This window comes from Aedes aegypti, chromosome 2 (genome assembly GCF_002204515.2).
Source record: "Aedes aegypti strain LVP_AGWG chromosome 2, AaegL5.0 Primary Assembly, whole genome shotgun sequence".
Classification (NCBI taxonomy): Eukaryota; Metazoa; Arthropoda; class Insecta; order Diptera; family Culicidae; genus Aedes; species Aedes aegypti.
In genome coordinates, this window is record NC_035108.1 from 473,575 (window position 1) to 727,902 (window position 254,328).

The 254,328-nt window shown below is 38.6% G+C and overlaps 5 protein-coding genes across 10 annotated transcripts; 2 read left to right on the forward strand and 3 right to left on the reverse strand.

Annotated features, from left to right (window-relative positions):
• Positions 1-3,001: 3,001 nt before the first annotated feature.
• Positions 3,002-153,625, reverse strand: LOC5566132. 4 transcript variants are annotated; one of them, XM_021839706.1, is made up of 18 exons: positions 153,526-153,621; positions 152,903-153,151; positions 102,145-102,779; positions 69,458-69,585; positions 69,160-69,302; positions 56,499-56,838; positions 56,231-56,284; positions 43,585-43,866; positions 43,264-43,392; positions 39,613-39,686; positions 27,435-27,535; positions 20,203-20,460; positions 20,031-20,140; positions 19,714-19,934; positions 14,510-14,606; positions 13,648-13,793; positions 4,155-4,391; positions 3,002-3,461 (listed from the first exon to the last, which is right to left on the reverse strand). In XM_021839706.1, the coding sequence occupies exons 3-18, from the start codon at positions 102,648-102,650 to the stop codon at positions 3,291-3,293; spliced, it is 2,997 nt and encodes a 998-aa protein (XP_021695398.1). In that variant the 5' UTR covers positions 102,651-102,779; positions 152,903-153,151; positions 153,526-153,621; the 3' UTR covers positions 3,002-3,290. The 4 variants fall into 4 exon arrangements, with proteins under 4 accessions (XP_021695398.1, XP_021695399.1, XP_001650493.2 ...); XM_021839707.1 differs by having other exon boundaries at positions 152,903-153,051; positions 153,526-153,616; XM_001650443.2 differs by having other exon boundaries at positions 152,903-153,625.
• A 9,732-nt stretch (positions 153,626-163,357) lies between these two features.
• Positions 163,358-166,586, forward strand: LOC5566126 (hydroxymethylglutaryl-CoA synthase 1). The gene has a single exon (XM_001650441.2). It carries the CDS (start codon positions 164,491-164,493, stop codon positions 165,883-165,885), a length of 1,395 nt encoding a protein of 464 aa, XP_001650491.1. The 5' UTR covers positions 163,358-164,490; the 3' UTR covers positions 165,886-166,586.
• A 15,593-nt stretch (positions 166,587-182,179) lies between these two features.
• On the reverse strand, positions 182,180-186,684 carry LOC5566120 (alpha-N-acetylgalactosaminidase). The gene is made up of 7 exons (XM_001650440.2): positions 186,304-186,684; positions 186,066-186,240; positions 185,512-185,606; positions 185,288-185,449; positions 185,016-185,228; positions 182,550-182,711; positions 182,180-182,416 (listed from the first exon to the last, which is right to left on the reverse strand). The coding sequence occupies exons 1-7, from the start codon at positions 186,628-186,630 to the stop codon at positions 182,270-182,272; spliced, it is 1,281 nt and encodes a 426-aa protein (XP_001650490.2). The 5' UTR covers positions 186,631-186,684; the 3' UTR covers positions 182,180-182,269.
• Positions 186,685-207,083: 20,399 nt separating this feature from the next.
• Positions 207,084-231,954, forward strand: LOC5566119 (V-type proton ATPase subunit C). Of its 3 annotated transcripts, none has more exons than XM_021839711.1 (11): positions 207,085-207,368; positions 214,933-215,124; positions 215,190-215,343; positions 216,434-216,905; positions 219,708-219,934; positions 220,578-220,764; positions 220,821-220,919; positions 220,975-221,230; positions 221,299-221,396; positions 221,463-221,598; positions 230,734-231,954. In XM_021839711.1, the coding sequence occupies exons 2-11, from the start codon at positions 214,993-214,995 to the stop codon at positions 230,827-230,829; spliced, it is 1,857 nt and encodes a 618-aa protein (XP_021695403.1). In that variant the 5' UTR covers positions 207,085-207,368; positions 214,933-214,992; the 3' UTR covers positions 230,830-231,954. The 3 variants fall into 3 exon arrangements, with proteins under 3 accessions (XP_021695404.1, XP_021695403.1, XP_021695402.1); XM_021839710.1 differs by having other exon boundaries at positions 207,085-207,321; XM_021839712.1 differs by lacking the exons at positions 216,434-216,905; positions 219,708-219,934 and having other exon boundaries at positions 207,084-207,321.
• A 13,970-nt stretch (positions 231,955-245,924) lies between these two features.
• On the reverse strand, positions 245,925-247,334 carry LOC5566125 (UPF0553 protein C9orf64). The gene is made up of 2 exons (XM_001650437.2): positions 247,001-247,334; positions 245,925-246,938 (listed from the first exon to the last, which is right to left on the reverse strand). Exons 1-2 carry the CDS (start codon positions 247,184-247,186, stop codon positions 246,024-246,026), a joined length of 1,101 nt encoding a protein of 366 aa, XP_001650487.2. The 5' UTR covers positions 247,187-247,334; the 3' UTR covers positions 245,925-246,023.
• Between the last annotated feature and the right edge of the window lie 6,994 nt (positions 247,335-254,328).

The following is a 254,328-nucleotide window of genomic DNA, read 5'->3' on the forward strand; positions in this document are numbered from 1 at the left end:
CCCCCCTGAAATGTCAAACAATTCAACGTTTGGAGCTTTGCGGCGCTGTATTATCAGCGCAACTTTTCGAAAAGGTTCGAGATTCTCTGAGAACTCCTTCGCAGCCGTACTTCTGGACGGATTCCACCTGTGTTCTGCGATGGGTTCAAGCTACACCAACCATGTGGACCACGTATGTGGCCAACCGAGTGTCAAAAATACACACGATCTCCAACCCGGAGCAATGGAGACACGTTCCTGGCAAAGAGAACCCTGCCGACCTGATTTCCAGAGGAATCATGCCGGAAGATATCATAGGAAACGATTTCTGGTGGCGTGGACCGCGTTGGTTAGGAGCAGATCCGCAGCAATGGCCGAGACCACCGGAGTCATTAATAGTGGATGAAGCAGAGGAGCAGAAGCGACGTACAGCTGTCGTTTGTACCGGTTCCCAAAATGCAGAATTCAGCGATTGGTATTTGGGACGATCATCGTCGTACACCGAACTCGTCCGTCGAACAGCGTACTGCTTACGGTTTCTTGAACTGTTGCGTACTCCGAAAGAACAGCGAAGTCCACCGAAATTCCTGACTTCAAAGGAGTTAGGAAAGGCGGAGATCACGGTTGTGCGACTAGTGCAGCAAGAATTCTTCGTTGAGGAATGGAAGGCGCTATCAAAAGGAGAAACAATTCCAAGGAAGTCACCATTACGATGGTTCAATCCGTACATGTCCGAGGATCAGGTCATCCGTGTTGGAGGCAGGCTACGCCATTCGGAGGAAACCGAGGAGACAAAACACCCGATGGTTCTGCCGGCCGGTCACCAACTCACCAAGCTGATTTTGCGACACTACCACGAGAAACTGCTGCATGCTGGGCCTCAGCTGTTATTAGCAACTGTTCGTCTACGATTCTGGCCGTTAGGAGGAAGAAGTGTAGCACGGAACATCGTCCACCGTTGCGTGAAATGTTTCCGGTGCAAACCGTCGTCGATGGAACAGTTTATGGGTGAACTACCGGCTACTCGAGTAACCGTGTCTCGTCCCTTCTCGCAGACCGGTGTGGACTATTGCGGACCGTTCTACGTACGACCAGCACCGCGGCGTCCAGCAGTCAAGATGTACGTAGCGGTATTTATCTGCCTCTGCACCAAGGCGGTGCATCTGGAGCTTGTGTCCGACCTTACCACCGATCGTTTCATACAAGCTCTGCGACGGTTTACATCCAGGCGAGGAAAGGCAAAGGATATGTACTCAGACAATGGTACCAACTTTGTTGGAGCCTGTAACAAATTGCAAGAGTTGTATAAGTTGGTTAGAACTCAGGAGCACCAAGAATTACTTGCCAAACACTGCTTGGAAGAGGGGACCCAATGGCACTTCAACCCACCAAGTGCTCCGCATTTTGGAGGCCTGTGGGAGGCAGCAGTGCGGTCCGCTAAAGGGCATCTGGTGAAGGTAGCAGGAGAAACGCCAATATCGCCGGAAGATTTCAATACGTTACTCGTCCAGGTAGAGGGTTGTCTAAATTCTAGACCGCTGACGCCCATGTCGGACGACCCCAACGCCCATGTCGGACGACCCCAACGACGCCGGCACATTTTTTGATCGGATCGAGCCTACAAGCCCATCCGGATCCAGATTTAGGAAACGTTCCGATGAACCGCTTGGATCGGTACCAACTGGTACAGAAAATCCTCCAAGACTTTTGGAAGAGATGGAGGCGTGAGTATTTGTGTCAGCTTCAGGGGAGGAATAAGCGCTGGAAGCCACCGATTGAAATCGAAGTCGGCAAATTTGTCGTCATCCGAGAGGATAATCTGGCGCCATTGAGATGGAAAATGGGCCGTATCACTGAGGTCCATCCGGGAGCCGACGGAGTAGTGAGGGTGGTTACAGTAAAAACTGCTTCTGGATTTTTGAAGCGAGCTGTAGAGAAACTTTGCCTTTTACCGTTCCCGCAGCCAACGTCCAACCAACCAGACCAATGATTTGGAATTCCCTTCCTTCCCATTCCCGTCGAAGAGGATCTATTTTCTTTTCAGGAATTGCAACAATCCCTGGGTGGGTGAGGATGTTGTGGAGTAGGATACCTCAAACCTCCTGCAGCTACAACCCTGGATCTCAACAGTATTAACTGCAGCCTCAGTCTGCTACACATAATAGATTAACTGCAAACCAGACAGCAGACAAGTTGTATTGGATGGATAGGCTTACGGCGATAGATCTGGAATGTGTAAAAAGTCATTCGTGGCTACCTATCGAGATGGATGGTCAAAGCGAGATGATGAGAGTTAGGGAGATAGTTGGAGAGCTTGACCATCCATCTCGATAGGTAGCCACGAATGACTGTTTACACATTCCAGATCAAATCCACCCCAACAATCCAGCCCAACAACTTCTCAAACTGCACTGCCCGAAAACCGAAAAAAAAAATACTTCTGCTATACGAAAACTGTACCCGCTTGCTGGGCTTCTCCAAATGAAGATCGAACGGTAGAGTTGTCAAAATCGAACGGGCACTGCATTAAATTTGCAACACTCCAATTGAACACCACTGTACATGCCCAGTTTTCTAATCGTGGATGGCCCCCAAGTAGTTCCTTAGCTAATACCTAATACACAATAATTTACAAATTGGGATTAGAACAAAAACTATGCCCGAGAAGCTTAATAAGCACGTGCTGCAGCATTTTCCTATGCAGATTGTTTTTGTGTTGCAGCTATTTTTTGATGAGCTACATATGTTTCATCTTGGAAGAACATCTATTAGGAACGCAAACATGCTGAACGAAGCAATGGGCTAATGCACATTCCATTAGCGTAGTTATTTCAACGATTTGCTTTTTTTTTTGTTGTTGGTGCAAAACAAAATCGACAGCAGAACAGAAAATCCATTAATGCTCATTATTGGCTAACCACTTCCGAAGCAATGAGTAAGTTCATCAGAAAGGGGTCGGTATGCCATCTTGTATTCTCTTTTGGGTGTGAAGGATTTCGGATGACAAAAAATGCACGTTTAGTAGAATTATGTTGAAAAATTCGTCGAGTATATGTCATTATAAAATAGTTGATTTTCACATTGCTACTATAACATTCATTGGCATTTAGTTTGCTCTGCATCACGAAGGAAACGAAAAAGAATTGTTAGTCAGGCGTGTCCCTCATCGATGATAGTCATCATTTTTTTTTCGGGGAAGCATTTTCTGTACACAAATAAATATGAGGATGCTTTCTAAGTAGTATCACTCCTGCGAGCATCTCGTCTCTCTTATTCACACATTCACGCACTACAGCATAATCGCCCAATTTCTAACGGCCAGCATCGTTACCATTATCATGATCGTGAAAAATCTCGTAACCCGTTTGCATTTGCGGATTCAGAGCATCCTCTGCTTTGTCTGCGACCGTAGTGTTATAATCATTGACGTGATATCGAATCGGATACGTCAACTGATTCCCCCGATCCCAAGTATACAGCTCCTGTGAATGGACAAAGATGAAGTAATTAAATTGCTATAAATGGATCCATTTTTAATATATATCGAATGCAGAAAGCGATCCAGGTCAGTAACAGGGCAATCATTATAGCTTTAATTACAATTGTCCTGTGTAGCAACAATACTGATTGATAAAGTATATGATACTGCATACGAGAGTAACATAGAGCCAAGCTTGTTGAATGAATGTCGATTGGGTTCTGCCTTCTTGCGTAAAGGTCTCAGAACAAGGTCGGTGCTAACATGGTTCATTTGCATAATTGATTTGTAAACTAGCACGTTTCCAAACACTGCTCAGAGCGTGTATCGGTTGTTGCAACTAGGTACGATACATCCATGCTCATTGTTTCGAAACTGAGAAAGTATGTAGAAATTTGGATTGCTCTGCATGGTTAAGCAAACCATTCTGAATGCGGTGGAATTGAATAACTTTGCTGGATTTCGTTTGGGTGGTGGAGAATTGCTTGCCATTTATCAAAAACTCGTTACTCTCGTTCACATAGTGGATACACGTTGTGCAGTGACTAAGTTTGGGATTCGAATCACAGTTATTCTTTTTTGAAAATGTATTCAAAGAGTTTGATAATTTGATAATAAAATAATTACAACTTCGAACATGCGAATTGAGCGGTTTACATACCAACGAATTTGGAAATGTAATAAACTAAAAGCTTACCTTGTTTTTAGGATTGTAGCCCACTGTAGTGGTTTTTCGGAACGGATTGGTAAAGGTGAGACTCACATCTAGCAATTTACTGTGGTACAAATCCAGTGCCAGTCTGATTTTCGTGTTACGTTCAGTAACGGAATCAATCGCATAGAGCACACCACAAACGATGAACATCTCACCTACCTTGTGGTGGTTCACGCTGATGTTCCAGCTGAAATCTATATCCAGATTGAACTCGTTGAGCTACGGCGAGAAAGCGTTACAAAAAGTTGTATCAGACATTATCAAGTGAAAGTCATCCAATTATAATGTCAAGCCAGCTTTGCGGTCGGTTGGCACTTCAGAGCAATTTCTATCTTTTCCTCCCGGAAATACATCACCAAAGTTGACATCATCAAACTGTTAACTTGCGCTGTTTTTCAGAGCGCCTCCCGGTTTCTAGTTTGAAGGTATGTCCTGCTTTGCACGCTATTTTCAAAGAGGGTTATTATCCAACTTTTATGTACGGGATGTTGCTCTTGCTCAGAAGAAACAAGTTAGTGAAAACCGCAAATTTTTATACCTTGGGTTATTAAAAAATGTGGTAAGATGATGATCGTAATAACGATGTTCACTGTAGGCTGACTTAGAAAAAAAGAAGTAGACGATTGAGAGTTGATAATAATCCTTTGAATCAACATACGTTTTTTTACTACAGTGATGCTTACAAGTTTTCAGTCGGTTACAAAATAAGATATGTCGACTTAGAGGGGGAAACACGTACAAATGTTTTTTTAAGTGTTGAATAAACCAAAATGGGAGGATTACATTACACTAGCGTTTCTATTTTCTTTAAAGTCAAAGTATCGATACACCTGGAGATCACCACTGCAGACGGAATAACAAATCGACCACGTTTTGATCGATGGACGACACTTCTCCGACATTACCGACGTCAGAACCTATCGTGGCGTTAACATCTGGTGATGGTGAAACTGCGCCAAAAACTATCCGTCATTAACAATGTACGGTATCGACGCCCGCCTCGGTATAACCTAGCGCGATTGGCCCAACCGAACGTCGCTGCCGCATACGCGCAGCATCTCGAGGTAGTGTTGCCGGAAGAGGGCGAGCTTGACGAAGCCCCTCTTGAGGACTGCTGGAGCAACATAAAAGCAGCCATCAACAACGCAGCAGAGAGCATCGTCGGGTACGTGAAAAGGAGGACATGTGACGATTGGTTCGACGATGAATGCAGGCAGGTTTTGGAGGAGAAGGATGCAGCGCGGGCTGCAATGCTGCAGCAAGGAACGCGACAAAACGTGGAGCGATATAAAAGTAAACGAAAGCAGCAAACCCGCCTATTCCGGGACAAAAAGCGCCGCCTGGAAGAAGCGGAATGTGAAGAAATGGAACAGCTGCATCGTTCACAAGAAACGCGAAAGTTCTACGAGAAGCTTAACGCATCCCGAAAAGGCTTCGTGCCGCGAGCCGAAATGTGTAGGAATAAGGACGTGAGGTGATTGAAAGGTGGAAGCAGCACTTTGATGAACACCTGAATGGCACGGAGAACACAGGCGCCGAGGGTCACGACAGCGGAGGAAGTGGCTACGTTAGCACGGCGGATGAAGGAAACCAACCTGTCCCCACATTGAGGGAAGTTAAGGATGCCATCAACCAGCTCAAGAATAACAAGGCCGCTGGTAAGGATGGCATTGGAGCTGAACTCATCAAAATGGGCCCGGAGAGGTTGGCAGCCTGTCTGCACCGGCTGATTGTCAGAATCTGGGAAACGGAACAGCTGCCGGAGGAGTGGAAGCAAGGGGTCATTTGCACCATCTACAAGAAGGGCGACAAACTGGAATGTGAAAACTATCGTGCGATCACTATCCTGAATGCCGCCTACAAAGTGCTATCCCAGATTATCTTCCGTCGTCTATCACCAATAACAAATGAGTTTGTGGGAAGTTATCAAGCTGGTTTCATCAACGGCCGCTCGACAACGGACCAAATCTTCACTGTACGGCAAATCCTCCAGAAATGCCGTGAATACCAAGTTCCAACGCATCACTTGTTCATCGATTTCAAAGCGGCTTATGATAGCATCGACCGCGAAGAGCTATGGAAAATATTGGACGAATATAGCTTTCCCGGGAAGCTCACAAGACTAATAAGAGCAACGATGGACGGTGTGCAGAATAGCGTGAAGATTTCGGGTGAACATTCCAGTTCGTTCGAATCCCGCCGGGGACTTCGACAGGGTGATGGACTTTCGTGCCTGCTGTTCAACATCGCGCTAGAAGGTGTCATGCGGAGAGCCGGGTTCAATAACCGAGGTACGATTTTCACAAGATCCACAAGAATTTGTTTGCTTCGCGGATGATATGGATATTGTCGGCAGAACATCTGGAACGGTGGCAGACCTGTACACCCGCCTGAAACGTGAAGCGACAAAAGTCGGCCTGATGGTGAATGCGTCAAAAACAAAGTACATGCTGATAGGCGGAACCGCACGACAGAGCCCGCCTGGGAAGCAGTGTTACGATAGACGGGGATACTTTTGAGGTGGTTGATGAGTTCGTCTACCTCGGATCCTTGTTAACGGCTGATAACAACGTTAGTCGTGAAATACAGAGACGCATCATCAGTGGAAGTCGCGCCTACTATGGGCTCCAGAAGAAGCTGCGGTCGAGAAATATTCACCCTCGCACCAAATGTACCATGTACAAAACGCTTATAAGACCGGTGGTCCTCTATGGACATGAAGCATGGACCATGCTGGAAGAGGACCTGCAAGCACTTGGAGTGTTCGAACGAAGGGTGCTTAGGACGATCTTTGGCGGAGTACAGGAAAACGGCGTGTGGCGGCGGAGAATGAACCACGAGCTCGCTAGGCTCTTCGGCGAACCCAGTATCCAGAAGGTTGCGAAAGCCGGAAGGGTGCGCTGGGCAGGGCATGTTGCAAGACTACCGGACAACAATCCTGCAAAGATGGTGTTCGCGTCGAATCCGGTTGGCACAAGAAGGCGAGGAGCACAGCGAGCGAGGTGGCTTGATCAGGTGCAACAAGATCTGGAGAACGTGGGCCAAAATCGAAGTTGGAGAGATTCCGCCATGGACCGAGTAAATTGGCATAACATCGTTAACGAGGTTTTATCAAATTAATTGATGTAATACCATCTAAATAAATAATAATAGAACAGATTGTTTTTAAGCGTTTCGAAAATGCTAAAACTGTAATGTTCTGCATTCAAATGAAAATAGCTCTTACATGAAGTGTAATACTAATATTCTCCAGTTTTGCATTTGTTTTGCTTGACCGATTAACAGAAATTATGATATTTCGTTTTGTATGTGGTGGGTAACTATCAAAGTTACCCGCATTATCAAAGATACCCCGTTTTACGGTACCCAGAACCGTAGCGTTACCTCATCGCGCCCTCGGCGAACCTCTATTTGCGCGCTCTTCAAGTCAACATAAAAATTGCAATATTCAAAACGTATGTTGCAATACTCGCTGAAACAATTCCATACTTTTGGCCGGTAGTGTATTGTAGGGTGCGTCATCTTTTACGTCGGTACGTGATAATTGAATAACTGAATCTGGAATACATTTTTTGTTCGTCAAATGTGGCATTTTTGTTTCTGCCATACATGTTTACCACGATATTTTCAAGCATACGAACGTTGAGTTAACATAACTCAAATATTGTTTTAAATGTTAAAACTGAAAATGGGCCAGATTTTCCTAAAAGAGATTCTTTTGGTAATTGTTGAGTTATTTATGTTTTCAAAAATGTCGAAGACTTCATTGTTTTTTTTTTCAAAAAAAATCAATAGTTGATCTCGTCGATGCAATTCTTCGCAAAAAAATATCTCAGAAATATAAAAAGTTTAAAAATTATTGATTATTATTAATCCTTCTTATTCCATAATTCTCTCAAAGTGAAATGGTTGTCAGTTAGTGTAAAATATTAAGTTCAGAGTTCTGAAGCTAAACATATCAGTGAAGTGTGTGAGAATTTAATTTACGTCTCCGAAGTTAAAAAATTGTAGATTGTGCCAAGATATGATATTGACAATAAGGATTTTCACAGAATAGGTATCATAATCAAATCTAAAGCTATGGCCTGCATTTTCATTGTTAGTTATGGTGACTAGGGTATGGTATTTCCGGCAGCTTTGTTCTTCTCTTCATAGACGGTTCTTAAAATCGATTGGGTTGAAAATTCGTATGAAACTATTTCGCATAAATGTTTATGTATATCTCAGCAGAATGTCGGAACATTTGACATGCAAAAACCTTTCATTAGGAGAAAAACTGAAGAAAATACATAAGTTCTCCTATGTTCCGTACTCTGCCCATGATTTCATAACATTTACGGAGAAATTATTTCCCAGAATTTTCGTCCAGTATTTTGTATTCAAGATTCTTTGAATATATTATTACGAATTTTGTTAGAATCCAACTCAACATACTCGTAGGCTTTGCAACTAGGAAAAAGTAAAGTAATTGTTGCAACGAATTTATATTGTCTCATAAATCTTTAAATTATAAATTCTGCAATTTTCAGAAATGTTTTCAGCGTACGTTGGTAAAAAAACCGAAAAGTTTTCAATTTTCCACTGTTATGTCAACGAAACACCGAAACTGCCAACCTTATCAGATACATCTCTTCCAAAATTGTATCAAGCGTGCCACGCATTTCGACGCCTCCTGAAGGCTGGTACCCTTGACGGGGCCAACCACACGGTACGGAGCTTTATAGTATATATGAATTGATCTCTGCTTCTTAGAAAAAGACTTATTGTTGAAAAAAAAACAAGTTCAGTGCATACAGCACTGTTCTGAATAAAAGCAGCGCATTGCGATTTTCATACAAAATGGGCAGCTTTGGCATGTCCTAGTTTCGTTTCCTTTCAAGTAATCGTGTTGAAACTTTCACCACAGAATGTATTCAATTTTGTAAATACAAAATTTCATTTTTCTGAGCCCCTGCTAAAAAGTGAGACACTAAGTAAAATTTTGCGAAATAATAGCTGTTAGTTATTGCTGGATTATTATTGGAAACCATTTTTGGTCTTTAGTGGGGCAAAAGTTCGAGCCACATATTTTCTCGCGAAAAAAAAAAATGCAAATTGTCTAAAGCTCACATTTTTAATTTTAGCGATCAGGCATATATCGTGCGAAAAAAAATCACCAAAATTTCTCATTTTTGCTTAGTTTGGCGAAAAAGTACTATTTTGGGTATATTAAAATCAACCCTGTTTTGAGCAATTTTTTGATGAAAATTCAGTTTGTATTTTTCTGCTAATATAAGTTTATCGATGGTAAAATTTCAGCGTGTTATAAAAGTTTCGATGTTTTGTGTTTCGGCCAGCGAACTTTAGCCCCACACTAGATTCGATCGAACTCTTGCTCCACCGCTGGGGCACAAGCTCGTTTGAGACAATAAATTTAAAAACTGTTATAACTAAAAATGGGTTAATATTTTGCCAATAGTTTGTTCAGCAAAATTGTAGCCAATATGTTTTTAAGAATTTATTTTCAATGGCTTAGTTTTTCTGGACAAGCTTTTTTTCTTCTATGGACAACTATGAAAAACTTCAAATGACGATTTCTCTAAAAAAATAATTTGCTGTTTTCCCTAGCCCATTTCTTATGATCTAGAGGATTGTACCCCGTTTGGCATAAAGTCGTTTGGCATAAGGTCGTTTGGCATAAAGCCGTTTGGCATAAAGTCGTTTGGCATAATGGCCGTTTGGCATAATGGTCATTTGACATAATGGTCGTTTGGCATAATGATTGACTTAAAATTAATATCGGCATTTTTAAGCTTTTACCGAGATCAACACCACAGAGCCCATAGCAAAAAGTTTTGGTAGGTTATAAACAAGCGTGGTGTTCGTTCAGAGATTTACCAAGCTAAGAATTACAAAAAATGTTGTGACATTAGAGAGCATTTCTAAATAAAACTCGTGACAAATCTCTACATCTCAGAACATAGAGTGTCTTTGAGCTTGTTGCGATATACATATTTGAAAACAATAAATTGGCAAAAAAGTTCGCAGTTATTCATCGCTCCCTTGATGAATAACTGCCAACTTTTTTTTTGCAAATTTACTGTTTTCAAATATGCTCATAAAATATTTCGCTGCAGATCTAGCTCTGTCCTAGTCTGGACGTGACACTCGATGGAAATTACTTGATAAAAGAAAGGATTTTTTTTTGCAAAATATCAAAAGCTCTAATCCAAAGATCTATCAATGCGATTTAATGCAAAAAAACTATATACGAGAGCAGATTATTTTTCGTTTAAAATGTTTAAGGTTCTAACGCAAAAAAAAAAATTGCTCAAATGGTCAACACATCTTTAAAAGAAAATATTTGTGGCAAAACTTTTCAACGGTTCAATTTAAATTCTAATTTTGGAAGTGTACATCAAAAATATCGTCTATTATCGAGAGAAGGGAAAGTTTGTGATTGAAATAGTATTTTTTCCAGCATATCTCGAAAGGAGATCACGCGTTTGCCCCAAAAAAGTATATGTTGAATATTGGCAGGTAATTAAAGTAATTTCATTCTTACAATACATCTGGCAAGAATTGATAAAACAGCAAAATATAAAAATGGTTAACATTTGGCTTTACTATAAAATAAAATTTAAAACAGTATAAATATAAAGAACAGCCTATTTTTAAAAGAAGGCAAAATTTATAATCAAACCAATAGAAGAATGGACGCCAAAAAATATTGCGGCATAATAAAACGAAAAGACACAAATAGTGCGTTCAGAATCATCGAAGTGATTGTGCTAGTTTTCCCCGAATGACTGGTTTCCCCGAAAAGTGGTGACGAGAAAGAACAATGAATAGTCAGAAGAAGGATATATTCTGTCATTCTCGGCTATACACATGTTGGCAAAAATGCGGAGAACGGTGAAACTCGAAAGAACCGTCAATTAAATAAAGAAGGGTGCATATTAGATGGTCAGTTCGTTCACCACCCTGAAATGTATAAATTTACGACAATTATGAGTGCTAAAAACTTTTTGAAGAAGTGGGCTAGTCGGGAAAACGGGATATTCGGGAAACTGGCATTCGGGGAACTGGCGTTCGGGGAAACGACACTCGGGGAATCGACATTCGGGGAAAAGTAGCACAGCCCATCGAAGTAACTGCAGTAATCGATTTCTCTTTTCGCTGATAATTTGAGCAGATCAATGTTATCGATTGCCGCCCTTTTGTCAGTTGAAAAAAAAAAAAAAATACTTAAATATATAGCTCCAAAGAACAGCCTATGCATAAAAGAAGGAGAAATTTATTGAAATTTAAATCAACAGTTTTCATACCTATAATTATGGTTACATCACATTTAGAAAAAAAAAAAAAAACAATTAAAAACAGGGTAAATTTGTGCTAAATATATAAAAATCTTCAGTGCAAAAATTTGTTCCAATAGCGAAAATCAAAAGAAGAATTAATATTTGAAAGACGGATAATTTCTGGATAAAAATTAAAATACTATTGGCAATAACTTTCCTAATATGCTTAAATTTATTCAAGGCGAATGCTTGTTGAATAAAGTGTCATTTTGTGTCAATTAACTCCAAAACAAGTCATCAGAAAGATTCAATTATATAAAGAAGGGTGCATATTAGATGGTCAGTTCGTTCACCACCCTGAAATGTATAAATTTACGACAATTATGAGTGCTAAAAACTTTTTGAAGAAGTGGGCTAGTCGGGAAAACGGGATATTCGGGAAACTGGCATTCGGGGAACTGGCGTTCGGGGAAACGACACTCGGGGAATCGACATTCGGGGAAAAGTAGCACAGCCCATCGAAGTAACTGCAGTAATCGATTTCTCTTTTCGCTGATAATTTGAGCAGATCAATGTTATCGATTGCCGCCCTTTTGTCAGTTGAAAAAAAAATACTCAAATATATAGCTCCAAAGAACAGCCTATGCATAAAAGAAGGAGAAATTTATTGAAATTTAAATCAACAGTTTTCATACCTATAATTATGGTTACATCACATTTAGAAAAAAAAACAATTAAAAACAGGGTAAATTTGTGCTAAATATATAAAAATCTTCAGTGCAAAAATTTGTTCCAATAGCGAAAATCAAAAGAAGAATTAATATTTGAAAGACGGATAATTTCTGGATAAAAATTAAAATACTATTGGCAATAACTTTCCTAATATGCTTAAATTTATTCAAGGCGAATGCTTGTTGAATAAAGTGTCATTTTGTGTCAATTAACTCCAAAACAAGTCATCAGAAAGATTCAATTGTATAAAGAAGGATGCATATTAGATGGTCAGTTCGTTCACCACCCTGAAATGTATAAATTTACGACAATTATGAGTGCTAAAAACTTTTTGAAGAAGTGGGCTAGTCGGGAAAACGGGATATTCGGGAAACTGGCATTCGGGGAACTGGCGTTCGGGGAAACGACACTCAGGGAATCGACATTCGGGGAAAAGTAGCACAGCCCATCGAAGTTTTGATTTGACTTGACTTTATTAACGAGATTTTTAGCCCTGGGCTAGTTCATCTCGGGACCAACGGCTTTACTTCCCTTCCGAAGGAAGTCGTCACTATAACTTTTTACGTCATAAGTGACTATGTCGGGGATGGGATTCGATCCCAGGTCCTCGGCGTGAGAGGCGAGTGTTCTAACCACTACACCAGGTCCGTCCCCATAATAGCCCATCGAAGTAACTGCAGTAATCGATTTCTCTTTTCGCTGATAATTTGAGCAGATCAATGTTATCGATTGCCGCCCTTTTGTCAGTTGAAAAAAAAAAAATACTTAAATATATAGCTCCAAAGAACAGCCTATGCATAAAAGAAGGAGAAATTTATTGAAATTTAAATCAACAGTTTTCATACCTATAATTATGGTTACATCACATTTAGAAAAAAAAAACAATTAAAAACAGGGTAAATTTGTGCTAAATATATAAAAATCTTCAGTGCAAAAATTTGTTCCAATAGCGAAAATCAAAAGAAGAATTAATATTTGAAAGACGGATAATTTCTGGATAAAAATTAAAATACTATTGGCAATAACTTTCCTAATATGCTTAAATTTATTCAAGGCGAATGCTTGTTGAATAAAGTGTCATTTTGTGTCAATTAACTCCAAAACAAGTCATCAGAAAGATTCAATAAAAACGTAAACACGAAAAATTGAGAAATTCTTAATTTCAGACTCTATGCCAAACGACTATTATGCCAAACGACCATTATGCCAAACAACTTTATGCCAAATGACCATTATGCCAAACGACCTTATGCCAAACGGCTTTATGCCAAACGACTTTATGCCAAATGACCTACCACCGATCTAGAGCAACTTCCTTTGAAACAAAATCTGAGGAACGTGAAAGTTGAATAATAACCCCTTTTGACCATAGCGTGCATTTTGGGATAGTTTGGTGCAAGTCAAAAAGCGTGATAATCGCGTTGGAGTGATGTCAGCTCGACCGAGCAGTATTATTGCATTACCTTGGCAACGATGGTATTGTTGGAGTCAGGCGTAGAGTAGATGACCCACAGGCCGTTATCGTCCACGTTGAAATCCATGTAGTTATACTCGGTGCTGTAGAGAAAATTGGAACCATTCGTCGCGACACCCTCTATCTCCTTGACCGCTGATTGCATGGGAATAAGTGGAAGAAAGCAGAATAGGACAGTCAGTGGCATAAGTTTCTGTTTGAATATCAAGTGAGATATCACGGATGAATGAGCCTATTGCATTGATCCTGTTAATTTATGCAATATGAGTGAGCATTTCAAGATGAACATTGAATTATGTCATGGACGTAGTGTACCGATTGTTTTGTCCCAATTAATTGAGATTTAAGGAGTGAAAACGATAACATGCCCTTTCAGAAAGCAAGCATTGAAGAGCTTTATGCCAAATTTATTTCTCGATAACTCGCGTTACTTGCCTTAAAATATTTTTTAATTTATAAGACGAAGCTCACGGGTTATGCATTTGTAAGTGTAAAAAATGAGATTTGATTCACATTAGCAACAATACGATCGATCTGGTTATTTGAGGAATGTTGAATGGAAATCGTCTAAACCTAAATAGTATATTGCCCCACCATGATGTGTAGAATCTATGCATATGGCTTATTATCACATTAATCTCTTAGTAATGCGTGTAAGAACACTGTGGGGATGTTTGCTAATGCTATTTTCATTGTAGGTATAGGAAGTCACATAATAGAATGAATCGGTCTCTGATTAAAGCAAAACGCCTGCAGCTGAATGTAAGGAACGCATCCTTATCATCGTTTATCCATTGTGTTGTGAGAAAGTGTCCTACCTGTGTATGCGACGGAACATCATATCCACTTACCGGTCTGTCGTTCCAGGTTGAGGTCATATTTGATGATTCGTGGAGAGTTCCGCTCGTTGTAGTAGAATGACCCGTTGAACACCACGTGAGCATTGCCCTGAGTTGGAATGCAACAAAATGTGAGAAAAGCAGACAAGATTAGATGACTAGGACACAACACAACACAGGACATGACAAGCTGGCGAATGTTATTGTCATTGTTGTCGTATAATGCTGGTTTATGTGGCTTTGCAAAATCCTTTGGATTTTCCATTTTCCTCTTCCTCCTCTAACTCAGTATTAGCGTTCTGCTATAGAGTACTTAGTCTCGGAAACACGTCTGTCGTCTTGTCTTGAAGCTGATCGCATTGTTATTAGGATTAATGTTTCGTATCGTGGTCTCGTTCGTCGGTAATGGAGTGTGGAATTGAACATGTCCGAGGGTTGCAATTTACGTTAGCAATGTTCGTTATGGAATAGGAAACATAATATAGATGTTAAAAATTTTCCGTTTTTTATCGGTCGTATAAATTCACCGACCTGTTGGCGTCGAGATGGAATAGTATCACTCTGATAAAATTCAATCGATCGATACATTCAAAAGTCGTCTCAGAGACTTCAATGGAAGTTATTTCTCGTGAAGAGTCCACATCACTTTCTAATGATTGTGTATGATTTTATGAATATTATTCTGTGAATCCTGTTAGAAATTTTCCAAGGATTTTGTGAGAGCCCATAATTAGCCATTTTGGTGGGCCACGAAGGTGCATAACGGATAGTCCATAATAGGAAACGTCATATTTGTCAACATTTATATTATGGACACAGGTGGGGTCTACAGCAAGAATAAGAACTGGATCTATGATATGTGGTTGAAAGTACATTTGTTTGAATGGACATTTTTGTCGAATGGACATTTGGTCGAAAAGAATTTAACTGCTTTAAGAATCATATGATATTTTTAGTCGAAAATTTAGTCAAATAAATATTTTTAAGATTATTTTACAGAGTATCGTTTTGGCGTTGAAATACAGTGATTGAGCTATTCGAAAAGGGGAAAGCATGTATGGTAGGTGCTATTACTGGAGGTTGCATATGCTAGGACAATATGATAGAGTGCAAGAAACCTGCATTAGTGTAATGGTATTTTTTCAACAAACTGCAAGGCTTCAATATGCGACGTGCGATATTTTTGGATATCAGTTGATCACTCCCCCACAAAACCGATTGACTCCTTGCGTTATTGATGCTACTTGTTTTTTTTTTCACTCAGACTTATTCTGAGGGTCTGATGATGAATCGAGACGAGCTGGCCTCAAATGGCACTTCACTGGATTCACTGGATTAACTTAATTCTTTTGTTTGATTATTTTTGATTGAATTAATTTTCAACTTATTTTGATTGAACTAAAAATAACTTAATATTATTGACCTCAGATGAAAAATATGTTTGCCCAAAATAAACTTAAGATCATCCATTGAACAAAAATTCTAGTTTGGTTTTATATCCGTTGAACCAATCGATTTTTCGATCAAATCTTTCGACGAAATGTTCTGAAGTCATTCTACCAAACGTCATTCGACCAAATGTCCTAAAGCCTAAGAACTACAGCTTATTACGAATCTATGACCTTTGGGCTAATGACATTTAGTCGAATGACGTTTGGTCGAAAGAACATTTGGTTGAACGGACATTTCGTCGAATGGACATTTGGTCGAAAAGGTTTGGTTGCAACAGAAAGCATAGGATATATGGTCGAACCGACATTTCGTGTAAAGGATACGGGGCATTTCTAAATAGTATGGAAACAAAGTTTTACGTTTAGCAGCATTTTGTCGCTAATACAAGAGTGATTGAATAATTGCCATTGCCATTTTACCAACAATGTATATGCGATTAGCAAAATTTTGTTATTCAATTTGATGGACGCTTTCCTAACATATTGATCAACCTCTTGTGTTTCTTGCTGCTTTTTCGATCAGGCATGTTCTGCGATTCGAGATAAGCTGATCTTAAATGGAAGCAAGCCAACTTCTGTCGCCTCAGTCAACTCGTCTTCCCTCACCCGATACATAGAATTAGCATAATTTTCATTGTTTTATAATTCAAAGTTTCTACTGCAAACTCTGTTATTTACCCAATATCTTTAACACTGTCAGCAAAGCCATATATTTGCTTGAAGAATGTTATTAAGCTGGAATTCACAATAAGCCAATCGGTCATAAGTAGAGTTACCGACACATAACATTGACTTCGCCACAAAGTTAAAACCTTTAAAGCAAATTTTTTATGCCGATTTAATTCTGATTTCCGCATTCAAAACCCTTACTCAAGACCCGGAAATCAAAGAAAGATCCCGAACACTCTCTCCGAAGGCTTCCATCAGATGAAGATCAGCAGTTCATAACGAAGAACGGTGACATTTCAAAAGAATAATAAATAATAAAACATTATGTTCACATCGTGAGTAATAAAATAACTTTTTGAGCAGTTTTTAAAGAATGATGATATTTTTAAAGAATAATAAATTCACTAGAGCTAAATATTTCAGCCAATGTACAAAAAAACTCCTTCTTAAAAGTTCATTTGAATAACCATCGAAATATTAGATTTTAGCATACCCTCAAATTTCAAATAAAAAGATGTATGAGATTCAAAATTAAGACTACATAAAATGTCCCATTGTTAATTCAAAAACAGTTATTGACTCAGATGATTCAGAAGAATACGTTGTGCTACCAAATTTGCAAAACTCAGAAAACAATTAATCAATTTTATGAAATGATCTTTCACTAAACTATTTGAAAATAAGCTTTCATTCATGTTTGCGTACAACTAAACGTCATTCAACCAAAATAAATGTTCCAAAGCAATTCGACCAAATGTCCATTCGACCAAATGTACTTTCGACCAAATGTACTTTCGACCAAATGTCATTCGACCAAACGTCATTCGACGAAATGTCCTAAAGCCCGATTCTGAATAGTGTGGAAACGAAGTTTTACGTTTAGTCTGACGTCGAGAGTAGCATTTTGTCGCTAATACAAGTGTGATTGAATAACTTAAAAAAAGTATCAGCTATTTTACCAACAATCTATGTATATGTGATTAGCATATATTGTTGTTAAATTTGATGGACGCTCTTCCAACATTTTGATCAACCTCTTGTGTTTTTGACGTTTCAAGCTGTTTTTTTCGTTCAGGCATGTTCTGCGATTCGAAATAATCTGATCTTAAATGGAAGCAAACCAACTTTTATCGCCTCATTAAACTTACACGATACTTAGAATTAGCTTAGAAAAAGCTTCTACTGCAAACTCTGTTATTCATCCGAGGTAATCAACACTATCAGCAAAGCCATATATTTGCTTGAGCAAAGCCATATATTTGCTTGAGGAATGTTATTAAGCTGGAAGTCACAATAAACCAATTCCATAAGTAGAATTACCGATAATTAACATTCACTTCGCCATTATGGTTTTCCTCAAAGCAAATTTTTCCTGCCGTTTTAATTCCCACGTCCGTAAGCTGCAAGATCCCGAACACTCTCCAAATGCTTCCATCAGATGAAGATCAGCAGTTCATTACAAAGAACGATGACATTCCAAAAGAATGATAAACAATAACAACTGTATGTTCACATCATTGTGTAATAAAATAACTTGTTAAATCATATTAATAATTAATAAAATCACTAGACCTAAATATTTCAGTCAATGTACAAAAAAACTGTTTCTGAAAATTTCATTTCAACAATCATCGAAATCCTAGATTTTGGCATAACTAAAATTTACAAAAAAAAAATATATACATGAAATTTAAAAATAAGACTACATAAAATGTCCCCTTCTTTATTCAACAACAGTTAATGGTTCAGATTATTCAAAAGAATACTTTGCAAAACTTCAAAAAAAAAAAGACACTACACGACGTCAATGCTTCCAGTGGACTATTTGCCCTTTGAAGGAAGCACCACACTAGACAACGGACCAGCATGCAACGCCCAGTGGCACAGTCGGAAAACATTCCTCTCGAAAAGTTTTTCGGTCTGAGGCGGGAATCGAACCAACACTCCTTAGCACGATGCGGCTAAATGCCTCGGTGACACTAACCGCACGGCTACGAAGCCCACAAAAAACATATAACTTATAAACTTATAAAACAATAATCAATTTAACAAATGATCTTTAAAATGAACCATTTCAAAATATGCTTTCAACTAAACGTCATTCGACCAAAATAAATGTTCCAAAGCAATTCGACCAAATGTCCATTCGACCAAATGTCCTTTCGACCAAATGTCATTCGACCAAACGTCATTCGACCAAATGTCATTCGACGAAATGTCCTAAAGCCGCTTATTACTGGAAAAAATGTAATGATATTGTGTGTTTTCAATGTGTTATATAAAGTAAAGACATGAAACTTATTCACAGGATCCGCTAAACGTATGTATATCCAACTAGAATACCATTACAAAAAATCACCGATAAAGGATGTTAGCTACTTAACGGTCGATAATTAGCGATGAAACCCTATAGTCAATGACAACAGTTAGTAATTAAATGCTATTTTTATGTTTAGGGATCTGTATCTTAGCTTCTACTGGTCCCAATTGGCTGAAATTTGAGTGACGAGCTACAAATAACCTAAAATTTTGTCTATAGTGAATTAATTACTTAGCAGTCATTTTCCACATGATTGTTCAAAGACAATTTCCAATTGAAAATATTTAATTTTTTTCAAGAAATGTAAACTACCCACGGTACAAAATTGAAAAATAAAATCAAAATTCTCATATCGAATTCAAATTTGTGCAAACAAAACGTGCCCTGTGATGCACTTACTATGAACAATATCAGCTAGGACATTGTATTGTGTGAAACGCTTCTACTGTGTAACAGATTCGTGAAATCAATTCCGCCAAAACCACTACCGTCTGTCAATCCTTGTCAACATACGTTTTAATTGATGTTCATGTTTGTGATTCATGCTTCCTCATCAATGCGTGGGAAAATACAGTCAAACCTCCATGAGTCGATGTAACTTCTGGAAGCAATGAAGCCTTACTATTTATGAAGATTCTTTCGAAAAGGCTTTTCAAAGGACTGATATTCTCATGATTCGAAGGTTCCCGCAAAATTGTGTCATGAACGTTTGACTGTAGTTCGTGCATTTTGAATCCGCCTTTGTTCCGTGCCATGCATTGTGATGAGATACATACCCGGAATGGCTTGTCTAGTCGATACGTCTTGGTGGACACATTGTTTCGGTATGTTGTTTTGTTGGCAAATTCATACAGGCGCATCGTGTCGTTGTCTCGCGTTGCCCATATTTTCTTCTCAACCGCATCATTCCTCGGAGCAGCATCCTTCAACCATGCACCGTAGTTTTGGTCGGTGTATTTGTGATACACGGGCTTTCCAACCGCGTAGAGCACACAATCTGTAAATAGTGTTTGGTACCGATTTTAGGGTACGAAATTCTGGGGAATACCTACTATTCCCCTGACGAAATGTACATAATTTAGTAACAACGCACCTGTTGTTCTGTTTGGTAAGCCCGGATAGCTCACATTCCCAGTCTGCTTAATCTCCAAGTTGCCTACTAAATCATACAGCGAAACAATGGCGTCCTTACACTTGATATCCCTTTCAATAAAGATTTTCAAACGAATGAAAACTACGTCTTCCACACAGAACTCAATACTCACCTGGGATCAGGACATTCAGGGCATGTTGTCGGTGGCCCACAAATGTCCTCGTACGACTCGACTTTAGGTGGCGGCCTGCCATATTCCTGCGTATCGCCCATTCCGCCAGGTCGTTGCATCATCGTATTGTATGGTGTATTTTCCAAGAGATGGAACTCCGCTTGAGTTATTGCTAGCTCGTTCTTGGCAATACAGTGGTACGCACCGATGTCAGCAGGTTGAACGTTGGTGATATTTAACCGCATTATTGATTTATAGCTGTGGGATAAGGTACTTTCTTAGGATACTGTACGGAACATCTTATTTTCATTTGAAGAGAGAAATTCAGTCTCAGGAGTCAGGTATTGATTTGTGAACTTGTATCACACCATGCAAAAGTTTCTCGAGAGGACAGTTTCCATTTCATCAGATCATGACCGTAGATTACGGTTCTAATTAAATTTCCTACTTTTTAACCGCAATGGCTGTACAAACGATGGTGAAATGAAAATAGAATTAAAAATGGAAACGTTGAGAGCATGAGAAAAGCAAATCACACTCGATGTCACCGAGCAGGACGCATCTGCAAACATACCTACACGGACATAGTCTGTCGTACTTCTTCTTGTTCGGCTTCTACTGCTGTTGTGTCGTCTGATTTCAAAACAGATTCACATCTCTAATGAAAAGTGAAAAAGCAACCAGGAAACATAAGGTAAAAACCACATCCTAAGGCTACGTGTGCCACACTCAAGTAAACCTGACCTTGCCTAGGCGGACAGTGGGCTTTCATTTAGCGAAGGTGGATGGAATCAATTCGAGGAAATTTAAATGGCGAAATTGCCGAACGCGAAAATAACATCAGCAAAGCCAAAAACAAGAAAACGTAAATATTTCATTTAAAAACCAAAACTAGGAAAACCCTTACGATATAGGGGTGGAAGCGAAATGAACAATCCTGAATATTCAAAATAAAAAAAAAAACACCGTCCTGAAGAAGCGGCGTGCATGGAGATGAAGATGACCAAAAGGTTGAAGTAGCACTACAATAAGATCCTGAATGCCGCAGAGCACACAGGCGAAGAGGGTCAGGTCAGCGAAGATGATGACTACGTTAGTTCAGCGGACTTTGGAAACCTAACAGCGCCCATGACAAAGGAAGTTAAGTATACCATTTAACAGTTTAAGAATAACAAGGCAACAGGCAAGGATGATACTGAAGCTGAGAGTACCAGAGTGTTTTTGGCCCATCAGTATCCTTAAATTTTTCATACATGTAACTTTGAAGTTGAAAAGTGTGGTAGGTTACCTCTTCTGACGGTATTATTTAAAAAAAACATCTCAAGAAAAATATTGGATAAGTTTTGGATGAAATTATTTAAAAAATCTTAAAAATAATTCCCAAAAAAAAGGTTGGATGGAGTTTTGCTGGATAGATCTTATGATAATATTTTTTCCTTCGGGCTGTCGCGTTGTTGTACAACAGTTGTGATTCTAAAGGAATAGATTTTGGTTTGGGGTCGATAGATAATAATAATCTTGCAACAAAGGTATTTATTGACCCCAAAACAAAATATAATCCTCAAGAATCTTTTTAGAATAACACTCGACAATTTTTGTGTACAGTGTGGAAGTCGCTTAATAATAAACGCGTTATATACGGTTCGAGTAGACTTCAATTTGAAATAGATATATCTCACAATCCGGATAATTTCAAAATTTGGGGTCTTCAGTAAATTTGTTCTGGAGGAGGAGTGCTAATCTAATGGTTTCGGAATTTGACCGCTAGGTGGAGCTAGTGGGCATGAGTTTTTTATTTTTGTTTTGCATATATTTCTGGAGCCTGTTCATTTAGAAAGATGGCGTCTTCAACAAAGTTGTTCGGTAGCTATCATTATTAGAGTCAATAAATTCGAGATTTTGCTGTCAGACGGCGCTAGTGAGCATGAAATTGAAAATGAAATTTCAGGATTCTGACCATTTGTAAAAATGAAATTTTTGGTTAAGTTGCTCAATAAGTCAAGGACTATTATTGTTGGAGCTATTTGATGCAAAGTTTCGTCACCATGCGGCGTTAGTGAGCATGAATCTTTTGTTTTGCAGATATCTCGGGAACCTAACCATTTTGAAAGATGGCGTCTTCGGCAAAGCTGTACCACAGCTCAAGAGGTATCATTATTTTAACCAAAAGATTCAAGGTTCTGTCATCAAGTGACGCTAGTGAGCATGGATCGTTTGTTTTGTGAATATTTCAGTATCCTGACCAATGGTCAGTGACCATGGAATGGGAAAGGATGATTGATTGAACACCTACTTAAGAAAGCAGCAGAGAACTCTACGACCTCTCATAGGTGTTACGTTACGGGATGTTGTGGAATGTTGATGGAAAGGGTACCCGAGCAGAAGAAAATAACTACTGAATACCAAATTGAGGTATTCCATACCAGATAATTTCCAATACTTAATACCTAAATGAGGTATGAATTAGCCCTGCATAAGAGGTAAAATACCTCAAATAATATCTCAAGCATATTCTACGAACACCAAACTGATAACTAGATCAGGTATTGTAATACCTCAATAATACTTGATGCATTTTCATATAAAACTGAAATTTTTCAATTGTAGTTCAATACCTCCAGCAGACCTCAATAGCTGTTCAATACCTCAATAAGGTACTTTTAATTGTTTTAAAGATTTTTTTCAATACCATTATAATACCAAATTGAGGTACCGTAAAACGGGGTAACTTTGATAGTTTTTTCGAAGAAAACTTGAATATTTATGCATGCTGTTTCAAAGAATTTTAATTCTTATTTTTAAAACAAGTACTGGTATCCTAACTATCGATTCCAGTTGATAGATTTCCAAAAGATTTATTCTTAATGGATCTATAATTTTTCATATAATCGAAAGTCGGTTTTCTGTTTTGGGGTAACTTTGATAATGGAGCATCACTCGAACAAAATTGAATGAATTACAGAACATTTGTAGGGCGTTGCATATCTTTAGGCGTTTAACGCTATATGGAAATTTCTGACTTAGATTACAAAAATTGTCCCAGTTTGTAAAAATAGTATTCGCTAAGAGTTTTGAGACCGAATTCGAGTTCTACTATAACAAGGCTATCAAGTATAAGTGACGAATTCATTATGACTTCATCAAATAGTGATCGTAGAACAAATTGTTTGAGAGCATTTCAAAATTGCTAAAATCTTATAAATTTTCCATATATACATATAAATCCTCAAATGTACTTGATTCCAACGGAAATAGCTTTAACATGAAGTGTCATACTTATACTCTTTACTTTTGCATTCGTTTTGCTTAACAGATTAACAGGAACTTTGTTATTTCGTTTAGTATGTTGAGAGTCTCGCATTATCAAAGTTACCCGCATTATCAAAGTTACCCCGTTTTACGGTATTGATAACTGAAAAATACCTAATTTTGGTATGATACCAAAAAATGGTATGCATAAGTTATTGAGGAGTTATTTGTTCCTCCTCGGGTAGTGCCATAGGATACGTTCGGTAGATGTTCTGGCCGACAAATGGTTAGTATTTACGCATTGTGATCATGCGCTGCTGATCAGAACAAACTCACTAAATTATTTTTCGAAACTCCTCTGCAATCCGTCGCTCCTCTATTAATGAGCGTGAGCCGTAACTTGGCACTGCCCATCAAAATGCATGCACCGCAGCAGTGTTGTGAAAAACTCAATTTCTCACAACTCACGCTTGAGATTTTTCATGCGTGAGTTGTCAATCACGCAACTCAGCAGTCAAAAAATCACGGATGAGTTGGCTCACCTTTTTGACTCATTGTCTCGCATTTCCACAGTTTACCACACGGCAATAATTTCTTGTTAGTCTGGTAAAATTTAGTAATCCTTTCTAACGTAAACAACAATATTCGGGTTTCTCGAGTTTTGGCCGGGTTTTGCGACTGAATCATTTTTTACGGTATGAGTTGATTGAGTTGATTTTGCATCAAAATCTCAAGCGTGAGATTTGCGAAGCAGATCTCTAATGAGTTTGCTCTCTCGGGAGAGCGTATTGATTGACATTTGAGTGCGAGTCTATCAACACTGCACCGCAGACATAAAAACTGCAGTTCATAACCTATCCCGAACCGAGCATCCCACATTTAACACACACAGAAGATAAAAAACGAGTCGCGCGAAACGAATCCAATTGCTGGAGCCATCACAGAACACTTTCAGCAAAACGCAAGCAAATCATCTTCCGAAAGAGAAAAACACTTTTATCACTTTGAAAAACATGTTTCCACAGAACATTTGCACGTGGCATAGCACCATCCACCAAATCTATTTTTTACAAGCCGAAAAAAAAACCCGGAGCGAGGTAAACGAGACACAAAATTCAAAACGCAGCCGCCCGCGCGCACGGCTTGCTGCGATCGGCTATCAGTGTTAGAGCTAGTTGATTCAAAATTTCATCACCAGTGAGCAAGAAAGTTTGCATGAAAATGCTCTTAATACCATCTTTCTAAGTGGTCAGAATTCTGTGATATCTGAAAATCACAAGTTTTTACGCTCACTAATGCCTGGTGGAAGCCTATCCAATCTCATGGTTCAAATAAAGATAGCCTTTGAGCTACCAAACAACTCTGTCGAACACACTTAAATTATTTCACTGACCTCAGCAAAACATTTCGTCGAGAACCCAACAGCCGAGATTTCGGTAATCCTAATTTTTTACTGAGATCTCGGCTAACGTTACCGACATTCGGTGAACGTTTAGCGAGCTCTCGGTAAAAGTTTTACCAAGATTCGGCAAATAATTACCGAGATATCAGCTGTTGGGTTTTCGGCGAATCCGTTTACCGAGGTCGGTTTCCGAATTTAAGTGTACAGACGCCATCTCTCTAAGCGGTCAGGCTCCAAAAATAACACACACATCATACTCGCTGGCGTCACCTGGTGGCTTTATTTTGAATCAAATAGTTTGAACAATGATACCTCTTGAGTTACCAAACAACTTTGTCGATGACCCCGTCATGATAAATGGTCATGACTCTGAGATATCTGCAAAACAAAAGTATTATGCTCACTAGCGCCATCTGGTGGCAGAATCTCGAATCTCATGGCTCGAACAAAGATTGTCTTTGACCTACTGAACAACTTTGCCGAATATGCCATCTTTCTAAGTGAGCAGGCTCCTGAGATATCCGAAAAACAAAAGTTTCATGTATACTAGCACCACCTGGTGGCTTCATTTTGAATTAAATATCTTGAACAATGATTGCCTTTCACTAACTAAACGACTTTGCCAAAAACGTCAACTTTCTGAATGGACAGGATCCTTTCACAGCAGTAAAAGTTTCAAGCTCATTAGCGTCACATGATGTCAATACCTCGAATGGCAAAATCTTGAATCTCATGGCTCAAATAAAGATAACCCTTGACTTACTGAACAACTTTGTTGGAGAAGCCATCTTTCTATAAGCAGTCAGGCTAGTGAGATAATTGCAAAATCAAAGTTTCATATAGACTACACGCTCAAAAAAGAGTTCTGGAAAACGTGAACTGTCAAAAATACACCATGAACTACCATCATGTTTACGCAAAAACATGATCTGGTTCACGGTGTATTTTTGCTTGTTGACGAGTTCACGTCTACTGTTCACGGAACGAGAACGGATTTTTTTCTGTGTAGCGCTGCCTGATGGTGGAGTTCCGAATCAGAATGACCACCGCATGTCAGCCCTTGATCTCCTAAACAACTTTATCGAAGCTAGTTTTTTAATATTTAATCTACTTTGCAAGATATTTTATGTTGAACATGAAAAATTAAGGGTGTCGTATAAAGTACATCGCGGGTCTACTCGCGTTACAAAAATTCGCCGAAAGGGAAAGATCTCCTGTTAGGCCACATTTCCATATGCCAAACAACTTCGATTCCAAACATATGCCCTCGATTCACAGGAAACTGAGAAATTGACTGGATCATGTAAAAATCGACATCATAAAATTGCGATTCAGCGGAACAAGTCCGATACTGAATATGATACTAATGATACCAATATAATCTATTCTATGCTCACTGTGCTGACTGGATGTTGGTACCAGAAAGCGATGCATCCTGTGCACCGGTGTACAAACTTCCGACATGCATAGGCATCAGTGACTAGGCTCTGTCAAACCTGTCGGAAAACTTCCCCTGGGCCGCACTGCAACCTAGTGGCAGAAGATTCTTTTTGAAGTGAAAGAAATAACAATCCTTATCCGTAATGTACACGTACCTACTACCACTTGAAGGATTTGCCACCGACTGTGATAAAGGGGGATGACAAAATTGTACGGACATCGCGCTAGTGCGAGGGATTGTGAACTTTTACACTTTCCTTTTCATACGATGCGATGGATAAGTTACTTGTTGGCGTTTGCTTCTCCATACGTGTTTCAGATTCCTTCGTAGCCAAAGCTTTTCTGGTCGGCAGCAAGCGTCGGTATTTCATATGCAAATAAAATTCCCACAGGCTTAGAGTCGGTATCATAAGCGGCTTGCAAACTAAGCGAGCCCGTACGGCTGAAAACATGGGATATTGGCCTCCAGCCGAAAAATCAGTTCCGGAAAAGATAAAGCAATTGCCAGTGGCAAAAGCCGGATAAGCCTGGGTCGTAGTGTATGTCTCCGAGTTTTGGGAGGGATTTTTCAATGTTATATATGAAAACAAATGTATAATCCCGTTGAAGTCAAGATTCAATCACATTTTGTATTCATGCTTCAATACGAGAGAAGGTAAAATTTGCCATGAGTTATAAAAGAAGAACAAGGCAAATCAATTTAACGGAACGAGTAGTTACTTGTCATCTCCTTTTTGTAAAATGTATCACAGATAAAATAGGTCAGAAATAGAAGGACGAGAATAGAGAGGTGTCCAGCACGGCAATAATGCTCAAATATGTAGAGGTGAGAAAAAAAAAACTATCTCTGTGAAGAGTACTCTACCGCTAGAGTGTGGTCGTATTTTACGGAAGGATTAAATGTCGATTGGGGCTCGTTGCAAAGTTTTCCTGAATAGATACGACAAAAAGTGAACGGAGCAGACAAAAGCGCTGAGACTAGCTCGCCACAAAAATTAAAAATGTTTCATACGACGAGCGGTGAAAAATGAATCAAGCTACTAGCGGAAAGCATTCTGCTGCCCGTTGTACGAGCCGAACAAAAGCAGGGACAAAATTTAAACGATTTTTTATGACCGTTCAGTTGCTTTCTATGCCTTACCCGTCGTTGTGTGTTTCCATCTGGAATTTGTCTCCTGGTTCTAACAGACGACCTCCTGGTTCACGCTCCCAGTACTTTAATGCTTCCGGGAATGCTTCCACCTGAAATTTCATAGAACAGAACATATATCAACTTACAGCAAGCGGCGCAGATTGCATTATGATTGTTGGGAAATTGTAACATTTTTTTGTATAAAATGCATTTCTTCCTTTTGTAGTTTTTCAGGTGGAAATGGTATCAAAAGTATTGTTGACAATGACATTAATAAATGAACAATAATGCTGATCTATTTTCACGATTTATAGTGTTTTGCTACAAAATAGATGGATTCTGCTTCCATTCAAATATGGCTATGTATTGAACATATTCTTTTATGTATGACAATGGTTCCTAAACTTTTCGGACCCGCGATCCCTAACGCCTCGCGGACCCCTAAAGGAACTTTCCAATGCAAGAATTCTCTACGATCTTTTCAAGATTCCGACAAGAAACTTCCTTGACCGATCTTGACAAAACCCAACAAAAAATCATGCAGGACAAGTAAGATAAATTACTTGGGCACATCCTTCATCCACTTTAACATCGGGGTATCTTGTCCATCCAATTGTCTGATACTCAGCAGTCAGCCGTACGTATGTACGGTTTCAGGATAGAGTAAAAAAAAACAACTTGGGCACTTCTATAATTTATTTTGGCATGAGAGATTTTTCTTGATCAAATTGTCTAAAACTTTGCAGTAATAAGAACTACTGGAATTCTTAGGAGTTTCTTGTTCAGAATTTTGCCTGAAAATATCCGAAAACCTTGTCGTTTATCTATAATAATCACTTGGCCACTTCACATGTTCAAATACACAAAACGCTATTATCATTGTTAAGTTAATGAGGAAGATATGGGAGCGTGGATTTTCAAACCTTTTTTTCAATGTCGAATCGCCCTAGAGTTGATGCTCATACTTTTTTTTAACGATTGATGATAATCAATCAACCGAAAAAGAAAAAAAAAACGAAAAGACCTTTGAACCAATGTTTTTAGTCTGAGTAAAGTCAGTCCGATAAATAAGATATTTTCATAATCTAAGAATTTACATGTGAATGTAATGGTGACCACAAACGTTGATGAGCCAAATGCCTTTACATATAGCCTGGCTTCATTTCGCAGTATCCAATTACAGAATTAATGCAATGAGAATTAAATTATTTTGTTGTGTTTGAATCTCCAGGATCACATGGGATTTCCAATTGCTCAAAATTATGTGTTACATTTACTATCAAATGCATCCATCAAATGATCAACTACCAAACTCGATATCCCATCAAGCAGCTATTTGATAATTGAGTACCGTCAGACGGGGCTACTTTTGATTCCGGGGGCTACTTTGGACACTCACGTTTTGGAAAAATCAAAAAAGTCCAAACTAATATTCACAAGCTACAAAACATTTGGTATGTAAACATTGTTTGAACTTTCCACATATGGTGGAAAGTTTTGGGATCATCACAAAACTATCGAATCGTCATGTTTTTAAAAAATTTGGAATTGTTTTAGGTTAAAAGTTGTTGTTTTGTAAAAATAATTGAACAAATCTCGATTACTTTTTCAAATCGACGTAAGTAATTTCCATACGGTTTTGAGAAAATTAATTCAGAAGAATCACAACCTGTCTTCTAAAACTGTTTTAAAATGCATCACCTTTTTAACATTTTTTCGACGTGTACATTGCTTAAATTTTGCATACAATGAGCTCGCGTTCAAAAACTATGGAGTTCCTATTATTTCACATAAGAATTTTATGACAAAATTATAAGCCGTTTTATTCAGTTACTTGCGACGTTTTTCTACCAGTGTAAAATCGACTCAAGTAGTGTTTTGTTTTGATTCGTGGTTAAGTCACTTTGTCTCTCCATACAGCGGGGCGGCGAAAGTAGTGGTTAGGTTGCGAAAGTTGAAAATCTTACTTTCGTCGTTTTGTAAATCCGGAAATTAAACGTTTTAAAAGTGAAAAATCGAGTTTGTTCAGAGTGAAACTTGTAGAATTTCGTCTGCGAAACACGTAGGATTGATAAAGTAAGTTTGTATACTTTTTTGACTTGAGTCTGTATGAATAAGTTTTCGAGAAATGTCTCAATATTACGACTTTTTTTTATGATAAATTGTTGGTTTCTATATTCTACAACACAAAAGGATTAAAGAAAGTTAATTATTATGAAACACATACAATTCCAACAGGAAATTCACAACGTAATCGTTAAAAAAATATTTTACGGTCATATTTTACCTGAATCTGCTTTATAAAGCAAAGACATCCTTTAACTGCTAATGTGCTGTAGCACGTTTGATCCAGGCAGCCTTAGCGGCCACATAGCAACGACCATTGATTAGTTACCCACCTTATTGATTCAATAAAACATTCATTCTGTATTTTCCCATCAAACGAACCAGACGTATTTTTAATTAGTTCGATACAGAACAATTGGCGACGAAAGGATTTCAAACCTACGAAGTTATTATGGAAGGATATGGCCCACCAAGATTTTCGTTTGGAGACCAGTGGGAGATGTATCAAGAGCGGTTGGAACAGTACTTTCTGGCTGCGGACGTAGATGAGGAGCGTAAATCCGCTGTACTTCTGACGTCAATTTCCCTAGAAGTCTATCAAACCGTGAAGAATATCTGCCATCCTTCAAAACCGAATGAGAAGAAGTACGATGAGCTGTGTGCACTTTTGAAGGGAAGATTTTGTCCGACGATGGTCACTTACCGGGAACGAGCGATTTTCTACAGGGCTCGACAGGAATCAGGAGAAAGTGTTCAAGAATGGTACGTCCGTTTGAAGAAGCTATCCCTGAATTGTGAATTTGGAGAACATTTCTCGCATACTCTGAGATAACGCCCTAAAAGCCATTGGTAACCGTGTGTGTAGCTCGTTGTTTCTGAGCAAATGAAGGAATAAATATCCAAACCAACATCACTGGTAGGTAGATAATGATCCTTTCTTCACCATAGAGTTGTTCAACAACGTGTAAATCCAATCAAATGCTCAGAAACAATGAGCTACACACATGGTTACCAATGGCTTTTAGGGCGAGATCATAAGTTATGCGAGATTTGGACCATGCGCTGAAGGATATATTCGTGACGGGTCTTCAACCAGGTCCGATTTTCGAACGTTTGTGTGAAGAAGAGGACACCGTTGCACTAGAGGACTTGCTCAAGCTTGCGGCGAAACGAGAAGCAACCTTGAAAAACAGAGGATTTCTTGAAGTAAACAAGATTAGCGAAAGGAAGGCAAGTTATGGGGCGAAGTCTGCGAAGAAACCAAGTTCAGCTGTTTGCTATGCGTGTGGTAAGAACAATCACGATTTTCGAAGCTGCCAGTACCGGAGTTATGTCTGCAAGATTTGCAAGGAAAAAGGTCACATTGCCGTGGTCTGTCCGAAAAAGCCGAAGGAGAACTCTGGAAGAAAAGAAAACAAAGTCAATCATTTGGAGGTGAACAGCATCGGCTGCTCTGACCCTTATTTCGTGAACGTTGCGGTTAATGGACGTATGACGAAGTTTGAAATGGATACAGGATCACCGATTACAATAGTTTCAGAAGCGTTTTATCAAAGCCAGTTTGGAGAATTTCCGTTACATCCGTTCCGTGGTAAGCTGGTGTTTTATACCGGCGGTGAGGCTACACCGAAAGGAGCATTTGAAGCTGTTCTAGTGTATCAGGGTCGGCAAGCTGTTGGTCAAGTTGTTGTCATTGAAGGAGGACGCAACCCATTGATCGAACGAGATTTTATTGGGAAGTTGCTGAATTTGCGAATCAACAAGTTGGATACGGAGTCATCAGAGAAGCATGAAAAAGAGCTGAAGGAAGTTTTAGATCGTTACGGAGAATTGTTCGATGGATCGTTGGGCCGTTACAAGTATTCGAAGGTCAATTTGCAATTGAAGCCGAATGCTGAGCCAAAGTTTTTCAAGCCAAGGAAGATACCAATTTCGTTCCAATCCAAGGTGGAGGAAGAATTGGAAAATCTGGAGAAGACAGGCATTATTTCGAAGGCAGAAACCGCTGACTGGGGAACACCTTCGGTTCCAGTTTTGAAGAAAGATAAGTCAATTCGTCTATGCGCTGATTACCGGGTAACCGTGAATCCGTTTCTTGAAGACAAGCGGTACCCAATGCCGGTTGTAGAGGATTTGTTTGACGCGCTGCAAGGAGGTAAACTGTTTTCGAAGTTGGATTTGAAGTCAGCATATAATCAACTTGAGCTGGAAGATGAGTCCAAGAGAATGTTAGCATGGAGCACCCACAAAGGTATTTATCATGTAAACCGATTGCCATTTGGAACAAAACCGGCCTGTGCGATTTTTCAAGAGGTTCTAGAGAAGCTACTACAAGATTGTCCGGGATGCGTCAATTTCCTCGATGATGTTTTGGTAACCGGTGCAACAGTTAGTGAGCATATGAGTAACTTATCAAGAGTCTTGGAGAAGCTTTTGCAAGCAGGATTTCGCCTGAATAGAGAAAAATGCGAGTTTTTGAAGACCAAAATGCAGTTTTTGGGATACATCGTAGATGGTGATGGACTACATAAAGATCCAGAGAAGGTTCGAGCTATTATGGATGTTCGAAGACCGGAAAATGTGAAAGCGCTACGAGAGTTCCTCGGGATGGTAACGTATTACGCCAAGTTCATTCCGAATATTTCAACAATATTGAGTCCGTTGTACCGAATGCTGAAGAAAGACGAAAGATACAATTGGTCAGCTGAATGCGATGCGGCTTTCGAAACCATCAAGCAGATGTTGTGTTCCGACAACGTTTTAACTCCGTACAATCCAGAATTGCCTGTTGTGTTAATTACTGATACTTCGGGCAAAGGTGTCGGAGCTGTACTCTTGCAAGTATTCCCAGATGGAAGTCAGCGGCCAGTAACATTCATTTCGAGAGTGCTGAAGAATCATGAGCAAGAATATTCACCTTTGGACATGGAAGCGCTGGCTGTTTATTATGCTGTACGAAGATTGAGTGGCTACTTACTTGGAAGAACATTTACAATTTTGACGGACCATCAACCTCTGGTGTCGATATTTGGACGAAAAGGAATTCCAGATATGGTGTTTGGCAAGCTACAACGTTGGGCTGTATTCCTGGCTAATTATGAATATGAAATCAAGTACATCAAAGGAGTAAGCAACAAGGTAGCAGAATTTTTGTCACGATCACCAGTTCAATGTAGTGAAGACGACGTTGGAGATGACGAAGAAGTAATGTTTCTACAATATTTGGAATCCGAGACAAGATCGTTAGTGGAACGAAAGCAGCTCATTATGGAATCTCGACGCGATCCTGTTGTTAGCCGAATAGTGAACTTCGTGAAGACCGGATGGCCAAGCAAAATGAATGACCAGGAACTTAAGAAGTTTCATGTTCGAAAAAAAAATGAGCTGACGGTTGAAGAAGGAGTGCTTTTGTGGGGCTATCGCATTGTGGCGCCGGCCAAGCTTCGTCCATTTTTGCTGCAAGAACTACATTCATCGCATCTTGGAATAGTCAAAACGAAGTCTCTGGCCCGCAATTACTTTTGGTGGCCCAATATTGACAAAGACATTGAAGACATTGGCAAGCGTTGTGAAATTTGTATCCAGCGTAGACCGGAAGCAGGTAATACCCCGATTTCTCCATGGAAGTTAAGTTCAAGGCCATTTGAGAGGATACATATAGATCACTTGTTCCTGAAAGAGAAGAACTTCCTCATAATAACGGACAGCTATTCAAAATGGGTGGAGTGCTACCTGGTTCGTTCGCTTACTACCAAAGAAACCATCGAAAAGCTGGAGGATTGTTTTTCACGTTTTGGAAACTGCGATGTTCTTGTATCCGACAACGGAAGATCGTTTACGGCAAACGAGTTTCAAGCATTTTGTCAGGAAAGAGGTATTCGTCATTTAACATCAGCACCCTTTAGTCCCTGCTCAAACGGTGCTGCGGAGAATGCAGTCAAAACGTTCAAAAATGCTTTGAAGAAAATGTTAGCAGATTCCGGCAACCGTGGTAAGTCTTTGGCAACAATAATGAATCATCACCTACAAATGTATAGGGCTACACCGCATTGTACCACGAATGAGACTCCTTTCAAGTTAATGTTTGGACGGGAAATGAAAACCAGATTTGACGTTCTAAGAAAGCAAACCAACGTTCAACATTTCGAGAAAACTTGGAAACTCAATATTGGAAAGAAGGACAACAATTTTGCGGTTGGTGAGATGGTATATGCGAGGGATTATCGAGACCCTGATCGACAACGATGGATAAAAGCCAAGATTGTTAGAAGAAAATGCGAAAACATATATGAATGCCATGCTGCCGATTTGGGAATGATTGTTAGAAGAACACATCAAATTATGAAGTACGCATATGACGATTATGAAGATGAAGGTGCTCGTGGAGGAGACATTGAAACAATTGTTGCTGTTCCTGATGATGAGTATCTATCCGCGGAAGATGATGACAACCCAATTCCACAACCAGATCAACAACAACCAGGTCGCAGTCGTGAAAATGGAGTATATGTTACTAGAAGCAATCGGGTGGTACGAATTCCAGACCGCTACTAGCTTACGGGGGAGATGTGCTGTAGCACGTTTGATCCAGGCAGCCTTAGCGGCCACATAGCAACGACCATTGATTAGTTACCCACCTTATTGATTCAATAAAACATTCATTCTGTATTTTCCCATCAAACGAACCAGACGTATTTTTAATTAGTTCGATACAGAACAGCTAATATAAACTATTTTTACGCCACATCAAAACGATTGAAAACCAAAATGCATCTAACAAATGCAAACTTTAAATTGTTTGTGATCTTGTAAGTCATTAATATTTTACATCATGGATTGCACTTTGACCATTCGCTTGCATCAACTTGAAAAATCAAGAATTATTAGTGACATTTGAAAGGAAATAAAGTTGAAATATCAATCATGCAAACTAAACATTATGAATAGCATGTGTTTCTGAAAAGTATTGTATAGGTATGTGTAGTGTTTTTCAAGCTAGACAATTTTCAATATTATGTTTATCACTGAAAAACATTCGAAAACATCACAATGGACGAAAATCAATAGGATCAGTTTTAAATTTATGATAAAAACTCATTTTATAATCAAAACGTATTTCTAAAAGTGTCCAAAGTAGCCCCTTTTTTGTCTTGAAAGATACATATTTTTTCGCTATTCAAGCAACTTTTTTATTTATTGATGGATTTGCTTCATTTTTGCACATTTGTTGCGTACATATAAAACTTAGATATATGCAAGAATTATCGAAATCCATCCATAATTCTTAGAGCTATAAATCCTCAAAGTTGAAGAATGTGGATATAATGTCAAAAGAAGCCCCGTTTGACGGTATTCGCGAATGTCCCAAAGGGGGAGTCTCATCAACACTTTTGTAAAATATCGTAGCGGATACGCTATTGAGACAACTTAATATTATCTAGGGGGTGCGGATTCGAATATTCAGGTCGTTCAAATTGAACACAATCTTTTCCACGAATGCTAACCGTTGTTTGTTTGCTTGTCTCGCAGGAAACCACATTCAAAGAGCACTATTGAAGTGCTTTACACAAAGCATCATCAATTCAATGCAGACAATGAACCCAATAAATAGAAATAAATAAAATTTTCTGGCTGTATATTCAGTTAGAAACATATTTTAAAGAAGTTTTAAGGACATATCCCCATGAGTACCAAAATGGCCTCTAATATGGCACCTTACTTCCCCCTTCGCTTTCCGCTCCCTCCTCCCACACTTCTCACAGTGTTTTGGAGAGCGATCACAAAAAATGATTATTTGAAGTTACTAACCTTATTGTAGAGCGGTGGTTTCTTAACTGAAAGCATTCCATAATATGTTTTTCACAAATCACCAGTTTTTGAATGCAAATACGTAGTTATTTCTGTGATTTGTGTTGTAAAATACCACGCACTTCCGAATCACTTCTTCTCCACGCACCGAGATATTGTTTGCTGGCTTTTCGGTGCCCGTTCTAAAACTCACTTTTAATCGTAATCTACTCACGGTAGCAATTCAAAAATCTAATGCGATACTTCAAACACTTTGATTATTCACGCACGATGCTTATATTGCTTATAATGCTTATATTAGTCAATTTGTGCTCGAAAACAGCACCGGAACGCGAATTCACTGAGCCAACATTGTTTATGATTCGGATGCGCCGCTCTCACTTATTGGAAGTGATGCCAGTTTTTATGTTTGCAATTAGAATGGTTTGGATATTCATACACTTGCTACAACCACGTATTTTACAATTTCATAATGCTCAAAAAGTGTACAATGTCACAAGTGTTGCAAAACATTTTTATGCGTGAGAAAAACAATGTACGACGCAATTTAACAGCAAAAATGAATATAAGATATTATACAGTACAATTGACTGTAGAATTCAAATGCATACTGATGGCAACTTTCTCCGTCCGTGAGAAGCGAGAAAAGAGAGGAGAAAATTGCCAAAAATAGTAAACAACACACGCATGGTGTGAAAAATGCTTATAATTTTGGTCAAAAAACATGTTTTCACTACCAAATGAAATAAATTGTGATTCTGAATTTTTATGAAGTTGTTGATGAATTCATATCGACAATAATACCTCTGTATGAAACGAGTGCAAGTAACACTACCTACATAATTTTGTTGGTGGAAGTACCATGCCCACACAGTTACGGATCACCCACAGTGACGGATCACTTTGGCGTTCAACATCGGATAACTCGCTCAAAACATAAACGTTGACGTAAAACATATTTTTCTCATGTTATACTATTTGTCTTCTACCATTTGTAATGTTAAGCACTACATTCAACCGCTAAATAACGGTGTTTTTGACAATTGTTTAGTTGGTACCACACAGCTATCATTATATGGTTGTTTTCTGTAAGAAGTGCCGTCAGCATTCCCACAGGTGGTAAAATTCAAATGTTATAGCATGTTTTATGCTCGTTCGCTTCGATTTAGTATGAATTCATCTTTGGAAAACATTTTACATGAATTTTTATTCAAAACACCAAATATTAGCACTTCTTACTAGTGATCCATAATATGGACCAGGAAATGATTTTTTACCACGGTTATGGATCACTTCCAAAGAATGTAGATTACTGCTATTTTATGCATTGGATTCGACATTTTCAGACAATAGCACTAAGGATAAAACTAATAAAACTTCAAGGTTTGTAAATTTCATATTTTAGCAGACAAAAATGGGTGGAAAACTTGGTGTGGAACGGAAACAGTTCATGTCTCGGTTACTACAATGCAGTATCACAATAAAAAGGGCATTTTACCCTTGTTTCCAGCTCTAACACTGCTATTTTTTGCAGTAATATATGTCACATTGTTAACTTTCGCCATACCATGCAATACAGATGCATTGAGTTGAAAATCTTTTAATTTTGCGCACTGATCCGTAATATGTCACAATTTCATCCATAATATGAAAATTGATCCATAATATGGTTTTCAGGAATCGACACAATTTTTAATTTTTATGCAATCCTATGTAAATATTACACTCAAAACAGTTTACTAACCAAAGTTCCAATTTGAAACGATTCGATTCGTGCTTTTAAATTACAATTTTACGTTTTCCATGTCGTTTTATTGAATTTTATATGTTGGGCTCCACACTATTTGATCCATAACTGTGGGGTGATGGTATATATGAAACATGATGATTTATTTTTGGCCGACGCACATAACATTGTGCTCCGCATTGTTGGGTGGCTCGAGAGGGTGCTTTAGCGGGTGGCTCGAGTGGGTGGCAACATTATGTTTACGTGCTCAATGAACCTTCACCTTAAAGAGACTTATGCTTCTTTTCTTCTTCTTTTTGGCATTTACGTCCTCACTGGGGCAGAGTCCGCTTCTCAGCTTAGTGTTCTTTGGAGCACTCCCACAGTTATTAACTGAGAGCTTTCTTCGCCAAAGTTGCCATTTTTCGCATTCATATATCGTGTGGCAGGTACGATTATTATCTATGCCCAGGGACGTCAAGGAAATTTCCATTACGAAAAGATCCTGGACCGACAGGGAATCGAACCCAGACACCTTCAGCATGGCTTTGCTTTGTAGCCGCGGACTCTAACCACTCGGCTAAGAAAGGCCCAAAGAGACTTATGCATGAATTGAAAAAAAAAACAACATTTTCCACATTTGGCAGCCTTTGTGTTAAATAAATTGAATAACATTTTCTAGCGTGACGAAATCATGACAGCCTAGCTGCTTGTTGAATTTCAATTCGCATCCCCCAGAATATTACCGGTTTTACATCATATGTATTTGCCAATGACTGTATATACCTATATCAAACGTTATTGTATTTTATACTAGTGGACCCCTTCTTGAATGCTGAGCTGGTGGTACTGGGGCTAAATCAAACATGATCACTTGATGGCAGTTGTGCGTTTTGTTTCCCGGACTTGAAGTAATCCTGGGATTCGGGATTGTTTTTCCATATCCCGGGATTTCCTGGCATTTTAAAACTAGTGCGAAAAGGTCGAAACGTAACTGAAAAGTACATTTTTCTGATTTTAATCATACGAGTTTAAACTTCTATTGAGTCTTTTAAAAATACATATGCTCAAGTTTGTCAGTTTGCTGTTGAAGTTGTAAAACAGTGTTAAAGGAAACACATGAATATTTTTTGAAAAAAAAAAATCCTCTTTCAAACACATTTTGTGAAAGATTTTTAACAAAACCAATTTATGCATCGATGTTTAAATTTTCGAATGTGGCAATTGTTGTCAAAATATTGGGTTGAATAAAGCACTCTTGTCTTTATTGTGCATGCAACAGGTTACCACCTTTCCATTTCTACTGACGACATTGGCCGGAAAATCGTCAGGTGACTAAAGGTCTTGTTTGCTTCTTAGGTAAACTGTTTACGTTGTGTAGCCTCAGGAGAGTTTGTTTCTCTTCACAGAGAAGGAAATAACGGATGATGCTTTGCGAAGCCAAGCTCTAACCGCAAGTAGGTTGGTATCATACCTGGACACGCCTGGACTGGCAGAAGTGTCAAAGATGTATAAATTTAGATTTATGACTGCTGCCAGCCACTAACGAGGAAAATTGCCTTCAAGGCAACAGAAACAGAAAGGCAAAGCGAGAGCGCCTTGGGCGTGATGAACCAGAAGAATATGGCAATAGGATACATCTAGACTTGTCAAAAGGTATTCCAAAACGAAACGATTCCCCCAAAAAGGGTTCCATTGGGTTGAGCTGTGGGAACAACGTGGGAGAAAATATGAGATAACTTAAATTGAACTTGAGTGGAGGTTGGTACCAATAGCTACTGCTTTTCATCGGTTGCCAGGAGATTTATGAGGTTGAATGTCGATGGAACGGGTGCTCTTGCAAAGTTTTCGGTTTTCGGGGTAGCTTGGTTTTGTAGGAATTACGGGTGTTCCGATATCATGTAATTGAATCAGAACTTGCAATGTGATGAAATTGAAATTTATCTTACTTCAACAATCTTGGAAAGTACTTACTAGCCGCAAGTATATTTTTGGTTGTTGACTTGTTCATTGGTAGGAGAGTTTGCAACTTTCTATAAATATACAATGTCCGTTTTTCTTTCGATATATTGGAAGTTTGTGTGGGATGCTAACACGATATACACATGCAAAAATGGTCATTGGCATAGTAAGCTCTCAGTTAATAACTGTGGAAGTGCTTATAAGAACACTAATCTGAGAAGCAGGCTTTGTTCCAGTGAGGACGTAACGCCAGAAAGATGAGGAAGAAGTGGGATGGTTCCTCCGAATAGTCATCAAAAAGAAGAATTTGAAGACTAAACGCTTTGGATGTGGTTCCAACGCTGTTGAAACTTTCTCATATGAGTCATGGAACTATACCTAGTTCATTCATATTTTTAAATTATATTTGGCTAACTCTTTATGTTTAAAATGGATCGCATATTTTTGTGAATAGTCCATTAAACTCAACAGATACTTGAAAAACCAAAGTGAGGACTAACGGTATCCGTTAAGTGATTCATCTGCTAGATAAAACTTTTTTGAGTAGTATGATGGATGTGAATTGTGAAAATGTATTAAAATATCAAACCAATAGTGGAAAATGTTTCCAAACTCATTACTTACCTCACACTCCAAAGTTGCAGTTGAGCCCAGAGCAGTGTAAACCATTTGGTTTCGAACTCTTATCAGCGGAGGGACTGTCAAATGAAATTACAAATCAAATTAGTCAGTATCGTGAAGTTGAATTCTGCTTTAAATTCAAAAATAATACACACTCCCATTTCCACTTAGAGGCAAAAAAGCTCTTCTCATCCATAGAACCAGCGAGACGATGTAAATAAAGCATCATTTTGTGTACATGTTTTGCGGTGTTAATCGTTTCCGGAGGTGAGTTGGTACATGTACTTCTTAGCTTCATGCTGAAAAGTTCGCCTTGAGAAGCGAGAAAGCTGCTGCACAATGTGAGCATAATGCATGCGGCAAAAAGTGCATTCTCTGCACTGCTGCACGAAACAATGATTACGTGGTACCATTTCGGACTGCTCGGAAAAAGTATGATTCTAGGCGGAAAAGCACGCGTCGTATTGGAAAAGTTGTTCTGTTGAAGTGGTTTTAAAAGTACAATCGTCCCACGGTTATGATTCAGCAAACAATACACAAATTATGGAGATAACATGTAACGAAAATTTATGTCTATTGTGCTTCAAACTATATTCAAATCCCAGGGTATACACTGTAATGCAAAGATTCACACTGGAAGTTCAAGATCCTCACTGGTATCACAGAATCCTCATTGAAATCACAGGCGTCACATCCGAAATCTCAGACTGGAATCCCAAAAACAGAATTCACATCAGAATCCTAGAATACATCTTGGAATCCCTTTGAAATCAGGTATCCGTGTTACAAACCCAGGATCCACACTGAAATCCTAAGATCCACGCTGGAATCCCGAGGTGGTCACCTGAATGTCGGATTCCACACTGTAATTGTACGACTCACCAAGAATCCAACTGGAATACCAACACTGAAATACCAGGATTCATACAGAAATCCCAATATTCACGCTGGAGTCCTACGATCCTCTCCTCAATAGAATTGCAAGATATGTGTAGTGTATCAATACTACGATCCACGTTTCAGTCCCAGGATACACACTGAAATACGCACTGGAATATCAATATCTACATAAGAAATCAATGATCCACAATGGAATAACACTATCCATACTGGAATCTCAGGATCTATACTTCAATCCCGGAATCCACACTGCAATTTTAGGATTCACACTGGAATCCATATATCCACACTGGAATTCCAGTATCCACACTAACATCTTAGTATCCACACTGACATCCGCAATGTGATCCCAGGACCCACACTAAAATACTAGAATCCATACTGAAATCCAGGATCCACACTGGAATCTCAGAATACCCTGAGAATCACACTGGAATTCCAGTATCCACACTGGATTTATTAATTTATTTAGTTAGCATCTAAACAGATATCACTGAATCAACAATTTGACGTCTCAATACTCGGTTCGTGGCCACATATCTCCATCCTCGGTTCTGCCCCACGCTCGCCAAATCGATGCGCACTTGATCCGCCCACCTAGCTCACTTCACGCCTTCTTGTACCATCCGGATCCGAAGCGAACACCATCTTTGCAGAGTTTATGTCCGGCATTCTTGAAACATGTCATGCTTATCGTATCCTTCCAGCTTCTGGATACTGGGTTCGCCGTAGAGTTGGGCGAGCTCGTGGTTCATCCTTCGCCGTTACACACCGTATTCCTGCACACCGCCAAAGATCGTCCTAAGCACCCGACGTACGAAGACTCCAAGAGTCCTCCTCGAGCACCGTATTTCACCTCCGTATTTCACGACTAACGTTATTGTCAGCCGTCAGCAAGGATCCAAGGTAAACGAACTCGTCGACCACCTCGAACGTATCCCCGTCTATCGCAATACTGCTACCTAGGCGAGCTCTCTCGCGATCGGCCCCAAAAGCTAGCATGTACTTTGTCTTGGACGCATTCACCACCAGTCCAACTTTTGCTGCCTCGCGTTTCAGGCGGGTGTACAGGTCTGCCATCTTTTCAAATGTTCATTTCAACCGTGAAGGTAACAAATTGACTGGATCTCGTAAAAATCGTACCCCGGCTATTAAGCTCGGCTCTCCGCATAATACTAGCGAAGTATTGAAAAGCAGACACGAAAGTCCATCACCTTGTCGTAGTCCCCGGAGGGATCCAAACGCACTGGAATGTTCGCCTGTAACTGAGCTTTCCGGGAAAACTGTTCTCGTCCATGATTTTTCATAGTTCTACGCGGTCGATACTATCGTATGTCACCTTGAAATTGATGAAAAGGTGATGCGCTGGCACCTGGTATTTACGACATTTTTAGAGGAGTAGCCGTACAGTAAAGATCTGGTCCGTTGTCCATCAGCCATTGATGACTTCCCACGAGCTCGTTTACTATAGGTAAAAGACGACGGAAGCTCAAAAAATTGAAATATTTCATGTTTCCTGCACAATCTTGTGGAAGAAATCTAAATCAAAAACCTGTCATTAGACTGTCCTTGAGCTGTTTTATAACTTTGTCGGAGATACCATCCATCCATTTATTCACATACATTTACTGTACTAAAGGAATTGATCTCTAAATAGATCATTGGGCATTAATGGGTTAACCAATATGTGCTCTACAACCAGGCATGAAATTTTCACCAACAACATCAAAAATAGCAGGATAATTAAGGGCCCTATTTTATAAGTCGAGTCGATCAAAAACGACTCGACTGGAGTTACTGTCGACCAAAAATTTTGCTCGAGTCGGCTCTGTCACTCGAGTTTATCGACAGTTGTCACTTTATGTGACTGGATTACTATGGGAGTCGACGGGTGACATCTGAAATATGCATGCTTGCTTCGATCGACAATGACTACAGATGAGTCACATGAAACCGTTCGATTTACAAAATAGACCCCTAAGAAAATACACGGAAAAAAATATGATTCCCAAATCATGATTTAAAAGTCTTGAAATTCAAAATTTCAAAAAAATGGGAAATTTTTTTTTCGCAATGTGATAATGTTTAAATAAGTATTATACACTTTGGAGATCATGACAAATTCACAGTTCTGTATCATTTGGGTAAATGTCGCATTCAGGTAAATTGAATTCGAGTAAGTGTCAAGGCAGCATATTTCGATATTACAATGACATCAAAAGACTGAAAGTAAAGCCACTAAAAAAATAAAAAAAAATAAATGATCAAAGCTTTTAGCTGATGTGATAATCAATGAAGGAGTACAATTTGTATATATTTTTCGTGCACGTGCATTAACTTCAAATACCTACGTTGGAATGGATTTTTTTCATTGAAAACAATTCCTGCAATTAACATCTGCGAAATTTACGAACATTGAGCGTTTGAAATTATTGCAGCATTTTCAGTGAGCGATTCATCGCTTTGTCGTCGCAATCAAGAGTGGGGTTCAAAAATTTCAATTTCGGAAACTCGATCTCAAGTATTCGAAGCTCGTCAGCTGTATAACAGAACAGTGAACGATACTCGCGTATCGAAATAGTTGGCAACATTATTTCGCTGTGGAGTGCCAGTTAATCCATTACAAATTGAAATAGTACCAAAGTGGATGTACGAGAAGAGCCTTTTTGGGATGCTATTAGAGTGGAACTGGAGGAGGGTATTGCAAATAAAGTGATGAAATTCCTGCTGGCAGCTGGTTTCCGAGGTACATACATTGAATTTCGATGTTGAACGTCTGGTTCGCTGGTGGTGGAATTCCGTTGTCTGCCAGGCACTGATAAGCTCCCATGTGCACTCGATTGATTTTGGTAATGTTGAGAGTATGGCCAGCCATCGACGAAGCTGCATGGTGTCCATCGGTCAGAACATGACCGAGTCAAACGGAAGACAAAAGCCGGAAGCGTCCACAAGAACAGATGGGAAGAGAAGTATGAAAGTTTTAAATTCAATTTACCAGCTTTCTGTATGACGATGGACGGTATTGGTAACACACTGTGAAAGGATTGCAAGCTCAAAGGAATGACTCTTTATTACCTTGCCATGCACCATTGGAGATTGTTTTTCCATCCTCTCGGCGCCATTCGACGTGTGGTTTAGGCGTTCCAGTGGCAGCACAACGTAATCGAAGGTGAGTGCCCTCCTGAACCACGATGGGACGAAGTGCTTCCGGTGTGCCAGAGCCGGCTATCGTTGGTGGCACGAGAAGCTCGTTGGAGAACGTATCGTTGACCTTAATCTTCCACGCATTAATTCCGGGTGTTCCGGGAGTGCCGTTGATGCCGGGTCGTCCTGGCTTACCTCGTGGTCCGTGCAGACCTGGAAATTCGAAACAAATAAAAGCGGATTAATTTTAACACTTTGAAAAATTTATGTGCTTTTGATAAATATTTTTTCAATGAAATACTTTCAAGCTTTGGAAGTATGGTTCAAGTATTTGAAACAAGAGCATGATGCATTTTAGCTTCACACTTCAGTCTGCTGGTCGATTTTCTCTCTGTGTTCGCAATCAACTAAAATCAACCCTTTCCATTTATCCCTTTCACCTGGTGTCGTGAAACTGGAAATTACTTTGTCAAAGGGAAAAAATACTCCAACACGTTTTAACCTGCATCATCCAAAAAGTGCCTTCCTTCCTGTAGTGTCTACCTTCGTCATATATATTCCATTGTATCTCAAAGTCGGTGAGGCAAACCGTCAGCTTTCTGAAACTGTGCAACCCATCAACGTTGCGTGTTCAGAGTAGCAGGTACCTATAGGTAGTGCCAAAAGCAATCAATCTTTCTCTGGATTGGATATGGTGGTAGGAGTTTGCTTAAGCTGGCTTGATCTATTGGGTTGCGGAAAGGGGCGCTGAAAAACAAATCTACGACGGACAAAGCAAGAGCCGGAAATAATAACAACAGCATGCGGGAAAATGCTTCTCACTCTCGGAGCATGGTTTGTCGATTAGTTTGAATTTATTTGTTGGATGTGCCTATGTAACATATAACCAGGTGTAAATGGAGAATGGTAAAATTAGGAAAGGATGCTGAATCAATTAGAGGTTAATGAATCCTTTCTAACTATGTTTCGTTGATAAATTTAGTTAATAGGTATTTTATTCAAACGCAACACCGAGAACTATCAATTAAACTGACACAACTGTTCTCGTTTTTATTCCAACTTATTTTGTTGTAGTGTCTCTAAAGTGTGTTGATCCACTGCACAATTCTCGCGCTTTATACACATCAGGATTAGAATAATGGTGAATGTTTTAGTGAGTATAAGACTGTAGTCATTTTGATGATTTTTAAGATAAAAAATAACTCGCGTCGCATCATGTCGCTGTTTCGAATATTACAAATCGAAAATATTATCGGCTTTAATCTTTTAAATATACTTTGACAATCTTCTCTATAACAAATAAAGCTCAATAACATAATTGATAAAAGCTCGATCGAATAAAAAAAATGTTTCGATCATATTTTGATTACTTAGCCTGTGAATTGCAACATGTCCTTTTTGATACAATAAAAATACCAAATAGCATATTATAATTAGTCATAAGACAGGGGCCTTCCTTAGCCGAGTGGTTAGAGTCCGCGGCTACAAAGCAAAGCCATGCTGAAGGTGTCTGGGTTCGAATCCCGGTCGGTCCAGGATCTTTTCGTAATGGAAATTTTCTTTCCTGGGCATAGAGTATCATCGCACCTGCCACAGATATACGAATGCAAAAATGGCAACTTTGGCAAAGAAAGCTCTCAGTTAATAACTGTGGAAGTGCTCATAAGAACACTACGCTGAGAAGCAGGCTCTGTCCTGGTGAGGACGTAAATGCCAAGAAGAAGAAATCAAATTAGGTATTTCAAAACTAGTTTTGGCCAAACTTTGGTTTCTAGCAATGATGTTCAGTGCTGTAGATGTCACTTTTCTTCTGATACATTGCCCTTGTGGTAGAAATTTTCCCAGGAGATAACATCATCAGAAGCAGATTTGTTACGATAAATATAATCATAATCCATCAAAGCACCATCCAGAGAACGATTATCGGAAAATGGTATAGCCATAAAACAGACACACAAGTATTGTAGCTCATCAATATTGCACCACAAGATCATTTATTTTTTTGTTCGATAACCCGTATCCACACCGTTAGCAGGAGGAATGATGGGGCATTATTGAAAACCATGTCTCACTGCAGTGTAGGAAATCGGACAAGCGAAAGCCATTATAATGGATGGTAAAAGATTGATGCATAATTGACTTCCGCCGAGTGTCGCTTTAGATGACAGCTGCCTCGGGTGTCGAGTTAAATGGTCTCTGCCGGAAATGACAAAATGATGGGGATTTGGGAAGAAATGGGAGCCATAACTTTTGCCCATGGATGCGTGAATGATAGATGCATTGGCCAACCCTGTTAACTGCTGCCTTGCGGATGAACGGAGAATATGAATTATTGGATACTTTGTTTTTATTCTGCAAATTCGTACTCGATTGAACTGAATGACGGCTATCAACGTTTTTCTTCATTCGAGAGATTTAGCTTCATTTGACTATACCAGATTGAGTTATATAGAGTAAGGTAGGGCAAAAATCTTTTAGAATTTTGCCTCTATTCAGAAATTTCTGATGTACATATATTACACAGCGTAACAAAAATGACATTTTTGCGCGTCTCAAGGATCAAACTATGTGTCTCTGGTAGATTTGGGGTTGCCGTATATGATGTCAGAAATGTTCCAACACGTCACAATTTTAGCTACAGGTTGCCAAAGTTGTATAAAATACTGTTTTCGTAAATATTTACATCAAATTTTAAGTATTTCAATATTTACATCAAATTTTAATTATGATTTATCAAACTTTTCTGTGATCTAATCCACCAAGCATGCAATATATGATGTAAGCTTCCATTTAAGATATAATTTGTTTGAAAATGGACAATTAAATTTAGGTTAAATCGTTATTTTCCACATACTTGCAGTCTCCATACAAAATTCTTTGTTTCTCTTATATGGCAACAGTGCTGGAAAAGTTCGCGTCACGAAGCAGCTCACGAGTGTATACCAACGCATAACAAACATCACAGACTCGGAATCTGGCTAGGTGTGAGTAAGTCCGCACCCGTCTGCTCGGGAGAACATGTCAAAAGAAGTAGCAACAAGCTCGCGAGCGTTTACTCGCGAGTAACCGAGCAAGGTGTGATTTATTATGGTTTTGACAGACAAATTAATTGTATAACATATCGACAGTAAACTACTCGTTTGTAGTCAAAAGCCCTTGAAAACCATAAATCTCGGAGGGTAAGCAGCTTTTTTCCCAAAAGCACAATATGACTCTGAGCAGCTCCGAACACGTTCGCGAATCACTTTTAGCTTCAGTTACTCGGGAGTCGACAGATGCGAGTAAGCCAGCGCTCTGACGCTCGGGAGCGTTTGGTTTTGTTTTTGTTCCAGTTCAGATGAAGCGTTCGCCACTTTCCATCACTGTATGGCAAAATACAATACTTTTCGAAACCATCATAAAACAACTTCTGAGCATCGTAATTATTATGAACTTTGTTGATAATAATTGTTGTACAAATGAAGTTTGGATTACGTGGCAAATTAAGTGATTAAAATGCTATGCAAGCTTGGAAACTTGCATGCAAGTTGGCTGAAATAGTCAAATTTAGCATAACAGTCAATATTTCTAAAACTATATGTGCTATGATATTTTTGAAAACGGCAATGGATTCGGCAGTCTTTAATTTAGTAAAAAGTGGTATTTTGGTGCTTGAGACAAAAACCTGTTCCGCAGTGTTATCAATTTCATGATGGATCGAATGCTATTCTAGTGGAAAATATTCACTACAAAAATGATAAACCAATTGAAATTTGAAAAAAAGTTTTTGTTAGTTATTGTTTATGAAATAAAGACAAAAGTTGTTCGATTTTTGATGCAAAATGAACTTTTGCCTCACCTTACTGAGTATCTCGATGGAGTATTTTAATATGAAATATAAGTCATGGAAACACTATCACATTCAATGACAATAATTGAAAACTGCTTACCCTCTGGAGGAATATTGATATAATTTAAAGAAAAATTTTCGTACAAATTCCTCAACGAATCTCTGGATACATTTCTCGATTTTCTGTCATAGGCAAGTTCCGGCTTTAACCATAATAATACTGCTTTCATGAAAAATGTTCTTGAGCAATTGGAGCAAGTCTGGATGAATTGAGAGTTTTATTTTTCTATATAAAGAAATTCTCCAAGACATCTATGGGGAATATATGGAAAAACTTCTGGCAGAATTTCTAGAGTGATTCCTAATTTTGTCAGCAAATTTTCTAGAGATTTTACCATTTTTCTCATATTTGGATAGGTATCTTGTGTAGAATTTTGAACTGCTTCTAAATAACTTTGAAGAAGACACAATGTTTCTATCTTTTACTAGCTGGTTCGACGTGACTTACCACGTTTGAAGCATGAATCGTCCGACTTATCAGTATCTCGTCAATCATTTGTTAAAACACTACAGTTAGCTCTTTCTTACCCGATATCGAGTTAGAGTATCTTAGCAAACATTGGTTTTGGTTGGTTCTTTGGATTGCATTTGCACTAGCTTAGTGTTCTAAAATTCGATACCTCCCTAATTCGATGATCCCTTCAATGTTGTGTTATTGAGAGTTGACTATGAATTACTTTTCACATTATCGATCAAATTTTAACAATCATTGGGTACTATGATCATTTGTATGATTCGGTGATTATTCGTACCTCAACAGTGATGAATAGCAGTAGAAAATGTAGAGAATTAGGATGGATCCATGAATAATCTCTGACAGGGCTTTCCAGATAGTTTGCACTTTAAGGAAAATCTGTTTTGACTATTTGGCCATGAGAATTGTGCTTTTTTTTCAAGTATAGTTTTTTCTTGATCTCAAAATGAGTGGCTACACCGATTTTCCATTCCTTCGAGTTTTTTGTGAACATGAAGCTTTCCATCCATTTGGGTTTGATTAAAAGTGAAATTTTAAATTTCTGTTATTTGAATTTTATGCTTTTGTGAGGAAATTCAATTTCAATGTTAACATTGGCGGAGCCCTGGTTTGACTGGAAGTGATCCATAATTGCGAAAAACAAACAGTTCCTGATCCATGCTATAGAGCCCTTATTTTTTAGCCCTGCGTTAGTTCATCTTGGGACTAACGGTTTTACTGCTCTTCCGAAAGAAGTCGTCACTATAACCTTACGATCATAAGTGACAATCTCGGGAATAGGTTTCGATCCCAGTTCCTTGGCTTGAGAAGTGTGAGTTCAAACCACTACACTAGGCCCGTCCTCAAAATGAAACCCTTGTCAGGACTGCTAATATTCAGTATTTAGAATAATAAATCTGGATAAATCTTGCTCAAAAATGATTTAATCTATGTGCACAAGCTATTTTCATGTCATAAAAGTTGAATTTTAACATCTGTGGCGCTTATGACACTACAAACAGACGACGATATTTTGATAGCTGTGTAATACCAACATAACATTTGTTGAAAACTCCCTTGTTTTACGGTTGAATGTTATGCTTAACATTAGGGATCATTCAAAAATGACTTCCACAATCTTGGGGAGGGGATGGGGTCTACGAAAGTGTGACAGTGCGTATGTAAGGTAAAAAACAGAAGCGGAAAAGGTGTGACTGATGGGGGACGGGGGTGTCCCGAAAAATCCCGAAAAACGATGGACGTCATATTTGAATCATCCCTTACAAATGTTAAGAAAAAGAAGACGTTTAGTTTAATTTGACAAACATACTGAGCCAGACAAAAAATAAGATCGCCTAAGCGAAAAATATTTAATTCGTTGATTCTGTTGGTTTTCCTTCTTATTAATATTAATATTTAAATTATATTTTGTTACAGTTATTTTGTGTTACGATCTTTCTTATCAATCCGCAAATCTATAAAATAAAATAATAATTTTAATAAAAATTTCGCAAAATATCATGCCTATGTTTAAGTTTTAACATCCCTGTTGCATTAAAAAAAAGTTTTTTACAATTTCTCATCGTAATAGGTTGTTTTTCATCACGCCAGCCTGTCATGGCATGGCCTACTTTCCCGCATTGTGGTATTACCCAACTGAAAAGCGTTTGGTAATGTCTCATTACGCAACGCATTTCAGTAACGTAATGAAGCACATCCCAGACATTCGCTTGTATGCCATTTTTTATCATATCAAATATGCACGTATATCGCCTCCACTTTTGTACGCATGAGGCCTTTTCTCGACATCTTATTTGTGAAATTTTACACATGTAAGCATCGTATATCGCAAAAGGTGATTTCGTTATAAGTACGTTTTGGTTGTATGGGAATCTTATTCATTTAGTTGGTGTTACATCAATTAATTTGATCAGACCTCGTTAACGATGTTACGCCAATTTACTCGGTTCATTGTTGTGTCTCTCCAACTTCGATTTTGGCCCACGTTCTCCAGATCTTGTTGCACCTGATCAAGCCTCTTCGTTCGCTATGCTCCCCGCTTTCTTGTGCCAACCGGATTCGACGCGAACACCATCTTTGCAGGATTGTTCTCCGGTAGTCTTGCAACATGCCCTGCTAAGCGCACCCTTCCGGCTTTCGCAACACCTTCTAGCGCGATGTTGAACAGCAGGCACGAAAGTCCATCACCCTGCCGAAGTCCCCGGCGGGATTCGAACCAACTGGAATGTTTGACCGAAATCTTCACGCTATTTTGCACACCGTCCATCATTGTTCTTATTAGTCTTGTGAGGTTCCCAGAAAAGCTGTACTCGTCCATGATTTTCAATAGTTCTTCGCGGTCGATATAATAAGCCGCTTTAAAAACGATGAAAAGGTGATGCGTTGGGACTTGGTATTCACGGCATTTCTGGAGGATTTGCCTTGTTATTCTTGAGCTGGTGAATGGCATCCTTAACTTCCCTCAATGTGGGGACAGGTTGGTTTCCTTCATCCGCCAGTCACTTCCTCCGCTGTCGTGACCCTCTGCACCTGTGTTCTCCGTGTCATTCAGGTGTTCATCGTAGTGCTGCTTCCACCTTTCAATCACCTCACGTCTGTCCGTCAAGATGCTTCCGTCCTCATCCCTACATATTTCGACCCGCGACACGAAGCCTTTTCGAGATGTGTTAAGCTTCTCGTAGAACTTTCGTGTTTCTTGTGAACGATGTGCTGTTCCATTTCATCACATTCCGCTTAATCCAGGCGGCGCTTTTTGTCCCGGAATAGGCGGGTTTGCTGCTTTCGTTTTCTTCTGTATCGCTCAACGTTTTGTCGTGGCTGCAGCATTGCAGCCCGCGCTGCATCCTTCTCCTCCAAAACCTGCCTGGGATGTGTTTTATATAAATATCATTCTTAGAAAAACGAAGAGGTCTATGAATTTTCGTTCTTAGGATTTGTGTAATTATCATTATTTCATTGTTGCAACAGCAACAGTTGATGATTTCCATCCTCCATGCATAACATAAGTAAATATCTACCCCAGAATTTGCCAGTAGAGACGTGGAGACCGACAAAAGCAGATCTACGGTGGTTTGAAAAGTTATGACAATTGCTCAGTACAACCTGATCAGAATTTCTCAAACATGGCTGTGGATAAACTGAACTTCGCAGTCGACCCTTTTGAGTTTTGGCAGTCGAGTAGTATTTTAGAACAAAGTTAGTTATTCTCAAATTACCGGGAGCAGAAAATAACTGTTGAACTGTCAAGTTCAACCATGCTCGAGAGCAGGGTTATTTTTGACCGGAGGGGAAATAACCATCAAACTGTCAAATTTTAACTAAATTAGCAACGAATCGGTGAAACGGTTCAATTCAATTCAATTCAATTTTAACTAAAAATTAAACGAATCAGTGAAACGGTTCAATTATTTTTTTACCTATTAAAAAGCAATCCAAGAAAATCTACGAGCTTTTTTTTCGCTGGGGTGGTCTGATTGCTTTGTCCGTAACTGAATGTCTCACCTCAACGCGAACGTTTGGAGCGAGATATTCGGTTTGAAACGTCAAAGTTATCCATAATCATGTGTGATCCGTGAATGTGTGGGCATGGTATAGATCATAGTTTCCCAAACTGTGGGTCGCGACCCCCTGAAAGGTCCCAAACTTGTTTAAAGTTTCCTAAAACTTTGGCCACTGGTTGGAACTTATTCATCATTATCTTACTTAATCACTAAAACTGTTTCTTCCAGTGATCAGGCATTGGGTCAGTCATCACTATCAAAACTATTCTTAGGCTAAGATCGAAGGCTAAAACATTTGACTAATTGTTAAAGAAATGGTCCATAGTTGTACTTCCAAGAGTCGAAGGTCCATGGAAATATTGAGTAATGGAACAAATATTTTTTGGGAAGCTGTTTGAGAGGAACATCATAATACTCATGATTTTTTTATTTTAATTTTTAGTGTGGTTCGGGGTGTCAAAATCTCAATCAAGCCTTTGCTCCTCAGATATTTCTAGGAAAACGTTTAGCATTTTGGCTAAGATTTTATGGACGGAAGAATAAAACAAATTCTGTCGTAGAAAAAAATGTATGGGACTGTTTTAGCTGCAAAATTGGCTTTTCTTAAATTAAGTATGTAAAATAATCCTTAAATTTAAAAATCTTCAATTTTCTCCGACAGAATATTTTCAAACTTTCAGGGTATGAAAGAAATTATTAGTGTCCAAAAATATCTTAGGTACATGCAACATCGATTATAATCTAAATATTGAGCCCGTGTGGTTCCGTGAGTCAATATTGAGCAATGGAACATCTACTCGTGGAGGGTTGACTTAATTGGAAAGTTTTGCAAGAGTACAATCATAATATGGAATTTTGATAGATGTCGAGACATTCAATCAATTCATGTTGTTATAAAAGTTTTCTATATTAATATTTTCATCTTGTAACGAGCAGTTGCGAGTTAAGAAATCGATTTGAATTCACTGTAGTTTCAGAACAAAATTCGTCTATGGACAATTTTCCACTGGTGGGTCGCAAGGAATATGTTTATTGGTTGGGCGCAATCAAAAAGTTTGAGAACCTATGGTATAGATACACATCATTTTCGTTTTCACTTTTTATCGATATAGAGCGCAAAAAATCCTAATGTTGATTGTTAAATTTCAGAGTAATGCTGAAAACAAATTAAATATTTTTTAACGATTAAAATAGAATAAAGCATAGCACAAACTGTCACTTCAACAATCAACATTTTTTAGTTTGAATAACATTATTATTTGGGCAAGATAACTAATCGGTCATACGGAAAACATGTACTTCGGTGTGCGTTTGAAATTTCCCATTTTAGCGTTACGTAATAAATGTATGCTGCCATATGACAAATATGTTTATTGAATTTGTCTCAACATATATTCATTCGACAACTGTTTCTGCGTGTAATAGTTATGAGTTCACTTTCTCTGCCTCGTGGTCGTGATTTTAAAAACAAAACAACATTACAATTGCTCTCGTGAGAGCCCCGTCATTGCGACCTGACGGAATGAGCACATGAAATATAGCTTCTTCTAGTGACAGTGAGAAGATTGGTTTCGTCAGTGTCGCAAGCCGGTCATGATTCTTAACAGCCCTGCTCGTGAGATAGAAAATAGTATTATCTATTTTATTCATCTTTTTTTTGGAGTAGGAAAACTCCCCTCTCTCCAAAAGCTTAGCTTAGCTTAGCTTAGACTGACTACACATATCAATGGTTGCTATTCCGTGATTGACCGAAGTCAGTGAAAATGCACAAAGAATCAACTAGAAGTTCGGCTGGGATTGGCCAAAATCTTCTTCAGTGTGCATAATTCAGTGCCTCTATTTATACAGGGTCAATAACGGCGCCGGCCACGTCCTTGCAGTCAGGTGGGATTGGAGGAAGGAATGTTAGTGTGTAACCTTTGCTATATGGAGACCGTGTTTACCTCTGCATCTCCACAAAGGTTACTGGAAGGGATGTTTGTTAATGGGGAGGATCGTTGGGTCACAGGATTCACTTTGATAAGCGATTAGACCATGATAAATTATTTGACGCGAGCTAAGGATCAAACACAACTAACCTGCTTCGCGAACCGCGCCACTAATAGATCATGCCACGCGAGCGACGCGCGACACGATTGATCCTGCTCACATCACCCGCCCCCGCAGGAGCAAGCGACGCGAGCAAAGGATCAAACACAACTAACCTGCTTCGCGGACCGCGCCACTAATAGATCATGCCACGCGAGCGACGCGCGACACGATTGATCCTGCTCACATCACCCGCCCCCGCAGGAGCAAGTGACGCGAGCAAAGGATCAAACACTACTAACCTGCTTCGCGAACCGCGCCACTAATAAATCATGCCACGCGAGCGACGCGCGACACGATTGATCCTGCTCACATCACCCGCCCCCGCAGGAGCAAGTGACGCGAGCAAAGGATCAAACACAACTAACCTGCTTCGCGAACCGCGCCACTAATAGATCATGCCACGCGAGCGACGCGCGACACGATTGATCCTGCTCACATCACCCGCCCCCGCAGGAGCAAGCGACGCGAGCAAAGGATCAAACACAACTAACCTGCTTCGCGAACCGCGCCACTAATAGATCATGCCACGCGAGCGACGCGCGACACGATTGATCCTGCTCACATCACCCGCCCCCGCAGGAGCAAGTGACGCGAGCAAAGGATCAAACACTACTAACCTGCTTCGCGAACCGCGCCACTAATAAATCATGCCACGCGAGCGACGCGCGACACGATTGATCCTGCTCACATCACCCGCCCCCGCAGGAGCAAGTGACGCGAGCAAAGGATCAAACACAACTAACCTGCTTCGCGAACCGCGCCACTAATAGATCATGCCACGCGAGCGACGCGCGACACGATTGATCCTGCTCACATCACCCGCCCCCGCAGGAGCAAGCGACGCGAGCAAAGGATCAAACACAACTAACCTGCTTCGCGGACCGCGCCACTAATAGATCATGCCACGCGAGCGACGCGCGACACGATTGATCCTGCTCACATCACCCGCCCCCGCAGGAGCAAGTGACGCGAGCAAAGGATCAAACACTACTAACCTGCTTCGCGAACCGCGCCACTAATTGATCATGCCACGCGAGCGACGCGCGACACGATTGATCCTGCTCACATCACCCGCCCCCGCAGGAGCAAGTGACGCGAGCAAAGGATCAAACACTACTCAAAAACTCCCCTCTCTCCAAAAAGCGTAAAACCCCCTCATTATTTCAATCATGATTACAAGTGTTCACCACCAGGGGCTTTCCTTTGCCGAGTGGTTAGAATCCGCGGCTGCAAAGCAAAGCCATACTTAAGGTTCGATTCCCGGTCGGTTCAGGATCTTTTCGTATTGAAAATTTTCTTGACTTCCCTGGGCATAAAGTATAATCGTACCTGCCACACGATATACGAATGCGAAAATGGCAACTCAGGCAAAGAAAGCTCTCAGTTAATAACTGTGGAAGTGCTTATAAGAACACTACGTGAGTAGCCGGCTCTGTCCCAGTGGGGACGTTAATGCCAAGTGTTCGAAACGAAATGTTAAGCAGGAGTAGTATTGATGTAAAATGTTTGAATAATAATGTTGTAGATAGTTTGAGAAGCACACTTCCTTAATAGAAACTGAGCACACTGGAAAGTGAACACTAGACTGATGCAAATTTTGAAGTTTTTGCTCCCCTATGTTTAAACGATGTCAATTATGATGAAAATGATTCTCCCAAAATTTGAAGTAATTCGGAAGAAATTTGGTTGAGCACAAGCTATTTGAAGTTTATATGGAAATTACTATGGAAAAAGCAAACCTTTTGTGGTCAGTCCTCTAACTGCTCGTCATAAAAATCTATGGAAAAGTGAACACACTCTTCTCATGTGAAAACTTGCCAGCTACAACTTTGCCGAAAACCACATTTCGATGAGACGTATGGATAATTTGTTATTATTGATAACAAAGTCTAAATCATGCTGAGATGATCATTCAATTACTTTCAGAGCAACACTGCTTTTTTGCTGTAGAACATAGTAGCCTGGATTACTTTGATCTATTCTTCCCACCAAGAGCACCACTGTTGCCTGCCGAACAGTTGGTGAAGCATGCTACATGCAAACCAACTTTATGATGATGAATAACAATTTATCCTGAGGTCCAATCAAAATGTGGTCTTCGGCAAAGTTGTAGCTGGGAGGATTTCACATTAGAAGAATTTGTTTACTTTTCCATAGAATATTATGACGAAGAGATAGAGGGCTGAACACAAAAGATTGGCGTTGTCTATAGTAATCTCCATATAAACTTCAAATGGCTTGTGCACAGTAAAATTTCTTCCGAATCACTTCAAACTTTGGGAGGATGCTATTTACCATAATTAAAATCGTTTAAGCATAGGGGAGCAAACATTTCAAAATTTGCATCACTCTAGTGTTCACTTTCCAGTGTGCTCAGTTTCTATTAAGGAAGTGTGCTTCTCAAACTATCTACAACATTATTATTCAAACATTTTACATCAATACTACTCCTGCTTAACATTTCGTTTCGAAGGCGTTGAGTCGGTATTATATAGACGAAAGAAAAAGTTACTGTACTGAACCTGACACTATTCATTAGGATTACATTTTCCGTTCCATTTGTATGATTAAAACTCATAAAGAGTACTCAATTAAATATAATTTTCTGTTTGACATGCTTACCTCTTGGCCCTGGTTCGCCTGGTGGTCCGACTGGTCCCATCGGTCCAGGTGTGCCTGTAGCAAATGGAAAAAAATAACCACTTATTGTTGCCAACATCATAAAAATCAAGACCAAACTTTTCCCATCAATACTTCAACAACTACGACCACCGACTGCGCTTCGAGCGCCCACAATTGACCGTGGCATCACAGTTGTAATCGTTTCCGTTTTAACGAGGTAAAAGTTTCGTCATAACCATTTTCATTTAACCGCAGCGGCACTACTCACCATTCTTTCCGTCTATCCCGTTTTGACCGTTGATTCCAGGCGTGCCATCTTTTCCATCACGTCCGGGAATACCATCTGCCCCTGCTCTCCCAGGCACACCATCTAATCCCGGTTCTCCCGGCACTCCATCTCTTCCGTCTAACCCTGGGTTTCCTGGGTATCCGATTTCACCCTTGGGGCCACGTGGACCCGGTTTACCTTCGCGCCCATCGATGCCAGCTGGGCCAGGAATGCCAACATCACCTCGGTTGCCTTTCGGACCAGGTATACCAGGAAGACCAGGTGGTCCCGGAGGGCAGTATTCCTTCGTCGCACGGCAGAAACCGGTGATCGCGTCATACTGTAAGAGCAAACATGGAAACACAAAATGCCATGAAACTTGTGCCTATCACGTAGCGCAAACATTTACTCTGGAGAATTACTTTTAATGACAATTAAATAGTTTACAGTGCAACTACGTCCTGTCACTGCACTGTAACTCAAATTGGGCTTCGTCAACATTTTTTTTTTCATTCCCATATTTACTAAAGGGCAAAGTGGTGGCCTTCATCCAGACCTTTGGATTGCACCGGTTGGGTTGTTTGTTTGGTGGTTGAAAGAGGGGCGTGACGATTTGAGTGGAGCAATATTTGTTCCAGACAAACATACCATCGAACACGATTTACTGACAATTGAGTTCGCTCGACGTGATGAGAGCCGTTGTACGTGATAAATATTAACTAGCCATTTGCTAGTAGTAAATTGTTTATCCAAGTTCACCTTCGTGTAATGTGAAATTTTCTTTGATGTTTTTGTGGACCCCTCGATGCAGCCACTTGCAAAGTGCATCCGTTCATTGGTTACAAAGTTTCCAGCAGGCATCCATCCTCAGAAATGGTGCAAGTGTGTTCCGGAGGTACTAAATTTCATACACTTCTTCCCACAGTGAACCACGTCTACTGTTGAATCACGACAAACGCTCCGGGTGGTGGTGACATAGTACAAAAATATCATAGCACCTACATCGATGCGAAGCGTTACTGCTCTTTTGAGGGTCTTGTCTGGTGCCAATGTTCGCTCTGGGTGCATTGCAATGATGGTGATATGACGTTGTTGTCCCTGTTTAACTTAGTCCGACCGTAACTTGATTTTATGCACGGTGAAATTTCCGAGTCTGTAAGGGTACTGATTTCAAAACAGTCGCCCATGTTCGAGTCATTCCGACGATTCATTCGAAGCATCGGTTGAGTGGGAACAAACTTAGTCGGTTGCCAAAATAATCTATTTAGTGTATGAGAAGTTATACATTTATGAATGACAAATGTTTAGTATAAAATTTCATTTCATGTAGTAAGAATAATGTGAAAATAACGAATTGTAATGTCACACTTAAGAACGGTAATTCGGACTCCAGACACGTTTACCAATATTCCGTGTACATGAGCAGCTCCAATTTTTGCAATGGAAATGGCTTCGGTTAGTGCGGTCAGCAACAGAAACCTTAATTGCAACTATCGCGTCGTCGACGGTCATAATGACGATACCGCAAATTGGGTGTGAATATCGGACTAATGGAATTGAAATTGTGGGATAGAGACTTGTTGGTACCAAGTGAACATCTACAGGGGCCTAGTGTGGTCGAATAATAAAATAACTAGTGAGAAAGGCCTCGTTGCATGTTTGTTTTCGGAATGAATCACTTTGTCCTGTATTCGATAAGCTCTTTAAAAAAGACACCTGCACGTTAATGCTTCCAGTGGGCGTTTTGTCCTTTGAAGGAAGCACCACACTAGACAACGGACTAGCATGCAACGCCCAACTTATAAGCTTGTTGTTGTATCTATATTATAATTGTTTTTGCGCACTAGGTATACTACTATTCTATAACAATTAAAGCAGTTGTTTTCTATAAGATTTCTTTTAAACCGAAGCCAAGGACGTAGCCAAGTCAAGGGGAGAAGCGAGCGATTTCATTCATAAATTTTACGCAAAAACTATCATTATACACCCTTTTTACATGAAACGTAAAACTTAATTTTTCATTTTCATTTTTAATTCAATTTGTTTTCTGAGTTACATGTCCTTTAACAGTTTCAAAAATTCCATATTGGAAAAAGTTTGAAAATTCGATTGGTAGATACCTTAATGACCAGCAATATTACCCTGGCCAGTTATTGACACGGAATACAACAAGTTCATACAGTTCCTTCAAGGATTGGATTCCACCAACAATTCTTCCAAAAATGTCTAAGAAATCCGTTCCTCCATTTATATTAACTGTTAAAAGTAAAATTTTCTAATCCATTGAATTATTTTACGAATTTCTTCTAAATTTAATTCGTGTTTGATTTTTTTAGAAATATCTTTGAGAAAAACTGTAAAATCTGTTTATATTTTCTTTTCAAAAATTCTTTTTAACATACTTTCAAGGATTTTTGTAGAATTAACACCAACAACTACTCCAAGAATCAAGAATTACTCTTAGATTGCCAAAATTCCTACATGGGTTCATATAAAAGCTTATCTGTGGATTTCTTTAGAAATTCCTATCAAATCGAGTCTAGAAGAACGGCCTTACTGTTGAGGTCGAAGTACTTGTATCTTCCAAAGGATACAAACTCTACTGGAATCAAAGATTGGACTCGGAAAAAATGCGACACTTTGTTTTGGGTGTAACTTTTTATCACGTGGGTAAAAAGTAATGCAATTTTGGGTAGGACTAGTTTAGACCTAGATAACCAGAAGTCGCATAAAAGTTAGCTTAGCTTAGCTTAGAATGACTACACATATCAATGGTTGCTATTCCATGATTGACCGAAATCAGTGAAAATGCACAAAGAATCAACTAGAAGATCGGCTGGGATTGGCCATAATTTTCTTCAGTGTGCATAATTCAGTGCCTCTATTTATACATGGTCAATAACGGCGCCGGCCACGTCCTTGCAGTCAGGTGGGATTGGGGGAAGGAATGTTAGTGTGTAACCTTTGCTATTTGGAGACCGTGTTTGCCTCTGCATCTCCACAAAGGTTACTGGGAGGGATGTTTGTTGATGGGGAGGATCGTTGGGTCACAGGATTCACTTTGATAAGCGATTAGACCATGAAAAATAATTATTGGTGAGATATAAACATGCTTATATGTAAATATGATATTTTCAATTGATATGAACAATATCTATATAGAGAAAAATTATGCCGACACTTGACGTGACGAACCTTTCAAAGATTCTCTTTAATGAATGTTCGAACCCTCTGAGCAGAATCTCAAATAGAGAAACTTGAAAGTAGATGGAGTACCGTGTACCTTTTAATTCCGCTCCTAAATGCTTATCTTTGACAGATACGCGTATTTCGACTCGTATCCACTCGTATCAGTACGAGTAACTGACACTGAAGAAGACTGCAAGTGGTAGTCGAAATACGCTTATCTGTCAAAGATAAGCATTTAGGAGCGGAATTAAAAGGTACACGGTACTCCATCTACTTTTAAGTTTCTCTACTTTCAAAGTTTGTTGAATAAAGTGAACCTTTCGCAAGTCTACACTCGTAGTGTCGAACCATTCAAAGTATTTTTAATTACAAAAATGAAGGTAAAAGGAAAAAGGTGTTTGAAAAAAAAAGTAGACATAATCAGAGTTTTTGTCGACACTCACAGTGACAAACCTTTCATAGTTTGTTGGAAAATCATATTTACGTCTCACCGTTGTAACGATTAAAGGTGCAGTCAAACATATTTTATAGATTAGAATAGTAGCATGCAACGAGCTCACCAATTGATCCGTCTTCCTTGAGCAGCAACAATCCACTTTCAGCCTCATTCGTTTGCTCGGCTATATAAAAGCACTCAGAGAAAATTGGCGCGCGACCCGAGAGGGAAAACAACTGACGACTGCTCGGGCTTTCTTGACGCACTGCCCAGGAGCAAGCGTCAACGTCGAAAGATCAAAAAGAACTAATCGAACGCGGAACTTTTTCACTTTACTCGACCGATGCGCGACATGTTTGATCCTGCCCTCATCGCCGGCCCCCACAGGAGCTAGCGTCAAGGTCGAAGGATCAAACACAACTCAACCAGAAGTCGCATAAAAGTTAACTCAATAACTCATTGATTCATATAAATTACATCAAACCCGCAAAACAAAATGGGGAAAATCGTCAGACTGATGAGTTTCTTCGCATAAAACCCTTTTTTTTAAGTTCATTTGTACATTTTGTTTCATCCCGTACACTCGTACAAAGTAAGTCGAATCAATCCTTAGCAGCTGTCAAATCAACATTTGTTATCATAAGTTAAGTCGCATACTCTCGCATTGTATGCTCTTATTCATCATGTAATATATGCACGTTAATCGCCTCCACTTTTGTACATAGAAGGCCTTTTCGTGACACCTTATAAGTGAAATTTTGCACATGCAAAGCCTCCAGGTGATTTCGTTATACGATGCTCAAAAGTTGTTTTTTTTTATGGATTCAAAAAGTTTATAGTATAAATTATAATTAAAGAAATTAAACCCGAAAGAAGCATAGGATAGAATCTCGATAAAATCTCTGCACTTTTTCAAATGTATCTTGTTGTAAAATTTTTTGAACTCTTAAACATTTTTAATTTTCGGAAATGTTTTTTTTTAAAGAACTTGTTTTAGAAAGAACTTGTTTTAGAAATCCACAAGATAACTCTAGGGAGTAGAAAATATTGGATAATTCTCTGATAGAATTTCAGAAAAATGCCTAGAAAAAGCTTGCTTGCATCGTTTATTCTTATTTTTTTATGTTATATCTGAGCCATTCCATGAAAAACCGATCTAGTGGGTCACAGAATTCCGTGAAAATTTGCTATTTTGTTCCTTATCCGAAACAAGGATACACGTGTTTTTGGATTTTTTGATTAGGATGACCATTTCCGAAATAGGGTGACCAAAAAATCGCGATTTTGCGAATTCTTTTATTTTAATTATAACTTTTGAACCGCTTGACCGATTTTCAATTTTCTTGGACGAAATGAAAGCTTTGACTTTTTAAAAGTAACATAAAATTTTACCAAAAACAGGTTTTTTACATGTAAAAATATCAACAATTTCCATTTGTTCGTGTTTTGAAGGCCTCGGGACCAAAGGGGCTACTGCTATTCTCATTTTTCTTGAAGGTTCAGATAATTTTACGTTTACAGTCAAATTTTTAGCGATGTGTGTTTTTTAGTTTTTGAGATATATTTTTTTGAAAATAAAAATCAGTCATTTTTTATCGGCACACACTGTAGGTCTCAGTGCATTAGATTTTACATTTAAAAAAATCATAAGTTTAAAACAGCTCAACCGATTTACAATCTTTTTTTATGGAATGATAGCTTAAGATTTCAACTTTTCAGAAAATGAACAATAGGTTATTTTTTCTTTCAAATTAAAAAAATCTGATGCGCTGAGACGAGTGTGTGCCGATAAAAAAATGACTGATTTCAAAAATATATATCTCTAAAACTAAAAACAAACATCGCTGAAAATTTGACAGTAAACGTAAAATTTTTAGAACTTTCGAGAAAAAATGAGAACAGCAATGTCCCAAAGCTTTCAAAACACGAAAAAACGGAAATATTTTTTTTTTTTTTTTCATGCAAAGAACCCATTTTTGTAAAATTTTATATTTTCCTTGATAAGTCGAAATATTTAGCTTTCATTTTGTCCAAGAAAATTAAAAATTGGTCAAGTGGTTCAAAAGTTATGATTTTTTTTTAAATAAAATTTTTGCATAGTCGCCATTTTTATGGTCACCCTATTTCGGAAATGGTCACCCTAATCAAAAATCCAAAAAAACGTGTATCCTTTTTTTGGATAAGGAACAAAAAAGCAAATTTTCACGGAATTCGGTGACCCACTAGATCGGTTTTTCATGGAATGACTGATCTGGAGTAATTCCTAGAATAATCCAATTAGCTGCAAAATTTTCCCAATTTGCTTAAAGGAGCCTAATAAACATTCCTGAAAAAAAAGGTAGGACAGTATCTTAAAACTACTCAAGGCAAATTAATGGAAACAAATTGGAGTAATTTCATGGGTAATCCCTGTTAATGACAATGGATTGGAGATTACCTCAGTAAAATTCCTGATTTGGAGTAAATTCTGTATTATTTTCAGAAGAGAAATGGAATTTGTGGATGAATTTCCAAATTCGTTCTTGATGGAGTTATCTTGGGTTTCTCATAGCAAACTTATTGATTAGTCGCAGTTTACATTTCAACAAAAATTTTCAGAGAAAATTTTAAGAAAATGGATAATCGCAAAAGACTTATAAGGATCAATATTCAAAAGAAAATCTGAAGAAACAAATGAAAGGTTTTTAAGGGACAAGAAAAAAGCTTGTTGTGATCCTCAAGAAAGAAAAACAAATCTTAGGGGTCATAATGGGTGTAATTTCTGATCACGTTGAGAATTTTTTTTATCAAATATTTAGAAGAATTCCCGAAAGTGGCATTTTAGTCTATTACTTGGAGGAATCTCTTCCCAGTATTTTCTTTGCTAGAATCACAAACTCTACAAACGTCTCAGTATTTTCGTTGCTAGAACTACTAAAACAATTTATGATGTAAACTATTATATCTAATATGAACAAAAAAAGTTTGTTAAGATTCCAAGATGAATTCCTGGAGTTGAGAATGTTTTGTGAAATATTTGAAGAGATTTTGTACAAATTTAAGCATCTGGAAAATTTTAAGATGCATACCCAATTGTCTCTACTTATACTCTTCGAACGTAACTTTAAAAAATATTTAGATCTGTATTAGAATACAATCCCGGCTGTTCCCATCTATAAAACTTTACTGTTGTTTCTTTTTGACATCCATTTTATTCAAACAAAGCCTAAATAAAAATGAAGTGCCCTCGCAATCATCATTTCCATAATCTTTCTAAAAAAATCCTCTTTTCACAGCCAACTTGAAAAATATTTGGTCGTTGTCTCTTCTTACTTCACAGGTACATAGAAGGACACCAAAACATTACAGTGATCCGCCCTATTGCATGCCAAATTGTACCGCATAATAAGAAATTAGGTGGTGTCACCCTTGTATAAAATTCTGGCCTCATTCGATACCATCAGTATCGAGTTTAACGATCTTAATCAAAACCTATGGAGACGCATGGTGACTCGCTCTTCTACAGCCAGACATTATCGACTGAACATGCTCAAATCTACGGACGTTCGCCGTTCAACTTTCAGGCCCACCGTAGATGTAATCCGCGTAGACGTTGGATAGCACCTTATACGAAGAGAGTACTGTATCATCGTCGCATGAAGTCACTGCCACTGACTGCTGGAAGGAGGCAGGTTATCAAATTATCTCATTATTTCTCCCAACACATGAACTCTGGCTTAGGCTTTAGCAGAAGAGATAATAAAAACATACGATACCCTACCGAGAAGTGAAACCTGATATGCATCGGTGTGTCTTATGAGAAGGAAAAGTTACATCCTGACGCTCTTGCCTATTCGGATTAGTGTATGCTGTTTCATCAAAGTTACGTGTTTGAAGCCGGATAGTAAGTTTGTCAGTTAATGTGTCGTCTGTAATGACATTTTCCTTTGAAATTCAATGCTTCAACTCAACATGAGCTTTATTTTGAAAGCGTCACTTACGTTTGAAGATCTCAGCAATTAAGGTAGAGAGATAACCTACTCACTTTTTAAATAATTGAACACCCGTATTTAGTACTACAAATACCATTTAATTCCACTAGAGTTTGTATCCTTTGATAGATACGCGTATTTCGACCTCAACAGTAAGGCCGTCTTCAGTGTCGTGTACTAGAATCGAGCCGAGTCTAGTACACGACACTGAAGTCTTTTATAGTTATGGTCGAAATACGCGTATCTGTCAAAGGGTACAAACTCTAGTGGATTTTTCATTCACTTATAGGTATTCCACTCAACTGCTCGAAGATTTATTAAAAGTATAATTGACTAATTTGTGGGCTTCGCAGCCGTGCGATTAGTATCACCAAGGCATTTAGTCGCATCGTGCTAAGGAGTGTGAGTTCAATTCCCACATCAGGCTGAACAAATTTTCGAGAGAAACGTTTTCCGACTTTGCCACTGGGCGTTGCATGCCGTTTCCTAGTGTAGTGCTTTCTTCAAAGGATAAATAGAGCCTGTTGAAAGCATTATCGTGTCCGTGTCTTTTTTTTTAACAAATGTTATGTTTAAAAACTATAAGGGTACATCCCTATGGGGTTGTACGAACTGGTGACGTAGGACCACGATGGTTAATTTAACTGAATTTGATGTCGTTCTTGTTGCTCGTTTTGACTTCATACTGTTTTCAGTGCTCGAAACTTTCGTAAATATTTATGCATATAACGATTTGCAGCCAAGTGTACGTTTAATCATGTCCCAAATATACACTATCTTTATCCGATGAATTCGTCATATTTATCTATGAAAATGTGAAATTTCACTTCAGGTTGTATGATCATTTTGAAATTATATTAGTAACCTCCTATGAAATATAAGGTAGCATTGGAAAGAACAGTAGTGATTGAGGCTTGTTCAGCATGCTGAAGCAAAATCAAAGTAATTCTAATTAAAGGATATTTAACAGCAATGTGTCTATAGGAAGTTATTCGAGGATTATAATGAAAGCTTCAGTCATCGCTTTGTTGATCCTATGGTTTGAGAGAAATATTATTCATCGCTTGGCAATGTGATAAATAAAGTCTGAAATATTACTCTGTTAACTCTCTTACACACATTTGGTGGCCCCGAAAAGAGCCAAAGGCTTTGTTAGCTCGGATGCTGTCATAGATGAATCGCACTACAGGATGTTATCAGTTGATTGCCATGGTTAAACGAAGAATCCCCAACGCAAGTGTAGAAATTTGTATAAGTTCTCTGCTTATAAGACGAACCAGGTGAATGTTTCGTGGTGTGGATGGCACACATCAGCAACAGGTATTAGATCACACGGCTGAAGTCGAAATCTGAAAACGTAGCTTAAGTTTGAAATCTTGTGCGATACCACAAGCCGAAAGCTCGATTTGTCTAATAATAGTAGTAATGATGCCTAACGGGCTTGATTCTTGACTGCACCACAGATGAGTTTATCACGAGCCGAAATCTCATAAACCAGATGCTGATCAACAGCTCAGCAGGCTTCTGGCTACGAGGTGCTCCTCGCTAAGCAGGTTCGGAGAAGCTCTTACCAGCTCGAAAGCAAAAATGGAATGAAACCGAATCCGGCGAAGGAAGCATGCTTTAATCCCTTAGATTAGCAGATGATGCTCCTCCCATTCGTGCTCTTCTCTTCTAGTCGACCAATCTGGAAAATGGGTATGTGCCAATAATGTTTTGGGCTTAGAATTACTTGAAAATTGCGAAAAATGATAATGCGTGAGAAATTGATCAAACATGAATAGTTGGAATGCTTGACATTTACTAAATATTCTCTAGTTAGCTATTGATAATCAATAGTTTTCTTTGGTATGAAAGTGAATTTCTGATTAATGGGTGCCAAAATGATGAAAATTGTTCAATCAGAATTTCTCTTGAAAACCATTCTAAATGTGTCGCAATTTTGTTACATGTGATCATTTTCATAATCGAAATGCTCGGCAAATCAAAGACACTGTTGGAAATGCCACTCTAGTTTACATTCGTTGTGAAATGTTGAGCACTCACCTCGACGGCACAGCAAGGCGTCCAAGAATAGTCTCAAATTGTCGTGCCATCAATTATTCATGACAAATTAAATTTTGTACGAAACTGTGAGATTGATTGAGGAATAACAGATGTAATAAGGTCGGAAATATTAATCTTTCAACTCTTTTCCACAAATTTGATGGCCCTGACAAGGGCCGATGGCTTTCTTAGCCTCGATGCGGTTACAGATAAATAGCACTGCGGGATTGATCAGTTGATTGCCATGGTCCGTGGATGGCGCACAACAGCAACGGGTAGTGGATCACCGGCCACAAGGCGAAATCTGGAAACGATGCTCACTCTTGAATCGATTAGCAGCAGCTCCTCGGATCAGCAACTCTGGGGGCTTCTGGTATCTGGTTCCTATCGGGCTTGCTTCTTGACCGCCGATGCTGAATTTATCACGGGTCGAAATCTGGGAGCGCGGATAAATTTGCGGCGGCGACGACGATGGCTTGGACGCTTCTCCGAGCAGCAGTAGTTTGCCGCTCGGAGAAGCGCCCAAGCTATCGTCATCGCCGCCGCAAATCAATCTTGCGTCTTCCTCTTCCGACGACACAAATTGGACTGTGACGCGGGTGCAAAAGCAAAGCGAGAATGACTCGCCCGACCGTGTTCACAGTCCGACCGCAAAAAGAAGACTGAGAGAAGAAGCAGGGACCCGTCTGCTTTTATAGTGGGAAGCGACACCGTCGAAAAGTGCTCGAACGTGATTGGTTGGATAAGAAAGAGGTCAACATTTATCAAATTTTCAATAGTTAAACAACAAAATTCACTTATCGGATATATTACTAACGATGCGTAGATACATTTCTGATCGAATGATACTAAAATCGTAATAATTGGTTCATAAACAACTGAGTTATTAACGTTCAAAATCTCCCCTAATTTCGTTACATGTCTCATTTTCCGTACTTTTAAAGTGCACCCCAATATAGAAAACAAAGACGTAGTCCTACGTCAAAAAGCAGAAATAAATAAATTTCAAAATACTAATAAATGATGTGGAATTTTTTGGCCAACCTAATACAATATACACGATTCATCACCAAATCGTAGACTCCCCTTCCCCCCAAAATGCAAGATCATTTATGGACGATCCCTTAATTGTTTTTTTTTGTGTAAAGAAAGTTGGAATGGCTGGGGTAAGATGAAATGGCAAAGTATCGTTGTGAAATTGAATAGTGATGAAAAATTAAATTCCAGAAACATAAAGATGGCAGACGAAACTAAGTCTTAAGAGACAAAAGTCTCTTGAAATTTGTTGACATCATATTTCAAGCTTTGTATTTCATCTTGCCCCATCCTTTTCAACTTGCACCGGTATACTTTAAAAGAGAATGGTGAAAGAAATAATGATAATAGTCATACGAGTTGGAAATTTCGCTTCATTATTTCTTATATTTTGCGTCCTGAGAATTCATTTGAGTTCTTACATTTTACTTTTTTTGAGTGTTTAAGAATATACCGGGAGTTCTACTGTATTTGATTTACATAATTTAAATTGAATAATCTTATCAGCACAAGTCATCTCTTCGGAGTCAACGATGACGAGGTTTGCTTTTGATAAAGGCTCAATGCTATACCGCTTTGCGATTGCCACGTAAGCCGGCTTTAATCTTACTCAATCCTGTCGGATGATATCCACCACCCTTTCGACAAACATGCCTTGAATTTACTGAGCTTGTTTATCCTCTCAGTGGTTGCGGTCGTCCTCCTTTGGTAGTCAATGCCGTAATGCCCTTCCCGTACTGAGCTGGTTTGGTAAATCTTTAGCGATTGGTAGTGGCTTAAATTAAACTTACTGATGACGACTAGACTTGTTTGGAAATTGGGATCATTTTTAACCAAAGAAACTCAGATGATAGCAACAATATTTTTCCTTTACACTGCATTCAAGAAACGTTCTTCGGAACTGGCAAAACACAGTTCTTAATTAAAAGGGACGGTTTCATTCACTCAATACCACGGTAGCTTGTAACGATGCTCGGAAAAGTGTGAAATCTGTTCTGTAATGTCTTCGAGGTGGTCAATCTTCCATGCCATGTTGGAACGATTGGCTTTAACGGCATTGGGTTCGGTTTCAGAGTAGAACAATGTTGCCCTTTCTCATGTTTCGAGGACGCTCCGACGATGTTGAATATTCATTGCTCATTTAGTTAATTTTATTCGTGCCCGAAATTCTGATTATGAGAATTACTCCGACAGCCCGTAGGTACTTGGGGGTGAGTCGGTAACTTTATTGGACGAGACAGTCGTGACCTTTGGCTCTGGTGTAAGATACGTGTGGAGGTTGTAATTCAAGCAAGAAAAGTATAGTATGAGATAATAAGTATGAATGATTTTTGGTTCTCAAACTTAAAGATTACACAGAGGAACAAATTTTTGATTTAAGCACCAAAATATCTTTTGACCAACATATTCAGCTGTTCAGTAATCCAACCCACATGGTTTTTAAATGAATTAACTCATTGCGCGTGGTAATGGATACATTATGAGTGAAATTATAAAAAAAAATAGCACTCGCTCTGCGCGCGGTATATATGACATGAGATGGACTATAAGAAGGGTCTGCGTGAACTGTTGGGATTTGAAATTGAAACTTGTAACCTTCTGAGATATTGGATCGAACGAGTGGCTTGGTAGCTTATTTGGTACAGCACACGTCTACCATACAAGAGTCGTGAATTCCAATTGAGCACGTGGATTTTTTCTTTCATAATTTATCCATCTGTATCACGCGTAATGAGTTAATTTATTTAAAACCATGCGGATTAGATTACCGAACATCTCAACAAATGAGTGAATATATAAACAAATTAATTTTGAAAGGTATTAAAGAAGCCTGGTTTCTCTAATATCTATGGCTAGTTTACTGGTGCAAGTATTTGTAGACAGTAAGATTCTTATGTCAATCTATTCATTGATTTGACTTGTCAGCCACATCCGATATTAATTTATGTTGTGACGAACGGCACCGATCTAAGCCTATACTTACCGGAATGCGAGAGTAACTCGTTAGCCAGACCCAAGTATCGCCTCCCGGTGCTGCTCCTTTCTGACCGGTTTTCCTGATAATCTCGGCGTCCTTCTTTTCCAGCTCGGTGCGCAATTTCGGGTTGAAAAACTCGACGTTGGGTCCTGAAAGCACAATGACAGGAAGATAGGATTTGGTCGTAAATAAAGGTTGGCAACAGAAAAAGATCATTCCCAGCGATAGGAATGTCTTCTCTCTTCTAACGGCGAAAATCGCCCATTTGAAAGGTGTCTTTTCGTAAAACGACGCCACCACTTACCGTCTTGATCCGGCACAAGACTGTCGTCGAATAAGTTGAGATCTCGCTTGAATCGGGACTCGTGTTGGCCAGTGGATTTGCGTTCATTTTGTACTTTCTGATTGTCCGTTTGATAAGGCATACTGAATCTGAATGGAGAAACAACAATAAATTTACCAATTATTTTGGATAAGATTAATGATTGCAGTCTAGATTGAATAGTCAACGAGTTGTCAAAGTAGTGCTATATAAAACTGAATTGTTCAGCAGTTTGTGTAAGGTCTATATTCCACAGTTAATTTCGTTTATCTAATTTAGAATATTATGATGAATCGATTCATGATCATGCGCAAGTTAATTTGACACTCATCCATCATGAATTAGCATTTGAATCAAATCTAATGTTTGTCAGACGAATACGTGAGACTAAATACGCATCCTACTATGGCACGTGGTTTATCGAGTGGCTGTTTGAGTTCGAATTAATTCCGCCAACACTTGGTTTTGTTCATAATACTAATTGATGTAGTTGATTTTATTACGTTGACACATTTCTACGGCTAGACACCTCTACCTACCAACCCATTCGTTCTACTTGATAATTTTGCTCATTAGGAATTTCCTTAACGAGCTGGATTGTTTCGTGTCTGTAGTTTGTAGCAAAATTCATCGTTGTCGGAGCAACGGCACAATTGCCGTGTCAGAAACAGGACATGCTCCATGGATGGTGCAAGCAGTGATAAAATGTTATTTCCTTTTGGATTTTGCTACCTATTTTGCTTTCGAAATTAACAGCTTCGACACTTCTACATCTAGAGGCTTTGGCTTACAGCGTGAACAACATTTATAGTTTATGTAGCACAGTAAATAATGTGCTTTAGTAAATTAATACACGAAAAAAAACTGACATTGAAGAATAATGATTAGTGCATCCCGACAGGTTAAGTTCATAAATTTACGACGATGTTACGGTTCACACAAAATTAGGAGAATATTCATACAAAAAGCGTTACGAGGAAATGGATGAGTGTTAAAAATGGTCATTTCGGGCGTAATGAAATATGTAAATGAACCTAATATGATATTCCATGAAATTGCAAAAAATGTTGTACGCAGCTCGTTGCAGATCTCGATTATCACAGCACTCAACAAACCTCGTTGGATAAATGTACGACAGGTGCTGTAAAAATCATCATTCTGCCACTTGTTGCGTAAATTAATATTAGCATATGCACAGTAACCTTATGGATTCCAATTTTTGTATTCGTTCTGAATAAATGTTTTACTACATAAAAAAATCTAAACAAGTTTTTGACAGATTCGCAATTATATTAGTTTTCGTATTAACCTTTAATTCGTATTTCAAAGCACAAATAGTCAACAAATGAGCACACAACTGAGATACGACTCAGTGAAGTGGTCTTATGCGAAACGTCCACCCTTAAAATTATGAAAAACGTTCCGCCCCCCGTATATGCCTGAGTGAAAGCATATATACCAAAACTCTCACCGCTCACCGGATACTAAACGGATTCCAATATTTTTTGTCAGTGTGCTCGTACACACAGTGCCGGATTTGGGCTTCGGGAGGCGGGTAGATCTCTCTCTTTTTCTGAAAAGTTGAGACCTTAAGCTTTCATTCCATATAAAAAGATTGGAAATCGGTTGAGCTGTTCAAAAGTTATGATTTTTTTTTAAACATTACAAATCTAATGCGCTGAGATCTAAAGTGTGTGCCGATGAAAAATGACTGATTTTTTATTTTCAAAAAAATATATCTCTAAAACTAAAAAACATACATCGCTGAAAATTTGACAGTTTAAGTAAAATTTTCTGAACTTTTAAGAAAAAATGAGAGCAGAAATAGCCCCTTTGGTCCCGAGGCCTTCAAAACACGAAAAAACGGAAACTATTGAGTTTTTTCATGTAATAAACACAATTTTTGTGAAATTTTATATTTTTCCCGAAAAGTCAAAATCTTTAGCCTTCATTTCGTCCAAAAAGATTGAAAATCGGTCAAACGGTTCAAATATTATAATTTTTTTACAAATTAAAATTTTGCAAAATCGCGATTTTTCTGGTCACCCTATTTCGGAAATGGTCACCCTAATCAAAAAATCCAAAAATACGTGTATCCTTATTTCGGATAAGGAACAAAATAGCAAATTTTCACGGAATTCTGTGACCCACTAGATCGGTTTTTCATGGAATGGCTCAGATATAACATAAAAAAATAAGAATAAACGATGCAAGCAAGCTTTTTCTAGGCATTTTTCTGAAATTCGGTTTTTCGGTTTTTCATGGAATGGCTGGATAACAATAGCAAAGATTCCATTGATGTTTTTTTCTAATTTTGCTGCAGACACTTACATTTAATGAACTTGAATGACAGTCATTTTTGAAACAATATGTGAGTCTATTAACTATTTTATTTTACTGTGTAGTTATTTTCTGATTTCCAACTTTTATTGTTTACAATTGACCCAATCGCGACCTGAGAAATAATATCTTATCCAATACTCAATTTGATTTCCGTATATTACATCTGGTTAAGCTGCAAAGATTTCCTACGAATTCGAGACATATTGAACAATATCATTGAATTCCTTCATGATTTTTCTATATGGCTCATCATTGATCAGGAAATATTACAATGAAACATAAAACTGATTGCCTTAAAACGCATTTTGAGCCTCAGAAGTTAAAATTGAAGTTCAATTTCGGAATTTGTTCTGATATTTAAAGGTCCTGCTGATTCTTGAAATTTTGTAGATCCTACTGGAGACTTCCTCGACTTAAGCATTTGCAACAATCTCAATTATTCTAATCTGAATGGTTGAGTAGAGTACAAGAGTATTTATGAAAACGAATCAGTTCCTGGTTGACCCCGTTTGGCACACGTGATATCCATTCGGCCAAATATCCATATGTCAAGTGTACTCTTTCTTTGTCAGGGTTCAACATGGCTATTTTAAAATATTCAGAAATGTTTGAAGAACTTTGAACGGTTCCTTTTGAAGGTTGGGAAAAAATATCCAATTTTGGGAGCAAACGATTCGTGGTGACTCACGCACCAAAGTGAATCGACTGTTTTGATCGATTCAGTGGCTGATCTTATGAAATCAAAAATGAGTCATGTATTTCACAAAAGAAACACAAATTAAAACATTTATTGAATGAGAATATTTTCCTACTATTTACAGCTACTTTAACTACTCATACATGTATGAATTGTTTGACTATGATAAGTCCAACTCAAAAACTTAGGATCCTTAGTAAATTTGTGACCCTCTTCTAAAATTGTCGGAGCGAATAAAACGTGAGTCTTTTGAAAACAATGGTGATTCGTTCTCTCATTTTCGAGAGCCGACTCTTTTGAATGATTCGTGTTTGACTAATGCACAATGAATATCTTTCCATTGTTTGAGGAGATGATAAGATAACTTTACAGGGTATTATTATCCGAACAACAAAATATGGGAAAGATTATCGCTCATCGAAAACGAAGAAAATAAATGTCCATGTTTCTTTTTTAATTCATATTTATGTTCACAGGAAAAATAATTCTGCAAGATTTCAAAATATTTTCTTCATAGACACATTTTAAAATTTCGGAGAAGTTATTCTGAAAGCCGCTAGTCATTCTTGGGATATGTTTCCTTGTATTGCAAAAGAGATAAATTCAAATGTCCTTTTCATATTTGAGATTATTTTTAGGCTCTTGGCTTTAAGATATGGTAAAAGTAAAATATTATACAGGAAAAAACAAGTGAGTTCTTAGGACATTTTTTCCGTCTTTTTCTTTCATTCAGGCCATCCGATAAGTTCATCTGGCGCTTTCTACAGTCGGCTATCCATAGCTCGATATTGAAGGGATAATCGAGCTAAGGAGATATCGAGTTTTAGAACCTAAAACCAGTGCAAATGCGTTCCAAGGGATCATCAACCAACATTTACTATGGTTCTCTTACTTGGTATCGAGATACATAATATCGAGTAAGGGAGAGTTGATTGTGTAATGCTGTCCCGAGGAGGAAAGAATAACTCGACATAGCTTATGCATACCATACTTTGGTATCATATCATAATGCATATCTTATGCATACCATACTTTGGTATCATATCATAATTAGGTATTGTTCAGCTGTCAATACCTCATTTTGGTATTGTAATGGTATTTAAAAAAAAAAATGTTTAAAACAATTAAAAATACTTCATTTCGGTATTCGATAGCTATTGAGGACTGCTGGAGGTATTGAACTACTATTGAAAAATTTCACTTTTATAAGAAAATCCATCATGTATTAATTAGGTATTACAATATCTGATCCAATCTGATGGGGCCTTCCTTAGCCGAGTGGTTTGAGTTCGCGGCTACAAAACAAAGCCATGCTGAAGGTGTCTGGGTTCGATTCCCGGTCGATCCAGGATCTTTTCGTAATGAAAATTTACTTGACTTCCCTGGGCATAGAATATCATCGTACCTGCCACACGATATACGAATGCGAAAATGGCAACTTTGGCAAAGAAATCCAATTATCAGCTTGGTATTTGTAGAATATGCAGAAGGTATTATTTGAGGTATTTTACCTCTTATGCGGGGCACATTCATACCTCATTCAGGCTGTAAGTATTGGAAATTATCTGGTATGGAATACATCATTTTGGTATTCAGTAGTTTTTTCTTCTGCTCGGGGTATATTGGAATGTTTTGAATTTTTATAAGACTCTTGTTTTGCAAATATAGAAACAACTAGTTTTTCATATTTATGTGTGTTGATACAAAGTGTGGAAGTGCAATGATGGACACACACACTTTTTGAGTGGTTCATTGAGCACCTACTAGATAAGACCTCTATTTAAAAATTTGGGTGAATTTTTGAAACATGACTGACGACTAGTCCTACGCCATTTTGGAATACAAGATGGCAACTTTCGGTTTATGAAAATAACTTCAAACGCACGCAATATGGATATTTTTAAAACGAGACTGACGAGTAGATGACAGAAATCGTACATAAGTATAAGTGTGAAAACGAAGAATGTCTTCAAGTCGAGTCTAGTACACGACACTGAATGCGGCCTTACAGTTGAGGTCGAAATGAGCGTATCTGTCACAGGATACAAACTCTAGTGGAATTAAATTGTGTAGTAGGGGGATTAGGGGCATAATGAACATACGGGGGGAAATGAACACCTCCTCAAAATCTGAGAATATGCATTCTTCGTCAAAAGTTTATACCCTGCATGAAATCTATATTGCATTTGAAATATTTGACGGTATAAAACTTTATTTTTTGCATCAATTTTCCTTCAAAATTCGACAAAGTTTTTCTCAATTTCAAATTGGCTTATAAGCAAGGTCGTGGAAGAATATAAGTTTGGAGCAAAGTAACGAACCTAAAGAGGTTGTTTTTAGCTATTATGATCGATTAAAAGCCCTTTTACATATCGGTACGATTGATAGTCATTAAATATATTGGAAACACTAAATTTCATGCAAGTGTTCATTTCGCCCCGATACCTTTTTACCAGCCTCTTTTTCGACCCAATTTTTTATCTCGCTTTACTGACATATGATATGATTTTTATCACCATGAATGAATGTAGCACTAGGGTTCCTAGTACCGACCCCTTTTTTGGCGAGTACCGGTTCTACGGTACTGTAACTCTCAGTACCGGTAGTTCCGGTAAAATACCGATACTGGGGCATATTTTTGCAATACTTAAAGTACACCGTGCTGCTTCAATACCCGGACACTTATGCTGCCATTAATGTTTTAAATCCGTTTGAATAGGTTTTCTTCAAAAGTCATCAAAGTGTTTATATGCAACGAATACTTTCATGTTTTATCTAAGCAAAAATGATCAATTTTTTCGATAAAATTTAAGAATTTACCATAAACATAGCTAAAACAATGGAGCATGTCTTGTTCTTAAATCCGGACACCAACACACCATGTCTGTAAATCCGGACACATTTGAATCGAAATCCGGACAGCTATTTATTAACATACTATTAATAGATCACAAAATGTAAAACTGTTTGAATCAACTCAATTAATCACGCTCTTACAAACTGTAGTAGTACGTATGTTTTCTAATGGTTTAAACACATTAAAATGTGAGAAAATGTTTGGCTTGATTACCTGAATTGAGACGACTGTGGGTTAAACTACAATAATCACTTATTAGTTAAATTTTTCGCATAAAACTACGCTCTGAATATTTTTTATCATTAATTTCACTTGTTTTGATTGTCTTGAAAGTTTTCTTCCGGTTTTACTTGTGGATTTTGTTCACATTATTTGATTTTAATGTCTGGGTTTCAAACATTTGGCTCCAAATCCGGCGGGGACGGACCTGGTGTAGTGGTTAGAACACTCGCCTCTCACGCCGAGGACCTGGGATCGAATCCCATCCCCCGACATAGTCACTTATGACGTAAAAAGTTATAGTGACGACTTCCTTCGGAAGGGAAGTAAAGCCGTTAATAAAGTCAAACCAACCAATCCAAATCCGGACAGCCTCTTTCTCAAGACGTTTTCACTGTTTCAAATTCGTGTTCACTCCATATTTTTGTAATGCTAAACTCTTGAACAATCACTTAGTGCACAGTTGCGTGTAAATCACTACATTTCCAGTATAATTTCACAACCCAACCTTGTGAGTGCGTTCGTCGACACTATCAACAAAATCACTTGTACCGCGTAGAAATGACGTTCAACTAGAGCAACTTTTCTGTTTTGTTATTTTTAAATGATTTGAAATGGTAACTATATAATAAATGAATTTCAAACGATCAACGTTGTTCAAATCAAAAATTATAATATAAATTGAACATATTCATTTTGTCTGAAATTAACTTTCATTATCATAGTATCCGGATATTGTTACCGTCCGGATTTTGATTCACCACGGTACAGTATTGGACAAAAAATTGCATTTTATTTCAAACTAGCAAGTTTGCTGAAAATATTATCAAGCCTATTCTTTATTTTTATGAATTATGACACTAACAATATATAGTATTAAAATAATAATGAGTTAACTTTTATAACATTAAACCTCTTAAAAACTCAAAAATATGTGCTGAAGTTCAAACTAAGTCTGGAATGGTGAACCACATTTAATCAAATCTATCGTTTAACCAGTAACAGTTGACTACTTTAAAGTAAATTCGTAAAAAGCAGATGTATGGTGTAGTATTGTATGTATTATGAACTGTTTTCATATTATCATCCTGTTTTCATTCATAAAGTAAGAATGAAAAATGAAAAGCATGATCAAAGTTCAATGTTTAACTGCCATACGTTTGCGTATTTTTGTAACAAAACTTTCAGACACGGAGAAAGCTCTTTCTGGGTCCATCCAAATGTTGCTCGAATTGGTGTCCATTCATCGTGAAGTGTCAACAAATATTTCGAACTTGGCAGACTCGTAATACACGAAATATGCCGACACATTTCTATCAATCTTTGTACCATATTTGAAGCACCTTTAAATGCTTCAATATCCTGAAGCCTTTCTTTACATTCGTACCTAGTTGTCTTGGTATTCACCATTAGTAGCTTTATTTGTATTCCATAATCGATAGGACCTGCTAAATCATTTCTGTTCAACAACTTCACCCTCAGGTTTTTATAATGCTCCAAACATGTTTTCAACAAGATGCAAACAATTAGCGTGCTTCTAAAGCTTTTATGTACGGAGATAAACCATCTATAGAGCTGAAAAGATCAAGAGTATAAGGCTCCATGTAATACGTTCTTGATCAATCTGAATAGTTCATAATCAACGAAGTTTGCCAAACTAACCTATCATTTATTGTAAAGAAGTTTATTGATTCCAACGAATATTTTATTTTTCTTGAGTACCGAAAATACCGGTACTCAATGCTTCCCAGTACCAGTACTTCGGTACCAAAAATTGGTCGGTAGTACCGGTACTCCCGGTACCAAAACCCTATGTAAAACGTACTACTAACATCAAACTTGAAAACAAGCCGGGCGTGAATTAAAAATATTGCCATTTTATGGTCCTAAAACGAACATTTGCTTAACGTATCCATTATGCCCCTAACTTCCCTACCAAATTATGTTTTCATTTATTTACCATATCCATAAATAATAAAAAACTTGGGGGTAAATAGCCTAACATGTTTTTGAAGCTTTTCGAAATCAGCATTGATTTATACAAAACTAACAGAGCCACAACTAATATCATTGAAACGACAAAAAATCGACAAAAAATGAGTATTCTGTAAATATGCAGTGCTCGAATATTTATGAAAAACGATTTATTCCATATTTACGAATCATTTACTTCTCCCATTGTTTCTACATAGTGAAGCGTTAAATCGCGGGTGACTTGAAAAAAAAATGTGAATATTTCATCTCAACGCAACAAGCGGAAGTTCGTTTTACGAAAACTCCGAGTTAACCAAATTAAACCATGATCCAGTTATACATCTTTTATCCCCTAATGACCACCGTTAAAAATTCTACTGGAACGCTCTAAAATCCGCTCCCCGAAAGCATTCCGTTCCATTTCATTTCATTTGGTCTGCTGTGTTGTTGGTCCGGATGGAAATGTGCAGAAAGTAAGAAATCAGAAAAAAAGCTTGCTCATGACTGTGTTTTAATGGTTCCTGGTCATGAATGGGATGGGTGCTGCAGATGCCACTTTCAAAATTTCCTGTACACAAGCTGAGTTGGCAAAATATAATAGAAGCTTTTAAATTTAGCACTGCACAAAGCACATTCTGTATCCGCGCCTTTGTCTGTATGATGTTTTATGGTTCTGGGAAAATAATTCACAGCTGTTGAAGATTGGTGACTTTGATGTTGGAAATATTAATGAATCGCACCGCATCAAAAGTGTGGCCGAGCTTTTATTTTCATAGTGTAATGAAAATCACAGCTAACTTAATTTTAACGCCGCTCTGGCACTTCGTTTGGGCGCGCAAACTCACAATTTCAGTAATTTTCACATTCCTCCACGTGCTCCTTAAAATCCTTTCACGGCGGTAAACAGATTACAGCAAGCATCGCGTAATTTTCGACTTTTTATTGCGCGCATAAACCATCGCTGCGCTGCCGTGGTATATTTGCAGAATATGTTTCATAAATTTAAATGCTAGGTAAACAGGAAAACAGGGAGAATGGAGCTTCCGGCCGCTGTTACTACACGTCTACCGACGCGTGCATACACATATTTTATTATCTGCTACGTACCGCGAGTTCGCCCACCAATATTCCAAGTGGGTGGAAAAACGAACCGCTGCTGACGCCGCAAGGTAATTTGCAACGACGAGGTTCGTATATTTGTATCAACGCGCCATTTCATTAAAAGTGGCATAAATTATTGAATGGAGTCATTATTTTTGGATGCTTTTTTGGCCTGTTTGCTTACTGTAGATGCTCAGGGCTTGGGGTACATGAACTGCTTCATGTCTAGAAATTTTGTGAAATACCATGCAAAGGAGTCTCCTGAATCTAACATAACTACCTTCTGTGACTTTTGGTATGTACAGTATTGGACAAAACATTAGCAATTTGTTTGATTTTCCATACAAAATTGCCAAATTTGAAGGGTTAGATCTCAGTTATTTATGGACCGATCTGAATAAAATGTTCACCTCACGTCAGAAAGAACTTGAATTGCAACATATATTTTAGAGTGATTTTTACAATCACGAATTCCAAAGTAATAACGTTTAGACTAAAGTGCAATTTTTGATGAAAAATTTCAAAAGATTTATCTGAATCCATATTATCCATATTGTAGTCCTACACAAAAATTGTCTTCAGCAAACTTGTTCATCTTGTATATATCTACAACTTTGCCATGAAGTTGTTCAATCATTTTATTGTGTTATGCCAATTATTAAAATATGTCAAAAAAAATCAGTTTAGTCAAACAGTTGATTGATCGAAAAAAAAACTCAAAATGTATATTGCAATTCAAGTTATTTCTAATGTGAGGTGAAAATTTTAATCAAATCGGTTCAGCGATGAGATCTAACCCTTCAAAGTTGACCATTTTGTATGGAAAATCTAAAAAAAGTGGCAAATATTTTGGCCAATACTCTAAGTTAATGTTAACTTTTTATTTTCTTACTGTTAACTTTTAATTTTCTTACTTAGATAGCAGTGTAGTGACGGTATCAACTCATTAATTTGCTCCAAACAGAATTACGGAAATTGACTCGCAAGAAGTCAATTTTTTTTGTCATTGGTAACTTTAATGCGAAATATCGCTCATGGAATAAGAAATTCCAACGGCAGAATTTGATTTGATGAATGCTCTTCAGGATATTACTCAATTCAATACCAATGTTTTTCCTCTTTTATAAACCCTTCACGATTGAATTGATCTCAACTGACTCTAGTCACCTTTGTACTCAACTGGTGCTGATTTTGATTCTGATCCTGTCCCTGTTACATTTCAAATATCCAATGAAGTGATTCTCAATTCTATCAGCTTCACTTTGAATTATTTACGAGCCGACTAGAATTCATATGAATCATACATTGATAGTAATCTTAATGCTCTCGAAGCTTTAACAAATTTCATTATTGAAGCAAGGGGCATTGCAATATCAATTTGTGAAAGAAAAAAATCCATCCATATCCATCCAAATCCATCTATAACACAGCGTAACAAAAATGACAATTTTGCGTGTCTCAAGGGTTAAATGATGTGTCCCTAGTAGGTTTGGGGTCGCTGAATCTGATGCGTTCTTATAGTCCCTGTACGTCACAATTTTTAGCTACAGGTCGCCAAAGTTGTATAAAACACTGGTTTAATTGTTGTATACATGAAGTTCAAAGTATGATTAATCAAACTTTTTTTGTGATCTAACAAGCATGCAAAATAGCTTAGCTTAGCTTAGCTTAGACTGACTACACATATCAATGGTTGCAATTCCGTGATTGACCGAAGTCAGTGAAAATGCACAAAGAATCAACTAGAAGTTCGGCTGGGATTGGCCATAATCTTCTTCAGTGTGCATAATTCAGTGCCTCTATTTATACAGGGTCAATAACGGCGCCGGCCACGTCCTTGCAGTCAGGTTGGATTGGGGGAAGGAATGTTAGTGTGTAACCTTTGCTTTTTGGAGACCGTGTTTGCCTCTGCATCTCCACAAAGGTTACTGGGAGGGATGTTTGTTAATGGGGAGGATCGTTGGGTCATATGATTCACTTTGATAAGCGATTAGACCATGATAAACAATGATTTGTGAGATATATACATGCTTATACGTAAATATAATATTTTCATTTGATATGAACAATTTCTATGTAGAGGAAAATTATGCCGACACTTGAGGTGACGAACCATTCAAAGTTTGTTGAACAAATACCTAAATGTAACATTCCTACAGCTGTCAGGACGAAAGCATGTGTTATTATATTTTACTCATTTGAAAAGAAACAAAAAACTCGATTGGTTGGGACATCATAGAACACTCTTATTCTTATGCCGACACTTACAGTGGCGAACCATCCAAAGTTTGTTGAATAAAGTGAACCTTTCGCAAGTCTACACTTGTAGTGTCGAACCATTCAAAGTTTTTTTAATTACAAAAATAAAGGTATATAAGAGGTGTTCTGGAAAAAAAAATGTTAAACGTAAATAAATCATGAATCAGAGTTTGTGTCGACACTCACAGTGACGAACCATCCATAGTTTGTTGAAAAATCATATTTACATCCCACCATTGTAACGATTGAATGTGCAGTCATACATATTTTATAGATTAGAAATAGTAGCATGAAACGAGCTCACCAATTGATCCGTTATCCTTGACTGAGCAGCCACAATCCACTTTCGACTTCACTCGTTTGCTCGGCTATAAAAAAGCACTCAGGAAAAAAAAAATAAGCGCGCGACCCAAAAAGAATAAAAAAAACTGTTCGGGCTTTCTTGACGCACTGCCCAGGAGCAAGCGTCAAGGTCGAAGGATCAAACAGAACTAACCGATCGCGGCACTTTTTCACTTTCTTCAACCGAACTCACTGATCACGCCACTTTTTCACTTACGAGACCGACGCGCCTGATCTAACAAGCATGCAAAATAGGACTTAAACTTTCATTTCAGATATAATTTGGTTGAAATTACATGATAAAATTTAGATTGAATCGATTTTTTCAACATGCTTGCATTCCCCATACAAAACTCTCCTTATCTCTTATATGGCAAAATACAATAGTTTTATAAATATCCGTAAAACACCTTTTGAGCATCGAAAGTATTATGAGCTTTGCTGATAAGTATTTTTATACACATAAAGTTTGAATTACAAATTAAGCAAATAAATTGCCATACATGCTGAAAACCTGCATGCAAGTTGGCTGATATAGTCAAATTTTGTATTTTCAACAGCCAATATTTGAAAAACTAGACGTGCTATGATATTTTTGATAACGGCAATGGATTCAGCAATTAGGTCAACAGCGGTATTTTGATTTCTGAGACAAAAACGTGTTCCGAAGTGTAATAGACGAAGATCCTTAACTTCTGCTTCGTTTTAAAACGTGAGGAGAAGGCAACTTCAACGCATTCGCGACTCTGCGATGAAAATTATATAACAATGTTATGTCATATGCAAAAAAGAAATTATAAAGCATTTTACTCAATAAGGAAACAAAAATTTTGAAAATATTTTTTTTTCAATTTGATCCTGGCTCTAAGTCCTTTTAGAAAATATCTAAAATTTTGATTGAGATACTAAGTTTGAGAGCACTGCGAGAACTTTTGCTATTTCAAGGATATTTTTTTTTGTTCTAATAACAAATTATTTTCAAGGGGCAACAATCCTGTATTTTTAAAACAACATGAGGTATTTTTTCAATTGAAAACACTGTGGAATTCTTGTTGACTTTATGTTAGATATTGTAAACTTTTGATAGTTCTTTTAATGCATGTGTCATACTCAATGTGAAGTAAATGTGGCCCATTTGACCTGACAAACAAAACCGGATATCAGGATAATGAATAATAAAAGAACAACTCATAACTAAAGCTGCAATCTCATGAAATGTAGATCAGGACCGCCCCTCCTCCCTTCCCACCTTGGTAATTGGAATTGGAAAGCATCCAATGTCAATTAGAACGACGAAATCTGCCTAGAAAGGGCGAGAGGAAAATATAACAGCAATGTCTTCACTGCAGCCAAAAATCAAAAAGCAGCCAAGAATGGAAAATGCACGACAGTCGTAACTTGTAGCTTGTTTTTATGGTGAAACGGAAATATTGACTTCTCTGCTAGAGCAAGGGAAAATAGTGCAAAATGCACATGTGGTCATATAATCTTTCATAAATTATACTGCGTCCATATGTTCATGTTCCCATATGAAACACGTGTTCCAATTATTTGCTGTATGTTAAATATTAAATCAAAAAAGGCAGAGCAATTAAAATCCAATGTTTTTCACAACCTTCCCCAACAGAAGTAATCCGCTATGCTTCAACAGACACCAAACGAATATCCAAGGAGAAATGATTTACTTTAAAGCTTTATTACCCCCCGTAAATCATGTCGCGTAAAGCTAACATGAATAAAATGTAAACAAAATTATGTTATTCCTTGCTTTCTCTTTGTCGGATTGTATGGATTGTGTGCGGTTACTCGACAACGTCGTTGCAGTTTCCTAGCACCAGCTAGGAAGGAGCATATTTTGGCGGAATGGGAAAATCTTTGTTGGATACTATGGAAAAGTAGAAGCGAGAAAATCGTTTGGCAAGGTAGGAATTTTCAGAAACGAAACGAATAAATAAATCTAAGTAGATCCGGCTGGGAGTTTTTCAATTCAACAGAGCGGAGTTTTTCAATTTAACAGAGCGTAATGAAGAAAATGGGATCCAGTGTAAATCTGATTGCACAGTACACCTGAATTTATCTGGGTAGCTGGTATCTTCTATTATACTGGAGTTAAGAGTGCTATAGTGCAAGGAGTCACTAGAAAATAATATTGCAACGAATTCCATTCTTCGTTTTGCATACATGTTTCTTATTTATCTACTTAAACCGTATATCAATTTGCTTAGTTAGCTTTATGGTTGACTATGGGGCTTGATAGCTTGATGTAAGAAGTACTCGTTGAGCAGATTGGTAGGTTTCAGTTTATTTTTCACTGAGACACATGTTTACATTTTAAGTTATACATCTAGCATATATTATATGTGTATATGAATGCCAATTATTTCAAATAATTTAGTTTTCTGTTAAACTAGAAAAAGGTCAAAGTCGTATATAAGGTCAATATGTCCAATCAGAGGAAAAATCGATTTTAAAAATAAAATAAATTAAAATGAGCTCATCAAATGGGCTAATTATTATATTCCATGACGTCTGTTTCGTGTAAGTATTACAAATCCACGGCAAATATAAAGGAGGAGTTGGAAATAGATAGATATAAAAAACTCAACAATTTTTTTTTACAGATTAGGATTTGATCAAATTACTCTCAAGGAAGGAATTGTCAGAAGGGCTTATTCTTGCGTAATTTCAAGTGAAATGAATAGAGATGTTTAATATATAGTTTTAGTCAAATACTTTGATTTATTTTTGAAAAGGAATGAAATTACTTCATCAGTAGGTTCGTGGAAATTTTTTTTGAGAGTCCTGAGTATAAACGAAAGTTTCTTTTGAGTTCTTCATGAACTTTGTCAAGAAATTCTACATAAAAATAAATTTCCTGAAAGTTGTCAATGAAAGAAGGAGTTCTGGAAGTTTTTTTTTCAATTTATATTTTCGTTTCACTCCCGTCAAACGAAACAATTCGTTTCACTCCTGTCAAATCATTTCGAAAGTTTCACCATAAATTCCCAATATAATATTGAGCAATTCTCGCTGAAACCAGGCCGCCATCGGCACCCATCGTTAGAATTCCAATTTTATGTCACTGATCGCTAGTTTTCGATAATACTTGATGGTGGTCCTTTCGGTTTTCTCTAATTGGTGAACCCCTCGTACGCCAGCTAGCTAAACAGTTTGCGAAAAAGCCCATTTTTTTGGTAAATCTTGGGTATTTGTTCACGTTTATTTCCCTTGGAACACATAGCAAACTCAGTGGCATCGTATAGAGAAAGGATATAACTTTCATTTGAAGTTAAACAAATTTTGGAGGCCATTTTATAATTGGCCGCCATCTTGATTTTTTTTTAGAAAAATCGTGTTTTCACTATTAGCGCACCGCTAGTTTTTAATTTTGAGATCACCATCAGAAAGCTGAGGAAAAGTTGCGTGAGATAGGCTATAAAAACTAGATGAGCAATGGTATTTACCTTATGAAATGAACAATTATCTAAATCATGTTCTACGATTTTGACATATATGGCGAGTGCAATCAAAGCAAACATCATATTTTGTACAAAAAAAAAAACAAGTTTTCAATCATTGGTGTTTTATTTGAGTCGAGTGAAGAATAGCAGTAATATTTTGAGTGAAAAAATCTGGCGGCCATTTTGTTGAGTGCTAACAAGGTGAAAACTCATTCTACTACTTAAAACCAAGATGGCGCCAAAATCCAAGATGGCCGCCAGATTTTTTCACTCAAAATAATACTCCTATTCTTCATCTCACTTGAATAATACACCAACGATTGAAAACTTGTTTCTTTGTTGTACAAATAATGATGTTTGCTTCAAGATTGCACTCGCCATATATATCAACATCGTAGAACATGATTTAGAAAATTGTTCATTTCATAAGGTAAATACCATTGCTCACCTAGTTTTTATAACCTATCTTACGCAATTTTTCCTCGGCTTTCTGATGGTGATCTCAGAATTAAAAACTAGCGGTGCGCTAATGGTGAAAAAAAAAACGATTTTTCTAACAAAACTCGAGATTGCGGTCAATTTCAAAATGGCCGCTAAAATTTTTTTTTAACTTCAAATGAAAGCTATATCCTTTCTCTATACGATGCCACTGAGTTTGCTATGTATTCCAAGGGAAATATGAGACATATCACATGAAGAAATACCTAAGATATACCAAAAAATGGGCTTTTTCGCAAACTGTTTAGCTAGCTGGCGTCCCTTAAGTTTTATCGAAAACTAGCGATCAGTGACATAAAATTGGAATTCTAACGGTGGGTGCCGATGGCGGCCTGGTTTCAGCGAGACTTGCTCATTACTACTTTTATATATATTATTGGGTTATGCGGGGCTCAAATACCCGTAGCGTCAAACACGAAGCCACCCAGTATGTCCATGCTGAGGGTCTTCAAGTGACGGATCGAATGTACAAATATTTTGCGAGCGTGAGGCAGAACCGAGGATTGAGAGATGCGGTCACGAACCAAGGCCTATGGTGTGAAATGGTTGATTAAATGTTATCTGAATAGTTTTATTTTTTATATTATTTTATTGATGTACAAGGGGGTAAGGGGCCAAGTCTCCATCATAAGTTTAAAAACTCACACCTTCCTCAATACACCGGGAGTTTTGGAGTTTGGGAAGTAGACAACGCAACATCTTTGACCAGAAGGTTCTTTAAGTTTTGCTTCTACTCTAGCCTTCCACTACACGTATGAATGGTGCAAGGTCAAAAGAACATGGAATCAGTCATACATATAGCGGTAGTGAAGTGTTTTGCCTAAGGATTTGGGAAAGAAGGGATTATGTGTGGTGTTTTGTTAATAACTCTGTGGAACAAATTTGTTTTTAGTTAGGTTAATAATTAGTTAATCTGATTTACCTTTCAATTTATAACAAAAAGGATTATAGAAATGTTATACTCATCGTTTTCTCGGCTATTACGCTGCCATGAAAACGATCTACTTATGTAGCTAAACAAGCAGTAAAGCAAGAAATCTGTTATTTCGTAACTATTCATTTGATCTGCGTGTATTAATGTTTTGTTCAACGTCGTTGTTGTTTGTTTTGTCATGTCATTTGTATGATATTTCCCATTTAACTATTGTCTGTCGAATTAAATCATTCTGATTTGTCATTTCAGTAATTAGAATCCACTTTGTTATCCAAATTTCTACAAAGTCAAGTAAACTACCTGTGTAACTAATTATTCAATCTGAAATGATTTATTTTACGCCCAAAGTTTTTTTTACTTAAATTCCCTTCGCTTTTTTAAAAAGGAAACATTATGAAAATAAGCCATCCCGAATTTGTTTGAAAAAGTAGTGTCATTATTATATTAATACTGTATAGTCGAAATAATTGTGTAAATGTCTTAAATGTCAATGTTAAATTGTTATTTAAGTCTGAACCAAATTAGACTGTTATATCGATACTTGTCCTATTTAGCTGAAAGTTGCTGCGATTCTTCGTTGATCCGTTGGTTCCGACGGTCGTAGTTGTGGCGGGTTAACATGAATATGAAAACAAGGATAGGGAGAGAAGAAATGTTAGTGACTGTAACATGCTTTATTGCAGTATTGGCCTACACTGAAGTCATACAAAATTCGCTCTTTGAATTCCCACGATAACAATTCCTGAAACTGATTATGAAGCATATAAAATTTATCCGAAAGAGCAAAAATCTTAATGTTTCAATGTGGGACAATCCAGCGTTATTGCATGTGAGAAGTTCTTGGCGATATTCTCACAACGCCATTCATAATGGTTCAACGGATGTAGATAAAAGATCATTATGATAAAATAACCGCGACGGCATGTTAGTAAGCTAAGAATGACTATTGTATTTGCAACTGTTAATTTAGATAGTTAAGCTCAGGGTCGATTATTGTATTGAATTTTCGATAAAAGTAAAAGTAAAGCGTGAACGTGAAGTAATGACCTTGTATCCCATCTTCAAGTGCTCATCACAAGCACAACACTTCATTCTGGCACTTTAGAACGTCCATGTTGAACCTTGTTCACACAAGAAATCTGCCCCGACCGAGTTGGCAGAACGCGCCCATACCCCTTTCTGAATCGAATGACAGGGTTAAATGTTATCTGAATAGTACGAGTATTCAAAGAAATCTAACAGTAATTTATAAGAAAATTTAATCACTTATTATTTACGAAAGTCAAACTGAAAACTCTTCATGAGCACTGTTGACACACTTCAAACTCTTAGTTAAGTGCTCGTAGCAGAGAAGTAAGCTTTGAAACGTAACATTAGAAGAATGAAAAAGATGAAAAAAATTAAATACATATAGATAGAAATACTTCATAGAGTTTTGGGTCGCAACTAAATTTTTAAATTTGAAGTATGCAACAAATAAATTGAAAATACAAATTGAAAAATAAAAATTGATAATTTGATTTTTTTTGCATTCTAAAAGCCTAACCCTTTTCGAACTTTTTGTTGCATTGCGTCAGTCACTTGGCACTAAAGACCTACGTTTCATTATTATCACAAAAACACTCTTCCAACATGTTTTTTTGTAAATGTGGCTAACCGAATGGCTGATACCATTGTAATATTGCTGTAAAAAAGTTGAACAAACTTCCAACGATGAATAAATATCTCCATTTTGTCGGACCCACAACAAAGTTAACCGCATACATGATGCAATAAAATACCGTTCATAAATTGAAATTCTACAAAAACACAGCTCGCTCCCTTTTGTCGAATCTGTCCATTCGAAGCATCAGAAATGCCACCCGGTGTTTTCTTGTGGTAATTTGTGTGAGCATTTCCTTCCATGAAATAACTTTACTAGAGCGTTATTGGATTTAAATTCACTTGAACGACTTTTCCGTCTTTTTGTGGGGCGATATAAAACAAGCATGATTTCGCCGCATCGGAGCAAAGCCAAGTGCGGAAACCGAAAATTGTTGGATTTATTCGTATGCGGCGAGCTCCAAGACGGTAGCAAGGAGAAAGTTTGAGAAACTTTGAACTACATGGAAGTACAAACAGCACCTGTGACTTTTCGTCATACAATGGACTCCTCCGGGCTGGCGAGAAGCTAATCTTTGTTGTAAGTACGAATGTAACTTTTTCCAATTGTCAACAAAGAGTCACACATGGTTCAAGTGGCGGTGAAGGAAAAACATAAGGGCAATGTCAGCGTAAGGCCATTAGGTGAAAACTACCGCATTTATCAAAAAAGTTTGTCGAGTGTTCTGCAGAAGACTAAAGGATTTTGTGACACATTTTTTACCATCGGTACATATGTTTGAACAAGGTAATAATGTTTTCGATAAAGTTTATTTTAAGGTCGATTGAATTCTCTTAAGTAACGCAAAGGGGATAGTTTTGTTTTCGGATCAGCTATGTAGCTGCGATACTGCTAACGGTTTAGATTCTAAAATAAATCAATCAACTATGATCGATGATGGAAAATTTGGTTGCGTGCTCAACTCTCTCAACCGGTATACACTTTTTATGGATCGATTTGTGACAAAGGCAAATAATCGCAAACCTGTACCCGGTATGTACCATTTTCAAATTCGAAATTTAATGAAGACGAATGTACGTCAATCCTTGCGATTCATTTGATTCATTATTTTAGCCTAGTTCCGTTGCCTCTGTGTACTACACAGACACTGAATACGACATAACAGTTGAGGTCGAAATTTTCATGTTTACAAATTTCAGTCCATGGTTAAATGGTGCAGTACTGAATTTTATATTTTATTTACCCAAATGTATCGCACTAACAAGCTTAAAGGTTATCATAAATAATTTGTTGGTATGATTGGATTAAGCTTTGGTACTCAAGAAGTAGTTACGTATTTTCGACTACAACTGAGGATTTCATATAGGTTTTTTATTTAGCAGAGAGTCGTGGATTTCCTATTCGCTATTTTGCTTCAAACTGAAAAACGTAGAAATTACAAACTTTAATGTCAGAAAGAAGTGCAAAAAAAAGTTGCGTTGCCTGTGCTTTGGGGTCATATTAACCTCAAATTCAGATCGTGATAGCTTTGCGAAATTCGATTTTTCTGCAATTTTGGGAAGACACCACTTATACGACCACAATATTAACAATATGTTCATTGTCAATACTTTTCCGATTTTTTTTAGCAAAATCACTCGTTAAAGAAAAAAAAGAAAGATATGTATTCATAATTCCATTTCATAAACCATGAATACAGCTATCCCCAATGTAAGACAGCAATCGATATCTATAGCATGTGGAATTTCACATAACTGGGTCCAATGTGGCGGGTTACGGCAACAATCACAATAGTTATTAATCTTCGAGTTGATTAGTGGAATACCTATCAATTAATTAAATTTAGTACTATTTAGTACAGCGTTCGTCGGAATAAAAACGATGGGGACGCATGGTGGCTCACATTTTAGCAAAAGTCTTGGTTTATCAGCTCAAATCACATAAGCATAAGGGATGATTCAAATATTACGTAACGCAAAATTGGTCAATTTTATACCCTCCCCCTCGTAACAACTTTTGTATGGAAAATTTAAAATGTTTGTATGGACCGTAACTGATAGGGGATAGGGGCTCTCCCTGTTGCGTTACGTAATATTTGTGTTCAGGACGGCGCCCTATCGTCCGAATAGTTTCTCACCGTGTACCTGCTGCCAACTGTGAGAAACGAAGAAAAAAACTCCGCCGATGACTTCGCAGCCGATCGTTCGTAAAACACAAAACAGTAAAAAACAGATAGCCTACTAGACACACACACACGAGAAACACAATTTGAGACGGTCAGTGAATAACAGTGAAATAAATTACAGATTGTTGGACAGGATTCACACGAAAAAGGGACTAAAAATGTAAGCTAAACATTAAATTTGTTATTCTACTTATATCTAAATCATGCAAACTATGAACTAAATTGTAAAATTTGTTTCATCTGTACAAAGAAGCTCGAAACCCTGATGATGTGTTGCAAGACCTAGTGAAGGAGTTTTTCTCGATGGAGCATGTTGGCGTCGCTGTAGCACCTTTGCTGGAAGGTTCCGACGAAATGCGATCCAGAAAGATTCTCGAAGAAACGACTTCACGGCTGCCATCCGGTCGATTCCAGACAGGGCTGCTTTGGAGATATGATCGCATCAACTTTCCAGACAGTAAGCCGATGGCAGAGAGTCGGCTCAAATCGCTGGAGGGTCGTTTGTGGCGCAAACCTGAGCTGTTCGAGAACCTGAAGCAGCAGATAATCGAGTACGTGGAAAAAGGGTACGCACACAAAATTACACAGGAGGAGATTGTCAGCTCGGATCCCCAGAAAGTGTGGTATCTTCCATTGGGAGTAGTTGTTCATCCCAAAAAGCCTGGGAAAGTTCGCATAGTTTGGGATGCAGCAGCGACCGTCCAAGGCCAATCCCTTAATTCCGCCTTGCTTCCGGGACCAGATCTGTTGTCCTCCCTCCCGTCGGTGCTCTCCAAATACCGTCAACGCCAGGTGGCGATCTGTGGCGATATAAGGGAGATGTTTCACCAGTTCCAGATCAGACCCGAGGATCGACAGGCACAACGGTTCCTGTTTAGAAGTGACCCTTCAAAAGCACCTGACATCTACGTGATGGACGTGGCCACTTTTGGTGTAACTTGTTCTCCCTCTGCTGCGCAGTTCATCAAAAATTAAAATGCCAAGGAGTTTGAGTCCGAATTTCCAGAGGCCGCGGCAGCAATCGTCCACAATCACTATGTGGACGACTATTTGGATAGTCGGGATACCGTTGATGAAGCAGCAAACATGGCGCTGCAAGTGAGAACGGTCCATGCTAAGGCCGGGTTCCACATTCGGAACTGGATGTCCAACTCCAGAGAGGTGCTTTTACGGGTCGGAGATTCAGCTGAAGGATCTGCGAAGAACTTCAAAACGCATGCAGCTACAGTTTCGGAACGTGTACTCGGGATGAGTTGGTTTCCAGAATCAGACGAGTTTGGATTCCGTGGGTTTTTCCGCGAACAAATAATACTCTGCTTCACGGAGATGTTGTCCCAACAAAACGCCAGCTCCTCCAAGTGGTCATGAGTATTTTTGATCCACTAGGTCTGGTGTCGCTTATCGTGGTTCACGGAAAAATCCTCGTTCAAAAATCGTGGCGAGCAAACATCGGGTGGGACGATAAAATCGACGAAGATCTACTCAAACTGTGGCGTCGGTGGACAGAACTACTGGGGCAGCTCGACACAGTTCGCATACCACGGTGCTACTTCCCAGGGTACCTTCCGGAAAGCTACGAATCTTTGCAGCTACATATTTTTGTAGATGCGAGCGAAGAGGCGTACGTGGCAACCGCCTTCTTCAGGATCGTTGACCAGTCCCAAGTTCGCTGCGCTCTGGTAGCTTCAAAGACCAAAGTTGCCCCACTGAAATTACTATCGATTCCCCGTCTTGAGCTCCAGGCTGCGTTACTAGGAGCCAGATTGGCGAAGTCCGTGGCGGAAAACCACACACTGCAAATCAAACAACGCTTCTTCTGGGGTGATTCCTCCACTGTCCTTTCTCGGCTACGCTCGGACCATCGAAGATATCGACAGTTTGTAGCGTACCGCGTATCGGAGATCTTGGACACTTCGGAGGTCGACGAATGGCACTACGTTTCCTCGCACCTAAACGTGGCAGATGACGCCACTAAGTGGAAAGAACGACTCCAGATCAGCAACAGTCATCGCTGGTTCTGTGGACCAGACTTCCTATACGAGCCTCAGAACCTTTGGCCAAAACAGGAGGCGCAATCTACCTCAACTACGGAGGAACTGAGACCAATCCACGTACATCGTGAAGTCCGGAAAGAACAAGTGGTACAGTTCTGCCGCTTTTCTAAGTGGGAGCGTTGTCTACGATCAGTCGCCTATGTTCACCGATTCATTGACCAGCTGAAGCGGAAGCGGAATAAAGAAGAATCCGATGTAACTGCCATACTTACTCGAGAAGAACTTCAGCGAGCGGAGCAGACAATCATCAAGCTGGCACAGTTTGAATTTTTTGGAGATGAGGTGATGACGATGCAGAACAACCAGTCTCTACCAGTGGATCAACAGCAGCGCCTCGAAAGTTCAAGCAAATTGTATAAACTGTCTCCTTTTTTGGACAACCAAGGCGTAGTTCGAATGGAAGGACGGATCGATGGGTTCTCTGATGCTACCTTCGACTTCAAGTACCCCACTGTGCTACCGAAGGACCACTACGTTACCCAGCTCATCATTGACTCGTACCATCGACGGTACAAACATTCCAACGGAGAAACAGCAGTGAATGAAATGCGGCAGAAATATCACTTGTCGGAGATGAGAGCAGCATTTCGGAAGATCGGCAAATCTTGCATGTGGTGCAAGATCTACAAGGCGACACCCGCAGTTCCTAGAATGGCACCACTACCGGAGGCAAGAGTCACTCCCCGCATCAGGCCGTTCAGCTTCGTTGAAGTGGATTACTTCGGCCCGCTGTTGGTCGTCCAAGGTCGTCGTGAAGTGAAGCGATGGATCGCACTCTTTACCTGTCTGACAATCAGGGCGATCCATCTCGAAGTCGTCACCAGTTTGTCGACGGAGTGCTGCAAGATGGCATTACGACGATTCATAGCACGGAGGGGGGCACCTTCGGAGATCTACAGTGATCGGGGGACAATCTTTGTTGGAGTCAGCGGCGAATTAAGTAAGCAAGTAAGAGCAATCAACCAAGAGCTGGCATCGACATTCACTAATACGGTCACTCAATGGCGCTTCAATCCTCCAGCTGCACCACATATGGGGGGTTCGTAGACACCAGACCGGTCTCTGCCGGTGATCTGGTGGTCATCGTGGACGATAGAGTCCGCAACGGATGGATAAGGGGACAAGTTCTACGCGTGTTCCCTGGACGAGATGGCAGATGTCGCAGTGCAAACGTACAAACAGCAACTGGTGTACCACGGCGACCGGTGGCAAAACTAGCCGTCCTAGCCGTCGTGTTACTCTAGGAGATCTTCCAAAGATATCTTCACAATTGCTTCCGAGAAAACCCACAAAAGTTTGTTCAAGAGTGTTTAAATAACAAAAATAGCTTAGGGGTTTTTTCAAGGAATTCTGCAAGAATTCCTCCACCTGTTCATGTGGATTCCTTCAAAAATTCATCCGCGTTTCTACCTAGAAATTTAAAATTCATGTAGGGGTTCATCTAACATTTTTTTTCCAGAAATTCATCCATGTGTTACTCCTGTAGTTAACATATTAAATGCTTGATTAATTTTCTTTAAATGTTTCCTAAAAAATCCCATACGATCTTCAAAAGTTTATTTAAGTTTTCACATTAGTTTATACCACAGCAATGAAACTTTCTTAAGAATCCAGGAGCTATCTCAGAGATCTATGTTCATTGGGGCGACTTTAAAACTTACCCAAGTAATCTCTAATAATTACTCTAGTATTTTCTTTAAAAATACCTCGGGGATTAAATTTTTGGAAAAAAAATCCTTTGCATCCATGGAGATATTCCTAAAAAAAAACTTTCAAGTGTGCTATACACGCATTCACCCAAAACATCTTTCTCTCATCTATCAGCATAAGCAATAAAACGCACATAACATTTTCCAGAACAGAATAGGTCAGGTCCGCATAGGCGCAAACGATGGCCTCGGTGCAACGCGCATAAGCACTTTGCACCGACGCTCTCGAGTGCACATGTTTTGCTGACTACACTTTACTCGTTGGTGGTCGTTCGTTGAACGACGCGCTTGGCTCAAGTTTCAACCCAAAAATGCTATTCCCGAAATATTGTCACCGCCACCCCAGGGGTCTATGTTTGATCGACAATGTGTTTGTATGAAACGATTGATCTGTTACCAAATAAAAGGAACGCAAGTTCCAAGACTCGGGACACTCTTGTTCTGACCAGGAGACTATGTGTTTCAATGCATTCCGATGCATACCGAAACTTCCCTTAGCACTCTGTACCACAGATACTACTAACCACTTGGGATAGTTAATGGGCCAGTTAACAAATGGTTTGATATCCTCCATAGTCTTCGGTCGGACTATGTGACAAGATTTACTTGAGAAAATCTTAAAAAATTTACGGAGAAATTTCTGTAGAAATCTTAGAAGGAATCTCTGGAGCAATAGCTGCATATAACCTTAGAGAAGTCCCTAGTTGATATCTTATATTAATCCTTAAGGACAATACCAAAGTAAATCCCTAGAAATTTATGGAGAAAATATTGATTGAACTTTAGAAGACGTTATGACTTTGAATCTTGGAGGATGACCCACAGAAATTATAGAATTGGATGAATCATTGGATTAAATCTTGGACTCTTACTTCTTGAACTCTTATCTCCTATTAGGTTTCGTTTTGTTTTTTTGGTTCCTGTTTGGTTTCTTTTCGCCCTTTTTTTGGTTCCTTTTAGGTCTCTTTTTTTCAATTTACTATTTTAAAGCTATCGGTCGTTACCAGACGAAAAGCTAGTTATAAGAAAGACTACTCTGAACTTTTTCAAAAATGTTGCATTCTATACAAATTTTATGGGAATAAAAAAAAAATACAAGCCAGTCTACAAAGAATTATGTTATTTTTTCTGTTGAGCGTGAAAACCAACTGAAAATATTGTTAGAACGCTTGAAAACAGTAGAACTTTCTTCACTTTGCGATTAAGCCCTTCAAATATAGTCACTTTCAAATTCCAGTCCGGGGTTAGCATTTTTCTTAGTTTCAGTTTCAACCTTTGTCCTACCCATGGTTTCGAACTTTGACGCGCCTCTGCAAACGATTCTAAACCATGAACCCCGAATTCCATTACCCCGATTGCCACTACCCCAAATGACCAATAAGGTACACCGTGGCAAGATGAAATGCGAAGTTTTGAGTATGAAATACATTTTATCAGATTTTTCTTCCCCAAAAGTTTGTTCCATCTATTAACTCTTTGTAGCTGCAGTCAAATTTGCAACAATATAAAATTTCAATATGATGCCTTACCAGTTCATCTTACCCAGCCGTTTCAACTTGTCCTGGTGTACCTTACCTCGAATTCCATTACCCCGAATGCTTAATTACTTCCAAGGACATTGCCCCGCGATAATGGAGTTCGGGGTTATGTCATTCGCGTTTATGGGTCATTTAGGATGACGGCATTCGTGTTATAAAATTCGGGTAATGGGGTAAAATCAACGTTTCTTCATTAAATGCTGAGCGATTTTGATCACTTTGGGAATCATTTCAATAGACCATCACCTACGGTGCAAAGTAAAATTTTCATCGATTCACTGAGTCTTCACTCACAGGTGTTAGCTTACCTTCACAAACCTTTCAATGTCGTACACATTCCTGCAATCAATGTAACATCCATGTTTATGGTTTCAGTTTTGCAGCATCTCTCCACCTACTATACAAATTCAGGCCAAACAAGCTCATTTCCTGACCACACATTATTGGTCTGGAAAATTGACCACCGATTTAGGCTCGACTCTGCCCATTCATCCTAGTGCGAAGGCTTCCTTTCTTTCACACAAATTTACCGGAATGATAAACTACGGCAGCATAATCACCCCCAATCAACACCCACAGCATCCAACATTTCCAGGCTTCTGAAGAAGGGTACGCTTTGCTCTTCATCGACTAGTTGAAAGGGATGGGGCAAACTTTTCCGGACTGCCCTGGCAATAAAGCAATTTCATGTGCCACAAGGGCTTACTCCACATTAATGAATTTAGCCTCAGTTTGCCGTACAGAAAGCACTCCTTCAGTGTTAAACAAGCTTAACTTTGCCGTTTTATAACCTGTCGAAAAGTACTATTCCGATTTTCTCTTTGTTTCTAACCTTGCTTTCATCTCGAAAATGTAGGCTAGAAGCTAGCATTCTGGATTTTTGTTAGGTGTGTGTGATCTGCTAAAGAATTGAGGCTAACCAATAACGATTTACAGATATCAAAGATTAGATTAGAATTCTTCTTGTGGCTGATACAGTAAATTTTAATTTTTTGCTCCGTACCAGTTCTAATGGAATTCTGTAATCGATGCTTTGCTAAATTTATCGATAACAATATCTGACTTTTTCGATATCAATCCATGCATTTAAATGTGAAGTGATAGCTCAGAATGTGATTCCATTCACAATCCATTCCTTCAGACGTACGACACTTGATATGATACATGCAAGTATGGTTGCTCATTGCATCTATCACACCAAGCAGCAGAACTACCCATTGAAGCAGTAGAAGTTTCATACGAGACAGAAATGGAATGAGAAGCTCTCCCATGGTTTACTTGTTAGCAGACATTACAAAGTATGTCTGAAAACATGTTCAAGAAAGAAGAACTTCTATTCACACATGACCAACTGCACCTGTACAATTCAGTTTAACAAGACTTAATTAAAACATCACTTACACTGCCGGCACCTGGCTCGTGACTCAATTCTAGAATGTTTAAAAGCCCCGGAGACTGCACCGCATGAACCATCTTCCTCTCAAATATGGCAACACAAATTTCATACTTTCGTTTTAAACAAGTTAGACTCTGAGTGCTACGAACAGAGTTGCAATTGTGAAAACATGTTTGTTGTAGACTACTTTCGTTAGAATTGAAACATTCATTATGAAGGGCAGCAATAGAAGCAGCGTTTATATTGTCTAATTGTCAATTGAACTACATTCAATTTAAAGATTTTCTTTCTATATAATAATATGTGATTGGCCAGAACAATCGAAGTTGTACAGAGATTCAATGAAATGGGGTTGGGGTTATCTAACCACTCTCAAAGTGCATAAATCGAGTGTTCAAAGTATAAAAGTTAATAACGGCACTGGCCACGCCCAATATGGTCACCAGAGAAGGGAAGTAGTGTGAGATACATAACCAGGCATTGCAGAATTCGCTCTCAATTGATTTTGAAGCACGATCAAAGCAAACGAAGAAAAACGTCCCATCTGCTGCGGTCTTCGACAATGTATCGCAAGTTGTAACAAGTCTGATAAATATGAGCAGCGAAAAAGAGCCCCAAAGAGAGAATGTTAAGATAGTTACAGAGAGCGATACGTGAGAGATACTCTCAATTTTCTCAGGATTCAATATCTTTAGATAACTATTGTTACTAGAGACTGATCTGCATCTCCACAGATGTCATGGAAAGGCTATAGGCCTCTGCCCTGTTTTGATTTATTATGGGATTTTGACGTTTACTGGCCTTGTTGTTTACAAATTTAGTGTAAGAGTAAAAGAGAGAGGAGGATTTTTATGGAGTGCCCTATTGGGTGAGTGGGATAAGGTAAGGATCTAGGAGTCAGCTTTGGTTGATGATGCGATCCAGATTAATTTGTTGTTCTATTGTCGGCAGCTCAAAATCAGCCGCATTTTTTCTTCATCCTAATTATTTTTTAACATTATGCTAGTTCAACACGATTTCAGCCGTATTTATTTACATTAATGACAACTTGTTGTTGACAAATTGCTCGTTCAGTATGCGAAATCTTTACAGAGGGATGCTGATAGTTAATTAGCTGAAAGTAATCCTGTGTTTTGAAAGCAGAAAACTGTGTGTTTGGCATTTTGATTTTGGTTGCCGATAATAGTCGAATGCTGTTCTTCCATTATGAGAAATTATTAACCCAAAATTGAAGCTTGTACCGTACACCAGAAGTAAATTGATCACTTTTGCAATTTTTTTGTTATATTTACTTAAGGTGAAGATGAATCGAAGCCAAACTTCAAATTTTCAAGAACACGGATCTGGAGAACCAAACATCCGTTTGAACTGAAAAAATAATCGATTGGTCACCACCAGCTAGTGACCAACAAGTTTTCAACTTGAACGGATGTTTGGTTCTCCGGATCCGTGCTCTTGAAAATTTGAAGTGTGGCTTCGATTCATCCTCACCTTAAGGAATTCAAATATTGTGTTTGAAATCCTTCCTTAAGTTTCTATTCATTTTTTTTTTTCAACAAAACTTTCAAATAATCTATCGGAAATTTTCCAAGGTTTGCTTGAAAAATTAGCAGAAAAAATATCCGGATTTTCTGCAAAATTATCACATGATCCTTCCAAGTATTACTCTAGGGATTCCTCCTAGTATTCCACAATATTTTCATAATCAATTAAACAGGATTCTAATGGGAAAATGTTTTTTTTTTGTGATTTCTCATAGAGGTTCTTCGCAATCTATCTGTATTTTTTTCACAGACAACTCTTAAATTCTCTGAAAATTATGAAAAACGTCAAACCTTCCTATAAAATTTCTAGTGGAATATATTCAACATTTCTTTTAAAATCTCTTCTGAGAATATACTCAAATCTTTTCCTAGCACTAGCGATTCTTCTGATGAATTAAAAAACAAACAACAGATTGAGTAGAGAATTTGCAATTCATTCTTGAATTTTTCAAAAATTTCCTCCCGCAATTCCATCATGTTTCTTTCGGGTTCTATAAATTACTCCATAAATGCTTCCGAATGTCAATTCCGAAATTCTTGCAAATATAACATCTAGAAATCTATTCATTCTCCATTTTTTATTCATAAGCTACTCCAGGAAAACCTAAATATCTTTTTAGAGATTTCTTTAGAAACCTTTTTATCCAATCTATAACAGATTTCTAGAGCAATACAGCATAGCATAGCATAGCATAGACTATAACAGATTTCTAGAGTAATACATACAAAAAAGTTTTGGAAGAACTTATATATGAATTTGTTGAAAAATTTCAACTAATATTCCATTCGGAAAGTGTACTAAATTGTTGCCGGTAACTTTAAAAATGTGGTGGAATTGTTTTGAAGAAATTTCTGACGATGTATTGCACAGAAAAGCTTATAGGACTTACTACAAAAAAAAATGTTGTTTTTCCTTCCTCTTTGAAAATTACCAATTTATTGGCGTTGAAACGAATGGAATTTCCACTGAAGGTATTTGTATCTAGCATCCCAAAAATTTTTCTGCATGAACTCCGAAGTTTCATGGTACTATGGCGAACAGATTGACGTAGAAACCATTTTTTTCTACTTGCAGAATTTTGAAACAAACTTTTTGAACAACATCATTGAATTATTGTGGAAAAACTGTGGAAATTTAACGTGAAAGTATTGGCATTTTTTAAGAACATTGACAAAGATGTCTTATAAAGTGCGAGTTGAAGAGCCCGAGCTTCAGTGTCGTGTACTGTCCTGTACTGAAGTCGAGTCTAGTACACGACACTGAAGACGGCCTTACAGTTGAGGTCGAAATACGCGTATCTGTCAAAGGATACAAACTCTAGTGGAATTAAATAGTATAGTACTAGATTCTGGCTGCTCAGTCAAGGATGAAGTATCAGTTGGTGAGCTCGTTTCATGCTTTTATTTCAAATATGTAAAATTTGTATGACCACATTTAATCGTTCAGCGGTGAAACGGCAATACGAATTTTCAACAAACTATGATTGGTTCGTCACTATGAGTGTCGGCAAAAATCTTTTTTATAAACTATTTATGTTTTACATATATTTTTTTTTTTTCCAAAAAAACACTTTCATTTTACCTTTGATTTTGTAATTGAAGAATTACTTTGGATGATTCGACACTATGAGTGCAGATTTGCAAAAGTTTTACTTTATTCAACAAACTTTGAATGATTTGCCACTGCAAGTGTCGGCATAAGAGTGTTCTGTGATGGTCCAGCCAATCGAGTTTTTTTTTACTTTTCATATGAGTTAAATATGATAACACATGCTTTCGTCCTTACTGCTGTAGGAATGACGCATTTAGATATTTGTTCAACAAACTTTGAATGGTTCGTTACTTTAAGTGTCGACATTAATTTCTTCTACTTGGAAATTATTCATATCAATTGAAACTATTATATTCAACGGCATGTTTATATCTCACAAATAATTGTTTATCATGGTCTAATCGCTTGTCAAAGTGAATCCTGTGACCCAACGATCCTCCCAATTAATAAACATCCCTCCCAGTAACCTTTGTGGAGATGCAGAGGTAAAGACGGTCTCCAAATAGCAAAGGTTACGCACTAACAATCCATCTCCCAATCCCACCTGACTGCAAGGACGTGGCCGGCGCCGTTATTGACCCTGTATAAATAGAGGCACTGAATTATGCACACTGTAGAAGATTATGGCCAATCCCAGCCGAACTTCTAGTTGATTCCTTGTTCATCTTCACAGACCTCAATCAATCACGGAATAGCAACCATTTCAATATGGTAAAATTCGTAGTATAAGATTTCACTTAATAAAATCTTGGAGAAAATTGTTGCATTACTTTGAGAATTTGCTAAAGAATTCCTGATGAACTTTCAAAAATAAGGAAACATACGTATAAGAATTTTTAAATTTTCACAAATTTCTAGAGTTTGCCTTTTTTTAATTTTTTAAAGTATAAAAAAATATTATGGGGTATGGAAAGAGTTTTGTAAGAGGCACAAGCAAGTGCCATGCGATGGGAAGAGAAACAACAAAATGTAAATGTAAAGCAGGTAGAAATACCAGATATACAACAGAATGACGAAAGATAAGTGATTATCTATATAATAAATCTTCGAGCTGTTTAGTGAAATACCTATAAATAAACGTTGAACCGAATTTAGTACTATACCATTTGTCAAAGGATACAAATTCTAGTGAAATTGAATGGTACAGTATTAAATTCGGTTCTTAACAGCTACAGAATCATCTCTAATAAATTGAATAAAAAAAACATATTTTTCAAGAAGTTCCATCTTTAGAAATTGTCCTTGAAATCTGGATTCATAAGAACTCTGCCAAACAGCCTTTTTAAATTTTGCCTTGGAATTGAACAAGAACTCAATCCCAGGATATGGATTCTGCCAATTATTAATAAAACTGTTTCTAAAGACCTGTTTCTAAAAAACCTTACAAATCTTTTGAAGAATATCTTATAAAATTCCTCCCCCTTTATTCTGCTAAACGTTTCTCCACAGCTTTCTTTACCGCTATGCTAATTTTGAAAGTAAAAGTATTTCTGGATTATTCAACAAATTTCCTCTCAGCAAGAGACATTTCAGGCTGACAATTCTACGCCAATGACAATTTCCGATAGAATCAATGCTTCGTCAATCTTCATCAGTCAACCATTTTGATTTTCCATAGAACAACACATAACAACCTAAAAAAAAAAACAAATATTTAATTTTGGGACGAAATTGATATTTATACACAATTTGCCTCATACTTTTAATATTGGTCCTCTTAATTTGAAAAAGATGTTGACATTCTCACAATCAGTAAATTTGACCATTGAAATCCAGTAGGTAATAAACTTTGAAAATCCGTACTATATGATCAGATAAAACTTCGTTTGAAATAAGCACGTCTTCTAGATCAAAAGATTCTATTATACAAAAATGATTATAATTTTTTGACTTCAAGAGTAAATGTGTTGAGTAAATTACGCCTAAGCTTGTACATTATTTAAAAAATTTAAATACTGATAGTAAGCTTAGCTACAGCGAATTGTGTAGCACTAGCTTTTTCATCAATTCAGGCAACACATTCAAAAATCCATAATAGTTAATATTTTTGTGGCATATAGTGGTATGAAATTACCTAAGAACTAGAAAACATCCAATAACATAGCAACAGACATAGACAGTGATTGAATGCTCAACAACCAATTATAATCATATTTTGTTCTGATACTTAAATCAACCTTAGTTGATCCATAACTGTGGGGTCACTGTACTGTGTGACTGTTAAGCTAAGGAATATTTTTTTTTCACATTTACCACCTCATTTCGTTTCCATTTCATTTCCATTATCTCGGAAAAACCTAAACTTTATAAGAATTTACAAGTTTGCTCATTTAACGGTGCGTCGCCAACTACAAACTGAGAAACAATGCCGTGCCATATCGTAAAAAGTCATCCAGCACTTACCTGAACTCTGCTGACGTTCGCACATGGGCTATTAAATCCTCACTAAATTTATTGATATTATTTCTCAAATAGTTTTCCACCATTTCTTCCACTTCCGCACGAGTGGCCAATAGGCGCGGATGATTCAATCGGGCATTGATATAATGCAGCCCGAATATCGAGAGCCCTCCAATGCAACACACCAGTGCGATCAGCATAAAATTCACATTCCGGAGCGCCCTGCGTAACTCCAACGATTCCTGCGCTTCGGACTTAGTTGTGCTGGCAGTGCTTTTGGAATCATTATTGTAATTACCGATGAGGATGCGCTCGGCCGAGCTCGAAAAGGTGGCGGCTTGTGTTTCGATATCTGCTTGCTGCATTGATTGTTTGCACTTCCTGGACTTCCTTTTCCCGCAACTGGACGCGGACGATGTCGACGATCTACGCGAGTCAGCATTTTTGGTCACTTTTGTTGATGACGGGTTTTCGCCAGCCGAAGTGTTGGATTTGCTAGTTGGAGCCATTGTCGGTGTGAAATCAGTGGCGAAATTTTCTGCGAAATTGTACTTATTGGCTTTTCATAGTGCAGCAGATGCTCCATTAGTAGAAATGACCGACACGCGTGGACATGCTATGGCCGTGGTCGGAATTTGCTGGAAAAAGATAAAAGAGTGCATGAAATGAATTGCTACTATGCTGTGAAATCGATTGTTCGACGACCATTGTAGTTATAAAGGATTATTTCTGGTAAAGTGGTATTTCAATAAGGTTTGACATCGACAATTCCATAATTCAATATTCGGTGGTAATTTTAATCATGTGGTGAGTGCATAACACTATGTACGAATCTAATGGATTGACTCCTTCGATTCTGAATATGGGAAAATAAAACAGAAGAAATAGTTAAATATATAAATTATTACTTATAATTCCCATTATTCCTTTGCAAACGAAGATTTAAAAAAAGTTTGATTGTTCCACGTTAGCTGTACCGGAAGAAATGGTTTCAACCTGAGATGTCGCACTCTACATTCCACCTAAGAACTGGTATTGATATCTTTGAGTATACGTTATCGATATTCAATCCTCTTAGTCAAGTTTCTTCAATTGATTTTTTTCCTCGCAGACTCTTCATTGGCGTATCCGTTTGCTTTCGCATTTCTTCCGCGGATGGGAATGTGATTCAAAATGCACTCATTCTAGCTTTTTCATATGTTTGCTCTTCAAACGTTTCAATACACTTAATTCTGCACCGTTTCAATGAAATGGTCAAAAATATTATTTACTTCCACAAGTGCTCTTGAAAGCTAATGAGATAATGGTTTTGATCCATTACTGGTTTGAAATAAACCAGGATTTTTTCCAGTGTAAGTTTTGAGAAATTTCTGAACGTCAAGTAAAAATTTAGTACTCAAAATTCATAAACTGTTTTTGTCATATTACCTGACAAGTAATATTTACTCATTGGCTTCAAATGCGCCATAAAATTTCAATTGGACATGTAACCACAAAGAAATGCACAAAAAACTTTGGGGGTGATCCAAAACATTTTCACGGAAGTGTAGCTCAATTTAATTCAATTAAGATTTGGTAATCAACTTGGTTTCAATAGACGACGACAGCTATACGTGATTAGATGTTGGCCAGTGTTCCGAGATGCACAAAAGCTATGCAATGTACATTGTGCACCACTTGAAATTAAAACATCTTCTCAATTGAATTCTGGCTAATGACCAAAGGTGCAAACAAATTTAGAAGTTTGTGTATGGTTAAAAGACCACTAGGGGAGGCGGTTCTGAGAATCTCATAAACAATTACCATGTGAAAATATTGAAAATAAAATATTCGTTTCGTTCAGTATTCAGTATTACAAATGGATCAATCGATTGGATGTGTTGGGTAATATGATGATATTGCAGCGAGGATGCTCAGATGGCTTTCTTCCATCCAAAAGCTACCTGATGCGATTCCAGCGCCGATAGATTGTGATTCCATGCGGAATTCCACCCAACGACTCTACAGGATTACCGACGAAAATTATGTTGTGGGACAATGGACATAATTCATCGGCGTTTTAAGGCCATCTTCAACATAGTTACAAATCTTATGGCGAAAACACAGCCAACCGTGCATACAGCCTACTGCGATTTCGATAATTAAGATTATTCTCTCATGGGAATCAACAATGTTTCCTATCTGGAAGACTATTAGATCCCTATTGAAACATACATATTTCGAATAGCTGTGGAATTTATACATAGAGATATGCCAAATGCGGCAACCAGTAATATTCCAGTTCTGGCCGACCTACCTTATCCAAACTTTATAAATAATTGTGTTACGCTTCATTTCCTATTCGTTAACATTCATTTCCGGATTCAAACCCCGAAGGCAGCCTACTTCCAGCAATTAAATTAACATGGGGCTTTCTACCTTGAAGCATGAACACGTAGAGCACTGCCTGAACAACTAAAATGAACAAGTGAGAGGAAAGTTTATACTTCCGCAAACTTTCCTTCAGAGCGCACTGTCATACGATCCAGTGCTGGATGGGAACTTTTCCCGTTAGCTGCAAGTCTTGTTCATGTTTCCGGTCAGAAGTGATACCGACTGAAGTGCATTGTAGGTGACGAGTACTAGACACATTTTGCTTAAGAAACATGAAATACTTGCTTTTATGTTAGGTACCTGAGATGTATATGTGTAAATTCGTTGCGATTTAATAGTGTAATTATAAATAAAAGTAATAATCGTAATTTGATGCGCTGATGTTTGGGATTCCGATAGAATCTCCAGCAGATTTTTTTTAACTTTCTTATATGATTTGTTTCAACCCAGATTTCACAAAAATTTGAATTTTGTTATCAATGTTTTATTAATCTTTTTGAATCATTTATTGTATGATGAGTTTATAAACAGATTCATGGCTGATTGCCATAACTGTTAGCTTTTTGGTGACATTCTTCTGGTAGATTCATGTTAGACTATTAGATTTACGCTATTTGGTGAGTTCTATATATGGATTCCTGTTAGAAATCCTCACAGATATCTTTGAAAATTAATCAAGAATCTCTCCAGGCATCCAGAGGATTTTAATATTGAAATTGCTCAAGATATGTTTTTCTAAACCTAAGAGTCATTCCTTAAGAAATCTCTGCTCTTTGAGTTGAATAGAAGTTTGTCTCTGAGAGATTTATTGGAAAATTTTGAATTGCTTTTTGAATAAACTGATAAAAAACTTCTAGCGGATCAATTGCTGGCAAACAAATAAGATTCTGTTAAGAATTCTTGAAAAGTTAATTAGAGAAATACTGGAAGGTTTCTCCGGCTAAATATTTCCAAACGCCAATGTAAACTAGGTCAAAACTAGTGTCAAAACAGTTGGGAAGCAAATATTCAAATAAAGACGTCAGGATAGCGATGAAAACCCGTCTTTCGGAATGATACCTGAATCGCTTGTGTTCTATTCTGCGTCATCCTTTGTTTAGTGTGGATGATTCTAGCAACGAATCACCTGAAAACTGCTCAGTCATCATGTCGACAAGAGCAGAACGTATAAGAGGAAGATTGGCTGCTTTAAGTTGATGTAGAAAATTAGTCATTCAAGAAGGAAATACAGAAACAGGCGTCACAATTGTGTGATGATTTTCTTCGGAAGAAAAAAGGCTGAGATCTGGAGTTCTGCCAGAAAGAAAGTTTAAACATAGTTTCCATAATTAAATTTTTATTGAAAATTTCTATGCCCGATACTCAAGCTGTCACAATACCCACGAAATTCTCAATATTATTCATGGCAGAAAATGCATAATTATTTCATAATGCTCCAAATTAATTATTTTAATATATTTTAAATGCAACTTTTTAGTAATGAACATAAAGATTCATTTTGCATGATAAAAGAAATTAACATCATAAAACTGACATAGGTCATCTTTTCAAGCACTATGAGGTAAATACTATGGGACACTGTTTCGTGAGATGATAGCAGGTTGAAAAGAAATGTTGAATTTATCATCGATCGTGTTGCTTGTACGATTAGCATATCCATATTCAAACCTTTCTGCTAAAAAAAATTCTGTCGCAGAACGGGGGCTCAAGCCATTGCGATGCAATGCATCGTTGCATAGTGCGTTGAATGCGCGGAGAAGTGGGACACAAATCAGGAATCATATGTTTTTGTCGTAGGTATCCTGATAAATGGTTAAATGTGTGCTGGTTGAAAAATTATCATAAAACTTGGTGACAAACAAAAAAAGTTGCGAATATGACACTTAAAGATTTAGAGAGAAATTTGATTAAAAAAAATAATCCATGAACAAAGTTAGATGTTGCTTCGTCTCAAGATGTTTATCTGTTCAAGTAGTTCAAATTCAGTTTATTATGGTTGTTGGGAAGTAGTATCGAATCCCTAAGCCCCCTCTAGCTACATCACTGGACCACAGTAACCAACTGCGACCATCAGCTTGGACCAAACAATAGCTGCAGATCAGCCAGCCAGGCAGGCTAAAGATAGCAGTAGAAGGAGACCAGACGAGCTGACGATAAACAACCATTCGTGGCTACCTGCTTTGCTGGATGACCACTGTGATATCAGCGCAGGAGATCGTTGGAGAGCTGTCCGTCTGATCTTACAGTGGTGGATATGCTGCAGGAGATGATTTTATAGAGGAGAGAGATCTCACTCTCATCCACTGATCTTTGAGATCCCTGCGTAGGGTTTGTAGTGGCCTTTCGGTGTCGCAAGTTAGTTAAGATCGACCATTCCATCCGATTACAGGCGCGCCGGTTAGAGGCCTACGCACGGCCGTACTTTTTTTCGTGTTTAGTTTAAGAGATCGATGTTAGTTCGTAAGAAGAATAAATGTAGTCCGTTGTAGTTTTGTGTGTTTTAAACAAATATAGTGGTTTTAATTTTCCGCGAGTGTTCAACCATTTAAAGCCATGGAAGAATAAGGCCAAATAGACCAAGTGCCCCTGGAAGGAAAATAAAGGACCGATTGTTGCCCACCCAATCCAACCCCAAACTCTGGTCGAGTGCTGAAGAGCCGCCCCAACCAATCGAAGGAGGTAATTGCCCGGTTCCCCAACAATGGTGAAGAACTAGCTATAGGCTAAAGAGGACAGGAATTGGTTCAATAATACCTTTAAAAAGTTTTAATCTCTTCGACATGTCACTTTTGATGCTATTCAATAATTGTGATGCTTTCATCATAGCTACCAATACACGTTTACGTAGAGAACAAAATAACTAAAAATATGATGTTTGCCCATACAGCAACACACTGTGCATCAGCATGATTCAGTGAACCAATGTATTGAAAGTCTTCTGGCTCATTGATTTATTCACCTTTTGCCTTGCACCTTGCTTGAGACTGTCTCGATTCGAAGAGCATGCCAAGCGTCATTCAGAATTTTCGTCATCTGCCTGCAAAAACCGACAGTAAGAGGACAAAGCGACTGGAGCCCCTTTTCGTTGACAGCGAAAGATTTTTCGCATTTTTCTACTTACACTATCGAGGTGCTTGTTCTATTGTGCAGGAAAATCAATTTCCTTCGAAGCATTGACGAAAAGCGGAAAGAAGCTGGTTCAAAGTTCAAGCGGAATGCAATTCACCCTCGAGGCATGTTGGAGTTTATTTGTGAATATCGATTAAACTTCACGTGACGTTTGGTATGTTACAACATTTTGATTACTTTTGGAGTATTCAATCAATCAATCCGCTGAAATTTACTTGAATCGAATCCTTTAACGAGAGATACACACCAAATAAGGATAAGGAATGAGCTTTATTTCGCTTCGTCAGTGGTGAAAATTGAATGAAAAACATTTTCCAATCAATTTGAAAGCAACGTTGCTGTAAGACGATCTTTTTGCATTGTCTCCTAAGCCCACCATTTGATCCCCAACCAATTCACCCTCAGCAGTAGCACCGAATTCAACGAAAAACAAACTGATAATGGGTTTTGAAAGTCACCAAGTTCGCAATCGCTGATAAAACTTCGTTCAAGTGGATTTCCAAAAGGTTCAACAGAAAATTAAATTTTAGCTAAGGATCACCTCCCAGCCTCTTCCATTGAAAAGTTTCGCTTTCACGAAATTGTTTTTGAGGGTGCTTCAATATCAAGTTTACAAAAGAAGCATAAAAATGTTTCTCCAACACTAATTCAAGGCATATGAAATTAACGGTTTGCACAATTTAAACTCAATTGTCGCACACATATTTAAATGCTAATTTTCCCTTCTGGGTTCCAAGTTCATTACGGCGAACCGTTTTTCTAAACATGAACACTGAACATAAGTTCCGGTGGTTTCGCAGAGAGACAGGAACACAGACCCGAATGGTGAAAACGCAAACACTTGCTCCTCGTCATATAACTGGGAGTGCGATATGAAACTGAATCGAATTGGTGTCCCCTTGCGGAAAAAGATTCCAACGCCGAGCTGAGCTGTGTCTAATGTGTTGCTGAATAGGGTGCAAAAGAGTGGCGAATAAAAAGCCACTTGGGCAAATTAAATTTTCTCGGCCTCTTGAAAGCTTTGCTTCAAATTGCAAGAGATTTTTTTCCTTTTACAGTTCGTCCCAACGCATGGTTTGCTCATTTTATGGAATTGGCCATCTCTAAATGGTTATTCTGCCACGAGGTACGGAGTAGGGAAAGTTTTTCCTCGTTTTCAATTTGTACGGATGACGGCTAACTAACTCTTTAATGGCATCGGTCGAACGGATGAGTGCGGCACTCAGTTCATTTATAAGTTAGTATTCGAAAGCATACTGCAGAGTTTGGGAATGCCAACAACAACAGATGGTTGTAATTTTGCGGTTGAATATATTAACTTTGTGCAAACAACTTTTAGTGAATAATAAGTTGGTTCGAGAGCTTTCACGTTAAATCGATCGAATAAATAGTTCGTACAGTTAAACCTCCATGAGTCGATGTTCCATTACTCGATATCGACTCATGGAACCATATTAAAAATCAAATTTCATGGTTACTATGATGGTCCCCTCAGAAGGCTTTCCATAGCATTGCTGTTCTATGAATCGATATTTCCATGAGTCGATGGTCCCTTCAATATCGACTCATGGAGGGTTGGTCCTCCACATTCCTCCAGATTCCTTTTCTTGTCAGTACCAAACCAGCCTTCAGTCCGGAAAACTTTTCGTGAGAAACGTATTTCGACAGTGCCTCTGGGCGTTGCGTAGTGTGATGCTTTCTTCAAAGGGCAAATCGTCTACTGAAATCATTAATGTGAGGTAACTTTTCCACTCCGGATCGTTTCAAAAAGATTATTTCTCAAATTTATCTAGGGATTTCTTTAGATATTTTCAATGAGATTTCCAAACAGTCCCTAAGAAAATGTTTCCTAGAGTTTCTTCAAGAATTTTCGTAAAATTTCTAAAATGATTCTCTAGAAGATTTCTCAAGAAATGTCTCAAAAAATTTCTCAAAGAATTCAACCAAAGATTTCTCCATCAATCTCTTTAGGAAAACTGCTTAAAATTCTTTAAAGGGATCTTCAAAGATTTCCGCAATGGATTCCCTCCAGAAATAGTGCCTATTTAGAACTTCTTTCATAGATTTCTTCTTCTTCTTCTTCTTTGATTGAACGCATATTTGAATATATCTGGTCTTCAATGCCTTGACCCAACAAAACAATCACTGAAGAAAGAAGAAAGAAATTGTTCAGTCAGAGTGACCCAAATTACTGAACAGTGTTCTTTTGTTCAGTTGGTGAGGACCACGTGCTCAGTTGGAGGGAACCACGTCCCAGAGTCCCAGAAACCTATTTTCTTTCCATTGCAGTGGTCCTCAGCCTAAGTACTATGCGGGCCACTTTGGTACTTTAAGAACATGCAGGCCGCAAGACATGCAAGACTCTATTTCGAAGAATTTAAAATACAGGTAAACCTCCATAAATCGATGATCCATTACTCGATATCGACTCATGGAACCATACTAAAAATCATATTTCATCGTTACTATGATGGTCCCTTCAGACAGCTTTCTATAGCATTGCTGTTCCATGACTCGATATTTCCATGAGTCGATGTTCCCTTCAATATCGACACATGGAGGGTTGAATATTTTAGTTTTGTAACAACAAAATTCGGTTAGCATTTTAAAAAAAAGACACTAGACAACGGACTAGCAATTTAAGAGATCAAATGCACTACCCGCCATAAGTATGAAATCGCATCATCTAGTATTGCAACACCTCAATTGAATATTACACGAACACCCCAAAAAGTTTAGCATCACCCGTAAACTATTACACTAATGACGCAATATCTTGGAAACCTTACTTTCTAGAAAGCTGCGGTCTTCAGCAAAGTTGTTTAGAAGCCTTACGGCGTTCATCAGCTGAAAATTTTAATGCGCCATTTTGCCGCTAGTGTGCATGTAATTTGGTCATATTTTAGCAGGCTCTAGCTCATGAACATGACCACCTAGAATGTTCGTGTCTTCAGCAAAGTTGTTCAGAAGCTTAAGAAGCTTAAAATGCGAGGCAGCACTGATTGGTTAGCAATTTTGCCGCTTGTAATTTGGTCATATGCTAGAAGGCTTCTTCATTCGGCGTAGATTCAACGCAATAGCAAGGAATTGTTGCCCATCAAGTATCAAGTAAGTAAGTAAGCTAGAAGGCTCTAGCTCATGAACCTGTTTACTTAGAATGTTCGTGTCTTCAGCAAAGTTGTTCTGAAGAATAAAACAAAGTGAGGCAGCACTAATTGGTTAGTAATATTTCTGTATTTATCATTAAGTTGTATAAAAGACTAAGAGCAACTGAACGCAGCAATGTTTGGTTTGTAATTTTATTATTTTTTTTTTTTAATTAACAATATTGCATGATCAACATCAATAAGAAAATCCTCAGCAAAGTGGTAGAAAAAGTGAGAGGAATTAGAAGGACCACACTTTTGCAACTACGCGATGCTTATATACATGTTCAATTAGGCAATTTCGATTACCGTCAAACGGGGTAACTTGCAACAATTTTCAACTTCAAAGCAATATGGATGAAAAAATTGAGGATTCAGATGAGACAAAAACCATCTGGTACCCTAATCGCTACGTACAGAATACCACGCGGTATTAATTTTATCAGTATTTAGTTTTCTGGAATCAGGAGAGACGAAAAATATGCATTTTTAATGCTACCCCTGATGTGGGGTAACATGCAACACACAGTGCTACCTAAAGTACACTATTAAAAATGTATCCCTTATCGTGTTATTATGGTCATTTAATAATTTTCTACAGTAAAAGCATGACAATTATCAGAAACAGGCTAGTTTTCTCTTAGAAAACTAAATATTATTGATTGAATTATGAGTATTGAACCAATTTGATTGAAAACTTCATTGGCATTAAATAGGGTGTCCACACTGGAAAATTCTAGCATATCATAAGTCTTGACAGTTATTGGAAAGCCATCAAAACGTTTTAATGCAACTTTTCTACAAATACAATGGTATTTTAGGTTTTACTTCACATAAATTATTTTATAGACATATTTAAATCAAAGCGACGTATAACATATTGATATGTATGTTTCAAAATGGTCTCTGTTGGGTTTTGGCATAACTTCCATCACATTTCATGCAGAGAGTTCCCAATGACTGATCTGTAAGTTAATTTTAATGCAGATTTTTTAAATTATTCTTCATTTTCATGAAGAAAATAAGACTAAATCTAATAATAATACGATTTATTTAAGTTTTCCAAAAATTAATACAAAAAGTGTATTGAATTGATTGAGGTACAAACATTTCAATGTAACTGTACAAATATATGTTTAATTTTGCCTTTTCATGTGTTTTCGATGACAAACGGCAAGAAATATCAAACAATTGAGATCAAAATTGCTGTTGCAAGTTACCCCACAAGGGTAGTCAAAAACGTTTTTGAATTTTCATAGTGTTTAAGCAAAAAAATATCAAAACTTTTATGTTGTCAATTTGTACACTACTAAGTACTGTAACTGATAGCAAATGCCCCGAATGGCATCCAGCAATTGCATTCAATGCCATTGAAACTTTTCGTCAGGAATGTTTCTCGGCTGTGCCACTGTAGCATGCTTGTTCCGTTGTCTAGTGTTAAGTTACAGTCTGTGCAGCTAAATGGCTGAAGGCGATGTCCGTGTTTTTTTTAACGTTTTCGAACACGGAGACATAAGAAAATATTCACCAGAAGCGTTACTGCTACGGAAAATTCCAGTTGACAGCAAATGTTCAGTGCAATCTTAAAGCAAAGTATGTATTTTGTTTAGGAGTTATTTCTGAGTTTTCTTGATTCTACTTCAATAATTATATATGTATTTATAGTTCAAGTCTACTTAAAAAAATGCCATTACAACAGAATTGTAATGCGAATCTATATAAATAAAAATAGAATGGTGTTCATATGTCACGAAATGGCTTGAGAACGGGCTAACGGCTTTTGAAAATTCTTCCATAGTTATGTTCCTGAAGTGTTCCGACGTGTTTGTGTATATAAAAAGCAAAGGATATTTAACGGAAAATTGAAAAAAAAAAAACAGGAGTGAACTGAACTTCCATTTGGCACGGGGCGTTCCATTACGTTTTCCAACAGCCTACTTGATGGCAAGACGAAGTTTGCCGGGACCACTAGTATAAAATAAATATTCTTCGAGATTTTCAATCCATCCATATTTCTAAGATTTCCTTAACATGAGAAATGCTCTTCCAAAGCTCTCTTAAGGTTCAGAAGGCTTTTAAGCTAATTAGCTGTAAAAGCTTCTTATTTAGGATGTATGGAAAATTCAAGCCTTGATAAAACTTAGAATCTTCAGACAAAGTTCAGAGCTGATCATGAAATGAAACATAAACAAGATAACATTCCGTCTGCTCAGCACAATGGAGTGCAGAATGTATTGTCGAAATCTCGCCATGTGAATTTCTTAAGTATTTAGTTGTAAGGACTTAAGAAATATAATTCTTTTTCAATGAAATCATGACATGCGGGCAGCAACTCACTTATTTCCGAAAAAGTCTCGCGGGCCGCACAATACCTTGCAAAGGGTTGCATGTGGCCCGCGGGCCACAGTTCGCTGACCACTGTTCTATGGTGTATTCTTATTATCAATTTATTTTGTAGTTTTTATGCTATTAAGGATGAGATTATAATAACAAGAAGTGAGATTTGCAGTGCTCATCCCAAGGAGCCACTAGCTCGCAAATTCGCCTTTTTAGGCTTATAGGGCTGTTGTACGACCAATTTACGACATGTTAGCTCTATATTGGCCTTTATTAGCACGCAGGGCGAATTATAGTGCCATTTGGTTACTTGGGTGAAACCCGGAATTTAAGACCCTTCCTCCGCAATTAAAATTGAAATAAATATATATCGACTAGCGTTGGGTAATTGTTTCAATAACATCGATGTCTCTGAATCGATTCACATCTGAGCTACCGAATCGATCTACCGATTTAATTGAATCCTTTGAATCGATGTTTTTGAATCGATTCGAATCGAATTTGAATAAAAATTTAAGAGATTTGAAATGAGACATAATGCATTTGCATTCGATTTTAACTTATTTCAAGTAAACCAGTTTTGGAATTCAATTAAACAGATCTAATACTTCAAGGCTAACTCAAATTTGGATTATAATTCATCAACTCATCAAGAAATATTTATCGATTTCAACAAAATGAATCGAATCAAAAAAATCGAATGAAGAAAATCGATTCACCCGATTTTAGATAATCCAAACATCGATTCAAAAAGTCGATTAATCGGAATGAAAACATCGATTTTCGGAACATCGATTCAAAATCGCCCAACGCTAATATCGACCGTATTCTTCGGCCAGAAACAAACCCCCCCCCTTCCTATATAAATTATCACATCGTTTATGTATGACCCCTAAGCACAAAATGGGATCAGTGTCTGCATATTTATATATACAGTCAACAATGCCGACCCTCAGTAGGATCCGTTATAGATGATTTATTCTTTTCGTGAATGTTGCTTTGACAATACATGTACGAATCTTATAGAACGGGAATAAAATCATTTTCATCAAAAAACCCCACAAAAACATCCGCAATTTGCAAAATTTGTACTTGTTTCTTAAAATACAATCATGATTCATCAACTGGGGGCATCACATTGCCATTTTTTAACACCAATAATATAAAATTCATTTGCATTTTTTTATATTCAATTCTCAATGTCAGTGCCGTTTAACGCGCACCTAATAGGTGAAATTGAATATTGAAATGACGCCAATGAACTAATCTACGATGACGTCACGCTGCAACTTCCAGCGGGAAGAAAACCTTTACTGCGGGCCGTGTTCACAAAAAATGAGCGATTTCGCTGCGCATTCATCCACTCAATGTTCATTCCTTCACTGAATGTTGGTCCGGATGTCATTTTATGTAAACACAGCCCGCATTTAGAGTGGAAAACAAAAAGAAAATCGACAATAAAAGAAGACCGTGGATAAGTCCATAGTGGGTGACACTCAACGTGTGCGTGTGTCGTACCTACTCTTTCTCATCGCATTCGTTCTCATAGTCAGATTGGCTTCGTGCTTGTGGAGTTTTTTTTTTTTGTTTGTTTTTGTACTGATCGGGAATCATTCGGCTGAATTTTTACGACCCAGAATATGTGTAAGGGTTCATTCAAATATTACGTAACGCAAAATTTGCCAATTTTAGACCCCCTCCCTCCTCCACGTAACAGCTTTTGTATGGACAACTTTAAATTTTTGTATGGACCGTAACACTATGTAAGACCCCCTCCCTCCCCCTGTTGCGTTACGTAATATGTGAACGGTCCCTATGTGACAAAAACTAACTTTTGAGAAAAACGGTTTTTAACTTTTTCAACTATACATATTTAATTTCGTACAAATTATATAAGAGCCTTTATACGGTTTAACGTTTTGAAGTTTACACGACGAAACACGTGTCAAATGTACAAATTAAAATTGAAACTGCGAAAAGAAACCACGTACTCCGGTGGGGATCGAACCCACGACTCCCTATTCGCTAGATGGGCACTCCAACCTACAAGCTGTGGAGCCCCTTGAGAGACCCCGATGCTCGAAGGTGAACTGAACTCGACTACCCCAAAACACATGTGATCATGATTTCGCAGTCCAAATTTTATTCGGATATATGAGATGTACACCTGACACATACATCGTCGTGTACATGTATACTAGTGATCCTTTATATGAGAGATACGCGGAAGTAAAATGGAATGATTTGGTAACAGACCAGTAGTGCTGAGTTTGCACGGCGTCGAGAATAATATTGTAACACAGACATAACTTCATCATTGCTAAGAAGGGTATTTTGTTTCGTTATAGATCTTTCCGAATAATAAACAGCAGAAAAAATAAACAAACAATATCGCATTGGCAAAAATACAAAATAAGAAAAATATTTCATATATTTTACTCAATGCAAAACAACTTTCACCGAAATAATTTCGAGCGTATTTCATTAATCCTCAAGAAAATTCCAAAACAAACATAACGCATGTTCGTTTGGCTCACGCTTTGGCAGCTCTCGCTTCTCGATTGGCTTACACTTTGACAGAAATGTCAGCTTCCGCGAATCTCTCTTATAAATGATCACTAATGTATACATAAAAGCGAGCTGAAAATACCTGAAACAAAAAGTCCGTCACGACCTCAGGTTAGCCGATTGCGCTGCAGAATCGTTACCCGTTCTGTGACGTAGTTGGTTAACGCGCCCAGTCTAGCGTATTGGGAGTCGTGGGATCGAAGCCCACCAGAACGATTATATTATTTTTCACAGTTCTTCTTCTTCTTCTTCTTCTTAGCATTGACGTCCTAACTGGGACAGAGCCTGCTTCTCAGCTTAGTGTTTGTGAAGCTCAGAATCGTTGTTGGCAAGCGGGAGCACCACGAAGAACCTTGCATTCCATTCTGACATTACTATAGGAGTGAGGCGTCGAAGTTGTGCCATGCCTACTAGATCGTTTGATGTCCGATCCGATGTTACATTCTCGGAGTTCTTTCAACAGGCTTTTGATTGTCAACCATCATAACAGGGTTGGAAGACAAGATCTATGACAATGTTCATTCAGTACCACACATCCTCCCTCTTCTCAGGAAAAAAAAGTTTGAAGTGATGAGTTTTCACATCGTTTCCGTCATCACGAAAGCTTTCAGGAATTCAGGATGTATATTTCACATCGCTAAGAACTTCACCGATGTATACTGTTTCATATTTCAACTGTTCACTTGTACATGCGACTTTGAAACATTTTTCCGCTGTAGAATACCCACGCAATCAGAACGGTGTTGAAATTATTGATCAGTTGAATGTCGTTCCATGCATTAGAAACGGCAAGCTGATTATATGAAATGACATATCTAAGATGAATTTTGGACAAAATATTGCTATTAATAAACTGACATATATGCGTTCAACAGAGTAGCATCAGTGTTTGGCTTCCATCTTGTTGTACATTCAATCCACCGTACTTTCACGGAAATACTCACTCAAAGACTTGTTTGACTGTTGTTACTTGTTTTGATATAACATATCTACTAAGTTACTAGCCATCATTGGGCTTACATATCTTATTCTATAGATACAGTCGCGCATGCATGTGAACATCACTTTTATTAGGAACCAATTTGTGACCACTAGTCGCGATAGCAAGTGTACACCACCATTACTTAGAGCAAATATACGACCACCAGTCGAGTTAACAACATCAATAGCAGTTACTATGAACAAGTATGCGACCACCAGTCGCGGTAGCAAGTGTACACCACCATTGCAAAGAACAAATATACGACCACCAGTCGCGCTAACAACATCAATAGCAGTTACTAGGAACAAGTATACGACCACCAGTCGAGTCAACAACATCAATAGCAGTTACTATGAACAAGTATGCGACCACCAGTCGCGGTAGTAAGCATACACCACCATTGCTTAGAACAAATATGCGACCTCTAGTCGCGCTAGCAATATCAATAACATTGATTGCTAGGAACAAGTATGCGACCACCAGTTGAGTTAATACCATATTCATTGCAACCATCTGTCGCGTTAAAGACAACCAAATACCAAACCAAATGCAACCACCAATCGCGGCAATAATATTTTTTTAATTGCAACCACCAGTCACGTTAAGTACATTTTTTTTTTGCATTGCATACACCAATTGTGTTAAGGGCATTTTTTCATAGCAACCACCAGTCGCGTTAAGTTTTTTTTTTCAAACATGTTATTATTTTTTTTTAAACATGGCATTTATTTAGAAATAATAATGAATTAAGAAGATTTGAATAGTTTGGATCTCACCGGTTATCGACATAAAATTCACAAATTTCACCGATTCAGTATGCTTCACACTTAACTTGTTCGTTAAACATTACGGGATACACAATGTACTGAAGCAAATAGGAAAGAAAACAATCTTGTGCATTATAGGTCAAATTTGACCAAAACATCGATAATACTGAATCGATTAAAATTCGATTCGTCCTTTGTATCGATTTTATTCAAATCGATTCGATTTCTTCACTCGTAAGCAAATTTACAAGAACAACGACTCAAAATAAGATCAAATCCCTTGTATTAGGATTTCATGTTGTTTCAACATCAAAAAATCGATTAATTGGAACGAAAAAACTACTTTTGGAACACCAATTCAAAATCGCCCATGGTTAGGAATATTAGCACACACTTACATTCATTTTTCACTCTATTTTATTTTATTGAAATTAATTTGTTTTTATTTGAAAGCAGGAGAGATAAGATATAGAAATGTGTGTATCATCACAGAAGAAACGATGAAATGATCACATACAACCAAAGCGAAGTTTTATTATTATTTATATAGAAATTTGCACAGTTGATAAATGTTACGGGAGTTTTTTTTTCGATTGAAATTACTAATTGATAAGTTATACAAATTGATTAATATTCATGAAAACCACTAATAACTTTAACACTTCACTTCTCTTTTGCAAAATCACATTATTTTACTAATTAAGTATTTATACGATATTTTTTATACACGTTTTATACAGATATGTTCAATTGACTTCTGCAAAAAAAATAGTTCAGTTCCTAACGTTATTCTTTTTTCCGTTCAACCTATGCAGAAAATAGGTCCCTGATAAAGGCAGAATGCGCACTTCATAACTTAGATGAATCAGCTCGAAATGATCATAATCTTTGAATCGGATAAAATAGATAAAACACTTTCTATTACATTCAAATATTTCCATCAAAGCAATCTGTTTGAATTCAAATGCAAAACAAAATATTCACTTCAAAGCCTGCATCGCGCAGCTCAAATAGTTGAGGTGATGCTGGTGTTCAATAAGAGCAACAACAAGAACAGAGAGAAACATTGCTGCTTCAGCGAGTAGTGAAGCGGCTAATGCATATTAATGTCATATTTCCTCTTCAATCAGTTTTCTATTATTCATAGAAAATACCACATTGCTGTTTACTTACAGATGCCTTTTTATCAGATTCAAACTTCACTCCACAATCACTCTGAATACATATTTTCACACGCGGTTTAAGAAGCACTCGACACAAACACATTTCCTAGTGGACACTCCCGCTTGCTATCGAATCCAGGCTCTCCAGGAAAAACGAAAATTTATTTAAAACTCCTGGCAGGATCGCCAAATGTGAAGCTCAGAATCGTTGTTGGCAAGCGGGAGCACCACGAAGAACCTTGCATTCCATTCTGACATTACTATGGATCAATGCACGAGTTCACTAATTTGACTTTTGAGCGGTGCCGAATTCACTAGTTGCCATGGTCACGTAAATAACACGGCACCGCTAAAACGTCAGATAGTGAACTCGTGCACAGGTCCATAGGAGTGAGGCGTCGAAGTTGTGCCATGCCTACTAGATCGTTTGATGTCCGATCCGATGTTACATTCTCGGAGTTCTTTCAACAGGCTTTTGATTGTCAACCATCATAACAGGGTTGGAAGACAAGATCTATGACAATGTTCATTCAGTACCACACAGTGTTCTCATGAGAACTTTCGCAGTTATTAACTGAGAGCTTTCTATGCCAAAGTCGCCATTTTCGCATTCGTATATCGTGTGGCAGGTACGATGATACTCTATGCCCAGGGAAGTCAAGGAAATTTCCATTACGAAAAGATCCTGAACCGACCGGGAATCGAACCCAGACACCTTCAGCATGGCTTTGCTTTGTAGCCGCGGACTCTATAACCACTCGGCTAAGGAAGGCCCTTATTTTTCACAGTTATACTTCTCAATTTGTCCAAATTGACTTTAGTGTCTACGCCCTTCAGTTGATTTTGATTTTTTTTCCGTCGGCCAGAGGGGGGCAATGGCCCTCCCCTGCCCCCTCTGGCTACGCCTATGATTAAGTTGCCACTAGTAAGCTTAAGACAACAGTGAAATGAATTGCTATCTTCGTTCTCTTATTAGATTACTAAACGTGGAAGTTATTGTTACTTGATCATTTACTCCCATTAGATGGTGCATAGTGCAATCATGTGTAGGAACAATTAAAAAACGCCGTTCATCAGATTAAGGAACCTACGTTCTCTACAAAACCTTTTCTCTTGGACAACATGAAAATGCTGTGCCTATAAGTGGCCTCTTGTAAAAACATTTTCTCCAAACTGACAATCTGAACAGCAGCTGACAGCAAGACATCAGAAACCTTCCGGAGAATAGGTCTCACAAACAATCTGTCACCCAACGTGAGCTGGGTGAGAGAAAGCAATAAAAGACTCTTAACATCACTCATTTCAAGGAATAATCATGTAGTGCTGCCCTAGGACGCCAATCAACTGATGCTGGTGACAAGAATTGCATTCATCAGATCTGAACTGAGCAAACAAATTCATTTCGATGGATCATGCGGGTTAGCATTCCAAACGACATAATCAGATTTTAAAGAGACTATAGTCCTGCTATGAATGAGTCTATCTACCGGTCGCGTTCATCGTCGTCGTCTAACATGATGTGCAAGCTGACGGTAATCATCGTTTACGGACGACGCTAATGCTGTCGTTTAAACCATGAGCACCTAATTCCACTCGACGTTCGATGAGGTATTCCACAAATCGAGGGGGCGGTTCAGTCAGGGTGCTACAACCTATAATACAAACCTCCTTCTCATGCCAGCGTAGACTTGGATAAGTAGCAAGCAGGAAATATTCATTAACGTGGATTTTCCCTCTTGTGCTAATAAAGTCTGTCGTGCCTTAATAGGTTTCACGTTCTGTGATGGTATATTTACGACAAATATATAAGGCAGCTAATTTTCATTTGCAAATAGTTGGAAACCACACATCTCTATCAAATGTCATAGATACTTGAAGTTGTTAGCTAGATTTTTCTCAAAGGAAAACTTCAAAGGCCAGTCGTGGTAAAAAAAACTCCTTCTAATGCTTCCACTTAAATTTTTACCCAAACATGTGGGCGAAAGATTCTCCTAGATAAGGCTCTTGAGCTTAAGTAGCGAAAAGTTGGAAAACATTTTTCTTCACAAATGCTCTTCAAGTTCGTTTGAAGACGTAAACAAGTTTCAATGCAGCAGGAACGTGTCCCATTCAGCTCCATCGTAGGAAGGTGATAAGCGCAGGAAGGAAATCCTGCTAATCTTTTCCTCTCAAATTTTTGGTGCCCTGATTACGGGTTTTCGTCTGTGGCTTTGCTATACCCCGGAGGCAGGGACAGAGCTACATATATACATAAGCTGATGGCTTGATTTGGTGCAGCCAGCTCAAGAATATGGAAGAAAAAAGGACCCTAAGCGAAATGCATGCAGAAAGGCTCAGTGACATCGTGCACATAGAAAAAACGACCTCAAAATCTGAATCATACGACAGAATCTTGGGTTCGCACTTTGTGAGTACGGGAGTGAATATGAAGGTGAAGTTGATTTACGGTTGGGTTCAATTGCCCATAGGATGACATCAATGTTTAGGCTGTTGAAAACTACAATTGGAATGATGAGTAAATGCTCCACTTGAAAGTAATGTACACTCCCGTGTAAAAATTTGGATTCACGCCCTATAAAACACACAAAAGTGTTTTGTCCATATCTTCGTGATTACACATCTAATTTCCGCCCCTCCTCTGTATCACACAGTAGAATCCTACCATCAAAATAGCTTTCTAGAAGCTTACACAACTGCACCGGTACCTTGAGATGGTGAAGTGCGTGTGCTGTTGCTTCCCAGCTTGCGCTGTTGAACGCATTCTTCACATCTAGAGTGACAACCACGCAGTAACGGATGCCGCTCCTCCTCCTAAAAGAATTGCTCAAGTACAGTGCATAGGCTGGTTTTAGCGGGTCGTCGTTGGTGCATCATCCCCGCATTCCCTGAGTTACCTTCTCAGGGGATTTGTTTGCAGATTCCCCCCTTGTAAAAAAAAAAACAAAAAGGAAACACATCTTATTAAAACTCTCAAAAGGCAATGAATTAATCGTACTTTGTTGGAATTTTAATAAAACATTTTTTGAATTTTGTTTACTAAATTATTATCAAAAGTTGCGACATTTTTCGAAGAACTCACTAAAAAAACAAGGCATTGGATCAATCAACATTTTAAATCAATGCATCATTAGAAACGTAAACTTATATTTTTTGAGGAGCTCTTTCGAAAGTTCGGTAGAAAAAATTGGAAACTATTTATTATGAAAAAAATACATACAAAGGTATCGACCGTGATAATTACATTTAATTTGTATGTATGAGAAGCAGACATCATGTACACGCGCTTCATATCATGAGCTTGAGATCAGCTTGCCATGAGCGCACAAAAAAAATCGCGCGCTTGAGCACGTGCTATGTTGAGACGCATTTTTTTAGATCTCATGTAGCAATGTGCTAGCTCAAACAATCACATCTGCACTGGCTCATGCGCCGTCTCATGAGAAAATCTCAATGTGACAGTGCATTTGAGACTCGCAGGTGTAGGTTTCAAAAGCAAAGAAATGGAATTAAACTATGGATTAAACTGCCCGTAGGCAGTTTGAAAGCACTGACGCAATTCAACGCAGTTGAGATTCTAGCATTTGAATTGAAAAACTTGGCTGGCCACCGAAGAAGCATAGGCATAGACCGAAGCCGTATGCTTCCGCAGGGTTATTGTACCAGGCAAACATAACTGCATAAAAGTACTCCTAGTAAGCGCATGTGACGAGCCTCACGAGATGTCTCATGAGACTCGCTCACTAAGATATATTTTGTACGTATCTGCATCTCGTGTCTCATATAATGTGTGAGCTGCGATATGAAATATCGCATGGCACACTAGCTCATTTATGTATACATGAGAAATACGACACTCTGATGAGAAGAAAGAAATAAATACTAGATGGAGAGGTACCGTGAGAGAACGGCGAGAGAAACTGGACTAGATGTTGAAGAGGGCATACTATATTAAACAGTATTATTTGAAACGTCCTTCCTTGTGGCTGTCTTCGTAGTGTTATTCAAACAACACGTCAAGCCGTTCCCATAGAGGGCGTTAGCCACCAGGAAGGACGTTTCAAGTAATATTACTGTTTACTATGGTATGGCCTCTTCAACATCTAATCCAATTTCTCTCGCTTTTCCTTTACGGTACCTATCCATCTAGTATTCATTGCTTTCTTCTCCATGCTCCCTCTTACTTCGAGCAAAATAAACAAATTAAATAATAATAAAATAGACATTCAAGTCATCGTACAAAAGTTTGGGTTCACCTCTCACCTCTGTAGAGCGTAAGAACTCAGCATCCATAAACAATTCGCTCTCACTTGCGATCGGGAGATACAAACGTGAGCGTGGTGGGGGTTTGGCATCTAAGTCCGAAAGAGACATGGATTTGCGAAAAGAGATGTGTTCATAGTTAGTACTCGGATTCAGTTTGGCTTTCTATTCCGCAGAATCATAAGGTGTTCTGTAGCTTAGTTGGTTAAAGCGCCGGTCTAGCGTACACGGAGTCGTGAGTTCGAGTCTCACTGGAACGCGTATTTTTTCGCAAATTCATGTCTCAATTTGTCAAACAAACACACTGTGTCTTCTGATTTCAAGTTCCCAAAACTATGTTGCGGACATACTAGCAAATCTGGTATATGCCAGTAGAGGGCAAACATTCATTAATGTGTCACCTCTTAAGTATGGTGTATCGTGCAAAAATTTTGATACACTAGAACTAACTTAAAACACGTAAATTATGTGAAATCTCATATGTTAAAATAAGCTATTAACTATTAAAATCGATAAAAAAATGGCAGAATTATTGACGAATATTATTTGCGTGCGGCTCAGGTGATCCCAAACTTATGCACGATGATTTGAATGACTTTTTTATTGATTTTGAATAGTTTTCAGCTTTTTCCGCTCAATTTTCCGAGTGCTCTTCAAAGAATATAAAATTACGAATCCAATTACGCATCAATTGTCAAATTTGGTCAATCTAATGCTGAAAAAAAAATAGCTGTTTTATTAATGTCTTTTTTGAAAAATGTCGTATACATTTAGTAAATAAAATTCAGAAACTGTTTTTGTCAAAATTCCTACCAAGTAAATTCAACTCATTGGGCCGTATGAATAAAATGTAGTAAAGTTGAGTTTTCTACATTCTCGGTAGTAAACGCTATATGTGGAACACGAGTGGAACATGTTTGTGTCATTTTCCTTTCTACACCTTTCGAACATACTACAAACAACGCATTGCTATGAATAAAGGTAGCATTTACTACAAAGCTACTGGTAGTTAGCTTCAGAGGTTGCTACACATGCTTTGAGATTGCGGAATTGAATGGAATAATTTACTTTCGAGTAAAAATCATGGGAAAACGATATAAGTTTTGATATTTCGGAAGGTATTTTGAGTTTTACTTAGGAATTTTGAGGCTACGAAAACATTCGCCCCGCCAATGCTGAGATTCCGGTATGATTACCGGCAGCAGCAATTTGGAATATCCGTGTGAATTCTGGCATTACGATAATTATGTTATTTTCTAGGAATTTTAGGATGTTGGTTGGAATTCATATATTTATAATGTAATTCTGAATTTTACGTGTAAATACTGACATCTCAGATTCTCAGATTTCCTTTGGAATTCCGGAATTCCTGTAGGAACTTTTAGATTCCGATAGGGATGTCAGATTTCCAGTTCCGTTGGAATTTCAAAGCAAAGCTTTAATATAAACCTTTTGAATGTCGGTAAATATTTTAAAGATTTCAATGGGATTTTTTGTGAAATCGATAAAAATTTTAATTATTTCAAATGTAACCCAGGTGTTTTAGGAAAGATCCTCATTGAATTCTAACGACTACCAATGGAATCACTACAATTCCCATAAAAATTTCTACATTCTAAGTTCTAGAAATTCTAAGGATACTATCAGAAACCCCACCAAAATAACGATAATATCACAGAAACACTTATAACTTCCGAAATTCAACATGCTGTTAAGAACACAAACGGGGAGCATCAAAATTCTACCGCAATCTCACCAGAATCTCAGTACTGTTGTTAGAAAATATGTGGTTCCTAATTTGATAGCTGTAATCTCAAGATAGATGTTAAGCTAATATCAAAAAAAAAACAAAAAAAAAAAATTGGCGTTGGCGAAGACCGAAAACTACCCAGAAAATTCTTTGATGTACAGTGGATCCACAATTAAGAATCGTCCACAATTTATGAATCAGCTGACTTTAAATGACAAAATAACAACAAAAATCAACTCAAAACATCACGTAAACAATTTTACTCAAAATAAATTATAAGCGAAAATGTTTCCGTGATGTTTTGTGCTATTTTTTACTGTCATAGACATAAAGAGAATACCAGACTATTCGCAAAATTACACTACAAATATTGTCAAATTACAGTACCTCAAGGGGTGGATCACTTCTGATGCATCTGATAAATCAGAATAATTTCATGCATTGAAATGCATTTAAATGCACACTCAACAAATTTTTAATTCATGGCTTGCTCCAGCTAACTGTTATCCTTTTTGAAGTGTCAAACTTTATCTTCCATAAACTCAAGAGGAGCTGCCTCCTCACCCAAAACAGTTCCAAGAGGGACTAAAACGTGGTTTTCAGCAAGTACCTTGTATCAGTTTTGGATACCGTCATTTGGATACCTAATTATTTTTAAAAATCTTCAAATCCCCTCTTAGACAATAAGGCTGACGACAAGGTGGACCCCGGCTACGGGGGAGCGCGAAACACATTAGCAGATTGTTGGCGTGCTCAACGAGGAAGCAAACCTGTCCATGATAGTAAATAGTTTTCTTTTCGAAGCTTATAATTCCTAGACGGCAGATTGAAGGGGTAGCTGTATGTCTGTTTAGGATTAAAAAAGGCTGTGTTACGATATTTTTTAAAACGATTGTGGATTATGGAAGGATGATTGCAAGGTCATGAAATAAATTGAATTGACGAAGACTCGAACCTTTTTATTATAATATTTTTCACTTTACTAAACCACACCTCAACAACAACAGTTGTTCGGGATCTCCGGAAGACCCTGGATGTGGTCAATGTTTAAAGATTTTCATTTAGGTTCGGATTGGAAGCATATACCTTTGGTTGATCGGATAGGATGTTCCAATCAATCCTGATTTTAAAGGGCACTGCTTTTATGAGAGCGAAGGACAATTTATTTCTGATAAGCCATTATTTTATCCCCTATATTGTTCGCCGTGATCTTCCTTGAACAAATGTATTATATCCTCAAAAATCAGATGCCCAATGGCTCAAAGATTCCTGAGCGCCATCAGTCGGGCTTCTATTTCCAATTTTATATATTTACAGTTTTAAACAGCTGCTTGATAACCTGAAACAAATAAAGTTTGCGATTAATTGCATAGTATCAGAGAAAGCTTGTTTTTGTTAGAAACAGTTTCAAGACTTCCACAACAAACAATGGCGCGTTGCTATATGGCAACAACGGGCCAGGGCTAAGTTGATGTGAACGTCCAAAAAATGCATTTGATGCAAACAGATGTACATCCAATGTGCATTGAACAAGTGATCCACCCCTTGCAGTACCTTCATGATTGTGTGCAAATTGTCGCTTAATCGATTAGATTCCATGCATTTCCTTCATATGCGTGATTGTATTAATTTTAAGCATCACTCTGAATAGATTGTTCTTTACGTGCAGAATCACTCTGCATTCTGAATGGAAATTTCTTAACGTGCAGCTTCAGTCACCGCTCATGTTCGAAAGTAGTAAGTACCTGGGAGGGAGGCACCGATACTACACACGAAATATAGAACAAAGTTTATTTGAACTGCAAGATAACTCCAGCTTGCCAACAACAATCAAGGCAGGCTTGGGAAAAATCGCTAAATTTCTTTTGTTGTGTACTTTAGATCTTTCCTGACAAACATGGAAAAAGGGCCACAGTTTTCTATGCACCAAATATTAATTTTCATTGGAAAAAGTAAAACCATGCGTTTTTCAATACTTTATATTCAATCAGTTGAAAGGTGCTCACGTGACATTACTTGCATTATGTGCATGAATTGATTTTCATTCAATTTTTGTCACTTTTGATGAAATGTGTTTTAATCAGTTACGCGCTTTTTCCATGTTAGTCCAATGTTTGAGATCTGGGCTCACAGTGACAGTTCGTGACAGCGGTATCCCGGCTCACTGTGACGTACATAAATTTTGTATTGGTTTCTCCCTCCCAGGTAAGTACTACATGTTCGAAAAGTTTTTTATTCATACCAAAAGTGTAGTAAACTTTGTGGATTTTGTTTTTGAGTAGATGCTACATGTAGTAAAGTTCAATGTTTTTTATTCATATCACCCATTGTCTTCCGAATGCACCATAGAGAGCTTCAATTAAACGTTTAGTCACAGAGTTGAAGAGAAAACACTTTTGTATGTTTTTAGAGGGGTGAACCCAAACTTTTGCACGGGAGTGTAGAAAAACTAAGTATAAAATGCGCCGTCGAGGAAAAAAAGAAACAACAATATTTCCAAGCTAAGGGGCATTTTAGTCAAATGCGCAATACCCTGTGCATTCATCGAAGCAATTGGCAAAATTTTCATGCATAGGAACTTTGAAAATGACTGAACTTTGAAGTTTTTGGATTTTTGAGATTTGTCTGCTTCAATTCTATCGTTCTTTTTTGTTTAAAAATAATGATAAAAAGTTTATAGTTTAATAAAAATTGGAATGCTTATATCACGTTTTCAAGCGAAACATGCCCAAGCCACAAGCCCGCTTATTAGTCTTTTTCCATTACCTACTCTGATACCTTGATGGCTTCAGCGTAGCGTCACCATATTCGGGCGAATTGTAGAGCTCCATCTTCGTCGGTCTTGGGTGAAACTTCTCCAGTTGCCCCTAGTTTAGGGTCGCCAGGTCCTCTTCCACTGTGTACAGCCAGCGTATTCGTGGTCTTCCCCGAAGCCGTCGACCTCTTCCCTGGTTCCCTGCTGAATATTATTTTCGCAATTCTTTCTTCCGACATTCGCACTAAGTGACCAGCCCACTGAAGTCTGCCGTATTTTACACGATTGATAATATTCGCATCTTTGTACACTTGATACAACTCGTGATTCATGCGTCTGCGCCACACACACCATTTTCGAGTTTCCCACCGAGTATTGTCCACAGCACTTTACGCTCGAAAACACCGAGAGCTTTCCGGTCTGACTCTTTCAACGTCCACGCTTCGTGCCGGTAGAGCCACCGGAAGAATCAATGTTTTATACAGGGCGAATTTTGTTTCCGTTTGCAAGCTGCGGGATCTAAGCTGGTTACGTAATCCGTAAAAGTCCCTATTTTCAGCCGCAACACGTCGTTGTCACATTTCACAAGTGTTCAAAGGTAAACAAATGCTTTAACAACTTCAAACACATCCCCATCAAACACTACCTCAGCACCTTCAACACCATGCCTGACTCTATCTCTACCTGCAGCCATGTACTTCGTTTTGGTAGAATTAATGGTCAGGCCTATCCTCGCTGTCTCTCTCTTCAGAGGCACGAAGGCCTCTTCCACTGACCTGCGAACGATTCCAATTAGGTCTATATCGTCTATATCGCGAAGCCAAGGAGCATGCGCGACCTTGTGATAATAGTGCCATTTCTCTGCACACCAGATCTCCTAATAGCACCCTCGAGTGCAATGTTGAACAGTCATTTCGAAAGTGCGATCCGAACACTTGATTTCGAACCATCCAGCGTAGTACGTATCAGCCTAATTAGTTTCGCCGGAAAACCATGTTCAGACATTATCTGCTAAAGCTCATTTATTTTCACTGAGCCGCCTTGAAATCAATAAACAAATGATGAGTTTGCAAGTTATACTCCCGGAATTTGTCTAGGATCATTCACAAGCTAAAAATCTGGTCTGTTGTCGAACGGCCCTCACGAAAACCAGCTTGGTATTCGCCGACGAAGGATTCCTCGAGCGGCCTCAGTCTATTAAACAGGATGCGTGACAGAATTTTGTACGCCGACGGCCCTCACGCAGGGTTATTCCTCTGTAATTGGTACACTCCAGTCTGTGCCCTTTCTTGTAGATAGGGCGGATGAGGCCATACCTTCAGAAGTACTCGGTGGATCGACTGATAAAGCTGCTGACTTCCGTGCTTGAGAAGCTCGACCGGGATCTCGTCCTTCCCAGCAGCCTATGGTCGGTGGGTCCACTGCTTGACCATCATCATTTATGTTCATCCTGTTCCTCGCTACATTTCCATTTTCACCATTCAACAATTGCTGAAAGTGCTCCTTCCACCTGGTAGCCACCGCCGTTTTATCGGTCAGCAAATTCCCTTCTCGATCATTGCACATGGCGGGCACTGGTACGGTATTATACCGCGCACCATGACCGTTGCATAGAATCTTCGCATATCATTCCGGTTCATGCTTTCTTGAGCTTCAGCTAACACACTTTCTTCGTGCTGCCTTTTTTTCTGCGATGGAATCGCATTTCTTCGGCTCTCCCTGCCCTGTATCGCTTTCTGTTCTGTCGGGTAGGTACTGCTCATTGTCATCCCTCTAGCAGCAGCGAAGGTTACCATTATACGGCCAATATAAGGCATGTCAGCTCTATAATAGTGCAATATTAGCAGGCAGGGTATACTTAAGTGATATTTCGTTACTTGGGTGATTCACAAACTTTTTGGACTATAGCCTTCTTGACAACAATAAATTGTGAAACCATCGCCCTTGTATAGAATCACTGAAACTAAGACACACTTAAATAAGCAATACAATATCGATCAAATTATCTCAAGATACTCTAGAGATTTAATACGTTACGTAAAAGTATGAAGTGTTGGTGTTTTGTTATTTTCTCTCGATTTGCGCGCGATTTGCCGGGCAGTGCCTCGAAAAAGCCCGATCATAAGAGTCGATTTTGTGCTTCGTTCTTTTTTCCGTCGATTTGCGTGCGATTTGCTGGGTAGTGATTCAGGTAAGCCCAAGCAAGATTTCTTGTTTTTTTTTCTCGTATACCGACGACCTTCATTTTTCGTTTGAGAAGCCTGATTCTGTTCCATGTTCCTGTGGAGCGAGCGATAGAGTCAAGTTCAAAGATGTCCGGTCCACGTCATGCGAGTGCAAAAAGATGTTCGGGTTCAGAGAATGGATTACCAACTGGTGAGCTCGTTTTATGCTTATGATTACACATTTATATCGAGACAACGTTACGTTTTTGAATTTTTGAAACAAACTATGGATTTGTCGGCACTACAAATGGCGGCATAAACCCTTATGTTAATACACATATACCTTTATTTTCTTGTCATTACTTAGAATAACCTTTGAATAGTTTGATATTATGAATGTCGATGTACTATAGCGTAACGTTTTCTCAAAGATACACTATATGGTTTCTTTTATAAAATTTGCATGACTAACTCACTAATTTACATCAAATTACATTAAATTAAGAAGATTGAATAATGTTTAATTATTTTTTGTTGGGCTTCTATCAATATCGATTTTGCTATGGATGGTTCCCACATAATGTGTCGGCATATACCTTTTTTCTTATTAAATATAATTTTATTACGATATATTAAATATAATTTTATTACATTACTAAAAATAACCATTGAATATTTCGACAGTTTGAATGTCAACGTATTTTCTTAATATTCTATCTTAAAATATCTTTTCACCGCGAACTAAAATGTCGTCTTTTTCCTCCTTATCCATGGATCGCATCACCGACCAAAGGTGACTCCCAGATCTTTTTCCTTCCTCACTAATAAACACCCTTTCCGTGGTGATGGTGGAGATGCAGAGGTATTCATTACACCCTAACATTCCTTTCCCATCAAAACTGACTGTAAGGACTTCGCCGGCGCCGTTATTGATCAATAATATGAGATCTGCTAAAATTGCACTTCGAGAGTAAGCGGAAACTCCCATCCCTCATTCATTTGGATCGAAGTGCAATTCTTACCAGTTCCGATCAATCACGGAGTAGCAACCATTGACATGTTCAGTCAGTCTATGCTATGCTATGCGAGGCAATCGAGAAATACCTAGCTATTGTCGGTCTTACACCCGTTGTCGTGATCTGTCTACTATCGGTCTCGTCTACAGAAACTCATCCGTCGCAAGTTCTATGTTGAAAAAGTTTTGCTCATGAACAAGTTCCCTGTTTCGCCACAGGTGATTTTTTATTCTAATTTTTAATAATTTTATGTGTTTAAGTACCTAGTTTGATATCAAATATATCTTGATGTTAAAACATACAAAACTACTCAAATTGTGATTTTTTCGAGAATACTAATTACTATACACTTGTACACTTTCCCTATTTTCACAAGTTTTGTTGTGAAGTTTTGACATTTATCCATCTTTGGTCAAATCACGCTTGCTGAAGATTGTGTATTTGACATGAGTATACTGTAATTTTACGTGTTGGACATGGTCCCCTTGTATTGTACTTTATTTTCGTAAAATATTCTTATATATAAAATATAAGATCCGTTCAGATACAACAGATGAATAATAAAATTCGATGTTAGGTCATTATATCCCCAGTGTCTAAATAAGGTCAACACGGATTTTCTTTTTCACGTTTCCGAAATTGCGCTCTAAATATAATTCAAGTTATATGCAAGAAATCCTGTGCACATAGAAAACCCACATGGGACAGATATGCTCAGAAGAGCAGTACATGAAACATACGCTAGTTATATGTAAGTTACTGGATAATTTAATATGCTGAATTCTACCGGAGACAAAATGAAAAAGTTCAAGGGAGAACTGTAGCCAAAAAGGCCAAGACACAAACTTACCCATCTATTCTTCTGCTAAAGGAGCTTCAGGGAAAAGCAAATTCACTTATACGTTCTATTAAACGGCATTGTTCCCCAACCCAAGTTAAACGATGGCACGGGACTTGCTTCGAATCTGTTCCCTTCTTTTCGCTTAGCTTTGGCTGCAGGTCGTACGTGTCCTGGAACAGCGCCAAGCAACAAAGACAGTCTTCGTATTTTTTATGACAGCTAATTTGAACCATCGTAATACAGAGAGCAATCGCAATGCATGCAAATTAAAATGTGAAATCTGAAATACCCTCTTTGTGGGGTTAAACAATTTCATCCATTTTACAATTTTCCCTTTCCACAAGCTCTTTATCGGTAGCGGTGGAAATTACTTCACAATTCGTTTCTTTTTCCCCCTTCGTAAATGACTTAATTCACTGCTCAAACATGATCAAGTGGAACACACGCCCAAGGCAAGTCGACTCGACGATTTTAATTTATGTCAACAATTTCTCATTTTGCACTTCCCGGTAGCACCGTTTTTAATGTGTTAATGGCTTTCAACATGGGAAAATTTAAATGAGCAACGCGCGATACGTTAATTCAACAATGTATTTCACTTTTTTTGTTATTTCGGAACCTGCTGCGGATGATAAAAGCCCAACTGTTGCATGCTCCGTAAATCATTGTGTGACAAAATGTGAACATGTCGCCACGCAGTTTCGTTCACGTGGGTGTAGAAGCTGTCTCTGCATTATGTGCCCAAAATAAGCTATACCATACTAGCTTTTGCTATTTATTGGTAGCGGAGCATAAACAATGGGCTGAAGGGCCTACGAATGCAATGAAAATGTGTGCATGTTCATGTTACCAGCAAGCTTGTAAATATTGAAGTTTTAATTCCACTCCAATCTTCCGGGAGAAAAAACGCCTCCTGGAGGAGACGGAGTGCGAGGAGCTGGAACAGCTGTGCCGGTCTCTAGAAACACGTGAGTTCTAACAGTAGCTTAACGCGTCCCGCAACGGCTTCCGAGCCGCGAGCCGAGACGTGCAGGTATGATGGGAGCATTTTGACGGACGAGCGTGAGGTGATCGAAAGGTGAAAGCAGCAGTTCGACCAACACTTGAATCGCGCTGAGAGAACAGATAATGAAAGTCGAGACAACGGAAGAAATGCCTTCGTCAGTACTGCGAACGATGGAAACCAACCTGGACCCACTTTGAGGGAGGTTAGAGATGCCAGTCACCAGAGCAAGAACAATAATGCTGCTGGTAAGGATGGTATAGGAGCTGAACTCATAAAGATGGGCCCGGAGAGGCTGCCCATTTGTCCCGACTGATAAGAACAATCTGGGAAACTGAACAGGAAGAGTGGAAGGGAAGGGTAATATGTCCCATCTACGAGAAGGGCGACAAGTTAGATTCCAGTTCATTTGAATCTCGTCGGAGACTACGACAAGGTGCCTGTGGTTCAATAAAGCGCTAGAAAGTGTTATGCGGAGAGCCGGGCTTAACAGCGGGGTACGATTTTTACGAGATCCACTCAATTTGTTTGCTCTGCGGATGATATGGACATTGACGGCCGAACATTTGAAAAGGTAGCAGACCTGTACACCCCCCTGAAACGCGAGGCAGCAAAGGTTGGATTGGTGGTGAATGTGGCCAAGACAAAGTACATGCTAGCTGTTGGGGCCGAGCGCGACAAGGCTGGCCTAGGTGGCAGTGTTACGATAGACGGGGATACGTTCGAGGTGGTCGACGAGTTCGTCTACCTTGGATCCTTGCTGACGGCTGACAATAACGTTAGCCGTGAAATATGGAGGCGCATCATCAGTGGAAGTCGGGCCTACTATGGCCTCCACAAGAAGCTGCGGTCAAAAAAGATTTACACCCGCTCCATATGTACAAAACGCTCATAAGGCCGATAGTCCTCTACGGGCATGAAACGTGGACGATGCTCGATGAGGACTTGCAAGTTCTTGGAGTCTTCGAAAGTCGGGACGACCTTTGGCGGTGAGCATGAACACGGTGTGTGGCGGCGAAGGATGAACCACGAGCTCACCCAACTCTACGGCGAACCCGGCATCCAGAAGGTGACCAAAGCTGGAAAGATACGATGGGCAGGGCATGTTGCAAGAATGCCGGACAGCAACCCTGCTAAGATGGAGTCCGATTCGGATCCGGTTGGTACAAAAAGGCATAAAGCGCAGTGAGCTAGGTGGGCGGAACAAGTGCGTATTGATTTGGCAGGCGTGGGGCAGAACCAAGGATGGAGAGATGCGGCCACGAACCGGCGTGGAATTGTTAATTCAGTGGTATCTGTTTAGATGTAAACTAAATAAATCTATACATAGTCAAGATAAATGTTAGATGTATAAAGCTGAATGTACACAGGTAATTTCAATTCATGCAAGCATCTTTTTTTCTACGATCATTCATTTTACTGACAGGAAATAGTGATCACTCTATAGTATTTTGATTTATAAGAGTTAACTGTATATGAGTAATTTTGCTGATCTGATGAAAAGTTATGCATCTATATGCATCTATTTCATTACAAATTTATGCATCATTGAATGCATTATGCCGGAATGAGTGATAATTCCGTGTCATTTAATAATAATTGTTGATAATGGGGTTCAATACCAACTAAACCGAATGAAAATCTGCATCAGCAGTGTTGAAATTAGTCAAACCTTCATCCAGGTCGACAGTCCATTCATTGTATGGACCAGACACCGTCAAATCGTTAGCAGCATATATCATCATGTCGCTCCAGGATGGGTGAAAAATTTCGCAAGCATGACAAACACAAAAAATACTCGATGAAGCTAATAAAGTCGTTATAAACTCGGTTATGGTTTCGTTCTGGCGAGATTTTCCTACATATGGCAGACCATCAGGCACTCGTTGTGCGTTTAGGAGTTTCTACTCTTTTGAATTCTGCACCGCTCGTCATTCATTGCCCCGCAGCAGTTGAGCTCATTTTTGACAGACGAATCTGAAAGAGGCAGCTGTTTTCGCTGATATTATAGCTTCTGGTTCACATGCTGAGTCAAATTCGTATATTCATTTTCCCGACCCGGCACCATATCCGATCTAGTTTTTTTTTTAGATTTTGGAAGAGTAATACTGAAGAGCTGGTTCACTGACATCGGGGAAAAATGGAAGTTCGAGAGTTTAGTGCCTTTGCTTGCCGTAGATGATGATTTATCGCAATGGTTGCGGATATGGTTTTTAGCTAAATGCACAAAACAGTATTGAAGCGTTTTTTTAGCAAAATAAACTGCCTTGTGGCTATATTGATGTCAGACACACGTTCAGAGAAATTATGTACATATTGTACGAATGCAAAGAAATCGAAAGCCACAAATCTGTAGGTAGCCATTCAACTGTTCTTCAGTAAAATGTCGAAGAATTTATTTCTTGGTATTGCTGTTGGATATAATACATACAACGGACAACGGACATGATTGGCTTTCCAGATTTTAAGGATTGATCGCATTTAACTCCATAAAAGTGAGTTCCAAAATCTAATGAAGAACATATACTGGAAAAACTTTAATAGAACAGATTTTAGACATGTTGCATTAAGATGATATTTTGTTTCACTGGTAATTAGCAAAACAAGGCAGCACATTTTTAATCAAATTATCCAGTTTTGTAACATATAATAGTACATTCATAACATTTTCCACATATTTCACAAAACATTATTATTAATAACAATTAAAAACTAAACTGTAACGAACAAAACAAAACGACAATTTTACTTTTTTGTGAAATTCTTATGACATATTTGGTACACTCCTTATAAAATGCCGAATTCATACTAATATAAGCTTGGGAAAGTTTAAGCGTATGGAAAATCTTGGCATAAAGTAAATTCTGGTGAAATTTTTCACCGTTCCACAAGATTAGTTACAAATAGAACACCAATATCCATATAACATATCAGCCATTCCATGAAAAATCGATCAAGTGTCACCGAATTCCGTGAAAATTTGCTAGTTTGTTCCTAATCCGAAATAAGGATACACATGTTTTTGGATTTTTCTTAGGCAGCGTCCATTTATTACGTAACGCTAAAATTGGAAATTCTTGACCCCTCCCCCACCCCCCTCCGTAACGCTTTTTGTATGAACAATTCCAAATTTTTGTATGAGCCGTAACGCTCGAGCCTACTCCCCCCCTCCCCCTAGAGCGTTACGTAATTTATGGATGCCGCCTTATTAGGGTGACCATTTCCGAAATAAAATGACCAGAAAAATCGCGATTTTTCAAAATTTTTATTTAAAAAAATTATAAAATTTTAACCGTTCGACCGATTTTCAATCTTTTTGAACGAAATGATAGCTAAAGAAATTACGAAGAAAAGAGGTTAACTGTCAAATTTTCAGCGATGTATGTTTTTTAGTTTTTGAGATGTATTATTTTGAAAATAAAAAATCAGTCATTTTTCGTCGGCACACACTGTAGGTCTCAGCGCATTAGATTTTTTCATTTTAAAAAAAATCATAACTTTTGAACAGCTCAACCGATTTCCAATCTTAAGCTTAAGATTTAAATTTTTCAGACAAAATTAAGAAATCTGATAAAAAAAATCTACATGAAAATATAGTTTTTTTTAGAAATTTTCTTTTGTTTTGATGTAAAAAAAAAAATATTTTTTCAAAGTTTTATATTTTTCTGATTTTTTTCAAATCTTAAGCTTTCATTCCATAAAAAAAAGATTTGAAATCGGTTGAGCTGTTCGAAAGTTATGATTTTTTTAACCTTCGGGCTGTCGCGCTGTTGTACTTTGTACAACAGTTGTGATTTATATGCTATCATTTTGCAACAAAGATATCTATCGACACCAAACCAAAATGTATTCCTCAAGAATCTTCTTAAGAACAATACTCGACAGTTTATATTTACAGTATGACCCTTTATAATACGGTAAAATCAACAAATGTACGTGGAAGTCGCATAATAATGAACGCACTATGTACGGTTCGAGGAAACCACAGTTTGAAATCGTCATAGCTAATAATCCAGATAATATAGAAACTTGGGGTCCTTATTAAAGTTGTTGTGGAGGTGAAGCGCTATCTCATGATACCTCATTTAATTCGGAATTTGACCGCTAGGTGGCACTAGTGGGCATGGAAGCTTTACTTTTGTTTTGCAGATATTTCAGGATCCTGACTATTTAGAAGGATGTCGTCATCGGCAAAGTTGTTTAGTAAGTTAAGGACTAGCTCGAAACTAGTTCATTCAAAATTTTGCCACTAGGCGGTGCTAGTGAGCATGAAACTTTTGTTTGCAGATATCTCAGGAGCCTGACCACTTAGAAAGATAGTGTCTTCGGCAAAGTAGTACAGTAGCTCAAGGGCTATCATTATTTGAGCCAAGAAATAGGATATTTTGCCACCAGGCGGCGCTAGTGAGCATGAAATTTTTGTTTTGCGGATACTACAGGATCTCGACTTTTTAGACAGGCACTTTCGGCAAAGTTGTTCAGAAGCTCAGGGACTATCATTATTTTGCAAAATCTCGAACTTTAAGAATTAAACAAAGAAAGAATTTGAGCTACTGAACAACTCTGCCGAAGACACCATCTTTCTAAGTGATCATGCTCCTGCGATATTTGCGAAACAAATGTTTTATGCTCACTAGCAGGCTAGTGGCAAAATTTCGAATCAACTAGCTCAAACAATGATAGTCCTTGAGTTACCGAACAACTTTGCCGAAGACGTCATCTTTCTAAGTGGTCAGGATCATGAGATCTGAGAAACAAAAGTTTCATGCTCACTAGCGCCGCCTAGTGGCAAAATCCGGAATTTTTTGGCTATAATAATAATAGCCCTTAAGCTACTGAACAATTTTACCGAAGACGTCATCTTTCTAAGTGGTCAAACTCCTGGGATATTCGCGAAACCAAGAGTGTTGTACAAAGTACAACGCGCGACTACTCGCGTTACAAAAAATTCGCGCGACGACCGAAAGGTTAAAACAAAAAATCTAATGCACTGAGACCTACAGTGTGTGTCGATGAAAAATGACTTATTTTTTATTTTCAAAAAAAAAATATATCTCAAAAACTAAAAAACATACAGTATTGGACAAAACATCTGCAACTTTTTCGATTTTCCATACAAAATGACCAAATTTGGTAAGCTATATCTCAGTTATTAATGGACCGATTTGAATGAAATTTTGGCAGAATATCCGACATAACTTGAATTTTAATATATGTTTTTTAATGATTTTTCCAACCACAAGTTCAAAAGCAGTAACGGTTTGATTAAAGTGATTTTTTTGACGATTTTTTTATAAATGATATAACCAAAGACAAATTAAAGACCTCCATGTCCCTTGCAGTTGCCCAAAATTTTATGGCTCATAAGGTAATCTAGAATGCTGTGAAAAGTGTACTGTGATCTGTCAAACTTGGGTATCTTTTGCACTACCGAGGGACCAAATGTAGTACTAGAAATGATACCCAATCTGAGCCCAAGTGGGACGGACCTGATATAACTAAACATTCTGAAGGAATTTATGGTATCTTCAGCAAAGTTGTAGATTTCAACGAGATGAACAAGTTTGCTGAAGACAGTTTTTTTGTACGGCTTTCAGATTTCGAGATAAATAGTTTTGAATTTTTCGTCGAAAATTACACTTATAACTGATAAACTCGTGATTAGAAAAACTATTCAAAAATATATGTTAAAAATCAAGTTATATCTGATGTTCTGTAAAAAATTAATTAAAATCGGTCCATAGATAACTGAGACCTAGCTTACCAAAGTTGGTCATTTTGTATGGAAAATCGAAAAAGTTGCAAATGTTTTGTCCAATACTGTACATCGCTGAAAGTTTGACAGTAAACGTAAAATTAACTGAACTTTCAAGAAAAAATGAGAACAGTACTAGCCCCTTTGGTCCCAAGGCCACACGAAAAAACGGAAATTATTGATATATATTCATTAAAAAAAAAACAATTTTTGTGAAATATCAAAATCTCAAAAAGTCAAAATCTTTAGCTTTCATTTCGTCCAAAACGATTGAAAATCGGTCGAACGGTTCAAAAGTTATACCTTTTTTTAAAATAAAAATTTAGTAAAATCGCGATTTTTTGGGTCACTCTATTTCGGAAATGGTCACCCTAATAAAAAAATCCAAAAACACGTGTATCCTTATTTCGGATTAGGAACAAAATAGCAAACTTTCACGGAATTCGCTGACCACCTAGATCGGTTTGTCATGGAATGGCTGATATAGTGAACGAACGTTTGTATGTCTAAACTTATATCAATTATCAGTTGCGTCGTAACGCCGGCAAGAAGAACAACATATTTGGTCCATAGCAGTTTGGAGATGTCTTTTGAAGAAGTGTTTATAGGGGAGTCGAGAATGTCCATAGTTAGCGTGACTTAATTTGTGCTAAGCATCAATGATAGAGAATAAAAATTGTATATTGTAATGTACTGATGAAGGTCGTCGAAAATGGAAGATTTGGTTTTCCGGGTAAAAAATGGTAATGTGTAAGAAATGGTACATTCCAGAAAGTGGTCTTCCGGTAAATTGCATTACGGGCAATGGTAAAGAATCTCTCGCACGAATTATGGTCTCGTCCTAAAAGCCATTGATAACCAAGTGTGCAGCTTGTTGTTACTGAGCAAACGAACGAATTTTCACGTTATTTAATAATGTTACGATGAAGAAAAGATCCTCCTTTATCTACCAGTGGTTACAGTTTTTATCTTTAGATGAAAACAACGACCCACATTAAAAACAACGAGATTCAGATTAAAAACAACGAGCCACACACTCGGTTACCAAATGTCATTTTTGCTGTGTATTCGATTTTAGGTCAAACCATGATTGTTGTCCCTAAATTTGAGCTGATTTGGATTGCTCCCATGTGCCCTAGAGAGTGTGCTCTGTGCTGATACCCTTGAATACATTTATCATCCACAAATTTGTTTAAGAAATCCATCACGAATGGATTATTACTTGCACCAAACTGTGTGTGTCTTTATGTAACGCTAGTTCGTTTCGTAACTCATATGAGGTGCATCATTGCGCTACTGATTTCAATTATGTAAGAGTCATGCGTTGTGTAATGATTTATTACTTGACTGAAATGATTCATTACACAACACAAACCAGAAAAAATAACCAAATGTTGCATAATGATTTTTTTTTCAATTGCTCGTCGCTGTTTTTCATCACGCTATTCTGTCATGAAACGGCCTACTTTTTTGCACTGAATTATGCAGTGCTGTAAGATCCATTACTCAACTGATTTCAGTTACGTAATGAATCATACCACAACGCATTTTCATTACGTGTCTCTTTATACAGCATCATTCTTCTTCTTCTTAGTATTACGTCCTCACTGGGCCAGAGCCTGCTTCTCAGTGTAGTGTTCTTATGAGCACTTCCACAGTTGTTAACTGAGAGCTTTCTTTGCCAAAGTTGCCATTTTCGCATTCGTATCTCGTGTGGCAGGTACGATGATACTCTATGCCCAGGGAAGTCAAGGAAATTTCCATTACGAAAAGATCATGGACCGACCGGGATTCGAACCCAGACACCTTCAGCATGGCTTTGCTTTGTAGCCGCGGACTCTAACCACTCGGCTAAGGAAGGCCCCATACAGCATCATTATACAGTTCAAAAAATACAAAATAATGGTGAACGTATATACAATTTCTGACCTCTTGAGGGAGGTCTACGAAATTGTAAACAATGTTGTGTGCAACTCGTTGCAAAAACTCGATTTTCACCACTCGGCAAGCCTTGTACTTTAATGCCTTAAAATTTTGAAAAAAAAATGTTTGTTTTAGTAGTAAGATTTAAGATATATCTTGATGTTAAAACATTCAAAAAGATTTAAAATGTGATAGTTATCAAAATGTTACATATGGACGGTATAATTTATACCCCGGGAAACGGAAAATCCCGAAATTTCTCAAATCTCGGGATATTTTGTCCCGGGATAGACACTCTAATCCACATTGTAAGCAATAAATTGTAGAATGATGTTTTAACAGCACGAGTCGTACATACAGTATTGGACAAAACATTTCTAACTTTTTCGATTTTCCATACAAAATGACCAACTTTGGTAAGCTATATCTCAGTTATTAATGGACCGATTTGAATGAAATTTTTGCAAAACATCAAACAGAAATTGATTTTTTTCCAATCACAAGCTCAATAGCAGTAACGGTTTGACTAAAGTGAATATTTTGATGATTTTTTATAAATGACATAACTAAACATATTGAAGGAATAGTTCCATGGCATCTTCAGCAAAGTTGTAGATTTTAACGAGATGAACAAGTTTGCTGAGGACAGTTTTTGTGTAGGACTATCAGATTTTGAGATAAATAGTTTTTAATTTTTCGTCAAAAATTACACTTAATCCAAACCGTTATAGCTTATAAACTCGTAATTGGACAAAATATTCAAAAATATATGTTAAAAATCAAGTTATATCTGATGTTCTGCCAAAACCTCATTCAAATCGGTCTATAAATAACTGAGATATAGCTTACCAAAGTTGGTCATTTTATATGGAAAATCGAAAAAGTTGCAAATGTTTTGTCCAATACTGTATGTACAACTCGTGCTGTAAAAACATCATTCTACAATTTGTTGCGTAAACTACTATTGCTTACAATGTGGATTAGAGTGTCTATCCCGGGACAAAAAACCCAGGATTTGAGAAATTTCGGGATTTCCCGTTTCCCGGGGTATAAATTATACCGTCCATATGTAACATTTTGATAACTTTCACATTTTAAATCTTTTTGAATGTTTTAACATCAAGATATATCTTAAATCTTACTACTAAAACAAACAAAATTTTTCAAAATTTAAAAATAGTTATTCTTCTTCCTTCTTTTAAAATTGGCTGTTCTTTCTAATTGTACTTTCAAAAGGAGATTGGTGTAGTGTAATATGTCACAAAGTAAATTAATGGAATTTGTTTTTCGGCTTTTATGGCATATTATCCCTTCTTTTGAACATATGCTGTTCTTCCTAGGTTTATTGTCTAAATAATTAGGGATGGTACACATATTATGTCACGCTAAATTTTAACTTTTTCGACGAGAAAATCGTCAAAAAATATGAAAATCTTCCAAATGGTTCGAATTACTTTTCCGACCATAGGTGGTTAATTTCAAAGAATTTTTGATTTAAAGATTCTCCATTCAATAAATGAAAGACTGCAACAAACCGAAAGTCCTACCAATAAAAATAAAAAAACAATACGAAATGTTTTACCTATGAAAATTATGGTTTTCCTCGAATTTCCAGTTAGATGCATTCACTATTTACTATTTACCATTTTCCTGGATTTGAACACCTTAAAGATCTCTTGTTATTTTTTTCTGGGGAATGTCCCATTCTGGGGAATGGTTTTCTGGGGAATGGATTTCTGGGGAATGTCCAATTCTGGGGAATGGCGTTCTGGAGAATGTCGTTCTGGGGAACGTCATTCTGGGAAATGTCGTACAATCTCCTGGAGATGCCGTCCACCTCTACTAGGAATTCCTGAAACCAGTGCTGTAATGATTTATTACGCAACGCTTTCTCATTACGCGACTGTTTTGGGTTACGTAATGAATCATTACACAGCAATTTTTCAAAAATAGTAAAATAACGGTGAATGCATTCCGATACTATTTCTGATTTGAAAGTAGTTTTTTTGCGAAATTGCAAAAAATGTTGTGCGTAACTCGTTGCAGAACTCGATTTTTACAGCACTCGTCGTAATTATCCTACTCTGCAAGCCTCGTAGGATAAATTTACGAATCATGCTGTAAAAATCATCATTCTACAACTTGTTCTGTAAACTACTATTATTTGTCTAGTTGCAAAGGTATTTCGCAACAAAGGTTGCAAAGGTAAGCGCAATCGCTTTTGACTGAAAAACCTTTTATTAAGAAAAATAAATAAATAATATTTGTTGATAAAAAAACCCAAGGTACTACGGTGGGAAATTTCAAAAAGTGCACTTTAGCATACAAGAAAGGCAACACGAACCAACCGACTCGACTTGACACAAGCCACTCATTGTGGGTAGCTATGGAAATAAGACAGAATAACTAGCATGAATAATGGTTACATCACTGCGCACTAAGAATCCTAGCGACCCGTTATCAGTCCTAGCAGCATAGAATAGATATTGTTAAGCGATATACGGAACTTTTGCACTGTAACAATCATTAATTACACTGCTGGCTTCTGCCATGGTACATGCGTAGGTACGATCAATCTTCTCTCGGGGCACAGTGCAATTTCCATGCATCAAGATGTCATCATAGACATTTTTTCTCCGGCCCGACAGGACAGTAACTAGTGTCTACTTGTGCATTCTAGCGCGTACGTTTAACTCCACCGCATTAAAATGAATCTATTTTGTAACGGAGCTGCAGGATGTAGCTGCAGGATGTAGCTCTTTTGTTACCAAGACTATGCTGTTCCTACCACTACCACGTCAGCACAAGGATTGTTCGTGGTACACAACGCTGAACTGTATAGAACAATGTTTCGTAATAATAATTATCATTACAATGCTGAAAGGTTTAGAATTTTAACAACGGATTCAAGTTTTAGAATTTTAAGATAATGTCAAATTAATATCTTTCACGTTTAATTTTTTGGATGAGTTGTTCAAAATAATTCTAAAATTCTTACTATCCCTCAGATTATCAGTGGTTCACATCAAATGAGTATCAGCAAAGTAATCATTTTCAGAGCTCTTATATTTTATGCTCATCCCTGCAAATGCGCCCGTTTACGCTGCGGTAATTACGAAAGCTATTAATTATGTCGAGTGTATTCATCATCATCAACGCGGCACCCTCTCGCCATTTCCGTGCTTTTCTGCGTTTCGACGAGAAGGTTCAAGCAACGAAATCTAACCCACCCACGTGACAGTGATATCAACATGCAAGCCGTCTGGTCGCCAAAGCTCTCCAAAACGCGACGGCTGATGCTTATTGCTGAAGTGCATAATCATCGTCATCATCATTAAAGTTGGGCTGACATGCTCTTTGAGCTGATGAGTCAGTGAAATTCATAGCAGCATATTATGTTCAGAAGGGGCACCAAGCCACTCCATTTCGTGGTAAAGAGCTTGCATTATAGTGGCGGTGTAAGCGTAGAGGTATTTGGGCAGAATGTGTATCTATAGGCTAGGTAGTTAAAATAATGTGGTTAGCCGAGCTGTTTACCCGGCAATGTTTGAAACATGCAATGAATTTTCACACTTGATTATCACACATCATCCGGAGTGAAAGAATTGTGGATTATATCGTCGGAAGTTGCAATTAACTGTTTCAAACGGTATCAGTGGAAAGTAGGGGTTTGTTTCGAGTTTGCAGCAGTCGTCATTTTTATTCTAATACAAAAATTGGAAAGCGCTAGATTTAGTGTACCAATAGCCGATCAATAAGAAACATATTTTTTTTTTGTAAAATCGAACAATAAGGCTGAAAGCTTTTGATTTTTTTTGCAATATTAACGTGAAGTTTAACACATTGAGCTACCGCTCCACTCGCTTTTGATCATGGTTCTGTAGGAACAATATGATAACAACGGAAATAAATCATTGATCTGTTTAGTGGAATACACTTATTTCAACCTCAGTTGTGAAGCCGTAAGGCGTCTTCAGTGTCGTGTACTAGACTCGACTTCACTACAGGTCGATTTTCAGTACAGTAAGTCGAGTCTAATGCGAGACACTAAAGACGGCCTTACAGTTGAGGTTGAAATACACGTATCTGTCGAAGGATACAAACTCTAGAGGAATTAAATGGTAGTACTAAATTTGGTTTTTATTTACTTGTTTTAACAAAAACATTAAACAATCTTTTTTTATATATTTTGATTATTTGTAAATCACTTAATTAATTGCGCTATTATAGGAAAACATGTGACTTAGGGCCAATTTCTTCACCTTTGCTTAAGCCGTAAACCACGTTTACCCATATGGTTAAACTAGGTTTAATGCCTAAGCGGTGGTGAAGAAACCGCTTATTAGTGGCACTATTTCTATTTAAAGTTACCATACTTGCACTAGCTTCACGATACAGATATTCAATTTTAAATCGCATTTTAACATAGCATGTGTAGGTTTCTAATGCAGAAGTGTTGAATCTTAAATAAATAGCTCCTGACCTTCACAGAAAAAAAACATTTTGTAACGGGTAATAGCAAAACAGCCGTAAAAAGCCTCTAGAGCGATATGGTACCTTCTACAAAGATAACACTCACTGTACTACAAACACGCCAAATGAAAGCTTTCAATCTAGCAATATTATGTATGAAAAATATCGGAACTGCGCAGAAACCTTGGTAATATAGGTAAAGCAGTGTTTGGGTTTTGATCCGAAACGCCACAAAAAATCTCAGCGCATCAAATTTGGGTCTACTAAATTTCAAAATGATGTCAAAATTCTTACAACTCGAGTGTATGATTGTTTTATTGCAAAATTAAACCTTAAAAATCTGCCTAATACGCCTAAATGTAGGCAATTTCCTTTGAAATAAACGGAATTATGAGTAAACAACTATACTTGCATCGCTGCATGATGTCAAAAATTAGTTCAGTAGTTCATATTAAAGCTTACACAACAATTTAAACACTCAAAGTTGACATGTAGGCATTACACCAGTTAACTGTATTGCTTATACCTTCAAAAAGTAAAAATATTTCTATGCACAACTGACCCTAATAAAAATGAAATAGTTCATCATCATCATTAGACATCTATAAACTAGAAACCATGGAATTGATGTGGTGCCAACGAAACCTTCAGACAACTAGAGGCGCCACAGTAATTGAATTTCGTTACTTTAGAGTTCTAGCTTATCATGTATATTTCAAATTTCTAAAATTTTAGAATATTTGATTTTTGTGCAAGGTTTTATTAGTGAAAGTGAAGTGAAAATATGATACCTATTTGAAGAAAGATTTAACTTTTACTGCTGGTTGAAGATTGTTCGTAAATTAAAGAGCTGGAAAATTTTTATGAAGTGGAAAAAAGCTGACCCGAAACAATTGTTGGATTTGGTAGCAGATGATCCTGATTAACAAGACTTCAAGCAGGTGTCCTATTTTAATTATGAAGAAGAGCTTAGACTTACGATTGGAGAAAGATGACTTTAAACATCAAATTGGTGAGAGAATTCCATTTAATTATTTTCAAAATGGTTGCTGTGAACGAGTCAAATCTAGTTTCATGGCAAATTTTTGTATGGATTTAACCGTGAATAAGTCATAGCGGCACTTTTTCCGAGAAAACATCACTTTTGTTACATGCTTAGCTTCAATTTTGATTTTTTTTAACCATGTATGAATGCCTATTATTGCTCTTGTTTTTTCCATACATTGATTTGTTTCACAATGGGAACGGAAATGTTTTCTTTTCGTTTTAGAGAGCTAGTAATGGCACTTAAGCCAAGGCTCTAAAACCAGGGCAAAAGGCAGAAATACCTATGTTCTATCCCAGGAATTGGAAAGTTCACTACGATGGAGTGCGCCCTAACATTCTTAGCAAAGCTACTTCTAACGATTATCTATCTATGCCCTTGAATGAAACAGATTGTAGGTAGTTCCCGTTTCTTCCTTCATACAGTACAGAAACTTCCGTCTACCATATTATTCAAGATTAAATACTTTGATCGCCGCCCATTTATAAACTATCATCCACACCAAGTCTGCACAGTGGGCCTGGCCATTTCAATATTTGTATCATATTACCGATTTGCTGCAAATATTAATGCTGACAAGAAAATACTGGAATTAATTTCCAGGGTGCTTTTCAATATTGGCTGTGCAAGCACTTAGAATACAATAAAATACTACACACAATAGAAGCCTAAAATTTTGAAAAAATATTCATATTATTAAATTACATGACAGAGCTACTACTTTGCCAAAATTGCCCGCTCAAATGACGGCAATTTTTTTTTCTTTCAAGTTAAAAATTGATCCAAATTTAAACCTTGACACTTTTGATTATGTTTGACGTTCACCGACAAATTCCCACTAGGGTTTTACTTTTTAAAAACTGCTAACGCTGGGGTTGTTCCTATCTGTTATTTCGGGAGGGACACGGAAAAGAAAATACACCCGAAATTCGAGTTAAAGCCAAGCTGTGTGACAAAAGTCTGAACTCGCTGGTGGTGACCATTCGATCAGGTTTTCACCGCGAACGATTGTCAGGATCTCTAGATTTGTGCTCTTGAAGATTCGAGCTTTGGCTTTGGTGCATCTTCCCCTTAAATGAATGTATATCACTCTTGTTAATGTGGTGTACCAATCCCAAAATGATTCATGTTTTGCATTGCATTGCTGTGCATAATCCACTAAAATTAGGGCTACAATAGGGTTCGAAAGTCGAGTCTAGTACACGACACTGAAAATGGCCTTACAGTTGAGGTCGAAATACGCGTATGTGTCAAAGTATACAAACTCTAGTGGAATTAAATGGTATAGTACTAAATTCGTTGTTTTCATCTACTTATATTTGGATTGTTTTTCTTGATCGCTCAAGGATTATTTGCGAGATTCACGATCGATTACAGGATGATAAGTGAATGCTAGTGAAATCTTTTTCATATGTCTTTTATAACTATAAACGTTTGAGGATTTTTTTAAAAGATTTTAGGCGGATGTCTTTTTAATAATTCTAATAAATAATTCGGTGATATCGTTGGTTTAAGAGGAGGAAAGCTACTTGCTTTTTGTTGTCAAGGTCACGTGTACTTATTGAAAAAAAGTTTAATGTGATGCATTCAAAGTATCAAACTATGATAAAACAGGATTAAATCATCTATAATCTTGGATTCTTTGATAAGCAAATATCATTATAATTATTATTATTATTCCTATAACTATTAGTATCATTGCACATTATACTTAAACGTCAAATCGTACCCAGGTTAATTAACAGTCTGTTGTATGTTGTATGCCAGTATGAACTTGCTGTTGTAATACCAGGAAGACAACTCTGCAGATGATTCAAAATAAAATAGTAAGTACTATTGAAATACATAGAATATCTCTTGTTGAAACATTGGAACAAATGTCGAAAAAAAAAATTAATAACTAGTGGTCCCGGCCTGGGAGGGAGGCACCGATACTACACACGAAATATGACATGATTTTTTTTCAAACTGCAAGAAAACTCCAGTTTGCCAACGACAATCAAGGCAGACTCGATGAAAATCGCTAGTTTTCTTTTCGTATTTAAGTACTTTATATTCAATTAGAATAAAAGGTGCTATCGTGACATTACTTTTGAATAGGCATGAAGCTATTCATGTCAATCGATTTTTTGTCACATTCGATGAAATGCCAAAAAATGTTTTGATTAATTACGCACTTTTTCCAAGTTTGTCCATTGTTTGAGATCCGGACTCACAGTGACAGTTCGTGACAGCAGAATATCGGCTCACTATGACGTACAGAAATTTTGTATCGGTTTCTCCCTCCCAGGTCCCGGCAAACTTCGCCTGGTAATCAAGTATGCTGTTGTAGAACGTCATGTAATTCCTATACAAAACGTTACATTAGTCTCATCCCGTTTTCCCTATTATTCCGGAGATTTTCCCAAACTTTTTCATCGCACTATCATGTCGCATTTCTTATCGAGTGCAACTTTTAAAAACTTACGTCAATCCGTTCATCCGTTCTAAAGCCATTTCGTGGTATTCAAACACCGCTCTATTTTTATTTATATCAAGCGTATGCTACAATAAGGGCATATGTAACATGATCGATTTTTTCATTGATCTTCTATTCAGTGAATAAAGGTGACAAAATGCAACTTAGTTAGGACTTTTTCACCTCAGAAAGCAAAATTGCTTCTGAACAGGAATCGCTATTTTCTTGCCGATTCCTTGCAGAAATTTTCTAAAGCGACTCCCGTTTGAACTGACAGTTCTTTTCAACTGCGTACTGCAATCAGAAAAAAAGCACTTCCTTGATCGATTACTTGCAGGAATTTCTTATGCATCAAGATAGGCCAAGAAATTTCTTGTCAGCAGCAAATCAGGCTTTATTCACTGAAGAAAGGATCGATTGCACACGCTTACTGAGACGTCCGATTTGAATACGGTCTTGGGAAAAGTTGTTGCTGATGAACGTATTTAACAGTATCAGCATAGCTCCAAACCTCAAGAGCACATGGGCACACACTATGACCGATTGAATGAAATGCTTACTTTTCTGATGCAAAACTAATCAGCAACCACGCGTCTCCACTTGTATACTTCTCACGTGAGCACATTTCAGCGGACTAGTAATCTGTTCATCAGCGCGTGGGTTACTTCCGGCTAATCTTGATAATTCTGTGTGATAATCGAGATTTTGACTAGAGGACTCATCTACAAATAAACCATGTTATGAAACTTCCACATGCGCTTAACGAGTTGCTGACGCGTTGAAGCATATGTTCTGCAACATGGCTATCATTTCCGAGTAACAACTAATTTATTTGATAGCAAACATTGTGACGAGTCATAAAACAGGAAAACAGATTGATCCTATGCCAATATACCTATTATAGAACTTCACACAAAAGCCAGACTTGTTTGCCGTGTATAATAAGCGATTAGTATGTTTGTAATTGAGCACATAAACCGACCGCTTCCAATTTCCATCTGGATGTGGGAGTCAAACTGTAATAGATATTCCTCGGAATGAGCAAATTTGTGGATCACGACTTCCGCTCCTCGAGATATTAAATTTTAATCATGGGAAATCTGCGTGCGAAGTCATAGACTTTGGCTTGGGTGTTTGAACTCGAATGGCAAGTAGCGCTCTATTTGTGCCATTAGAAGAAGAATCAGAGGCAGATTTTATAGCTTTAATTACATCCATAGCTCGGTGGTTGGTTTGGAGCATAGCGCCGAGCACACAATTACAATCGGAGCGGAAAGGAAGAGCTAACAAAAGAGCTTTCGCCGCCACCCAGTGATGGTGAGAATGATAACAAACAAAGAGCTGGGAAATCTGCTAGGGTAGAGGCACCGGTTCGAAATGAATTGTTTACATTAGATTTTAAATAAATTTGGACGAATAAATGAATGTAACTCTATTACGTAAATGTGGTCTACTAAACACAATATGATTCACGCTGATTTGAATCGTAAGACGCTATGGCTTCAATTAAAGCTATGACCAAAACTGGTGCTTCTACCCTACCAGCCACTGCACTGATGGCTTTCCACCGTCTGCGGCCCGAAGTTCCACTCTGCCACTTCCGAGAAGTATAACTTTCCAACAGGACGTTCGCGCAAACAGCATTTTATCGCCAGCATCTTCCATTGTGAGCCGCGATGCGATGGCAAACTTAAAAATTACGCTGAAACAGGTGAACGGAAAGGTGTATGAATGATAACTGAAGCATATTTTAACAGAGTGAAATACTTATTAGTCCTTCGCCGTTCATAACTTCAAGTGCTGAGTATGATTTGTACCATTCATTCTGTGATTCGTTGGTTGAGTTGTTTTGACGGTAATTTGAACAATTTGAATGATAAATTTAAAATATGCGAGGGTGTCAAGGAATGGGAATTTATTCGTTGAAATGACAAACCAATTATGTAGTGATTGCTTGAACGGATTGTTCCAGCGTTCAATGAATAATGAATAAATTAAGTAACTATATTGACTAAAAGATGTTGGATATAACTGTATATTTCGAAAACATTTTTAGTCGGAAAGGCTGTTTAGCAAAACCCCAGAGGAAATAGCTCCAGAACCAGTATTTGCCCATATTTACAGAAAAACCTTTAGGCGTATGATGTTTAAAACAAACTTTTGTTTAGCGTGAAATTTGAGAAAAGATGATATGCAGTTGCTTCGTTGAGATTAAACAAAGTCAATTTTTTGTGAAAAGTTTTAAAAATTTACAGAATTGCAAGCACTTGCATTGAACACCGAGTATCACTTAAAATAGGCTCAATTTTAGATTGAATACTATTCTTGACATTTTAATATAGAATAGGGAATCCATGAAAACATATAAAAAAGTTAACAAGTTTACTTTTTTCCCTACGTATGGGTTTTTTTTTCTGTTTCTGTTCGGGATGAACCACTGCGACCAGTTTTCTTTGATCTTTTGTGGTATACCCGTGTCCTTTGTTTAGTGCATGTCATTCTACTCCATTACTATTGAGAAATAATGAAGTAGTCGTTTTTATACAAATACCATTCTTTACCATTTTGCATAGAGCCTCTTTAGAAAAAGATACCGCTATTTATACCTTTTGGAGAAAACAGTTTGTCACCATTAAACTCTCAAAAGCGCGCCCCTTTAATCAGGTTCGGCCACTAAGCTGGTTGAATGATACTGATTTTGACCATGCATCGGTACTCTAGCGTATCAAATTATTGCTTCTACTTATAAGGTTCAAAATCGTTTTTTTGAAACCGTGAACAGGTTTCATTCCATGAAACATTTAAATTCCTTGAAACAAAAAGCTTATTTTAGAAGTTAAGAGGTCTGCTACTCCACTGATTCGGAATCGTTTCCCTCCTAGATATTGAAAGATAAACTCTTGAACTCGGAAAGAAATTGTCTCATGAGTTGAAACCAACCTCAGATGCTGATTGAGCCATTTTTTCACTTCGACCTCCTCATTATCTACGACAAATAGGTGGGTCTTAGTGCCTTGTTACTCTCTTATACTCTTCCGACCCTAACTTATAAGTATTCACAAGAACAGATACAACAAGAGTACAATACGGTAGATCTTACCCCGTAACGCACCTCGAAAAGGTGATCTACCCGCGTTATGTATGGCTTATAGTAAAGTTTTAAAAATCAAACTTTGATTTATACAGGCAATTTTGCAATCGAATAGAAATAGTATTTTTGCATTAAAATTTGCGTAGATGTACACAATGTACACGGAGAAAAAAACTAGCGTTCCAAATCATATATGGTGAACACCCAAACAAATTTTTTCATTGAGATTTACAAATATCTGTATTATGTAAAAAAAATTAAAAAGTAAAAGGCCCTGATACACGGGCCATCACATTTTAGTGAATTTCATCTCAAATAACATTTCGAATTTATGCATTTCATTGTCCCTTAAAAAAAATATAATCTGTGAGCATGATGTTCCATAACTGTAGTTGTTTAATGCTTTCTAGATTACAATCTTTGATAGAAAAAATGAGAAAATAAATCTACTTTTTTGCATTTTTTAATATTTCAGCACTGCACAATGCGGTAGAAACACAATTTAGTAAGCTTTTTCAGCGCAGATTTGTTTAGTTGCAGCTTCCAGCTTTAGTACCAATAATTTTGTAAAGAATTCCTTAAGTAATTTGTGGAAAAAAAAACCCTGTAAGATTACTTTTTTATGACAATTCTAGGTGAAGGTTCTTCCTAGAGTAGTCTCAGCTTAAACATTTTGGTAAAGAATGGTTTATACGTTAGAGCATTTCTAATGATGCTAAAGGATGTTAAATTTTGTACCCTTGAAAACATTCGATCATTTTTGGAAATCCTGCGAGAACTCCTGTACCTACAAGGTTTGTAGAAGAATTGAAAATATCTGATAAATTTCCATGAATATTTTTTAGAAAGAAATCACACACAAATTCAAAGAAATCTGTAAGAATCCGTCAGCTAATCGGGATTGTTTTAACGTTTAATTGATAGAAAAGAAGACCGGCTTATTCCTTGAGCAATCTTTAGTAGAAACCAAACAAGTGAAAATTCAAAAATCAAAAACCAAAACCAAAAATCACTCAGAGGAATAACGCATATATTATGTCATACAATTGTCTGAAAATGATTGATCTCCTCCTATACCAATTTCTCAACTTACTTTTAAACATCCAGATCCAGCGGTTGCAAAGCAAACCCATATTATACACAAGGGTCGGATGCATAAAATGCAATAAAGTTAAATTTACTACATTCTCGATAGTAAATGCTACATATGGAACAAGCACGAGTGGAACATGTTTGTGTTATTTTACTTCACTACACAATTAGAATATACTACAACAATGCTTTGGTATTCATAAAGATAGAAGACCTACTCGTAGTTAGCTTCAGAGGTGCTACTCATGTTTTGAGATTGTTGAATTGAATGGAGTAATAAAAATCTTAGTAAAAATCATGGAAAACGATGTAAGCTTCGTTTAGTAAAATTATGTTAATTGTTAAATTTTTACATCCTGGATTCCTTAAGCGTTCCGGAATCCCTGTTGAAATTCTTGAAGCCATTCTGATATTCTTGTGGAAATATTAGTGATCCGTTTCTACGTCGTTTTTAGAAACAACGCAGGCTTTTACGTCGTTTTTTAAAACGTGAGTTTTTTACGTGGTACGTCGGCCGAGGTAAAAAAAATCTAGTGTGCCAGCATCCACAAATTTTGAATTGATTCAAAAAAAAATATTGTGTATATAATATCTGTTATAAAACTTGTACACTATTTTCAAAAAAAAAATAATAAATAAATGTATAGGGAATTATGATGTCAAACTTACATGATGAACAACAAGCACAGTTATTTCCAGCCTGACACAATATGGTACTTTTAAATCTCCATCAGTAAATCACAATGATCCTTTTTTCTTTATGTTACAAGCACTAATAATTCAAAAAACCAGCCACGATAAGTTTTAGCACGTCTTTTCTAGCACAAAAAACTAAACGATCACTTCATTGTGTTCTCCAGTGCAGCCCCGCATTCAAAAAAAATTACACCAACTCACCAGTATCGAAATACCATGCTTCTAAACGCAAAACATTTATCATAAATTTTACTTTTTGATACCGTATGGAATTCGCGATGCCTGGTACAGACGTTGGGCTCATAAATTTTGTAATCACGCACTATCAATTGACTTCTTTTTCACACTTCTTCTATGCTTTGTTTCTACTATTCGCCATTGAATTCTGTTCTCATGCTAAACACATCTGTTACAGATAAATTCTCTGCGGAGTTGTTCCCACATATTCCAAATCATTTATCTAAAATCCATCATCCCACCCATTGAAAACACATGCAGTGTTTGAAAACACGTGAGTTCACATAACAGCATTACAGCATACCTCCAGTTGCAATCATTTATGTTTTAAGTGTTTAGCTATGTTACCACCCACTCACCACAGTAAAATTATCATCCAACCTCCCTTTCAAGACAACCAGGCTAGCGAATTTAGTCCGTTCCGATCACTTCCAATTCCAACACTCAACTGAAACAGAATCGTCTCGACAGCTTCATTTTTGTACATTCCGGAAACGATCTTCGCCGAACCCCCGCAATCAAGGTTGCCAATTATACAGCCACAAAGTTATTATGAATCCTGCATTCCCCGCATAACGAACGGACATCACTGGCCGGGATCGTTGGCTAGAAGCACGTGGTGCCGAAATTCTCTCAGAGTAGGCCATGAAATGCGCAAGTCTATGTTTATGTTTACGATTTGCATCATCGCAATCATCGCACAAAGCAGGCTGTGGAAAAGCCGGCCGGCAGATGGTGAAACGCTCTCACTTACGAAAGACCATGTGCACCCTCGGTTCTTCTCCTTCTGGATACAGATGCTGATGATGTTCGGTAGACCGCGGAGGTTGGTCTGGGAATGGTGTTTTATTTGCATGTTGGGGATAGAGAGACTAGTAACCAGATGGGAAAAATCTTTTTTTCCCGCCCTGTCGACTCAGACCCGATTGAATTGGAATGTGGTTGGAACTCCGGTCACATAACGCAGCGGTATTTAGCAAACGAATTGCCGGGATGTTTTAACAGTCGGGACATGCCTGTCTATAAACTGTCTGCAGTGAATGATATTACATTATATAGACAACATAATCCTACAGGATAGAGAAGTGTCCGCTGTATAAAAGAATCACTTTTATGTTCAACCCTAAACAGATTATGTTATTTCAGGGTTGATTTCCGACATTTGCGTAACAATTAATTGTGTTTGAATGTATTGTATGTATGTATTCTTTAAGAATAGTGATTTGAAATAAGCGAAGCGATCACTAAAACAATTGCTCCGTTATCGACGATGAGTTTGGCGAATTATCATCACATGATATTTAAATTTGTTAAGGATACACGACACTGAAGACGGCCTTACAGTTCAGGTCGAATTACGCGTTTCTGTCAAAGGATACAAACTCTAGTGGGATTAAATGGTATAGTACTAAATTCGGGTTTTCATTTACTTGTAGGTATTCCACTAAACAGCTCGAAGATTTATTATCATCATTTCGTCCCCTTAATGCTACAACTAGATAACTCGAAAATCAAAATTTTAAGATGTGCAACTTTGAAAGTATGACCGTTTAACAAGGTGATGGTTAATCGCAGCGATTATGATTTAAAAATAATCTTTAACTTGTGTATTTTGAATCACACGCTTAAGACCTGTGGATATTTTGCAGATCTAATTAAGAAAAATGTTTTGACATATTGAAGTCAAAAATTTCAAATTTCGAGTTATCTAGTTGTAGCATCAAGGGGACGATTTTATTGTCCATCTTTTAATTGAATCGACCATTAACGATTCAAATATATGGTAGGTGGTCAATCTGCCACCCGTAGCGCTCGCATCGTTTTGGTCACGCTTAACGCTTACACAATTCAATGCACGTTCGGAACAACACACCAATTTTAGCATTGGGCATATATGTATGTCCTCGTGACTATGATTTTGATCGCGATTTGTTCTAAGTGTTACGTCTGTTTGTCTGTGCTTCAAAACTCTTGATTTTGCACGCCACGCTCAAAAGACTGAAGTGTTTCCAGACTCTATTCTCAAAAGAATTATCTATAAATTATGTTAAATTTTTAAAACAATATTAAGATGAATTTTTGACGAAATCAATTTGAATATTCCGCCGAAATTAGCTTACGGTTACGGTTCTCACAAAAACATATCAGGGAAATATAACTTTTTAGTAAGGTGTAGCGTGTTCCAGAAAGTATCACCATACTACCGTTTCAAGACTATTGAAGACGAAATTTGGTTTTCAACACTTGATTTTTGCACCCATCAAAAGTAGATTTTGAATTTTAAACGTAAATAGCATTACATTTGTTGAAACCATCTCTTAACAGTATTGCTCAAATCGTGTTAATCAAAACATTGTTTTAGGAAGAAGCTTTTGATCTTCAAACAAAATTCCAGGCCAGCCATGTTGCATGCTATACTAATACGGACTAGCTTTTGTAATAGCAGGGAAGAAGCGCTGCAGAAGATTCAATTTAAAATATAATTTTGAAAATTATTCTGAAGCTTTCTCCCTGATATAGTACTGATGAATTACACAGAATGATGAAACATTGGAAGAAATGACGAATCAAATTTTTAATTACCCCATTTGACATAAAGCCATTTGGAATAATGCCGTTTGACATTATGTAATTTGGCATAACGGCAATTTGACATAATTTTAAAAAAGAAAATATTTTTATTTTTTCCTTTTGACATCTCAAAACATTGAGTCATTGATAATAAATCTTCAAGCTGTTTAGTAGAATACCTATAAGTAGATGAAAAAACCGAATTTAGTACTATACCATTTAATTCCACTAGAGTTTGTATCCTTTGACAGATACGCGTATTTCGACCTCAGCTGTAAGGCCGTCTTTAGTGTCGTGTACTAGACTCGGAAGTCGAGTCTAGTACACGACACTGAAGACGGCCTTACAGTTGAGGTCGAAATACGCGTATCTGTCAAAGGATACAAACTCTAGTGGAATTAAATGGTATAGTACTAAATTCGGTTTTTTCATCTACTTATTGAGTCATTGTAATTTTAGTGCTTCAAGCATTGAATAGAATAATGTTTACTGCAAGAAGGGGGCCATGATATTGTAGAAAAAAAAAGATAATTTGAAGCGCATTGAAATATTTTGGTGGTTCATATGAAACTCACGCTACTTATTGGATTTTTCACGCATACGTCTCGTATGCCCTTAATTTGCCCAAGTGATATTATTTGAACCGATTTTTTTTGCAAATATGCCACCGATCGATAGAACTGTAATATACGCCGAACAATATAGTTAACAGGTCGAGGCCAGAGTCTATGAATGGAGAGTTGCGCAAAGAGAACTGGCAACAAGTTCCCCAATCACAAATCATTTAATTATTTTGGCCACCTATTTTACTGTGTGCGCTTTCAAGTGACTTTAATCAAATGTACTCTCAGCTCGAATGTTTGTTTATCAATTGCAAAGAACAAAATAGAGCTTGATCTCTGGTTTCGGAATTATAAAGTAATCACAATAATGTGTTTAGTAGAGTATTGCAACAGCACATACGACAAACAGCTTGAACTCAAAAACTTGATCTTTTTCGGTTTCCGCTCCGCGCAACTGACAAAACAGTGAATTTCTTTTTGCCATTTGCCGCCCTAAAGGGAATTAACCGAAAACAGCCGCATCTATAGCGTCAGTCTGTGTTGAATAACAATTATATATTTTTTAAACTAACTAATTTTGAATAGTTTTTTTTTTTAATTGCAGTTACATTTCAACTATTGAACGGATTGATATATTTCCACTAGAGTTTTCAAATTTCCCGGGATTTGATTTCCCGGGAAACGGGAAATAAATTTGCCATTTCCCGGAAAATCCCGGGATCCCGGGAAATTTTCAAAAACGTGAAAATAAAGCAAATTTGATGATTTTTTTTGATTATTCGTATTTTTGTTATATATTTTTATACCAGTAAACTATGGTACCTACATTCTCTTTTTTGTAAGTAATTTATTTATGTTTCTCAAAAAAATCTATTGATTTCGTTGTGTACGCTAGGCTTCAGGACAACATAGATTATTCTTGACAAATCGTATGAAGTTCAAATAATATGTACAGGATGGCCATTTATTTATTTACTTGTACCACCAACAGGCTTCAAAGCCCCAATGATGTCATCTTAAAACTAAACATATTAAAAATTGTCATTCTTACGATCTATCAAAAAACAAACTGAATCTTCGCCGAAGTAGTTGGCGAGACAAGTTGAAATCAAAGAGAGCCGCAACTCTATTAAAAAGCCTCTGCAGACCGTAAATAGCGCCAAACATGCTATAATTAGTTCGTTGAACAGGTAATCTCAGCGTTACGTTATTCCGAAGGGCTCGGGGCTGCACATTTATGTTGACTTGCTCCAACAGGGCAGGGCAATCTATGTGTCCTTGCAGAATATCGACAATAAACAAAGCTCTAGCTGTATCTCTGCGGACGGACAGGGGTTGCAGACGAATAAGTTGGCAACGGCTTTCATAGCTCGGCAGCCGATAGGGATCCGACCACGGAAGTCTTCGTAGTGCAAATCTCAAAAATCTCCTTTGAACGGATTCAACTCTCTCAACTCCATTGTTGTAGTGAGGCGACGAAACAGGAGCAATAGAACGAGAACAGGGAGCAATAGAGCGATTTAAGACAGTAGATATCCGAGAAATGTTTAGAAATTCTAAAGATAAGTCCTAGAATTTTGGAAGCTTTGTCAACGACGAACGAGATGTGCTGCTTAAAGCTAAGTATGCTGCTCCGCTCAAGAAAAGTAAAAATTTCTGCGGAAGAAATGGTCAAGAAATTTTCTACAGTGAGCTCCATTTGAATTGACATTTCTTTTCAACTGCGTACTGCGATCAGAAAAAGGCGCATTCTTGATCGATTCCTTGCAGAAATTTTCCATGCATCAAGATAGGTCGAAAAATTACTTGTCAGCAGCGAATCAGGCTTAAAGGAGAGTTGGATATCCAAGATAACTCCCAGGTCCTTAATTTGGTTAACGCGCTCTATGTCTTGACCAAATAAGGCATACTTATGGACAATTGTCTCTATTTTGCGTGAGAACGATATCACCGAGCATTTTAAAGGGTTAACGTCCATCTGGTTTAAATGGCACCAGTCAGCAAAAGCGTTCAGCTGAAGTTGAAGAAATTTGCAGTCATCAGTTGAGCGGATTCGAAGAAAGAGCTTCAAGTCATCTGCGTAAGAAAGCCGTGGTCCTTTGATCACCAGGTTGACATCGTTGAAGTAAATCAGGAATAACAGAGGCCCCAGGTGACTTTCCTGAGGGATTCCAGATGAGACAGCAAAAGTAGGTGACTGGCAGTCTCCCAAATCGACGAACAGATGACGACCGGTCAGGTACGATTGAAGCCATTGTAAGAGGCTGCCGTTGATTTCCAGCCTATCTAGCTTTGCAATGTCTATGCGGTGATATAATTTGTCGAAAGCAGCTGTCAAATCCGTATAAATAACGTCTGTTTGCGCACGTTCAGACATGCTGTTCGTGATATACGATGTTAGGCAAAAGAGGTTAGTAGCCGTGGATCGGCCAGTCAAGAAACCATGCTGATCGGTACTAATGTACGGCTTACAGTGCGAAAACAGGGGCTCCATGATAATCAGCTCGAACAGTTTGGCGATAGCACTTGTACAGGATGGACTCGATTATCCGGGATTTGATTATCCGGACTTTCAGACTCGATTATCCGGAATTTGTTCTTTGATATTCTTATTTTTGAGATTTTTCTCCATAAATTTGAGATAATTTGGTATTGCAATATTAAATATGAATGGTTTTGCAGCTTTGGATGTAAGTAAAAAAAGGGGTACTACGCCACTGCATAATATAAATAAAACAACGAAAAAAGATAATATTTAAGTTCTTTTAATGCAGATTTTAATTTTTATTTTAGTGATTCGATTATTAGGAAGATTCGATTATCCGGAGTAAAAAAAATCGATACAACGGTTAATCGAGTCCAACCTGTACCAACATTAAATCAAACCTTTCAAGCACTAGAATAAAAACCAACTAGAGTCTAACGATGGAAAATGTGACGGTTAAATCCATGAAAACTTTATGAGTGTACTCAATTGGGTCCTAAAATTTTTAATGAAATCTTGTTTTTATTTAATAACACGAAAAAGCATGTTATTGTAACTACTTTAGCAATTTTTCCCGCTCAAATAATGGCTATAACATGTTTAAACTTTAATTTAAAAATTTGGTTCATAAATGAACCTTGACACTTTTGATCATGTTTGACGTTCGCTTAGTCGACAAAAACACCACAGGGGTTTTAGTTCGACCACTGGGGTTGTTCCTATCTGACATTTCGTAAGGGGCACGGAAAACAAAATACACCCAAAATTTGAGTTTAAGCCAAAGGATGTGACCAAATCTAAAAAAATGTTTTTTGGGATTAAACCAACGGAAAACATTAGAAAATTGAGTAAACATGTGTTTTTGGCCTAAACTTAAGCGTTTGGCACTAAAATTGGGACAGGGCTTTAGGACCCTATTCATGGATGATCCCTCGAAAAATCCTGTATTTTGTATAGCATATAATCTCTATAAGCTATTCATTTTATCAACAACTATTTGATTACAAGTCAATATCGAAGTATAACTAGTGATCTAGTAAGGTCATTGGTTGGAATGATAAGAAAAGTAAATTATACGATAGTTTTGGTTTGAAAATGGATGGTCAATCCTTTTTTTAATAGAACTACCCGGGAAATACAAAAATCCCGGGAAATACGGGAATCCCGGGAAACAGGAAATCATTTCCCGGGAAACGGGAATCCCGGGAAATCTCATTTCCCGGGAAATGTTCCCGGGATTGAAAACTCTAATTTCCACTGATGGGGTGAGATTACTTACATTACTGTTACATTACATGTAACAAGTAGGGGGCTCATTCACAAATCATAGGCCCTAAAGAGTAATTATTTCGTTACATACCTAATTGTAAATCTTTTTTTAATTTCGTCACGATAACAATACTCAAAACGTGTCTCGTTAATAAAGATAAAAAAACGTGTTTGTTTATTCTGCTCGATAGGTAGACGATTTGACAGTTCAATAGGTAAACATGGTTTCAGTCTTCGCACAACTCTCCATTCATCGACTCTGGTTGAGGCGACAAAAAACGTGTTTGTTTATTCTGCTCGATAGGTAGACGATTTGACAGTTCAATAGGTAAACATGGTTTCAGTCTTCGCACAACTCTCCATTCATCGACTCTGGTTGAGGCGACAAACTTTTGCCTGTCTAGTGTTAGTATACTATATGTATAAATATATATATGAATGCGTTATGTTTGCTCTATAGTGTGCTATCAGATTTTGTATTAAGGTGACATAGCCTTTGAGAGCTTTATAAAGCATAATTTAAGTGAGAAAGGGCCCCGCAACAACCAAATTAATGCAATACTTGGTAAAGCAGTTTTAATGCACAAGCTCTACTAAAGCATTTATGTTTGCATATTTAGGGTTCATGATGTATATTAGCTTAAAATAATTTATGTTTAGGGCTTGCGTTAAAAATAAATAAAACAATGAATCCATTGACTACCTTCCAATGGTTTTCTTTACCAGCTTAATGATTTTTTTTTTGTTGGAATCAGGATTCGAAGCCACAACTAGGATGATGGTGTGCTGGATGCCTGGCGCGTTGGTGTCCTGTGCTAAAGCTGCTGATGTAATAAGGTTGGATAAAAGTTCCTTATGAACGAAGCCACTGTGTGTGTTAACATTACTATTCGCCCAGTTATAACGAATAGAAAGAATTCTCTTCGGCGATTGATTTCCTTTCCTCACTAAATGAAACATCAATAGAAACAATTTGATCACCATTCTTTCTCGTAGAGGAAAAGTTCTGTTATTTCATCTACGAGAAAATCAATAGCCGAAGAGAATTCTTTCTATTCGTTATAACTGGGCGAATAGTAATGTAACCCACAATACAAAGCCCTAGCGCATTAAAAAGAATTAAGGGGAGAGAAATTGATCGACATTTCCTCTCGCTCCTTATGAATAAAAGAGTCTCATAGATAAAATACAACAATTCTGAATGAATACATATATCCTTAGATCATGAAATGGGGGTTCGAGATGAAAGAAAGTCATTTTCATTATTCTTCCAAAGCCCACAAAACGTAATGAGCGAGTGTGAACGTGCTCGACCGTCTTACTTATTTATTACAGATTCGAGTGCGTTTAATGAGTTTATGTAATCTTGTATGATAGCATAACCGTATATTCACTCTAAACGCTTAGCATAATGCTATATTAAAATAATACTACAAAGCATTTACAATGTTAATCAAATGCATCATTGCTTGACAGTTATTGAATAAATGCATGATAACATTATTAATGCAAAAAATGTTGACTTTCGACCAAATTAATGTAAATGGTATAATGCTTGTGGTTACTTGGGTAAGTATGCTGTTCCACTCAAGAAAAGTAAAAATTTCTACCCAAGAAATGCTCAAGAAATTCCCTACACTCATAAATAAAAATAGTCACAGAATTACTAAAGTTTATACATTAATGACTATTTTCTATTTGCCTCTCTCTTATTCCGCTGTGATTTTTTACACTAAATGTCATTTCGACTGGGTTGAAGCTTAGCGATGCTTCAACCCAGGCGAATTGACAAATAGGAATAAAATTCCCTGCAGGATGAAAGAGAGGCAGATAGAAAATAGTCATAAATTACTAAAATTTAGTCATCCTGTGACTACCCGTGTTTCTGAGTGTACAGTGAGCTCCATTTGAATTGACATTTTTTTTTCAACTGCGTACTGCGATCAAAGAAAAATGCTTTCTTGAGCATTTCTTGCAAGAAATTTCCCACGCATCTAGATCTAGGACAGGACGTGCCAGCTCAACAAGGACTGCCCCGTTGTTTTTCAATCGATAACCTTGACGATACAAAAGCCAGTGCTACCAGTATCCTTTTTGAAGCAAATCAGTTGAACAAATTCAAGCATCAAGGCTCACAATTTGGTTGTTTCTTGCATGCTTCATTCATTTAGCGCAATAGCGAATGAGCTTCTTTTTTAAAGTAAGTTAGATCCAAAACCGGCGATATTTTTAGAGAAAATTGATACAATTTCTATTATACTGTACCCAATAACTATTTTTGATTTATTTTAGTATTGTAGGAGCACATGCGGTTAACCAAACATCGAATATAGATTGATTTGTAGCAAAAAGATTTCATGAAACATTTTCAAACTTTCAATAAAAACTCTAACTTATGAACTAGCAACACGGCCGGGCTAGCAACAAAGTGCCCTGTTGCAATCCAACTCAACGATGTGAAAGTAGGCCTTTGCCAAAACGACCAATCAGAAGTGGTCTTTTTTGACAGGCAAATGGTTTCAAATTTGCACTAGTACCTGACAAGTCCTGTCCTAGATCTAGATAGGCCATTACTTTACTATTGAAGTGCATACTTTGCTAAACAGTCAATTCACTAGTTACCATGGTCACGTAGATAACACGGCACCGCTCAAAAGTCAACGAGTGAACTCGTGGATTGGTCGATAGTTTCTTGATGCCGCTGCGTGAAAATTGAAATTCTTATCTTACTGTTTCTTAAATGGGGTATGATGTGACGATCAGCAGATAAACCTAATTAGTCCATGACTTTTCAAAGCCAAAGGCTTAGAAAATAGACCTTGCAATCCGACGATGTGGTCCGAAACTCAGAACACTGGCTATCTCTTATCAGAAATATCATATAAAAATCAACATAATCCATTTAGTGTCGCGGGCTAAAACTGCCCGTTGACAGTGCTGTGTCATAAACAAACAGTTCAATATTTTAGGTCGTGGGTGACTATGATTAAAATAATAGAAAATTTTCTAACAGATTACTCGGGATTTTCCAGGAATCAAAATTTTTCTTGCAACGCGTAATAAAATTAATCAACAAATAAACATTCATTCAAGAAACATCAATAATTTCATTTTGGTTTCGATTTGGTTTAGTAGCATTCCTCAAACGAATCGCGACCGTTCGAGTGATAAAAGCCAACGGAACCGAAATTTCACCAACACACACCCAAAGCCGCTGAACAAAACTGATTGTACCTTGATTCAAGAGGCTTTGACTCCGATTTTGACGTTTCTCTTTCAATCGGTTTCCTCAACAGCAAGAAAAAAAGTGGTGTTGGGCGCAAGCGCGCTGAATCTTTGAATGGATAAAATTGTTGTTTAATTATTCTTTAATTGTTTAAAAATTGTTAAGTTGAATAGTGATCAAGTTGGAAAAGTGAAATATTCGTCTACACGCCGAGAGGATTCCATGGTTTCGCCGTGGTAAGTCCAGAAGAAAACTTTGTTTCATAAACTTTTTGTTTTCTTCCTGCTCTTTCGATGAATGAATCGGAAGAGGGTTTGTTTTGGATGCACTTTCACTTCGCCTGACATTTCGTTGCGCTTTTCCCATTGATGACGACGATAAACCACATGATTCAGCAGCCAACCAGTCGATCGGGTTTTTGTGTGCGATTCGCTGCGTGTTTTATTTCGATCAGGTGTGAATCAGGCTACACGTACGGAATCATCATCCGATTTGCCAAACGAAACTCCTCCATTTGGCTGCTTCAGCTCTTCGTGTGCTAGAAGAGGGAGCCCCAAAATTGAGAACCGATTCCATTCAAGAGCGAGTGGCCACAGAGCGGTTCTTCACGAAGAGGTGTTGTATTACTATATCATCACTACTGGCTAAGCGACTGGCTCAAGAGGCAAGACTCAAGACGAGGCTATAGGAGCGGAGGAAAACTCGTTTCTCGTTTACGGTCCGTTGTCAGCGATTTTCACTTTACCTCGGCGCGTGAGTCCAGTTTCGCAGTCATCGTTCGGAGTTTCGTTCAGTCGGACGTGTTTCGGTTTCGGTTCCCAGACAAGCAGCCTTAGATTTGGTTCACTCAAAAGGGCCATTCCTAGACAGTTCCTCCCCCCCAGAAAAGCTCTCTCTGTTCGTGTGACATAACTGGTTACCCTCGGAAGTACTGGTTCAACGTGTCCGGAATTATATAATATAGAAGCACAAGGAGCGGTCAGTTAACGAGTTCACAAAATCTGACCAATTGGCCCACTGAAGGAATAACGGTGCTCTTGAGAGAAAGTGTCTTGAATGGAAGACGTGGAAGAGTGAAGCAGACGAGAAAAAAAGAAAGTTACACTTTTGGCTGCCCGTTTCATCTTCTGTCGTGTGGCTTTTGAAGAAGAAAGTTTCGCTTGTTGTAAGTTTACGCTTCGAAGTTGATTGTGAATTAACACACGTTACGATGAGCAGTTGGCCGGAGAATGTTGGAATTTTGGCGCTGGAGGTGATCTTTCCCTCGCAGTATGTGGACCAGACGGAACTGGAGGTTTACGACGGAGTGTCCGCGGGAAAATACACGATCGGACTGGGTCAAAGTCGAATGGGCTTCTGTTCGGATCGGGAAGATGTTAACTCTTTGTGTTTGACCGTCGTGAACAATTTGTTGGAGCGTCATAATATCCCACACTCGAAAATCGGATACCTTGAAGTGGGCACTGAAACCATCGTCGATAAGTCCAAGAGTGTTAAAACAGTGTTAATGCAGTTGTTCAAACCAGCAGGTGTTACCAATCTAGAAGGTATCGATACTACTAATGCTTGCTACGGTGGAACTGCTGCTTTGTTCCATGCTTGGAATTGGGTTGAGTCTTCCAGTTGGGATGGTCGTTTGGCTCTGGTAGTCTGTGCAGACATTGCCGTTTATGCTCAAGGATCAGCAAGACCAACCGGAGGAGCAGGAGCCATTGCTATGCTGGTTGGCCCTAATGCACCTCTTGTTCTGGATCGTGGTCTTCGTTCTACTTTTATGGATCATGCCTACGATTTCTATAAGCCAGACCTCAGTTCCGAATATCCAGTGGTGGATGGCAAATTGTCTATCCAATGCTATCTGGGCGCTCTGGATAACTGTTACCAATTGTACAGGAAAAAGTACACCCAACAAAACCCCGATGCCAATGTGAATCTGGATGTGTTTGATGCCGTTATTTTCCACTCCCCTTACTGCAAATTGGTGCAGAAATCGCTCGCTCGTTTGGGCCTGAACGACTTTGTACTTACGCCAGAAAACGAACGCGCAGCCGCTTATCCTGGGTTTGAGCAGTTCCAAAACGTGAAATTAGAGGAAACATACTTCGACCGAGATGTGGAGAAAGCCTTCATGACTCATTACGCGCCAGTATTCAATGCCAAGACGAAGAAATCTCTCCACTTAGCCAATCAAGTCGGTAACATGTACACCCCTTCTGTGTATAGCGGATTGGTGTCCCTGCTCGTCAACAGCGATCTATCCGAGCTGGCAGGCAAAAGAGTCGGTGTCTTCTCGTACGGATCCGGCCTTGCCTCATCGATGTACTCCATTTCCATCACTAGCGATACCCAAGCCTTGGGTGCCTTCAAAACCCATCTGAATTATGTCCTGCCACTGTTGGAGTCCCGACAAAAGGTTGCCCCCGAAGACTTCACCAAACTGATGGAAGTTCGCGAAAAGAACAATCACGCTGCTCCCTACGAACCGTCCGGAAGCGTTGACGTTCTCTTCCCAGGAACCTTCTACCTTCAATCCGTCGACAAAATGCATCGACGTGTGTACGAAAAGGTTCCCCCGAAATCTACGCAAACAAATTGTACTTCCTAGTGCCCTTGGTTAAGCTTTTCTAGACGAAGCGTAGAGAACGGAAGGCTGGGTTTTCCTCTCGTTTTGGGCTTATGATGTATGAAAGAAACTGTTATTTATTCTTTGTGAAGGTCTAATCTTACGCCGTGGCTTCATGTACAATAATAGATATGACAAAATGCGTCAGGTGGAGAAGTTTTTTTCTAAGTTTAGCGTCGAATTATTAAATCTCAATTTAAAGCAAATTGTTGTCTATAGCCTTGCTTATAAATGTTATACGTTCATCTTGCACATCGTAGACAATAAAACTACCTGGACAGCCAGTTTATTCCCCCTCAATTACTCAATTCTGCTAGAAGACTGATAAGTCATTCATAGATTTAATCTTGATTTCCTGAATACTTAAAATGTAGCTAGTAACTAACTACCAACCGAATCAACCAAAAAAGCGAATTCAAGCAACAGGGGCATCTATAAAGTACGTACTCTTGTCTCACAATCCTACAATAATAGTGTTAAAACGAACAAAAAACTGAACGGAAGCCGACCTAGCAGTTGGAAGATATCTCTTAACAATTAGATTTCCGCTAATTTTCTACGCATGTGAAATCAGAAACAAATAACGAAACTCAAAGTTTATATCGAAGAACAAAAAGTTAATTATAAATTTGCAATAAAGAAAAAGCATTGTCGTCTTGTATGGGATACTTTATAAAAAAAAACTTATGTGACATACTCTGATTTCTTCCGAAATATCCTTTGGTTGGTGTGCGTTTAATGGTTTACCTTCATCTCTTATCTTCTCGGCGCGCAGGTGAAACGTGTGATAATCTCACAGATCGACGCGGGTTGTCAAGTCGGAGACGGGCGCTATCTCAGATCAATGATAAGATACCGAAGCCCGATGTGTCGATGGTTTACGTTTTAGATGCGTTCAAAGGTAAGTTCAGTAGATCAATGAATAAAAAAAATTGAATCGAAAAAGTAGATGTGAGTATTGCACCTTTAAATTCCGCCATAATTACTCGACTTTTGAGAAATTAGCGTATTTCGACTACCAATTGCAGTCTTCTTCAGCGTCAGTTCCAGCATTCCCAACCAACCAAAAGTTCGGATGAAAGGGCATGTTTTGGCTTAATCAGCTCATTTTTTAAGTAATTAATCGAATTCAAGTTTACATAACATTCGTTGAAGTTGCTTATTTACCTTCAAGTAAGAAAGAAGTTTAATTCAAATATGTTGATAAGATCACGAGTTACTCTTTCGAGAATAAAGTTCCGTTAATATCCGTAGTGTTCTATCAATAAGCGAAAAAGTTTCACTGAAACTAGATTTATACCAAAAGTGAACTTTGGGTCATTCTTAAAATAATTCTAATATTATTAAAACATGTTTTAATTTACCTTTCTTGAGATCAAGATGATATTAATTTGAAAATAAATCTTCAAGCTGTTTACTAGTATACCTATAAGTAGATGAAAAAAAAACGAATTTAGTACTATACCATTTAATTCCACTAGAGTTTGTATCCTTTGACAGATACGCGTATTTCGACCTCAACTGTAAGGCCGTCTTCAGTGTCGTGTGCTAGACTCGACTTGTCGAGTCCATCTACCCTTATTGGAGTTATCCCATTCCTGCTGTCAGCTTCTGAGCGTTTCCTCTTTACACGTGTCGCGGACTCCTCTGGTACTCCTTTGGTTGAAGCATTGAACACCTTCCTTGATGATGAGCTCGATAGGCGTCATCCTGGCTATGATGCTCACGGCTTCTTTAGATACCGTCCGGTATGCACTTGCTACTCTTAAGCACATTATCCTGTACGTGCTTTCCAACCGATTTAGGTTTCTGCTCGTTCTAAGCGCTTTTGACCAGATTGGTCCTCTATACCTTAGCATGGATAGCGCCACGCTTGCCAGTAGCTTGCGTTTGCTGGCAATTACAGCAGAGCTGTTATACATCATTCTCGAAAGCGCCGCTATAGCCGTAGATGCCCTTTTACAGGCATATTCAACGTGGCTAGCGAAGCTGAGCTTGCATCGATCATTACCCCAAGATGCCTAAGGGATCGCTTGGACTCTATGGTGCAATCACCTGCCGAGATAAGCGCCCGTTGCTCGGACTTGCGGTTATTGACCACCGCCACCTCAGTCTTGTGGCGGGCCAGTCCTAGTTTCCTAGACTTCATCCATTCCTCAACCAGGGAAATAGAGTGCGCTGCTGTCAACTCTACTTCCTCCATCGATTCACCATAGACCACTAGGGTGATATCGTCGGCGAAGCCAACAAACTTAACACCCGTCGGAAGAGGCAGCCTCAGTACGTCATCGTCCATCGCATTCCATAACAGCGGGCCCAGGATTGAACCTTGAGGTACTCACGCGGTAATTCGAACGCTTTTCTGCCCCTCCTCTGTTTCATACAGTAGAATCCTACCATCAAAATAGTTTTCTAGAAGCTTACACAACTGCACCTGTACCTTGAGGCGGTGAAGCGCGTGTGTTATTGCTTCCCAGCTTGCGCTGTTGAACGCATTCTTCATCAAAATAAACGAAAAGCAAACAACAAAGCAACATTGTTGCAACTTTTTCCACTCGCGATTAATCAGTTATTTTGAACTTAAAACCAGGAGGTGCCATTGGGTTCGTGGAAGCAAATCGACGGAACGGTTGGTTCGACGAGGAGTTGGAGGTTTTGGACGAGAAGAATGCAGCGCGGGCGATGATGCTGCAGCAAGGCACCCGTCAAAACGTGGAACGATACAAACAGAAGCGAAGACAGCAAACCCATCTATTCCGGGATAAAAAGCGCCGCCTGGAAGAGTTGGAGAGCGAAGCGATGGAGCAGCTGTATCGTTCTCAAGAAACACGTAAGTTCTACAAGAAACTAAATGCACCCCGCAAAGGCTTTGTGCCGCGAGCCGAAACGTGCCGGGATAAGGATGGAGGTATCTTGACGGACGAACGTGAGGTGATTGAAAGGTGGAAGCAGCACAACGATGAACACCTAAACGGCGCAGAGGAGGAAGATCAAGACAGCAGGATGAATGGCTTCATCAGTACGGCGGATGAGGGAGACGTGCCAACTCCCACAATAGGTGAAGTTAAGGATGCTATCAAACAGCTCAAGGACAACAAAGCAGCTGGAAAGGATGGTATTGAAGCGGAACTTATTCAAAGGGGCCCGGACAGGTTGGCCACTTGTCTGCACCAATTGATAGCCAGGATCTGGGATACAGAACAACTACCGGAGGAGTGGAAGGAGGGAATAATATACCCAATATACAAAAAGGGTGATAAGTTAGAATGTGAGATCACCATTCTTAATGCAGCCTATAAAGTGCTTTCCCAGATCATCTTCCGCCGTCTATCACCACTGGCAAGCAGATTTGTGGGAAGTTATCAAGCCGGTTTTGTGGACGGGCGATCGACGACAGACCAAATCTTTATGTTGCGGCAGATCCTCCAAAAGTGTCGCGAATATCAAGTCCCTACGCACCATCTATTCATCGATCAAAGCGGCCTATGATACCATCGACCGCGAAGAGCTATAGAAGATTATGGACGAGAATGGTTTTCCCGGGAAACTGACTAGACTGATCAAAGCAACGATGGATAGTGTACAGTGCTGTGTGAAGATATCGGGTGCATTATCGGACCCGTTTGAAACACGCAAAGGACTTCGACAAGGCGATAATCTTTCCTGCCTCCTGTTCAATATTGCGCTAGAAGGTGCTATGAAACGGGCGGGCTTCAACATGCGGGGCACGATCTTCAATAAATCCAGCCAGTTCATCTGCTTTGCTGACGACGTGGACATTGTCGGAAGAACGTTCCAGGTGGTTTCTGAACAGTAACCTAGCGCAATAGAGCTCGCATTGGCTGATGCGTGATGATCGACGGGGATGAGTTCGATGTGGTGGACGAATTTGTCTACCTCGGATCATTGATAACGTCGGATAACAACTGCAGCAGAGAAATTTGAAGACGTATCATTGCCGCAAGCGCTAGAAGTTTTTGAACGACGTGTGCTTAGGACGATCTTCGGCGGAGTATGTCAGAACGGCGTATGAAGGAGAAGGATGAACCACGAGCTTGCGCAACTCTACGGTGAACCCAGTATCCAGAAGGTCGCCAAAGCTGGAAGAGTACGATGGGCGGGACACGTTGTGAGAATGCCGGACAACAATCCCGCAAAAGTGGTGTTCAACTCGAATCCGGTCGGTACAAGACGAAGGGGAGCGCAACGAGCTAGGTGGTTTGACCAAATGGAGCAGGATCTTGGAAGTGTGGGGCGATCGAGGAATTGGAGGTTAGCAGCCATGGACCGAGCTAGTTGGCGTAACATTGTGGCGCAGGTCATGTCTTGAAGGACGTAGAGCCAGCAAAAGTAAAGTAATGTCGAATTCGTTTTTGAACCTAGGCTGGAACTGGCGCAACCCGTTCTGAATTACAGTTTCAACCCTAACCCGATTCAGGTTCGACCGAACTACAATTTGCTTGACGTTAGTTTGTTTATGTGTTGATCACCGACCCAGTTCCTAAAAACGAAAACGACCTAAGTAAGTAAACACAAAACCAAATTTGTTTTATGGATGCTGTTCGATAGTAGGGTCAGTGTTCCCTTAGTGGACAGTCCCCTATAGTCGCACTAGTGGCTTTTTACGGCCGTTTTGCTATGAATCTTTTCAAAATATTTTTTGACATGAAGGTCAGGAGCTATTTATCTAAGTACCATTGATACACAGTTTGATTTTGTTCAAAAAATGATCGAAATAATTAGTTTTGCTTTAAATTTGAGCTCCCTTGCGCCTATAGTTAACCTATTGTTCCTATAGTAGCACTACTGAGAGAAACTATTTTTTATTATACGAAATAATTAATGAATTAAGTACTTTTTTTTACATCAAACGAAAGCTTTTGATCCACACTTTCAAGGAAAAATATAGAAGCTTTGTAAAAATACAGTTTTGATTAGTATTTTGCCAACGCCGAGATGCTATTACTACTATAGGAACAGAAATTAGAAATAGTGCTACTATAGGCACATGCATTCCTATAGTGGCACAAGCGATAATAAATGCAAACATATGACTTTTCGCAGTTTTCATATTTTTCCACAAAACCAAGATAAAAAGCTTTCAGATGATGTAAAAATAATGACGCTAGCGTTATTTTTCGATTTTATACGAATATTTTTTCTTAGCTATGCAGCTATTGGTACATCGACCCTATGTCAATGTTCACCAACACGGAAAAAGTTCTCGAAAATTGCAATGCAAAGCCCAGAAAATCGCTGCGCACCAGGGTTGTTAACGTTGATCAACGATTAACGCCGTTTCGTTGATTCATTGACGTTAATTGTAACGATCAACGAATTTTGCGTTGATTTTTCGGAGCCGTTGATCAACGTTAACGTTAACGCTTGGCGTTGATTTAACGTCAACGATCAACGTTATTTTTTACGTTAATTATGGCCTTTGCCAAATTTTCAACAAATCCCAGAGTTTGTTTCAAGTATGATATGTAATGAAGCGAGAGGCAAGAAATAAAACAGCAAATAAGTTGCAAATAAATTTTTAATTTATTTATCTGTTGTGTTCAGACTTTACTAAAAAAAAAACATGTAGTTTATTGCATCTACTTTGTCATAATGAGTGAAATTTTTTTTAAACTCCAGTCAAAGACAAAAGCTTGTATCCAGTTTTTCCATACAAAATTACCAACTTTGAGGAGCTGTATCTTAGTATAGTTTGAATTGCCACGAAATAAGAATGACGAACTACAAATAACCGGTCATATTTTAGTGAATTTATCACATTGCAGTCATTTTTTTAATTGTTTCAGAGGTTTGTTTAAAGACAAAAGTAAGGAACTGAGATTTTTAAACTTGATTACAAACCCTAAGGAGCCGGATCCTTTTCTTGGCTTTTTATATTCGCTTCGGCAGTGATTCTTTTGAAAGCTACTGAGCTCATATTTGGCCACAACTAAAGCTCATATTTGCATCGAATTAAAGTGCTTCTAATTGTAAAGTTTCAAACGACTTAGCCGAGAAAAAACCCTCCATGCCAAAGTGGTTCATGGAAGTGCCCAAGTGGTATGTTCTGCAAATTTACGTAACTTCTGTATGTGAACAACTTCGTTTAGCAAATCAACCACCCAAAACATATAGTTTTTGAATAAGGTAAAAAAATCTTCGCAACCGTGCTTTTGTCTTTGATCTACCCTCTGGAGTTTTTTGGTAAATGTCTGCCATGCAATATAAGGAATTCGGTATAGATAAAACTTCAGGTCATTTGTAGTTCGTTATTCAAATTTCAGTCAATTCGAACTACCAGAAGTTGAGATAAAGGTCTCAAAACATAGGCATTTTGTCTGGATAAATAGCATTTGATTACTTACTTTTGCCACTGACTAGATGAACTAACTCTGCAGGAAATAGCTTTGTGACCACCAGATGTTTTTCCAGATGTGTATGTTCAGGAGATCAAGCATATGCAACATAATTGCTTAGGTCTGCGATGTGAGCGGCAAGAATTTTCGTTTGTCCTTATCTATGCAGTCATTCAGCCTTGAAATTTGTGATTTCGAAACGTCTTTACTTCCCGGAAACCAGTGAACAGTTTTTGAAAATTTCCACGGCGAAAGGGCCACTTGGCGACATGGATCGGTAGATCTTCATTTTCCCCCCTGTTCGTTGACGTTAATTTAACGCAACCCGTTGACGCTAACGTTAACAATCATGAAAATCAACGAAACGCCGTTAACGTTGATCTCGAGAAAAATTAACGTTAACGGCGTTAATCGATGATTAACGTGAACAACTCTGCTGCGCACGTGGTGATCAATCATTGTCATATTCTGTTCTAGTGGTGATAAACTGATATTGCGGAATAAAATTGTTGCAACAAGAATAGGAAATGACATTGTCTTTGTTGCTGCGTGTTGGGTGACAATTGATTCACTAGTTTCGAGATAATATCAGAGGAATGCAATGGATGAAACAAAATTTCAAGTAGAACCTGTGGAAACTCCTAAAAATTTCCCAACAAAAAAAAATCGGAGAAAATTTTCACAATTTTCTAAAGAAAACTGTTGATAAACATAAGAAGAAATCTTTAGATTGATTCTAAGAGAAAACTTTTGGTAAATTCTTTTTGTGAAATCCCTTGAGAGATCTTTGGGAACTGTCCGTCGCTGAGCCACCCAACGGTTTAACGTGTTATCGAATGTAACACATATCTACGGGTTCATTACGTTCAACGGTGGGTACGTTGTAGCCAGTGGTAAACTTTATAACTAGTATACCTAACTCAGAAATTATTTGTTGCCTTAAACAAGACCTCAAAGCATTTGCATCCTTGACATCATCGTCTCGATGACGTGTTTGGTTTTTCTCACTATCGACGCTTTGTTTTGATTGGCCTCCCTCCGACAAACAAACAGCCATCCTCCGCAACCATTTAACTAAAATGACTAAACACGTGGAGGAAAGTGGTTCAAAGTGCCACATTCAGCGCTTCCCACGTTTCAAGTGTAAACAATGGTTCCATGATGAGAAGCTATATGTAAACCACAGACAAATATACGTAACCTTCATTTGTACATTTTTATGAAAACTGGTCAATCGTAATGCAAAGAAACTGAAAATCCTGTTTCATTGAAGGATATATTATTTAGAATTTTCGTTCAGAAATATTTTTATTTAATTATTTGTTTTTGTTAATATTTTCTTCGTAATAAAAAGTACTCATAAGCTGGTATCGATTCGAAACTTATGATTCGATATTTTGTTGGTATCGATCAGGCATTGCATTTTATCCCATGTTTCGATCTTCTGAGCATGATATGGATCGAATTGTGAGAGATCATCTTAGAGCTCTGTGATCGATTTTTTGTCAATATCTTATGCTCAGATGAGTCATCTTTAACTCAGCAATCCACGCGTTCGATGTACTTGACGAAAATCCACATATTTGACAAGGAATTGGTAGTAAAATGGCTAACCAGGCAAATGTCCAACTAAAACGGAACTCATCAATCACAACTAAGGTTAGTGAACAACACTTTTCAAAATTAGATCTCGTTTTTATTTTTATTAACCTTTTTAGGGTATGCAGCATTTCTCTTTCACTTCTGCTGGGAAGTCGAGAATAAATGATACCTAATTATTTATGCAAAGCAATACAATTGTTGGAATCAATAAAATAAGTTTAAGTTGATAATAAGAGACGTTTGGGATTTATTTGATTAATCATGTCCTACAACTATCTCCATGTCGGTTTGGGCCCTTCCTCAAGAAATACCGTAGAGTGGTTCCGGAGAGAAAAAAATCTGAGACCAATGTGTATTACCCAAGTAACAATGAACGCTGAACAACAAGAGTATTTGCTGAACCATAGTTGATCAATGGTGTTTAAGGCTGAACACGGTGATAGCTGAACATTAATATGAACAAACGCTTATGCAATCTCCGTATTCAGCAAAGTCCTCAATGCTGAACATGAAGCTGAATAAAATATTCTTCATCTTCATTATTCCCCTTAATTCAGCTATTTGAATGACATTTGTTAATAGTTGTTTAGAGCTGTATTCAACCACTAATCAGGTTTAGGGTCACTGTGTCATTAGGAATATTTTTAATAAATATGACTAGCATCAAATTTACAATTGTACTTCATATATATTATTGTAATTATTCATGACACTAAGAAACTACTTTAACATTATAAGCGGGAGGTGTTGTGAATAAAAGCATAATTTGCTACAATAGAACGACCGTGTTTGTACCATTAATCAATGTCTGAATGTCCGATACATCGGGTAAAAAAAGCACTCGTTTGGAACGGAAAACTGGGATAACCGATAGTCAACATTCCCTTCTAGTTTCAATCTTTCACGGGCTCATAATTATCGGTAATCGTTCTTTAAACTCATCATTATGATTTTCTTTTAATCCGTACTTTTGTAAGGTTTACGCACATACCTACCTTTGGCACATATGATATTTGAAATACCTTTGTTCGATCTTAAGGAACTTCTCGTTGTTGACGCAGCGTAACCGATATAATTGATTTTCACTGTTTATGTAATCACTTACGAATTGTTATCGAAACAAACAAATTTATAGTTGTAAGTGCCCATTTAGATTGAAACAATGTGTTTTACTTCACATGAAATTAAAGAAACACTGTGAGCACAACCAATTTTCGACAGCTAACCAAAGCGTTTCAGCGTAGTGCTAGTATCGCTTCTCCAGCCTCAAAACAACCTTAAATCAAAAAAGTTGTAGCCGTTATTCAGACCAGAGGACAGGTTATGCTCTCGCTTTAGATAATGCTCATACAATCCCAAGTGCAGCAGATGGTAAGGTGAGTGGCTATAATCCAGTGAATCTGAGTTCGATTCTCGATCTTGCATAATTATTAATTTGTACGTTAATATCATTAAAATTAATCTAGCATGCATCTATACTGTGTAGCTCACATTGTGAACGCCGTGGAGTACTCTCGAAAATATGTAAATATTTTTGTAAACTTTTGTTTAGTTGCTGAATTGAAGTTGAACAAGCGATCTTTAAGCTTTGTATAGCTGCCTTATGTTCTAAAAATATATTCGTCGTCATTGAAGGAAGTTCGATATAAGCGCATATGCAGTCTTAATTAAGCTTCACAAAAAGCTTCAAATAAGCTTGAGGCTGAATAAAATCGCCAGAATTAGATGTTTAGGAGCTGATAATCGAGTGTGTTGGCTATGCACAGCTTTTATTCAAACATATGCTGTTTAAAATTAGCTGTAGAAGCGTTTGAACTGCATCAAATTGTTACCTGGGTATGTACACCACTTGAGCAATCCAGTACATGGGCTGCTTGGGCACGTCAGGAGTTAATCATCAATATTAACCTCCTTTTCCCGAGCAGCCTAGATAGCCGCGTAGTGTCGGTAGCGGTTGTTTCAACTGGCTAAGAATTAACACTACGGACTGCCTGTTCCGGTGGTAAAAGTCCACCTCACAGGTGACCCCTACTTTATGGTGTGATGCGTACCGTGCCTAAGAATGAATGGTTAGGGGGGTCTAAATAAAACCTAACCGCAAACGGAGCCTGTGGGGTACCAGGGCGCCCTCCACAGTATTGAGTCCTTCCTGTGCTACCCGGAGCAATGGTGCAGGTGACCTTGTGTTTCTCCGAGATAATCGGCTGCCCTTCTTCAGTCTCTATCTTGAGGCTTAATAAGGGTGGGATTATGAATATGTTGACATTTAATTTAAATTATCACCTATATGGATTCGCATTATGCGTTTTACACAGTGTATTCTGTGCTCTTTCGCCTTTGGCGACTTTAAATAGATACCGATCTGGTTTTTTCGTTGCTGGTCTTTTTCGTGCTGAGATTGCAAAAAGCTTAATCCTGCCTAGTTTGGGTAGTGGCTACGGTTAGGTTAGCTCAGATCAATCTTCAGCATAAAAGAACAGCAACGATCAATCTTTGCAGACTCATGCAAAATGGTGCAGCCCAAGTGGCGCTAGTTCAAGAACCCTACTTTCGTAGAGGGAACTTCTATCTAGGTAACCTTGTGGACCCAGTTTTTGCTACTTTTAGCAAGCTTGAAATGGCAAACTCGCGCTCCATGCCCCGCGCATGCGTGCTCGTTAATAAAGCAATCGTTGCTACACTCATTTCTGAGTTAACTACCAGAGATGTATGTGCTGTCACAATCGATGTTTCTGTTGGTGACCTCAACAGGAAATACGTCTATTGTTCGGTATATTTACCACATGATGAACCATCCCCAACGGATGACTTCAAACGAGTTGTCGTACACTGCGTAACAAAAGGCCTTCCGCTGATTGTGGGCAGTGATGCCAATGCTCATCACATAATCTGGGGCAGCTCGGATATCAATTTGAGAGGCTCCAGTCTGATGGAATACTTAAGTAGTACAGACCTTGGATTACTTAACATAGGCAATCGCCCAACCTTCATGGTTTCTAATAGAGAAGAAGTGTTAGACATAACGCTCTGCTCGAATAGAATCAGTCGCGAGTTGACGAATTGGCATGTATCAGATGAGGAATCATTATCTGATCATCGCTACATCTTCTTTGAACATTCAAATGTAACTGCGCAGACTTTGCGTTTAAGGAATCCCCGGTCAACAAACTGGGAACTCTACATTGAATTGGTTGCGACCAAATTTCATGGATATTCTCCGTCCATTGAAAATCCAAGTGATCTGGATGATGCCGTTGATACTACAACATCCTACATTATGGAAGCTTTTGAAGAAGCATGTCCTCTGCGGTCTGTAAAGACTACAAGAGGGACCCCATGGTGGAATTCCGATCTGACTAGACTCAGGAAACAATGTAGAAGGAGTTGGAACAGACGCCGTTCAGCTGGATCAGAGTCGTTCAAGTCAGCTCGCAAGGCTTACAAGAAGGCTCTTCGTTCTGCTGAACGATCCGGCTGGAAAAACCTTTGTACAAATGTTTCCAGTTTGAGTGAAGTCAGTCGGTTGAACAAAATTCTTGCAAAATCTAAGGATTTCCAAGTGAACGAAATTCGCTTACCTAATGGTGACTTTACTTCTTCCGATGAAGAAGTTTTAGAATGTTTATTCAATACACACTTCCCCGGATGTGTGGACATAGCATCTACGGATGAACCAAATGTCTTTTCATGTAGTTACGAGTCTCTGGCCTCGGCTCGCAGTATCGTAACTACTGAATCGATTCAATGGGCACTTGGGTTTATTCTACGACTGGCGTGAGGTGACAATTGTCGGTGTCGTATAGCGAGGTGACAATTCTCGACTCGAGTGAAGTGACTCGCCGTGCAAATCAAATGGAGAGTCACTTCACTCGAGTCGAGAATTGTCACCTCGCTATACGACACCGACAATTCTCACCTCACGCCAGTCGTAGAATAAACCCAACTTAATAGTTTTGCTCCTTTCAAATCTCCAGGAGCGGATGGGATTTATCCTGTTCTGCTCCAAAAGGGATTTGAGTCTATCAAACATGTTTTGAAAAAGCTACTTGTAAGCAGTTTTGCTACCGGGTACATTCCCAAATCCTGGCGTGATATTACTGTAAAGTTTATCCCAAAAGGAGGACGTGCGTCGTATGAGGAAGCGAAGAGTTTTAGACCAATCAGTCTGACCTCTTTTCTTCTGAAATGTCTGGAACGCATTATCGATCATCACATCCGTGATGTTTATTTGGCAAACATGCCTCTTCATGTGAATCAGCATGCTTACCAATCTGGAAAGTCCACTGTGACTCTTTTACACAAAGTTGTATACGATATCGAGAAAGCATTCGCTCAGAAGCAATCGTGCTTGGGTGTTTTCTTGGATATTGAGGGTGCCTTTGATAACGTGTCTTTCGATGCCATATTGGAAGCCGCACGAAACCATGGGCTACCTACAATGATTACCAATTGGATTCATCAAATGCTCAAAAACCGACATCTCTTCTCGACATTGCGTCAAGCAGCGATTCGAAAATTGAGTGTTTGCGGATGCCCCCAAGGGGGAGTCTTGTCACCACTTTTGCGGAATCTCGTAGCAGATACGCTATTGAGGCAACTCAAAAATTGCGGTTTTCCAACTTATGGATTTGCCGACGACTATCTAGCTCTGATAGTTGGTATGTGCATAAGCACCCTATTCGACCTGATGCAAAGTGCTCTTCAGGTAGTCGAGAGTTGGTGTCGCCAATATGGCCTTTCGGTTAACCCGAATAAAACATCTATTGTTCTTTTTACGGAAAGACGAAACCGCGATGGAATTCGACCTTTACGTCTTTTTGGCACTGAGATTAATGTGACTGATCAAGTAAAGTATGTCGGAGTCATTCTAGATTCCAAACTGTTATGGACAGCTCACATTGATTTCAGAGTCAAAAAAGCTTGCATGGCCTTCGGTCAATGCCGGCGAACCTTTGGTAAAACTTGGGGCCTCAAACCCAAATATATCAAATGGATTTACACAACAGTTGTTCGACCAATATTGGCATATGGATGTCTTGTGTGGTGGCAAAAGGGCGAAGTGAGAACAATCCAATCAAAATTGGGCCATCTCCAAAGGATGTGCTTGATGGCGATGTCTGGTGCGTTCTCTACAACTCCCACAGCAGCGCTCGAGGCCCTTTTCGACGTTGCGCCACTACACATATATCTTAAACAAGAAGCACTTTCTTGCTCTTACCGTTTATGGGTACTGGATCTACTGGAGAAAAATCCAGTGAATCGTAGATCTACACACACTTCGTTATTTCCACTTTTGGTGAATTGGGACAAAATTGTCCTTGCTCCAAGTGATCTCACAATTGCTTGTAACTTTCCTTACAGGACATTTACCACACAATTCCCTTCACGGGAAGAGTGGACGTCTGGCTATTTGGAAAGAAGTATATCAAACAATATAGTATGTTACACTGATGGCTCCCTTCTTGAAGGTAGAGCTGGTGCAGGAGTATATTCTCGTGAGCTAAGGCTGAATCAGTTTTACTCACTTGGTAGAAACTGCACCGTTTTTCAGGCGGAAATATTTGCTCTTATGTGTGGAGTGCAATCAGCACTTCAACAGCGCGTAATGGGTAAAGTCATATACTTCTGTTCAGATAGTCAGGCTGCTATAGAAGCTCTCGCTTCGGCCAACTCAAGGTCGAAGCTTGTTATCGCATGTCGAACTCAAATTGAGGAACTGAATTCAGTCAACTCTGTAAACCTTGTATGGGTACCTGGCCATTCTTCCATCGCTGGAAATGAATTGGCTGATGAGCTAGCTCGCGATGGAGCATCGCATGACTTCATTGGCCCTGAGCCGGCTATTCCAATTTCGAAGTGCTGGGTGAAGCTTCAGATAAACTCTTGGGCGGCAACTCAGCACAAGCAATATTGGAATAGTTTGGAGTCGTGTCGTCAAACAAAATTGTATATTACTGAGCCATCTCCAAAGGTGGCGAAGTATTTAACAAATCTGTCAAAGCAGAATTGCAGTCTCTTGGTCAGAGCGTTGACAGGCCACTGCCGACTCAACTATCACATGGCAAATATTCAGCGTGCTGACTCATTTGTGTGTGATAGTTGTGACTCCGATTATGGAACTTCGTATCACCTAATATGTAACTGTCCAGTTTTTGCGCAAATGCGATTCCAATTACTTGGTAAACACTTATTAAGTGAAACTGAATACAGAAGCCTGAATCTTCAGGACATCCTGTTATTCTTAACCCGCTGTGGTAATGAGCTATAGGCTCTCTTTACGCTCATGCGTTTTGCAGTGCCCTTTTTAGGGCGCTGTTCGAACCCATTGTGGTATGGAGCTACATGCTCTCATTTCGCTTATGCGATCTTCCCTCTTCAAGGGACCCCACTCCTATTTCCTCCCATCTTTCCCTTCCCTTTTCTCTCCCATCGGGTAGATGATGAAATTGGCTCAAATATGGCGATGGCACAAATCTCCCAACTGGTGGAGAACGTGCCTTTGGAGCCGGCCTTCTGATACCTGATACCTGATGCTGTTTAAAATTAGCTGTAGAAGCGTTTGAACTGCATCAAATTGTTACCTGGGTATGTACACCACTTGAGCAATCCAGTACATGGGCTGGTTTTAGTGGGTCGTCGGTGGTGCGACATCCCCGCACTCCCTGAGTTACCTTCTCAGCTGTCTGATTGCAGATTTTCCCCCTTGTAAAAAAGAATCTCTATTACGGACTCTCATAAAATCACGTACATTGAATAACCGTGGCAAATGGGATTTCAATCGATTATTTCAAATATGTTTCCTTGCGGCAACAATTACTATGCGTTCATTCTAACTTTCAATGAAACGAAATCATATTAGCCATTTATCTCAAATGACGTAAATTACACGTCACTGTTTGCCAAATTATTATTAGTTTTATTCTTGGACATACAATGTATACCTACTGTTATTTAACTAGAAAAATAGTAAAATACAAAATACGACATTGCGGTACGAGGAAAGTACTTGTGCTGCACAAAGTATTAACCATAGAAATTTCTTGGCGATTCACAATTTCTTGGCTGACCACAATTATTCAGCATTCCAAAAATTGTTTTGTCACTCTCGATGTCCGAACACGACGGTATAGTCGAAGATCACAAAAAAAAGTCTTCAAAAATTGCTCTTCAGTCACTTTTTGTTAATTCTGTAAGGAAGATAATATTAAAAAATAATCATAATAGGAATAATTAGAAAAAAAAAGCTAAACTGGGCCAATCCACCGAACAGCTGATATCATTTCAGAGCGCTCTTGGATTACAGATAATATCTTTCCATTATCCGAAGATGATCTTGCTCATCAGATGAGATTGCAATGCCTGGTATCGATACTTTCTTTCAATACTATTTTCAAGTAAAAGTATCGATACTTTGATAGGGTCTTCCTTAGCCAAGTGGTTAGAGTCCGCGGCTACAAAGCAAAGCCATGCTGAAGGTATCTGGGTTCTATTCCCGGTCGCTCCAGTATCTTTTCGTAATGAAAATTTTCCCTGGGCATAGAGTATAATCGTACCTGCCACACGATATACGAATGCGAAAATGGCAACTTTGGCAAAGAAAGCTCTCAGTTAATAACTGTGGAAGTGCTCATAAGAACACTAAGCTGAGAAGCAGGCTCTGTCCAGTGAGGACGTTAATGCCAAGAAGAAGAAGAAGAAGAAGAAGAAGAACCTTGATGGTATCTTTTCATCCCTTAGACTAGTTGTCTGTTTGTCTGTGCGTAAACTACGTAGATCCCCCTCTCACATAATTCCAGACCACCTTACTTCAATGAGTGCACTTTAAATCACTTTCTCCTGTACGCTGAGTGCAGATCGTTAGCCAACCTTGACCGAACTCCATGATGTGCACATTTCTCCTATATAGATCTTTTTCTGCTCGAGGGGCATCGTGGGCATAATGGATGGCGTGTAAGATTTCTTTGAAAACATTTTTAGATAATTATTTACTGATTCTAAACCCTTGAATTTAAATTCACTAGACTTGAAATACGTATTAGGAGAAAGGCTTCAGAACATAAATCAATTTGTCCGAATTGGTCCTAATACTCCAATAATCCTCCATTTAAGTTCCAATCTGATGCGATATTATTATACACTACTACTCTTTACTGCGTCATGCTGATGTGAGCACAATCATTTCGATCATCTCCTCTGGTATTGCGGAGAAATAGTGTACGGAGCAAGTGCCTTACATTTAATGGACGCGATCCAATGTCATCCACCGAAGCTGAATGAATTGATCAATTAGTGGAGAGTAAAACGGTCAGTGCAGCGTGTTAAGTAGACGCCTTAAGTGATGCGCCCGTTCAATTGTTTATTCCCATACAAGTTTTCAATCTATTTCTAACGAGAGTGCATCGGTTCATTTAATAATTCCACTCGGTCATGCCTCTTAGGGCGACATTCAATTTCGGTTCAAATCGATAGAAATTGGCTCCAGTGGGGTTGATTCGCGTTTCGAATGTTCCATTCGCTGGTACAAATGTTGGTTTGCGATCTTTGTTGAACAAATCCTGTAATTACGTAAAAAAGCAGTTTCAATATTTCGCAATTGGACCAGCGCTAATCATTGTCGTCAGTCAGTCTTGTCGAAATGCCTTATGTATTGCGTGGTAATTCAAGCCTATCGTGTAACTAGTTACTTACGTAAACCTTATATCCTTTGATGTAACTGTTATCACTGATGCCAAGATCTTCGACGAGCTTCACTCGAACGGCATATGGTGCTCCATCGGCGCGGCGGCTGACGAAAGCCACGACTTGCGTCATTTCATCCTTCACCTTGGGGAGTATCGGTCGTTTCCATATCTATAAGTATATGCAAAAAGAAATATCTCGTCAACGGACATTCCAGGTGGGGAGCATTCCATTTCTTTGGGTTCAAAAGATCAGGTTTTGTTCGTTGCTGATCGAGTATGCTGAACAGCACAGTGGTTCAGATGAGGGAAAATCCCTATTATTCTATTTTCACCGTTGTTCAATGAATAATCTTGCGGGATAAGTACAGACAGGAATTGCTCGTGACATCCTCAAAGAATTTCTGGAATTTTCTTTGAAAGAATTGTTTGCTCAAAAGTCTCGAACAATTTCAGGAAAAGCATGGATAAACTTAGAACAATCCTTGCAAGAATATAGAAAGGTACTTCCAAAGAAATCACTGAAGAATTTTCCCAAGGGAATCGCTTTGGATTTTGTTATGTTCTTTCTTTTGCAAAACTGCCAGGGAAAATTTCTTAAATACTTCTTGTAGGAACTCCTGGATAGATTTTTGAAAGAATTATTAATATAATCTTTGGAGAACATCGAGAAGGAAACTTAAAAATTATCCGTAAGAGTTCCTGTCAATTCTTGGCACACTCAACCCTGAAAGGTTTCCAGCCAGAAGGGACATTAGAATGATTCGTCAGAAGAATGTATATAAAAAATCCAGTGAGGAGTTGATAACTATGGTACAATATGAAACATTAGCGATATCAAGCTTAATGATGAGACCTTCCTTAGACCAGTGGTTAGAGTCCGCAGCTACAAAGCAAAGCCATGCTGAAGGTGTCTGGGTGCGAATCCCGGTCGGTCCAGAATCTTTTCGTAATGGAAATTTCCTGGATTTTACTGGGCATACAGTATCATCGTACTTGCCACACGATATAAGGACTGTTCATTTCATAAAGTGGACACCTTGTGCATGCAGTATCTTTTTATTTTATCAATGAAATTTCAATCGGTTTTCTGCACATTGTTTGACTAGTATTGTATAATGTTGTGATAATAAAAATTCTCTAAAATAATTAAATTTCACACGAATATGGAACAACGATTGAAACGGTCGACTTTTTGAGGTTATCAAAATCAATAATTGCTAGAAATCAGCTGGAAATTTCGACAATTTTTATTTTTTTTTTTTTAAAAAAAAAGGCTTGTTCTTCGAAAGCATCATCAATCAGAAGTCTGATGGAAAAACTCAAGTTAATTTTGGAGCAACAATTTTTCAGATACAATAAAATCATTTTACCCCTATATATTTTAGAGAAAAAAAATATTAAATTTGAAGGGAATTAATATGAGTATAATTTTTTGGTTAAAAGTAGGTCCTGGGGGAAGTGCTAATATAGTAATAATATGAAAAATAGCTTACGCTTTCATAGAGTTACTTATTTAGTCCCCACGTCACATTTAAAGCACAATAGAAACACAATTGCTTTATTCTTAGAAGACCTTTCAAAGTACATTGACAATCATCAAAATTGGCAACACTGCTGTAATAAAATCGATATTATTTTCATAATATGTTATTCTGAGATTACCAATTGAAATATTCGGAGAAAACCATTTACAATTTGCTGTAAATCGACATACATGATTTTAAAAGTATTAGACTTTTTAGTAGACCTACCATAAACAGTAAAATTTATACTTAAGACTGGGGTTTAAACTCACGATTTAGCTCTCGTTTACAGTCTTGAAGTCTTATAAAATACATTGTCAAACTTGCAGATGGATATTCCAGTTCTACATAACATACCTATTTATTTGTGAAACCATCAAGTTTTTAGATAATGAACCACTGTGCGTAGGCAGATGACATGGTATTGCCTTGCCTTCTGAGCTAGTCATAAATCGCGAAGCAGTCCTAGGCAATAGGCATAGACTAGTTAGTCTAAAAATTGCTGCCATAGGTTGGCCCTGATTTGTAATTCAAATTTTCTCTTTCACCACAGCCTGCTTTTCGGGAACCCTACGACATTCGCTAGATGGCATGTGTTCAGTAGCGGCATCAATCAACTGACTTGCCACGTTGCTATGAAGAAAATTCTAAATCTATCGAAAATAGCGAAATAGGATTCTGTATTAGTTTGGCTCTTAAAATCTGTTATGTTATAAAAGCCAAGAATGTTTTATAGAAAACCTGTTCGAAGCCATGTCAGCGCTGTTTGCGTACGACTCATCTGATGTCGTAAGTTATGAGTTGTCTAATCAAACACCGGACCAAATTCGAATGATGCGAGGGGCAGAGAGTGAGAGTCACGATATGCAAATATTGTCATTATCACCTATGGTCTTCGACGAATGGATAAATGGTCGATGTTGAGACGCGTGTTGATACCCCGTACTCACCTCGATTCTGTTAATAGTTTTTACCAGCAGACCTTGAATGCCAAGAGGGTCTTGGTTGGCCGCTATGATTTCTTTGTTCAGCAGAAGTTCTCTGATCTCCGGAGTAACCGTTGCCAGATCGTTGGACAATAGCAGAGGCGCAGCAAGGACCGTCCACACTGCTAATTGCGATTTGCTTTGTTCGTAGCTGAGGCCAAAGTTTCCTAGGACAAGCTGAAAGGGATGAGTCGATAAAATATCTAACTGTAGATACGTGAAATCTTCTATCTCACAGTGTCTGGATCATTCCAATGGCCAGGACCAGAATGGGGTTGTATGCGCGCTTGGTTGTCTGAGAAGTAGCGTGTAATGGATTCTACGGAGCTGTGAGAGTCATCGATATCGCCCCAATTGCGCCACATATTGCAAGTCTTTTTCAGTATCTGGTAATCTGGCTAGGAGACAAAACAAAATTAAGATATTATTTTGACAGAAGCTGAACCATGGCAGAACTTACAATTATTCCATTGTATTCCTGGTAAACGGGCCAGCTGCATGAATATAGAATAGGTCTTCCAGTTTTATTCATAAGTTCACCAAACAATATATAGTCTGTGAATTAAAGTGATACTAAGTATTTCAATCAAGGGCCAAAAAGCAATTGATATCACGTTATATATGATAAAACTATTTCATTAAATTAAGATTTACGTGATTTGTTGCAAGCGTCATGCCTATCTTCTTCTTTCTTCAACTGGGATAGAGCCGACTTCTCAACGTAGTGTTCTTATGAGCACTTCCACAGTTATCAAGGGGGCAAAATCCGTCATTGATTTTGGAATTTTAAAAAGCAGTTTTTTCGTTCAAACTCAAGAAAATTTACACGAAAATCTGTTACTGTATTCTATTCTCCAACCGAAACATAGTGAACACATTTTTATCGAATAATCTTTTTTTTAACAGAAAAACTACTTTTTAAGTGCTCAGAAACACTTAGCTGAGAAGCAGGCTCTATACCAGTTGAGATAAATGCCAAAAATAAGAAAAAGTGGATTGGTTGAAAATGCTTACCATCCACCATTTTACGTTCATCGGCGTAGCAACCGTCAATTTTAATGAAATCGACATCCCAATCAGCGAAGGTTTGCGCATCCACATCAAAGTAATCCTTCATACCCGGGTATCCAGCACAAGTTTTTGTACCAATGTCTTGGTACAGACCAAATTTAAGTCCTTTGGAATGAATCTGCAATAATAAGCACTCATTCAAGCTTTACAATTTCATAATCTTCTCGTATCGTCACTCTACGTAGTCTGCTAAATGCTTAATTCCGTTGGGAAACCGCTTCTTATCAGGCACCAATCGCCCACTGGAGTCTCGTTTCATCTCTGACCAACAATCGTCGATGTTCACAAAGTTGTATCCGGCCTGCAGATATCCCTCCGACACCATCAAATCGGCCATACGCTTAAACAATTGTTCACTAATGCACTCATCAGGATACTTCGTACAATCGGTAATACATCGGAATCGCTCCCAACTCATCCAACCCATCGGAGGGGTTCGAGCCAGTCCATTTTCAAGTCCATAAGCCACACTAACCGACACTGCCAACACTATCCATAAGGTCTTCATTTCCGAAGAAAGGTAACACTGTATTCTACCGAAGCCGAATTGTTCGGCTTGGGTGTCAGAGTAATCGCTTTTATACCATTCCGGTCTGGACGATGCCGTTATGGAACTTAACTCGGCAGGAGTCTTATTGTCCTCGATTGAGTTATCTTAATGTCAATACTTTAAGCACTTCAAGTGCAGGTGAAGTGGAAGCATATCACTGAATGGTACCAATTATTATGGTATTGGGATTGCTTAAACAAATAGTCAGATGAAGTAGCAACAACCTTAGAAATCGGTTCTATGTTTACCGTACAGGATTGCACTTGAAATTTCTCAGCATGGCCACTTCGTAATTCAGGTCACGTGCCATTTAAAGATAATAATGGACGACAGTTGTGCAATAATAACAACACTTCAGGAATAACAAAACAGTTATTATTATTTGAACCAACAACCGTTGTAGAGGTCAATGGCTTTTAACTTGTTAATTATTGAAACCCTTCATTGTTTATGGACTGTTCTTTCGCATGTTGATTGTTGAGCATGAACATGAGCATAGATGACCATCATTTCGTAGTAACTAATCCGTGATGGACCAGAGCAATTCAAGCCAAAGTCCTGATGACATTGGCTACCCTATGAAGAGGCTCGACGGATCAGAGAAACTAGTACTGCTAGAGCTGATTAACAACCTGTGGACCGGTAACACTTACCCACTTGAGTGGCGGGAATGTCTCGTCGTTCCTATCCCGAAACCCGGAAATCAAATGCGGGAAACAGGAAGCTACCGGTCAATCTCCCTCACTTGCTGCCTTTCGAAGGTAGTAGAGAGAATGGTAAACCGCCGAATGAGAATGGTAAACAGCAACATGGTCTAATCGACCACCGGCAACACGCCTTCAGGCCGGGGTATGGAACTAATACCTACTTTGCGGCCCTTGGCGAGGTCTTGCAAGAAGCGAAGGATAAGAACCATCACACCGAGACGGACATCTCGAAAGCCTTTAACCGGACTTGGACGCCTTTCGTTCTAGAAAAGCTGGTCAGCTGAGGCCTTACCGGTCATATTCTGCATTTTATCCGAAACTTTCTGACAAACCGTTGCTTCAGGGTCGCCATTGGAGGCACAAAGTCTGCATACTTTAAGGAGGAAACCGGTGTTCCGCAGGGATCCGTCATATCGGTAACCCTGTTCCTGATCATGATGGATGGCGTTTTCGAGGATCTCCCACCTGGAGTCACAATATTTGTATACACGGACGATATTCTAATAGTAGTGTCTGGACCGACAATTGCAGCTACAGGCAGAAAAGCTCAAGCAGCCGTCTCCCGAGTAGCCAAATGGGCTGCCTCCGTTGGTTTCTCTATGTCGGCTCCAAAGAGCATTCGGAGCCACATATGCTCATCCGTGCAAAGGGTCAGTGGGCCTCTGATCGTCATCAACAACCAAGCTATACCTGTTCGTAAGACAGCAAAAGTTCTTGGAGTCATCTTCAACCGCGGCATGACCTTCCAGCCCCACTGTGAAGCAGTCAGAGCCAACTGTTGTAGCCGCCTGAACCTACTGAAATCTCTCTCAAGACCGCACCGCAGCAACAACCGAGGTATCCGGTTCCATGTCGCCGCCGTTCTCATTGACAGTCGACTGTTTTACGGTCTAGAAACCATTTTTCTTGCGGTTAACAGATTAATTGAAACACTGTCTCCCATTTATAACCGCTACGTACGAATAGTTTCGGGCTTTCTACCGTCCACTTCAGCCGACGCAGCCTGCGTCGAGGCTGGCCTACTTCCTTTCCGCTACTTGATTACTGCTACACTTTGTACGAAAGCAGCCGCTTTTGCCGAGAGGACCGCTGGAAACGACAGAACCCGCCTCCTAGAAGAGACCGACATCCTGTTGGACAGCATAGCCGGCGAAACGCTCCCTCCTGTCGCCAAGATCCACTGGTATGGTGACCGTGACTGGCGCCACTCTTCTCTAAAATTCGACGGCAGAATAAAGGATAACTTCAGGGCAGGAGACTCATCAACACGGTTGCGACAATCCGTCGCCGAGCTACTACGGTTCGATTATGCGACACATCAGCGGCGTTATTAATATAAGCATTGCGGATGACGAACTCGCAGTAAGCTTAGGTCTTCCCGAACAGTGTTCAATATTTTCCGCGGAAGCAGCGGCTATATTTTACGTTGCTACCAAGCCAACTCCCCGCCCGATTGTCATAATCACCGACTCAGCAAGTTGCTTCTTCGCTCCCCAATCGGAAGCTCCCCGCCATCCGTGGATTCAGGGGATAATCCAACACGCACAGCCCTGGGTAACTATTATGTGCGTTCCCGGTAATAGTAGAGCCTTGCAGGTTCCGGCTTTTCCGGCCGCCGGTATACAACAACAGTACCCCTGGCCGATATTCGACGTTGGAATGTCAATGAGGAATTCATAATAAAATTATGAGCAGGTTTGTTTTGAAATATTTGTATGCATTTTCAAACATTTCTTGGTGGTATTTCAAAATGATTATTGAGTGAAATTGTGAAGGAATCCTAGGCACGAAAGTTGTAAAATCTTGGACATTCTGACCAAAATGTTTCGTAACAGCTCGATCAGGATTTTAGCACATTCCGCTTATAATATTAGAGCGGATTCTGACAAAATTCGGAGTACGATTGCAAAAAAAAAATCTGGATGTTATTTTCACACGATCCAAAATTTCTGGGGTAGATTCTTAAAAACATTCTGGACTAGATTATTACATAATTTTGAAATTGACTCTCACAATGTCCAGCAGAATGCTTAGCAGCAATTTTCTTTTTTTCGATTCCTTCAAATGCAATTTACTCCATTCACTGATTTTGTCAGATTTTATGAATTTCATTTACAGGCTTTTGACTTCATGGGAATATTTTTGCAATTAAAATGTGGCCCGCGACACAAAATTACTCATGCGATGTGGCCCGCGATCCAAAAAGGTTGGGCAGGCCTGCTTTAGATAGTGCATTCGCATGTTCTGCAGTAAATTAAACTGTTCAAAAGTAAGAAAACGCTGAATGAGAAATTTCGCTGATCACCACAGACTTATGTTACAGAATGGAACCTTATGCTTGAAGTGAAGGCATTTGCAAAAAACTTCACATAGGGACTTCTTAGATTATATACCATGCCCACACAGTTACGGATCACCCACAGTGACGGATCACTTTGGCGTTCAACATCGGATAACTCGCTCAAAACATAAACGTTGACGTAAAACATATTTTTCCCATGTTATGCTATTTGTCTTCTACCATTTGTAATGTTAAGCACAACATTCAACCGCTAAATAACGGTGTTTTTGACAAATGTTTAGTTGGTACCACACAGCTATCATTATATGGTCGTTTTCTGTAAGAAGTGCCGTCAGCATTCATAAGCTCCCACAGGTGGTAAAATTCAAATGTTATGGCATGTTTTATGCTCGTTCGCTTAGATTTAGTATGAATTCATCTTTGGAAAACATTTTACTTGAATTTTTATTCAAAATACCGAACATTAGCACTTCTAACTAGTGATCCATAATATGGACCAGGAAATGATTGTTTACCACGGTTATGGATCACTTCCAAAGAATGTAGATTTCTGCTATTTTATGCATTGGATTCGACATTTTTAGACAACAGCACTCAGGATAAAACTTATAAAACATCAAGGCTTGTAAATTTCATATTCTAGCAGACAAAAATGGGTGGAAAACTTGGTGTGGAGCGGAAACAGTTCATGTCTCAGTTACTACAAGGCAGTATCACAAAAAAGGGCATTTTACCCTTGTTTCCAGCTCTAACACTGCTATTTTTTGCAGTAATAAATGACACATTGTTAACTTTCGCTATACCATGCAATACAGATGCATTGAGTTGAAAATCTCTTGATTTTGCGCACTGATCCGTAATATGTCACAATTTGATCCATAATATGAAAATTGATCCATAATATGGTTTTCAGGAACCGACACAATTTTTAATTTTTATGCAATCCTATGTAAATATTACACTCAAAACAGTTTACTAACCGAAGTTCCAATTTGAAACGATTCGATTCGTGCTTTTAAATTACAATTTTACGTTTTCCATGTCGTTTTATTGAATTTTATAGGTTGGACTCCACACTATTTGATCCATAACTGTGGCACGGTGCTTCAATTACCGTTATTATCAAATAAAATATACCATCCAAACGGCAGTCGGCAGTTGATTCCTGACATTGTTCTGCACCTCTGGGCCGAATTTGAACAAAATCCTTAGGCAGAATTTTGACTTACGCCCTTTTGAAATTTATATGACAGAAATCACATGATGTATACCACTTTAACTTGTTTAAACAAACAGAATAAAATTTTGTAGTTTTGTTTTTCATCTGGTTTAAGATATTGAAAAAATCTTATTTCTAAAATTTTTCTAGACCGACATTTGAAAAGGGCCAATGCTATGTTTAGTTATTACTAATCAGCCAATACTCGAAACATGATATCTACCAATCTTATGCCTGATAGTGATTTTAGGAAATTGTCCAAAGCATTCAAATATGTTTAAACAATTCTTGGACAGGATATCAAGATACGCCCTTTTGAAGTGTATGGAAAGAATATTGCATGGTGAATTTCGTTCCATCTATAATCAACGGTTGGGTGCATACACAATCATTTTACCTTAGTGGTTGTTCTTATTTCATTAAATTCATCAAGTTGCATAAAGTTTACACATAGACATATTTTCTAGACTGACATTATAAATAGGCCAAAGTATAATTGAAATATATACAAATCAATATAGCTGAACAAACTATATCAAAGTTGGTGAAACATTCAAACTTCACATTATCTGTATATGTATTATATGTCTGTATCCTATTCAATTCTTTAATATTCTAGTGTGTTCTATTGTGTGCAATTCTACTCTATTTAAATTTATTTCATTCTAATCTACCCAACTTGTTCTTATACTTATTTTCACAATTAGACACTGTATTAATCAACAACTGCGCCCAAAAGATTTGAACGGTACACCTTCGATGTTTGTATGGTTTTAAAGCGCTCCCAGGTCTGAGAAAAATAGCTATGCACAGATTCTGACTCCTCATCCGTGCTTCTTATATGCTCTAAGAAAATGAAGCTTCAAATGGTTATTTCACTGTAAGCTGAAATAAGGGTTTTAACTTACATATGTTAATTTTTTATGTATTTTAAGGAATTCTCGATTACTTTTTCAAATCGACGTAAGTAACTTTCATACGGTTTTGAGAAAATTAATTAAGAAGAATCACATCCCGTCTTTTAAAACTGTTTTAAAATGAATCACTTTTTTAATTTTTTTTCGCCATGTACATCGTTTAAATTTTGCATACAATCAGCTCGCGTTTAAAAACTAGGTAGTTTCTATTATTTCCCACAAAAATAATTATAACAAAATGATAAGCCGTTTCATTCAGTTACTTTCAACGTTTTTCTACCAGTGTAAAATCGGCTCAAGTAGTTTTTTTGTTTTGATTCGTGGTTAAGTCACTTTGTCTCTGCATACAAAGGAGTGGTGAAAGTAGCGGTTGGGTTGCGAAAGTTGAAATTCTTACTTACGCCGTTTTGTAATTCCGGAATTAAACGTTCCAAAAGTGAAACATCTAGTTGGATGAGAGCGGAACGTGTGCAATTTCGTCTACGAAACACGGTGGATCGATAAAGTAAGTTTGTTCACTTTTCTGACTTGAGACTATTTGAATAAGTTTTCGAGAATTGAAGCATTTTGTTTTAAATGTTTTTCATTCGAGCTGAATCCCAGTTTTGAAGGTAATATAAACAAGAAGCTGAGTCTGCAAAAATCTTCGAAATATCAAATAACCATGTTTCATGTATACTTCTGCAATGCGACTGGTCGAGGGCTAGGCTGACATAATGAGCAGGTGTCGGAGTCTGTGCGAAGCGTTTTTTTACAGACCTGTCAGCGCTTTCACCTTTCAGTCGTCGCGCGGTTTGCTACGTTCAGAACCACCACGCTGATGCTGTATTCGATAAGCGAGGTTTTTTCACCACTGTTGTACAAAATACAACAACGCGACGACTGAAGTGTTAAAGTCGTACAAACTTCGAAAGTGTATCGTTCAAATGATTTGCACGCAGTTGTTGATTACAACAGTGGCTATTTGTAAAATATGTATAAGAACAAGTAGGGTGGATCAGAACAAAATAAATTTAAGTAGAGTAGAATTGAATAGAACAGAACAGACTAGAATAGAAAAGAATTAAACAGAATTGAATAGAATACAGATATACGATAAACATACAGCTATGTGAAGTTCGAGTGTTACGATCAACTTTGATATAGTGATTGTTTAGCTATATTGATTTGTATGTATTTCAATTATACTTTGGCCCTTTTCTAATGTCAGTCTAGAAAATATGTGTACGTGTAAATTTTCTGCAACTTGCTAAATTTAATGAAATAAGAACAACCGCAAAGGTGTGATGATTATGTATGCACCTAACCGTTGATTATAGATGGGACGAAATTCACCATGCAATATTACTTCCTTACAGTTCAAAAGGGCGTATATTGATATCCTGTCTAAGAATTGTTCAAACATATTTGAATGTTTTGGACCATTTCTTAAAATCACTATCAGGAGTTGATTGGTAGATATCATGTTTCGAGAATTGGCTGATTAGTAATAACTAAACATAGCATTGGCCATTTTCAAATGTCAGTCTAGATAAATTTAAGAAAAAAGTATTTTTCAGTGTCTTAAATCAGATGAAAAAAAAAACAAAACTACAAAATTTTATAATAATCTCTTTGTTTGCAAGTTAAAGTGCCAAACATCATGTGATTTTTGTCATATAAACTTCAAAAGGGCGTAACTCAAAATTCTGCCTAAGGATTTTTTTCAAATTCAGCTCAGAGGTGCAGAACAACATCAGGAACCAACTGCTGACTGCCGTTTGGATGGTATATTTTATTTGATAATAACGGTAATTGGAGCACCGTGGTGGGGTCATGGTACTAAGGATGTTCTAAAATCGAGTTCTGTCTGATCTTTCGACCTTGACGCTTGCTCCTACGGGGGCCAGCGACGAGGGCAGGATCAAACATGTCGCGCGTCGGTCTAGTAAGTGAAAAAATGGCGTGATCGGTTAGTTCTTTTTGATCCTTTGACCTTGATGCTTGCTGCTGGGCAGTGCGTCAAGAAAGCCAAGTTTATTTTTTCCTTTTCGGGTCGCGCGCCTTTTTTTTCTGAGTGCTTTTATATAGCCGAGCAAACGAGTGAGGCTGAGAGTGGATTGTGGCTGCACAGTGAAGAATAAAGGATCAATTGGTGAGCTCGTTTCATGATACTATTTCTAATCTATAAAATATGTATGACTGCACATTTAATCGTTACAATTGTGGGACGTAAATATGAATTTTCAACAAACTATGAATTGTTCGTCACTGTGAGTGTTGACACAAACTCTGATTCATGAATCATTTATGTTTCACTTTTTTTTTCAGAACACCCCTTTTTACCTTTATTTTTGTAATTAAAAAAAAACTTTGAATGGTTCGACACTACAAGTGTAGACTTGTGAAAAGTTCACTTTATTCAACAAACTTTGGATGATTCGCCACTGTAAGTGTCGGCATAAGAATAAGAGTGCTCTATGATGTTCCAACCAATCAAGTTTTTTGTTTCTTTTCAAATAAGTAAAATATAATAACAAATGCTTTCGTCCTGACAGCTGTAGGAATGTTACATTTAGGTATTTGTTCAACAAACTTTGAATGGTTCGTCACCTCAAGTGTCGGCATAATTTTCCACTACATAGAAATTGTTCATATCAAATGAAAATATTATATTTACAAAAAAAAGCATGTGTATATCTCACAAATCATTATTTATCATGGTCTAATCGCTTATCAAAGTGAATCCTGTGACCCAACGATCCTTCCCATTAACAAACATCCCTCCCAGTAACCTTTGTGGAGATGCAGAGGCAAACACGGTCTCCAAATAGCAAAGGTTACACACTAACATTCCTTCCCCCAATCCCACCTGACTGCAAGGACGTGGCCGGCGCCGTTATTAACCCTGTATAAAAAGAGGCACTGAATTATGCACATTGAAGAAGATTATGGCCAATCCCAGCCAAACTTCTAGTTGATTCTTTGTGCATTTTCACTGACTTCGGTCATTCACGGAATAGCAACCATTGATATGTGTAGTCAGTCTAAGCTAAGCTATATACTAAGGATGTTCTAAAATCTCATTAGGGGCAGCTCATAAATAACGTGAAGGATGATGGGGAGAAGGGCATTGGGATATCTTACGCTACGGGTCCCGAAAGAAAGACTGGATTGTACGGAGTGCTTTGATAACACTGACCCCTATCACCGAACCCATGAAGAGAGTCTAAATCCCATACGACAGACACATCAGCAATCAGTTCTTTGAGCAGAAGGAATGCTAAGGAATTTCAGAAACGATTTGGTGTTTTCCAGCAGAGACAATCATCTTCAGACTTCATTGGGCTCTACCAAGGATACAGTTGACATACTGAACAAGGCTAGCGTTTACTGAACAAAGCAACGGCAATACACCCGATTCTGTTTTTGCACGGATTTTTTTACACGGCCGTGTAAAAAAAGTTTCCATACATTTTTTTCCGCCAAAACCTTATTTTTGCATGAAACGTCGAGGAATGGTGTTACTTTTTTTTTGCACGGTTTTTGAAATTTTGAACTGAAATCTTTTTTTGCACGGTACGCATCCCCCGTGCAAAAACAGAATCGGGTGTACTTAGCTTTTAAACTTGATACCTACTAATCGTTCCTGTGATGTACCTAACAGGTCTTAGTTTCTACAAAAGAGGGAATTAACCCGTATAGGCCTGAGTGAAAGAAAAATAACTAAACTCTCCCCTGACTTTACCTAGTTCAAATATATAATGTGTGCATACGTAGATTTCTTCAAGTCGAGCCTAGTACACGACACTGGAGACGACCTTGCAGTTGAGGTCGAAATACGAAAATCTGTCAAAGGCCACAAATTCTAGCGAAATTAAATGGTATAGTACTGAATACGGTTTTTCGTTTATTTTTTTTGACATATATGCAATTAAATTCACTAAAGCCAGAAAAATAAAATATGTGATATTTAAATATAGAGCATCATATTTTAGCAATGAAATATTTCCCTAGCGAAAATCATACAATCTTCTTGATGTTCTGTGGTCAGTAAAATCCATGACTTTGTTGTTCGTTCAGCGCAAAACACACGTGGTCAATCTCATGAAATGTCCAAAATTAAAGTGTCCATCCCGGGACATCCCGGAACAAAAATCCCGGGATTTGACAAATTTCGGGATTTCCCGTTTCCCGGGATTTTAGTTCTGACATCTCGGGAATCCCAGGATTCCCGATATGTACATAGAATTTGATGAAAACCTCTAAATTTCAATTAAAAACTATGACATTTTTCCTCACTATCAAGTCTTTTTGATAAAATAGAGAAGTATCATGAAAAACAAGAATAAACGAGTAATTATTTTTATGAAAAGATCAATTTACCAAGTAAGAAACACATATTTTTATTTGTCTACTTGCAAAATTTTAATGCTTCTCTTCTCAACATTAGCCGTTTTGATAAGCCCATGCTGAAAATACACCTAAACTTCAGTCAATAATTTCCAGTAATCAACTTTCAGTATGATCTAAAATACCTTCAATGATCTTTAATCGTTTCTTTTGTTTTGAAGTTTTCATGACTTTTCAAATGTTTGAAGCAAATTTCTTTAAAATTTTGACTTAAGTTTTTACCATACTTTCATTTATAAGTGTTATAGCGAATTTGAAAAAATCCATAGCATACCCGTAATTAGTCAAGTTAAGTTTTGATTTATGTTGTGTTACTTAATCAGAATTAAAAAGTCTTATCTGAAATGTGATTTGCTATAATTAACTTAACATATTATGTTGGAAAGTTACATTATCTGTTTATTTGAAAAAAAAAACATTGTATTGTTAAATTTGTACCGTAATCTAGGGTAACATTGATCAGATTTTGGGATATTTCTTGAATTGTTCATTTGCAAATGCAAATGCGCAAGTTTTTTTTTATTTTTAAAACAAGTACTGGCACCCATATAAGTGATTTTTTTGAGTTAGCTGATATAGATCACCCATGTAAACATCCTTCGGTAATGTTGAAAATGTCGTTGCTTACTCAAATCATGGCCCCTGAGGCCGAATATGAAGACCAAACTCTTACAAGTAATTTACTTATTGAGTTATTTCAAAAATAAAAACATCTTGAATTGCGGAATACGCCTAATGGTAGGCAATTTCCTTAGGAAATTTTGCATTCCTAATAGTAGTTCGTTAATGCTGCTTAATTGAATAAACTTATGAGAAATTTGACAATGGAATTGTTTTCGGTGATGTCATTTTTTGAAACAATCGCATTTTCTATGCTCACATCATTTGCAGAACTCGTGTGAGACATGAATCTTCGGTAGTGTCATCCATAATGATACAAATTATTGATTCTAAAAGTTGACAAATTTACGCATGAACAAAATGTGATTTTCGCAAAAAAAAAACCTTAATTTTTCTTAGCTTATGAATGTAAGAAGGAGAGGCACCATTCATGCTTTGAAAATATTCCATCAATAAATGGTGAAGTGAGCTTTTTACGAGAAGGGTCATACCGATCAATGTTACCCCGGATTACGGTACTTCCATTTCAACCAAAATGCTAGTTTTACTGAAAATTTGTTAAATCCCAGGATTTCCCGGGACAAGCTTAGATTTTTGTCCCGAATCCCGGGACGAGCAAAATGGTCGGGAAATGAGTGTCCACAATTGATTTATTGTTCACAACAATCAACGATTTATCATCGTTTTCATCGTCAAAACATCTAGACCAGGTTTTCTTGGCAGAACTGAAAATTATTGATAAAGTTGTTCATTGTAATACGGTTGATGAAAAGAATATTAGGAACGATAATATGTTCATGTTAAGCAAAATTCAGCTCAAAAAGGGATTAGTTTCTTCGGCAAATTTCTTTAATATGGTTTTAAAAATGAGTTTTCACTATAAGATGATAAGTTTTTACTTACATTCCAGTACTAACGTGTCTGGAATTCAAAATTTCTTCATAATAATTTCCATACATTATCATTGGGCCACCTTAAAATTACTACCTAGAAAACTGAAAATATCACAGAACGCTATTTTCAGGAAGGTATGGGAGATTAGTTTTTCAAACATTTTTGAATTTTAAATCGTCCGGGAAATTCGAGAAAAGCGGGAAAACCCCGGAAATTACAAATGATCAGGAAAAATATGGGAAATACCCGAAAATTCGCAGAATACACCGGGAAATTATGTATTTGAAACATATGAATACCGTAATCCGGGGTATCATTGATCAGCGGGGTAACATTGATCGGAATGACTCATCTTATCAAAAGTTCGTATTATCATTTATTGATGAAACATTTCCAAATAATGAATGGTGCTTCTCTTTTTCATATTCATGAGCTAATGAAAGTTAATACTTTTACGAAAATTGCGTTTACCTTTTGCGTAAATTTGTTAACTTTTCGAAATAATGATTTTAATTGCTAAGGATGACACTACCGAAGATCCATGTCTCACATAAGTTCTGTAAACGATATAAGCAAGGAAAATGTAGTACTTACTAAAATGGCATCGCCGAAAACGATTCCGTTGTCAAAACTGTTATAAGTATGCTCAATTAGGCAACATTACCGAATTACTGTGTAAGAATGTAAAATTCCCTTAGGAAATTGCTTACCTTTAGGCGTATTCCGAGGTGCGAGGTATTTTTAATTTCAATATAACTCAAAAAGTAAATGACTTGTAAGCGTTTGGCCTTTATATTCGGTTTCAGGGGCCATGATTTAAGTAAGTAACGATATTTTCAATATTACCGAACGTTGTTAACACAGACAAACAGACGTAACACTCAGACCAAATCTCGATCAAAATCATAGTCACAAGGGCATGTACGCCCAATGCTAAAATCGATTTGTTTGGCCGACAGGCCAATAGATGGCGGTAGTGTGTAAACGTCAAACACGAACAAAAACGATGCGAGCACTGCGGGTGGCGGATTGGCCACCTACCATATTTTTAAATCGACCGTTAAAAAGGTGGTCGATGGACAATGATTAGAGTGTGACGTCTGTTTATCTGTGATTGTTAACATGGGTGATCAATGTTACCCCATATCAGCCAAATCTAAAAATCGCTTAGAACATTTATTTTAACATGCTTAAAACTCTCAATAAACAAAATACAGTATATAGTCTCGAGCTATGAGTGGCAGTACTTGTATTAAAAATATAAAATTAGCAACATTTGTATTTTCAAACGAAATATTATAGAAACATTCAGAAAAATGATCAATGTTACCCCAGATTACGGTACCGATTTGTTTCCAATTCAAGCTCTATGGATGAAGCTATTTTTTTCAAGAGGTGCACAACAGTCTGTCAACTCGTTCTTCGCATCATGACTAACTTTTGGTAAGTTGGAAGAGATAGTTATCAATTCCGGCATCCATTTCCATCGCAACTGAGAGGTTCCGGTGCTTTCTGGCTAGGGCGAGAATTGGTACCACCGATCGCTAAGTTTTGGGCGGTCTTCGGTCGGATCAGTTTTCTGAAGACGATGGCTCACCGACCGATCCCTCTCCGATCGCTGCTCTACTGGAAGAGCACTGCCCGCTTATTCCTCAATGTGGGGTGCGTCTCTGCGGTCACGGCAGTCGCAAGGTCACAATTACCTTTGCAAGTCAGCCTTATCAATTCGTCGAGAGGTTCATTTTGGCTCCCAGTGTATGCCAACGATACTTCTGCGGCCATCATTCACCGACTTCTCGTCAGCAGCAGCCGATACCAAAGCCCAAAAGCAACCACGTGGATGCCGCCTCGCACCCTGTGCACCTCGACCCAACTGATCCGTAGTTGTTCCCTTGCCACCGTGAACTGCGCTCACTGCCAGCGACGTCCGCTTTCGGTGGGTGGGCCAGCGAAGCCCGTTGGAAGCCGACATGGGCCTTTTGTGCCCACCCGGAAGCTGCCGTTGGCTAGACCAGTAGCTTGGGGCTTTGGCACATCCCCGTCTGGGAAGGTGCGATTTACTCCAAGGGTCAAACGAAGTTTCAACGCTAAAATGTTTATGAGTAGATTGATTATGAGGCTTTTAGTATACTCTAGAAAAGATCCTTGTATGATTTTACTTGAAATTCTTTATACATTTGTAGAGGTTGGCAATAAACTGAGCAAAAAAAAATGGATTTTTGATGATACTAATTCTAGGTGAAGCCTTTTCGGGACTAGCTTGGAAAGTCCTCGATCTATGACAATGTTCTAATGAGACCCCTTACGAGATTTTGTATAGATTTCTGCAGATTAACAGCGCATTCTTCCAATCATAAAAAAAAACTTTATGAATTAATAGACCGATCAATTATCATATCGTCGCTGATAAATAGATTTTTTTCAGATTTTTATTATACGCACTTTCTGACATAGAACAAATTTTGTAAAACAAAGTCGCTTAAAAATAATGCGATTTGTGCAAGACTGATAAGAGATGGTTCAAAGAAATGTTACGTAATCAACACATTAATAATTAAATTATTCATTAAAAAATCGCAATCTACTCTTGTTAAGTACAGTAATTAAATGTGTAAAAATCCAATTTTTATCTTTACTAGTCTTGAAATGGCAGTATGGTGAAGTCGTGCCCATACTTTCTGGGACACCCTATAGTTAGAGTCTGGAACAACAGCCATTATGGTTGAGTAATGTTTTTAAACAGTAGCGCAAAATGCAAATGGTGCTAATGTTTAGAACCATATTGGATGATGTAATAATAATTATAACTAAAAATTTTACATACAAAGATATCGACCGTGATAATTATATTTTGAATTTGTTTATCGGCATATCGGTCTATTTTGCTCGAAGTAAGAGGGAGCATGGAGAAGAAAGCAATGAATACTAGATGGATAGGTACCGTAAGGGAACGGCGAGAGAAATTGGATTAGATGTTGAAGAGGGCATACCATATGAAACAGTATTACTTGAAACGTCCTTCCTTGTGGCTAACGTCCCCTATGGGAACGGCTTGGTGTTTTTTGAGAATGACACTATCAAGACAGCCAAAAGGAAGGAGGTTTCAAGCGCCCTAATACTGTTTGGCGATCAAGCAGGTTCTATCGATCGATGGCTTATATTATTGGGGAATCATTACACAATCTTGGATGGTTTGTCCATAACTAGTAATATTATGGTTTTACCATTACACTTGGAATTCAAGATGACCATAGCGTTAACAGGTAACATCAGTATCTATGTTCATGGTATATTTGAAACTATTCCAAATAAGGTATTTTTCTATACGGGTGGCTAATGAACTTTGCTCATTTATGTAAATACTAGTGGTCCCGGCAAACTTTGTCTTGCCATCAAGTAGGCTGTTGAAAAAAACGCTATGGATCGTCCCATACTAAATGACAGTTCCATGCACTCTCGTTTTTTCAACTTTCCCGGTGAATATCCTGGGATTTTTATACACACAAACACGTCGGAAGCCTTGACGAAGAAAACGGAGAGAGAATCATTCATATCCGTTGGCTCGTTCGTAAGCCATTTCGTGACATACAAACACCATTTCATTTTTATTTATATAGATAGACACAACGAGAAAAAATCTCTGAACTTCCCATAAATTCTAAGGGGTGCACGGTCTTTTAGATATTAAAGTGACCAGATATGTTTGGCTTCAATCCGGGACACAATTTGTAAACTTCTGATTATTGGCGTAATATCAATATTGAACACACATTATCGTGTTATTATTTTATGATATCAATTTTCGAGGAAAAGGAAACGATATTTTTGATACTTATCTCTTTGAAACTTTCAACTTATTAAAATGTCTGTTTTGCACTTTTGCTCAAACATCCACAAATTTTAGTGGGATTTTCGTAACATCATGCGAAAGAGTTTTCAATAAAAAATCAGTGGGGGTTGTGTACAAGACACGACCGCATGACGTTAACTACGCCAAGTGATTTTCTGCATTTGAATTTAAGACGATTGTCATAGTTGCAGCCTTCCTTTAGTTCAAACTAAATATCGTAACGGTCGCAACATTATAGATTTTCAATAGACACCCAGTATATTGCCGTAAGACGTAGTTAACGTCAAAATTTAAAAACTTTCATTACGTGGGGAAAGAAGGGGAACCAAAGCTGGCAAATTTTGCGTTACGTAATATTTGAATCATTCTTTAACAATAGAAAATATATTGCATCCCAACGGCACAGCAACAGCGTCCTCGGAAACATCCTCAAATTGCCGTATTGTCAATTATTCGTAATAAATCAATTATTGTATGCTGCTATGAGATGCATTAAGAAATTATAGCAAGTATGTGGTAAACACATTAAGGAATATTACACAAATAACTCTTTAAAACACATTTGTTGGCTCTGAAAAGGGCCGATTGAATTGTTGAATTTGCGTAACACGGACACATTTTGACGGCGCACTGGTAGCAATCCTCCTCGCCCGATGAGATTTGCGGTGCGGATGGCGATGTGCGCTTCAACAAGCGGCTTTGGTCGATTTTCTTCAGCCATCTCGTACAAACAGCTTGCCTCTGGTAGCGAGGAGCTGAGCAGGTTTGCAGGAGCTCTTACCAGCTCGAAAGCGAAAACAGAATGAAACCGAATTCAACGAAGAAGAGATGCTTTATACCCTTAGAATAGCAGGTGATGCTCCTCCTTTCAAATTCTTCGTTTTCTTATCTGGGAAATAGGCTATATGAAACTGATGTCTGGGTAAGGGAATTACGAGATTAGCATTATGCTGTTATTGCATCCCGACGGCACTGCAGCAGCGTCCTCGGAAACATCGTCAAATTGCCGTATTGTAAATTATTCGTAATAAATCAATTATTGTATGCTGCTATGAGATGAATTAAGAAATTATAGCAAGCATGTGGTAAACACATTAGGGAATATTACACAATTAACTCTTTAAAACACATTTGTTGGCTCCGGAAAGGGCCGATTGAATTGTTGAATTTGCGTAACACGGACACATTTTGGCGGCTTTGGTCGATTTTCTTCAGCCATCTCGAACAAATTAAAGAATATTACACAATCAACTCTTTAAAACACATTTGTTAGCTCTGAAAAGTGCCGATTGAATTGTTGAATTTGCGTAACACGGACACACTTTGACGGCGCACTGGTTGCCATCTTCCTCGCCCGATGAGATTTGCGGTGCGGATGACGATGTGCGCTTCAACAAGCGGCTTCGGTCGATTTTCTTCAGCCATCTCGCACAAACAGCTTGCCTCTGGTAGCGAGGAGCTGAGCAGGTTTGCAGGAGCTCTTACTAGCTCGAAAGCGAAAACAGAATGAAACCGAATTCAACGAAGAAGGGATGCTTTATACCCTTAGAATAGCAGGTGATGCTCCTCCTTCCAAATTCTTCGTTTTCTTATCTGGGAAATAGGCTATATGAAACTGATGTCTGGGTAAGGGAATTACGAGATTAGCATTATGCTGTTATTGCATCCCGACGGCACTGCAGCAGCGTCCTCGGAAACATCCTCAATTTGCCGTATTGTCAATTATTCGTAATAAATCAATTATTGTATGCTGTGAGATGAATTAAGAAATTATAGCAAGTATGTGGTAAACACATTAGGGAATATTACACAATTAACTCTTTAAAACACATTTGTTGGCTCCGGAAAGGGCCGATTGAATTGTTGAATTTGCGTAACACGGACACATTTTGGCGGCTTTGGTCGATTTTCTTCAGCCATCTCGAACAAATTAAAGAATATTACACAATCAACTCTTTAAAACACATTTGTTGGCTCTGAAAAGGGCCGATTGAATTGTTGAATTTGCGTAACACGGACACATTTTGACGGCGCACTGGTAGCAATCCTCCTCGCCCGATGAGATTTGCGGTGCGGATGGCGATGTGCGCTTCAACAAGCGGCTTTGGTCGATTTTCTTCAGCCATCTCGTACAAACAGCTTGCCTCTGGTAGCGAGGAGCTGAGCAGGTTTGCAGGAGCTCTTACCAGCTCGAAAGCGAAAACAGAATGAAACCGAATTCAACGAAGAAGAGATGCTTTATACCCTTAGAATAGCAGGTGATGCTCCTCCTTTCAAATTCTTCGTTTTCTTATCTGGGAAATAGGCTATATGAAACTGATGTCTGGGTAAGGGAATTACGAGATTAGCATTATGCTGTTATTGCATCCCGACGGCACTGCAGCAGCGTCCTCGGAAACATCCTCAATTTGCCGTATTGTCAATTATTCGTAATAAATCAATTATTGTATGCTGTGAGATGAATTAAGAAATTATAGCAAGTATGTGGTAAACACATTAGGGAATATTACACAATTAACTCTTTAAAACACATTTGTTGGCTCCGGAAAGGGCCGATTGAATTGTTGAATTTGCGTAACACGGACACATTTTGGCGGCTTTGGTCGATTTTCTTCAGCCATCTCGAACAAATTAAAGAATATTACACAATCAACTCTTTAAAACACATTTGTTGGCTCTGAAAAGTGCCGATTGAATTGTTGAATTTGCGTAACACGGACACACTTTGACGGCGCACTGGTTGCAATCCTCCTCGCCCGGTGAGATTTTCGGTGGCGATGACGATGTGCGCTTCAACAAGCGGCTTTGGTCGATTTTCTACAGCCATCTCGAACAAATTAGGGAATATTACAAATCAACTCTTTAAAACACATTTGTTGGCTCTGGAAAGGGCCGATTGAAATGTTGAATTTGCGTAACACTGACACATTTTGACGGCGCGCTGGTACAAATCCTCCTCGCCCGATGAGCTTTGCGGTGGCGATGACGATGTGCGCTTCAACAAGCGGCTTTGGTCGATTTTCTTCAGCCATCTCGAACAAATTAAGGAATATTACACAATCAACTCTTTAAAACACATTTGTTGGCTCTGAAAAGGGCCGATTGAATTGTTGAATTTGCGTAACACGGACACACTTTGACGGCGCACTGGTTGCAATCCTCCTCGCCCGGTGAGATTTTCGGTGCTGATGACGATGTGCGCTTCAACAAGCGGCTTCGGTCGATTTTCTTCAGCCATCTCGTACACACAGCTTGCCTCTGGTAGCGAGGAGCTGAGCAGGTTTGCAGGAGCTCTTACCAGCTCGAAAGCGAAAACAGAATGAAACCGAATTCAACGAAGAAGGGATGCTTTATACCCTTAGAATAGCAGGTGATGCTCCTCCTTTCAAATTCTTCGTTTTCTTATCTGGGAAATAGGCTATATGAAACTGATGTCTGGGTAAGGGAATTACAAGATTAGCATTATGCTGTTATTGCATCCCGACGGCACTGCAGCAGCGTCTTCGGAAACATCCTCAAATTGCCTTATTGTCAATTATTCGTAATAAATCAATTATTGTATGCTGCTATGAGATGAATTAAGAAATTATAGCAAGTATGTGGTAAACTCATTAGGGAATATTACACAATTAACTCTTTAAAACACATTTGTTGGCTCCGGAAAGGGCCGATTGAATTGTTGAATTTGCGTAACACGGACACATTTTGGCGGCTTTGGTCGATTTTCTTCAGCCATCTCGAACAAATTAAAGAATATTACACAATCAACTCTTTAAAACACATTTTTTGGCTCTGAAAAGTGCCGATTGAATTGTTGAATTTGCGTAACACGGACACACTTTGACGGCGCACTGGTTGCAATCCTCCTCGCCCGGTGAGATTTTCGGTGCTGATGACGATGTGCGCTTCAACAAGCGGCTTTGGTCGATTTTCTTCAGCCATCTCGAACAAATTAAGGAATATTACACAATCAACTCTTTAAAACACATTTGTTGGCTCTGGAAAGGGCCGATTGAAATGTTGAATTTGCGTAACACTGACACATTTTGACGGCGCACTGGTACAAATCCTCCTCGCCCGATGAGCTTTGCGGTGGCGATGACGATGTGCGCTTCAACAAGCGGCTTCAGTCGTGGCGGCGTGTTGTTGTTCCATTCGCGTTCCATTGAAAACTGAGCTGAGAATGCGAAAGACACTCGAGACTTGCTCGAGACATACTCTCTCAGGTAAAAGGCTTCATTAGATTTGATGCATACATATTATAACCGAAAACTCAAGTTAAATTTATACTTCACATGCCTTGTTACTTTTGTTACGTAGTATGTAATTGCATACAAGTGAACTGAAATGGCAAAAAATATATAACTTTCTGTTATACATTCAATGTCTAGCCTACTAGACAAATAATCAAGTACAGAATGTTACAGCATCAATATTTAATATGAAAAAAAAACAACTTTCAATTATTTGGAACCTTAAATGAAATTGCATACATTGAGGCGTAAAAAGTAAAATTTCAAATTCTAATTAGGGACCGTTCATAAATGACGTAGCATTTTAGAGGGGAGTGGGGAGTCTACGACTTTGTTACGAACCATGTATTGGGTATGGGAAAATAGGCTACGATGGGGGAGGAAGGTGTCAAAAATTGGCCAAAGAATTCTACGTCATTTATGGTCGGGTCCTTATGTAAATAAAGCATTGCTTACTGTTTGAAAGCATTTTGACGCGCTCTTCTTTTTCAAGGGAATCAAACAGAGAAGAACATTGATGGAAATGTTAACGAGAAAAAAATGGAATTCATCTGTAATTTGAACAGACTTCACTCGAATATCGAACCAACCAAACGTAATCCATATTTGGTACAAGCAAATGTTTGCAACAAGAAATTCATCAAGCAACTCATCGAAAATCATCGCACCAGCTACAAATGCCAAAGCAATTAATTTTACCTCGAGCTTGACGTTCAGTCACTGACAACTTGCACTACCTGCCAGAGTCGATTCCAATACATCTGCACATAAAGTGTACATTCTACATTGATAACAAATGCAACAGAAGGCATGTCTTTTGATATTTTGAGTTTTAGCTTATGAAAATAATTCAGGTGAGCAGAAGTTAGCATGGGAGTATACTTTATTTTGTAATGCATTAAATTAGATACAGTCAGCTCTCTATAACTGGATGTTTGAGGAACCATGAAGTTAGGGAGATATCGAGTTAGAGATCACGAAATCAGTGCAACTGCGGTTCTAGGGACCATTAAAGTTGCTAGGGAAATAATCTTTTACAATGTTTCTACAACTCAATCATGCGAATTAAATTTGTCAAAACTCTGCTTTAAATTAAACTATCTATTTTTTAGATTTACTTTTATAGGAATATTATAATTGATTTGTATTAGGATTAAGTATAAATAACAAAGTATAAGCTTCTGAACACAGTTAAAAATGGAAACATGTGCCAAATACAGGGCCAGTAAACTGCCGTACAGACGACAGATCAAATGGTAGACATGCACACACTGACGCAGAGACTGTCACGTGAATTGCAATGGTGGAGAAGATCTAGTAGAGGCTAGTTGAAGGTTTTTCTCGCCTGTCCGTGGTCGCTTGTCGCTGAAGTCCGAGTAGAACTCCGCGAGTGCGTCGTCACAAGTTCCCCGTGGGTAGATCGGGAATCGGAGTCTGGAACACCGGTGTGTGAGTGCACTAGAAAGAAACATCCCGCTGGGAATCGAGAACCAGGTTCGTTGGATTCATCAAAATTGCATTGCCTAGTTGAACGGGCTTCAGTAAGTGGTCGAACACCATCCCTCAGGATTGCTGTGGAAGGGAAGGTTTCAAGTCCTTATTAGTCTTTTGAAGGACTCTATATCTCGGAATTCGTAGTGTAAATGTGAATCCTTGCTATTGTGATCAGTTTTGAGTGTAAATCAATTCCAAAAACTCCGTAATTGTCGCATTTCTTGCACTGAAATTTTGCCTATCCAGAGATAACAAAAAGTAGTGTCAGATGAAAAATCAATAATCACGGGGTCAACCTCAGTTAACTATTTTCAATGTTTTCGACTTTTTCGGGCAATCCTTATAACTTTTGATCAAGCATAGTCTGAATAGTGGTTAAAATTCTGGAATTCAGTAATTTTAAAGCAGGAAAAATATGTCATGTGACTTATCATTCAAAACAGCTGACCATTTTTCGCTCACTCGCGTATAGGCTGTCTCCCTCGTTCCCCTGTAATCAAACGGCAAAACGGTGCCTATTACTGTGTGGTTGCATAAGTTCGGGGAGGCGATGTGATTCAAAACATTGCAAGGGATCAAAACTTGGCGTGATGATTGTTGTTATCCTTTATTGATTTCCAATAGAAAAACAATCATACTAATGGGTGCAGAGCCGTACTGCCCACCGGTTGACTGCCACTAACGACATGCCGCTAGACGCAGTGGAATTTGGATGTTACAACACACAGGATGAAATATTAATCCGAACCGGAGTGTGTGGCCAAGCGTCTATGAAGAAATACGTTGTTTGTTTTGTACCGCTATATCTATTGCAGACAGGTTTCGTAGTTTGCTGTCTATGTGCATTCTAGAATCTTATAAGAATGAACATCGGTCTACCTGCTTACCTATTTTTTGTCTTATCAATTTATTGGAATTACTATAAGGTGATTATAAAACGAAGCCAAAATTTAAATTTTCTAGTGCACAAGACGAGAGAATCTGACAGCAGTTTACGTTGAAAAACAATCAAATTGCTTGCTTGCTGGTGGTGACCATTGGGATAGATTTTCAACGCAGAGCGCTTGTTTGGTTCTCAAGTATTGTGCTCTTGAAAATTTGAGGTATGGCTTCGTTCTAAAATCACCAGGTGATTTTAGCTGCAGCCAAACGAGAAAGTTACCAATAAGATAAACGTGGAGTATCTCCAAGCAATAAGATGGTCCGAAACACCTACGAAACAATATACATTACTGCATATCTAACGCAGGTGTTAAGTGCCTATCTACAATAAGAGCTAAACCGCCAATATATTTAAAACTATGTGGTCAAAATTTGTATTAGACCAAGTCAAGGAAACACAAAATCCTCTTATAAAGGGATTCAGTGTCAGTTACTTTCATTCAAATTGTGGAATGTTTAGAGATATGCTTCAAAATTATTCGAACGAATCAGCAGAATGTTTACTAGAATTCCGTTGAGAAATTGCTACAGAAATTTATTAAACAGTATATTTTAAGAGCTTCTAGATAATTTCACGTAAGTTGTGTAATTCAGGGAGGAGTAGAATTTTGCCATATTAAGCCTTGTTGAAGCGTTGGCGATTATAAAGCAAAGCCATGTTGAAGATGTTTGTGCTCGATTGCCGATCGTTCCAAGAATTTTTCGTAAAAGACGTAACTCTCCCTTAATGTCTGTGGATGTGCTCATTCGGGACGAAATGCCAAGAAAAAGAAAAAAGGGAGGAATACCTATTATTTATGCAGAACATGTTGTTGTGATCAATGAAAGTTAACAGCTGCATTGTGCATTTGTATCCGATATAAATACAGGAACAAGATAATAGAGTTTTGGCGAATATTTCAGAATGAAATCCAGCTAAAATTTCTCGTGTTGGGACGAATTCGACAGAGGTGCCACTATAGTAGAAATAACAACGATAATAATTTTTTGGGAAATTTAAGGAAGAGATTATGTTTGAAATTGAAAGGTTTTACTCGAAGATTTTTTTTGAGCTCATGAAAAGAACATTCTTGGTACAATCCACAGACAGATTCCTGAAGAAATTTGTAGAGGCTCTCAAGATGGAATTTTGAAAAAAAAAATCTGGTGGTTTCGTCTCAAACACCTCAAGTGGGTGACCAATTTCGCATAAATACGTTACGCATACAAACGTTTGGCATAAAGCAGTTTCATACAAGAAAAGGTAATATTTCAAAGAAGGCATATAATTCTCATCATGCCAAATGTTCATTATGCCATCAGTATGCGAAACGTTCTTTTTGCGAAATGTCCCACCCCCTATCAAAAGACCCTCATGTCATATGTTGTTTCTAGGAATGTTGCTAGAAATTGTATGAGAAATAGTTTTAGGGAGTATCATTCTTCTTAAAATATTCATATGAAAATGTTTCTCTTTTGCGATATTTGCCCATTTTGAAGCCTTCGCCAAAAATAATTCGGATTTGGTTTGCTCAAGGAACGTGGAAAGTTCCTCCCCAGACAACCAGAATGTACATACAACTAAATCACCTTATGCGTTAAGTGATGTTTTTGTGTGAAAAGATTCCGTATAAGATGTCATCAAAAGGCCTTATGCGTACAAAAGTGGAGGCGATATATGTGCATAATTTATATGATGAAAATTAACATACAATGCGAGTGTACAAATTTTATGACGAATTAATCTGTTACTTTGTACGACTTAGTTTATGATAACAGCTGTCAATGCTACGGATTGATTCGACTTCCTTTGTACGTTTATACAGAACGAAACAACATGCACTGATGAACTCAGAAAATAGCATTCTATGCGAGGAAATTCATCAATCAAACGATTTCATTAACTATGTTGTGCGGGTGTGATGTAATTCGAACAAGTAAACGACTCTTTACGTTAATTGTTATGCGACTTATTTGTCTGGGTCACTATGTAGACTTTGGCACTTCTGAAGATATTCAGAACAGATCGTTATGGAGTGTTCATCTTATTCTTAGTCTGGATTTCAATCCAGATAATAGATATTTTTTTAAACACTCTTTTATTTTTCAATTTACTGTAGGAAAACTTAATAAATCATTGGAGGTTTTTTTTTTCTGTTCGGGATGAAGCACTGCGACCAGTTTTCTTTGATCTTTTGTGGTATACCCGTGACCTTTGTTTAGTGCATGTCGTTCTACTCCATTACTATTGAGAAATAATGAAGTAGTCGTTTTTTATACAAATATTATTCTTTACCATTTCGCATAGAGCCTCTTTAGAAAAAGATACCGCTATTTATACCTTTTGGAGAAAACAGTTTGTCACCATTAAACTCTCAAAAGCGCGCCCCTTTAATCAGGTTCGGCCACTAAGCTGGTTGAATGATACTGATTTTGACCATGCATCGGTACTCTAGCGTATCAAATTATTGCTTCTACTTATAAGGTTCAAAGTCGTTTTTTGAAACTGTGAACGGGTTCATCCCATGAAACATTTAGATTCCTTGAAACAAAAAGCTTATTTTAGAAGTTAGGAGGTCTGCTACTCTACTGATTCGGAATCGTTTCCCTCCTAGATATCGAAATATAAACTCTTGAACTCGGAAAGAAATTGTCTCATGAGGTGAAACCAACCTCAGATGCTGATTGAGCCATTTTTTCACTTCGACCTCCTCATTATCTAGGACAAATAGGTGGGTCTTAGTGCCTTGTTACTCTCTTATACTCTTCCGACCCTTACTTATAAGTATTCACAAGAAAAGATACAACAAGAGTACAATATGGTAGATCTTACCCCGTAACGCACCTCGAAAAGGTGATCTACCCGCGTTACGGGCAGGTTGCCCATTGACCTTAAAAAAAGTTATCACAGCCTTCCAAAGCATCAAGCCAGAACCTCATTAAAATTAGTCACGAGTTCTACCGGATATTACACTGAAAGCTTGTTCATGAATTCTATTTGAAAACTTTATGTACCATAATCCGGTTTCGTTTTTTTATGAAATAAGATTTAACATTTCATAAAATTAGTTTTACTATCAAAAAATTATAATGACACATTGGGAAGAAATTGATCACCGTATAAAAACGTAGGTTTAGGAATAGAAAATTTCCTTATTTTCTAAATTTGGGTCTCCGGAATCTAAAATTGATGTCAACATTGTTACAACTCGTGTATTTCATAATTTTATTGCAAAACTAAACTTTGTATATCTGTATTGCACACCTAATTGAAGGCAATTACCTTTGAAATAATCACGTTGTTCACGAATGTATGAGCAAAAAATATGCTTTTAATGCTGTATCATTTAAAAATGAGTTCATTAGTCCACACTTAGCTTACATAACATTTTTATAACTAGAAAACATGGAATGTCTATGAAGCCACCGAAACATTAAGCATCCTTAGAAGAAAAAAAAAAAACTATTTGGTACCGACCTGATCGAACTTTCCCGGTGATCAATTTGCCCCCGGATTACGGTACATGAAAGCTGAATCGTCTTCAGATTTTACGTCCGTTGAAGTCCGCCATTTATGTGTTATCGGATCGACCAAAATTAATCATTGCTGATAAAATGATTGAACTGAATAAAATTGCCCTACAAAATTTATATTAGTTGACCACTGAAAATCTTTTATGCCCTCTAATAAATTAGTTTCTATATTACAACTTAATATCTAGAACAAGTAAAGGCATTTGCACCGAAATAGGCAGTTCTTCAGAAAGCCCAAGCAAGAAGTTTCGATTTCAATACGCCGAGAAGTTTCACGGTTCACATTGTGCTAGTGCGAAAAGATATTCGTGTTTAGTCGAGTATTGATTACAGGTTGATAAAGTTTTGTAAGGGCTATAGGTTCCAAAGTTACAGATGGGTTGAAGTTTGACAAAAAGAAATGCACCGAAACTAAAAGTGATCTTGCAAAAAAAAAACTATTCGTTGAATTGTCTTGGAGTCTTAAGCACATTTGTTCCTCATTACTTAATGAACAGGTATGCCAAATTGATTGGACGAATTTTTTGTTTTGCTCGCAAATTTGACTTTTGAAACCTGAAGTATAAAAAGGAATCGGTTGAGAGACGCCGAAAATATAGCTATCTGAATTTTACCGTTTTGTGTGGGAAGGTGGCTTTGACGTATTTTATATGTCCGATACTGTATATTTTTCTTTTATCGTCATTACTTAAAACATCTTTTGAATGGTTCGACATTATGGATGTTGACGTACTTTTCAAAACTCCTACCACAAAACCTTTTCATCTCGAGACAAAAATACTAAAGTAGTTTTAAGTAAGAGTCGTATTTTTCCTCCTTATCCATCCTTATCCTTATCTTCCTTATGCATCACCGACCAAAGGTGATTGCCAAACCTTTTCCTAACTCACTAATATACATCCTTTCCGTGGTGATTGTGGAGTTGCAGAGATATTCTCGGTCTCTAGAAGCAACAATCATTACACCCTAACATTCCTTTCCAATCCCAACAGACTGTAAGGACTTAGCCGGTATCGTTATTGATCTATAATATGAAATCTGCTAAAATGTCCACTTCGAGAATAAGCGCAAGGTCATATACCTTATTCATTTGGATCGTAGTGCAATTCTTACTTACTACTTCTAAAAAGATCAATGAATCAATCAATTAATCAAATAGTTAAAGACTAAAACGCGCAATAATTGGTCAACTTCAAATTGTTGTGTTTCTATTGAAATACTGCATTTGTGAGTTGAGTGTATATACAATGGTTGCTATGATGAGTTTACATCTTTTGCTCTTCAGTTTTCAAAATGACGTCCAAGTTAGAGGAGCAGCGTGTCATTTTTTTTTTCTCGCGCAGCAAGAGAATCAGAAGTTCTCGCACGAAACTTATGTGAAGGCAGATTTCAAGCAGCTTCCGGGACAGGAGCAAACTATCGAAATTCCCCACCCTCGACCGGCATGCCATATGCTCGTGTGGTAACAATAAGTGACATTTTTATCACTACGAGAACCATCAATCATAAGATCTACGTCTAGAAGAGCATCGAAAAGCGGCTATTACCATTCATGAAGCAACATAATAGACCTGTGCTGTTCTGGCCAGACTTGTCGAGCTGCCACTATGGGTAAAAATCAATCGAGTGGTACGATGCGAAAAACGTGGTTTTTGTACCCAAAAATCATAATCCTCCCAACAGTCCTGAACTTCGCTCTATTGAACGGTATTGGGCCTTGATAAGATGTAATTCAAAATAAAAACTAATAAATCCGTGGAAAACGAGCAGCAGTTTATATTAAATTGACGTTCGGCGGCGAATACGGTCGATGAGATCACTATGCAAAATTTTATGGAAGGGGTTAACCTGAATGCACGGCAGTTCGGATTGTTTGTCAAATTAATATACGATCATTTTTTGCTTTAAATTTATGAATTAATTCATTAATTCAAGTGCGACTATAGGGGACTGTCCACTAAGGGAACACCGACCCTAGTACTTCTAAAATGCTCTACTCAAATATGAAGTCAGTATTTGAAAATGATTAAGATAAGGCTGTCAAACATTACCAGCTTGGAAAATTTGTTTTTTTTTCGACAATTTGGAATTTCGAAAAAGAATCTAAATATTTCCTAAGATCGAAGCTGATTCCAAATTCTAATTATGAACTCTCATAGGTATGTAACCCAACGGAATCACAAGGAACCGGTGAACTTTACCAAAAACTCCAAAGGTCTTCGAAAAACTAGACCTCCACACACTGAGGATGCAGCAAATTCAAATATCATGCAAATATACATTGATTATTTTGCCACAAGTCTGATTTTCAGATGACATTCTTACAAACGGTTTCAAACGACATAAAATAAGTTTGCTCAAAATCAAAAAGTCGCTAACTGGAAGCGATCCAAAAACATCGAGAACAGAACGAATCGTTCAACGACGCTACCTAAATTGACTTGGTTAGAAGCCAATAAAAGTACTTATTCTAGGCGATAAAGACTCGTATGCTTTCACTAGAGCTTTCTTAAGAGTTGTGAGGATTCTCCACTGTACGACCCAGACAACCAGAAATCGCATGAAAGTTCACGTTACAATTCGTTTACTCATACTAATTACATCAAACTCGCAAAACACCGTGGATAAACTCGTCAGATTGATGAGTTTCCTCGCATAAAAGACTTCTTTTCTGAGTTCATTTGTACATTTTGTTTCGTCTCGTACACACGTACAAAATAAGTCGAATTAATCCGTAGCAGCTGTCAAATCATCATTTGTTATCATAAGTTAAGTCGCATAATATTACAGGTTAGCTCGGTAGAATATTTATACACTCGCATTGTATGTTATTATTCATCACATAATATATGTACGCATATCGCCTCCACTTTTGTACGTAGAAGGCCGTTTCGCAACATCTTATAAGTGAAATTTTGCACATATAGAGCCTCCAGGTGATTTCGTTATACGTACATTTTGGTTGTCTGGGGATACCATTGAAGCTGAAACGAGTAACCATCAGGAAATGTCGAAATTGCATCATTTTAAAATTTTATCTTCTTGCTAGGCAGATGATAGTAGTTTACGGAAAATTTTTATAGCACAAGGCGTACATTTATTATTTATACATACCAAGTTGGCTAATTACTAATTATGTGGCTTCTGACATTCCAGGTAACTGTCGCACGATCCTCTGACACAGTTCCACGGTAGAACCCAACTGACCAAACCAAAATGTCCGAGTATTGGCTAATATCCGCCCCGGGTGACAAGACCTGTCAGCAAACCTGGGAAACGATGAACAACTTAACCAGCAAGCAGAACAACCTCTGCGAGAACTTCAAGTTCCACATTCCGGATTTGAAGGTAGGATCGCAGCTCTGGTCAAGATCACCATGTTCTATGTACTTATCGGATCATTCGTCTTGCAGGTCGGTACACTGGATCAGCTCGTCGGTTTGTCCGATGACTTGGGCAAGCTCGACGCCTATGTGGAGCAGTCGACACGTAAGATTGCCTCATACCTGGGGGACGTTCTCGAGGATCAGCGGGATAAGCTGTACGAAAATCTGCAGGCAAACAACAGTAAGTATGGATATTTGCTTAAGTTTTATATTTATGGGGGTTTTCGATAATGTGTTTTGCATTGAGCTAAATTACATTCGACCCAGACATGATTTTTTGGAGGAATTTTCAACCATCATCGCATCCAAGCCAAAGATAGGAAGACTGTCGATCGCACCAAACTTTCATAACTGCTGCATTCCTTGTTTCGTTAATTTAATTTGATTTTTTTGCTTTATATTATGTATTGTTGGTTATTGCTTTCTACTCGTGGTCAATAAAATACTTGAAATTCATGATATTTTATTAGTACACAACTAAATGAATTCTATTAATCTGGACTTGACGAATATTATCACAAGTCATAAGATCAATTTTCCTTCTTCGTAATCTAATCTCATACGAAAATACAATGTTTTCGGTACGAAAAGATTAAATTATACTTCAAAAACTTATTTCTTGTGTAATTTCTTTTAAACATGCGTACAACATTGACATTTAAATAACGAGCAATTGTCTTTTTCTTGTGCTTCGTAGTACGGACTAATTTTGATAGTTTATCAAAGGAAGTCCTAATACTTCTGATCTCCTTTTCATAAAACAAGAACTGATTAGTCGATTGCACTAGTTCTTCGAATTGTCGTAACACATACAAGACATTTGAGTCTTGAGTATTTTTAAACATGTTTAAGTTTTTATTTTCCCATTTTAACATAAGCTGAAATTTTATCTCTCAAATCAGTTAAATTTAATAAAATGTTATTCTTTCAAAATTGGCGATGATGATCTTCTAATTTTTATTTATAAACTGTTTTTCAGTAGTTTTCATTTCAAAGTGATTGAATTATCTCAGATTCAATTAACATGTTGCTTTCGTTTATTTAAAAATGCATGACCAAAGCTTAATAGAAGCTGTTTTCTGATTTCAGTTACGGCATGCCTTCCCAATATTTTGCACATTTTCCCGCCCACATCCCCCGATATCCTTTTACACATTTTCCATCTAGCGTCAACAATACACGGTCCTTCTTTCATGATAAATTTATTCCATCAAGCTAAACATTAAACAAATTGATTTTAACTAATGACATGAAATAAAAATGAACACAAGGTCCTGGACCGCCTGACGAGTCTCCACTGAATGATCCCGGAGATAATTGTTTCAACACTTTGTCGTCTACGAGTCAGCAACAGCTTCAACAGCGTCGTTCCTGTACTGACCTCAGCAATCATGGCACAAATTCGAGCTGCGGTTATTGTTCCCATCATACAAATTCGTCGGCATCCGGTTCAGAGCGGGACATGGATTCATCGTCCTGCGTTTGTGTCGCTTCGGGTTCGATGCCTGACTCTCCGGTAATCGTTGAAATCACCGACAGTTTAGAGTGTCAAAAACAGCAATCACCACACCCTCAGTCCACAACGGCAAATGTTCCTTTATTTTTCGGTGCCAGGAAACGCAGTCACAGTAGCAATTGTAATGTGCTTTCGTCCGACCCCGAGCCGGACCACGATCGTGACCATGATCACGAAAGTAGCTTCGAATGGTGGTTCCATAGGCGCAAAAGCTCGCACAAATCCAGGTACTGGCAATCCATGAGACAGTGATATTGCGACTCACGCACCTATTTGTCGTTTCGTTTCTGATTTCGTACATCTCGTTGTGTACTGTTATACGGGCTTACATGTACTGTTGATACTGCATTGTTGAGCAGGAACCAAAAAAATAACGAATTTTGTATATAATTCGTCGACTATTTGTATATATTTTTTGAAGGATTTAGGAGGGATTATTGTTTTATGACAAATTGACTGTTTGTTACTGAATTCAATTGTAAGTTTTTTATGTGTGAAATTTCTCGAGAAACTTTTCCGACAAAAATACTAAAATTGGTTAAATTATTGGATTTCGATATGTGGTAGAATTTTCTAAAATTCATATACAGTGGTTATACTATTATGGGTCACCCACTATTATAGGTCATTTGCATTTTAATTACGATGTTAAATTGAGTGACTAACCATCGTGACCAAGTGACTCATAATAGTGTACCAGCCAAAATCTGTAGGAAATGAATCTCCGGGAAAACTTGTGCCGTTCATTTCAATGTCCCACAAAAAAAAAACGCTTTCGCTTAAAAATATTATTCACCATCGTCATTTACAAAACAATCTCACTATGATGTAGATATCTTATATCTGCTGTGTAAAGCTCGTTCCCATATTATCAAGTAATTTACATTTTTTACTCTCTGTTTTATCGTTTCTATTGATGTGCTCTTCTTGCTTAGGTTTTCTTATAATATCAAAAGTTTCATCGTTCCAATAAAACTAACATAGTATGTATAACTCAATTTATTGTAACCCAGTGTAATATGCCCCAACCGAGTAATGGGTCCCATTTCGTTTTCAAAAGATTAAAGCTTATTGCATACGAAAATATGATTACACATCGTTTGCGTTTTGCCCTTGGGAGGGCGTATTATAACCTTATACGGTTCTCAATGATTACAGTGGCCTCACAATTATAAATTTATTAAGGGTCAGTTCTTAGAAGAAAATATAATTAAAGATTAATTTTTTGAACATACTTCTAACTTCAGAATTATTTGCGATGTGGGCTTGTGAAAGAGGGATATTATGAATGAAACATAGGGGTTGAATTATGAGAAACAGTATCGAAAATGAGAGAGAGTATCTCTCTCTTGAGCAATCATCATCCGCAACTCATCATGAGAACCACTATAACAGTGCATAATAAAAACCAGTGCTGGGAATGGTAATAGTAGTAGGCTTGAGTTGTTGCGAAAATCACGTGGCTCTTCTAATACAGTAGTTCAAAATTGTGAATATCATCAAGTAGCCTATGTTGGGTACATGAATTTCTTAAATAAGTAGTGTCATTGAAGGCTGTAAATGCGGGAAATGCAGCGGGAAATAGAACATTTTTCTACAGTAGTTTTGGGTTGCCCTTAGCATCGGGTGTTTTGCTATTTCCAAGGCATTTTGCCTACAGCAGCGATACGCGTGAGTTTCACCGGCTCCGCTGACTGTGATTTGCTACGCTTGCCTACTGTAGTGTGAATTTCAGAACTTTTCCCAGCTCTGATTAAAACCCATCTAAATAAGCTCCAAACCTGTGGAACACTATCATCATAATATATTCGGGTATTGTTGTCAATAAAACACCTGCTCCCAATGCACAGTGATCCAGAAAGCAGTTTTCCGCGGAAGATGCATTTTGAGCATTAGAATGAAACATTGGACGAAAACGATTTTCCACAAAGTTATTTGTATTAGTTAGGCCCTTTGTTTGGTGCTATTGAAAATTAGGATGGTCCATATTTCCATAGAAATGGTATAACTTACTTTATTATTTCTAGAAATTATAGTATTAATTCATGCTTACTTAGCCATTTAACCATTTTTTGTATCTCTTATATTGACCAATCTAGAGCTTTTTTTTTTACAGCGACATAGAGTGGTCCAAACAAAACTGGTTTTATGACTCCTGCGTTTTCAATTCTAATATCTCATCAAAGTAGTTCATGAAACATTTTCAGAGCTTAAAAAATGCGTAATTTGATGCGTGAAGGAAATTGCTATCTCCTTCCGTTTGGGAGTTATTGTTGCGGTTCTTCCAAAAACACGTATAAGGATGATTTTATTTAACAACGTAACAGATCCATGGAGTTTGTTTTTTTCATGACATTGAATTTCTCTCGTATAAAGAAAAAATGTAGTTACACCTGATAAGCTCCTTTTACATTTATTGTGCATTCTATGGTCTACGTCTCGGTTTGAGAGAAACTATAAGAACGATGGCGATAAGAATGTGATAAGAAATACAGTCCTCATGTTCTGGAATCCCTTTTTTAACGAATTGCCAAGTATCGACTGTAATTTGTTATTTGTTTTCCGTATTGGACGTCTTTTTTGTAGTTAATGTAAAAGTTCGCCATAGATTTGGATGGTTCCTCTCATACATCTATGTTTCAATTGAGGAGTCATGCACAAAATATGTTACGATTAAAACTGATGAAAGATGGTCTTATTAGGCTTGACTACCTTCCCACCCATACTCAAAACATAATAATATTGAGATATGATGTGTATATTTTTAATAACATAATTTGTGTATCACTCCTATTCAAAAATTGGAATTCTTTGTCTGTACAGATCACCAGCGAATTGGTTACATCAACTTCATCTTCCATGTAGGAATAGTCCACAGCGTGATCCTATGGGGTCTCGATCATCATTTGATGTGATGTGTTTGTGTTGTTCACTTATTGCGAGTCTCTGTCATCACTCATATCGATCCAGATGAACCTTTTTTTTGTAAACCGTTCAAAACCCACCTATCTATCGTTGTGTACCACTAGGAGCCGCTCGTCCAGTCACATTTGCGGTGGTACGACTGGTGGAAGTTTGCCATTCCGGTCTTCACCGGTAAGCAGCTGTTGTGGCAGTCAAGGACGATCCAGTCCGGAAGCAATGGAACAAGAGATTTATGGTGGAAATTTTAGTAACTCAGCTGTCGCTACTACTAACACTACCACGTCCACTAGGAATGGTGCGGTGCCTTCCCTATACGGCCCGATCAGTCCAGGTCAGACACCTGGTTCACATTCTCTGTTACTTTCTCTGTTACACATGTATTTTCTACATATCTGACTATTCTTTTTTATAGATCTCTTTCTTCTCTACTGCAACACACCTCTCTGCACCCACCGTTTCAATTTGGGTCCCACCTTGAGTTATGCCATTTTTGTCACACCCACCAGTTCAAGATCTCTATGCACATTTAAGCTTTCTGGCATTTCTTCACTGCAATCAATAAAAATATACATATACTTACAGTTTTATCCCTTCAATATCCTGATCCATCCTTCGTAGCTCCTTTCACAAATCGTAGCTCTGATCCGATAGGTCTGTCCATTGAGTTGCACGCAAATCCATGTTCCCGTTCTTACCGATTCGATACCTTGTGTTAATCAGCTTTTGTTACGTTTCAATTTTCTTTCGTTGGAAGCAGTTGAAAGTTGGCAGCAAATGATCAGTTTATATTTTCTAGCAGAAGTGAGTCAAAGCTGAGACTTTTTATAAAATAATATAGACCCTCGCTTTACAAAAAATGTGTGCCGAAAATGTTTCCTCATACAGTTGTCTTCTTGTAGTTGAGATACTCGAGAACAATTTCCTGGCGTTGACATTAATTCCCGTTCTGTTTCCATTTTCCTACCTTTCGCTAGATGACCTGACCACCTACATTACCCGTTTCCAGTGGGATCTGGCCAAGTACCCAACGAAGCAATCGCTCCGCAACATTGCCGACATCATCTCGAAACAGGTTGGTCAGATCGATGCGGATCTTAAGACCAAATCCGCTGCCTACAACAATCTGAAAGGAAATCTGCAAAATCTGGAAAAGAAGCAGACGTAAGGGTTTGCAACGTGCGTTCATCGATCATCATTTAATCATCTTTCCGTTACAGAGGAAGCTTGTTGACGCGTAATTTGGCGGATCTGGTCAAACGGGAACACTTCATCCTAGATTCAGAATATTTGACCACACTGCTGGTGATCGTGCCCAAGTAAGAAATTGCGATAACTGTGTCAGATCGAAACTAACCCTAATTATCTGTGTAGGCAAATGGTCAATGACTGGAACGCCAACTACGAGAAGATCACCGACATGATCGTGCCACGTTCATCGCAGCTGATCACCCAGGACAATGACTACGCGCTGTGCACCGTTACGCTGTTCAAGAAGGTTGTGGACGAGTTCAAATTGCACGCCCGTGAGCGCAAGTTTGTCGTTCGTGAGTTTACGTACAACGAGGAGGAGTTGGCTGCCGGCAAGAACGAAATCACCAAACTGGTGACGGACAAGAAGAAACAGTTTGTAAGTGTTCACGGAAGCTTGATGATCGCTGGCTTTCGTAATGAAGATTGTTCCTTTTTTGTCAACAGGGTCCCCTCGTCAGATGGCTGAAGGTCAACTTTAGCGAATGCTTCTGTGCATGGATCCACGTGAAAGCCCTTCGTGTGTTCGTAGAATCCGTTCTAAGGTAACGGGTCATTTTTTCACATTTCGTTAACGGAGAACCACTAAAAAGTATGATTTTGTTTTGCAGATACGGTTTGCCAGTCAATTTCCAGGCCATTCTTATTCATCCCAACAAGAAGAACACCAAGCGTCTGAGGGACGTCCTTATGCAGTTGTACGGACATTTGGATGGATCAGCGGCGTCGTCCGGAGGAAACGCAGACGTGAGTTTTTGTTTTATCTCTTACACTTGTTTTGATTTAATCCCTCAATGCGTTATTGAAATAATATCTGGATGATTTTCCAAACAGTTCCCGCGTGTTTCCACATATTTTATACGTCCTTATTGGCGCAGAACCTGCTTATCAGCTTAGCAATATGCACTTCCACTGTTATTAACTTATAGCATTCCTTGCCAAAGTTACCGTTTCCCATTCGTTTGGGAAATCAAGGAAATTCCCACTACGAAAAGATCCTTGACCGATCGGAAATTGAACAGATGGAACACTTCTCCACTGCTTGGTAAGCTATTAGCTTTGCGGGCAGTTAAGCGCAAAAGCAACCGACATTCCCAAATGGTGCTTGCTGATTTCTTCGAACAAGAAATTACTAAACTTTGTATCATCACCTTCCCCATTGAACTACAACGGACTCACTCTGGTCAGAGTTCAAACAACTTTTGAGAACACAACTTTTGATAACTTCACATGCACTCTGCTGCTAATTACTCCGTAGGTACGGGTTATATCATGGCAGCGTAGCATAGATTCTCCTTTTTAGTCCGAGCATGAGATGTAGACTGAGTGGCCTGCGAAAAGTTGTCGTTTGGCACTGATCCAGATAAAACGGCTTGTGTTGGATCTCTACATGTGTTGTGACCCATCGCTATCACTATGGCCTTTTTATATAAGAAATCCCATATACAGTGGATATACTCGCATAACAGTCCCATTGTTATGCGAGTATATCCATCAAACAGTAATAATAATACACCCATAGTTTTGGGAACTTGAAATCAGAAGACACAGTGTGTTTGTTTGACAAATTGAGACATGAATTTGCGAAAAAATACGCGTTCTAGTGAGACTCGAACTCACGACTCCGTGTACGCTAGACCGGCGCTTTAACCAACTAAGCTACAGAACACCTTATAATTCTGCGGAATAGAAAGCCAAACTGAATCCGAGTACTAACTATGAACACATCTCTTTTCGCAAATCCATGTCTCTTTCGGACTTAGATGCCAAACCCCCACCACGCTCACGTTTGTATCTCCCGATCGCAAGTGAGAGCGAATTGTTTATGGATGCTGAGTTCTTACGCTCTACAGCCGCATACCTATAAGCCGAACACTTTCGGCACGAAATTCAGTATGCGTTGAGCTCTCAGTGCGGTCGCACGCTCTACGACCAATTGCGCCAGGAGGACGCAACTCGGGATACATTAATGAATGCCCTTTACTGGCATATACCAGATTTGCTAGTATGTCCGAAACATAGTTTTGGGAACTTGAAATCAGAAGACACAGTGTGTTTGTTTGACAAATTGAGACATGAATTTGCGAAAAAATACGCGTTCTAGTGAGACTCGAACTCACGACTCCGTGTACGCTAGACCGGCGCTTTAACCAACTAAGCTACAGAACACCTTATAATTCTGCGGAATAGAAAGCCAAACTGAATCCGAGTACTAACTATGAACACATCTCTTTTCGCAAATCCATGTCTCTTTCGGACTTAGATGCCAAACCCCCACCACGCTCACGTTTGTATCTCCCGATCGCAAGTGAGAGCGAATTGTTTATGGATGCTGAGTTCTTACGCTCTACAGCCGCATACCTATAAGCCGAACACTTTCGGCACGAAATTCAGTATGCGTTGAGCTCTCAGTGCGGTCGCACGCTCTACGACCAATTGCGCCAGGAGGACGCAACTCGGGATACATTAATGAATGCCCTTTACTGGCATATACCAGATTTGCTAGTATGTCCGAAACATAGTTTTGGGAACTTGAAATCAGAAGACACAGTGTGTTTGTTTGACAAATTGAGACATGAATTTGCGAAAAAATACGCGTTCTAGTGAGACTCGAACTCACGACTCCGTGTACGCTAGACCGGCGCTTTAACCAACTAAGCTACAGAACACCTTATAATTCTGCGGAATAGAAAGCCAAACTGTTCTGTAGCTTAGTTGGTTAAAGCGCCGGTCTAGCGTACACGGAGTCGTGAGTTCGAGTCTCACTAGAACGCGTATTTTTTCGCAAATTCATGTCTCAATTTGTCAAACAAACACACTGTGTCTTCTGATTTCAAGTTCCCAAAACTATGTTTCGGACATACTAGCAAATCTGGTATATGCCAGTAAAGGGCATTCATTAATGTATCCCGAGTTGCGTCCTCCTGGCGCAATTGGTCGTAGAGCGTGCGACCGCACTGAGAGCTCAACGCATACTGAATTTCGTGCCGAAAGTGTTCGGCTTATAGGTATGCGGCTGTAGAGCGTAAGAACTCAGCATCCATAAACAATTCGCTCTCACTTGCGATCGGGAGATACAAACGTGAGCGTGGTGGGGGTTTGGCATCTAAGTCCGAAAGAGACATGGATTTGCGAAAAGAGATGTGTTCATAGTTAGTACTCGGATTCAGTTTGGCTTTCTATTCCGCAGAATTATAAGGTGTTCTGTAGCTTAGTTGGTTAAAGCGCCGGTCTAGCGTACACGGAGTCGTGAGTTCGAGTCTCACTAGAACGCGTATTTTTTCGCAAATTCATGTCTCAATTTGTCAAACAAACACACTGTGTCTTCTGATTTCAAGTTCCCAAAACTATGTTTCGGACATACTAGCAAATCTGGTATATGCCAGTAAAGGGCATTCATTAATGTAATAATACACCCATTGGAGATTAAGAGACTTGATCCGATGATTTGTTGTGTGTAGTACCTATTTTGATTGTGTAGTGACGTGAACATGATCAAAGCTTAACTCAAACTACTGCGTTGGCTTCAGAGGTTTAGAGCACATTTTATATCACTCACACGAGCTGAGCGGCTTGCCAACACAGTGGTTCAGAAGCGCAAGTTACAACCTTCTGTATAAAGTTGCTCTGTAGTCGCGGAGCTTTTTTGATTCCTGGATAATCAATTAATCAAAATTTCCGTTGGTATTTTGTGGCTGGTTACATAAAAAAAAATAATGTGACTCGTTGTGTTTTCGGCAGCTTGAATCTCTTCATTTTGGGTGGCTTTCTAAAACCTATTGTGTTCTAAATTTGCATAAAATTGCAAGCATATAAGCGCGTCTTACTGCTGAATCATCATAAGGGCAGTATGGGTCTCCTATAGAACAGCAATAGTAGAAGAAGAACTGCTGTGAAAAAAAAACTCAATAAAATAGACAACATGTTATACAATGCTAATTCTTACTTCCAAAATCGTATAAGATTTTCGTAGTAGCAACAATTTTTCATATTTTCGTGAATATATGAAGTATAAAGACAGATTTTTGCAAGGTTTTCACGGTGGTGGCTAGTTGAAGCATCTTTTGGGAGTTCCTAAGGTAATTGGGATCAAAATTTGATTTTCAAGCTCAAATCAGAGATGACCCATAATGCAATGGCCATTTTACTCCGCCTGACCCTATTAACCTCCTTTTCCCGATCAGCTGATTGTATCAATTGTCTAAGAATTAGCACTACGAACTCTGGTGGTAAAGGCCCGCCCCACAGGTGACCCCCTAATTCATGGTGGGATGCGGCTCCATACTTACCGTGCTCCATACCCCCGTGAAGCTTAATAATGGGATTATGAATATGTTGTTGTTCACTTTAAAGTATCACCTATATGGTTTCACATTATGCGTTTTACACAGTGTTTTCAATAGATCGATTTTCAATAGATACCGATCTGTTTTTTTTTTTCGTTGCTGGTCTTTTTTGTGCTGAGACTGCAAAAAGCTTAAACCTGTTTAGTTTTAGTAGTGGCTACGGTTAGGATAGCTCAGATCAATCTTTAGCATAAAAGAACATCAACGATCAATCTTTGCAGACTTATGCTAAATGTACTGTCAAAAAACGCTACTAAAAGTACTGCCCAAAAATCGCTAGTTCAAGAACCTTACTTTCGAAAGGGGAACTTCTATCTAGGCAATCTTGTGGACCAAATTTTTGCTACTTTCAGTGAACATAAAATGGCGAACTTGTGATGCCAAAGCTCATCACGTCATCTGGGGCAGCTCAGATAATAATTTAAGAGGTTCTAGTCTGATGGATCTTGGATTCGCCCAACATTCATGGTATCTACTAGAAGTGTTAGACATAACGCTCTACAGAATCAGTCACGAGGTGACAAATTGGCATGGATCAGAAGAGGAATCATTATCATGCTACCGTCAAGCTACCATTCACCGTGCATTTAAAAGAATTCTGCGCTTCAAAAAATTTTACATTTGTTCCAAATCATTAAAAGCGAACCACTACGAAACGTGTTATTATACCATGATTCAGAGAAAAATATAAACTCAGTTATGCATAACAAAAAATTACTCAAAAATTATGTTTACAATTATAATGTTAAGGTCGCCTCGTACCGTTCTATGTCACCATTCATCGTGCACGCTGGTGCACCATTTACCGTGCGTGTAGGTTTTGTCATGATTTAATTTTGTATCTTGAAGAAACGTTGTTGGTGGAGCAAATATGTTGCTAGTAGTGTGCGCACTCATTTTTAAGGGTAGGGGTACCGGGGGCAGTATGGACACCCGGGGCAGAATGGACACCCCCTGTATCTTTGCATAGGCGAATACTTTTACACTTTCAATGCAAACAATATTTCAGTTGCCTATCGGAAGAGTAAACTATCCACTAAAATTTCAGAAAAAATGTTCAAAACATTGATTTTAAATCGAAAAATTGAGCATGATTTTATTTGGTTCGAAAATTATAACATTCACACCTCACTAAATGAGGTTTCAGAAGCAAATGACTGTAAGTTGACCGATAATATAGCTCTTGATTGAATCTTCAATTATTTATGCTATATTCAAAAATATAGTAGATTTTTTTCTGGTACTTTAAGACATTGAAAAACTTATATGGAAATTTCTTATACTGTTGGGGCAATATGGACACCGGGTGGCAAAGTAGAGCTGGCGCTTCAAAGAGGAAGAAATATAACTTCAAACACAAAATTATCCAAAAATATTTAGCATTCAATGCAATAATTATGAAGTGGAACCACAAATCGGTTGAAAATCGACAATTCTTAATTAAAACTAACCTGGAGGCAATATTGAAAGCATCTCTACGAAAAATGTCGTAAATCGATTTTAATCATATGTTCAGTGGCTCGGTGACCTGTCACTATGGTTTCCTGAATATGTACTTCATTATCCGAGGTTTTGAGAACGATCGCAGCACAATTTTCCTATAAACATTGAGGTGTCCATACTGCCCCATGGGGGTCTCCACTTTGCCCCGCTAGCTTGATGGCGACTACCAAATATAAGCTTTTTTTAAACCTTTTTTTGAAAACAAAATAATTTTTTCCTGATTATGTAACCATGTTTAACAAATGCTCAAGAACTTTAAAAAGCAGACTGCACATAAAAAACAGTATAAAATTCATGTTTTTACAGTCAAAATAGGCAAATTCCTTAGGGTGTCCATACTGCCCCGTGTCCCCCTACTCAAATCTTATTTTACAATAAAAGCCATAGAAAGTTGAAAAAAAATGGCTAAATCATTATTTTTCCATCAAAATCGTTATAGGAGGTTTGACTATATTGTCCAAACCATTTCATATTTGCTCAAAAACTAAATATGAAGTAGTTAAATAACGACATAATAATAAATCCAATATTACCCAATAACTTCAAACCTTTTATATGCACGGTAATAGGAACCATAAATATTGAAAAGGGTCCATTCACCGTTTGCATAAAATCTCATGGCTCATACGATGAAGTACATCTTACTAGAAGTATCTACAGCGAAAACTTGTTGAAATTATGATACTCTAACGTTAAAATGAATAAAGTTAGTTTTTAGCGTTTCTACTAAGAGTATTGCAAAATCCCATTATTAAACAGATTTCACATGATTTTGACTACCTAACCTAGGTTTTTCAAAATGTTTTGTGACAAGAACTACTTCATTTCATCAGTTTTATCTTATTTTGCTGACAAAAGAATCATTTGTGAAATTTGTATGAAAATTCTGTAGGAATTAGTATATGTGCACGGTGAATGGTGACTTAACGGTACATCTTCTTTGAACATTCTAATGTAACTTAACAGACAATGTGGAAGGGGTTGATGATCTGAATCATTCAAGTCTGCTCGCAAGGCTTACAAGCATGCTCTTCGATCTGCCGGTAAGGAAAACCTTTGTACACATATTTCCAGTTTGATTGAAGTCAGTTGGCTGAACAAAATCCTTGTAAAATCTAAGGATTTTGATGACTTCACTTTTTCTGATTAAGAAGATGTAAAATGTTTATTCAATACACACCTAGGTATTCAATGCTTTTTCATGTAGTTACGAATCTCTGGCTCCGGTTCCCTGTTTCAAAACTCCTGAATTGATCCAATAACTTTGCTTCTTTCAAATCTCCAGGAGCAGATGGGATTTATACTGTACTACTCAAGAAAAGATTTGAGTTTATCAAACATGATATTTTATTTTCAAGCTGTTTAGTGGATTACCTAGGCTGAGTGTTCCCTAAGTTGTGGGTGTTTCTATAGTTGCGGTACTGCCGTTTTCACTGATTTCATTACATTAGCTACAGAACCGACACTGCCAATCGACGTATTGGCTTGTTAATACACGGAATAATTGAAAAGAGTGTTCAAATTGCTTTAAAATTGATGAAATATCACTAAAATTGCTAAAACTTTTCTTACTTGTACCAATAGTTGCGGTAAAGTGTTCCTATAGTGGAGGTTCCCATAAGAAAACAACGGATACCGCAACTATAGGAACACAAATTAAAAATATACCGCAACTAAAGGAACAGTGTACCAATAGTGGAGGTAGTATTTTTCACTGACATGCCGTGGATTACTGCGATGAAATTATTTTTCACATTAAGTAAATGGTTGTCACTTCCCGTTACAACATTAACATGTACATTAATTGCGCTTCTTGAATTAAAGCGGTTAAATGAACTTCAATCATGCTTAGTACCTCTACTATTGGTACATCTACCCTATAGATGAATGAAAACCCGAATTCAGTACTATACAATTTAATTCCACTAAAGTTTATATTCTTTGACAGATACGCGTATTTCGACCTCAAGTGTAAGGCCATCTTTAGTGTTGTGTACTAGACTCGAGTAAAGTAGTAATAGTACTACCATGAAATCTTCCAAAAAATTTCAACATGTTATTCGCGGAGCGGAGCTTGTGGAGACAACTTGATGACCGTAGGTTTATGGTTGTTGCTACATATGCTTTTATGATAAAGAACAACCGCGGTGCATCTTGGATTTTGTTATGATCACTATATTTCTATCCTTGCTCTCTCCTCTCTCACTCTCTTTCGATTCAAACAGTGCAATACTAGTCCTTGGCTAGCATTTCATACAAAAAAAAGACGACTTTAATGTGGCACAGTTATTGATTAAAGACAAAGTAATCAAAGGGAACCTCTCAATGTTTGATAGGTCCTTTTGAAAAGATACACGAGAAATACTTGTTTGAACATCTTATAACTTATCTAACAGACTATAGTCTATCTCAGAAATAGCAGCTTTACTTCCCCTCCGAAAGAAGTCGTCACTATACCATTGACGTTATAAGTGGCTATGGCATTCGATTCCTGGTTTTCGGCGTGAGAGGCATATGTTCTAATTACCACACCAGGCTTGTCCCATGTCATACTAACTGAAACGATGGCCTAAATGTCGTCTTACAAATGTCGTCACTGGGTCATAGGTTAGATAAGCAATCTTAACAATTTCGAAGCTCATAGCTAGAAGTAGAAACAGCCATCTGATGTATGAAAACTAATTGACCCCGAGCTCTTTAACTATTGCATCAGTGCTTGGCGCTATCTCGGCCAATGAATCTTAACCCTCTCTTTCTCACGAAGTTAGTCAACTATTCCTATACGAAAATATCGTTTTAAAGAACTGTGCTTAAACAAACATAGTTTCAAATACATTTTTCGAAATTATGTGAATTTGTCAGTTGTGTATCGATAGTGATTTGGATTTTTAGCAATAATCCAACTGTTGAAACAATTAGTTGTCTATAAGATTGAAACATATAGTTTACTATAAGATTGATCTAATGAGAAAAGAATTATATTCAAATTGACGTTTATATTGAGCTGTTCGGTAATCCAATCCGCATGGTTTTCAAATTAACTAACTCATTACGCTTGGCAAAGATGGATAAATTATGGGTGAAATTATGGAAAAAATCCTCGTGCTCTGCTGCCTATCTGTAGTAATCATGTCGTCACTTGAATGCGAACGACACGTTGATAACCTTCCCGCATCTTTACTCTTCTACAATACATTTTTGTGGTAGCGATGTAGGTATGATACGCAAACAGTAAATAAATCGCACTCGCTCTGCGCGCGTTTGTGCATATAAGAGACGGATGGATATGCTTATAGGTTAAGAACTGAGTCTGCATGATCTGCGGGGATATGAATTCGGAACTTGTAACCTTCTAAATTATAGGGCCTTCCTTAGCCGAGTGGTTAGAGCCCGCGGCTACAAAGCAACGCCATGCTGAAGGTGTCTGGGTTCGAATCCCGGACGGTCTAGGATCTTTTCGTAATGGAAATTTCCTTGACTTCCCTAGGCATAGAGTATAATCGTACCTGCCATACGATACACGAATGCGAAAATGACAACTTTGGCAGAGAAAACTCTCAGTTAATAACTGTGGAAGTGCTCATAAGAACACTAAGCTGAGAAGCAGGCTCTGTCCCAGTGCGGACGTTAATGCCAAGAAGAAGAAGAAGAAGAACCTTCTAAATTATTGGGTCACCACGTGCCGAGCACGTGGACTTATTTTAATAATTTCATCCATAATTTATCCATCTTTACCACGCGTAATGAGTTAATTAATTTGAACTATATTCATCTTATTCAGTTTGTCTCTAGAGCTACCATAGGATACATGGTTAATCTATATCTGCATTACAAAAAAAGGATACTCGACTGTATCGTTCAAAGCGTTGTGCAAAGTAAATCTGATAGACAAGGCGATTTTTTTCGATTGTTGTACCCAACTTGTTTTTGTTCATTTTTCTGAAGATATTAACAAACGCTTTATTGGTGACCTCTCTCAACTCCCAGAAACTTGTATTCATAATGTAATTTTTCTTGCTCTCTTCCAACCTAGAACGTCGACATTCCCGGCCTTGGATTCGGACAATCGGAATACTATCCGTACGTGTATTACAAGCTGAATATTGACATGGTCGAGAACAAGGTCTAAGGTGCATCCCATAGAGTACACATCCCGGTCCAATCCAGCCCAAATCAAGTCCAGCAAGCATGTGTGGAGAATCAGCCAGCCTATAGGACAAGTCCGCCGCCGTCGTCGTCATCCATCATCTGCGTCGTTCATCAATCTTCTTCAGCTTCAGCGTGTTCCGCGATCCCCTCCTTCTAAGACCTACGACGTTCAGCCGAGAACTAAAGAACAAACCCTGGTGGTGCCCCGGAGGATCCCCCAAAAACGGAACGAAACAATGGTGTGAAACAACAATCCGTTAATCAAAATTCCCAACTATTGACTACTTTCCGTCACTATGTTTAACTGTTGATTATTTTACCTAATTTTGATTGTAAGTTAAGTAGATTATTGCAAGAATAGGATAACTAAAACTTTGTTTAAGATGATTACCGATAATTATTGATTTATTTTCCGTGTGAGAAGAAAGCGAGAAACGAGCGAGAAAAGTGTTTTACAGACAACTGATCTATTTTTACCGTTCCAGAGAATATATTCTAATTCAAAATGTCGTTACAAGAAGCACAACTTTGTGAGGAAAATAAGAAGATCAAAATACAAAAGTTTAAACCACATAAAAAGGATGGATTTTGTTATGTTCCTTATTGGTCGGCTCGTGCGAACAAACATCTCACTTCATAAATTCGGCAATGCATGTCCTCATACCTATGGTAAATCAAAAGCCGCCATCCAATGCCAGCATTACTTACTGAGGCGACTTTTGTCCTAGCAAACAAGTATTAACGCTCATACATCGTCATTATGCCACGTGGAAGTTGAAAGAAACGTTATGTTTGTTGTACATATGGTTCGGGTATCGTACTTTATTGGTTTATAGATAAATGCTGATGTATTCTATTAATCTGTTATTACGAAGGTGGAAAAACAATTCAGAGTATAACAATACAGTGAAAATCATAAGCAAAGTAATCCTAAAACAATGTTGAACAATAAACTACCGAAGTCTAGACAGTATGCGGATGTGTGTATATTAAATTCAATTATATATAGTATCCAATGGAATGAGAAAATGTAATTCTGCTGCAACCGCTGCAGTAGATGCAATTCATTTGTGTAAATAAAAATTGAATCCATTCCAAAAACGGATCTTCCTGAGGTATCATTGATTTTATGTTTGCCGACGAATTCTAGTCTCCTAAAAAAGTCGTTGTTGCGTGAAAACAGCCTGTGCAGCAGTTTTGTTCTTATAAAATGTCGGTTTTGTCGGTTCAGGGAAGTAACTGAAAACCATCTCCCCGAACGCAACGTTGCCTCGAATGACACATTACCCCGAATGCGATACTTCCCCTAGAGGCAGTGATGCACATCAAGAAATTCTATAAGGATGCTCGCGAATTTGAGCCTGAAATTCCGTCTTTCTCGTTCTATGTACGACAAGCGAAGTTTTCTTCGCAGTGTTAAAATAATTGTCGGCGTAATAACTACTAACATTTTTATCAGTGATTTTTTATTCTTTCAATCATCGGCTGTTCTTTCTATTTTGTATAATGCCAGTGTAAACGTTTTCACCAATGATTTTCCTTTATTTGAGCTACAGGCTGTTCTTTCGAGTTGTACTGTTAGAGTTAAAGTTTGACCGATAGTATCAGTATCATTCAGTAAAGTATATTTTGAAGTAGGGAACACTTCGTCATATTGAGGAGCAGTTTTCTACTTCCGAGTCTTTAGATTCTTTTGGTCATTATTAGCGTCTTTAGATTAGCGACAATTTGATAGACAATGACCACCAACGAACAAGAGAAGATGTACTTAACCTTAACTAATTGTTTTATAAAATGTATGCTAATCATTTCAAGACCAACAATTGAAAAGGCCTCAAGTCCAAAATGTAAACAAATCGGGTTTCTGCTGATTTCAGTGTATAAGAGCCTAATCTTACTAAAACATACAATAAGCCATTTTACGAAGCCTGGTCAAATGACAGGAGACCTGGGATTTTTCAATCATCGGCGTCAGTTTTCGCGATGATGATGGTTGATGACTGTGCGCATTTCTAGCGTAGCTTTTCATCCAGGCGAAAACTTAAATGGAGAAAAATTATTAAAATATTTCTGATCACAAAAGTGCTTTTTTATGTGCAATATGGGTAACAAAGAGGTAGCTGATACAATAACTAGGTGTAATGTTGCAGTAACGAACATTTTTGGATCTAATTTTTGTCATTTTCTCCATGTCCTCGTTTGGTAAGATGAGGCGTTATTGAAAATCACGCTGGATTTAATCCCAGGTCTCCTGTCAATTGACGCCGTTGCGGCGATCAGCTGTTCCGAAACGTCTCGTAAAATGGCTCATAGTAATTTAAAAATATGCAAAAAATTGAAAAAATAACATTTTTCCAAAAGGCCCCATCTCATTTTCCGCTAACCAGGATATTCATCGCAAATGCGGCCTTTTCTCAAAAAGGCCTCATTTCTTTATCTGACGGAAACCGAGTTGAGGCCTGTTAAACAAACATCAAAATTGCAATGTAGATTGCGAAAAACGTTCCAAATTCACTAAGTAGATGCAGGTTATACTACGGAGCGACTGCTCCTTGTATTATTTTATACAGTGGTTGTCTAAACGGCGAACATTATCGGGTTCCTGTAGACTAATGTATATTGTATCATACTACCTAATAATACCTGTGTCAGCCTGTCTGTGCTTCACAAATTATCAACAAAAACACGATTTGGTTTCAATTGCATGAAAAATTCAATTTTTCAATTGCAATATAATTTCAATTGAATCAATATTTCCATACATTTTTTCGACGACGAAGGGTTTAATCAATCACATATTTAAGGTGAAACATCTCGGAATCCAAAGATGGCCGTCACAATGGCCGACTTGTGCCCCTACTCACGTTTTCAAATGCACAAAACTGGAGAAATAGTTGGTAAACGTTTCTCATCTTCTTATTTTAAGTTTTCTGCTAGTGCACAAAGCCAAAATAAAAAGTTCACTGTTGTTGGATGCTTCCTTCGCGTAATTTGTGCTTTTGAAGTTTCAGTGCAATCTTAGAAATTGATTCCAAACTGTTTCACCTTAATCGACCGCACGAATCTCTCTTGTTCTTCTCTTGCTGTAGGGATCACCATGTACTTTACTTCACCACTTAACACTCTTCTACACTTCAAATTTCTTATTTCATCATAAGTTTTGAATGATTTTCAAAAGGCCACATCAGAAGATGATGAAAAAACAAGCCACAACTAGAAGGCCTCAACACATTTTAGAGTAAACAAAGGCGTCAACTCACAGGCCTCATCAGCGTCGGCCGGCGTCTATGGGCACAAATGAAAAGGGCTGCACAGCTTTTGGTGAAATAAAAGCCTCATTTCCTTTGACTCGTTATTTTAGCATTTTTTGTTTTTGCTAAAATGATAGTAATGAATATTCATAGCTATAAATCAGTTTATCCATCGACTTTCTGGACGATAAAATAACATACAATGCTTAAATTCATAATTTAAATTTGATCTATTGTTTGACAAAACAAGATTGCATTTTTCTCATTGTTTACTTTTTGGAGATGAGGCCTTTTGAATTGTTAGTCTTGATTTGTCGAATCTTCATTCTGAATTTTTTGGGGTTATGGTTCATTCGGGGAAATTGTATTCAGGGTAACGGACTATTCGGGGTATTGGTTTTCGGGGCACTTGACCATTCGGGGTAGATGGTTTCGGGGTAATGGTATTCGAAGTGTATCGAAAATCAGGGTTAAAAATAGGCATGATCATCATCTACTGCTACAGCTATGATCAGAAATGGAAAGCAAATTATGATAATACATTTTTGAGCTGTTAAGTTGAATACATGAAAGTGAATAAAAAATTGGAAAATTGAGTTTTATACCATCATTAGCGTAACTTGAACTCAAATCTAGAGGGGGCTTGACCCATTTGATCAAAAAATATTCTTAAACAATGGATATCGAGAAAGAGATCTGATAAATCTTGGGCGAAACTACACGGGTGTAAGGAAAGCCATACATTCCCTAGATTTTATTGAGGGTTTTTAAATTCCATGGAAAATTGTCCGCTATATGAGTTTAAATTTATATCTTATGGTCCTATAACACTTCCCCGAATACCATTACCCCGAAAACCATCTCCCCGAAAACCAGTACCCCGAAAACCAGTACCCCGAAAACCAGTACCCCGAAAACCATTACCCCGAATGGTAAATTACCCCGAAAACCAGTTCCCCTAATACGACACTTCCCCGAAAATCAGTGATGCACTTCAAGAAATTCTTCAAGGAAGCTCGCAAATTTGAGCCTGGAAGTTTTCGGCTTAGTAACTACTACAATTCCTATTAGTAATTTTTTTATTCTTTCAATCATCGGCTGTTCTTTCGAGGTTGTATAATGGCAGTGTAAAAATTTTAATCAATGATTTTCTCTTCATTGAGTTATAGGCTGTTCTTTCGAGTTGTACCGTTTGAGTTGAAGTTTAAGCGATAGCGGTAAAAAAAATCGACTGACAAAATTGTCTTGAGCGAAATTCAAAGTTGACAGTGACTTCAAAAAATAAATGAAAATAAGCCCCTGCATTACTTGTCTGTATTACAATTTCCAACAAGAGATTTGTCCTTCTTTTAGTTATAGGCTATTCTTTCTGAAGTTGCACTAGCAAAGTGATTGTTGGCATCACAGTTATTGACGCTTTCAACAGTGTTTTTTTCTTCTTTTATCATAGGCTGTTCTTTAGCGATGTACTTTTGAAATAGTGGTCAGTTTAATATCAGTTAACATTTTCATCTGACATTTTTCAAACCATAGTCTAATGACATTTTAGAATATGTTGAACTCGCATTGCCTCCAGCAATATAAAAATATAATATACCGAATAATATAACGCTTTTGAGAGAGGGCGGGAAAGGTCTCTGTTCTGGACTGCCGCACTTAGTGGACTGTATAATCAAAAAATAAATGCAAGTCCAGAGCCACTTTAATAGGTCATAGACCTGATCACTGCACTTTTCGGAGACCGGATAGAAAGTCGTTCTGCGGTAGTTTAAAAAGACACTGTATTCGACCGGGTTTCGTGGTACACTAATTTGTATTTCAAATTCTCTTGCTATCGAGCCTCCTGTCCATCTATCTTGTACCTACTGAGCTGATCGTGTAAGATCGTCGATAGTTGTGATGAGAGGAGAGCGATTGAACTGTTATACACATATTCATAGTGCAAATGGGGGTATTTTAGACAGTTGGGTCGCGAACATGCCGCCCCCATTGAAACCAATTGGTTTCAAACGATCATACGTTTAGCTACAGTATTTGATATTAGAATTCAAATGCATCTTACTTCTTCAAATTCACAAATTGATATGAAATTTAACTGACTTAGCTTATAGATGGTTCACTAGTAATTCACATGTGTAGGAAGCGCTGTTCCCACTGGACTTCGTCTCTATCTTGATGTCATATTCACTGCCGATGGTATACCGGCTCTTCAGGTTGGCTACTTCTGCGGTATGGCAGTTGACCGCAATTGAAAGCCTTGCTTGGATGAATCACAGCGTGTTGTACTGCGGTTGCAGAGTACGCGTGCGACTGGATACTGCGGACTGCAGTTTCTTCGCTTCATATGGTGGGTTTGCGTCTGGGAGTCTGTAGTACATTGGTGATTGGTCTTCTCAATGGAATGCATCGGGCAATGCACTTGCTTCAGCGTGGTGGATAACTTCTTGGTTGACATCGTCGTATGTGCCATTCACCGGTTGGTGGTTGAATTGTAGTAGCGATTTCCTCAAAAAAGGATGGATGTAGTATTCTGTGTGTAGTTTTTCCGAAACTGGAACAACTTACCCCACACAGGCAGTAGTGGTGCCTGAGAGTTCTCCTTGGAGTAGCGCCTGGCGGGTAGTGGTTCCAACGGAAGGCTTGCAACTTGTCCTCGGTCGTAGCGATTGACGGTAGAGCTGGCCGGGCCCATTGCCAAACGAACGGTAGAGGTGATTCTGGAGAGGGTACCATGGCTGTCTCCAGGTGACAGAGTGGTAGCAGGTGATAGTGCTACCGAATACACAGAAGTAATTAATATTGAACTTAGCGTGGCGATGACCCAGTGGCCACCGCAGGTGCCCAGTGCACCGGAGTAGGAGTGGATGCTATCTCCTATGCTGAACTGAATGGCTTCAGTGTTACCCTTTACCAAGACAAGAGACTTGGACAGACACATACAAACGATACTCGACGAGACTTGACCTTTCACCAATTGTAGACTGACGGATTGATCTTTGAGTATTGTAGAGGTGGTGACCTTTAGGTCACAGTTGACGCACTCATGGAGTGCTTAATGACTGGTTGTTTGTTGCAGAATTTCATTGTCCAAAATAGGCAAGGGACAGACCTTGGCTATTCCTCTATCGAAGCTACCATCCTTAGTACGTACCGTGACAACACGGATGTTTCCATCGGTACCAGGAAATGATTTGATCACTCTGCCGAGTGGCCACCTCAGAGGAGGTGTATTTTCTTCTTTTAGCAGAACCATTGTACCCACAGCAATGTTACTGCTCTGCTTATTCCATTTTACACGGTTCTGCAGGTCGGAAAGATACTGGGTCCTGTACTTTTTCCAAAACTGCTGAGTGAGACTCTGTGCTTGCTCCCACATCTTCAGTTGGCTGACGGGAACATCATCGAAATTGTGATCCGCTATTGCAGTTAGTGGACGCTGCACAAGGAAATGCCCTGGAGTAAGAGCTTCGTAGTCGGCTGGATCACTACTCATGGCTGTCATCGGCCGCGAGTTTAAAACCGCCTCTATCTGGGCTAGAGCTGTCAACATTTCTTCAACCTTCAGAGTTCGCAGCCCTACTGCCTTTTTGAAGTGGGTTTTGAACGATTTCACTTGGGCCTCCCACAGGCCGCCGAAGTTTGGCGTTCGGGGTGGGATGAATTTAAATTCGATGCCATCGTTAGCTGCTTCCTTGATTACTGGATCTTGGAATTGGCTACTTTTAAGCTGCTTGAGTAGCTCTTTCAGCTCTCGATTTGCCCCAACAAAAGTAGTAGCGTTGTCACACATAATAATTTGAGGTCGGCCTCGCCTTGCAACGAAGCGTCGAAGAGCCGCAATGAATGCCTGTGTTGTCAAATTCATGACGAGTTCTAGATGTATGGCTTTCACTGCTAAACAGACGAATACTGCGACGTAGCACTTCACCGGACTGCTTTTCCGATTGGGATAACTTATGTGGAAAGGTCCGCAGTAATCCACGCCGACCTTTAGAAATGGTGCCGATGGAGTAACACGCTCCGCTGGGAGATCAGCCATCAGCTGTTCGACGACCTTCGGTTTTCTTCGGAAACACGGAATACATCCGTGTATAACCTTTCTGGCCAAACTGTTGGCATTAGTTGGCCAGAATCTTTCACGAAGGACTGCTACTAAAAGTTGCTGTCCGGCATGATAAAATTTGTGATGGTAATGCCTTGCCAACGATAGTGCCAAAGGATGGTGATGATCCAAAATGAAGGGATGCTTTCGGGTTTCCGACACTGGCGCATTGGCAAGCCGACCGCCAACGCACATGATATCTGTCATCAATACTGGGTGTAGCGTTTTAATCCTGGACGATGATTTTACTTCGCCATGTTTCCTCAGGTCTGCGAGCTCCTCTGGAAAACTGTCTTTTTGTGCCTGACGCACCAATACTAGCAACGCCGCCTCTAACTCTGCTAGTGACAAAGGTCCTGTTCGCCTTGCATTTTGATTCGGAGTTGTCGCATTATGTTTGAAGCGTAGCAAAAGTGCCACAATACGCTGAAGCTCCTGGTATGACCATCGTAGTCCAAACACCTCACTAGGAGGAGATCCGTGTGCGGGAAACGCTTGTGAAGACCGCTCTTCTAGGAGTGCGGTGTCGATCTGATCATCTGGAACTAGACTTGTTTGCGGCCAGTAACATTGATCCTGCAATAACCATTGAGGACCTTCAAACCAGCGCTTTTCATATTGAAGTTGGGCTGGTGACATCCCACGAGAAATTAGGTCGGCAGGATTTTCAATTCCCGCTACGTGACTCCAAGTTCCGCCTTGGGTGAGATGTTGAATCTCGGATACTCGATTGGCAACAAAGACTTGCCAACGAGACGGAGGTGATTGTAGCCAGTGATTCACAATGGTGGAGTCTGTCCAGAAAATCGCCACGGGTATGGTCTTTACTTGGATGAACTTCTCGTAGAGATGACTCAACAGGAGTGCAGCTGACAGTTCGAGACGAGGAATGGTCATTTTCTTCTTCTTTTGCTCCGAATTTTCAAGCGGTGCCACTCGAGACTTCGACGTAATCAACCGTACAGTAACGGTTCCATTTGAGGCAACGCAACGAAGATAGAGACACGCTCCATACGCTATAGTTGACGCATCGCTGAATCCATGCAGTTGCACGGAAACACAATCGTTGCTGAATCCAACCCAGCGAGGGATAGTAAGAGTTTCAAGCGCCATTAGATTTTGTCTGAATTCTCTCCACATTCCTTGTATTGACTGATCCAGGGGATCATCCCAGCCGCATTTTAGTCGCCAAAGCTGCTGTATAAAGATTTTTGCTTGCACGATGACCGGACCAACAAGTCCCAGTGGATCGAACAGGCATGCTGCGTCGGAGTGTATGGTTCGCTTAGTGATCGTTGAAGAATCCGACTTCCATTGGGGAAACGAGAAGTGAAATTCGTCAGACGTTACATTCCATCGCAAACCCAAGGTCTTCACAGTTGCATTCGACGAATCGAAGTCAAGCATAGAACGCTCATCTCGCAGATATTTTGGGATGCTACGGAGCACTTCCTTCGAGTTCGAGTTCCATTTTCGGAGGTTAAATCCTGCTGAATCCGACAGTTCGCTGACTTGCTTTACTAACGTTTTAGCTTCTTCGATGCTATCGGCGCCCGACAGCATATCGTCGACATAAAAGTCATGTTGTATTACATCAGATGCAATAGGATGCGTTAACACACAATCTTCGCCAAGCTTCTTGAGGCATCTTGTCGCCAAATACGGAGCACTGGCCGTTCCGTACGTGACAGTAGTTAGTTCGAAGAATTTCAAGGGCTGCTCCTTCGAATCACGCCACACGATTCTGTGGAGAGGATGATCTTTTTGTTGAGTAAGTACCATCCGGAACATTTTAGCAACATCCGAGACGACAGCAATCCGACGTAAGCGAAATCGAAGTAAAATGGCCAGGAGCGGATCCTGTACGACTGGCCCCACCATCAATGCCTCGTTGAGTGAAATTCCCGTTGATGTACGGCACGAAGCATCGAAGACAACACGAAGTTTCGTGGTCGTGCTATCTGGACGCAGCACTGCATGATGCGGCAAATAATATACCGGCCCTTCGCTGGTAATTTCCTCCGGAACTTGCTTCATGTGACCCATCAGAAGATATTCATGAATGAATTCGGTGTACATCGCCTTGAGTTGAAGGTCGCTATCTAGCCGTCTCTCGAGGCTCAGGAAGCGTCGGATGGCAATGTTTTTGGATTCTCCCAGCTTCTCCATTACGTTCTCTTTCCTCGGCAGGGCTACGACGAATCTTCCTTCGTCGTTGCGAGTGGTGGTTTTGTTGAAAATTTCTTCACACGCTGTTTCTTCCACTGAATTTGTGCTGTTGACTTGACACGTCTCCAATTCCCAAAATTTGGCAATAAGTTCTTGCAAATCAACCATGGTGCTGACAAATGTTGATGACCTCGGAATGTTGGCGGGAGCTTCTGGTAGTTTTCCGGACACGATCCAACCGAAAACAGTCTCTTGTAGAGTTGGACCGCTATCCGACAGCTTTCTTCTGCCCTCAGCAAGAAGGTCAATGTAAAATTCGGCCCCGATAATCATATCGATGGGACCTGGTTCACCAAATGAAGGATCCGCCAATACGATGTCAGTTGGTATCTCCAGCAGGTTCACATTTACAGGGTTGATGGGCAAGGTTCGGGTGATTCTTGGCAGAACGTAGAACTGTATATCTTCATCGAACGTAGAGAGAGTTGCTTGTCGTGGTTGAACCCTTGCTTCCACAGATTTTGTCGAAGTTACAGTTCCGTTGCCAATTCCTTCAACTTTCAGGAAAGCCGGAGTTTCCCGCAGTTTGAGCTTCTTTGAGAAACTGGTGGTGACGTAACAAAACTCTGAACAGGAGTCCAGCAATGTTCGAGCAAACGACACATTTCCGAGCGTATCTTGCACTCGAACAATGGCGGTGGACATAAGCACTTGTCGTGGGAAAGATTGCAAAGATTCTGATTGCTTTGAAGCTTTGAGTGTAACAGTGGCGAGTGGGTCTGTGGTGGGGTGTGGGGTTGTGTGCTGAGAGCTTGATTGAATCACGGGATAAGAGTTTGTGGTTTGTGTAGCTGGTTGAGTGGGTGTTTGTGTCTGACTTCTTGGTGCCGTTTGACTTGGTTGTGGCTGTGCCTGTCCTGCTGCGCGGGTTTGATCTTGCGTTTGTGGAACGGATGGTTTCGAAGCTCGCGAACTGATGGGTGCACTGTCATAATGCAGCATTGTGTGATGTTTTCTACCGCACTTAGTACAGGAGCCCTTGGAACAGCCTTCAGCGTAGTGGCCTATGGATAGGCAGTTGCGACACAAACGTTTCTTATTCGCCTCCTCCACTCGTTGGTTGATCGTTAAGCCTTTGAACTTGCTGCATTTAAACGGAAGATGAAACGGTTCCGCACAAAATAGACACTTTCTTGTACCCTGTGAAGACGTGTGTATCGTTGTGACCCGTGATTGCGTTGCGTTGCGTCTCGGCTCAGAATCGCTCGGTCTGCATGGTGTGATTGACTGCAGCACCAAACAGTGATCTCTTAGGAAATCTAGCAATTCATCGAACTCCGGGACGTCCTTCGAATTATGGTGCGTCTCCCATAGTCGAAGAGTGGCCGAATCCAAACGAGTGCAAAGCATATATGCAAGGATTGTTGACCAATTTGCCGTGTTTTCCCCAATTTTATTAAGCATCTGGAGATTTCGGTCAAACTCGTTGAGCAGATGGTTCAAGGCATCACAGTTTTCTCGTCGCATTGGCTCCACAGCAAATATTGCATCCAGATGCGCTTTTACAATGAGCTTCTTGTTTTCAAATTTCTTCTCAAGAGCCTTCCATGCCACCTCATAATTTTCAGCGGAAAGCTCTACTGAACAGATTTCTTGAAGAGCATCGCCGTGGACAGAAGCACGCAAATACGTGAATTTATCAATTGGTGCTAGCTGACGATTATTGTGGATTAAACTGTAGAACGTGTCTCTGAATGTTATCCATTCCTTGACCTTGCCGCTGAAGGACGGCAGCTTGATGTCTGGCAGCTTGACTCTCGACATTCCATTATCCGTCGGAGCTTGAACAACGGCAGTCGATTGAGTTGTGCTTACCTTTGGGGGTCTTAGCGAAATCAGAGCAGCTTTGACTTCGAAGTATCTTTCCTCCACCACACGGATCGCTTCATCGTACTGGGCTTCACGCATCGTAGCTACCTTTTTTAAGCGCTTCTTACGTTCATCTGCTGTTTCATTCAAGTCTTCGACGTCTTCTTCAGGATCAACCTCATCCATTGCTATTTCGATCTTGCGACGAACACTGTAGAATTTGCACATCACATTCTCCAACATATCCAACCGCACTTCAATTTGGTTTTCCTGAGTCTGCCTATGGAATTCACTGACAAACTTCGCGATGGCATTGATGGAATTCTTCAGCTGCCTTTCTTGCCGACTCAGTTCTCTCAAACTCACTTCTTCCGACATGTTGAACTACACTTCACTTCGCTAATCGCAATCAAAGTTTAATGCACTGCTTGCACTTCTCACAGTTCAGAGTTCAAGTTACACACTGCCACTTAAGTTCGTATAGTTCACTTACTTGATACAGTATAGCAGCGCAATAAACTGATTGAAAGGTCCACTAGCTAATCACTTTTTATCACTCACTTTTCGGATGATCGACTGGAATGCTTCTCGGAGATGTAACACGACGTTTCACAGGGACGCAACTCGAATTGACCGGACTAACGACCATTGACAGCCGATAAGGAGGACCAGCAGCGGACTAGGCAACCAAGGGAACCAACAAACCAGATAATCCGTCAGGGACACAATTACTCGAAACCAGACCACAAATGCCGGAATAGAAACGCTCACGCATTCACTTTGTAAAATTTATTGAAGCTCTTTGTTCGCCCCACACAAGCCCACAATACGGAGACGCCACATGCAAAGAACGCCACCCCAGACATGCAATCAATTACTTCCCTGAATCAACTTGCTTTCGATCGCCAGCCACCACGACCTTCGTCCGTCTCAGCAAACAGCACCCAGGATGCAGCAACAGCAACCAGCAATCCGCAACAGCAATCAGCAACCAGCAACAGAAATCAGCACTCGCAAACAGCAACAGCATCCAGGTGGTAACTTTTTATCACTTTTTCTTCCCTATTGGCATCACCGGCACAGGAACAATAGTGAGATGTCGGACAATGCCGACGCTATCTGCACAAAATGACGCCAATAGTCTTCTGTGGAGTATTTCCACCACTTCACCACGCGGTTACTTTCAACGACCGCGCAAGTTTTCCAGTGTCCACCGGTTAATATCCGGCTCGAAGGACCATGTTCTGGACTGCCGCACTTAGTGGACTGTATAATCAAAAAATAAATGCAAGTCCAGAGCCACTTTAATAGGTCATAGACCTGATCACTGCACTTTTCGGAGACCGGATAGAAAGTCGTTCTGCGGTAGTTTAAAAAGACACTGTATTCGACCGGGTTTCGTGGTACACTAATTTGTATTTCAAATTCTCTTGCTATCGAGCCTCCTGTCCATCTATCTTGTACCTACTGAGCTGATCGTGTAAGATCGTCGATAGTTGTGATGAGAGGAGAGCGATTGAACTGTTATACACATATTCATAGTGCAAATGGGGGTATTTTAGACAGTTGGGTCGCGAACAGTCTCTAATATTAAAATGTCAGCATTATCTTCAGTTCAAAAAATGATTTATTGCTGTGAACACAATCATTCTCACAAAATCGAGTACACGCCTGTGAGTAAAATTTGGGTTCTCACTTGGTTCATGAAGAATAGCTGTTGATTAAAAGAATAATAAATCTTTGATAACACATGAACATGAATTCAAATGAAAATCAAAATTCTATGAAATGGGTATATGGGATTCATTTGTCGGATCTTCAATTTTTCGTGCCAAGAAAATTCGGAGTTATGGTCCATTCGGGGAAATGGTATTCGGGGTAACGGACTATTCGGGGTAATGGTTTTCGGGGTACAGGTCGGACTCGATTATCCGGAGACTCGATTATCCGGGGACTCGATTATCCGTGATTCGATTATCCGGAATTTTGGACTCGATTATCCGGAATTTGTTTTTTGATGTTCTTGTTTTTCAATTTAAATTAAATCAGAAATAATTTGGTATTGCAATATACAATATGAATGTTTTTGCAGTTTTGAACGTATTTAAGAAAAAGGGGGTTTGAAAAAGTGTTTTTTTGTGTATGCTGATAAAATTTTTGTTTTTCTTGTAAAGACCCCTACTGTTCCTAGAAATAATTTCTGGCAAATCCACCACATCATATAGTTTAAACAACGAAAAAAGATAATATTTAAGTTATTTTATCGAGGATGTCAATATTTTTCTTAGTGATTCGATTATCCGGAGGATTCGATTATCCGGAGTGAAAAAAAATCGATACTCCGGATAATCGAGTCCGACCTGTATTGGTTTTCGGGGTACTTGACCATTCGGGGTATTGACTTTCGGGGTGATGGTTTTCGGGGTAATGGTATTCGGGGAAATGTTATAGGATCATATCCTATTTCCAAAAAACGACGAAAATCATCTTCTTCTATGTTTTTGAAATTGCGTGTTAAGCATGTATTTTGGCATGTGACTGGCGAAATTCTTGACTTAATGAAACTCTCGTTATATTTAGGCTGTGAACCGTTTCACCGATTCCTTAACCTTTAAGGTAAAATTTGACAGATCGATAGTTATTTTCCCTCCGTTCAAAAATAACCCTTCTCTCGAGCATGGTTAAACTTGACAGTTTAAAAGTTATTTTCTGCTCCCGGTAATTTGAGAATAACTAATCATCTGTCAACTTTATTCTGAAATACTACTCGACTGTCAAAACTCAAATGGGTCGACCGTGAAGTTCAATTTACCCATTTGAGGGGAAAATAACTACCGAAATGTCAAATTTTTACTAATAGTTGAACGAATCGATGAAACGGTTCACAGCCTTGAAGAGAGATTAACAGAAACGATATCTCATCATAGAAATGTGATTGTTCTCCTAAGAAGGTCGCTAAATAATGTTATAGAGATTCGAAAAGCATCTTTCCAGGAGCCATTAACGATTCCGTAACAAATATCGTCAGATATCAATTTTACAATTCCCAATAATACCTTAAGGACCCTGCCCTTCCAAAGTCTAGCCAGGTATTGACTAAGGACTGCTCATTTTATAAAGTGAACACCTTGTTTTCAACATATATTTCATATTTTATTTATTGTGCTTTAATCATAACGTAGGGACTTTATAAGCAATTGCATGAAGTCGAGTTTTTTTTTCATATAAATACTTTATTACCGCAATATGCCCATATTTCACGCGCGTTCCTTATTTCGCTCACCGCTATTTTAACCATAATTTTCAATACACTGTAAACTCTTTTGACGAACTAGATAGGGGCTTCGTAAATGGAATTCGTTCGGGAAATCAATTCGTAAAACAAAGTTTAGCCTTTTAGAGTTTTATCATTTTGAGAAACTATGCAATTTCAAGCATATTATTGATTTATATGATTCTTATTCAGTCTAAAATGTGTGCAAGTTCAGGTCTTCCAAAAATTCTTTGGAGTTTGAGCATATGATTCTGTATGAGTTACTACTGGCCAATGAGTATTGTCTTACCAGTCTCACTTTATTTATACACATAAAAACTTTAAGCTGAGAAGCAGGATTTGTCCCAGTTGAGAAATAACATCAAAGAAAAGAAGAAGTGTATGGATATTCACCCAGAAATATAAACCAATTTATTTTATAATATTTCAACTGTTTTTATTTTCTGTTTCAATTGATTATATGTGGCGTACATTCCTGAGAGAAATAATTCAAATGATGGCAGGTACCCCTAATAATAGACGCTGATCGTCTTATGGAATGGAATGTATTCCAATTCGGCGGCGTGCTTCCTACGATAATCCCACAGGAAATGGTCCAACAGGACGGCGTTCACGTTCTTGGCGGAAATGTTCGGATGATTTGCCTTCAATTCTTCCAGCACAACCTCCTTCAGCCGTTCGACAACATAAATGGAAGCCCCTCTGATTTCAACCTCTTCGGCGCATCCATTCTCTATGATTTTATCTGACTTTAGCAACTGCATAAGCTCATCGGTGTATTCCATCGTCTTGAAATGTACCAACACCTGAGGAACGCGATAATCGGCGAACATGGTGATCTTGTCAATGTCGTCAAATCGTCCCAAACCTTCGCCGCGATAGCAAGCCCATAGATCTCCTACCAAGATTTGAGCCCGTTTGTAGATCGACACCCGCTTTCCATTGTAAGTGGCTTCATCGCGAAAGCATGGAAACTCTTCTGTTACCAACTTCAGCAAAGCTACAGCCGAGTTGTTGCATGCTTTAACACAGTTTTCAAACTTTCCATCATATTTCTCGAGAAGCACTCGTCCAACTTCATGCAGACATTGAACGCGTTCTGGCAAAAGCGGAGCCTTGGTTTGACCATCATCTGAGCGAAGAATTTTCTCCAATTCTTCTAAAGTGATCTTTGAATAGAACGATGGATTGGTGATGTCGATTCCCTCCTTCAGAGCTCGGTTGATGGCAGCACACAGCGAGAAGTACCCGGTTTGGCCATCTACTTTCCACTTGGTAGCATCACCCGGTGTCCAGAAGCAAAAGTTTAGCGTATCAATCAGAAAGATCCAATTTGGGGCATGAGAATCACTCGGCTTTGGATGGTGCTCGTGCTGAGAAAAGTTTTCCACATCAATCACCTTCGATTGGATGCCGCTTATCACCTGAATGAAGAACAAAAGCGAACTATATTTCACAATGTGAGATAATGGAATCATGCTCTAACCTCTTTGGCCAAATGTTTGATTCCCTCCTCGTGGACTTTTACAAATTTGGCGTTTTTGACGATGAATTCACCGGATTCAGCTGGGGACATAGTGGCCATTTTTGACGATTTAAAAACTGAAACTTTTTCCTGCTTGCGAATGGCGCGAAACAAATTTGAATGTAAACGAATCACAGTTCGGAACATCAACAACAAAATAAGAGTCCGGCTCTCACTCTCTTCTTTCGTTATGCGGGAAACCAAAATCTAGACTCGCATTCAAAATGATTGTAAGGGTTTATTAGTGCACATGTATGTTTGTTCATGTGTTGGGCTGGAAAATCCATTCTATTTGTTCAGTGAGTACAACGCCGTTTGTACAATTACACGATTTGTGAAACTATTTCAATATGTTTCAAGTACGTGCGTTGTAATAGGCCCCATACAGATAATAATTGTTCACTAAATAACACGAAATTGGTGAGATATTTTCACATGATGTTCTATAAATAAATAGTCGATACTTTTGACTGCGTTAACGCTATGTCCAAAGGGGGTTATTTGGCAACTTTTTTTTCCAAAGGAAGTTAAAGAAAAACATGCTTGTGGAAGCTGCAAAATATTGTAGGGAGTCGATGCCGGTTATGGACCCTTTGCGTATTATGGACCCCCTACAGAAAAACATAAAATTAACACTCAAAGCAACCTTATTCTCACGAAAATTTACCATTATCTCATTAAGGCAGCTGAAAGAGCATTGGAAAATATTGTCGCACCGCCACCAAACCGGATCGCGCCAGTGAGACTCGCGACGCGCCTCAACTCGCGCGATTTTGAAATCAGTTTTTTAGTGTGGCGCTGCATTCTTACGATTTTCATCAACACAGCGCACTATTCACATATTAGCTGCGACGCACGGGGCCCGCGAAAACAATAATTATAAATAAATGTTGGTCTTGATTTCTACCGGATACATAATATGTTAAAAACAAAACTCAACTCAATTTTGACGAAAAAGCAGATGGGATTGACTTGCGATTCACGGCAGTATAGTCACAGACAAACAGACGTCACACTCTCATCGATGTCCATCGACCACCTTTTTAACGGTCGATTCAAATATATGGTAGGTGGCCAATCCACCACCAGCAGCGCTCGCATCGTTTTAGTTCGTGTTTGACGTTTACACACTACCGCCACCTGTTGGCCCATCGGCCAAACACCGTGATTTTAGCATTGGGCATACATGTTCTCGCGACTATGTTTTTGGTCGCGATTTGTTCTAATGTTACGTCTGTTTGTCTGTGGTATAGTCATAATTCTCTTCCCATTTTTTTGTAGAAACTTAAAAAATAAGAGCTGTTAGGTACATCACGGGAACGATTAGTAGGATTCTACCCCATTACCCCGAATCCCATTACCCCAAATGCCATTAACCCGAACGCCATTACCCCGAATGACATTACTCCGAATTCCAATATCATGGGGAAATGTTGTCAGTATCATCATGTCAAGATAATTGAAAATTCGGGGAAATAGCAACGGCTTGCTTGGGCACGTCAGGAGTTAATCATCAATATTAACCTCCTTTTCCCGAGCAGCCTAGATAGCCGCGTAGTGTCGGTAGCGGTTGTTTCAACTGGCTAAGAATTAACACTACGGACTGCCTGTTCCGGTGGTAAAAGTCCACCTCACAGGTGACCCCTAATTTATGGTGTGATGCGTACCGTGCCTAAGAATGAATGGTTAGGGGGGTCTAAATAAAACCTAACCGCAAACGGAGCCTGTGGGGTACCAGGGCGCCCTCCACAGTATTGAGTCCTTCCTGTGCTACACGGAGCAATGGTGCAGGTGACCTTGTGTTTCTCCGAGATAATCGGCTGCCCTTCTTCAGTCTCTATCCTGAGGCTTAATAAGGGTGGGATTATGAATATGTTGACATTTAATTTAAATTATCACCTATATGGATTCGCATTATGCGTTTTACACAGTGTATTCTGTGCTCTTTCGCCTTTGGCGACTTTAAATAGATACCGATCTGGTTTTTTCGTTGCTGGTCTTTTTCGTGCTGAGATTGCAAAAAGCTTAATCCTGCCTAGTTTGGGTAGTGGCTACGGTTAGGTTAGCTCAGATCAATCTTCAGCATAAAAGAACAGCAACGATCAATCTTTGCAGACTCATGCAAAATGGTGCAGCCCAAGTGGCGCTAGTTCAAGAACCCTACTTTCGTAGAGGGAACTTCTATCTAGGTAACCTTGTGGACCCAGTTTTTGCTACTTTTAGCAAGCTTGAAATGGCAAACTCGCGCTCCATGCCCCGCGCATGCGTGCTTGTTAATAAAGCAATCGTTGCTACACTCATTTCTGAGTTAACTACCAGAGATGTATGTGCTGTCACAATCGATGTTTCTGTTGGTAACCTCAACAGGAAATACGTCTATTGTTCGGTATATTTACCACATGATGAACCATCCCCAACGGATGACTTCAAACGAGTTGTCGTACACTGCGTAACTAAAGGCCTTCCGCTGATTGTGGGCAGTGATGCCAATGCTCATCACATCATCTGGGGCAGCTCGGATATCAATTTGAGAGGCTCCAGTCTGATGGAATACTTAAGTAGTACAGACCTTGGATTACTTAACATAGGCAATCGCCCAACCTTCATGGTTTCTAATAGAGAAGAAGTGTTAGACATAACGCTCTGCTCGAATATAATCAGTCACGAGTTGACGAATTGGCATGTATCAGATGAGGAATCATTATCTGATCATCGCTACATCTTCTTTGAACATTCAAATGTAACTGCGCAGACTTTGCGTTTTAGGAATCCCCGGTCAACAAACTGGGAACTCTACATTGAATTGGTTGCGACCAAATTTCATGGATATTCTCCGTCCATTGAAAATCCAAGTGATCTGGATGATGCCGTTGATACTACAACATCCTACATTATGGAAGCTTTTGAAGAAGCATGTCCTCTGCGGTCTGTAAAGACTACAAGAGGGACCCCATGGTGGAATTCCGATCTGACTAGACTCAGGAAACAATGTAGAAGGAGTTGGAACAGACGCCGTTCAGCTGGATCAGAGTCGTTCAAGTCAGCTCGCAAGGCTTACAAGAAGGCTCTCGTTCTGCTGAACGATCCGGCTGGAAAAACCTTTGTACAAATGTTTCCAGTTTGAGTGAAGTCAGTCGGTTGAACAAAATTCTTGCAAAATCTAAGGATTTCCAAGTGAACGAAATTCGCTTACCTAATGGTGACTTTACTTCTTCCGATGAAGAAGTTTTAGAATGTTTATTCAATACACACTTCCCCGGATGTGTGGACATAGCATCTACGGATGAACCAAATGTCTTTTCATGTAGTTACGAGTCTCTGGCCTCGGCTCGCAGTATCGTAACTACTGAATCGATTCAATGGGCACTTAATAGTTTTGCTCCTTTCAAATCTCCAGGAGCGGATGGGATTTATCCTGTTCTGCTCCAAAAGGGATTTGAGTTTATCAAACATGTTTTGAAAAAGCTACTTGTAAGCAGTTTTGCTACCGGGTACATTCCCAAATCCTGGCGTGATATTACTGTAAAGTTTATCCCAAAAGGAGGACGTGCGTCGTATGAGGAAGCGAAGAGTTTTAGACCAATCAGTCTGACCTCTTTTCTTCTGAAATGTCTGGAACGCATTATCGATCATCACATCCGTGATGTTTATTTGGCAAACATGCCTCTTCATGTGAATCAACATGCTTACCAATCTGGAAAGTCCACTGTGACTCTTTTACACAAAGTTGTATACGATATCGAGAAAGCATTCGCTCAGAAGCAATCCTGCTTGGGTGTTTTCTTGGATATTGAGGGTGCCTTTGATAACGTGTCTTTCGATGCCATATTGGAAGCAGCACGAAACCATGGGCTACCTACAATGATTACCAATTGGATTCATCAAATGCTCAAAAACCGACATCTCTTCTCGACATTGCGTCAAGCAGCGATTCGAAAATTGAGTGTTTGCGGATGCCCCCAAGGGGGAGTCTTGTCACCACTTTTGTGGAATCTCGTAGCAGATACGCTATTGAGGCAACTCAATAATTGCGGTTTTCCAACTTATGGATTTGCCGACGACTATCTAGCTCTGATAGTTGGTATGTGCATAAGCACCCTATTCGACCTGATGCAAAGTGCTCTTCAGGTAGTCGAGAGTTGGTGTCGCCAATATGGCCTTTCGGTTAACCCGAATAAAACATCTATTGTTCTTTTTACGGAAAGACGAAACCGCGATGGAATTCGACCTTTACGTCTTTTTGGCACTGAGATTAATGTGACTGATCAAGTAAAGTATGTCGGAGTCATTCTAGATTCCAAACTTTTATGGACAGCTCACATTGATTTCAGAGTCAAAAAAGCTTGTATGGCCTTCGGTCAATGCCGGCGAACCTTTGGTAAAACTTGGGGCCTCAAACCCAAATATATCAAATGGATTTACACAACAGTTGTTCGACCAATATTGGCATATGGATGTCTTGTGTGGTGGCAAAAGGGCGAAGTGAGAACAATCCAATCAAAATTGGGCCATCTCCAAAGGGTGTGCTTGATGGCGATGTCTGGTGCGTTCTCTACAACTCCCACAGCAGCGCTCGAGGCCCTTTTCGACGTTGCGCCACTACACATATATCTTAAACAAGAAGCACTTTCTTGCTCTTACCGTTTATGGGTACTGGATCTACTGGAGAAAAATCCAGTGAATCGTAGATCTACACACACTTCGTTGTTTCCACTTTTGGTGAATTGGGACAAAATTGTCCTTGCTCCAAGTGATCTCACAATTGCTTGTAACTTTCCTTACAGGACATTTACCACACAATTCCCTTCACGGGAAGAGTGGACGTCTGGCTATTTGGAAAGAAGTATATCAAACAATATAGTATGTTACACTGATGGCTCCCTTCTTGAAGGTAGAGCTGGTGCAGGAGTATATTCTCGTGAGCTAAGGCTGAATCAGTTTTACTCACTTGGTAGAAACTGCACCGTTTTTCAGGCGGAAATATTTGCTCTTATGTGTGGAGTGCAATCAGCACTTCAACAGCGCGTAATGGGTAAAGTCATATACTTCTGTTCAGATAGTCAGGCTGCTATAAAAGCTCTCGCTTCGGCCAACTCAAAGTCGAAGCTTGTTATCGCATGTCGAACTCAAATTGAGGAACTGAATTCAGTCAACTCTGTAAACCTTGTATGGGTACCTGGCCATTCTTCCATCGCTGGAAATGAATTGGCTGATGAGCTAGCTCGCGATGGAGCATCGCATGACTTCATTGGCCCTGAGCCGGCTATTCCAATTTCGAAGTGCTGGGTGAAGCTTCAGATAAACTCTTGGGCGGCAACTCAGCACAAGCAATATTGGAATAGTTTGGAGTCGTGTCGTCAAACAAAATTGTATATTACTGAGCCATCTCCAAAGGTGGCGAAGTATTTAACAAATCTGTCAAAGCAGAATTGCAGTCTCTTGGTCAGAGCGTTGACAGGCCACTGCCGACTCAACTATCACATGGCAAATATTCAGCGTGCTGACTCATTTGTGTGTGATAGTTGTGACTCCGATTATGGAACTTCGTATCACCTGATATGTAACTGTCCAGTTTTTGCGCAAATGCGATTCCAATTACTTGGTAAACACTTATTAAGTGAAACTGAATACAGAAGCCTGAATCTTCAGGACATCCTGTTATTCTTAACCCGCTGTGGTAATGAGCTATAGGCTCTCTTTACGCTCATGCGTTTTGCAGTGCCCTTTTTAGGGCGCTGTTCGAACCCATTGTGGTATGGAGCTACATGCTCTCATTTCGCTTATGCGATCTTCCCTCTTCAAGGGACCCCACTCCTATTTCCTCCCATCTTTCCCTTCCCTTTCCTCTCCCATCGGGTAGATGATGAAATAGGCTCAAATATGGCGATGGCACAAATCTCCCAACTGGTGGGGAACGTGCCTTTGGAGCCGGCCTTCTGATACCTGATATTAGCTGCGACGCACGGGGCCCGCGAAAACAATAATTATAAATAAATGTTGGTCTTGATTTCTACCGGATACATAATATGTTAAAAACAAAACTCAACTCAATTTTGACGAAAAAGCAGATGGGATTGACTTGCGATTCACGGCAGTATAGTCACAGACAAACAGACGTCACACTCTCATCGATGTCCATCGACCACCTTTTTAACGGTCGATTCAAATATATGGTAGGTGGCCAATCCACCACCAGCAGCGCTCGCATCGTTTTAGTTCGTGTTTGACGTTTACACACTACCGCCACCTGTTGGCCCATCGGCCAAACACCGTGATTTTAGCATTGGGCATACATGTTCTCGCGACTATGTTTTTGGTCGCGATTTGTTCTAATGTTACGTCTGTTTGTCTGTGGTATAGTCATAATTCTCTTCCCATTTTTTTGTAGAAACTTAAAAAATAAGAGCTGTTAGGTACATCACGGGAACGATTAGTAGGATTCTACCCCATTACCCCGAATCCCATTACCCCAAATGCCATTAACCCGAACGCCATTACCCCGAATGACATTACTCCGAATTCCAATATCATGGGGAAATGTTGTCAGTATCATCATGTCAAGATAATTGAAAATTCGGGGAAATAGCATTCGGGGTGATGGAATTCGGGGTAATGGTACACTCGGGGTAATGGAATTCGGGGTGATGTCATTCTGGGAAATGGTTTTCGGGGTAATGGGGTAGAATCCACGGGAACGATTAGTAGGACTCATGTTGAAAAACCATTTATCGCCGTTGCCTTCGTCTCTGTTGAGTATATTTCATTTCTTTCTTTTCACTCTTCATTCCTCATTTTTCACTCCTCACTCGCCATCTCTCAATCCTGATTTATTACTCCTCATCAGGGATTGAATCCTGAGAAAATTGAGATAATCGCTCACGTATCGCTCTCTGTAACTATCATAACATGCTGCACATTATGAGAGACTGTTTATCGTATACTGCTACAACTTTGATCGGATTGGGGGGATAGTAGTGCATGATAAAACCCCTCTAAACATGCTCCAAGCCTGGGGGACACTATTGCTATTGGAAGTTCGGGGATTGTTTATCGTGCCAGTAAAGAAAAACACCTATCCCCAACGGTAAACAAGCGAGAAAAATTCATTTTATCATCGCTCTCTCTTTGGGGCTCTCGCTCGCTGCTTCCATTTATCAGACTTGTTACACCTTGCGATACAATGACGATCGTGGACCGCAACAGATGGGATGTTTTTCTTTGCTTGCTTTGATCGTGCTTCATACTCAAATGAGAGCGAATTCTGCAATGCCTGCTCCTCATTCTTCATT

What these genes read in the sequence shown, in the direction of transcription:
- LOC5566126 (XM_001650441.2), top strand. Translation starts at nt 164,491, where the DNA reads ATGAGCAGTTGGCCGGAGAATGTTGGAATTTTGGCGCTGGAGGTGATC.
- LOC5566120 (XM_001650440.2), bottom strand. Translation starts at nt 186,630, where the DNA reads ATGAAGACCTTATGGATAGTGTTGGCAGTGTCGGTTAGTGTGGCTTAT. An exon ending in AGGAATACAATGGAATAATT is followed by an intron (nt 185,450 to 185,511) that starts GTAAGTTCTGCC and finishes TTTGTCTCCTAG; the next exon opens with CCAGATTACCAGATACTGAA. An exon ending in AAACTATTAACAGAATCGAG is followed by an intron (nt 182,712 to 185,015) that starts GTGAGTACGGGG and finishes ATATACTTATAG; the next exon opens with ATATGGAAACGACCGATACT.
- LOC5566125 (XM_001650437.2), bottom strand. Translation starts at nt 247,186, where the DNA reads ATGTTCCGAACTGTGATTCGTTTACATTCAAATTTGTTTCGCGCCATT. An exon ending in TCAAACATTTGGCCAAAGAG is followed by an intron (nt 246,939 to 247,000) that starts GTTAGAGCATGA and finishes TTCTTCATTCAG; the next exon opens with GTGATAAGCGGCATCCAATC.
- LOC5566132 (XM_001650443.2), bottom strand. Translation starts at nt 102,650, where the DNA reads ATGGCTCCAACTAGCAAATCCAACACTTCGGCTGGCGAAAACCCGTCA. An exon ending in CGAACGTCAGCAGAGTTCAG is followed by an intron (nt 69,586 to 102,144) that starts GTAAGTGCTGGA and finishes TTCTCCATTCAG; the next exon opens with ATTCAGTATGCCTTATCAAA. An exon ending in CCTGAATGTCCTGATCCCAG is followed by an intron (nt 20,141 to 20,202) that starts GTGAGTATTGAG and finishes CTTTATTGAAAG; the next exon opens with GGATATCAAGTGTAAGGACG.
- LOC5566119 (XM_021839711.1), top strand. Translation starts at nt 214,993, where the DNA reads ATGTCCGAGTATTGGCTAATATCCGCCCCGGGTGACAAGACCTGTCAG. An exon ending in CTGCTGGTGATCGTGCCCAA is followed by an intron (nt 220,920 to 220,974) that starts GTAAGAAATTGC and finishes TTATCTGTGTAG; the next exon opens with GCAAATGGTCAATGACTGGA. An exon ending in CGTCCGGAGGAAACGCAGAC is followed by an intron (nt 221,599 to 230,733) that starts GTGAGTTTTTGT and finishes CTTCCAACCTAG; the next exon opens with AACGTCGACATTCCCGGCCT.